Genomic DNA, 243793 nt, shown 5'->3' with positions numbered 1-243793 from the left:
GCAGTGTGACGGACGCATTGCGTGAAGTATTCATGCAGTCTTGTAGGCGCTATGTGTTCCATGCCGACTGCCGCGCCGCTCCGTTTCAGGTCAAATTGCGTGTTTGGTTTCCCTCATAACTCGACTAATTAAAGGTGTTGTCTCTTGTATCGCCGAAAGACGACAAAATTAGAAATTACTATATACTTTTTCTCTCAGGAAATGAGAGATTTTGTCGCCTTTTCTTGTTTGTACTTTATTTTCTGAATCCGATTGTTTTCTCTCATTTTTTGATACCTACATTCAAAAAGATTGCAAAATTTGCCGCCATGGGCCGCGGCCCATGTGGCCACCCCCTTAATCCGGCCAAACCCGAACCAGAGGAACACGTATTATCGGCTGAGAAATGAATGATAATCACACTCAAAGCTTCATTTTCGGCAAAAATATTAATCAAAGGTCGATCCGAACTCAATCCAGAAGTTGATCATAGACAAATTTCTATCACATCCAAAATCACGTGTAGAACTTCGTAGAAGTTTTTCGCCATCTCGTTTGTTTACATTGGGCCAAAGTAGGAGCGGAGGGGCTGGGGTTCGTTTACATTGGGCCAACTTTGGGGCTCCATGATAGCCGACCAATCAGAGAGCGGCACACTTTTTCTGTAGTAAGAGGATTAATTGATATGGCAATACTCTCCCGTATACAGGTACCCTAGGGTACACTACACCCCCTACGACTAGAGTACCTGTAAAGGGAGAGTATGGACAACTCGAAATATGTAGCTCTTAGGGCTCAAAAGGGTAGGTAACCTTTGAAAACGAAAAATGTCACTGTCAATCTTTAGACTCCAATATTAAACGAAAATGGACAAGAAAATTCATAAGTAAGCAAAATGAGTAAGTTCATGCAAAAACCAAGTCAAATACGTGCTTTACTAACGACAGTTCTCAACAATTTTGATCATAAATCACTCTGGATAATTTGAATTCATAGATTGCCTACCCTCTTGGGGTCTAAGAGCTCCCTAACCTCTAAATTTTCGACATGTCCATTCTCTCTCTATATAGGTACTCTACCTACGACTACCCCTTTTGGATCCACCCATGTCCTCCTCACTGTGCTTTTCATATTTTGCTACATACTGTATCGTGCAAATAATCCTTCTTGCAAACGGAACAGGAGCCATCTGACATCGAGGTCCCCCTATGATTTTGATTCATTTCATTTTTTCCCCAAGTCCGGGACAAGGCATGCTGTTATCAGCTCATAACCTACTTCGGTGCCGGATGGACTATCCGAGAAGTGAGTGGGAGCTGCATCCTGTCAGTTCCTTCCCTTTTTTCTCTCTCTCTCTCCCCTCCACCCTTCCCCTCCTCCTCCCGTCCACGAGTGTCAGTCAACGTCGTTTCCCTCACGAATCAACGTAACTGCATTTCAATGTTGCCAAATTTCTTTCCGCAAATCGCATTCTCACCAGGAGAATCTTGGACATTTCTAACCGGAAATGTCATCGAATTTTCCTCCGATCTCGACCAAAAATCGGAAAAATTTTGGACCAAAATTACTCAAGTATATTCTTGTTAAAACTTCAATTGTTGTGCTCAATTTTGCAACCTTGGAATGGAGCTACGTCTCTTCGTCCGGGAAGCGACGTCGTGTCAACGGTGATTTTTCTTCGTATCCCGGAGCAAGGCCCTGTTTCATCATACGAGACAAATCTGTTCTCCCCCTACTCCACCCCTCCCCACCCCGGCACTCGGATTCCTATTTAAATCGGGATTGCACGGAGCCCGGCGTTGAAGTTCACTGGCACGATCGGAAGAGCTCGCTCATCGAGTCACCGAAACGGTCCACCGTTCAATGGCGCTGTCACTGTTCCTCTATAGTTAAGTTAGGTCGTGTACCAGTGGCGACTGGCGAGTGATTCATCGATTATCGATATTCCCTATTTGAAGCTACCAAGAGGTTTTGCCCCCTGGCCGCTACGCGGCTCAACCCTCCCCAAGTAGCAGCGATCGCGATAAATAGCGATTTTTTCGGTTGAGTATCGCGATTATATCGGTGGCAATTAATCGCAATATTATCGAATAAAAAATTGCGATTTATGGCGATTAAATCGCTATGCATAGCAATTTTTTGTTCAATAAAATCGTGATCAATTTTCGTCGATAAAATCGAGATTAAATCGCCATATATCGCGATTTTTGTTGCGATAATATCGCGATTAATTTGCGATTTTATTGCAACAAGATCGAGGATAATCGCTCAGATGTTGATGATCCTAGCGATTTTATCGCCGACAAAATCGCAACGAATCGCGATTTTTCCGTCGAAAAATGCTACTTGGGTCAGAGGGCGCTTCGCGCTCTATTATGCCCGCCTCGACAAAAGAACGACTAAAAGGATGAAAATATTTTTGTACCCGACTCTCATTAATTTATCCAATCTCCCTCTGGCCGGGAGCGATTGGACCAATAAGAATCGAATAAAAAAGTCGGCATTTATTACAAACTTCACGCCAAGACTGAAACACAACGGAACGAACGGAACGGAGCGTTTCGTCGATTTTGGATAGTCAATAGGAAAGAAGCACACCTCCCATTCACTTACCTTACCCTCCTAAGAGACCAGACCCAACATTTAGCGCTAAGGTCAATGTTCCGCTAAGTTTGATATTCCCGCCATTTTCCATCGGCGGGAATTTCAAATTTTGCTCCTATTTTTAAGCTCTCTGGTCTACTCTTGTATAAAAAACGTGGGTCCTATTTCCAAAATTCGATGACAGTAGACTCGTCCAGGGACTTTCGCGTTTACTCGTGTTGGGCACATTTGTTGTGAAAGCCCTGTCAACACTAACGAAAGTTCAGTTCCGTAAATCCACCCCTGTTTGGACAAGGCCTTCCATTTATAAAAAACGAACGAAAAAATTATGAAAGAACAATCATAAATGTGGTCAATAATTTTAACTTCCGCCGTTGCCCGACCACACTGTATTGGCGCAGTGCGTGAAGTATTCACGCAGTCTTGTAGGCGCTATGCGTTTCACGCCGACCGCTGCTGACCACACTGTTTGGCGCAATGCGTGAAGTATTCATGCAGTCTTGTAGGCGCTACGCGTTTCATGCCGACCGCCGCACCCCTCCGTTCCAGGCCAAATTCCGTGTTTGGTTTCTCTCTTAACTCGACTAATTAAAGGTGTTATCTCTTGTATCGCCGAAAGACGACAAAATTAGAAATTACTATACTTTCACTCTCAGGAAGTGAGAGAATTTGTCGCCTTTTCTCGATTTTACTTTATTTTCTGAATCAGATTGTTTTCTCTCATCTTTTGATACTTACATTCAAAAAGATTGCAAAATTTGCCGCCCCCTACATTTTGCCGCCATGGGCCGCGGCTCATGTGGCCACCCCCTTAATCCGGCCCTGGTATTTAGTAAAAAATTACACGCTAAATTCGTGTTGCCCGATATACTTTGGGAGATAGGCGTATGTGGCGTTGGGATATTGCAGAACGCCAGAGTGCGCCGTAGGAACGACTTATATCGCAAATATTCTTTCAAATTTGTATGATTTAAAATTGATTTATGGCTGCAGATCAATATTTTTCTTGACTCATTCCACAGGAAGGCGCCAGTCCTGACGTTTGGTCGCAGGAAACTGTTGATCTTCTAGACTCCATCCTGGAAACTTATCGCAAAAACGACGAAGAGAAACTGCTCAAACTAGAGGACGATGTAAACACATTGAAGGGCCTCATTCAATGTTCTCTAGCGGCACGCATACTCAGTGTCCAGAAAGGTGCGTATTTTGCATGAATAATTTTTTAAAGTCCGTTATTCTTGAAATGGAGTTTGCACTCGTTTGTGTTACAGATGAGAGGCATTTCATTTTGATTACATTTTGCAATGAGGAACCACTATTTCTGGCCCGTTTTAGAAACAATATACATGCCATTGATTTCCCTATGCAGATATGAACTTTTATAGGAGAGCCAGAGATAGTGATTCTATTGCAAAATGTAATCCATTTTATCGACGAGCGTATTGCTAAATCTACCCCAAAACCCCAAGCGATAACTATCCAAACGCGGTGGTCGTGGAGTTGCATATCGTCATCGTTGAAGGAGAATGTTGCACATTCGATGTTAACCTTCTTCAGAGACAGGGTGGCAAATTTTAATGAAAAATAAAATCTTGAAATTTCGAAATTTATGAAAGATATTGAAAAATGTCGGTTCCTCACTTCCTCTTCATGTTTCGTAATATGTAAAAATTGTAACTCTCTCCTATTTTGGTGTGTTTGAAAGCGAGTTGCATACTCTAGCCCTTGAACAATATGAAATATCCCGCTGAAATTTCCAATCTTTCATTTCTTTCTCACGTTTCATGCTACTCACCTCAGAGACCATGCTCTTGCTGTGAGTCCTCTTGCGTAACTTGCCAAGTCGACCCCTACAGACCCGGAGCGATAACTATTTAAACACGACGGTCGTGGGGTTGCATATTCATCATCCCTGTAGGCGTTTTTTGTGCACTTCAAAATCTAGATAAGCAGCCCCTACGTGCATCGGTGAGGCTAGGTCTTAAACTGCTTGGTATGACTCGGAGATAGATCGTCAGATAGATAGTGCTACAGTGACACAGAGAAGGCTCCGTCTTTTAACCGCTACGCGGTGCCATCTTTAGTCAGCGATACTCAATAGTAAAAAAAAAGAAGAAATCCTTGATTTCTATTTTTTCACATACGGAAACATGATGACAAATCAATATTATGAGATCAATTTTAGACACGGTTGGTGGTTGGTGGGTGGATATTATTCTTCATTCCTCTGGTCTCAGGCACCCAGTCCATTGATTTCGTCTGTTCACCGTACATGTTTTCTCCGCACAATTCATTTCCATAACAGGGTGCCTAGCGACCCAGAAAAGTCAGGTAGTACAACAGAAGCGAGAACAATCAGGGAAAATCCCTCGTAAAAATTGGCGATAAAAGCTGCGTTTCAAAATACCATAGGAATTCTTATAGCCGGCAAAAGAAGGCTACAGAAAATCATATAGCTGGCTGTAGAATGCAGAGAAAATTATACATACGGCCGGGCTATACGAAGCGATAAAAAATTATGCAGCCGGGCTGTAGTTCCTATAGCCGGGCTTTACACTTTATCGCCTGGCTGTTGCTCTTTCGCCATCGATTATAAAAGGCTGTAAGAAATTGTGAAGAAATTCGTGTGCTTTGGAAATCATTAAGTTCGGATACGGAAACACCTTAATATTTACAAAACATACGTTATATTTTCCTTTAATACATATTTTTTTTCATAAATTAAAACGATAATAATCCATACATTATGTGCAAACATTTCCAAATCATGAGTTTAATAACGCTGACTCCGCCAGATTAAATATTAGAGTCTAACCCAAAGCGGAGCGGCGACGCACTGGCGCCTACAAACGTAACAGGGATACTTCACGCATTGCGCAACGTGTGAAGTATCCCTGTTAGGTTTGTAGGCGCCAATGCGCGTTTCGCGCTGGCTGCCCGCCCGCCGTGCCGCGCTGCAGCGTACCACGGCGCTTGAAGCAACTGTTTCACACCAGAGGTATTGCACAGTATCATACGAAACTGAAGGCGCTCTAATATATTAGGAATGGCAGGCATCCATCGAAAGTACGAAGCTTTCCTCGCAAAATAAATCAAGATACTACGGCCCAAAAAGAGAGCAGTGGTCCGAAAACTCACTAAGTCCTAGCCCCCGTAATTAGTGACGTTTAGCATACACTTTATCGCCTAGCTGTGAGTTGCTTAATCGCCATCGGCTATAAAAGGCTATAAGAAATTGTGTAGCCGGCTATAGAAGCTATTAGAAATCTTACAGCCGGCCGTGGGCCTATGGTATTTTGGAACACAGATTCTACTGCCAATTTTTACCAGGGAAGTTAGGGAATTCCATCGACGGTCAGGGAATTTTTGGTGGAGTCGGGGTCCACGTAAGAATGGACGCGCGACGTTTCCGCACACTTTTGCCTTTTTTTTCATTTCAGCACACTTCCACCGAAAAATCATCTCCGCACACTTTGAATTTAATCATGATTTAAACAGCAACACTGGACGACTATAAAAACTTGAGATGTAATGATAATAAAGGAAATAAAATAAAACGAGAAAAACATACATGGGAAATAAAAGAGGTACTCACGGAAACTTCATTTTTCTTTGTCCGAATCCACAAAGGCTCCATCGTTGGCGTCAGATTCAGTAGGTTTCTTATGCTTCAGATCAACAACTTCTCGGAGAAAATCGAGCGTTTTTAGTCTTCCTGATAGGTAAAAGTATGTGACGTCAGTTATGTTATCGTGGAGCTTCTGTATTTGTGGGCGTTTTTTGCATTTTGCGCCACTACGAACCGACCTGACTTTTAGATCAACCAAGCTTCAGAATCAGTTCAGACGTACAGCTGTGTTGCCAAATCGTTCATCGCGCGAAAACGGAGTGTGCGGAAATGGATTTTCAAAACAACTGTGCGGAAATGAAAAATGGGAAAAAGGGTGCGGAAAAGTAGTGCACCCGTAAAAATCGGGTCCGCGACGGGCCAGCTGATCGTGCTGGTGTGCCAACCTCTTCGATCACATGAATTAAATGTCCTTATGTCATTGTAAAAAAGTCAGAGGATTTCATTAGAAGAAGTCAGGGAAAAGTCAGGGAATGAAATTTTGCTAGCCACCCTAGATGACCTCTTTCTCTCCCCGGAGGAATGGGTTATTCATTTTTTTTCGTTTTCCTCCTTTGTTTTATTCTAGAAAACGAAGCCTTGCTCCTCGAGCAAGCCCAGACTCAGAGAGAGCTAACCAGTGTTCAGAATGAACTATCTGCGACCAGGGAAGAGCTCGAAATAGCCCTGAACTTTCAACAAATGCAACGAAAAGATCAAGAAGAGCTTACAACCGTCCGGAGCGAATTAGCTGCGACAAAGCGAGAGCTAGAACAAGTGAAAAGGCAGTGCGCGGCTGCCAAAAAGTAGCGACAGATTTGCAGAAAAAGCAGTCGATGCTGGAAAAAACCAATCAGTCACTGAGAAGTGAGAAAGAAAGTTATTTAGAGCGACTGACCCAACAAAGTTCCTACTGCGTATCGCTAGGAGACGTAATGGGAACACTTCTCTGGAAATGTACAAGTTTGCCCGAGACTATCGAACTACTTTCCCGAACGGTAAAGCTTTTTTCATGGATATTATTTTACATATAGAGCGAGCTTTGAAAAATTGCTTTTCGGAAGTAGAAAGTGAAGTAAAATCTGGCAGTTTTCCTTTTTTAATAGATAATCTTACTTACCTTATTGCATTTTTTTTTTTTATAAAAACACTATTTTATTCTGAAGACCCTAAAATGGTTTTTTTTCCTGAAAATTCCGAAAATTCCTTAAAGTTTATATAAATAAATCTGTCATTCTAAACTGTGCGTAAAATTTTTGAGTTCTCAAATGAGAGGCATTAAAGATACGAGTCTAATATTTTTGACATTTTTAGACGATTAATCGAAAAGAACCAACATTTTTTTCCTTCCCAAAAAAATACGACAATTTTTTTTTAAAAAGAACGTACTTCAATAATTTAAACCACGAGTTCTTGAAATAAGTTTTTTTTAAAAGTTTCTGCCTGCATAGCTCTTTTCTCCGTCTTTATGTAAACCTTAGTTTTCAGGGGTGCCACAGTCCGGGAATTGTCAGGGAATTTCGCAAACTCAGGGAAAACCTGGAAATGTCAGGGAAAATGATGAAAGTGTCAGGAAAAATTGTCCATGCTCCTTTATACGCTTTGTAGAATGGGTTTGAACGGGTTTTGTGTTTTGAATAACCGAATTTACCCTAAAACTACTTTAAATTATGTCTTTTCAACCATCTGGCGTATCTTCAATTGTCGGGGAATTCACTCAAATATGTCAGAGAAATCAGGAAATGTCAAGGAATTTCTTTCTCCAAAGTTTGAGGCAACTCTGTTGAAAACTAGATGTTTGTTGGATTCTACGGGTGAATAACTCTGAAAAGAACGAGACAAATTTTTTTAATTATTGGGGGGGGGGGGGGGTTGAGTATTTTTTACGTGACAAGTACCACTGAAATCAAACGTTCTCATTTTATTTTTAAAAGGAGAAGACGAAAGAACTGCTACACTTGGCGGCAACGACGCTGAATACTTTCATTGCATCTTGTCCCGACTCCTTCCCAGAGGAAGGTTCCCGTGAGTTATTGTTCATATCTTCCCTGCTTGGAATCATCGCAAATCTAGTGACTGTAAAAGAAGGCTGTTTCACGCTCACTTCCACCTTCATCGGAGCAGGGACTTTCATCGGCCCAATTCTAGAAGCTCTACCCACCATTTACTTGAAGGCCGGAGATAATCTTAGATCGTAAGCATTTAAATTTGCTTGGTAATTGTACCTATTACATGGGTGACTGTCATGTTCTTGAAAAGTTGAGGAGTTTTACCTAGAGCACCTATACAGGGTGTCAAGCGATGGGTAAAGCGGGGAGCCCCGGGAAATTTCAGGGAATTTTTGGGGGTGGGGAAATGTCAGGGAAATCAGGGAAATCGAAAAACACACGAATTTTCCGGGAAATGTTTCGCGAATTTCACTCTCACGGAAAATTCTATCAGAATTTCTGCTAATGTCTTTTAAAGTTTAGAAATGAGGCAAAAATATCACGCATCAGTTTAGGCATCATATGTTTGGCTCTATTTATTACATTATATTACGAAAACACGAAAAAAATTCTTACTTACATCTAATCAGTTCTGTCGAAAAAGTTTTTCACATGAATCATTTTTTCCGTCTCGGCCGAGCCTGTTTTAGAAGGGTATCATGTCTTGTTTGAAAATTGCTGGACCCCTGCCATGGAGATTACCGTGCCTAATGGAGGTTTTTCCAGTCAAATTAAATAAATCAAACCAAGATAGCCAAGAATGTCTATATCCCCATATCTCAAAGTTTAACACTAATCCGTTTGTTTTAAGTATGAAAGGACGGGGAATTATTTTACTCAGGTGTTTAATTGGGCTAAGTATTGTATCTTTATTGCTCCTCTGGCGCCCTAAATGACCTTAGCTTTTTCCATCACCCACCAATTTTTCAGAAAATCGAATTTTCCATCAAATACCTTTTAAACCGACAAAAACAGGTATTTTTATTTGTGCCATTACGCTGCAACCCTCCATAAATCATTTTTTTTTTTTTCCGTTTCCTTTTCCTTCGGACAGAACTATACTCCTACTCCTACACAATCTAAGTTTTTATGAGGATGGTGTCAAATCCATGAAGGAATATTTTACGTCAAATCTACAAATTCTTGGAGCGGCCATGAAGACCAACACAAACGAGCATTCGTTGATGATATCCCTTCTCACAATCCTCGCCTTAACCCGAACATCGGTGATGTCACGTGCTATCAGTCTCTTATACAAACAGTGAGTTTAACATAATTTTTAGAAATCGAAAACTAATGTCCAAATAGTGCGATGATTCTACGGGCTAAAATCGCCTTCATATTTGACGGATATGCAACCATACGACAGCCGTGTCAAAATAGTTATCTTTGCAGATTCGAAGGCGGGCTTGAAAAATAAGTACCCACGACAACTAGCGCTTGAAGTTTCCGGTGATAACTATTTCAACAGCTGTCGCGTGGTTGCTTATGCACTTATGTGAGCGTTTGTTATGTTTTTTTTGTTTTTTATGCGAGCGTTTTAAACGATAAATTCAGATGTTTACGGTTTTTAACGTCATGACGAGGTCCCGTGTCAGTTAAGTGTCCTCTACGGCAACTATCTAATTTTTGTTTGGGGGGGGGGAACCCCCACCCTGAGTCCTTAACTTATGACATTTTGAAAATTCCTCAGTTAAGTCAACAACTGCTTCAATTTATCACAGCGGATAAATAAAGAGACGCTTGAGCAATATTTTCGAGGTGTGGTCATTCTCTTTGCTTCTTAATTTTGAAATGCGTCATTAAAATATTATGCCTGAATGAATATGCTATGCCCAGTTCTTTAATTATTTGTTTACCGGTCCTCATTATTTTTTGTTCCATTCTCTTACGGTCCATATTTTCTACCCTCCCATTTCAGATCCCAAGAAGCGAGTTAGAGAATTTGAAATACGACAGCCCAAGCCACGATGTTAAAAATGCCATTTCCGGTATTCTAAAGAATTATGAACAATTCGAAGTGGAGTTTCGAAGACACCCCAGGAACAAATTATTTTGATCCTTCAGCCATCCAAACCCCTATTTTCTCCTGACCTCAGTGAAATTTTTATTTCCTCTAGATTTGTTCATATTTGTTATCTTGAATGAGTGTTTTCATTTGTTAAGTATATTTTTTTATGTATTTATTTTTTGCGCTCCATTATAAAGCAAATTCCCCTCGAGTGACCTCAGTGACAAACTGATCAAGAATAATTCTTCGACCTGAAACCGAGATAGTATACTTCCGTGCTAAGGAAAAGCGCCTTATGAGCCTTCAGGCGTTGCCAAATTTCCTTTGATAATACACGAATACCGTGATAAACTTATGGATATTTTATTTCAATTTTTTGGATAATTGTGTTCGCAATTTCACCTGAAGCTCCTGAAAATTTCAAGGAAAAAGATTTATGACTTTCCTCAAAAATAAACATTTTATCGAAGGAAATTTTACAACTCTCAAATTTTCGCACGGCGTTCTTCCCTAGCACGGCATAGTGGCAGTCCTACTTGTTATCCGATCGTCCAAATCGATGTAATCGGTGACCAGTGGCGTGGCGTGCTTTGCGATATATCGATTGTTATGCCATTTAAACCTATGGAAAAGTATCGATAAACAGGGTGTTCGCACCGAACACCTTAATAATCGATTATTTACCACTGCTTCAAATGGGGAAATATCGATAGATCGCAAAGCACGCCACGCCACTGTCGGTGACGTCATTAATTGAGGCCGCTTCCACCATTCGAACGTGTAGCTGCGAGCCTTATCCGTCAGATTTTTTGCCCCAGTTTTGTCTTCAAGAAGGGCACTCGCACATAAAAAAAAAAATCCTTTCAAATACTTTCACACCTATACTCACTAACCTACCTGGAGGAAGAATGTGTAAAAGAGGTCATTTCGTCGTAATTTACGGCCCTTGAGACCCTCAAAATGTTGACATTGATGCTCAAGCGCACCGATTGGATTCTCAACGATCCGTAAATTTTACTAACGACCCCACCCCCTCCTCCTTGTTACCGCGCGTTCGATTCGGCAATAGGGGTTTTCAGTGACAAAACTACAAAACAAACACGGATAAGCATCCAAACACGTGTTTCCAGAGGGTACTTAACTATGACAAATGCCCTGGGCAGGGCGGCGCACAGTGGATCGAGTCAGTAAGAGAGGTTGGACAAAATGTTGAAACTCTTAACGCTCATAACTCCGTTCATACAAAACTTTGAGGGTTTAAAAGTGGTTCCATTGGTCTCCTCTTGGAATTTTCTTATAGATACACCCCTATAACTTCGAAATGTGACGAAATAAACATCAAAATGTACGATTTTTGTCAAAAATGTCATGTCCTATCGACTCGTGGATCGAGTCTATGGGAGCGTTTGGACAACATTTTGAAACTCTTAACGCTCATAACTCCGTTCGTACAAAACTTTGAGGGTTTAAAAGTGGGTTCCATTGGTCTCCTCTTGAAATGTTCTTCTAGTTTAAAATTCGAAATGTGACGAAATAAACATCAAAATTTACAATTTTTGTCAAAAATTTCATGTCCTGTCGACTCGATCCACTGTGCGGTGGGCGCTACTAGCCGCGCGGGGATGAAAGAACACAATGGAGCACTTATAGGCGCGAATGGCCGAAGAAAGGAGGGAGCACAAAGATGGAACAAGTGAGTGATACTCGCCGTTTAGGTGCGAGAGACCCGCGAAAATCCGGGTCCGCTCGTCGGAGGCTGCGGTCGCCGCCGCGCTGGTGTCCAGTGTCCTCACAGTGTGGACACATCGTACCGAAAAGCGATTTTTTTTAAAACCAATTATTTTATTATTCTCATTTTTTATTTTTTTTTAAAGATTTTTTTGATTTTATAGAGATTTTTTTAATATTTTTATTTTTTAGGATTTTTATTTTTTTAAGGACTTTTTTAGTATTTTTATTTTTTTCAAGGATTTTTTTAAAAGATTTTTATTTTTTTTAGAAATTTTTTATGATTTTTATTTTTTAGAGATCTTTTTAAGAGTTTTTTCAAGATTGCCGTTTTTTAGAGTTTTTTTTTAGATTTTTATAATTTTTTTTTAATTTTTTGAAAGATTTTTTTTTATTTTTTTAAAGATTTTCTTAAGTTTTAAAGATTTGTTTGGTTTCCTACTTTATTCCATACATCTTCAACAAAAACACATTTATTAAGTCAATGGATTGTCCCAGCATAATTTTGCGACGAAATATTTATTTATTAAATTGTATGATTAGATAGGCTTTAACTAGAATGAGCCTAACTTCACCAAACGTCGCCCAATCTTCTCTTGCGTTTTATCGTTTGAATAGAAAACCAAGCATAATTCTGCCTCGAAATTTTTTCAAAGCATCCTTCTTAATCTAGGAAAAATTTGCAGAACGTTTAAATGCATCGTGTTGTTTAGTTCACTGTCAAAAAAATAAAACGTGACAGGAAATCGTGTAATCAGTTAGGCCGATCGTGATTAAATCCGTCCAAATAAAAATTAATTAAATAATTCTTCAATCAATTAACAAGAACAGCTTTATAAGCCTTAATTTTACCGTTAAATTTTGCCTTAGCTGTGAATTTCAATTTAAGAGATCTCTCACTCTTGCCACAAACCAAGTCAATGCTGATTGTAAATGAGAAAAACGAAATGCTGAATCACAGCTTTTTCTTATTACCTCTGTAACACAAGAAGGTTATAATAGATCGTTAATTTTTGCTTTTACTTATAATTCGCCTTCATTTTTGGTTGATACCATATCGCAACAGTAAGTTAAAATAGTTGTATCATTTCAATGCGTCAAGATGTGACTCTCTCAGTTCAGGAAGAGAAGAAGAAAGACGTGTCCGAGGGAGTATTTCAATCTTTTTGTTTTCCTTGAATTAAAAGTGAAACAATTTTTATGCGTCCCAAAATTCATAGTATGCACTAACAACAGTGTATTTGCTTTCGGTTAAGAAAAGGAAAAAAGTATCGGCGAACAAATCGTGCCTATGTGTTAGTATAGATATTTTATTAGTTCGCTAATTTATCCGCTACTTATAAATGCGTAAGTGTTTACATATGTATCTGCCCAGGTGAGTAATTTATGGGTTTTTTTTTTTTTTTTTTTTTTTTTTTTTTTTTTTTTTTTTGCGTACACGTCTGTTACAACCAACTCCCAAAAGAGTTGAAATATGTAAGTTTGTCTGCAATTTCTTTTTAGTGAGAGGATTTGGTGTGCAGCTAAACCAACATGTAAGAGTTAATGCATCTAAGTTTCTTTCTTCCTCTTTCCTAAAAATAAGAACAATTATTTTGAAGTCCTAAAAAATAAATCACGGCATTCAGAATGTCCTAAAATTCACTAGCCTTCCCTCATAATAATTACAGAGTGTCTATCTTCATTAAAAACCGGAAAATTTAAAAAAACTCGACGATCTCAGGAAAATAACAGGAAAATCGGATATTGGTCAGAAAATTCAAGAAATTTTCAAAAATTCGATCTATGTCATTGTTTTTTAAATACAACTAGTTCCACTTCGTACGCTCAACAAATCAGGAAATCTCGTCTAAAATTTCAGGGAAAATCTGAAAAAAATCTGGAAAATCCAAAATTAAATTCTAGTAGATAACCTGAATTAGCATTTTAAAATGTTTAATTTCTCGCTCCTCTTGCGAGTAGAGGAAGTATTGTCATCAAAATGAAAGAAAAAAAGTAGAAATTTCATCATTTTTTTTTTATAATTTTTTTTTTTTACTTTTAATATTTCGGAGATAATACGCATTTTCAAATCATGCGACAAACAGCGTACGAATCCGGCGTAATTCTTCATGCTCAGTGTAAATCCTTTCCCTAATCGCCGACTCACACATTCGTTCTTTGTTTCCCCAGGCTGGACTCGATCTTCCAATCGCCCCAGGAGCCCCGAAGAAGCAGCTACCGGCGAGGCAACTCCGCGGCCCCGTCCCCGCTGACGTCACCGGGGGTCCGGTTGACGCGGGGGTGGAGCGGACCCGGCCCGGAGTTCGAGGAATGCCAGGAATCGTAAGACCAAAGGGCCGGGTCCCTTGCCGATAAACAAAAAAACGAAAAAACAAAAGCACCTCGGATCGGAATGAGCCGAGCGACCTTCGCCAGAGCCGAGCAGAAACCACGGATATCCCGAAGCTCAGCATTGGACTTAGGCGGTTCTTGGTTATGGGATCGTCGGAACGCCCTCCGGCCGAGGCGCAAATTTCCGCCCATGTCCAGCAACTCCTGGAGCGAGGATCCGAGGTTGGAGCAACCCCCGTCCGGAGAGGAGGCTCAGTTGGTTTCGTGCCGCTGTTGATCGTTGTCTCTGGTGCGCGCCGCGCAAGCGTTATGGGAACCGCGAGATAGAACCCCGGACGCTCTTCGGACCATGGATCTCAGCCGTCAGCTTCGGTGAGTTGCACCAATTTTTCATACCGTTTTCGCACCTGTGCCAATCCCGGGCCGCCCAGTTCCGGCCGGGGGCTCCGGGGACAAGGTCGCGTGGCTGTGTCGCCGGCGCTCGCATGGTTATGAGAATTCGCGGTTTAAATTCTTTGAGACTTTTTGGTTTTTTCCACTTTTTCGCCACTTTTTTGGCTTTTGTTTTATGTCGTGATTTTTTCAAGAAAATGTCACTTCAGGGGCTTAGAAGAGTCAATTGTATCAAGATTCGTGTTTCATACTGTTATCACTGGTTATGAGAATTCGCGGTTTAAATTCTATGAAACTTTTTGGTTTTCCCTCTTTTTTTTTTTTTTTTTTTTTTTTTTTTTTTATGTCTTGATTTTTTCAATAAAATCTCACCTTAGGTGCTTAGAAGACTGAAGTGTGCCAAGATTCGTGTTCCATACTGTTATCACCCTCGCATGGTTATGAGAATTCGCGGTTTAAATTCTATGAAACTTTTTGGTTTTTTTTTTTTTTTTTTTTTTTTTTTTTTTTCTTCATTTTTGGGGGTTTTGTTTTATGCCGTGATTTTTTTAAATAAAATCTCACCTCAGATGCTTGGAAGAGTTAAGTGTACCAAGATTCGTGTTTCATGCTGTTATCACGCCAGCGTGGTTATGACAATTCGCGGTTTAAATTCTAGGAAACTTTTTGGTTTTCCCCCTTTTTTGGGTTTTTTTTTATGCCTTGATTTTTTCAATTGAATCTCACCTTAGGTGCTTAGAGGAATTAAATGCGCCAAGATTCGTGTTTCATACTGTTATCACTGGTTATGAGAATTCGCGGTTTAAATTCTATGAAACCTTTTGGTTTTCCCCATTTTTTGGGGAGTTTGGTTTTATGCCTCGATTTTTCAATAAAATCTCACCTGAGATCTTAGATGGTTAGAAGAGTTAAATATACCCAGATTTGTGTTTTATCCTGTTATCACTAAAGCCAGATCACCACGTCGGAATTCCACGGTTAACATTCTATGAAACTTTTTGGTTTCTTCTCCTTTTTTGGTTTGTTTTTTGCTGGAAAAAAAATTTCCTTAGATGCTTAAAAGAAGTTAATGTTCCAAGATTCATGTTTCCTACCGTTATTACTGGTGCCCAGATCACTCTGTTGCAATCCCGCGGTTAAAATTCCATGGAACTTTTTGGTTTCTTCTCCCTTGTTTATGGATTTGTCTTATGTTCAGTTTTTTTTTTTTCAGAAAAAAAAAAACTCACTCCAGGTGTTCAGAAAAATTTAGTGTACCAATACTCGTGCTTTATGCTGTTATCACTATAGTGCCTAGATCTCTACGTTAAAATTCCGGGGTGAAAATTACTTTTAATATTTTTTGGTTTTGTTTTTTGGTCTTGTTTTTTGGTCATATTATTTTTAAAAAAAATTGTCATTAATTGTGCCGACAAGAATTTAGTGTATCAGGGTTCGTGCGATGTACCTCACCTGTGCTTGGATCACTACGCTAAAATTTCGCCGTTAGAATTTTATCATTAATTTTTTTACTTTTTTTGGATCTATTTTTCGTGTATTTTTCAGAGAAGATTACCGTATTTTGCATTTTTAACCTTATGGCGCCTAATTAAGCTTTTTTTCCAAGATTCGCTCCTTTTTCCGTTCTTGTGCCCGAATCGCTATACTATGGTTTCGAAAGTAAAATTTGTTGATATTTTCTTAATTTTATACCTTCAGTTCTTGCTGAATACCGTCATTAGTAGCTAATATAAATTTTTTGATTTTATGGATTTTTTTAAAAAAAATGTATTTGTTTTACTTACGTTGATTTACTCGAGTTTTTCATCAATAAATGAGTTTCTTGAACCAAAGTCCGTTTCTCATGTTTTTCTCAGGGGTGCTCGGATAGGTATCTACGCTGAACTTACGCGATTGCATTTTTGATTTGGATATTTTTATTGGTTTCTCGCGTTTAAATTTTCTTGACCACAATTTATCGAATTGTTAGACTTGATTCTTACGTCTGTTTCCCCTCTTATTTTTTGTGTACGTAGTGTGTACTTAATATTCCCAGCTTCTTTCATAGGAATATTTTTGTACTTAGGAAAAAAAAAAAAAGCTCATTACTCTCTTAAGTGAAGACTTTTCCTATTTCATTGAAAGGTTCGATTGGATACAGTTTCTTCAGTTTCTGCTCTGGAGTCAGGTGTCGTGCTCCTGTGGTCATAAGCCCCACTCGCCATTAGGTATTGCTCATGGTTTTCATCGGGAGAATCCTGCCAGCAGTAGCTTAGGAACCTGGAGGGAAGGAAGATTTAGAATCCCATCATTGCTAAAAAGTACCTTCAGACAGATTTTCGACGGAAATTAGGCAGGTTTATTCTTGTGAAAAATTGAATTATTTGAGTCAATTTTGCAACCTTGGAATGAAGTGGCGTTCTTTCGTGCAGGAATCGACGTATTGTCTCACTCTGCACGGAGAAAAAAACTTCGTGCGTGGGACCCGAAGTTTAGGTCATATGGATCTCTGAAGTTTTCGGATTGAGCATTCGAACACTCAAGGTCCAGCTGTTGAGGTTTGGATCACACATCTGAAATTTCAGTTTACGTCTGAAGTACTTCGGTTTTCACATCCGAAGAACTTCGGTTCTCACATCCGAAAAACTTCGGTTCTCACATCTGAAGTACTTTAGATGTAAGAACTGAAGTTTCAGATGTGTGATCCGAACCTCGACAGCTAGATCTTAAGTGTTCAGATGCTCAATCTGAAAGTGTTCAGATGCTCAATCTGAAAACTTCAGAGATCCATATGACCTAAACTTCGGGTCCCACGCACGTAGTTTTTTTCTCAGTGTGTTGTGCTGAGGAAGAACATCGTATGTGCCTTCAGCCATTGCCGAATTTCCTTTGATTAATACAAATTTCCATGGTACCCTGTAAACGTTTTTCTTCCGGGTTTGCTGAGATTTTTCGTGCGATCCCACCCGAAGTATCCGCACACTTGAAGAGAAAATATTCACAACCCTCCCCAAAAATAAATATTTCGGGGGGAAATTTGGCAACACCTGATGTTTTACAGCGTTTTTCTTCAGTGCGCAGTGAAGAGCTCCCCCACCCGCTCTCCGAGTCATTTGCAGTTCATAAATCATATTTTCTGGATCTGGATCTCAGCCCGGCGAGACGAGGGTGACATCCATGGATCAGTTTAGAGCAGTAGGGTCGCGCGGTAGGTCCTCACAGATGGTCCTGGTACGCTACCGTGCTAAGGAAAAACGCCGTATGAACCTTCAGGCGTTGCCAAATTGTCTTTAAGAAAACATGAATTCCCTGGTAAATTTGAGAGTATTTTTCTTCCAATTTTTCAGAGAATTTTATTCGTATTTTTATCTAAAGTTCCTGAAAATTTCAAGGAAAAATATTCGTAATTTTACTCAAAAATACACATTTTATTAAAGGAAATTTGGCAACTTTCGAATGTTCATTCGGCGTTTTTCCTTAGCACGGCAGTATGGCGCTTCTACTCGTAGCAAAGTGCTGTCACCACTGTTGCCTTATCTGACGACATTCGACAAGTTTTGAGGGCAAAGAAAATTTGCGAATTTTGAGGTTTCTCAAGAAAGCCTTATTTTGTCAGAATCTACCCTTTACGTCACGCCTGCGAAAACAGGAACTGTCGGTAGATAAGAAAGAGGACTGCGTGGGCGGAACTAGAGGGAGACCTGCGGGCTGATTATTGCACTTGATAGACAAAGCGATAGACAAAGAAGACAAAGGGAAAATGGAGTGATCCTTTTGGTCGAAACGAGTGGTTCTCATAGACTAAGGGGGAAAATGATGCAGTAACTGTAGGGTCCCTCGTGGTGGGTTGCCGGTAGCCAGTCTATTCCTTAACTCTTTTGTCAATCGCAACCACCTGCATCCACCAATAGGATCGCCTCATTTTTCCTTGCTTTCTTTGTCTTGCGCTTTGTCTAACAATTTCAATAATCACCCCGCAGGCCTCCCTTAAAGTCGTAATTGGGTCCTTCCCAAAAATGTGAGCAAATTTGGTAAATAAATGCGAGGCATGTGTATGTATTATTTCTCAAAGTGCATTTCAATAAGTTTTTCGGTAAGAATACCTCAAAATTGTTCCGGAGGCGACTTAATTTTTCGAACTCCCCGGGAAGACTCTCCAGAATGCTTTTTGGAGCTGGGAGAGTCCTTAAACCCCTTGAACTTGGTGAGGTATATTTTCGTGCCCCCAGAAATCTCCTCGAGGGGTTCCCTTTCTGTGCCCCTATCCTACCATAATAAGTTTTCAGTTCCACACTGGTTCCACACAGATTGGATAATTTGACTCTGACCCAGAATTTTTTCTTAATTTTTTACAATTTCATTGAGATTTTTGAAATTTTGTCCCGTCTGGGAAACATAATTTTATTGTTTATTAAGTAACTCAAAGCGACCAGTCGAAAGGATTTCACAAAAAATTGGCAAGCCAGTGGCTGAAGAGGAACATACTGTAAAAATATACAGGGATCTGATGCTATTTATTTATTTATTTATTTTGTGTGTGTGTGTGCAAAATTGTGTAAGTGTAATATAATATGTATGTTCACAAAAACACGACATAAACATAGAACACTGTGGAATTTCTCTCAAACCAGGACGAAATATTCCAGAATTCGCGTTCCAAAGCTAGACAAAAGTTGGAGCCGAGATTGAGGAATAAATGCAAAAAAACGGAGTGTCTTAATGATTGAATTTTCATATGATTCTTTACTTTCGTATTATTTTCCTGAACAGCGGAATCCACGAAAATTATCTATACCTACCGTTACTCCACCACTTCGGTTATTTGCACCGTCTTTATCGCTTCGTCTACATCTAACAAGAATGTAATGTATCTTCCGTAGTCGAATCTCTAATTATTGTTTACCCCATAGAGCAATTTCTATTGAAAGGAATATCTTATCACTCAATGTGTGTATTTCCTTCATCGAGCGAGAGTTCCGACCGACAAAGTTTTAACGTGAATATGTGTGACAATTACTTTCCATTATGGGAACGTCGCTAGTCTAGGAAGCGTGCGATTGCCGACGTGGAAGGAATACGTATATTTGTTCTATTTTTCATAGTGACGAAGAATAAATAAAGTTGACGCATCCTGATGCATTTCTGCGAAAGAGACCAGCTTTTTTGATCCTCTCGCGAAAATCCTTGGCACCTCCGACGCTTTTATTCGTGGTAAATAATGAATGAGGGCATGTGACATGGACATAGAATGTTTCGATGGTTTAAATGGAGATGTTGCATGTGTGAGGAATTTACGATTTGACTGTTGATTCTTATGTGAAAGCTCGCGAAAAAGACGATGATGCGCCACTGGTTTTCTCTGAAATTAACTTCCAAGCTCAGAAAAAAGCTCTCAAGTCGAGGCCAAAATGGAGGGGATATCCCACGCTATATCCTCAGAGTTCACGTCTACATCAAGAAAAACTCTCCATACAAAGATAGGGAGCAAATACATTGACAGGGCTGCCACTTTATTTGGGGACTCTAAAACTGAAAACACGGCAACCCTGCTAATGTATTTGCTCCCTATTTTTGAATGGAGAGTTTGTCTTGATGTAGACGTGGACTCTCAGGATAGCGTGCGGGATATTCCCTCTATGTTGGTCTCAACTTGAGAGCTTTTTTGAGCTTGGGAGTTGATTTCAGAAAAAACCAGTGGCACCATCGTGTTTCCCGCGAACTTTTACATAAGAATCATCAGTCAAATCGCAAATTCCTCACACATGCAATATCTCCATTGGTATTACCTTAGGTTGAAACTCCGAGATAATTATCAAAAAGGGAAACTGACAACATTGCGCCACGCTCTATTACTCCAGACACCCTCGAAGTGAGAGTGGCGCGCATGTGTAGTTATTCATTTTTTAAGTGGGAGCGAAATGCTCCTGATTTGCCCCGTGATTTGTTAGACATGAGTCTCCCCCCTAAACGTGCAGTTTCCTCGCATTTTAAGCCGAAAGTCGTTTCGAATTCGTTCCACCTCTCGTTTGATTGACACACACGAAAACGGAAGGTAAAAAATAGTTTCAGACGAAGCTGACATTCCAAGGATGTATTTTAAACCCCTGGTACTTTGGCCTTACCCCCTCCCCTGAAGACAAACATCCACCCACAAGTAATCGCGAAATTGAACTATTTTACGGGATGTTGGAGTTTTTTAGCCAACGTGCGTAAAAAGTTCAGCTTAAAGCTGAAATCTCATTACAGAGGGAAAAAGTTTACACAAGCTCTAGTGATGCTCCAAACAGCATATATCTTTGTGTAGGGAAAATTGTGCTTGTGTGTGAGCTGTTTCCCTCTGTAATGAGATTTCAGCTTTAAGCTGAACTTTGTACGCATGTTGGCTAAAAAACTCCAACATCCCGTCTTACGACCCGTGCGTTCACCGCAATTGGTTGGTGAAATATTTTAGGAAATCTACTTTTGGACGGAACTGAATCGGATAGAATCAGTGTATGCACGAGGGTTGCCACAGTCAGGGACAACCGGGAAGTGTCAAGAAATTTTAAAAAGTCAGGGAAAATCTGGAAATGTCAGGGAAAAAGACGAATGTCAGGAAAGAATTGTTAATAAGTCATCTTTATTTGCTTTCTAGAACGAGTTTGACGTTCCGAACAACACATTTTGCCGGAATACTATTTCTAATAATGTATTTTTATCAATCTGGCATATCTACAATTGCAAGGGGAATTTCACCAAAATCTCCCGTTACTCCAAATTTAAACATGACGTAATGTATGAACGGTTCCTCGCAGTGGTTAAGAAATCTTTAGCAGAGCTACGTCAATGATCCACTGGAAAGAAAGAATTAAAAATCCGCTATAATCGCTACTCGTTTAAGGAGAAAGATAGTTTAACTTCTTTAGAAATAATATTTTTTTTCTGAGAAAACAACCGGAAGAATAATTGATCCGGCGCTTAAGACGTTCCCCTCTGCGGCGAAGGGATCTTTATTGAAGTGAGGATGAGGCAAAAAAAAATCTTGGGAGCAACGGAGTCAAAACTTCGAAGTATGTTTTTTTTGGCCTCCCCCTTCTCCGCCATCCCTTGTTCGTCGCGTCGGTTCGACGATTTCCAAGTAAAGGGGCTAGGCAACGCCCTGTCCTCAAAATTTAAGGGCAACACATGTTTAACCAACAACTTGACTTGGTGGGGGAGTCACTCTATCCTGAAACCAACTAGACATTACGTTGCCGCATTTTGCATAAAATGTGAAATCTTGCCCCTACTGAATCGCTTGTCTCCATAAGAATGTCCAGAAAACGAGGAAAAAACTGTATTTACCCAAAAATGTTTGGTGAGAAGAACATGATTTCGGCGCATATTATTTACTTATTTAGTCCCCAAGAAGAGCCTCGTAACAAAAAATGTGAAAATTTAAGGTCCTTATTCAATGGTAAAAAATGAACCCTTCATTAAAACCTTTGAGTTGGACACTTTTGAACCAAGCGAAATTGCACCTACCTCTCAAATGTAACGTAATAAAAATTGTGCGTGACCTTAAAAACCATTTTTCCGCGATAAAACTGCATTTTCTTTTTTCTCAGTTAGGTAGGTAGTTTTCGAAACAAGACATTCATTCGTGACCATCCACTGAAAAAAGTTGCGAGGAGTTTATTTGGACTACATTTTGCAACTTACAACCACAATTTCCGAGTCGTCTGTAAAAGAACTCTTATATGTATTGGAAAACTAACAATACATACGTTGTTTCTCAACCGAGCTAGAAATTGTCACTCCTATCGCAAAATGCAGTCCATTTAATTATTGAGGAGTACCAGATATTCGTGAAAACATTGGAGGGCGTTTTGTATCAACGCCTAAAAATACATTTTTCTGACCTCAAGTTGGTTTTATCGCCGAACTGAACAATAATTTCAGTCTTCATCTGAAGGCCCTCTAGTCGGACAAATACAGTTCACGTTCGTGTAAGCATCTTTTCAACGAATTGTCAGAAACTTATCTCCAGCTGACCTGAATCACTAATCCTCTGCCATATCTCTCATTTGCTAATTATTTTATTGCTGAATATCAGGACAGCACCAAGCGAAAGAGTCAGTGGTGTGGAGTGTTGTGCGATCTATCGATTGATCTGTCTATCAAACCTATGGAAAAGGATCGTTAAACAGGATGGTCGCAGCGAACACCTTCATAATCGATTCTTTACCACAGCTTCAAATGGAGAAATATCGATGATCGACCATTCACGCCACGCCACTGGAAGCGTATCCTTGTTTTAGCCGTGAACCACTCTAATGTGCACTTCTTTACGATCAACGACTCATGCTGAAATTGTAGCATTCCATTCATTTGACGCTGCTATAACTTTATTACGTCATTCGACGCAAATCATCACATCGATGGTCAAAGTGTGAAACCACGTATCTGCTGTTTTGCGGTATTTTAAAATCTCTGCTCCTATTATATTTTTTCGAAGAGAAACAAGTCACATATCGACAGCTAACGAACAGTACCGCCAATATCTTCAAACTGACGATTTCGAAGAGAAAACTTCACTATTTTTGTAATTTTAGGGGTAGATATGCAATTTTCTCATGCAGTACAGCGTCACTGAAGCGCTCCCCTTCAGAATTGTTAAAAAACTAAAATCATCAGCTTGCGTATTTTATGCTGTAGAATGCGGCAAAGTTGCCAACTCATAACTTTCCTCAAAAATAATACTTTAACCGGAGATTTGGCAACTCTTGAGTGTTTATACGGCGTTTTCCTTAGCATGGCAGCATAGGATACACGGATTTGTCATTTTTTTGTGAAGCTTCACAAACTGCTCAGTTAATGTAATTTTTACAAAAGGTGTCCTTTGTTTGCTTTCAGAGTTTTCTCAGTGCTGCTAGTTTTCTTATCAATATGTTACCGGTTTACCTCAGCAAATAGGGTGAGTTTTCACATTTGTTTTCTAATTTTTATACATTTATTAATTTTTAACTCTCCAATTCTCTTTTCTGAAATGCTTTTGCCTATAACAAATGGCGCGGGAAAAATAATAAAAATTAATGAGATTTTTTACTTCGTGCATCGTGCGGGTTTCACTTAATAATACTAAATTGCTTGCAAAGCTCTAAACAAGCAGTTTCAACAGGTACGTGTTGAGGGGTGCGCCCAAATCCACGTCTATAATTAAGGGTAAATTGAGTTTGAAAATGACGGAAAATATATACCTACATGCAAGGTTAGATCCTCTTGAAAAAGCCAATGAAGCATTTAAGGCCGCGCGCACCATCATGTCCGCCATCTTGGATTTTGGAATTTGGAAAATACTCGGATTTCTAGCTTCCCGTCCAAATATACCCCGCGCAACTGAATTTCGCAAAAATCGATTCAGCAACATCCAAGATGGTATTTTAAGTACATATCACATTCGTCATAATTCATTAGCGCGCAAATTGGATTGAGTTCACCACACCTGCGGGCCGATTATTGAAATTTTGTGTTTGTCAGGCGGACATAGATGACATAGGTTAAAAGGCGGAGCGTGATTGGTCGGCTATGTCTTATCGCTGCTTTGTCGTGCCTATGTCGGGTTGAACTCACGACAAGATATCGGTATACCTCTTAAGTTTCCGACAGTATGTCGTCCATTCCACCTGACAAAGGCACGACAAAGCAGCGATAAGACATAGCCGACCAATCACGCCTCGCCATTTAACCCATGTCATCTATGTCTGCCCGACAAACACTAAATTTCAATAATCGGCCCGCAGGGCCGGATTAAGGGGATGGCCACATGGGCCGCGGCCCATGGCGGTAAATTTTACAATTTTTTTAAATGTAGCTATAAAGGAAAATCGGATTCAGAAAAACAAATTACGAACGAGAAAAGGTGACAAAATCTCTCATTTCCTGAGAGTATATCTCTAATTTTGTCGTCAATCCGTGATACAATTGACAGCACCTTTAATTAGTCGAGTTCAGACTAAGAGAGAAACCGAACACGGAATTTGGCCTGGAACGGCGCGGCGCAGAGAGCAATGATGACGAGAACGTGAAACGAAAAGGAGAAACCCTCGGCGCGGCGGTCGGCATGTAAGACATATTAGCGCCTACAAGACTGCATGAATACTTCACGCATTGCGCCAAAGACAGTGCGGTCGCTGTGGTCAGCAGCGGGCAGCGTGAAACGCATAGCGCCTGATATAAGGACGATTAAATTGCTACACATCGCAATTTTTGGTTCACTGGAACAAAAAAACACATTGGATCTAGAGTCCAGACTCTTAAAAACATCGACAAGAAAAAGTACTCTTGATTCAATCAGAATCTAGCTTAAATCAAGAACTAAGGATCTTAGTTTAAGCGGATTTCGTTTTGATTCCAGCAAAAACGATTGAATCAAGAGTATTTTTTCTTGTCAATGTTTTCAAGAGTCTGGATTCTAGATCCAATGTGTTTTTTTAGCCAGTGTTCGATTAAATCGTGATCAATTTTCGTCGATAAAATCGAGATTAACTCGTCATTTATCGCGATTGTTATTTCGAAAATATCGCGATAAATCGGGCGACAAAAGCGCAATTTTATCGCGGTAAGATCGAGGATAATCGCTTAGATGTTGATGGCCCTGGCGATTTTATCGCCGATAATATCGCAATATGTAGCGATTTTTCCGTCGAGAAATGCTTCTTGGGGCCCTTGCCCCAAGTAGCACTTTTCAACGGAAAAATTGCGATTTGTTGCGATTTTGTCGGCGATAAAATCGCTAAGATCATAAACATCTGAGGGATTATCCTCGATCTCGTTGCAATAAAATCGCGATTTTATCGCCCGGTAATTCATCGTGATATTATCGCAACAAAAATCGCGATATATGGCGATTTAATCTCGATTTTATCGACGAAAATTGATCACGATTTAATCGAATCAAAAATTGCGATGCGTAGCGATTTAATCGCTGTAAATCGCAATTTTTTATTCGATAATATCCGATAAATTGCCACCGATATGATCGCGATAATCAACCGATAAAATCGCTATTTATCGCGATCACTGCTACTTGGGGCGGTTGCTGCTCGGCACCTTGGGGTCCCCGCAAATCCGCGAAAAATTTGCATACCTACAATCTGGCAACGGTGGATCCTCCTCCCGAAGATTGGGAAATCTCCCCCGAGCCAATTGGAGGAGCGTGTGCGCAGTCTCCCTCGATTACACGAAATTAATGACGGGGGCGCCGCGCCGCACAGTGGATCGAGTCAACTAGGGAGGTCGGACATGACATTTTTGACTAAAACTGCACATTTTGATGTTTATTACGTCCCATTTTAAATTATTAGGGGTGTTACCGAAAGAAAATTTCACGTGAAAACCAATGGAGCCACTTTTAAAACCTCAAAGTTTTGTTGAAGCGGAGTTATCAACGTTTAAAGTTTCCACATTTTGTCCGACCTCTCCTATTGGCTCGATTCACTGTGCGCCGCGCCGCGATTAGATGGACGGGGAGGACGAATCAATGGGATGCTCTATGTCAGGGTGGTCGTCTTTCGTCGACCTCGCCGCACGGTTCGTTCTTGTTGTAGATCCGAAATAGAAACTTTTGCAGGGGACAGTCACAAGACAGTATTGTAAAAAAGAGATAAAACGCGTATAGTATTCTTTTGCGCTATTTAACAATGGAGTTGTTGCATGTGTGAGGAATTTGCGATTTGACTATTGATTCTTATGTAAATATTCGCGAGAAACACGATGGTGCCACTGGTTTTCTCTGAAATCAACTCCCAAGCTCAAAAAAAGCCTCAAGTTGAGGGCAAAATGGAGGGGATATCCCACGCTATCCTGAGAGTCCACGTCCACATTAAGACAAAACTTTCCATGCAAAGATAGGGGGCAAATGCATTAGCAGGGTTGCCGTGTTTTTAGTTTTAGAGTTTCCAAATGAAGTGGCAGCCCTGTCAATGTATTTGCTGTTTGTAAAGGTCGACTCTCAGGATAGCGTGGGATATCCCTTCCATTTCGGCCTCAACTTGAGAGCTTTTTTTGAGCTTGGGAGTTGATTTCAGAGAAAATCAGTGGCACCATCGTGTTTCTCGCGAACTTTTACACAAGAATCAATAGACAAATCGCAAATTTTTCACACATGCACTATTCACGGGTATGTCGATCGATTCCTGGGCATGTCAACCTAGCTATTCACGTACCTGTGGGTCGATTCTCGGTTGTCAAGAATTTGACGATCGTGACGTCACTCGATTGACGTTTTTAGTTTTCGATCGATTCCGCACCCCCACCTTTACCTTCGGTCACCCTGTTGATCTTTTCTGGAATGAATATCCGAGGCGGCCGTCTTTTGCTCATTAGCGTTGGATTTTGCTGCACATAACATAGTCGAACTTGGTGAGCCCGCCCGCGCTTTCGTCACCACTAATCTTTCCGCTGCCCGTCTATCGTTTCCGCTGATTTTCCACCCCGCCACCCCTCCCAGCCACCGCTCCTTCCGCCTGGCACAGCTTCCGCTCCGGCTATCTCCCGGCCACCGGAGTTCTCGGATCCAGGCTGGACGCGGGACGGGTCCGAGAATCCTGTAAGTTACTGACATCTCGTCCAAGACAGCAGTAGCGACCAAATGCAAAAAAAGGGTGTATAGCATCAGGATTTTCCCGATTTTCCCGATTCTATCAGGATTTGCGGCTAATCAGGATTTCATCCCGATTTTATCGGTATTTTAGGAAAAATCGGACGTCCAATCGGATTGTTTTATCGAGCTATTTTTGTGAAGTTACATTCGCCTCTTTTTCTCCGTTAAAAATCAGGATTTGGAAAAATTATGAAATCAGGATTTAGCAGTCAAAAATCAGGATTTCCCAAGATTAAATAAAAACGTCGACCGTCTTACCCTCCTTCCTCAACCCGTCTATCGTGCGTCTTAAATGTGACTACAAATCATGTTATCACATAGAGAGGAAATTGGTTTGCAAAATGTAGCGAGTGTAATTTCATTCGCGCAAAGAGCCAGGACATTTCATTTCAAATATCAGAAAAACTCGGGAAAATATCAGGAAAATCCAAAATGAAACTTTAACAGACACGCCGATAAACTTGGAATTTTCCTTCTTTCCTCAACGTAAATAATTTTTAAAATTGGGGTCCTGTTGACAAGACTGATTTTGAAAGACAAGTCAGCGCGGAACAGTTTTATAAATAAACTGCTCTCGGAGTGGAGCGATTGAAAAAGTATTCCACGAACCCAAGGTAGATTTACACAGGTATGGACAAGTTGAAAATTTCCCATGAGCCTCAGTACGTGTCACATGACTACGTGACGTAGGTTAAGGGGCCCGTTTTTTAATTAAATTACAATCAAATTAACATTCAAACGTTTGTGCGTTTAAACGTTAAAATTAATATCGCATTATCAAAATTGTGCAAAAAATCTCACAAAATTTTGACAAACGATTAACCGAACATAATAAATCAAAATAATCAAAACATACAAAATGGTGGAAGTTAGGGGGCCGCTGGAGAGCCAATCAGAGGCCAGTTGTTTAGTTCTGTCCATACCTGTGTAAATCTACCTTGCCACGAACCCAAGCTTTTGAACCACTGAGCGACACCGAGTCCGCCAAATTTTAATAATTTGTTTGAATCAACATAATGGTCGTCTAGTGAGGCCACCCACGGCGCGAGTCAAAGAGATCCAGGAACATGTAACTCATCCCGTAATTATTTTCCCGTCATTTCGATCGATCACTCTCATTTATAACATTGTTGATGGCCGGTGCTCTCCAGTGGCGAGGCGTGAACGATCGAGTATCGATATTTACCCATTTGAATTTATGGTAAAGAATCGATTATTAAGATGTTTGTTGCAAACACCCTATTTATCGATCCTTTTCAATTGCTTTAAATGGCAGATAAATCGATCTATCGCAAAGCACGCAACGCCACCGGTGCTCTTGCTCGCAAACATAACGCCAAAGAAAAAATACGCTTGCAGCAGCTTAACTTAAGAATACATATTCCTCCTCTTTTCGGAAGTATTTACACAGGTAGAAAGTTGAACAAACTTTATTAGTAAAAGCTGTAGTATTTTGCAAAATGTTCTTTCCCGTGTAATTCACTCCAAACTTTTAGCAGAACTAAATGAACATATGTGCACGAAAATGATGTGAACTGATTGTACCTACTCATTCTAGTGGAGCCATTAACTGGAGAAAATCATTAGGGTCGTACACCTCCGGATCAAAGCATGCAATTTTCAAAGTCTGATTTCTACTCTATAGGAACTTAATTTAGGGCCCAACAAACACAGGACCCAAAAGGGGCTAAAGGCAGCCCCCCCCCTTCCCACAATCTTTGAATTTTCCGTAATTTCAGAGTAGTTAAAGTTAGAGCAATTCCTATAAAGAAAGATAATGAGAAATGTAATTTTACGTATAATTAGTTCTTGTGTATTTTTCTCAAAAATCAACACAAGCCCATTTTTTTAAACGAGAACACAAAACTTTAGGGAGAGAAAGGGAGAAAGTCATCCGTCAAAATCTCGAAATCCTATTTTTCGACCTAACTAGACAAAAATCCCTCTTCTCGAAAGTTTCCCTCTGTATAGACGAAAGTTCCTTTCCCCCTTAGACAATTACGTTTTAAATTGATTATTGAATATTCACGCCAAATTCCTCCAGGTAAGCAGTGTTTCCCGTGTGTATTATACACTGAAAACGCCACTGTCCCAGGAAGACGAGTATTGAGGGGCTTAGAGGACCATTTCGAGAAATACGTATTTAAAGTTCCGAAATTACGTGGGGCCTCATGGCGGAAAGAAAGCCCAAACTGACTTTTCGATGCTTAAAAATTGGAATTCGGAAGCGAATTTTTCACAGAACATGCATTACGACTAGTTTTACTTGAAATCATTACTGTCTTAATTTTTTCAAAAACTGCCCATGTGCGCCTTGTCCTCCAAGCCCCTCAATTGGACTGCATTTTGCAATTTGGAACTAAAAATTCTGGCTCTTCTGGAAAACACCTATGTGCATAGGGAAACTAATGGCACATACGTTGTTTTTAAACCGGGCTAAAATTTATAGTTCCAAATTGCAAAATGTAGTCCAATTAACCCTATGATGCCGCCTCTCTACTTTCCGTCTCGACTCTTTCCCGGGGTCGAAATTCAATTCTATACCTTGCGATAAATCGATTGATCTGCCATTTAACCCAATGAAAAAGGATCAATAGACAGGGTGTTCGCAATGAACTCCATAGTAATCGATTCTATACCATAGCTTCAAATGCGGAAGTATCGATAATCGATTCTTTACCATGGCTTCAAATGCGGAAGTATCGATAATCGATACTTTATCATAGCTTCAAATGCGGAAGTATCGATAATCGATCATTCACGTCTCGCCATTTCCTAATACACCCAAATAAGTCTATCGGCAATTGAAAGCTTTTTGATGGCTCTCGTCTAGGGCCTCTGATGACCTCTATTTATATCCCAATTCGATCCTTAAAGGGCTGAACTCCCTCCCGTCGCGTCGGCTTCCAGTTCCGCTATCGATTCCTCGATTATTTTTAGAGCCGCCACTCTGCGGTCGCGGTTGTAACAACTGATGATCATTTTATTTCGGAGCCTCAAAACTCCCTGAATTCCTGGCCGTGTTGTCGGACTTCGTTTTCAAATCCGCTGGTTTCACGGCAGTGCCCTCCGTAGTAGAGTTTTTTACATCAGTGGCGTGGCGTACTTTGCGATGTATCGATTGTTATGTCATACAAACCTATGGAAAAGGATCGATAATCAGGGTGTTCGCAGCGAACACCTCGGTAATCGATTCTGTACCTTAGGTTTAAATGGCAGAACAGCGATATATCGCAAAGCACGCCACGCCACTGTTTTACATCATCCTCAGCAGGGTGTCTACCGGTCCCCAAAAGTCCTCAATGCCCCCGATTATCCCCGATTTTGGAAGGGTGTCTCCGATATCCCCGAAAATCCCCAATTTTCTTGTTCAGGTCCCCAAAAAAATGACGAAAATCGTCCTAAACACCGGCCTTTTGAAATCTTCCCGCCGGCCGCGGCGACGCGGTATAACGAGGAATAGACAAACTGAAGTGTTGCTTGATTTTTCGTATGTTTTTATCGGTTCAACATGACTTATTGGAAAATTAGTCGTATAAAATACGCATTTTAACGCTCTATCTAGCTCCCTTTCTCTTACTATTTCGGGAAAAAAGTCCCCGATTTGTTTGAAAAAACACCCCTAAAAGTCTCCGAAAGTCCTCAATTTTGGTTTTTTATAACTGCGGTAGGCACCCTGTCTTGGAACATAGGCGTTTTCACTTTTTCAGCAAATCGACAGCGATGAAACTGCAAAAACACGTATCTTGTTTACAGCCTTTCAAAATCTCCGCTCCCATTTTTTTAATCACAGGAGAACGAACACTATTATTTGATGGCAGAGACTATCCATCTAGCAGAGACTTTTTAAATTGTGAGCTGTTGAGATGCCGTAACTCTGGGTATAAAGGCACTATAACTGCAATCACCTGCTTCCACTAATAGGATCCCTCAACATCTCTTCTGTCTTCTTTGTCTATAGCTTTGTCTATTAATTTCAATAATCGGCCCGCAGGTTAAACACCAAGTTTCCCTCTCCTTTTCTCGTGGATAATTCCGGAATTAATGAAAAATCGGCAACTTTTGGGATGCGCCGCAGACGGCCGAGAGGGTTGTAACCCTTTGATTGTGATGTTTGATGCTTGACAGAGCTCATCCAGTGGCGGGCGGCGGGTCTCATCTCTCAGCGGCGCGAGTCAGGACTAGACAGAGGGGGCGGATGAGAATCCAAAAAAGCTACTCCAAAGTCCTCACGTGAGACGAACCGTAAAAAATACCGCTCTATTTTGGTTTTGACGTTGTTGCCTAATCTCATACACTGAAAAAAAATCTCGGTGTATTTACTAAGAAAAGGGTAAAATTACCAAGAATTCAAAGTTCTATTTGATCCCAGTTTTTTCTTGGTAAAATTACCATTTATGGAATTGGTAATTTTACCGAGAAATCTCGGTAAAATTATTGAACTTTCTCGGTAATTTTACCGGACCTTGGTAAAAATGCCAATATTTTTTATCGACTGTGGTAGAATTACCGAGATAAAATGGCAAAGTTACCGGGAATTGATTACCAATAAAAGAGGTATTCTTACCTGAAAAAAACAGTAAAAATACCGGTTTTTAGGTAAGCTTACCAGTCTGTCTTGGTAAAATTACCAATAATTGGTAAAAAAAAGTGAGATGGTAAAGGTACCAACGGACCTTGGTAAAAACGCCGAGAATTGTTTTTCAGTGTAAGTTCAGAGAGTGTTGCAATAGATCGTTTTCGATACATTAAATACGTGAGATCGTATCGATATCGATTGGTTCATCATGTACCTAAGCATAGCCTCAAAAGTCAATCGAGTAATCTGAGGAAACGGGGATTTTCTGATAGATTTTTTATTCTTATGAGTACTATATGGTATCGCAAGGTGAAATAGTTAGGCATTTTCTCGCATTTTCAGCTTTTCCGACTGAAATCCTGAACGTTTTGTGTGAGGTTATGCTCTATTGTTTTGAACCAAACGATACATCGAACCACTATCGAAAACGACCTATGTCTGTTGATAGGTGACATTCATACGGTGACCGACCAGAGACGTTTTTAGAATCAGGATGCATCGGAGGCGGATTCAGCAATTTGGCAACTCTGTATTTTTTCCATTTAAACCTGTGTTGAATGATCGATTCTTGTCGGAGCACCTGGCTTCTCCTAGAAACGATACATTTCCGTATGTTTAAATGAGGAAAAATAAACTTTGTCAAATTTCTGGATCCGCCTGTATGGGATGCATACGTAGGGATAAAAGACAGGGAAAAGTTGCGGGGGTAATTTTCCCAAAATTACCAAGGAAAGCACTGGAATTTACGGGAATTTCGTGAATAGTCCGGAATCTATCTACTCTTGCTCTTGTCCATCTCATGGATTTTCACGATTTTTGGAGGAGGATTTCAGAAAATTATTGATGAAAATATACCTAATGTTAAGGTCCTAAATTTTAATGTCGAAGGGTTGTGGTTTGACAAGAGGCAGTAGAGGCTGGGGGTCGTAGAGCGCTAGCGAGTGCTATGAAGCTACTTCAGGGTGTCTAGCATCAGGATTGTCCCGATTCTATCAGGATTTGAGTTCAATCAGAATTTGAGGTTAATCAGGATTTAATCCCAACTTCATCAGGATTTGAGGAAAAATCCGTCGGAAATCAGGATTTGAGAAAAGTCGGCTGTCCGATCGGATTGTGCTTTCGTATACGCTTATGCAGAAAATTTAATTTTTCTCCGCAAAAAATCAGGATTTAGGAAAATGATGAAATCAGGATTTAGCAGTCAAAAATCAGGAAAAATCAGGCTTTTATCAGGATTTCCCAAAATGGACAAAAAACTAGACACCCTGTACTTGTATGTATGTAAATATACCCATTTCAAGAGCTGATTTTAAAGTAGTTTTTATAATTTTTTTCTGATATGGGGATTAGTATAAAAATAGATTTAAAAGTGAGAAAATGCAACGCCTAGTGACGTCATCTGGCGGCATTTCCCATTTAAACACACGTATTTTAGCAGATTAAATCATTCTGTCATATCCTCTCCAATATTCAATTCATGAACTAAGAGTATCCTCCCGTTCAGTTCACTCAGTAGTTTCTACTTAAATACGAAATTCGTCAAATTTCAGACACCTGCAAATTCTCCATTCAGAAGGATAAATGGTCGTTGGTTTTTCGGTATTTAAACATTTTGTCGGTATACTGGAAAAAAACACACATTGGATCTAGAGTCCAGACTCTTAAAAACATCGACAAGAAAAAATACTCTTGACTCAATCGGATTTTGCTTAAATCAAGAACCAAGCCTCTTAATTTGAGCGGATTTCCTTTTGATTGAAGCAAAAATCTGATTGAATCAAGCGTATTTTTTCTTGTCAGTGTTTTCAAGAGTCTGGACTCTAGGTCCATAAAAAACTGACAAAATCTAATGGAGTTTTGGCGTTCTTGCTGAGGACGACGGCAGTATACTCCTCGGGGATCCGTGTGCTGTTAGCGGCGTCGTGTTTCAAATCCCCAGTAGAAGGAACGGAGAATGTCGCCCAGTGAAAAAAGGGGAAATAATCAGCGGGAGCAATCCGGCGCTCCGGGCGCTAAATTCGGAGCACTCATCACCTCAATTTGTTGTCGGTAATCTCTCAATCCTTGTTTTCCCGCAAAACACCGCCCGGGCGCATTATTAGACGGGAGGATGACGGTAATTTTTCAATCAGGTAAACAGGCAATCAGGTGGATCCCGATTCCCTAACGAGGGGCAGGTAGAAATCCAGGAGGGTGGCTCAGGCCATCCTTTTTTTCCGCCGCGCCAGAAGCTCCGCACCGCGAGTCACCAGCGATCCCAGCGCCGACGCCAAATTTATTAAAAATTGCGGAGTTTTCCCCCCGATCGCCGCGCGTTGCGGCATTGGACATTTATTAGAGCACCTGTATTGAAAGAGAACGGGCATTTCGGTAAGTTTGAGGTTAGGTCATGGAGCTTTTAGGGTCCAAAAAGGCAGCCAAACTACCCAAGTAGCATTTTTCAGCGGGAACATCGCGCGATATTTTGAAATTAAGTTGCGATCATATCACGATTTTCTGGCGATAAAATCGTCAACATCGAGCGAGAATCCTTAATCTAGTCGCAATTTTGTCCTCACTGGAAAAACAAACACATTGGTTCTAGAGTCCAGATTCTTGAAAACATTGACAAGGATAATGCTCTTGATTCAATCAGATTTTTGCTTAAATCAAAAGGAAATCCGCTCAAATTAAAAGGCTTGGTTCTTGATTCAAGCAAAAATCCGATTGAATCAAAAGTATTTTTTCTTGTCGGTGTTTTTATGAGTCTGGACTCTAGATCCAATGTGTTTTCATAAAATCGTATTAAGAAAAGCGTGAAAATCGTATTGTTCAGTTGCGCAATGCAGAGATCAAAAGACTTAAATGCCAGAGTAGGAAAATACGCGCATGAAAAAGGCATAAATTAAAATATCTGCGAATTGAGAGCTCACTTTTCTTTCCTTCTTTATGAAACCACCATCGAAACACGATTTTAAGATACGATCCAACCTGACACTCAACCTCTTCTTTTTCAAGTATTTATCAGAGAAACTGTACACTTTCGCATTGCTCAATAATGCGACGGTTAAGATACAATAAAAAAGAAGGAGAATTTGATCGGTAAAATCGTACAATTGTTCAGTTGCGCAATGTGGAGGTCAAAAGGCCGAAATGCTAGAGTAGAAAAATAGGCGCATGAAAAAGGCATAATTTAAAATGTCAGCAAATTGAGAGCTCACTTTTCTTTCCTTCTTCATGAGACTATCATCAAAGGACGATTTTAAGATACGGCCCAACCTGACACTTAACCTCTTTGCACTAAACGAAGGTGCCTGGATACAATAAAAAAGAAGGAGAATGAATGAGATTTCAAAATTTGATCGGTAAAATCGTATAATTGTTCAGTTGCGCAATGCAATGGTCGAAAGGCTTGAACGCTGGAGTAGAAAAGAATGCTCATGAAAAGGCATCATTTCAAATGTTTCTCAACTTGATCACTAAAATTTCAAACAAAGGCTTAAGCACTCTAAACATCCATAAGAGTCGTTATTTATAAACTCATTAGTCCCTGTGTTTTTCAGGAGGGAAATAAATGATGGTAAATAAGGGAATATGATCTGGACTCTGAGAAGGAAGAAATCTGCAACACTGCAAATCGGTAGACTTGAGTTTTTCTAATTGTGACATCGATAGCGCAATGTATCTGCAATGCAATTCAAACTAGGCTCCCAACTCCGCGGATTTCTATAAATCAATGTCGTCCATCCAACGAATTAGCTTCCAGAAGAATGCATTTTTTCATTCATGAAACCACAGCTTCGCGCGTACAATCATTCTAATAATTCTGCGATGTTCATCGGAGGATATTTACGAAGATAATTCAATTTATTTTCCTTGATTGTGCCTCTTAATTTATTACATAGGTCATCAAGACACTGACGGCGAGTTCCACTCCAAATTCATCGTAGATCGCTGTCAGGTCTGCGGCGTGTATTTGATCACATTGATTTTGTTAGTTTAGGTTCTGGTTCTCGGTTCAAAGGTAGCTTAACTTTTTGGTGGCAATTTCCTTGAAAATTTTTTTTAAAATCCTCTTTGGATAAATTAGACCGAATCTATAACAGATGAATGTGGTTTTGAACAAAAGAGTTCGCAAGCTTTCTCGAAAATTTCTACTGGTTATGACATTTAATGAGGACAGGCTTTCGGTTCGAATTCATTAGATGCTTCATATTTTTAAATTTAAAAATCTGTCCATTGAGAACTCTAACTAAAAAAGGATTAACATTTAAAATTTAGAGTGATCTATAGCAAGAACTGATATTACCAGATGATTAATTGCCAGCAGTTGGAGTTAAACTTCAGGTTATTTAATTTTGTTCGTAACTCAATTATATCGTTTACCAGATCGGAGATAAACATTTAAAGTAAAGTTTAAATACGTGACATTTTTAAATTGGACCAATTTAAAAGTGTTAAAAGTTCTTGGACCAATTGGACGTCTTTCATCAGTATCAAATACATCAAACGTTGTATAATTAATCGGACAAAATGAATCATGATTTAGATTAGCATTCTTCATACTGCCGTGACAGCGAAGAGAGCAGTTAGTGAGCAGTCACAAAATTAAAGTTTTGAGAAAACGGGCTCAGAAGCTTCTGACCGGAAAATTTAATTGAAAGAAACCTCAGTTCTTTGTGAGATTGCCACTAATCGTCCGAAAGACTCCTAGAAATCGCTTGGATGATTAAAAATCGACTGATTTTATTTCCATTACATATAAAGGGTATTTTTCATTTTCATGCTTGGTTATTGTTAGGTACAGTGGCGTGGCGTGAATTGCGATGTCTCGATTGTTCTGCGATATAAACCTATGGTAAAGAATCGATTATTAAGGTGTTCGCTGCGAACACCCTGTTTATCGATCCTTTTCCATTCGTTTAAATGACATAAAAATCGATATATCGCAAAGCACACCACGCCACTGGTTAGGCAGACAGCCGTAAGTGCTATATTCTGCATGCTTCCGTGGTTGCGTTTTGAGCACGCAACAAACACATCTTCAGGTTAAAAATTGGCAGAAGAGGGCGGCCCTTTACTCGAAAGCAATATTTTCTTTGGCTCTCTGTAGGAATATTGTCATTTACTGCTGTTTTGCCTAAAACTACGTCATTTTTTGTGCACTTACGGTTTTCGAATATGTCTCGTTCCTATGAAAATAAGATGAATTTTGCTGTTTTAGTAATTTCAGCGATTTCATCCAAAAGAGTTTAGACGAAATTTGAAGGAAACTCGATTTCGAAAATTTGAAACTTACTGCTCTCTTCGCTATCACGGCAGTGCGTAGTAGAGCATTATGAGTGGTTGGAAGATGCGAGATCTTGGAATTACGGCGCTTTCGTTGTGGTTGGCGGAATACTGACCTATCACAACCTTCGAAATCAACAAACTGGATTTCCATTTTTGAAAGGAACTTAGCAACGAGGCTACGCAGTCAAATGCGTGTTCTAGTCTAATTACTTCACCAGCGGGGCCCTTTAGAAAGATGATTTGAATTTTAAGCCGGGGTCCCCCTCCCCCCTCCCGCCACCAACCCTCGGAGTAGAAGAGCTGCCTTGCTAAGTAAAACGCCGCATGGGCATTCGAATGTTGCCAAACTTCCTTTTAAAATATTGATTTTTTAGGAAAGTTATGGATATTTTTCCTCGAAATTTCAGGGTGTCTACTATCAGGATTTGAGGTCAATCAGGATTTAATCCTGATTTTATCAGCTATTTTTGAGCTATTTTTGTGGACCAGTGCCCCCATTCCATGTTCGCCACTGTTCGCCATTGTTCCGATTTCTTCCACTCCTGACCGTCTAAAGTTGTGGGGCTCCCTGTAGATTTTTTCAAAAGTTCCGAGAAAGTGCCGGGAAATGTGAAAGATCCGGAACTTTCGGGAATTTCAAAATTTCCCGGTAAAATTCAGGAAAATCTCAAATGTTCCGAAATTCGGAACTAGTTCCGGGAAATGGGAGCATTGTTGTGAAGTTACATTCGCCTAACTTTTCTCCAGAAAAAATACGAATTTGGAAAACTTATGAAATCAGGATTTTGCAGTCAAAAATCAGGATAAATCAGGATTTCCCAAAATGAAAAAAAAACTAGATACTCCAGATCAAATCACACTGGAAAAAAAAAAAAAAAAAAAAAAAAAACTCATTGGATCTAGAGCCCAGACCCTTGAAAACATTGACAAGAAAAAATACTCTTGATTCAATCGGATTTTTGCTTGAATCAAAACGAAATCCGCTTAAATTAAGAGGCTTGGTTCTTGATTTAAGCTAGATTCTGATTGAATCAAGAGTACTTTTTCTTGTCGATGTTTTTAAGAGTCTAGACTCTGGATCCAATTTGTTTTTTCTCCAGTGTACATACGAATTCCTCTGAAAAATCGGAAGAAAAATAAACACAGATTCTCTCGAAAATTCGTGATATCTCAAGAGAAATTTGGCTACGTCTGAAGGTTCATCTGTCGTTTTTCCTGAGCACGACAGAATAGCCCCTGCCCGGTCGGAGGTACTTGAGTCGGGCGGTAATTCGTCATATTTTGGTATCTTTATTTGTTTTGAGAGGAGCAGGAGAAAGAAGTTATCTGTCGATGAATAATGAATGAAATGGCTTAATTGACGCGCCCGGCTTTGTTGCCAGGTTTCGTCGGTCTTTGTCGCTCCTATGGATTTTTAGACGATCGAGGAGCTATTCTGCCGTGTTAAAGAAGAGCGCCGTGCCGTATGAACATTCGAGAGTATTGACAAATTTCCTTGGATAAAATGCCTATTTTTTCGGAAAATCATGAATATTTTTCCTTGAAATTTTCAGACAAACTTTAGATCAAATTACAAAAAAAATATCTAAAAAATTGGCGGGAATTATTAAAAAAAAAAAATCCTAATAATTATTAGTGATTTGCCAGAAAAAATTTGGCAATGCCTGAAGGCTCTTACGGCATTCTTCCTTAGCACGGCATTATTATTTCGATACCTTTTTCGGCGGAGTCTCTTAACTGTGTTTTAACGAGCTGCAATGGAGCCGGGTCTTCCTTTGCTTGGATATCTCGGATCAAGGTGCCAGTCACGGCGCACAGAGGAACGAGCTAATAGAAGAGGTTGGACATCAACTTTTTGTCTAAAATTTCAAATGTTGATGGCAATTGCGACACAAATTCAATTCCAAGGAATGCTTCTGAAGGGAAATTTTACCAAAAATCCAATGAAACCATTTTTAAACTTTTTTGTTTCGTATTTCCAAAAATATAAGCTTTCAAAGTGCCCAGATTTTGTCCCTCTTCTCCTATTGACTTGGTCCTGTGCGCGGCGTTAGGTACATCTATATTAATTTTGGTCTTGAACAAAAAGGGTCTACAAATGCGTTGATTCCTAGACAGGACGCATCCCCGCTCCAAAGTTGCAAAATCAATTTTCTATTTTGTTTTCGTTATTTTTATTTATTTTTTTTTTTATTTTAGAAATAACAAAGCAATTCTTGTTGAATATGTCGTTGATCTATGAGAAGTGTGAATCGTTGGAAAATCTGCAAAATTTTCAATGAAAATATGTCTCAAAGTTTCCGAGTAAACTTATAAAGTGTGAGGAAACTTTTAGAAACTTTGGAATTTGTCACATAATTTCGTCGAGAAATGGCGAGTTATCTAGGGATTTTCAGAGAAGCGGGGGCTCTCAGTCTGCGTTACGCCGCGTTACAAAGAGAGGGGCAGTTAAGTACAACGTTTCGTAATCGTAACCTTTCCAGCGTTCTCAAAAAATGGGAACGTTAATTAAAAACATTATTGAATTAAATCATCATAATCTTTCGCATAACGTTATTTTTCACCATATTTTATTGAAATGTGAAGTAAAACGCCCCGGATATCATTAATTATCCAACTCTTTTCCTTTCTTTGGGGAATAATGGGAAGGGGTCCGCCATCGTTACGTAATCCCGCACGTTACGTAATTACGTAATCCCGTTACACTAGCACGGGAGGGAAGGGGGGGATTGAAAAACTGCATTTATGTAATAAAAGTGGGCTCTCTATACTGCCGTGCTAAGGAAGAACGCCGTATGAGCCATAAGGCGTCGCCAAATCTCCCTCGATAAATCACGAATTTCCAGGAAAATTTTTAAATCTACCTCATCCAATTTTTCAGAGAATTTCGTTCGTAATTTGATCTAAAAAGTCTGTAAATTTTAAGGAAAAATATTACTAACTTTCTACAAAAATAAATATTTGTCGAGAGGAAATTTGGCAACCTTCGAATGCTTTTACGGCGTTTTTCCTTTGCGCGGCAGTATAGGCCAGACGCACCGCACCCCGCTCTTTCTACAAGTAAATGAAGTCCTCGCTTTTCGAACGCCCTGTGCGCAAGAATATATTCCCATGTTGGACCCTAACAAAGCGTGAAGTTTCCTCACCTGTCGAACGCTCCAGAGATGGGAGTGTTTTGAAATTAATTTTCTGCAAAGAATAGATGAGGTTTTCCCCTTTTCACATCGGATGCTCCTGTGGCGAGGCGTGAATTATCGATTATCGGTATTTCTCCATTTGAAACCGTGTTAAGGAATCGATTACTAAGCGAACACCGTGTGTATCGATTCTTTTCCATAAATGTAAATGGCAGACCAATCGATTTATCGCAAAGCACGCCACGCTACTGGGATGCTCGAAAGGGGAGGGTCTCATTTTCGCGATTGATCCCAGTATATTCTGACGGGCATTGCCCTCTCTGGACAACTAAAACCTCGTAACTGCAATGGAAACATCATTACAATACGCGGTTACTGTTTTGCACGGTAGCGAGGAAGGGGCCATGGATTCGGTAGGAGGTGGGTATAAGTTATTCGCGTCATGTCCCGCGGTTGATAAACGAAATCATCGTTTCATGCTCGGATATATTGGTTTAATTGTTGCCAGGTTTTTCTCACTTCAGAAACACCGCTCCTAATCCGTCTCGTTAAAAGTTCTGTTTCAAAATTGTATGAAAATCATACTGTATCAGGGTGTCTAGCATCAGGAAAAACTGGAAAACCCGGAAAATATCAGGAATTTTGGCCGATCAGGAAAAAATCAGGAAAATATCAGGAAAATCGGACGTTTTATCAGGATTTTTTTCTTACGTGAATCTCCTCAGCGGAGAAAGTCTTATCGCTTTTTGCTTACCGTGCCAGGAGTCGAGAAAAATCAGGATGATATCAGGAATTTTCAAAATGAAAAAATCAGGAATGTTTCATAAAATATCAGGATAAATCAGGAAAATATCAGGAAAAATCAGGAAAATATCAGGATTTTTCAAAATTAAAAAATACTAGACACCCTGTTTATAATACAAAATCTCAAGAGTAACGCATTAAACAACGCTGCCGCGCTAAGGAAGAACGCCGTATGAACGTCCGAGAGTTGCCAATTTCCTTCGGTAAAATGTTTATTTTTAAGGAAAGTTATGAATGTTTTTCCTTGGAATTTCCAGGAACTTTAGGTGAAATTGCGAACAAAATTATCTAAAAAATCGGAAGGAAAATATCCACACGTTCACCAGGGAATTCGTGTTTTATCAAAGGAAACTTGGCAACGCAGCTGATGGTTCATACAGTGTTCTTCGTCAGCAGGGTAAAACGCCTGAGACGCGAAGTACTTCTGAGAGTTGGACCAGTGGCGTGGCCTGAATTGCGATGTATCGATTGGTATGCTATTTAAACCTATGGTAAAGAATCGATTATTAAGGTATTCACTGCGAACACCCTGTCTATCGATCCTTTTCCATAGGTTTTAATGACAGATCATATCGATGTATCGCAATTCATGCCACGTCACCGAGTTGGACCGCGAAGCGGTTAGGATGATTGATAAATTGGACTGAATAAACTGAATTTATTAGAAAGGAACCAAGTCACTTTTTGTGGAGTGGTTTTGGGCTTAATTAAATAACAGATATACCAAAAATCACTGTAGTCTTGTTTCAGCACTCCAACCAGTTTTCCTCTGTGTCAAATTTTTAAAAGAAGGCTCAAAAACTCTCATCTTTTTGAAACCTCGATTTTTCGAAAAAGTTTTTTGCGATTTTTTTGCCAATCCTTCCCTCCCTAAAATTCGGCTGAAATGACGCCTCTATTTCTGAGGGGCTGTTCATGAAACGCCTAAATTTCGGTTTTTCGACCCCGCTTCCCACCCTTTCGTGATATTTTCGTGTTGTGGGTATCTATCCTTTAACACGTGAAAACAAAATGGCGTATAACTCTCTGCCTCTCTTACCCTAGAGCGTATGTGAGTATTCCATGAAGAGTTCTTGAAGGAACCGATTATATGACTATGACCTGCGTTTTGATCTCAAGTGTTTGATTTTTTTGCGGATGGAGGAGGTTGTAGTAAACCTTGGAAGTTGGAATGGCAACCAAGTCATTCAATGCAAAAAAGGCTCCGCCTTGTCGAGTCTAGAGGTGGTTCAAATGGAGCCCACCAATTTTCGAGATTCGCAGTTGCCAGAGTTTTGCAAAAACTGGATTTTTCGCTGATTTTGCCCGACTTTAAAGAAACATTGAGATATCAACAAACCTATTTTAAAAAAAAAAAAAAAAAAAAAAAAAAAGTTCCGTTTGGCAGGTCCAATTGGACTGCATTTTGCAATTTGGAACTATAAATTCTGGCTCTTCTGGAAAACACCCATGTGCATAGGGAAACTAATGGGACATACGTTGTTTGTACACCGGGCTAAAATTTATAATTCCAAATTGCAAAATGTAGTCCAATTCATGTTTCAATGTTTAAAATTGCACGAAATTTTCATGTTAGATCTGATTTCATGGCAACTTGTTGAACTGGGTTACATTTTGCACCTTGGAACTATAAATTCTAGCCCTGTTTAAAAACGACGTATTTGCCATCACATTCCCTATGCACATAAGCGTTTTTCCAGATGAGCCAGAATTTATAGTTCCAAATTGCAAAATGGAGTCCAACTCGCCGCATAACTCGGCAACGTCTCAAGAGACTTAAGTGCCAAATTCCGACGGTGAGGGGAGGGGGTGGTACTTTTTGACGACAATGATAGTAATTGTGGACGGTAAATGTGTTGAAATGAAAAGGAGCGGAGTTTTGATTTCGGTGGTTTGCGTTGTGTGTTTCAGCACGGGCATCACATCAGACATGAGAGGGGGAGGCACAAGCGGCAGGAGCAAGGGCGGACGGGGGTGGGGACGGGGGCGGGGGCGGAGGAGCATTTCATAATTATAGACGGCGCGAACGAAATCGACAGCGAGAACTGGAGCCCTTGGAGCGCCCCCAGCCCTTGCTCCCGCTCCTGCGGCGGCGGCGTCTCTTATCAAACCCGGACCTGTCCCATCGTCAGGTACTGTATAGCTCCATCATTACTTCTTCTTCTTCTTTTCCTTCTTCTCATTTTTCCTCCTCTTTCTCTTCTCCTTCCTCATCCTCTTCTGCTCCTTCTTCCTCTTCTTATTCCTCCTCTGCCTCTTCTCCTTTTCCCCCTCTTCCGTTGGGCCCTCTTTTTCCCCCTCCTCTTCTTATCCTTCCTCTTATTTTTCTCTTCTATTCTTCCTCTTTTTCCTTCCCCCTCTCTTCTCCTTTTTTCCTCCTCTGCTCCTTTTTTCTTCCCCTTCTCCTTTTTTTCCTTTTCTCCTTTATTCTGCCTCTTCTTCCTCCTCCTTCTCTTCTTCTTCGCCCTCCTCTTCTTCCTCCTCCTTCTCTTCTTCTTCGCCCTCCTCTTCTTTTGCTCTTTTCCTCTTCGCCTACCTCTTCTTTTTCTCTTCTATTCTTCTACCACCTTCTCCTTTGTTCCTTTTTCTTCCTCTTCCGTTGCGCCCTCTTCTTCCTCCTCCTCTTCATCTCCTTCCTCTCATTTTTCTCTTCTATTCTTCCTTTTTTTCCTTTCTCCTCCTCCTTCTCCTTTGCTCCTTCTTCCCCTTCTCCCTTTTTACTCCTGTTTTCCTTTTTTCTCCCCCTTCTCCTTGTTCCTGCTCTTCTCCTTTTTTCTTCCCCTTCTCCTTTTTTCCTTTCCTCCTTTTTTCTGCCTCCTCTTCCTCCTCCTCCTCTTCCTCTTCGCCTTCCTCTTCTTTTCCTCTTTTATTCTTCTTCCTCCTCCTCTTCTTTTCCTTCCTCCTCTTCTTCTCCTTCCTCTTCTTCTCCTTCCTCCTCTTCTTCTCCTTCCTTCTCTTCTTTTTCTCTTTTCTTCTTCCTCTTCCCCTTTCTTTTCTTCCTACTCCTCCTTTGCCCCTTCCTCTTCCTCTCCTCCTTTTCTTATTCTTCCGCTGCGCCCTCTTCCTCCTCCTCTTCTGCTCCTTCTTCTGCTCCTTCTTCTCCTCCTCCTCTGCTCCTTCTCCTCCTCTTCCTCTTCTTTTTCCTTTTCTTCTTCCTTTATTCCTCCTTTTTCTCCTCCTCATGTTTCTTAATTTTTTCAATCCTCCTTTCCTTCTCCTCTTTTTCGTGTATTTTCATCTCCTCGTTTGTTTTTCTTCACTTCCTTCTTACTTCTTCCTTCTCTTGTCTTTATCTTTGCATTTTCTACATTTCGCATTACCCTTGCCTAATCTCTCCCCATCTGAACAAGTATACGAAGAATTTAAAGTGAAACGAAAAACGGTTTCTGCAATGTATTGTACTGTGCTCTTTTAAAGCAGGGCAGCTTAGCCTCTCAAAAACGCAGGAGAGCCTCTTAATCTCGCTCTCAACTCGCGACGCATGTGGAAAAATCGCCTTCAATAGAATGTATATGCAGAACCACGACAGTTGTGTTCGAATAGTTATCGCTCAGATTTTTCGAAGGAGTCGTCCTGTTCCTGGAAAAGATATCATGCACAGATCGTTGTTTTTCGCCTCTCTTTTGCTCTTTTGACAGGGAAATTTCCCGAAGAAGATTTTTGCGCACATTTTATGGAAAAAAAAATAATTAGATCAACGTGTTTCCTTTTATAGAAAAAGGTGAATAAAAATTAATTAAATGAAAATAAAATGAATTAAAACGAATGTTTTTACGTAAGTAGTTACTGATGAATTTTTTATCTTTGCAGGCCTGATGGGAGGACAGGCTGCACTGGTGGATCCAAGAAATATTTTTCTTGCAACATACAGGTATTACTTTAATTTCTGAATCTCTATTAAAAGTTTAAAAATTATGTGATAGTGAAGTGTAAATGAAGTGTATGATATTATTGGCGTACCCTGGAACAAGATATAACTAAATTGTTTTTTAAAACTATCCGTCCTTTAAGTTTTTCTTTTTACTAGCAAATTTATACCTGAATTTATAGTGTACCTATAGTAAAATCTCAACTATTCTTGTTAATTGGTGCCAAAGCTGGGCCTCATGCAGAAACCAAGTGATAATTAAAATTTAGCATCAGATTATAGCACTAGAATGTAGTCGTAGAATAGGTACGCATATCAACTTTAAGGTTCATGAAATATGCATTCAAGGGTCTTTGCCTCTTGGCTTTGGACAATTTTTGATTTCTTCCAAATTATGGCAGACGCCTTTCCATTTACAAAATTTGTCATTCAAACTTTGGCTAAATTGAGAGTCTGCTGAAACATGTCCTTCTGGTTAGTTGCTATATTTAGCTGAATACCCCAAGGTTCTAAATAATACTAAACTGGATAATCAAGGCTCAGCTTTATTCTCTTTATCTACACAATCATATACTGAAAAATCTCATGAATACAAATTATCTACAGGATCAAAAAATATTTTCGATCCAAACTCTATTTTTATAATAATCTTTTACCGTTTTTTTTTTTTTTGACAGCCGTGTGAGAGTGGTGCACAGGACTTCCGTTTAGAACAATGTACTGCTTTCAATAATGTTGCTTTTGAGGGTGTATATTACAAGTGAGTATTTTTCCGTGTTCTCATTTTTTCCACCTGTCGTCTTCTATCACCATCCAGAAAATATTCTACTATTTTATCAATTATTTCTAAGATAATTTTCTCACAATCAAACATTTTTTCATGAAACAATTTTTCTACAATTAAACATTCTTTCAATAAATTTCATAAAACCTCTAATACTGCTTTCTATCTTATACCTTCAGAACTGCATGGATTTGTTGTTTACCGGGAGCCGCTTTAGTTACAAGCCCCTTTTTATCATTAGCATTCTCCTGGATGAGACAGCATTGGACAAACATTCAAAAAAGTATTCAATCCTATTGATGAAATGTTGAAAGTTTTGAAGTAGTCAGCAGAAAAGAACTCGTACTTTAGCCCTCAGCACCTAAAGAATGTTTTGGTACAGGGTTTGGGGAATGGTGGAATTTGCAAATTATTTAATTGAGTAAAATTGGGAAGTGATGAAAATTTTCAAAACGCTATTTTGTTGGTTGACGGGGATAAATACATATTCCCTCCCTCCCTTTTTTTTGCTACCAGTAGCATTTTAGTTTTATTTAAATAACAGGGAAACATATATCTTCAAAAATAAAAACTTTCTTAGTCAAAGATACTGTCTTCAAGAATGATAGACCCTTTATCATTTGACGAAGTTTCTGACATCTTTATATTCGTGTCTCAAAAATAAGGCTGATAGATCTTCTGTCATGTTTTAGAAGTTTGCATACTAATTTGATCGATAACCATGCTTTCGATTTTTAAATTTCTAATTTTTAATAACCAGCAAATATAATTATTTCTGATGACTTTATTCTTTTTTCATTTCAGTTGGATTCCTTACACAAAAGCTCCAAACAAGTGCGAGCTTAACTGCATGCCAAGGGGCGAGAGATTTTACTATCGTCACAAGAATCAAGTGATCGATGGGACTCCTTGCGATGATGAAAATAATTCAGTGTGCGTTGAAGGACAATGTTATGTAGGTCCTCTTCTCTTTACCCTGAAATATATATTCATACTCTGAAATCTTGCTATATTTTAAAATCGCAGTTTATAAAACTGAAACAGAGGATTTTGATTTATTTTTAAATCTTTCGAAGTGTTCCAAAAAAATCGATACCCTTGCTATCTTCTGGAGCGAAAACTGAGGATCGAGGGTTATTTATATCAGATTCAGTCTCAAAGTAAATCATGCAATGGAAATAGCTGATAATCAATAGTTGACTCAAATTATTCATGATTATACCCTAACCATCTCAACTCATTGCGAAATATTATACAGTCCATAAAATTTTTTTCATTTGTAAGGAACCTCATGAACTCAGACATATTTTACCCAAAATTGATCCTACTTTTCTTGTGAAGAGATTGTCTCGTCTCTTCCATATTTTTTATTCTTTTTTTTTTTATCATAGCGTGCGAAACGTTGGACATATATTGCATAAATGTTGTGTCATTATTGTTGTGGATACATAACTATAAAATAGAGGTCAAACAGCCCTGTTGCGGGTAGTATGGTGATGCTGTGGCTACAATACCTCTCATTTAAGTATTTCTGTTTGCAGACGGTTAGACTCTGCCATTGTCAGGCTCCTTTTTGTCCCCTGTGCATTTTCTAATTTTTCTCTTGTTTCCTATGTTTTAGCCAGTTGGTTGTGATAGGTACCTTGGTTCTCCTGCACGGGAGGACAAATGTCGGGTTTGTCGAGGAGACGGCAAAAGCTGCAGCACAACTCGTAATACCCTCGATACGAGTAATCTTGAAATGGGTAAGTTTGACTTATAATGGATTCTTGCTCAAGTAGGATAAGGTATTAAAACTGTGACTAGTGGTTTCAGAGAAATTTTTTTTCGCAGATCATGGTGACCAGCATTTTGAATGGCATGCTTTCATCTTGCTGCTGTCCAGACATTGGTTCCAAGGAACAAATTCTAGAGCACTAGTTACATATGTATCCTAACGGAAACTGTTAGCATTGTGGTGGTCAATGATAGATATCATGGTTTGAAATGTTCAAATTCAGTCGTTATTTTTAGGGTTTCCTGGCCTATCAAGAACGATTCTGCACAAATTTGATGGCTGTAAACACATTAATGAAGAGCATTTACAGTAAAAATCCATGAAACAAGGGATTCTATAGAAAATTATTTTTATCAATTTTGAGGTAATGCTTTAAAAGGATACGGACAAGAATATGATAATGTAATAAAGAATACTAGTTGAAATTTATGCTCCCCACCTTACATAATTCCTCCCTGAAATTCAATAATTCCCCTGAAAATTTTCTTTAGATACAATATTACTTCTCGTTTGTTTTCAATGATTCCAGGTTATAATGATTTGCTGCTGATCCCAGCTGGTGCAACCAACATCCTGGTCCAAGAAGTTAGACCATCAAATAACTACCTGGGTAGGTATGCATCAGTTTTATTATCTATTATTTTATCCTTAAACTCTATACTCTTTTTTAATTTTTTTTTTCCTGTGAAGAGAATTTTCCTCTTTTTTCCATCATTTTGAAAAAAAGTAGGAATTTTAAAAGTTTCCCCTTCTCGATGAAACTGCAATGACACAAATCTCGGTTTGTAATGCTGCAGACTATTGGCCATAACTCATTTTCTGAGTCGAAAAGTACTCAACGTCATCTCTTGAAATATTACTTGATTTTTACTTATGGATGAAGAATTTTCTATGCTAATGTGCAATTTCATTTTCGCCATGTTTCTGTAGAATGTATTGTCATACAAGTTTTATTCCCCATCTTTTTTCCTCTGTTTCACTGGCAGGAAAAGATTCGAGAGTTATGTTCTCAAATTTTCCACACCGCTAACAAGTACAATTTGTCTAATTATTCCTCTTTGTAATGATGAATTCTTAAATTTTCCTCATTTGTAGACTTTGGTACTTAAGATTTTGCTACGTATTATGTACCCAGATTGCAGTTTTTTTAGTAAGCATAGAGGAGTCAGAAGTCTTAATTGAATTTGCATCTATAAAGTAAGACATATTTATCAAAAACAGAATCAATTTATCTCATTTTAACAGAATCAATTCAATCGGAGAAATTTCACCCCTGGCTGCCATCATTGAGCCTCATTTCTTGTATGTTTCAGCGGTTCGTAACACGTCAGGCCATTACTATCTAAATGGTAACTGGAGGATAGACTTTCCAAGAACCATACCCTGCGTCGGTACTAATCTTCACTATGAGAGGAAGCCCATAATTTCTTCGCACCACAAAAAATATTTGCAGCTGGCCCAACAACAGAGGCAATTTACATAGTGGTATGTTTATTTGAGTTCAATATTTACTGGAAATTGACCCTAAAATAAAACTTGTCTGCTGAAAAAAATTATTCTATTTTTTTATTTAAGCCAAAAGATTTAATCTTAGCTCTCTAAAGATTAGTGTATTTATTTTTTGTCGATTGAAGTTGTGTAATTTTTTTAAAAAACCATAGAAATAATAATTTTCCTTGCAAAATTCAAGTATTTACAATACTTTGTGTGCATTACACAATACTTTAAATACTTTCATCAGGATTTATTTAGCCCTCTTGCCATTCCGATTTTAATACAACTGCTTGCAGCTTTTTGTTAGTGCTTGATTAATAGATATTTGTTCACTATTAGCACCTGACATTATATCCACTCTAAGACCAAGAGCTTGCAAATACAGGTGACTGCACTAAAAAAATGTAGCTCGAATTTTTCCCCCTTTTTAGGACGGTGTGACTGTTTTTCTAAATGCATCTTTTCAATTTTCACAGTTATTATATCAAGAGCAGAGCCCTGGTATCGAATATGAATACAGTATTCCCACGGGGACTGTTGTTCAGACATCACCCACTGGTTACAGATGGAACTATGATACATTCTCTCCTTGCTCAACAACTTGTGGCGGAGGTGAGGTATTTTATTTATCAGGTTGTCATCATTGCATATCATCTCTATCAATTATCACATCGTCTCAAAATTTCCCTTCTTAATTCCATTTTTTTTAAAGAAAAAAAACCGACTTAAATGCTGAACATTTTTCAAAATATTTGCCACACAATGAAATACATCTTTGAGGAACTTGAGGTACACTTTTGCTTTAATGTATCAACAGGGCTAGAAAATTTGAAAAATGAGGGAAAAAATCAAAACAAAAAATACCTGAGAAATAGAGTACTGCAGTAATACTCCGACTATCCGACCAGCAACTATCTGACATTCAGATATGTGACAATATAATAATCATTTATTTGACATTTTCAACATCAGACTTTTTCAATATCCAACGCAACCCTTGCCACAAATTGTCAGATAATTGGGGTTTTACTGTACAAGAGGATATTATCAAGAAGTCTGGAATTTTTCTCTTATTGTTTTCACAATCTCAAAAGTTTTTTTGATCATGAAAAAGGAAGATTTTGCAATATTAATTATAACTTTGAACCAGAAAACTGAATTCCTTTTGATTGAAATATTGGAATTTTAGAGGCTCACAGCTCTGCTTCAAGAAGAGATTATTTTCATAACTTTAATTTTCAATACTTATTTCACAATAAAAGTATACAAACATTAATTTGATAGATTTGTATGTCTTTAATCTATGTTTTTGTATGACTAGGCTTTAAAACAAGGAATGTATGGTGTCAGTCCCTAAGAGACCCAACTCATGTCTCCGAAGATCTGTGTGACCCAGCTCAAGAGCCCTTGAGAAATCAGACTTGTAATTTAGAACCTTGTCCACCAATTTGGCATGTCGGAAATTGGAGCGATTGTTCGACACTGTGTGGCACAGGCGGGAATCAAACTAGAGAGGTATGTGATTTGTCTGAATAAAAAAAGTTGATGACACATTGTTTTAGGGATCACTAGCCAAGGTACGAATTTAAGCATAATGATGTATATATCCTCTTCAAAATTTCATCCTGAACACGATTTTTGCATCAAAAATTACCAAGATTAAGTTCTAACCTAGATGTAATAAAAATATTAGCATCCGGCAAAAGCAAAAAAGGCAGGGAATAGTCAGGAAGTTAGGGCTGTTCTATCGATTGTTGGTAAGCTACCGAAATAATTCCGTTAAGAAACAGTTACGATAAGAACACTCTTACTGACAGCGATCTGAGTTTTTGGAGCTGACGAAAATAAGCTGTTGCCATGTGTACATCTATTTTACGCGCCGCGGCGCCAGGCAATCTGACAAACCGGCACACGGGGCAACAATGCATTGAGTGCAAGCTCTCAAAATTCCTATAAAGCCTGCTGTTAACAATAACATCGCCACTGTTGGTACTGCCACCCGTATTGGTATAAGACGATACCGATAGTGCACCGGCAAGAATTCGTTTCAACACCCCTACAGGATGTACGAAAGCACAAAATTATGGAAACCCCAATATGAGAGAGAAATTTACTTAAGTAACTTTCTTTGCTCAAATTGTAATTTAACTTTGAGTGTATTGTTTTAATGTTGATTTATTTGTTTAGGTATTTTGCTCTCAAACAGTAGCAAAAGGGCAAGATGCTAAGATTGAAGATTCTCAGTGTGAACAATTAATAGGTCCAAAACCTGAAACAGCGCAATCCTGTAATGATACTTTACCGTGTCCGGAGTGGCACATAGGACCATGGAAACCGGTATGATTTTATGTTTCAAACTCAGCTCAATATTTTTTTAAGTACGTTTTGATTTGTTTTCCTCAAAAGTAGCTCTTTGTTTCTTTCAGTATGCCTTTCTTTCATTGCTACAGAGTTTCCTCAAAATATATCCATCTGTTGTTTGAGTTAAATATGTAATACATTGGTTCTTTTTTCTTCAGCTGTAAATCTATTTTTGAACGTTCCATTTATTTTCCTGTGAAAATTTCTTTTTTTTTCATGATTTTTTACTCAAAAGTGGTATGTATAACGCTAAATAAAAGAAAAAAATCTCAAGATTCTTTTTTCATTTTCTACTTCTTACATTTAATGATTTTAATATCTAATTTTCTTCAATTCCAGCTCGGGAGTGATAACTAATGCTCTGTATGAATGCTTGCAGAAAAGAAAAGTGCTATAAAGAGTCTGTACAAAAATATTTTTATGTGTCGATTGATCAATGAATGCAACAAATATGATTAATGTATGCTCTTGAGGACATTTAGTTACTTTATTTTTAATTTTTGTATTGTTATTTTTCCTCCATTTTCAGTGTGACCATTTATGTGGAGAAGGAAAGCAAATTCGATCCGTGCGGTGTTTCCGAAGAGTAGATGGTCGTATCCACATTCTTGGCGATTCAGCGTGTAAACAAGAGAAACCGCCAGTAGAATTACCTTGCAATTTGCGCTCTTGTGAAGGTGTTGACTGGGTCACGTCTGAATGGACTGATGTGAGTTTTGCTTTCATTGTCAATCATTTAAATTTGATTCAACTGTTTGAATCCCTACCATGAAAGAGTAAAGAAAAAAATGGAGGCTTTTTCCTGCACCATCTTATGGTGTTGCCAGGCGATTGTTTTGTCGTGTTTTTTTTTTTTAATTTTTCTACTGATAACGCCTCAAGTATTATTTTCAAAACCGTATAGTAGTGTTCCGTTGCCAACCTGAATGAATCCTAGTGATTTTTTCTTCTTATTTGGTGCAATGAAATAATGTATTGAATATCATCATCATATTTCTAGGCGCAGCAGACAAATTAATCATTGCATGCAAATGGGTTAATACCACTGCAAAATTTTCCCGGGCTAATTTAAAAAAAAAAAAAAAAAAAAAAAAAAAAAAAAAACTCTGTGTATGTTTTATGTTTTGTAACACTTCCAATATCAGCCTAAATTAGATTTTTTGTAGAAGCGATCTATCTTTAAAAATAGTTTGTAAAAAGCAATGCACAGTAAATTAAAATGATTTAATAGTTATTATTTTTTTCAAAACTTTCCATCGCAAATAATTTATTCTGCCTAGTGATGCCTATGTAAGTCGATACTTACAGTTTGTCATTCCTCTTCCATGCTGAAAAATGTTGATGGTTCAAAATTTTTTTTGTCATTATGTAGTACACACGGTGTTGGTTTTTCAAGGACATTTTTTCAGCATAAGTAGAAGGAAAAGACGCAATTAAGCAGTAAGGAATTAACTGAAATTTTAAGATGTCCAAATCTGTATCTTTTTCTAATTTTTTGGTCACAACACAGTTTGTTCTATTTTGCGTAAATACTTCCACTTCATAAAAGCTGTCTCTAGAAACTTGGCAGGTGGGCCACTGTTATCAACTTGTTTTTGCTAGTAACTATCCAATTTAGTCATTCTGGTATTTGTAACAAATTCACCTCTTTTGATCTTCTGTTCTATTCAGATAATATAATTATTTAGAGGGGTATAGTTCCAAAACTTGTAATTTTCATTTTCTGCCAAAAAATTTGACTGTTTCTAACCAGTATGCCTCCCTGCAAATTTATGCGCAACGTTTTTTACGTGTGGTTGAGAATTTAAAAGTTCATTTTATGCAGTAGTCTCATGAGGCATCCTTCAAAAAATTAAAATCATTCCTACGTTTCTGAACATAAAAACGGAACTTGCTGGTTTTGGAACTGCACTCATTGAGTTTAGTAAAGTATTTTATTTTCGCATGTTTTCGTAGATTTTTTTTTCTCTCACATTTTTTAATCGTGTAAAAAGAGAAACTCAAACTCATGAATAATTAAAAGTTAATTTCACAGAACTCCTTCTCTAGTATTCAAATGAATCAGTAAAGTGGCAGCTCTTACAGTTTGGGGCATAATTATTTCAAGTTGTTTTTGATGGACCTATAAAAAGAAGTAATCTTGAGACGAAATCCATGGTAGTAATTTTTAATGGAATCTTTGTTTGCACCAGTGTGAAGCAACTTGTGGTCTGACAACAAAAACAAGGTCCGTAGTGTGCGCATCTGCGAAAGGGACCTTGCACGCAGAGAGTGAGTGCATTGCATCGAAGCGGCCGCAAAATGTGTCAGACTGTGAGGAAGTGACCCCATGCGAGTATCTGTGGTACACATCGGAATGGAGCCAGGTTCGATTCCAATATGATTCTCTTTTAGCTAGTCCCAGATCCAGCATATTCTCTTCTACTTTAAACAATTTTCAGAAGTCTGCTTTGCTGCAAGGTTTAAGTGGCATTCAATTTTCAACATTCACTTTGCATGTGCTATCTGTTTCTTTTAATTGTTTAAATAGTGTTTGAGAGGTGGACACCTTTTGGCTCGCTAATCCTTGTAGGTTTTTTCCCTCTTCAATCAAGTGGGTCAAATTAAGTTTTTAATTCTTTTCTCTCTATAGTTGAACGTTTTGAGTTTATCGGAAAGGTTTCAGGGTCTTTTGCACTTAATTGACTTTCAGGTGTCATTCCTCATCTTTCAGGGAATTGGTAATTCCAGTTAATAATGTTTTGTGTTGTCATTTTTGTATCAATTCAAAACTTACAAGTTTGTGTAAACACCTGATACTTGTTCCTTGTTCCTACAACTTGGTACTTGCAACTGCCTAAGCAGAATTAGTGTACGTAAAGTAGCTTTTGTCTATATATTGATCTTGAAATTTTTCGCAGCTAAGAGAATGTAAACACGCTTTATCTTCCCTTTAAATATTTCAACTATAAAGGGATTTGTGATTTGATAGTTTATTATGTTTCTTTGGCAAGTGTTCAGCTCAATGTGGATCAGGCATTCAGACCAGACAAGTATTCTGTGGACTGCGCGAAAACAACACAGTGACAGTTGCCGAAGATGACAAGTGTAACTCAACATTGAAATTGTCTACATCTCAGAATTGCACTGCTCCTGAACCATGCAAAGGACTTTGGTTTGCTGGCCCCTGGAGTGCAGTAAGTTTAATTTATTTATTAGAAAAAACTGAGCTATCTCAATTTTTGGTAGCATTAGAAATCATTCTTGGTTCTAGATACACTTTTATCATCATCATCATAGTATAACTTGTTAAGATTTTCAGCACAAAACTGTCTTTTTCTGTCTGGAACTTTGCACATTGTTCACCCTTCACCCTCTCATATCAGTTTGTAGAACAATTATTGACTGTTTGCCATCATTTAAAGAAAATCGTGAGAGAATTACATCAATGGATAACTGGCTATCTCTTTCTTGCTATCATTTTTAAATAAGTAACGTATCAAAATGATTTGTCAAAAGCTTGCTGCAATGTATAAAAATCCATGTTAAAATTTCAAGCCATAAATTTCAACTGACCATTATAGATAATCACAACGACAAACATTGGAATGCAGCAATTTAGGCCTGTGTTTTAAATTTAAAGAGCAACCTCATTATTTCTGGCATTGTTTCCCAGCCAAAGTCAACATTATCTAAGAGAGTACTTTTTTAAAATTTATTTTAGCAAGTATGTGAAAACATGCATTTAGAAAATTGTCCGATTTTTTTGTTTGCAACAATTCTTTATTTCACCATAGGAAAAAGAGAATATTCTAAACTTCCAATTCTTTGTTTCTAGTGTTCGAAAAAATGCGGTGGGGGAGAAATGTCAAGGAAAGTTTTGTGTTTCATCGGAAATGCTTCTGTTGCCACAAGTAATTGTGATGCTAACAAGATCCTGTTTACGAGTGAGCAGTGTAACAATCATCCATGTAACGAAGGTAACTGTTTTCATCAGATTTTAAGTCATTCAACTAATTATATATTACCTTAAATCAGGAACAGAGCCTATAGCTCAGAAAAACTCATTTCTTTTTAAAAATTGAAAACCGGCATGTCCAAAGTAACAGACTATAGAGCCTCATCTCATCCTTAATCTCTTTATGTGCGATAATGAAAAGATGAAAATATTTCTTCCACTAGAGTTGAAGCAAAAGAAACATTTTTATATAAACGGTTCCATTTGATTTTAAAGTGAAAAATTTTATTCTAAGAAAGCAAGAAACCGTTTAAAAAGTCTTTTCTCCGCTCATTTTATCTTTATATAGAGTTTCCTCGTAAAATATCTTATAAAACATATCTATCCTTGTTTTAAAGCTTACAAAAGTCAATTTATTTTGTATTATGAATGAAGTGGAATTAAAAACCAAAGCAAGTGAGAATTTTATGTTAATTGCTTAAACTCTCACAGTTTCTTGCGTTCCTGGGTTTTGGAATCCAATAGACTATCGACCCCCGATGAAATCCAATCAGAAGTATTTGTAAGATAAAACATGTTTCATTTTCCAGATGAAGTCATCACAGTGGATCCAAAAATTGCCATAGAGGAAGAAGAAGAAGAAGAAAGCAATGAAGAGTGTGAAGAGGAAGAAGGGGAAGAAAATGTTGAGGGAACAACACCCTCAGTTTTCGGAACTGCAGAATCTGTCACCGAAATGGTAGTCTCATCTTTCCAAAATTCATCATGAATATTTAAATTTAAAAGTTTAAGGCCAAATTTTAGATGATCCTTCATTTGGCTTTTGCATTAAATCATTAAATTCACGGAGAAATTCTTCCCTTGGAAAATTGTTTTATTTCCCGACTCGAAAATGACTTGAAGTTGAAATAACTCAAGGTTTTTCACTGAAATTGATTGATTTGGTCTTCCTGCTTTATTTCAAGTTTAACCATTCTGTGAGTATTACCTTAAAATGGCGCGTTTTTTTAAGAGATGCAAAAGAAAATTTTTGTTTTGAAAAATGGCAAAAGGATTTAGTGGTAAAATTATAAACAGGTGAAAAACATTCGTTTTTTGAATGCTCACATGTAATAAAAATTTAGCGATTCTTTTTGAAAACAGAAATCAATGTTAAAACTCCTTTGAAAGCATCAAGTCGCAAAAAATGTATTTACAAACATTGGACAGTTTTTCTGTTTAATAGATTTTTCGAGGCATTAATTAAAGAGAAGAAGCTCTCCTGTATCATTGGTCTATTTTATGTCATTTTTTATCAAAAATCGGAGAGATTCTAAAACCTTTTTTAACACATCTCTCCAAAATTTTGGCAGAAGCCCCAACACAACCTGAGGTTTCAATGGAAGAATTTGTAAAAAAATTTAAGACCAAGAAGGCTGTATTTTATTTTTTCTCAAAAATCTCCGTCTATTTTGCAGACCGCCACAGCAGCAACGGAGATCGAAGGTTCTGGCGATGGCACAGAACTTTCACCGACTGCCTCCTCCGAAAGTGACGTCTCTGAATCCTCTGAATCCACCTCCGAAGCAAACACAGTCACATCCAACAGTCCTGAGCAGGAGACTTCTATCGCCTCCGATTTAGAAAGTAAAACAACTGCAAGTGACGCAGCGACAACTCCAGAATCGACCGCTGTCCCCACTACCGAGGCAGTGAAAGCAGCAAGTGAAGCCGAGCAAATGGTTGGAGACGACCCTGCCGCAGGCGCTCCAGAACCAGCCGGAGAAGCAGCTCCCACTACTGTAGCCTCCGTGACAGTCGCAAGTGGCGATTCAACCGCAGTCACCATTCCCGAATCAGAAACCAAATCTGCATCAACAGACACCACTGAAGTTGTAACTGCTGCTAGCAGCAGTTCCGAAGCCCCCATTGATGCAGCTAAACCTGCGAGCACAGACGCTGCAAGTCCTGTTGATTCAGCTAGTTCTGTGGGTGTTGACTCCACAAGTCCTGCAAGTACTGACACCACAGTTGCAACTGATAGCGCTACGGATAAAACGGAAGACTCAAGTGTGATGGGAAAATCTGCGGAGGCAGAGGAGACGACTCTGTCAAGCATTTTAAGTACTTTGTCCTCACTCTTCCCGTCCAGCTCTGAGAGTGGGACGGAGGCTACTGGCACGGGCTCCACCGATGAAACAACAGTCACAGCTGAGACGGCAACCACCGCTGGCTCAGAAACTCCGGCAACAGGGACTGAAGCAACAGCATCTACAGACGGTAAGTTTGCTGAAACTAGAATAAATAATGGAGCAGGAAATGGAGACCATAAATTGTTAGCAAAATGTTAAAAATGTCTTTCCTTGGTATGCCTCCTGAAAGATAGCTGCTTTGCTGACCAGTACTTATTGAAATTTAGTGTAAATGTCCCTTTCAAGATGATTCAAATTAACAAAAATATGTACCAGGGTGCAATGCAGCCTTCTCCTTTTTCTATGTATTTATTTTTCCCACGAATATTGACAATTAATGAAGTGTAAAGTTACGAAACCTCAAAACTCATTAATGCCTTTACCTTATTTCCTTCAGCTCACTAAAAACATATGTTTATTCCGTACAGTTGTGTCAACTACCCCTAGCTCGTACACAGACATAATGACTGAGGGTTTCACGTTGAAGAAATGCAAAAAGAAGAAGAAGAAGAAGCCAGATTGTCAAAAAACTGAATTTGGCTGTTGCTTTGATGGAATCACCCCTGCCAAGGGTCCCTTCAGTGAAGGTAAAATTAATTTTTCGCAGAGGTTATCGCTCTTTTCATAGTGAAGTTACTAAAAATTAAATTAGCGTGATATTATTGAATTTAGAAACATCTTCATCCTTTGTTCATCCCTTATTATTGTGTCTGATGTTTCACCTCGGATTGCCTTGTCCAAGTTTCAACCGGTACAATATAATAGAGAGCTGTTGATAAACCTGAAGAAAGTGTGACAAGTAACTCTTAAAGAGATCTAAAGCTATCAAACGTATTGCAACGTATATCACACATCACATATTATATTTCGCATTTTTCATGTGTGTTTGTGTGGCGGATCTAGGAAGTTGATAACATTATTTTCTCTTCATTTGAACCATGGAAATGAATGGATCCTCTGAGAGGCCGGGTGGTGCTCCGACAAAAATTGATTTATTCAACACAGGTTTAAATTAAATTAAGAAAAGCCAGTCTGATTTGCTAGATCCGCCTCTGTTGTGTGTGTGTGAGGGTTTCTTCAAAAATGCTGAAACTCTTTCGAATATTAAAATTTTCAAGGTACGTTCTTCATGAGAAGCCGTAATCTGCATGTTTTAGAAATTTAATATTGCGCTGGAGGTAAGATCAAAGAATGCAGAATGGAGCTATGGGGCTCTTTCTAATTTCTACAGGGTAATTAACAAGTGTTCACTATAGTCCCTTGTTGGAACTGGATTATCCTCTTTGCTTCTGATCTAAATTTTGTTTTTATTTCATCCTAGGTTGCAGCATTATCACTATTTGCAATGAAACCAAATATGGCTGTTGTCAAGACGGAGTCTCGCCTGCAACTGGCCCAGATTTTGAAAACTGTCCACCATCAACTTGCAACGAAACCTTGTTTGGATGCTGCCCTGATGGCTACACACCTGCGGAGAATAATGAAAAAGAAGGTTGCCCAAAACAGAAACCTCCTCCGCCTAAATGCGTCAAATCTAAGTAAGTTAAATAACTTCCTCAATGTTATTTAAAATTCATTTGAACTTAAATTAGCTAACATTTGAAATTGGATGATCGTTGCAGATAGAAAATTTGAATTGCAACAGATCAAATTCATCAAGACATGTGGAAAAGGCAAGAGTCTGAATTTTTTTTTTTTTTTTTTTTTTTTTTTTTTCAGACCTAGTCATATTTATCAAACTATCGTGTGGGTTTTTTTAAAATATAATATTGATGTATAAACCTCCTCTAAAAAAGATTGAACATTACAGGTTTGGTTGTTGTCCGGACAATGTCACTGCTGCGACAGGCAAGAAATTCAAGGGATGTCCTGACACCCGCAAAGCGAATAAAACTGAAGGGAAAGCAGAAGTGTGCACATCGTCTAAATTTGGCTGCTGTCCAGATGGCAGCACCGCAGCCAAGGGTAAATCTTTTGAGGGCTGCAAGGAGATTGACCACAAAAACTGCTCAGCTTCATTCTTTGGTTGCTGCGCTGATGGAAAAACTCCAGGTATGTCTTCTCAGCTACCATTTGAATAAAAGTAGTAAATCTATCAAATTGTCATGACATCAATTTAAGTGAAGCAACTGTCTAATGAATAGTTAGTGGAAAAAAATAATGATGAAACTCATCTGCTACTGTGATATTTTAAAGAAGGCCTCTCTAATTTTGTTGCTTGTAACAAAGCCTTCATTTTAGATTAATTCCTCTTTTGCGCATTTTCTTTTGTCTTTCAGTTCCTTTGATCATATCTTCCTCTGTTTCAGCCCTGGGAACAAAGCAAGAAGGATGTCCAGCGGCATGTCAGTCTAGTGAACATGGTTGTTGCGATGATGGTGCTACCCCTGCTCATGGTCCAAACAAAGCAGGATGTTGTCTTATCACTCAATTTGGCTGCTGTCCTGACAATGTTAGTCCTGCTCAGGGACCAAATCTTTACGGTAACAGCATCCAATTTTCTTTTACACAGCAATTAGTTATTATTTTCATCAGTGCGATTTAAAAAATTAAGATCATTCCAAAACGAAGATAATTTCTTATGAGATTGACTTGTTCACTGCTGACAACTTTGGCGAAATTGTTCCCATCATATCTGAAAACATTAAAAAAAAAAACTCCGGAGCTCAAACACCTCAAACTACGGCTTCTGTTAATTGCTGTGTTGCAATGTCTGGATACGCAGATAGCCTGTTCTCTACAATTAAGTCCTTTAAGGGCCTTTAGACAGCACCTCTATTACACAGAAGTGCAATAAAAATGTGCCACTCAAAATACCCGTTACTGTGACCTTTTTGGCACGGTGCGGCCAATAAAGTAATTGTCACAATAATCAGCTTGGCATCAAAGGCTTTAAACTTGTTTTAGACCTCAGGAAAAATTGACCGATTCAAAAAGCAGTCTTTTAAGGAGCCTTTATTAGCAAATAAAACAGCTGTAAATGACCAAAATGAATTTAAACTTGCCTAAAAATTTTGGAGCACAAATCTTTTATTTTAAAATGTAACGACCATGATTTGAATTGTAGTTTATTATTTCTTTTTTTCTTTAGATTATTTTAGCATTGATCAATATCATGTTATAATTTTTTTAGGTTGTGACTGTCAGTATGCAGCATACGGCTGCTGTCCAGACAATAAAACAATTGCGCGAGGACCTGCCAACGAAGGCTGTGGTTGTCAGTACACGACTCATGGGTGCTGTCCTGATAAATACACTCCGGCTTTGGGTCCTTCCTTCCAAGGATGTCCTTGTCATACTTATCAGTTTGGTTGCTGCAATGATGGAGTCACGCGAGCTAAAGGACCAAGATTGCAAGGTATTAATTTTTTGTTGTATCTCATCCAAATTCAATTTTTATTGTCAAAATCTTTTCATTCAGAATTGAAGGAATGAAACCCATCATCCTTTCTCTCAATTTCGATGATCATACTCTTGATATTCGTAAGAAGTTATTTGTTACCTTCACATAGTATCTGTCTCTTTATTTTCCTGTCTATTTTACACCAGGTTTGATTCTAAATGTGGCCCTCAAAAAATTACGCTGCACATCTTAAATTAAATATTAAATCAACAGAGTATTTGCGATAGGGACGTCCCATGAAGGGATAGTGGCTGAGCATTAACAGAAAGATTGCACTCTGTCAGTGGAGACACTTTGCAAAAAAGTAGACACATGAGGCGTTTGGGTGTTGCAGAGCGCTAAAGTGCACTGTAGGAACGACGATACGTATGTAATAAATCAATAAATTGTTTTTTTCTTCTTGAAGTTCAGGCAATAATTTTTTTTTGTTTGGGCCCAGGTTGCGGTTGTGAGAATACACAGTACGGCTGTTGCTCTGATGAAAAGACTCCGGCTCCAAATCCAGAACGGAACTGCACCTGCGAGGCAACCAAGTATGGATGCTGTTTGGATGGTATCTCTGAAGCCAAAGGAGAAGACTTCTTCGGTTGTGATGTTGTACCAGAAAAGAGAGGACGTAAGTATTCGTTTACAGGCTTTCATTCTCTTGCAGTTCCTCATTTTTTTTGTTTAAAGTTGTCATAAGACTACGTTATCTTCAGAATTGGAAATTGTAGAAATATTATGCAACTCAAGGGAAAAATACCAAAATTTTCAGATGATGAGAGAAATTCCAAAGAAATTCGTGACAAACAGTATACTCTCCTCCACTGGCTCAGTTTTCTTGTATTAAAAAATTCTTTGAACTGGTAGAACAGAAATTTAAGGAAGTTCAACGTCAGATAATAAAACGGAGAACTTCAAGATCTATTGTAAAATAACGGTAGAATTGATTCTTTTAATGTATATGTATTAACCATTAGTTATGTACTATAAGTAGCTATAATCACATTGAAAGAGATCTGTTTTCATTTCAAATTGAAACGTTTACTGCCAAGCTGGTGAAAATAACAGTTTTTTTGTCGGTTGCACCAGGCCTAAACGGTCACAGTGACCAGCGTTTTGAATGATTTTTTTCATCATGCTGCTTTAGCACGATAGAGGCTCTGTCAGCAGATTCTCCAAAGAACTAATTTTAGAGGAATTGTGTGTATGCTTGTGGTTTAAAGCGTTCAAATTCTACTGTGTTTTGCAAGTTTTTCTGGCATGATAGGAACAAACTTGTAAAGACACAATGGCAGTGAATGCGTTAAATGTCAAGTATCATGTATCCTCTTCTTTATTCAATTCAAAACAAAGTTAATATTCTTTTTTTTTTTTGGGGGGGGGGGAGGGATGTGTCTAATCCCCACGAGTGATATCAAAATGAGCTTGCTCATACTGTATCTCTTCCGATTCTGAGTCCTGACCTCCCAGAAGATGTGAGTAAGTCGCAAGTTAATGAAAAAACATACATAAGTAAAGGAAATTTCAATAATAGACAACTCAGCGCACAAAATCCGAGAAACCTAGCAAAATCCTCTGATTCATGGTTATGCTGGACTGGTTCTAAATTTAGACGAAGAGTTCGCGATTAACCGACTGGCTAACACTAATTCACTTGTGAGGTCGACACTCCGGAAACTTAACATGTGAATTCTTGCTTTTTGCAGGTGTTTGCTCTCAGCCTAAAGATAGAGGCTCATGTCGAGATTTCACTGTCAAGTGGTTCTTTGACACAGAATATGGTGGCTGCTCAAGATTCTGGTATGGTGGTTGTGAAGGAAACAGCAACAGGTTCAAATCTCAGGAGGAGTGTCGCAGCATTTGCGTCGAGCCGTTAGGCAAAGGTATCTCAATTTAGATCCTAATGCAACCAAGAAATATTAAATTGTTTGACTGAATTTAATAGCCAATATTTTCATCTTCTATTTTATGTCCGAGACAATTAGAAAATCTTGCTGGAAATTCACTAAAAAGACAAAAAATGTCTTCTATTATGTTTCGGTAACAACTTTGACATCAATCAATTTAAGTCTGAAAAACTTTCTGCAAAATCTGTCTGTGCTGCGAAAAATGTCTCGATGGTGAATTTTCACCGAAAAATAAAGAATTTTATCAGATCAGAAGATTTTTCTTCTAGCAAAATTTTCTTCATGGAAAAGGAACCATGAATATGGACTATTCGTAAAACACCTATGTGTGTATATATGAAACTCAGTCTTTGACATGAGCTGAAAAAACTTGACACCTTTTTTTTAAATGTACATCAATTTAAATCTGAATTGTTATAATATCTTGTAGAGGCATGTTACTTACCAAAGATCTCAGGACCGTGTGAAGGGTACTATCCAACATGGTACTATGACTCAGAACGTCAACATTGTGCTCAGTTTATTTATGGCGGATGCCTGGGTAACAATAACAAATTCCAGACAAGAGAGGAATGCCAACAACTTTGTAGCACTCATAGCGATAAAGGTAAATTCTTACATTTTTAGAGAATTAGTTTAACACTGAAGTATTATTAAGTTTGTTCTTTTTTCCTAGCATTAACTGTAGTTAGTAATTGATGTGTCTTTACCTTTTTAATCCGTTAATTGCACGAATCTATTTCACTTATATTTGATGCCACTTTTCCTTTCTCTTTGTAGTTTTCTTACGGTTTTTTCTGTTGGTGAAAGAAAAAACAGTATGTTTTCTCACTTAAGTTTCACCTCCTTTGCATGTAAGTGAAATTAACAAGTTTTAAAAAGTACTTACCTAATTGGTAGCAGCTCGACGGTAGTAACTCAATGAAGAAATTACATTTTTATGAGTCTCTTTAATTCTTGTATAACTGTTAACTACTATTAATCTACTCCTTACTTTTTTGCACTAAAATGACGTAACTATGAACTAACCGAATCTACTTCCTTCCCTTTTCTATCAAATCTTTCATTGCAACAGACGTTTGTGAGCAAACTACTGAGGAAGGGCCGTGCAAAGGTCAATTCACTCGCTGGACTTTCGACAAAGCGTCTCAATCTTGTATTCAGTTTAACTATGGAGGATGTCAAGGAAATGACAATAACTTCCTCACTCAAAGTGCATGTCATCAAAGGTGTTTACAGCCTGGTCGTAGCCGAGGTAAAATCTTCTAGTTCTTCCTTAACTTTTTTAGTTTTGTATTTATGATTGGATCGGTGGAAAGAGATCCCTCGTTTTGAAGTATTAAGATACCTATTCAGGGACCATTCATTGAAAGCAATAAAGAATATTTATGTAAATTTAATCACTTAATCTCAAACATCAGAGGAGATGAATTTTGAAAACGGTGAGTTCTTAATAAAGTCTTTGCCAGAAAAAAGTATTTGGTAAAAGGGCACATTGCCTTCTATCCTAAACAAAGAATCAATCTTTTATTCAGCAATCATCTCATCTAAGATTGATTCATCGTGAATGGGAAAAAGCACTTAACTATCTCTGATCAAACTTTTCTCCAATTATTATTTTACTAACATTTATATCTGATTCTATGAACGCTCATTAGTCATTCTTAATGGTTTCCAACACTATGCCTTCCTGCTTATTTCTTTTAGACGAGTGTTCCCTACCAAGGGTGCAAGGTTCTTGTGGTGAACGCTTGCCGCGCTGGTTCTTTGATGCTTCAGAAAATCGCTGCATGCCTTTCTATTACAGCGGCTGCGATGGAAATGGAAATAACTTTGACTCTCAAGAAACTTGTGAGCGCGCTTGTCCTCCCAAAATCGGTATGAATTTCTGGTTTTTATTATTTTTCTCAGAAAATAAATAGCCACTTTATTTGAGACAGATTTCTCTAAGTTTCAAGCAAATGGTGATATACCTATTTTGCAGCTGTATTTTTTATTACTTGTAGCCATCTGTGTGCTTGAGAAACGTGGGAAAATTGGATGTTTGTATGATAGGTCTGAGAGTCAGGTAAAAGGCAAAAAATTTGTCTCATCTCTCCTTAGAATATAATCAGTATTTAAAAAGAAAGTTTTATTTTAAGATCTGTATGCTGAAACATTTTTCCAAAGAGCTTTTTGAAGCATTTTTCTCTGTAAAAAATCGATAATTCTCTTGCTAGGTACGTAGTCTAAATTACAGCGAAAGTTATGGTCAAAGAGAAATCCTTTAGTAATCCTGAATTGATCACAAAGTAAGAATGTATTGTTAGATTTACCAGTCAAAAATGAATACCCAACGATGAAAATTGTATACTTAATGTAAAATGACAAGTAATGTATGTTATAATTTTACTCGCTGATACATCATTTGGTTTTATTTTGCTACTTCTCAATTTCAGAGCGTGACACTTGCTTATTACCAGCGGTAACTGGTGAGTGCTCCAACTATGTTGAGCGATGGTACTACGACTCCCTGGAAGCAACTTGCAAACCATTCTACTTTGGCGGTTGTGGTGGAAATCATAATAACTTCCCCACAAGGGAGGATTGTCGGGCTAGGTGTGATAGCAATTATTCTCCAGAAGTTGTCCGGCCCCCACCACAACAACCCAGTTACACACCAGTTACATCATTTAGTCAAGGTACCTTAGTCCCTTCGTTTTTTATCTGTCTCTCTGTTAAAACACATTTCTTCATGTGGTAACAATACACATCGCTTCACGTGGGCCCTTGGCGATACCTCAAAATCACCATTGATACAATACTCAGAAATGAGCAATTAGGAAAGGCACCCACAAATTCTTACATTTAAATGTTTTTCTCTGTATAAACCCTCCAAAAAATTTTCTCCGGCTTAAAGTCAGGAAATAATGCAAATTATGAACATTTTTGAAAATCAATTTGTTAGACACCAGTAGTAGGAAAGTTAATAGCCACCATCTAAGACTCATTACATTAAGATTCATGTTGATTTTAACAGAAATATGTAGGACCTAATGGAACTGATTTTAAATTACACAATGTTTCTAGCAGTAATAGATCTGTCTACCAGCATGTAATACTGGAAGAAAGATGGCAAATCCAAATCATTCAGTCAAAAATTTTATTTGCAATAAATTCATTAAAGTGGTAATCATCATTTCGACTAGGTTTCCACCATAATTTAACGCACCTTTCCGAGTTTTTCGGAGTTGATAATGAAAATTCCAATATTTCAACCATAATATAAAGATATTTCCGTGAAAGGTAGGTTTTGCAAGATTTGCATGATTGAACTGTAATTTTTTTTTTGCAGAAAGCTGTTTCTTACAAAACGATGCCGGCCCGTGCAGAAATGTCTCAGAAGCTCTGTGGTACTATGACAGCAGGGACGGAGTCTGCAAACAATTCTTGTACGGTGGTTGTGGTGGCAACGGAAACCGCTTCTCAAACCGTGATGAGTGTGAATCAAGATGTGGAAATGTTCAAGGTAGAGCTAAATTTTACCCCTGCATTTTTTTCATTTATATCCAAAGAAAGAACTTCAGTTGATCTGAAAGAGTTTTCCCAATCTGCTTCTTTTTTTCAATCCTTAAAATTTCAGCTCTCGTGCGTTCTGCTATGCTCTAGTTTAGCAGGGTGTCCACTGTCCATAAAAACCAGAAACTATGAGGAAAATTAATGTCATCCGGAAAATATTAGGAAAACCGGTCATGGATCAGGAAATTCCAAGTGCATCCAGCATTTTTCAATTACATGCAGTACTTTGATAAAAGTTATTCTAATAATAGGGTATCTAATCCTAGTTTTTAAATAGTGGGTTCAATTTTTATTGATAAGATTTTTCAAAATTTAAAAACGCTACTCACTTATATTCTTTTTTGTTGACATCTATTTAAACCAATATAATCTATATAAATAGAATTGTCAAAGTATATGCCAAAGTGATTTGATGTAATTAATCAAATATGTTGATTTGTAAAATCAAACGAGTGTCAATTTATTTGTCTAAAAAATCAGGAGATTTCATTTAAAATTTTAGAAAAATTGGGAAAATATCAGGAAAATCCTAAATAAAAATTTACTAGACACCCTCTCAAGAAAACTCACATCCCTTTGAACTGCGATGACATACTGCACGGCTCACTGCCAAAATTATTGTGCATTTGCGGAATGGTCAAACTGGTGGTTTGACCATGAGACTCAAAGGAAAAAATCTCGGGGAAAGGAAAAAGCCAAACTGAACAACACGAGAGTTAAATGTTCATGAGGTGTCATACAGAGGAGAACCGGAAGCTTGAGTTCTGAAACCAAACCGACTATATCACAAAACCCGCAAACACAAAAAATAAACCCTTCGAGGGTTTACCCCGATTTTTAACTCACATAATGAATTAAAGAGTGACTTTTAATTGGACTGAGTTAAGCAGAAAGGAACCAACCCACATTTTGGAAAAAATTGAGTTATGAGTGGTTTTGAACTCAACCACTGCTCTACTATCCATCGCCAAAAATTCAAAGTTTTTGTTAGAGCAAATTTTGCAGAAATTGAACTTGAAGTTTATCTTTTACATTGGGTCTTATGCAGGAGCCAAACTTTAAACCTCTTTTTCTCGGTTCGATCCTGATGTGGCTTGGTTCCTTTCTGTTTAATTCCATCCAATTCATTAATGAACTAAAAAAACTTTTAGTGATGCAAGGATGTGACCCAATCTAACTTGAAGACTGTAATATTAGCTTTAACTATGTATTCACTGTGTTTATTTGTTTTAATAGCTTAAACTAGTAAAAGCATAATAGTGAAGATATTAGGATAATTTAAAAATGTTCTAAAAAAATAGTCTAACTCTGAATTAAAAATTATTCAGTTTAATATAAAACACTATGTTTTCAATATGTTTTCAATGTAAATTCAATATGTTTTTATTCAAAAGATGCCAGCGCACTGTCTAGGCAAGGGGGAGAGGCATCCCTACTCATCGGTCAACAGCCAGAGGCGCCAAATTCAAACTTGCGTTCTCTTTGGTGAAATTGAACCACTCACCAAGGAACAGAGGTTCTCCTACCTTCTGGACACTAGGTTTATGAGGCTCTCAAAACCACCCATTACACATTTTTTTTTTCTTTTCAGATCTCTGCGACTTACCGAAAGTAATTGGGCCTTGCAATGCCAACTACAGATCTTGGTACTATGATCGCAACACGGACTCGTGTCAACAGTTTGACTATGGGGGCTGTCAAGGAAACGGAAACAGGTTTGAGGACGAATTGCAGTGTGCTCAGCGTTGTGTAAGAGACAAGTCAAGAATCACCCAACCCCCGCTAATCCCTGCCTCACCTGTCACATCAGCTGCGCCCCCGACAGAAAACATCTGTTTCATATCAGTAGATCCAGGTCCATGTCTCCAGGAGGTAATGATTCAAGATCGTCCTTGTATAATTTTGTGCCTCTTGCGTTCACAAGATTGAAGCTTCTAAAGCAACGCCTCAAGTAGCAGTGATCGCGAGAAAAAGCGATTTAATCAGTTGGCTATTGCGATTGTATCGGTGGCAATATATCGAGGTATTATCGCATTAGAAATTGCGATATTTGGCAATTAAATCGCTACACATTGCAATTTTTGGTTCGATAAAATCGTGATCAATTTTCGACGATAAAATCGAGATTAAATCGCCATTTATCGCGATTTTTCTTTCGAAAATATCGCGATAAATTATCAGGCGATAAAAGCGCGATATTATTGTGATAAGATCGAGAATAATTGCTCAGATGTTGATGATCCTGGCGATTTTATTGCCGATAAAATCGCAATATATAGCGATCTTTCCGTCGAGAAATGCTACTATGGGGTTAAGAAGAAATGATAGTCCCCTATAGCTATTCTGCTGTTCTAAGCAAGACCCTTATATATGAGACTGTAAGAACTCAACATCAGTTTATTACTTATCCTAATCATTGGTACCCATGAAAAAATAAACCTTTTTTATCTTTATCTTTAAATGACTAGTAAGCGAAAATATTTAAAAATTGTATTCTCAATGCAAACATCAGGAATGCTTTTGGAGTTTAAAAATTTGCATGTTAGCCAAAAAATCGACTATGAGTTGAAAAAAAAATCCATAATCAGATTCATATCTGGGATTCCGGAGAGTATGTAGTTTTTCACAAGCAAATCGGGGAGGTAGGAGAAGACTTCAGTTTCCAATTAAGAAATGAGCTCCTGGAAATCAGGAAAAAATCAGGGAATGAACATGGTTAAGAATTCTAGCTACCCCAATTGAAGCCTAATTATTTAATTTTACTTATTTTTTTCGCAGACATCAATGTGGTATTTCGATAGTGGCTCCAAACGCTGCACACAATTCCTCTATGGCGGTTGTGAGGGCAATGCCAACAGGTTTGAATCAGAGGAAGAATGTGATAGGTATTGCGGCTATTACATAGAGAGAGAACCAGGTAATTCTGAATTTTATTTACCTCTGTATAATGAATCATGTTGTCCACTTTTAAATTTAGAATTAATCAAAGAAATTACATTTTTGAGAATGGGAATCCATAGTGGCAATGATCAATCCAAAAAATGTCATTAGCCATTCTTTTTATAAAACGTATCTCAGTTAATCTGAAAATTATACTTTATTGAGCTAATTTTCTTTGATCCATCAAGATACAGCCAAGGACTGTCCTTAAACAACAATGTTCATTTGATATAAAAGACCCAACATTTATAAGCTCAGAACGAATAATTATACTAAAAGAAGTTCCAATTAATCCTCTTCAAACACCAAAAATAAAATATGGTTCCCTCTGACCTTTACTAATACTATTTTCCAGGATATTTTTAATCTTGAGGAACAAATTTCACAAGTCCACTTAATTTCATTACACTCTTATACTGCCGTGCTAAGGAAGAACGCCGCATGAACATTCGAGAGTTGCTCCTTCGATTTCCTTCGATAAAATTTTTATTTTTGAGGAAAGTTATGAATATGTTTCCTTGAAATTTTCAGGAACTTTAGGTGAAATTACGAACAAAATTATCTGAAAAATTGGAAGAAAAATTTTGCAAGTTAATCAGAGGATTCTTGTTTTATCAAAGTAAATTTGGCAACGCCTGAAGGTTCATACGGCGTTTTTCCTTAGCACGGCAGCATATCCATTACACTTTATGGAAATTTTCCAGATCATCACTACGTCAAATCTAAATTGCAGGTTTATTCCTTCTTCATACTGCGGACTGAAATTATACCCGTTATAGTGTTAAAAAATTATTAAAATTGACAGTTGTTTAAAAGCCAACTGTGATTGACTGTTATCGACTTGTTATTCTTTTCTCTTTTTCTTACAGTAAGGACCACAATAGCACCTGCTGAAGAGCCTAATGTAGAAGCAGAAGAAGGAAACTACGTTACATTGAAGTGTCAAATAGTCATGTACCCAGCGCCGATACTCATTTGGACCAAAGGCAACTTAACGGTAAGCCTGTCTACACTTCCGAAGACAATCTTTTCAAGAAGCTTCAGATAAACCTTTAATAAAGCACCTTCAAGGTTAAATGATGTATCTACAAACCTAAAAAAAACGTATTTTTGGGAAGTTCACAAAAAAATTGGAATGTTTTTCTTTCACCTTATTTCATTTACCTTTTGCAGTGGTACAAAGATTTCAAAAACATTATGCACAACTTTGAAATGAAAAACTGAGATTTTAGTAATTAATTTTTTAGGCTTTATTTGGAAGTGTGTGCAGCCAGCTGTTGTTCCAAGAAATTAAGGAGTTCATGTTACTTTAACCAAAAAAACCATGGAAAAGTGAAGAAATGTTTTTTCCATAAGTTTGTAGCCACTTTGGTTCCTTTATTGGTACATTCAATTACTCTTTATTTGCTCATTCCCCAAGACAAGAAGCAAATGGTTCAATAATACTTTATAATTGTTCACCCATTGTCTCTTTCGATCATTTAAAAACTCTTAGGTTAAAATTTTAAATTTGTTTTGCTTTCCTGAACTCTTTCACTAATCTATCATGGATGTTGCTTTTAGATTGATCAATCAACAGGACGGATGAGATTGTTAGAAGGAGCTCTTCAAATCATTGGTCTATTCCGATCGGATGCTGGTGTTTATGTTTGCACTGCTGATAATCGTATACAAGCTCCTGTTCGTAAGGAGTTCAACTTAGTTATCAGAGGTAATATAAATTACTGGTTTGTGCATCATTGATTTTTTCATTCAACAACATAAGTTTCTGCCTGTTTCCTGAAAAAAGAACCTACTACAAATGCTTACTATTTAGATTTCGAACCTCAAGAAATGATTTACATTTTTCTTGTAACTACTGAAAGTTACAGATACTAGTACTTATATGAAGCCATATCTGTACCAACAGCGGATAGGTATCGAAAATCCGTCATTTTTAGGGATAAAGCTGTTTTAGAATCTGCAAACCTTCAAGAGTGTTGGTACCAAGTCTCTGACTTCCAGCATAATTTTTCATCAAGATTGAATGAATAACCGTGTTATATCTTAAAACAGCGCATGTCAGAATTCATTGTTCCTCCAAATAATTCGCTGAAAGCTGACCTTCGTTAAAATTTGCATCAAATTTGAATTTCTAAAGCTCATCTTTTAGTGGAGGATTTGCTCTAAAAAATAAATTTCTTGATCAAATCCTCTTAGCTGCAAGGATCTTGACATCAAAATACACAGCTATTGAAACTTTAAACGCGATTTTCTTTAAACTTAAAAACTCAACATCCCTTGTTTAAACATATTCAAATACTCAACTTCATATTCAAATACTAGTTACAGGTGTGGCAAAATCAAATGAACTAAAAAGTCAATGAATTTAACATCAGAGTATCTTTGTCCTTACAGATCCAGTAGAAAGACCAGCTCAAGTCATAGGCGATGAGTCGACTTCAATCACTGTCACCCTTGGTTTGCCTACGATTCTCCAGTGCTACGCAATCGGGTGGCCACGTCCGAAAGTGACCTGGTGGCGGGGTGAGCGGATGCTCCCAATGTCTTCAGAGCAGTTCGAGCAGCGTTCAGACTACTCCTTACTCATCAACCGTGTGAGTGTGAGTAATCTGGGCCCGTACACATGTCAGGCGTACAATGGACTGGGTCGGGCAGCATCGTGGAGCGTGACTCTGCGAGCCGTTGGCACTGTTGAGCGCGAGGAAGACTCACAATTCAGAGATTACCTCATCCCGCCAAGCTTGCTGTATAATAGGACGGCTATTACAATCCCATCCACGACGACACCTGTTCCAGAGCGAGAAACTCCTAGGGTATATGTCGGTAAGTAAAAGCAGTCTTGTTACCTTCAGAGGGAAGATTTGAGTTTGACAAAATTAAAATTAGAGGAGTTTGAAACAAATCTTTCACTCATTTGTTGCTTTTTCAGCTTTTGTCATATTCAAATCCACTTTCAGGATGAACAAAGGCGGTTCAGTTAGAGATGGTTTGACACTTTTGTTTATTTCAATGCCTAATTGCAAACGATCTTGCAACTAAAAATTTAAAATTTTTTTAAATTTTAATATTTTAGATGTTCAGCACATTCTACCGGTTACATCTGATGAAACTTTAACAGACATTCAAGTTTTCCATAGAGTTTAAGCAAGAACGGCTAATGGATTTATCCAGAATTGGAATATTCCTCAATATGAAATTAAACGTTACTAAATCGAAAAAATGTTCAGTCTTGCTATTTTTTATTCAGATTAATTCAAAATGTGTACACAGTAGATCTAGATGCAATTTTTGCAACACCCTACAAAAGCCCAAAAAGAGGAAAATCTACTCGATGACATTGTTTTGAACTCAGAAACTGGGATGTATTTTTATTTTCCTCTGAATACTTTGTAACTTCATTTTCTTCTTTTCTAGTGCCTGTAACAGCAAATATTTCATTATCTTCGCAAGAATATCCAGTTGGCGCTCATATCTCAATACCTTGCGATACAGATGGTTATCCAATTCCTCAAGTTGCTTGGTATAAAGACAATTATCCTGTTGAAAATACTGAAAGGATAAGAATAACAGGTAACATAGTAGTTTAAACTCTCTGCGTTCTGAAACTATTTCATCGTTGGCAAGAAATATAGAGCATGGCTCATGCAGAAAACAAAAAATGCCTGCCTTTCTTTGACTTAATTTACGTACCCTTGATTTCTGGGGAATTGATAAATTACATTCAAAAAGACTTGAAATTCGGAAAAAGAACAAGGAGACTCAATTATTCACATAAATTTTTTCCGCAAAAATGATCATCCTTATGCAATTCTGTCCATGCACATGTTCGTTTTTGTGATTGAATATTGTCATTAGGAAAAACTGGATGCCTCCAAGGGTCAGTTTTTGAACTCCTAACCTGTGAAGAGCATCTCACTGAGATGTGTTACTGAAATCCTAACTTCTAAAATTTTGCAAGTAGTCAAAAGAATTTACCTTGTAAAATTCTTATACCCAGCTAAGCCTCAATATTTGAGTGATAGTAGTTGAATAGAGGCAAAAGGATTCTGAAATTCATTAATTGTTTATGTAGAATCTGTAGATGGTTTTTAGATTTTTTTCAAATTCTAACTTTATTAAACTGTTCTTTTGGCCTGTTTCCAGAGAGTAACCGATTGATCATCAATAAAGCGTATGTCAACGACACTGGAAACTACCGTTGCACAGCTTCAAACTCTTACAGCTCTGCAGAGAGCTCTGTATACATTTCAGTCACAGGTAATTCACCTTTGAACCTATTAAAATATTGGTTTGTTTTCCTGTTTACTTGTTTCACTTTAATAGTAAGAGATAAAATTAAAATGCTGCAAAAATTTAACGAAATAGTTCCTCTTTTATTGCATGACTTTGTCTATCAACAATGGCGTCCAAAAAAGTAAATTTCATAATCAGGTTGCTTTGCGATTTATTTCAAAGGAGGCTTTTTGCAGCAATTTTTTTCAAATCTTTCAGAAAATCAAGAAATTTTTTCGCTAGATTAATGCTGCTAAACCTTTACTTTCATCCACAAGCGGCCCATTTGACTCTTAAGTTAAATGTTTTGTAATTTTCGTTTCTACCTCCTAAGGTGAGGTTCTGCTCTCCCATTTTACGCCATTGATAAGTGACAGATACTTCCAAAAATTACAAGAAAGCCTTTAATCTGATCTACCAAGGCGGATAAAGAAAGGTGGTCGCATTTCAAGTTGAGCCGCCATTTTAAAGGATGTCCTGCGCAGAGGGTACATGCTTTGCCTTGCAATCAGGATGCACCCGAAACGTACCTGATGCCGTGTGACGTCGAGAAAATACTAAATGCGACCACCACTCTTTATCCGCCTTGCTGATCTACCAACTTTTTCATCTTATTCTTTCTAACTGAATGACCAATGAGAAACGGCTTCAAATTAGTAACAATTTCCTAGCAACGGTTTGAAAATTTTAGAGGCAGTAGCAATGACCGCATTAACACACCAGTTGGACAGCTTTATTTATGCTAAAAGGAACTATATTCCACGCAAACTCTATGCACGTACTTCCTTTCAACATAAATAAGTCGAATTTATTGATGCTCTTTAGCAAATAGTTTTGATTTTCCATAACAAATCATAATCTCAAATTGACTTCAACTCCACCGTTTCTCTCACTTTTCAAATTTTGCCACTGAATGCCTTTTGGAGCAAAAACTAAAGTCTCTGAATCTCTTGTTTCCAGGTGTCTACGTTCATCCTTCATGTACAGATAGTCCATTCTTCGCCAATTGTAAATTAATTGTGAGGGCGCAGTACTGTACTCACAAATACTACGTTAAGTTCTGCTGTAAATCTTGTACAGAAGCAGGTCTGTTACCACCAATAGGACCTCATCTAGACCTGTCCGAAAATCCTGAGAACTCTGTAAATTCTCGAAAGAGAAGGGATTTGCCGAGCCTTAGTGACTTTATTCTCCGGCAGAAACGACCGAGATACTTCAAATCACTTACGTAGCAGTAGAGGAAATTTTGTAAATAAATGTTTGTCTCAGTTGAACTGATTCTTATTATTGAATGTGGAGGTTTGTTCTGAACTTTCAGAGCAACTGTACAACTTTTGTAATTAGAATTTTGTATATTGACTACCTTAAAGTGTATTTATTTTGAGTCTGTAACTATTTATTGTTTTAACTTTAGTTCCTTTTATGATGATAAAATAAATTTCTGACACTTTTTCTAGCTGTTCGCATATACTTTCATAATATAACATCACACATTGAGTCCATGAGCAGAGTCCATAATGGTAGTTTCTGAAATAGATTTTCAATGAATCCTTTTAATGTCATACGACTCATTGTCAGAATTAATGCTGCTATATGATATAGATAAGTTTCTTGCGTTAAATTGTAAATTAACATAATGGGTCACTAAACCTTGTGTTTTTTATTCAATATTCTAAAATTACCAAGTGAAAAGATTGCGTGGTGATTTATTGTATATTTTTGGAGACAAAATCCCAGACAAGCCCGCTTCTTAAAGTTTCAAAGAATCAAAGGAATTTCGAACGCACTGAAATAGCAGGAGAATGATTGCAGTGAAGTAATGTGGTAGTCAAATCGCCATCTCTTCTGATTTTTCACGGATGTTCCTTAAAATGAAACTTATTCTAATGCGGAATTGTTGCTTGTTTACTACAGATAACATGAAAGAGATTTGTTTCTTTGATTCGGAAGATATCGTTTTGATTTTCCTATTATTTTCATGAACGAGGAGTAGAGAGACATTTGACGTGAGTTGTAGAAACCCGTGCTCGCTTCTGATCGGTGCCGGATGATATAATTTGAACTGTGTATTTCTCGGTTTCTAGGTTGCTTTTTCGCATTTTGAATGTGCACATCGTGTTCTACGCGTCTTTATTTTTGGAAAAATGCAAGACAAAATTCGTTAATGGTTTATTAGTGATCCATTATTTCTTCTCGAAGACACAGACCGTGTAGCAGTGCAAGGTAATGATGTCGCAAATCAAATAATAAGAGACATAACTAATTTTTAACATATCTTTAATACAAAGTCCTACAATTCAAAAGTCTTCATCGTTCAGGCATACAATTTAGTGCAGAAATGATTACAATTGTATTTACAGTTAAACTGCTGCAGCATTAGAAACTCTGCAAGGGTGTAAAAAGGGTTTGAGTATAAAGTAAGATTACTTATGATGATTCAATCATCAAACAGGGTGAAAAAGAAATCAGGATGATGTGTAACAAAAACCGTGTCAAATAATTAAGATATTTGTTTGAAAACTAAAGCTTCTTTTTTTCGGCTTAAGACAAAAGCAACTAGAATAGTGGCATGTTTTCCGGGAGAGAAAACACCTGCAAGTGTCGGAATACTTAAAAGACAGAAACTAACGTGAAAAATTTGCTGACGTGCACTTAGAATCCTTCTTGATACTGTCTTGACTCCATTTTGGTCTGGAGGATTTCTAACTGTCGCTTGGCTTCGCATTGTGGGAAGTTTTGTAGGTCATAATATTGAGGAGCAAGTTTCAGGAGCCACTCCGCTAGGAGAAAACAAATTAAACACATTAAACAGACTTTGGAAACGTATACAACAACCCCTAGCATAAAATGATAGAATTGAGAGCCAGCTAAATTCTGTTGATATTTGATAAAAAGTGATGGGGATCAAAAGCTGTAATCTCTGTCCACACGCCTAAAAATTTGGCAGATTTGTTAATTTTTTAAAAGAAGTGACCGATAAGACTTCGTCTGTAAAATATTGTCATAATTTTTTTGCTAACATGTAGAAAATTCTTGAGAGAGGCGAATAGAAATTCATCTGCTCCCTTTATTATAAATTAAAATTAAAATGATTGCCTTTTCAGACTCCGCAATGAAGATGGCAGGTTTAGATCCTAGATGCCTCACATTAAGTTTACTTCCTGAGCAAAAAAATGATTTAAGTTGAACTTTCTCAGTGCCAATTTTGAGAAAGCAGTGTTCTTTCCAAAACCAAGGCAATTTATAAGTACAGAACCATAAAAAGGTCATCATTTTGAAATTTCTGAGGAAAAAGGGGTTTTTAAAACAGGATGGCTAGTTTGAAAAATGGGAAGGTCATGAATTTTCTACGTCCAAGCATAGAACACTTGATTAGAGCTCAAATAGAGTTTTCTGCCCTCAGCCTGTTAGAGAGATGAGGCACATGCCATGTACCGTTTCATTTTTGCATTTAAAAGAACTAAAATGCTGCCAAACCAGATCCCTGTTGTTCAATACTGACACAAAAAATTCCAGAATTTAAAGCTTGTCGTACTCAGGAGATTGCAAAGAAAATCATATCAAATTATGAAAAATTGATTCGGTCCCAAATATCTTAGTGTAATATGTGGGATCCTTTACTAATTTTTTCATAATTTCATGAATTTTCTTTTTTTAAGTACCTAATTACAAATGTCATGACATGCACATTACAGAAGAAAACAAATAAGACTTTGACTTTTCTTTGATCTAATTCTACCGTTGCAATTAAGAGTCTGCAAAAATTTTTACAGGAAGAAATTTTCCATAGATATTCAATTTGACATCAAGTTTCAGTCAAAGTTAAAACATTCTTCATAACTTCACAACAGAGATTTAGATCTTCACCTCAACGCTTCTAAAATTTGAAAATAGAAAGAGATCAAATACACGAGAAGAGTCACCAGATTTTCATAAAATTTCATCACTTCGGAGGATTTCCTAAAAAGAGCGTTTTTAAATTCCTTGATCTTTTAACTTAAATGCCATCCAAATTTTGCGTCATAAGTTAGCACGATAAAAAATGGTTGACTGAGAAAAGGTTGATTATAAAGAGATATATCTCCGACTTACGCTTAATATCCGTAACCGTTCGGATGTAGTTTTTGGTGGTGAGCACAAATTCATTGTAGATGACCCACTCCGGCTTGTGGTCCAAACATGTCGAAGGGTGAAGCTGCACCCCTGATTATCCTTGATTGTCAGGTAATGGCCGGTCCTTTCGAGATGAGCAACCTGTATTCAAAAAAGCAGAGACGCAAGGTATTATATATATATATTTTTTATTTAGATCATTGACAATCAATCAAAATAATTACTAAGGGGAAACCAAAACACCTCCTGATAAAATGCTGAGTCAAGCTTTCAATTGGGTTCAGCAGATAAGAGACAAGATGAATTGCGATTTCTTGGAAATTGTGTGACTTTCTTTTACCTACAGTGAAAAAATTTAGAGTATGGAAAAGAAAAAAAATTGAGTTAATTACCTTATTTTTTTTAGATGAATAATAGTAAAACTTTGTGAATCTGAGCTTATCTTGCAAAATAGATGACAATGCATAAACTTTGTCATATTGAAATGGAATTGCGCGGTCCCTTTCTTCTACACTGAGCCCACCTTAACTCTGTTTTTGTAAAAAATAAATTCATTGTCTTTACAAGTACGGTAAAAGAATTATCAGAAAAATGCCTCAAGTAAACAAAAGGAGGTTCAAACAATTAATATCTTGTAAGAATAATCAAAGAGGCCCAAAGATGAGCAAATATGTTGAGCTTTCACATGGTCAGAAAATTCTGGACCTTTGTTGAAATTAGAGTTGGGCCGAAATGGAATTTTCGCGTCACCGGAACCGGAGATCGGTTTTTTGTATCCGGCCGGATCCGGATACCGGATAATTCAAAAAAGTATCCGGCCGGATCCGGATAGTACCGGATCCGGATAGTACCGGATCCGGATAGTTTTGAAAGCACCGCCGCCGCATGCCAATCCAAAGTCACAGCAAATCAAAGCCTGTCTTGACGGAAAATTATTCGGTCAATTTCTGTTGATGAGAATCTCTAAATGAACGAGAGAAATGGATGTTTCAACCGATCACAAACTTAATTGGCCTTCGTTTCGATATTACCGAAACAAACAGCGTGCTGCGACACTACGATGAATGCGGAGTTTTGCACCGACTAAAAACGGGGAATTATGCATATGTTGGTGGTGTTGTTGTTTGTTATTCACTTTTCCATCTGCATCTATGAAAGTGAAACACGCGGGTCGCGGACTTAAGGAATTTACGTTGCGATCGCGTCAATTAGCAGAACATGTGCGTTATACAGAAAAAATACAGAAAATTGAATTGATAGGGAAGAAAAAAGAAAGAATATCACCAAAAATTTATCGAAATTTTCAGGGTCAAAAAAACACTATTCGGCGGGTCCAAAAACCGGATAGCGCGATTATCCGGCCGGATCCGGATACTCGCGAAAATCGTATCCGGCCGGAATATCCGGCAATCCGGATAATCGCCCAACTCTAGTTGAAATTTTAGTACTTTTTAAGTGCTCCTTGAACATTTTCTAAAATTCGAGACTATTACTTACATGATTACATTAGTAGACACCATACAAAGAAAATTTGAACTTATCATACCAACAGAACAACATACTACAAACAACAGTAATGGTACAAAGGAATTAAAAAATGTCCAAGAGCGCTCAAAACAGATAAGTACTTCCAGTTCCCTGAATTCTGGGAAAGTTACCGCAACTATGCTCCAAAAACATACCTGCATAAAGAAGCCAGTCACGAGCGACTTCCTGATGTTGAGATAGTAATCTTTTGACGTGAACTCTGTCGAAGATCGCTTCAGGGCAAACCTGTCCATTATCCTGGCGAGCTGTTGCCTTACATTATCTGCCGATTTTAATGATCGGTAGTTGACGAAGTTATCATAACACCATTGCGGGTCTTCCGAGTCTACGGAAGTTGAGACAGAAAAAAAGTTACAAGTTATCAAAAGTTCCTACCAAACTACAAATTTTGATTCCTCAATGATACGAAAATAAGTCAAAGGAATGAAGATCATAAATAAAATTAAGACTGCGCAGAAAATTTGGACGCTTCCATAATTTCTTGGACTTTTTTGTTGAACAGTGATAATTCAACAAATCTATTTTTCTCCTGATTTTCAAAATTGTAAAAAAGCATGATGAAAGCTTATAATGGCAGTTGGTTGCTGTTTTCTAACTGACGGTGCTATGTATCCTAAGTATACCTATTTTCAGCATCATTGGATGAATTTTGGGACTATTCAGACGTTCTCAAAGGTACTGATTTTAGATAAATTAAATTATTAAGTTGGGAGCAAGTCACACCAAATTGTTAGGGAATGGGTCAATAAAACATATTATTTCATCAGAAAAAAAAGTAAAACACCTAGAACAGAATTGTGATAAATAGAGCTGCTTGAGATTGCAGAAGTAAAGAGAAATTGATAGCTTTACTTACTCTGTCTAAAAGCATGGTAGACATTGAGGAGCGTCAGATGGTCACCGTCTATGTGGGCAAACCTCATTTTGGCGTCATCAGCTGCTTTTTTCGCTTCGTTGGGTCGGATGAAGCACTGTGGGACTAAACAAGCAAGGGAGGGGGACAGACAAGTTCCCGACCATCCAACCATTTAGTTAACGCCAAAAATACCTACGAGCTATCAATAAGTTACAATCTTGCCGCGAAGATATCTACTTCATTATTGACTGATAAAAAAAAGTGTCAACAGGACACTCCAATGAAGCAGATATCGCGCAGATTTTCATGACATTTTTTAAAAATACTGCGAACATTGGAGCTATCATTTTTCTTAGATACAGGGACTCTTTTAAGTCATTTTTTTAAATTCACAATCCGCCTCCATACAACAAGATACATAATTAAATCGGACGATGGAATAAATTCATGGGACATAAAAATGTAAAAATTAAGTACTGCAGCATGGAGTATTATCATAGGGTGTGACTATTCGTCACCAGAGTAAAAAGTTTACTGCAGTAAAAATTAGTTCCAATTTTATTAAAAAACGTCCTTTTTCTTGGGCATTTTCTTTACTCTGCATAAGGGTCACAAGAATGAGTTAAGACCACAAAGGTAAAAAATTATTGCACTTTACTGGTTTTACCCCTCATTATTTGCTAAAGAAGAAAGAAGGGGGGTAAAAAGTGTCTATATGGGAAAATTTCCTCTTCAGAATGACAAGTTCTCTTGGCTTCCAAAATTCCCTGACTTTTCAATCTTGCTTTGGGCATAATTTTTCATGACAATCCTTTTCACAAAAATTTTGTGGTGCTAAGTCTCTTGGAATTGAAAAAATTCAAAATTCAAGAATTTCTAATATTCATCGATTGAGCATGGGGCAAAAATTATTAAATGTCTTGGCCAGAGGAAAGAACGTTCAGTTCCTCAGCGAAAGTCCCTAACTTTTTAGGGTTAGGCAAAATTCCCTGACTTTTCCAGGTTACAAGGGAAGGAAACAACTTAGTGTTACCCACAAAGATAAATGACGTAGCCCACATGAAATTTTGCAGAATCTAGCAGGAAGAAACTAAAAGAAAGGCAAATTTAAGAAAGCACATATCTGCTAAGAGCAATCGATTGCAGAAGTGTTGTTCCAAAATAAGTCAAAGTTGGTTCCTTTCTAATACACGCTGACCGATAGAATCTTACGCGGCTGATTACAGCTTGGATCAGAAAACAATGAATCCAATTCTGCTCACAAATACATTAGTCATTCGATCAAGTTTCAGCAAGATTGCAACTTAAAGAGAAATACAAGATACAAGAAGCCAAAAAGCAGAACAGTGCTACACAATTGAGCTTAGTCACCAGGTAAGCTTGACAAGAGTTGACGAAAATAAAAGATTTTGAATGATGGAAAAGGACCCTGATTTAATCATACAATGAAGAGATCAGTTAATAAGATAATTTGCCACAAAGATTTTGTTACTGACAAGAGCAAACATTTTTGAGAGATTTAATGGATCTGATGACTGAAACATCAAAATTTGGGTTGCAGCTAAGGGGCAATAAGTTTTTTACCTTCCTATTTTAAAACTCTCTTTTCTCCAAAATGTTCAAAGCTGGGACCTTTTTTCGTCTATTATTCACAAAGAGTCGCAATGCTCCCCCCCTCTCAACTGAAAAATCGCGATTTTAGAAGAAAACATGCTCCACCAAATAAATTTGACGCTTTGGTGATTAATACCAGGCCAATATTGCTTGCCGCGTTCAGAAAAAGGTTGAAGTTGAACTTTGGCCACAAGTAAACGCTCGGAGGCGATATCGAACATGAGTAATGAGTACCTGACAGCATTGCTGTGATGGACAAAATTTCATTGGAGCAGTTGTGATTACAGGAGGCGATGAGCATTTTCGCTAGTTGTGGATCGAGGGGAAATTCGGCCATAATGGCACCGAGATCTGTCAGGTTTCCATCATCATCCAGCGCAGCAAGATAGTTCAACAATTCTAATGCCCTCATCAGGGTTTCCGGAGCTGCAAATACAATTACAGAGGTTTACTACTGCACAGTTATTACAATATTTTTTACAAAAATGTCTTCACACAATATTTTTTACCCTTATCTTTTTTACAACACCAATAACTTTAGTTTCCTTCTTGTTGAACAAACTTGAACACAGATTATGATCATACAGATTGGTTAATGTGACAACATATTGACAGCGTAAGTCCACAATCACGTATCTCGTTTCCGATGTCTATGTTATTTTTTTAAAGGAGAACAAATAGACATCATTCCTTTGAGTTTTTGCGGAATTTTCTTCTCACAGAGAAGAAAAATCATGGGAGTTTTAAAGAACTGCCGTTGAGTAGTTTTCCGTTTAAAAAATAAAGTATGACAGGAAGTCTGCAACGTCGCAACCTGAGTTATGTGATTGCCGACTTATACCGTCGATATCTTATGTAGAGACTCTTGACTACAGAGGGGAAAAAACTCGTTCAAGTACAATTTTCCCTTTGAAGTTACGTTGTTTTGACACAATACTAGTAACGTTCAGTCAGAAATTAGCTGTAGAATTTCACAAAGGGTGGAGGCTTCTTTCAATACAATTCTCAACTCAGACCCTACTCAGCGTACTTCCATAAAACTTCATTTTTGCACTTAAGGCTCTTTCCAGTAACTCGGCAGATCAATACAGCCCAGCTTTCTAATTTTCCACTTCCTATTTCAGAGAGATCTTATGACAAAAATCAGGATTGGGCAAGCAGTCAAGGCAGCCACAGTCTGGCTCGCCATCTAATGAGAGATCATCCTCACCGCACCGCACCAGGCCTGACCAGCAAACATTGCAAAGAATAGAGGAACAAGACGCACCAGTCAATAGACACAAGTTGTGATCTTTCATGCATATAGATCGATTAAGGTGATGTCATCAAGGTTGTGTGCAACAGACCCACATAAATTATTGGATTATAATACAGGTGCAATCTGTTAAGGATATAAGTGATCAGTTTTTTCTGAAAGGTGTGCAATTGAAACCTCTCTTACCTGGAGGATCCATGAAATCGAAATGTACAAGATCATCAATTCCTAATTTTTTAAGTTGCAACACAACTGAACCCAGATTGGATCTTAAGATTTCAGGATATGTGTTCGCCTGCATTTCATTCTTAAAAGCTTTCTCTGTGTATAACCTGCGGACAAATAATAATCCATTATGATGCAATTTTTCACCGGCTGAACTCTTGTTTACAGAATAGCTGAAGTACTTCAGTTGTCCCATCAAGGGTGGTCAAACTGAGGTTACCTCTAATTTTAATAGAATTTTATCTAATTAAGGCATAAAAGCACAGTACAACTTAATGAGGCATGTTTAAGTTTGATCCAGGCTTTGGGAAGTTCCCAAAAAATATCCCTTGTCTACCGATGAGGCGATGAAATCCAAAGTATGAGACACTTAGCATTTATCTTCTGTCATTCGGCTTGAATATTAATCAGCCTCCACATAGTTTACCTAGCTATTCGAAGTACATGCGTACTTTTTAACTTAGAAATTGGCTTCACCTCTGCTTTTTTTTTTTCTTTCATGTGACAAATATTATGAATTTAGAGAGGGATTTTCTTTGTTTCCCTGAGTTTTTAACATTGTTCAATTTTTCCAGATTTTCTAGTGAATGGGAACCCTCAGCGTTTATATTTCCTAATAATTCACTGCTTTTTTCTGTTACATTTTATTCAAGTTGAACTCAACACCTCTCTATAGAGAGATCAAACGTATCCTAATCAGTCTTTCGATCAAAAATCTTCCCATGTATTTTAGAAAAACTCTATATCCATAAATCAACAAAATTTTGCAGGAAGTCTTTTATACCGGTTATAGCAATTTCAAATAAAATTCCAGCATACATAAGAAAACAACTCACCTAAAACATTTGCCAGGACGAGTACGGCCGGCACGACCAGCTCTCTGCTGCGCAGAAGCTTTACTGATCGGGGAAACTAGCAAGGATTCGACACGAATTCGGGGATTGTAAACCTGAAATGAGGATGCGAACCCTTATTAATTTGTTTAAAATTGACGAGAGTGCAACAACTTAGGGACTGAGTGTCGACACTGATTAGGCTTCTGACTAATTAGCACTGGCTGCGTTGTCAGCTTCCAGAATGCCAAAAGACTTTTGATGAAAAGTAATAGTAATAAAAAGTCTCTTGTCTATAACTGAAAGAGTCTGTGAAGCCATTCGTACTTATGCAGCATGTGTGTGCCTCACAGCAGAAAAAAGTGGAGGGAATTGGTCAGTGGCATCCATTTTTTTTAGTTATGGACTGAACTAAGCTTCTATGAAATTTTTCTGATTTTTTATTTAACCCTAGATGTCTCAGAAACCCTGCTTTCAAAAATGCCAAAAATAGAATCCGTTTGAAACAATACTTTAGGGGGGCACTGATTTCTCAATTAGGAGAACTCAACATCAGGCATCGCCCTGCTGTGTCAACTTGACTGTTGGCTTTTGATCAGTCTAATTTTGATGTACTGTGCCTTTTCAAAGAGATGCTTTTTTGAGCTTTTTATTAACCCTTTGACTCCTGAGTATGTGGTTCAGAGCGCGCACCCCTGGCCTAGGTTAGGAATGAGAAATCATGCATAATTGACAGCTTTTAGTTTTCTTACCGTCATTCAATTATTTCTCCTCCAAATAGCTTGAAATTTTGTGTGTGTCATGCCGAGGGTATGAGGAATGAAGATCAGTCATCAAAAGTTAATTTCCAGCACCCAAAAAAATTTTATAATCAAAAAACACTAAAATTTAAGATTTTTTACTTTTTTTTTCTGAAAAATTATTTATTTATCATCACTCAAGTGGCAAACTATCACCAAAGAAGAAAACATGCGAAAATGCATTCTACATGCTTTAGTAAAAAATTTCAATCTTTGAATTAAAAAAAAATCACTTCATAAAAACACTAAATCTAAGACAACAACCGAGGCTTGAAAAAGTTTCCTCAAAATTTTAGTTGGGTGTGATATTTCTGAAAGCATGGTGCAACACATAGGGTTACTCTACAATCAAGACACTCATAGCGACTTTCTCTCCTCTTTTGAACTCCTAATTTTGTATTTGCACAGACAAGACATTTACGGGTGACGGATATCTTCTTTTCAGTAGGCGGAATGAATGTTGGAAAGTGGCGTCCAAGTAGTCTTAGGGGTGTTTCACTTGTCGATGGTTTTCCACCTGATGGTCTTCTCTTTGGTCCTTGATGCTGCTCAATTATCTTCAGTTTGTACTCATAAATAGATACTTTTTTGTTAGTCACTAATTGAAAAAGAACATGTGCGTTCAAGATAGAGCTGTCCAGGAGATGAAAAAAAACTTTCTTGTACCATTTGACGGTCCTCCTCACACTCTCAGTGCTGCTCAAAAGTTGGTCAGTGTGATCTACACCCCCCATATTTTTGTTATAATTCAAAATGCAAACTGGCTTGAGAACAGTATCAGTGATGTGCGCTTTTTTCTTAGGGGGCTCGGCCATGGAGAACTTATCAATTGTTGACAGCATGTGCACATCTCGTTTGTCAGTGTATTTTAGAGCCATCATCCCATCTGAAAACTTAGCAAAAACTTCTCCTTTTTGTAGTGGTGGGAAAATAGGCATCCCTTTTCTGTTTTTTTTGACAGTTCCACAAATATTAGATCCTTTTTGCCTCAACAGAACAGCTAGAGTTGGACTGGTATAATAATTGTCAACAAATACGTTATACCCTTTTTTGAATAGAGGCTCTAATAAAGTAGTGACAATAGCCCCACTTTTGCCAATATGATACTTATCTGCTATTTCAGTCTTAGCACCTAAGTATAACATTATGTCCCAGATATATCCACTGTCACTCTGGCAAAGTTTATAAAATTTGATACCAAAACGGGCTCTCTTCGTTTTGATGAACTGTTTGAAACTTAGACGTCCTTTGAACAACAAAAGTGACTCATCAATGCTGAGGTTCTGGAAGGGAGTGTACAGATCTTTGAAGCTCTGTCTTAATTTCTCAAAAGGAGCACGGATTTTATACATACGGTCATTCTTCGGTTGCTCATTGTTTGAAGAGAAGTGTAAAAATTTTAAAATGGCTAGAAATCTGTCCCGTGACATCAATTTGGAGAAAATTGGTACATTCAAGATATCCCTGGTTGACCAACAATCCCGGATATCATTCAATCCATGCACTGACACCAGCAACCAGACACCAAAAAATAAATATAGTTCATCCACAGTCAGATCTGTCCACTTAGCGAAGGAAGAATACCGACCAACGCGGCCCATCGCCTCACCAGCATAATCTACAAAGTTGTTTGTCTCAGTGACAATCAATACCATGAGATCTTCATTAAAAAACTCTTTGAAGAAGTCAAGCTCCCTGTTTTCACATGTCAAATTGGAATTATATCCGACATTTACCTGGGTGAATGGATGGGGAGAGGGCCTTCGCTTTTTAGACTTCCATTTGATATTGGCAGTATCGAAGTTGAACTCATCATCTGAACTACTGAGTTCATGAACTGGCTCACTCTCTGCTACATTATTATCAGGGTCCACTACACCACTTTCTATATCGTCAATATTTTCCACTGAATTTTGTATGGAAACAGTATCACCACTAGAATCATCATCTTCAACAGGTAGTTCAAAATCCTCATTTTCACTCTCTGATTCACTCTGTGTTACAAGTTCCCGGATTTCAGATTCATTCAAGACACCTTTAGCACTCATTCCGACACTCAAACTAAATATCCGCCGCGAAAAACCCGGAAAAATTGCGATAAAAGCAGTCCGAAAGTGGGCATTACAGACATAACCCAACAACTAATTTGTAAACAACATTCGGCGAGGAAAATCATGTGTTGCTGAGGAACGCCGGCAACGAAACTTGTTTACGATTATTCCATCATGTAGTTCATTTCATTGCCGACAGATAGCACTACCTATTTAACCCTCTGCGACAAGCGATACTCGCTCAAGAGCGGCAAATACAAAAAGAAGTTACGAAACGACTATAGTCGGGCGTAGGCTGTGGGCGCGGTTTTCGAAGGACGACTTAAGTCGGGCGTAGGAGTCAAAGGGTTAAATTTGTTGGTTTTTTCACAAAATTTTACAAAAGAGAAATTATGCCACAACCATGCCAAAATTCCTTGCCACTGCTCCATTTTAAGCCTTCTAATATGATGGATCGCAATCAAGGCAGAGTACAACAAGAAAATGGTTGAAAACGCAGAAATTAAGTTTGAGTATGGGCAAAATACTGGACTTAGTCTGATCTCAAAAGATTAGTTCCAGATAGGGGCTGTTAAGCAATTTTTCGAATAAGTTTTCATTGAAATGTGCATGAGAGGAAGATAAAAGGCAGTTGACTGATACCTTCTGTTTGGCAAAACCAGGATCAATGACAAAAACGACTCCGTCAATGGTGAGTGAGGTTTCAGCGATGTTAGTTGAGACAACCACTTTCCTTCCGATAGCTCCGTTTGCCTTATTGGGAGGCGCAGGCTCAAAAATTCGTTGCTGGAGGTTTGGTGGCAGTGTAGAGTACAGTGGAATGCATTTCAGTTCACCAATGTCAGGACCAAGATTGTCAATTTCTCTTTTGATTCGTTTACATGCTTCTTCAATTTCCTACGGCATCAGAACGCAGAATTATGTTGTTGAAAAGATAATCAGTTAAGGCAAGACACTCTCTACGTTTAACTAACATAATACAGAAACAAAAAGAATTACCTAAAAAGATGTATTAATGCTAAGTTTACAGAATACATGTTGAGGGGTTTTGTTCCAACCTTTGTCTCCTATATCATTACTTTTTTTCTCTCTCTCAGCAGCTATGTAAGAGATTGAGCTAAAATATTCAAACGACAGGTTATGCTTAAGGGCAGCAGGTGGAATGGTAAAATTAGATTGCTTCATTGGCCATTAATTCCCTATGGATTGATTAAATATTCAATATACGAATACTTGGGAATACATGATGTTCGTGAAATTTGTCAAATTTATTTATTTCAGATGTTCACAACCAAAGAGTTTTCATGTAATTTCTATCTGTCTAGCCAAAAAAATACAAAAAAAAAAGAGGCAAAATTCCAAGAATCTAAACTATGGTTTCCACTGATCAAATTGCCGTGACACTAGCTTTTCCTATCAACTGCATATGTGATTGATATTCCATAGACAGTTTCATTGACTACCCATGGATAGCACCTTTATATTACAGCCAATGCAATAAAAATGTGCCATTCAAAGTGTCGACTATTGTGACCATTTTGACCTGTCATACGCAACAAAAAATCGATCACTATGATCACCCTAAGAGTGAAAGTGTCAACTAACTGACATTAGGTGATGAAAGTCAATTATTTTCAGTATGAAGACTTATTTTTCTTTCCATTAATGCAATATGATAATACAATTATCAACATTAAATAATGGTGTATAAAATGTCTAACACTCTTATGTAAAAGATAACGGTCTGCAAACAAAAGGAGGGATGAGATTTAAGAGTGTAGATTATTAAACAATTTTTCCATCTTTATGCTAAAATTTAGAGAGCTAAATACTACATCTAATAAGTACAAACATACTTCACGGAAGCAATTAATTTTGAATTTTTGGGACTATTACCTCTTGACCAGTGAGGAACAGCAGAATGTCACCTGCGATTTCTTCACACATGTGGATTTGGACGACTGTTCTGATTGCAGCTTCAAGATAATCTCTTTCAGGCTCAGGCGTGTAATAAATTTCTACTGGATGCGTTCTTCCAGGCACGTTCATTAAAGGTGCATTATCAAAATATTGCTGTGGGAAAAATAAAATCCTTAATTATGTTTATAAGCGACCAAATCTGAACAATTCAACCAGGGTGTGTGCAGATTTCTCGGGATTCCCATTATTTCTTTATTTTCCTAATTTTCCTATAATTGCTGACCTTGAAGCACACTCCCAATTGTACACACCCCCCCCCCCCCCCCCCCCGTTAGTTATACTGACCTATATGCTGCTTTTCTTGGTCACAGTAAATCCCGTGCCTATCTCTCTTTTTCCAAAATTCCCTTGATTTTACAGATTTACTCTACTAAAATGATAAAAAGTCCCTTACTATCTCAAACTAGTATCTACCTAAATAAATCAAGAAATTAGAAGAGGAAGAAGAAAAAATAATGTCTTCTATTTATTTAAAAAATTATCTGAAATTTATTAAAAAAGTTCTGCTTTTATTTCTACTTTTAAGATTTCTCAAATCTTTAATTGAATTTGGAGGAAGAGAGTACTGTTTTAGTCAAGCAAGGAAAAAAAATGAGCCATTTCCATAATATCCTGTTCTCCGAGTTCTTTAATTTCATCCACTATTCAAGACTTTTTAGCTTCAAGAAATTAATTATAAATATTCTCAAAGAAGACAGATTTAAGTAGAAAAACTATTGGAGGGGTTCTTACCTGGAATTTACCAGCATCTAAAGTGGCAGACATAATAACAAGTTTGAGATCCGATCGCTGTTTGGCGACTTCTTTTAAGACTCCCATTAGAATATCTGTGGCAAGGGTACGCTCGTGAGCCTCGTCAAGAATTACAACTTGATAGTTGTCTAACATCGGATCGGACATACCCTCTCTTAGTAACATACCATCAGTCATGTACCTACAGAAGAAATTGAACTTAATAATTGACGAAAATAATTATTAACGAAGACTTCGGATAAATCTGACTTTTAACACTATCTGTTGGTGCTTGCCAGGACCAAATAGTTAACATTTGATAGTATTGCTGTCTATCAGCATTTGTTGGAACTTCACTTTGATGTAAGATGAGTTACAGTGGAATCACAGTCACCGACAGATTTAGGTATTTACATCTTGTATGATCAGAAATTATTTTATCCAGTTTTACGGGTTTAGGTTGATTTTTATATTTTTTCTATTTATCATTCGAATAATGGCTGCAAATCGACTGAAACTTATTTGGTTTCATTTAACTCCATAACTCCAAAACAGAAAAGAATCAACAACTATACATGAAATAACTAAATAAGAAAAGGGCAGAAAATTGTTTCTTACTTAAGTATTGTCCTTGGAGAGGAGCAATCCTCAAACCTAATACTGTAACCAACTTCTTGGCCCAGACTGACATCCATTTCTTCTGACACACGCTGAGCAACTGACATAGCAGCCACTCGTCTGGGCTGCGTACATGCAACACCTTTTGAGCCCATTGACTGGGAGAATTCAACGCACCTGAAAAGCAAAATTATAAGTCATCATTAAAATACAGCTCTTAGCGCGCTAAAAATTGGCACAAAACTCGTGCCAGGAATTCTGATGCACCGGCTCACCAACCGGTCTCCGCTCCAAGTGGCAGCCTCCTCCCTACTAGCCTGCCCTCGAATCTGATTTTTTTCAGCTTGGCCATTAAAAAATTCTATTTTGAAACCTCAGTATGCTTAGGAGGCAGTAAGTTGATTTTAAAAAAAAATATTGAGATTTAGCTGGCGCCAAATTTCTGTGTATTGTGTGGATAATTTTTTTTAAGGATTTGATTATGCCGTGATCGTTGGAATCAAGTCGAATATTTAAAATTATGGTTGAACTTTTTAATGTACTTATTTGTGGCTTGAAAAAATAAACTTACAAAAGATTTTGTGCTTTTCTTTCAATAAAGTATACTTCATTTTGAGGAAACTCACCATTGTGGAATTTGAGTAGTCTTGCCAGAACCTGTTTCACCTACCAGTACAATACACTGATTTTGGGCTAGCAGTTTCATGAACTCTTCTCTATATTCAAAAACAGGGAGGGTGATCCTTTTCCGCAACAACTCTTGATACCTGAAAACAAACAGTATTCTTTAAAGGTGGGGCAAGAGCTTTTTCCTTCTTTTCGATACATTACAAAGAGAAAAAATGATACCTAAACCATGTAACTTTCTGTGATAATTGTTTTGAAATAAATTACTTGAAATAGGCGAAAGGCAAATATATCCTTCAATTTCGCGCAATGCATGTAAATATCCACTCTGGAGTTCGAAGAGTTGCTTGCTTCATTTCCATGGGTGAGAAAGAGAAAAATCACACAAATTTCATCTCAACATTGCGACAACAACTCCATATTTCCTAATGGCTCGTTAAATCAAAAGAGACTAGGTATTTTCCATCTCAGTATTGGTGGAGATGCGCCATTTTTCAAGCAATATTTAATTTAAAAAATGAGAAATTCCAGGACTTTAACCTAAATATTGCTATAAACGAGCAATTTTTCCAGTGATTTAATGAAATAATTGAAAAATTTAGGGTGATCCACCTAAAAATTGGCAAAAAACTATGTTTTTTCTTCCATTCCGTGTCACACCTATTCAAAAGGGTTCAAGAGTGTGAAAAAGTAGGAAATGACGCGAGTTTTATCTGGAGATAGGAAGAAGTCCCTGATATTTCCTGCGAATTCGTGGAATCAAAATAAATTACTCACTTTTCATCTCCGTATCAGTTTTCACTTCAAAACCAATGCATAAATGCAAATTTCCCAGTGGACGATTAGGATCACACAAAGTCACGCAATTTTCAACGCAATATTGCAGAAAATTTTTCTATGGATGGAGCAAGTTTTTCATAAACGCCCTAATTTTGGATCAACAAAAACCTATGATTAAGAGTATGACATGAGTTTCATCTGGAAATTGCATGAGAGGCGCGATATCCCCAGCAAATTTGTGAAATCTAAGTGAATCACTCACTTTTTATCTAAAGATCGGATGGAATGTGCGACTTTTCAAGCGCTTTTGTAAAAAAAATGAGAAATTACGCAATGATCACCTCAATATTGTGGCATATATGCGCAATTTTCCAAGGGTCTTGCGAAATCTTTTTTACATTTAAATGAGTTAAAAGGAGAGGTTCTCATTTTAAGAATAGAAACCTAAAGTTGGGCATGGTTTTGACATTTTTACATTTGCCTGCAATCTTGGTACCTACCTTGGTGTAAAAGGTAATTTTGTGTATGGGTTGAGTGAGATATTCTTTGGGATAGCAGGAACAGCTGGCACAGCGGGAGTGGTCGAGGATGACCCTGGTAACCTGTAACATAAAAAAAAATGGTCAGACATGCACACTTATTGTTCATTCTGAGTGGAACTTTTTGTCAGGAATTTGAAATTTAAGTACTGATTCCTTCATACATTTTCGAGAGAAACATGATGTTCCTACTGGTTTTCTCTGAAATTCAAAAAAGGCTCTCAAGGACAGAAATGGAAGGAATATCCTTTGCTATCCTGAGAGTCCACCTCTATATCAAGTTCAACCCTCCATGCAGTGATAGGGAGCAACTAAGCAAATTTTATTCAGAGGTTCGGTATTACTTTCGTACCCGAACCTTGGAGCTGCACTGAAACATGAGATACACACATTTGAAATGGTTCCTTTGAATATGTATGTAGGGAGCATTTTCTATTTTTTTCTTCTTTTCAAAGTATTTCTCCAGCGAATTGTACCACTTTGTTGCACATACCTACCCATTTAATTTTTTTAAATGTTCAATGCAAATTCTGACATTCTGACAGTCTGAAACTGACATTTTTAGAAAAATCGAGTTACCTCGTTGCACGTTCAAAATCTACATTAAAGGTTCCGTGTGTGCGTGGGGAAAATTTTGTAACCCTATCATACACTGGTTATGAGATACGGAGTTTCAAAAATTGCGATTTGCATACGAATCGGTGAGGCCAATGCGCGGTTTTCTCTCGATATCTCGAAAAGACTAAAATGGAGTTACGTACTTTTGGGCTTTGGGGTACTGACATAATTTGATGAAACTGAGAATGAATAAATAAAATAAAATATTTCGACGGCATCCATTCTTACCTTGCGACATCATCAGTTTCCCTGAAATAAAGAAAAAGAAAACAAAGATATTAGCATGATGATTAAAACATATTTAGAACTGCATAACCTTAAGCTCATGTTAAAAAATTAGCTCTAAAAGCGTCAAACAAGGTTTGGTCTACAAAAAATTTTGATCTAGGGCAAAAGTTTTACTCCTAAAGCAAGAGGTGCTGTCAGGATATCATATTGAACTGACGGCACAAATGCAGATTGCTACCAAAGTGCATCTCTCCTCTGTTGAAGAAAACCATTAACTGTGAACAAGAACCTCTTCTTAGGAAACCAACATTTCAGCTAGACGTGCAGGAGCCACAATGACTTTTCTCGCAATGAATGATAGTTCACTATGAATGTGACAAATTATCTGATTCTCTCGACAAAAGGGTGTTGGTGAAAGGTTCCTAGTGCCGAGGCTTACAAGACATCATAGTCTCAAGACTAAGTACTCGTAACAGGCTGCGCAAGCAGGGTGCGAAGTGAGGTTAGTTTACAAAAACACAACAACTTTCCACAGCACTATCAAGTGCTGAAGGGAAATTAACCTAGGAAAGTAGTATGACAGAGATGCTACAATTTCAAGTACTTCAAATGGCATAAGCTGTTAAAGAATGCAGTAATAAACGTTGCGTACTTATGTTCCCTGGACGGTATACCGTAACAAAAAAACAATATGAGATTTGGGAGCGTCCAGCGACTCTTCGGAAGTGACATTAAGATATCCTCAAATTAAGCAAATCTAAGGAGAAAATTTTGGGCGGTAGGAGGGTGTGCTCTGAGGAAAGATCTCTACATGGAGCCTGAGATCGATTGCATGTAAGTTGAGGAAGCATCTAACGGCTGAACAACAAACCATGATCCAGAGTAAAGGCAGCCTAAAAAGAGTTGATTGATCGCGTGGACATCATGATTCAAGGAAGATGATTGCGAAAATATCAAAAATTATAGTAATGTTGGGGAAAAGTAGCAAAATTTCAAAATCATTGGGTGATCAGCAGCGAGGAGGCTTACCGTCTTTTGACGATGTACGGATCGATAACTGCTAGCCGTCGTTTCTGACTCATTATGAAGGTACACTATGCGAAATCACAGCTTAGAGAATTCTAAATTCATTGAAATGCCGGTGAAAAAACAGATCAGAATAATTTTAAAGGCGGAAAATCGACAAGATTAGCCGATCGTCAACAAGCGTGCAAATTTCACTACGGTACAGTTGGTTCGAAAAAGGAGATTCAAATTTCCCATAGGATTGACACTTATGTGCACTTATGTTCAAATTAGATAAATTAGAGTGTCTACATAACCATAGGGAAAATTTGAGGCCAAATTAAAAGCATAAATTATTATATTCTGTCATTCTTTTGTTACAGTGTGTAAAAAAAATAATAACTTCAAAGAAATATTAGAGTTTACAAATTTATGATGATCAAGGGAAAAATGGCAAATATTTGCTCGGCTTCTTGGTATCCGTGTTTGGCGGCATATTTGAATTTGAGCGACGGAAGATCTGCATAGGGATCCCAATCTTACTTTTAAAGTGATTAATCTGAATTCAAATCTAATTTCCTATTTCCTAACATAAACTCAACCCCCCTCCCCCACATTTATTTCTTACTAACCTTCCTGGTTCATGGCTACCACCCTTTCCTTTTTTTTACAGCTCCCATACAAGGTTGCAGTGCTTTGAGCAAAAAACCTATGAGACTTAAAAAAAAAGGAAAAAAAAAAAATAAATAAATCTAGGACGGATTGTCTGCATATCACCAATTTTTTATAAAGATGTATGGCTATGAATTTTACTCCGATTATTTCTGACGAATTGGATCAACAAAAATTTGATGGTGGTAGCCCGGAGGGTAGTGGTTCTATAGCGTCAGCCCTGTGATCAAAAGGTCCCAGGTTCGATCCCTGCCCAGGCAACCTTAGATTGACGGTCTCTAACATTAGTCACCTGGGGCTGGATGTAAAATAAGGGATCAGAAGATCAAACGAAGCATTGTTCTCTCAAACCTGCGGGGCGATTATTGAAATGTCATCAACTCTATGTCGCCGCTTACGATAAGACATAGCCCTATCTTAACCGTGCAATATATCGCAATTCGATGTCTTATCGGGCTGGTTTAAATTTCAATAATCGGCCTGCTGTTTAAATTAGGTAAGTCTAACTGTGTCGCACTATCGAAGCTAGTCATCAAAATGTTAAGGTCAAGTGCTGTGATTGGTAGTATATTGATAGTGTGATACAGGCTATTGAAAATGGGGGAGGGGGGTCTCTCAAGAGTGGATTAAAATCTGAAGCTAATTAGGTAAGTAACTTGAGTAAAGTCAAAAGCTAGACAAAAATCACAGATTTATATTGAAAATCGAATGATTGATCCACTTCTTGTTGGTCTGATTTTTTTAAAATATCCTTAATAAAACTTAAAATTAATCATTAACTGAAGTGATATACCAACAAGCGGAGCTGCCAGAGTCCTCTCAGAAGCAAAAATCTTTTTACCATGACGTCTCTACTACTGTGCGAAACTATAATTAATGAAGAAATTGTATTGTTCATGCTCCCAACTTTCTGATAAGCTGTAGTTGTTTAAATTTGGATCTCTAGAAAGTTAGATACTGTTTTTGTAGACTCATCTCTGCACCAAATGAGTCAAAAATTTCATGCTGTACCATCTGGCGAAAATGATGTAAATCATGAACATGATGTTTGACTGACCAGCGCTGCTCTTGCGGGCTTACCAGTGACAAGGAAGAAGGCGTTGGTTTTAGAATTCATTTTTTTCTTTTTCATAGTCCGATTGGTTTAACAAGAGTGAGATAGTTAAAAAAATTACAACTGAGTCAACAGAACAAGAGAATTTATTTTTAATTATGATTTTTCTCTGCATTAAGAATTTAAAATTAAACATCAGGTACTCAATTTGAAAAGTTATAGATAATAATAGTGATGTTTGTAAAATATTGGCACATCGAGAAACAAGAGTCTAAATAAAGTGGAATAGTTTTGATGAAACATTTCCACTTCATTCGGTACAATGATTACGTTTAAAGAGGAAAACTTACAGGTGGCAGTATCCTAACTATCTTAAGATAGCACAAATTTTAAATCAGTCTAATATTATAAAAAAGAGATTCTGATAACTAATAACTACTAAAAAATTTGATCTATTGCAAAGGACAGTTGGAATCTTATTAGCACCAATGTACGTCCATCAGACATTTTTTTCGAAACCACCGATACATGAATTGGTTCTCTGAACTGTAATCCTCCAAATCAATTGGAGCAGCAGCTTCCTCTGGAGTCTAAAAACAAAAAATTAGTGATTTTAGATCATTAGTTATAATTAATAATTATATACATATTATAATTAATTTGCAGATTCAAACTGTTATTTCAAAATGTTTCACAGGTAAAATAAGTGCACGAATGTTTACAGAGACATTCAAAAGGACCTTCCAGGGCATCTAGCAGAATTTTCATTCCCTTTTCCCTGACTTTTCACATTTCCCCTGACCCTTGAACTCCCTGATCTTTTTAAGTAATCCATGTAATCAAAAGCGCAGAAATAAACATTGCTCAGCTCAAAGTACCGGTGCAGATTGGTAGGCGCTCAGATTATGTAAAAAAAATTCACTTCAGACCAGGAGAGAGCGCTGCAGGGCTCAGTATTGTAGTGCTATGAAGTTACATACATGCAAGGAAATCACTCTCTTGTAAGGAGGTTTGTGACTCTTCTGGGTACCCGGTTCCTCTCCCTGATTCTCCCAGACTAATTTTATCTCCCTTACTTCCTCTGAATTTCCTAGCTTTCCCAGTCGATGAACACCCTGATTCCCGGAAATTCAAAATTAAGGTATTGTTATTATTGTTTAAAAGAGACTTTTATGAACATTTTGGCACAAAAAGCGCAAGGAATATCAAAATAAATTAGAGGTATGGTTGTTCAAAGTTTGCATTTCAATAAATGCAGTTTTAGGAAAAAGCTGTTTGGAGTCTTGATCTACCATGTTTACTGTTTAGGAATCAAATTGGGCCGCTGGACACGGTCTGAACTAGAAAAAAAAAGTCAAATGCTAACACTCACCATTGTTGGAGGAAATATTCTTTTATTGTCTTGCTTATTGTTAAACTCTCGATAGGTTTGTTTTAGCGTTCTTATGTTGCTGGCTGTCAAACAGTTCATGCACAGTTGACATTCTGGTGACATACATGTTTCACACATATGGCTACTGCAAGATTTGGAATCGACCATAATATTCTTTAATGCTACCTCAGCATCCGGTGTTAAGCTTCTCCTATGGAAAGAACAAAAAAAAAAAAAAAAAAAACCTTGAAAGTCATCCTTTTAATGTGGGACTATACAAAATAGGAGCTTTAAAACTTATTCAACGCATTAATTACTTTAGCAGTGGGAGGTGGATTCTCAAAATTGTTGAACATACTGGTATCGAAACACATTGATGGCTGAAGCCGAAAAGTGCCTATATCAGATTATGACGTTGTAAATCTCCACTCATGTTTTATCTTTTCAGAGAAAAACTAACGAATTATTTCTTTTGAAACTTTCTGTGAATTTTCTTCACTCATTCTAAAAATATCCCACAAAATTGCAAGGAAAGTTTTTGATTGGTTTTTTTTGGAAGAAAATCCTCCGACAAGTAAATTAAACTGCCATAGTCTATTCAGTCAATTTCTTCCGGACTAGAAATTTTAACAAATGATAATATGATGCACATTGAGTTAACAATAGCATCTCAAAATGATTGGATTTTGACTTCCGTCCGATATTTTGCTTCATTTCAAGGCGTGCATGTTATGCATGCCATACACAGGGCATTGAGATTATGGCATCTAGGGTGAACAATGAGGGGAATGTGTCCTGCCAAAGTCAACGTTTATACAATCTGTTCGAAATAATTGAACAGGTCCAGCACTCAAAGCACAGAAGTCAGAACCCATGTTGATCATCTACACGCATTATTTGATACAACTGTCAACTCATAGAGAAAAAAAAAGAGGTGTTTGCATCTTGAGGATTTGTACCCACCTACGTCATCAATGTAAACAAGACGCTCGTTGAGGGTTATGTTGACGCTGTAAAAACGGACCATAATGTCCGATTTTTTTACTTAAATCAACTCTTTATATAATTTCAAGCACTTTTAATAGAATGACTTTTTCCCTTAAATTACACCATTTCCAAGAAAATCGACAGGATAAAAACGTCGCTGTACCCAATGACGTCATCAAAGCTATAGATACTCTATGAAAAATTCCAAGATGCCCGAAATGCAAACACCTCCTTTTTTTTTTCTATGCTGTCAACTAGCGTAACGCCGGGTTTGGTGTCACACATTGAGCACTGTAAGAGAGACGACCCCTTTGTAGCCTTCACGTAAGATTAAATGAGAAAACAATACCTCTTGAAATGAGCTAAACCGACGATGGAAAATAAGCCAAAAAGCACTTGACGGTAAAGCAGCTGATTCGGAGGATAGTGGTCTGATGATAAGTTTGGAGACATGTTAGCCTGTAAGTAAAAACATGAGCATAACATGGACAATCAAAAGAAAAACAATTTTTTGATAAAGTAGGTCCAAATTTCAAGTTAACCGTTCATTTGCCATTGATGACTGACATTGTTTTTTTGCATTTTTTTCCTTTCTCAACGATAATTTAAAATCATTTTACAGCTAAGAAACCATTTTTTTCTCCTGCTTAGTTTTTTCGATGCATAGTCCTAGGCCATTGATCAAAAAAGTTTGAGAATTTTTGTCGTTTAGGTGAGAGCCTGTGTAGACCTGGAATTTTTTCCCTGAGCTATGGATTCACTCTGTTCAAACACAAAATATTTTTACGTAACTAAATGTTTGCTGAGCATAAATTTATCGTCAACAATGATTTAGTTTTCTCATTTATCTCTGCCTCTCCTATCATAACAGAATCATGAATTGACATTGATGTTAGATAACACTAATTATTAATCGTCTTTAGGTGTAAACTTATTGGAAAATCATCCATCAAATTATCAAGAGATGTATCAAAATAGAAGCTTTGATACCTAAAATTGGATAGTATGAATTAAAGAGAACAAATCTGCATTGAGCCTATTGAAATGAGCCTGTCTATTTTTGGGTATAGAGTAATTCTACCCTCAAGTTTTTTTGGCAAATTGAGCCATAGAATGTTTTTCCTTTGGCACTTTAGCGGGTAGATCTGTTTTGCTAAACAGTGTGCAAGCATTGACTGCATTCAGCCAAAAGACTCCAGGAGGATTAAGGAAATTCAAGTGACTCTGAACTTTAACAGAGGCTTGAGAGGTTTTTTGAATGCGCTCCATTCCTGACTGCTCGCCGCACCTGTCGCTTCCTTCTAGTTTCGTATGTGTCTCTGTTTGACATAAGTTACCAGTTCTACATTATTGCACAGTGGTCTTTTTTTTTCTTTTAAATTCTAAATGTAGGTGCGTCCAATTCCTCCCCAAATAATGTAGACTGAGAATAACTGGTCATTACATACCTCCAGTAGAAACACGTTCAATTCATCATCAACAACAAAATCAAACCGGAACATTTCAAAGAAGTTATTTTTTGAAGGGTACTTTGATACAGCTTTTAATATTTGAGGCTCCTTTTTCAAAACAACAAGTCTGATAGCTTCCTCCATCTGATCCCAGATTTTCTGTGGGTTCTTCCCTGTGAAAATTACAATCAAAACAATAGAAACCACAAACATTTTCCTCATTTCTTTTTTAACCTGTGTTTCATTTTTTCTTTGCAAATTCAATGCCAATAAATTTTTGCAAAAATGTTCCTGTCGGGCCAGAAGAACATCCCAAAAACTGGCAGGATTTGAATGCTTCAAACCATGATTACCACCAAGATGCAGATTTTATACGTGAAAAATCAAGAGTAAGGAGCAAGTTTAAAAGAAACAGATTTCAAAAAAGGATTCATAATAACTTATTTGTATTTTCAAAGAAAGTACAGAAGTAAGAGCTGCAAAAACTGTGACTCTTGATGTCTTTTGATGATTTGTAGAGTGTAAAGAGATAAAATTTGAAAATTCATGTGTACTATTTAAAATAAGAACAAAGCACAAAAACAAAGCCCGAATATACGAATAAAGAGGAGATGATGAATATGGGTAAATAAGGCTAAAAGATTATTAAAACATTAAAACACAAGACGTTTCGAGCTGTTACCAGCTCATTTTCAGCTGCGAAAAAACATAAAAACAAGTAAAAAATTGAGTGGCGACCTGACCCCAGTCGTTATCACGTAACCACTCTAAAATAAAATAAGTATATAATAATAAATTTAAAATATAAGATTGGTTATTGAAAAATTTGGAAAAGTTACTTGAAAAATGTTTTAAAATTACTTAATTCAGAATTTTGAGCTTATTTCTTGCAAAGCCGTAAAGCTGATAAGGAGTAAATCTGTTTTAGTCGAAAATTCTCTTGGTTCTTCAACTATTCAACTTAGTGAGATTTTGCTGTATGATTGTAAAAAAAAAAAAAAAAAAAAAAAAAAAAAAAAAAAAAAAAAAAAATTCTTCTCAACCAGCTGAATAATTTTAAACATTTCCAAACAGGCTTGCTGAATGGTTTCATGCAAAATGAGAATAGATTTTCGCGGCAAAATAATTATACTATTGATCATGAACTGTAAAAAGTGAAAGACAGCAGTAAACAAAAAAACAAACCTTGGGACCTGAGATGAGCATTCAGAGACTCTCTCATTCCGAATCCAAGTTCATTATAATATTTCATAAGAGATGGCACTTTCCATGTAGGTAGATAATCGTCACCAATAACGTATTTGTTTAGATTTTGAGGATCAAACGGATGATATTTTTCTGGACAAAATCTGTTGACATTTGAAAAAAATAGTAAAGAGACATGCTAATTCTTTAAATTGACTAGCATAAATTGTACTTTTACAAACACAGAATTAGATAATACAGATTACCTAGAAGATCAGGAATTTTGGAATTCTCTGGCTTTGCATGTAAGAAAAATTAGCGTGGTATGTGTATGTTGTGGGCAATTAGTCAAACTTTGAATGTTTAAAATGTTTTGTATGTTTTCACTAGGACCTTTTGAATTTTCATTATTTTAAAAGGAAGAATTCATCAAACTACGAGCTATCATTGTATTTTCCTCTTCAAAATGCTCCTCAAATACTTTCAACGGTCGAAATTGTAAAAACTTCATTTTTTAAAAACTGCCGAATCTTACGAAATAAATGTTCATTTCTCAGCCAGAAATTATTACAGCAACCCTAGGATGATGCAAACTTTTAAAAATAATTCCTATCTTCAAAGAAAAGTAATTATTGTGTCAAAAATTACAGTCAGAGCGAATTTCAATCTTAGTGAGAATGTTTGACACTTTGCCTAGGTATTTAACAAAAAGCCTAATTTGATTCTTTATCTGCAGAATATACACTACCAGTTGAATTAGAAGATTTGGAGTCCAGCGATAGGTAAATTAAAACTTCAAATACATTCTTCTCAAAACTCAATTTTTTAAACTGTAAATTTAAAACCTCCAGTACTCCTGCTTGGTGTATTTTTGGGCAATTTTTGCACAAAACCATTTGCAACATGAGAAGTACAATTTTCAGTTGTAAATACAAATATGATTTACCTCAGTAAGAAGTCGCCATTATATATGTATAGCCGCAGAGGATCAATAGAGGTGATAATGGTATAAATGCCTACATCAAACTTGAATCCATCAACCAGGAGTGGATTGTGGATGAACTCTTGCACAAAAGTTTCAGGTGTATTCAAATTCAAATCCTCAACTTTCTGAATTCGGATTCCACGATGAGAATTACTTTTCTGTACGAACAGCTTTTGAGGATGCTTTTTTACCTGGAAAAGGAATCAAAGTAGTATTCGTGAATTTATGTTTCTGTCTCCTCCTCACAATGTACATGGGGTCTCATTTTATTTACTTAATTTTTAAAATTTTACTCCTCTCTCTCTCTTTCTCCCCCCCCCTCCTCTCTCTCTAAGTACTTTAGAAATCATTACTGTCCGTATTCTGACTATCCCATTTGTAATTTTTTAAATCAAGAGAGCTGCCATGCCAATTTTGGCGATATCTTTGTTATCGGAGGGTAATAATCTCTAAATGTACTAGCTGTTTTCAGAGTTTCAAACAGAGAACCAGTTTTTCATAGTTCTCCATGGACAAAGAGGGTATTAGACCACACAAGGGCCAGAGGGAAGACTACTAGTTTTAATTAAATAAAGCAATGATTAATAACAGTTCTGGGTCATAAAATATCAATGGCAAAAGAGTGCTTCAAGATTTAAAAATATTAAAATGGACAGATTATTCAACTTCCTTAAAAAAAAAAAAAAAAAAAAAAAAAAAAAAAAAAAAAAAAGAAGGGTATTATCATTTATCTTTCTAGTTCTGCTAACAAACTTTTGTCTATCTATGAACACATAAATGAAAACAGAATTAATACCAAGACTTTGTTATTTAGGGGGCTTGGGAGACACTTTCTGTTAGAACATTTCTGTTAGAAATTCGGGGGAAAATTAACAAAAAAAATTGACACATACTTATAGAGCAGAAATGATGCATATCAGGAAGACAGAGAGATAACATTTGAAAGTGACCGTCATGGAAAAAGGAAAATGAATTCCATTCCCAATTTGAATGCATTGGAGTCAAACATGCTGTTAAAGAAAGCTAAATTGAAGCAAAATTTGAAAATAAAGCCTTAACTTAATGGTTAGTAATTTATTTACCGGTTTGAAAATTTGCAAAGAAGAAAGAATGAAGAAAACAGCTCCCAGCCATTAAGTACCTAGAAAAGTTTAGCAAAATTATGAAATGCACAATTGGTCGGAAAGTTTTTACATTTGATTTTTCACAGCCTTAATAGGTGGGTCATTCCAAGAGAAATCGTTTTCATAATTTTAGAAATTGATTGCTCAGCCCAGTCATTTGCTTCGCACAAACACAAGCAAAAATAGGATTTAAAAGACTTGCTTCGATTTCAAGTAAATTTTTAAACTCAACTTTGACTCATTTTAGTAGTTTCAGTAGTATTCAAGTAATTTTTTCCAGCTTGTTTATACTTCACTCATTACTACTAATTACGTGGGACAGGACATGAAATGCAGGACTGGTTAATACATGAAATGAGATCATGGATTTAGGATAATGGAGTAGCATTTTCTCCACTCAGAAATCATTTTTTGAACTTTTCAATGAACTTATTTACAAACTTTTACGTTTCTACAAAGAATTATACTACAACCCTGCAGAAATTTCTTGTCACTGTCCCATTACTCTAAGATGCAAATAAAGCTATAGAGTTAGCTAGAAGAGCTAAAGTTTACAAACTGAATCATCAGTATTTTCCCTAATTTCCGCAACTTCTCGGTTACTTTTTTTTATATTAAAGAAAATCTGAAAAGAGTAAACATTTCAAACACCAAATAAAGGTAACTATTTTCATGACACAACATTCTTCGGCGTATTTTGAAAAGAATCATCTTGATGAGGCAGACCTGAAGAGGATATAAAAATGCTGAGAGAAACCCTTTTCTATAAAACAGCTTGTAAGTACCCTTTCTGCATGGGATCATGAACTATGCATGACAGAATCATCTAAATTGATCACTTACATAGTCCAAGAGAGCAGTTTTTTGGTTCGGTAGTTTAAATGCTGGTGGGATGTGTGCAATACCTGACAAAGCGAGATCTACTTTGTTTGTGATGTAACCCGTGCCGGGAAAATGATTGACCTGAAAAATTAATCAATAGCAGATGCAATAAGTTTCAGCATGCTTGAATTCATGGCAAAATAAAGACAGGAGAAACGAATTTTGATTATTTCACTGTCGGCTCTTAAGGAAAAAAGTAAAAATTATCGTCGGTGGGTGTTCGATTCCCAATATATGCCATAAAATATTTCAATTTTAGAAAGATCTTTGGCAATGCTACTTTCCGCATTTGCAGGGTTCAGAGAGGATGGACAGAGCTAGTTTAAATTTTGGCTTGAGAGACTGGAATTTTGGTCCTGGGAACATTGCCCAAATACTGACCATTGTCTGCTTTCAAATTTGTCTCTGATAATAAACATTTAAGAGCCACTTGCAGAAAGTAGAAGGCACAGTTAGATATGGGTAATGAGCCTTCTAAATTGCGCAACCTGCATACAAGAATGAGGAGGCTGATTTGCTTTACAATTAAATCCTGTGTTATTTGAAAAAATTTCAGATACTTTCTTTAGATAGAGGAGGGTAAATTAACAAAGGAAGGCCAAGAACTTGCTGCATTTTTGTAGTTACAGTGCACTAGATATAGAATTTCCTTAGCTCTAAGACTTGGAATTACTTACTAGTTGGTGAGGTTTCATATCCTTTACATAAGTTGAGAGGATTCTGAAAGGATAATAGAAACTCCACAGCACATCCCAGTCCGAGGCGTTTAAGGATGTCCGCTGGCAGTTGAAATAATCCAACATTTCAAACACATGTTTGAGGTGTCTCATGTCCGTCTGTAAATAGAAAATTTGATTGGGTTATGGTAATATATGTGTAGCCTTAAGTCATTCACCTATAGTGCCGATTTCAAATATAATACAGATTTATTCCTTATCGTTGGGACATGGTGTCTTTATTGGCAAAATTTTAGGGAGTTGAAATCCTAAGATGCAGGATAAAAGACAATCCCAGCCTTAACCCTTATTTTAATGTCCTCTACGATTGTACCTCTTGTTTGCTGCCTTTATGGTATCAGTATCAGATCTCTCAAATATGTGTTCCTTATGGTTCTTTGACTCTAGACATGTGACGACATCATGACATGATAACTTCACATGCGACTTTACTCCTCTCCTTTTACTTTTAGGACTCTTTACGTAGCTCTGAACTAATCGTTCAAATGGAACAAAATGCCGCAAAACTTGATTGCCTGCTAGAAAAAAATTAACATTTGAAACGATGTAGTGAATGCCAGCTGACACAAATCTAGATTCCAGGACGAATCACTGCTAAAAGTGCGATGTACTACAGCAATTAACGAGATATCCAATGCAAAATTCATCAATCATCATAGGCATTCCCATCTTGCTTTTTGATTGCCATCACAGACATCTGCTTTGTACGCTTAGACTAAGAGGAAGCTTGCAAGTACTCTTCTTATCTTAAGAAAAGAAGGAGGTTTGTAAGAAATGAACTTACACTGTCCAGTCGATCAAACACTACATATTTAGGTACATGTAAATAGAGACTATTAGAGGCTTTGGTAACTTTTTCTGTTTTGGGAGCCACAGTTGTATCATCGTGATGATATTTCAGGTGTTCGTCCTGAATCCATCGTAATTCTAAGACACTGATTAATAATAAAATGACACAAGCGGAGCATATGAATAGAACAATAGTTGGAAGCTTATATAATAGCCTTAGTTTTAACATTATGCGAACATAAAAATGGCAAATTTTCATGAAAATTTGAAGGAAAAAGCACTAAAATGACATAAAAAGTGAATACGTTTGACAGATTACAGATTACGTGTTTATGTTTTTGTTTACATGGCATCTTCGGTACGCTTGCCAACCTCAGGAATTTCAACTGTGAGACTTTTATGCAACTGATAACGACGCACTAATACTTCATGACTGAAATTGCCCCCAAAATTGCCTCACTTTGAATTTTTCATAATAAGTATTGTTTGGTAAATTCAAAGCCGCGAAAATATGAGGGTTTGGCTCGCTTAAACAGAAAAAAAATTTTTTTTTAAAAAGAGATTCTAGTGTAGTATCTTGAAAGCTCGACTTGCAAATCACGCCATGCATCACTGAAGTCACTAAACAGCTGTTCAGTTGTGTTTAGATTTTTAGTTGACTTGACATTTCAAACTTTTATTGAGCTCATAAATATTTAACTTTATTCGTTTTTAAATTCATTTTATTTATTATGTTTATTACAGGGTAGTGTTAGTAGTATGTTAGTGTTTCTAAGTGTTTCAAGTAAGTAAACGCCTTTTTACGCACTAGCCTAATTACGTTCGCTGGTTTTCTGTCTTAATGGCATCCAATCTTATTGTTATTGTCTAAACAAAGAGCAAGGTCATTTATGTGTTGCTATCACTATCTTCTGAGTTTTGGATGTTGAAATAGTATAATTCCTTCATACAAAACTGCTTACTGATTTTCTTCCTCAATTTTAAACAACTTGAGCCCTCTCTTGGAGCACCTAAATCAATCTTCATCATCCCAAAATTCTAGCAACAAAGGCTAGATGCTTGGTGGCTGTCAATTGATAACACCAAACCATTTTGAGAAAAATTGCCTGGTATTGCTTTCGAAATAGTTGCTTTTGTGATGACTCAAGAAATCCACTCTCACAGGTACTATTGTTGCAGGTGCTTTTAGTCATGCATGTGTTAAATTTCAGTTTTTCTTGTTTTGTCTCCTCTCTCAACTGTGCTTCGCCTGACAATGAAAAAACCAAGATTACTGCCCCCCAAGGTTCTCTCTATTTCACTGATAATTGCTCTCTACCTCTTAATCACCTTTTGTGCATTGATACTTCATGAATGTTACTATTACCTTGCAATTTCTTGCCTGTGGGACATCTGTAGGCTTTTCCCAAAAGAAGCCTTTGCAGGTCGGCTTGGAAAATTTTTAAATAATGTTGTGAGACTATTGTTGTCCCTACCTCTTGTTTATCTGTGTTATTTTTCCTCTTAATTTTTTGCATTACCATTCTCTTATCAAAATTAACTCTTTTTTTTATTAGTTTTTTCAAATGGAAAGTTTTCCTTTGTTCACGCAGTTAGGGAGAATACACGAAGTGTATTGAGGTGTCAGTAAGGAATCTGTGTCAAACAAGTTTTTGGTTTTTAAAGTTTAATCTTTGTTAAAATTATCAAAGCTTAGCTACAGAAGTGTAAGGAGAAAAAAGAGGAAAGAAAAAAAAATCTAAGTGCATTAGTTTTTGTCTTGTTAATCCCTTAAGCCAAGTTATACAAGTGAGAAGAATTAACCCACCTACCCACAAAAGTCTTCATTTCCTTTAAGTACATTCAATTTTCACCAAATACATACATTCACTGTTTATTGCTCTGTGAGGATTCAATTCAGATTGAACTGAGTTCTTAGTACCTCCTTCTATATCCTTGTTCATAGTGCAGGGACTTCCATCAGTGCCTTAGTTTTAAGTTAAAGAATTCTCTCTTATGCCTGCAAATTATTTCCTTTGGGCAGGCTAGAAAATATCAAATTTGACTACTACTTATGTCATCAGCCCTGTAGGAAAATAGATATATCGTCCTGCTGTTTACAAAATCATTAACTGCTCAATTTTCTGTAAAAGCACTAACTAGTTCAGTTACAGTTACTGCAGGACTGTCCTATATCAGGGAAAATAAAGATTCTAATATTTTAAAGTAAACATCAACAAGAACAAGAAAGATGAACTTCATCCTGCAACCATTTGGATGCTATTTCTTTTCTTTTTCTTACCCTATGTTTTTCTTTTCTTTGCTCTTTTTTCTATTTTTCTCTTCTTTTGTTTTGATATTATTTTGCTTTGTTTTTCTTTTGTTTTGTTTTTCTTTTATTAAAGTGTTCGGCAATGATTGTAGGTACTTATTAGGTCACAAGATTTTTTTTCAACAATTCCATTTCCCAATTTTTCTTCCACTTTCATTCCTATTTAATTTTCCAGTTAATCATTGTCATTGTCAATACTTTCATATAACAACTTTTTTCTTCAATAATCTGAAAGTTTTTTGAAAAGTTGCCACAGTCTTCTAACAATGAGTGCCTAGAGGGCTCTGAACTTTTTTTCTTTTTTTTATTGTTATTTTGCTGACTTTAACCAGGCTCCGTATTTAGGCAGAAGAAAACTGAGATGTGCTCTGTCTTCTGCTGAGCTCTTTGGTTTTGCTAGATATCCATTATTATTTTTTTCTGGAACTCCGAAATATATCATTGTTGGCATGAGACCTCTCTTTTTGGAAATAGAGTGTACCCATATTATTTCAAAGCCTGGAGAACTGGTTTTTTTTTTTTTGGGGGGGGGGGGGGAGTATCTTCTCTGGTTCTGCCCATCAGCACCTCACTAAAAATCCTTTAAAGTGTAACTTCTTAACAATATTCAAGCTTTTTTAGAATTTCAGCAAGACTTCTAAATTTGAAAATGTTCATTCTTAAATTCTATTAGGAAATTGAGCTCTAGCTCCTGAACCCAGAACTGTCAACATCATAACCCCTAGATCTAGTTCTAAAGGTCTTTGAAAGATTAGAGCTGGAGCTCTAATTTAAGTGATCGAATAAAACCTTGTGTCGTATAAATGTACCCTTTTTATGTGCCTTGTTTTCAGTACCTTAATGGCATTGACCGTATGAAAAAAGTAGGAAAAAAACTTGTAATTCAAAGAGGAAAACTCATACAAAATTGTTAAAATATTGGAGTCTGAAATCTTTTTTCGTTTTTGTTTTTTTAGCAATTTTAACATTTAACATTTTTAACAAAATTGTTACATTTTTTTTCCAGTTCACTAAAATGTCTGCCGAGTCATCCCGACAGAGACAAGCCAGCCAGACAGTCATTTTACCGCAACCAGTTACCGACAAATCTATCATCGATAGTGTAGCTGGATTCATTCATGAAGTCGTGCCTCCGGTAAGCTAATCTTCTCTTATTTCACCCTACGCATGAATTCAGATTGATTAAAATTATTCATATGTTACTTTCTAGAATCTCTCTTCCATGAGCTGGAGTTTCCCATTTTTATCGGAACATCATTGAACACTAATTACTTAGTCTTCAGCACAAAGAAATGTATCTTGATTTTCTTGATTCAGTATTACCTTGAAGATTTCATTTTTTGATGGGAGAATTGTTGCTTACATTTTTCTGAAAATTTCAGTGTGCTGGATAAAAAAAACAATCGTGAAACTGACCATACAGTCTTCTAGGGGATGAATCAAGCCATCCAAAAACATCAATCATAGATTTTTCTCTTGCTTTGTTTTGTGATTTACCAAAAACAAAACTTTAAAAATGTTTTTCTCTAAATTTCTTTTTCTCAAAACACATTATTCGTCTTTAGATTGTTTCCAGCAGTCGCCTCAGTTATTAAGAGCTGTAATTAATGGGATGAATTTACCTCAAGTTTGATCCCAACTAACTGCTTTCTTTGAAAAATCACTCCCTCCCTCTTTGTGGATTTATCATTCTTTCAGAGTTTGTCATTTATATGTTGTAAATTCTAATAATCCTTTTCTTTTCTATCCCTCCTTAGGCATACACGAACGTTCTTCATGGCGAAAATAAAGAACGGATAACTTGGGCTCGCTTTGAACGGCCAGACTTATTTGATCCGTTTATTTTCTCTGAGGCAGCAGATATTGACGCCTATGAGAATGCTCCTCTTCTTTTGATAGTAGGCTACCATGTTGGTGCAAAAGTAAGTTCAAGATTTTTTATTATTTCTTCATTATCTTATTTGATTCTCGGCCTGTGAGTACAGATCTCAAAATTTCAATCACCCCCAATATTCACTTTTGAATATTCTTTTCATTTCATGAAAAATTTGCTTACAAAATTTTAAGTCAGCACCTGCAAGCCGATTATGAACGATCGAATTCTGATCGATTTGAGGAGCTTCTGACAGATTTTAAGGTCTATCGATTTTCGATCGATTTCCGATCGATTTCCAAAAAAAAAAAAATGGCTTCCAAGTGGAAGCGCCGTTTTTGGACAACAGATCCAATAAATAAGAAAAGAATCAAGAAAATGAAGAAAGAATTACAATGAAAAGTGTACAAAAGATGATTTGTAGTCCGTCAAATTAAATATTCGCGGTAATATTCAAAATATTTGAAAGCGCGCGCGATGAACGGTTGATTCGGAAAGGTTTGTTTATGTACTGCTCATCCCTGCATTCTCTCTTAGTCTCTTGGTGAATGAGTGTTTTCTTGTCAGTTATTTTACTTTTTGAAGATATTATCGAACTAATTAGATCATTACGATACTTCCATTATAAGGCAGTCAATTTGGATCACATTCTATCCTTTGGAGAAATGGTTAGCAAACCGCAAAGTGGTGTGTGTGACGGATCTACGAGATGTTGGTTCGCTCTCTGAATACCGATCAAAGCTATTCAATGGTGATACACGAGGTCCTTATTCACATTTAGTCATTAATATTTCATCCGTAATTTGTAGTGTAATCCCTAGCAAGTGCGTGCTCTAATTTTCGAAAACTAGTTCGTGCCGGATACTGAGTGATCATCATAGACATCGCCACTTATGATAACCTTCTTCGGGTAGCTTCCAAATCATTTATCATCTGTGATTTCATTAGTAATTATATCTCACATCCTCAGGTACCACGTGTCAAAGATTTTATAATATCACTTCTCCATTTAAGGAATTCACTTCCAAATTCCTCTGGTTGCGCATAACATCACAACTTTAATTCATCGGATCATTGGTTGCGATTAGGTTAGCGTAGCTAACCAGTACTAGCGTATTGGTCCAACAGTGCAAAAACACATGTAGTATTAAAATACCATAAACTATTTGAGAAGAAAGTTTTACCATTCCTTACTGATTAAATGAATCGTCATTGATTTTCATCTTTGTCCCTAAGAGTTTCCATGATGGGCCCGAGTGATGATTGACAATGAACCCATAGGAGAGCCTTATAGAGAAATATCTACATGACTGCATGCCTAACCAGAGGTTTATTTATCTTGATATGCTGCCCCTTTATGGATTGATTTATCAAGCAATAATAACTGTGCAATCATGAGGGGGCTCTGAGAGTCCTGATAGTTACTAAAGTCCAGGATAATCAGCTTTTAATAAGCTCAACTAGTCCAATCTCACAGCAGCAAGCGGTCAGTTTATCCTCAGTTGTTCTCAGTTATGTGTTCAACTCAAAATGTTTTAAAACACTTGCTAGCCAGAGCAGCAAGTCACCATGGACTTCACCAATTCTAAATAGCTGTGTCACTCAGAATTATGGCTTCCGCTTGTTCTATCGTACATTTTAAGGATTTGCGGAGACTATAACTTGATTGTAAACAGCCATTAATTCCACCAAGTTTCATCAACTCCCTTTTCATCACTTGAATCTACTAGAATGTCGCAAAGAGCAACAAAATTTTCTGTAAGTACCTATCTAGCTGTAGTTTTATACGTTTCATACAATTTTTATTTTGAACCTTGGACATCTCCATAACCATCCATGCACAGTGAACTCAATTTTCAAATGATGCATCTCATTTCAGCACTGTTTGCTAGGTTTAACAATTCTGTCTTCAAGAGATCTCATATTTTAAATCTTAATAGTGGTGTCAAAATAATCTTTACTCTTCCATTCAGTTTTATGCTGCATGCAAATTTTTCTTTGTATACCTGCACTTTCATCCCAATTAAAATATCTAAGTCGGTCTTTCAGTTACAAATTTTTATGCGCCTTTTCCTGTTTCTTTGTGTAAAGTTCTTATTCTCTCAGATTCATTTCCCTAGATACCGCAGTCTTGCTGGGTATGTATTTTTACATGTTAAAGCTGAGGCGGTTGAAATCAAGAACATTTCCCATCATATTTTTCCCCTCTTAAAAGCAAATCATGAAAAATCTCCGTGTTGCTTTCTACTCAACAGCCCATTGTTTCAGTAGAGCCAGCCTCAATGAAGCTAAAATCCTTCTCATATTATACTCTTCGGGGTTCTTCTTTCCCCTATAATATTTGTGCAAACTTCCTTCATAGTCTTGCGAAAAAATAAGTGGCAAATTAATTAATTCTTAAGTGTAAGTAGTTGAAATCAGAATTTAAAATTCTTTATTGGATAGTGAGCAGGCCAAAGTTCAAACTGCTGTCATGGAGAAATCTTCTCTGTTCTTATGGGGCTCATAGACAATTTATCGTTAGATGGAAGTAGGTATATGTTGTTTTAAAATTATTTCTTAACTTATTTAACTTCATTCACAATTTTACATATTTTGTATGCTCCATTTTAGAAATTTTTAAATTTTATCACGGCAATTTAATTATGAATTTTAAATTTTATCACGGTAATATCCTCAATATTCTTCTCTCCTCAATTCGTATTCGCTCCTCTATCTCTTCATTTACAACATCTTCGTAGTTCTCAATGACTAGCACGAGATTCGCCATCTTTAAAACTATCCCGTGAAGCGTGACCCAAATCGATGGAAAACTCGGTTTTTCACGAAATCGATGGAAATCCAAATCGATGGGTCCGGACCCATCGATTTGGATTTCCATCGATTTCGGGATTCTGATCGATTTAGGGCCGTATTTCTGCATTTTTGCATCGATTTGTGTCCTATCGATTTGACCGGCCCATAAGCGCAATGCTTTTCTAAATCGATAGCGTCCCCAAATCGATCAGAATTTCCGTTTGAATTCGATCGTTCATAATCGGCCTGCTGCTTTGGTTTTCTCTTTAAAAAAAAAAAATAAATAAAAAAAAATAAAATAGACTTTAGAAGAAAGTAAGCAACGTTTGACACAGTAGACTGATTTTGGTTAAATCTGTTCAACTCATACGCAATACACTCTTTTAGAAAACAACAGAAAAATAGCTCTATGTAGATCTATTTCGTTTTATTTTATTTCTTAAGTATCTAATTTATTTTCACTTTACAATTTTTTAATGAAGTCAAACACAAAATTACTTAGGGAAAAAAAATGAAGATAGGCGAAGTACTTGCTCATTATGAAACCAAATTTCTGCACAAGAGACGGAAATTGCAGTAGAAAAATGGTGTCAAATTGATGAAATTCTGAACATTCTGACATTCTGTGAGTGTTGTTGAGTAATGCCTTCTGTTGGGAAATGACTAAATTAACAAAAATGTCAATTTACAGGGTGCCTACAAGTCTGGAATTTCCGGAAAGTCTGGAAATAGTACCGATTTTTTAAGGGGGGTTCGAAAGTACTGGAAAAGTGCGGAAATTCCGTGAAAGGTCCGGAATTTTTTGAATTTTGTCTCAATTTGAGCAAAGAATTCAATTTATTGAAATTTTTAAAATTTCGTCAAATGGAGGTACTGAAAAAGTACTGAATTTTTCTATTGCGGAGGTACTGAATTTTTGGGAATGTACTGAAAAAGTACTCTAAAAGTACTGATTTTTGGCCCGCCTGTTTTAGTAGAAACCCTGATTTATCTATTTATTCATTTACAATGTACAGTTGCTGGATCCCCTGCCAAGTGCGCATTAATGTAGATTTGTCCTAGAATGTTTTTGACAAGTATACTTGTCAATTCAAGGGATTGGATTAAACATTTGGTTACTAGGTCATAATGCTGAGCTGAATTGTTTAGGTGTGGAGTATATCCATCAACGGAGAGTCGACAGAGGTGTTATCCTTGACTGACTCAGTCATCAAATGTTTGCGGCTACTGCCAACACCCCTGTCTGGTTCAACCTCAGAATCATGCCGCAAGCAGGATTTGTTTGCTCACAAACGTCCGTTGATGGCTCTATGTGACAATGCCGGCTCCTCAAATCCATTCTGTCTGGTCAATTTCATCTCGCTGCGGACTGGAGAACAGGTAAGATACTAGTCTGGTGATGTTATTTTGAATTACTCCGTATGTGTTTCCATGTCTAAAAAGTTTTTATATATCTCCCTTGATTTACAGGGTGCCTGTAGATCTAGGAAGTCTGAAAATCCATAAAAAGAGTGAACATCTTCGAGGAGGCTCAGAATTAATGACCAGTTTTGCAAAATTTACAGAAGGTCCATAATTTTTTGTGTTGTGTAGGTTGATTGAAGTGGCCATCTTCAGAATTTTACCACAAGTAACTCTAGAAATTGTTTCGTCATTATGTTTAGTCAATAAACAAATATGTTTAAAACATAATTTTTTTTTAAAGTTGGTTTCTATACCTAAAATGTTTTTTTCAGTAAGTAGATGTAGCATTTACCTAATTTCTTTCCAAAATGGTTTATTATTTTATTCTCTTTAATTTATTTTTCATTCAATTTTTTTTCCTTTAACGTTTTTTGGACTTACCTGGGTTTTTAATAAATAGGAAAAATCTATTCAATTTTTCTGAAGGACCCCTATGGAAAACCTGAAATTTGCAAAGCCACCAATGATTATTTTAAACCCTTTTGATGAAAATTCTTAGGTTGTTAAAAAAAAAAAAAATCGTTTATACTTTGAACATTGCTTCTAGCATTCAATATCTGAGACAATTGTTACTTTGATAAGTTTGTGTCTCAATGCTTCTTAGTAGATGGCAATGGTTTTTTGCACGAAAAAATAAATTAAGAGATCATAGTATTTTAGTAAGAGGGCACTGTGGTTTGCAAAAGGAGTAAGTTCAGACACTGAACAATGCGCTCTCATTATTGTACTCAAATTATTGAAGTGTGTAAAAATTAACAAATTTGAGTGAAGATGAGCACAGTACTCCAAAAATGAATGGCTACCTTGTAATAATCTAATACGCTTTTCTTTTGTAAATGTAGGTCAAGGCCATTCAATTCAAAACGCAAGTGTGTGATATTCAAGCAAATCGTAGATCCATTGCAATCGTGTTTCCGGAGCGGATAGCCGTGTTTGATGCGTTTACTTTGGAGGACCAGTTGACAGTTACAACATGCTTCCCAAGTCCAAGCATCAACCCGAATCCAGTGGCCCTTGGCTCAAGGTATCGTGTTCATTAATTCTTAAGTGTAGATTATCCTGACAAAAATAAATTCCCTAAGTTCATTTCAGAGAGTCAATATTTTTAATGCAATCTGTCAACAAGGTACTTACAGAGCTATAGAAGAAAATCTGAGAAAAAGAGTCTCTAGAAAGAGTCTCTTGCAGCTAAAGTAAGGAAATAGACTTCTTGTATTCCACAAGGATTTTTGATTCAAGTGCTTTTTCCTCGGTAAAATTTCTCAAGAAATGCAATGGTGCTACTGACTGGTTTTTGCTACGCTGCTACTGGTTGGCCCTCAATCAATACGATCTACTATGTTTTCAGGACAGACCTAGCCTCTTGTAGCTTATGAACCACAAAATGCTCTTGTTAGCTGAATTTATTCATTTCGTTTTTTAATTTTTCTTTTCTATTTTTTAGGAGGAGGAGGAGGGGGGGGGGGGGTTTGTTAAAACATATATTCAAAGAAAAAGTTGACACACAATAGGAAAAATTTGTTTTTCTGAGCTTGGTTCAAACAACTGATATTTTTAAGATTTGGCATAAAATGTCTCATTTTTCAGATGGTTGGCGTACGCAGAGAAACAGTTGATTTTAATGAAAAGGTCAAGAGGGGGATCGGAAGGAGAAGGCGTACAGTCGTACACAGCGACTGTTCTACAAGCTGCCAAAACCTTAAGCAAAGGCCTGCGGGATTTCAGTGGCTCGGTCACGTCCAGTTTAACAGGGACAGGGCCAGTTATCAACGGCAACAACTCACTGCAACCAGGGATCATCACAATCTTAGATGTAGAGGTAATAGAAATGTCAAAACTCGTTGCAAATGGGGTGTGAAATGGTGCTCTTATACTAATTTCATGGCTTTTTCAAAGTTTAGAACAATGCCTGCAGACAGAATTTTTGTTAAATTTTGCCTTGCTAGTGACTGATTGACACATTTCTCCATAACTGCCATGGTAATGTCTCGAGTCGTACAACAACATAACAGCGTTGCTTGGTCATGTTAGATGTTGACAAATGGTTTTATGTCGGAGAAAAAAAATGTGAGAAAAATTTCAAAGAAAAATTTGAAGAAAAACATTTATTGTTGTTGCACACATCCAAAATTTTCAGGCGAGTTTTGTTCACACACTGTATTAAAACTGCAATAACTTTATCATTTTTTGCTGAAACAAGTTGATCAAGGTCTCAATTCATTGTTTTTACTCCATCTTTTGTATAACACCATAATCAGCTTGATAGGTGGCTTAGTTTCTTAAATGTAGTGTAAGTCTGGGTATTTATAAGATAGCCCATGTAGCACTGTGATTTTGAGAAATTTAAACGTTTAATTTTCCTCCCTTAGAGCTCCAGTGGAAAAAGTACAAAAGATAGAAGAGGTGGTGAGATCATCGCACACTTTATCGCCCATTCAGAACCAATAGTCGCCATGAACTTTGACCCTCCGGCATGTTACTGGTAACTGCGGATAAAAGAGGTCATCGCTTTCACGTCTTCCGCATCAATCCTCACGTCGCAGGGTCTGCAAGCGCAAGTGTTCACCATCTTTACATTCTGCACAGGTTTGTTCAGTGTTGTAGAGCAACTTATTTCTTAGTGTGTCTTTAGGACTAGAGAACAGGGAAAATTGGGAAATTTTGGGAGATATTCGGCCTAAAAGTGTCAGGGGAAAATAGGGAAATTTTAGAGGATTTCATGCAAAAGACTTGAATTTTTTTTTTTGTTCTGTCTTTTTGAAGCTCGCAAGTTTTCCTTGCTTCGGTGCAAAGATTTTGGAAATTTATGTCTTCAAAAAGAAAACTCAGATAGCCCCAAGAATTTTTGAGAACATTATTTTCTAGTTTATCAGTAATAGAATTAAGTAATGCTGATTATTTACAATAAAAGCAGTGTATACGTCTTCCTGGAAGAAACTTATTCAGTACCAAGGTTTTTTTTTATTTTTTTGCTTCAAAAACGGGGAGAAAACAGAGTTCCAGCAAGTACTGCTCGCACATGCCAGGAACGGGCGGCCATCCCCGGACAGCTGCAAGCAACTGACAAAGGATAGAGAAAGCAACTCGCACCTAGCTTTTTTTATTTAAAAGCAGGGTTGCCACAGTTAGGGAATACGGGGAAAACTGAAAAATGTCAGGGAAAATGACGAAAATGTCAGGAAAAATGTGTTAAATTACCTTTATTTGCTTTCTGGAATGGGTTTGAGGTTTCGAACAACAAATTTTGCCTGAAAACTATTTTTAATTATGTCTTCTTAACCACTGTCATATCTTCAAATGTCAGGGATTTTCACCAAAATGTGTCAGGGAAATCAGGGAATTTCATTTTCTAAATTCTGTGGCAACCCTGTGAATGGAGTTAGCAAATCACAAAAAGCTCTCCAAACTTAATTGAATAAAAGTGGATTGAAGAAATGCAAGGGTCACTTGATGCATTTCAAATATTTTCTTTACCTTGCTTTTCCATTTCTGATTTCATTTTTGATATGTTTTGCAGAGGTGATACTACTGCAAGGGTCCAAGATATTTCGTTTTCAAATGATTCTCGGTGGGTTGCGGTGAGCTCTTTGCGAGGCACCACCCATGTTTTCCCTATCACCCCTTACGGAGGATCTGTCGGACTTCGAACACATGCGACTCCACATGTTGTCAATAAACTCTCCAGGTAAGGAAAATACCTCTTCGGCTTTTTCTTAGCACCCTTTTAACCAGAATGACAGTTGAGTTGATATGTTTTAGCATTGAAGTATGAGGACTTTCTTCTCTTAACATTTTTGTAGGGTATGGATAGCTTGCAAAATATTCGCTTCTTATGCTAATATTCGAACGTACGATCATTTGTTTGAAAATTTGAGATTTTCAAGTTTGAGTTCAAATCGAATATTAAAAAAATATATTTGAACTCAAAAATCCGAGATTTTTTAATATTCCCCCAGCCCTACATTTTTTTTGGTGGCAGAATAATTACTTCTTGTGGGTGTCGTGATTCAGGTACAAATAAAGAAGCACTTTAGTCTGGAAAGGCAAACAATTTTGTCTTGATTCCTAATGGCTCTGCATTAATCTTGCAAAGTAGTTGTTTAATTTATTCCTTTATCGTACTATGGCTGTGAGTCTTCTTTTCCAGAGAGATGGAAACTAATTTAAATGAGTATATTCAATCTTATTTTTTTAATTTCTTTTCATTTAAGCTTAAACAAGCCTCCCTCTACTGAGAGCAATGGAAATTTTACATCCCTTAAAGTTTATGTGTAAGTTTTAGTCATCCTACTCTTTTCTTAAGGGTCACATGACCCGAAAGGTTACTTTTTGGTACATTCATGACTGTCAGTATTGCAGGCCTTGCATGTTAATGGTAGATATACTTGCAAACCGCATTTCTTCATTTCCATGTTTTAATTATTTCAAGAAACACAAGCTAACTTTATCGCTCAAAATTTTTATAAAATATTCTTCAAACAGATGAGAAGAAAAACCGAAATTTTCAAGAAATTACATTGATTAGTAGTCTATAAAAAGTTTGAGTATGGAGGAAAGTCTGTAATATTTCAAACCAAAATACATCCAAGTTCAGCCATTGACGTAACATGTATTCTCAATGCTGTATTTGATGGAAACAGTGCTTTTGTCCATCTGGGAATTCTTTTAATTCAGAGTATTCTATGTATAAAAAAGTAAACTTAATACTGCGTAATTTCTAAGTCCAAAGTATCAGCCCTGCAACTTTTTAACACAACCTCATTTTTTGCCGATGTGTTAATTTTTTCTGTGTTTTGTTTCCTGTATTTTTCATTTTTAAGTATCCCATTCCAATGTTTTTCAGGTTTCATCGAAGTGCTGGCCTGACAAATGATGGTCGAAATAGCCCGATCCTCAACGAATGCAACCAGCAACTTACGATGCTCGCAATTCCAAATCCCTGTCTGCCCCCTTTTCCTAGTCCTGTAGTCATAACGCCCCTAGCACAGTTACGCACGTATCCCCCAGGAATCCCAGCAACGCGTGGCCATGAAGATGTATCCGCCATGATCAAAGTCTCTGCGTGTTTTGCCCCACCCAGAGCATGGCTTTCTTCCTCTCAAGAAACGATACTAAACAATAAATCAATGAAGCGAGCCGTTGATTCGTTGTTTATTATTACGTGCCATGCTAATCTTATTCAATACGATCTCGAGCCAAAACATGTAGTCGGTGAGTAAATTTTTACCTCTTTTCGATACATTTTCTTACTTTTGCCATGAATTTGCACTGAATACATCTATTCTAATATAGAAAAATTCAACTATCTAGAGTTTAATCAAATCACTTAAAAGTCCAAGCGGTGGAACATAAATGAGCATAAATCATGATCGCAGTAAGAATTTTACAATTGAGAAACCTCTCCAAGCATGGAAAAAGAAAATCAGAAGACTGCTTTGTGCTGATGATTGACCCAAAATGCATCCTCAGGGTGTCTATTGTTAGTAAAAACAGGAAAAATAGAAAAATATCAGAAATTTGATGTCATCAGGAAAATAGGTCATGGATCAAAAAATCTCGAGTGCATCAAGCATTTTTCTATCACATGCAGTTTAGTATTTGCAGAAGTGAAACATTTTATTCAGTTTCTAAAGTATGTTGATTTGTAAAATCAAAGCAGTGTCAATTTTCTGTTGGATATACCTAATCAGGAAATTTCATTTAAAACATCAGAAAAAATCAGGAAAATATCAAGATGAGCCAAAATAAAATTCTAGCATTCTGATTCTTACTGGCTTTTCGGATTTTGTTGCTACTGTTGCCCCAAACAGCATATTTTTTCGACCGAAAATTATGCTCAGATGAACTTTTTCTCTGTATACAGAGAATTTACGTTTTCTACTGAATTTTAACGTACGCTGGGAAAATCAAACACTCCAAAATAGTTATTATTTTGCTACAAAGTGGAGACACGCTCTAATCAGTTCTATTTGTATCCTTATCATTTCAGGAGCTACAAAAGACAGAATATGTGATAATACGCAAATTGAGTTAGGGGTCGAAGCGAAAGCAGAATGGCCGTTAGTTAATAGTCCAAGCAATACTCAACCTCCTTTGAACGCAAATAATCCTTTGTTACTCATGAGCCGGTCGTTCACAAGCAATAGTTCAAACAAATATCAAAATCTAGATGCGGATGAAAGGTGGTTGTCTCAAGTGGAAATCGTGACGCATGCTGGACCCCATCGCAGACTCTGGATGGGACCCCAGTTTACCTTCAAAACTTTCAGCTCCTCACTCGGGTAAGAAAATGCTCATTAACATCATCCCGCCACCTTTATCTTTGTTCCAATTGGGTTCTAAAGGGCTGGAAGTTATGCCAAAGATACCTTTTTCATGAGATGTAATCAACGACCCTATTCAAGATTGCAGCAAGTTCCAAGCCTTCCCCTAAATTCAATTAACCCACCACCCCTGTTTTCAACCAAAATTCATGACCGCTTCTTCTGGAAGACACAAAAAACCTTTTACCTCAGGGTTGCTACCGTCAGGGAATACTAGGAAAACGGAGAAATGTCAGGGAATAATTGTTAAGTTACTTTTATTTTCTTTCCAGAATAGATTTGACATTTCAAACAATAGATTTTGAGTGGAAACCATTTCAAATTACTTCTTTTCTGCTACTGCCCTGTGAAACTGTATAAAATAATCCTGAACTAAGCTGATACTAATTAAGTTCAGTTTTTTTTTCTTTTAATACCATTCTTATTTTATTCTTTAATCTGAAATCAGCACCTCAAATTGTTGCCGTTTTCTTTTGTCAACAGAGGTGCAGTACCTGTCATGGATTCAGATTGTGGATCAAGGTTAAATCGATCGAGTCCTGTAAATATGCCATTGTCTCATAATCCGATCGTACCAGTCCTCCTTGAAAGTGGATCTAGCAGTGAGTATTCTTGATAATGCGTATTTTACTACGTCAAATATACTTGGTTCATTTTGGTAGAGAAGGTCCTCAGATCCGTAGAGACTTTGACTTTTTATTTTGACATTTTTTTTATGTAATTGCAGTTCTTTAAAACCAAGAACGCAAAGGAATATTTGTATCTGGTAAACCTACAATGATGAGTCAGTTATCTCAGTTACAAAATCATGTTTCGATGTTTGTATCCTAGGTACAAGAAAAAATTATTAAGATCTGTTCAGGGGCTGAGTTCTTATTTGCAATATTCATCAAGATACTGTTTTTAAAATACATATCAGACAACCTCTTTTTGCTATTATTGAATGCCGAAGTTTTGCTTTTGAGTAGAATCTTGTTATTTTTTTGGCAATTCTCAAAGTTAAAACATCCAAAACACTCCCATCACAAGAGCAGTTTATGGACTCAAAACTCTTAGATTTAAAATAGCTGTTTAGAAGAAAAGAGGTCACACAATCTTATACTTTAATAAGGTGACTTTAAACTGAAATTCAACTTACGTTACCGGATCTGCGAAAAGAGATCTTATCTGCAGGGAGAAAATTTTCCTTAACTTTCCTAGAATTTTCTTAGCAGTGAGAGTTCCAGAACTGATACGCTATTTGACTCTTGAAATTCATTTTATGATTTTTACATCCTATCCTTATTTTTCAGTGTTTACAAGGCTGAAAAATGAGGAAAAGTCGTGGAACAATAGTCTACCCTTAATTGTAGGGGAAAACAGGGAAATTTCAGGAAGTCTTAAGAAAGAGACCAGATTCTCCTTTTCCTTACTATTATTTGCCACCTTAGCAACTGAGGTTTTGAAAATTGTAACTTTGATCCAGAAAACTCAAAACTGTGAGATCAATTTATATGAATCATAATTCACTGCCAATGTGTCGTTGGGTTTTGGCTCTTCTCATGTCAGAAAAATTTGAGAAAGAAGTTTAAAAGCCCATTTTAGCACAGTGCAGCGGATAAAAGCTGTAGACTATGATTATCAGAGATTACAGCTATCCTAGTCTGTGTTATTTTGGTTGTGCCCATAACAAAGGTGTCACAATTGAACCTAATACAAACAGAAACCTACAATCTCACTGTCTATGAAAATGATGTTTTCGACCAATCGTGTTTCCTGTTTATGGTTCATTATTTTTGATTCCAATGAGAATTGCATACTTAGCGTCTAGAATCATTCTTCTGTGGTAGAAAGGTGATTAGCATTGTCATACCAAGAGGCAAAGGAAAATTTATCCCTAGCATTACTGTGCTAGATTCTGCATGCCACCCCACAGTGGAAATTGGTTGTCATGCAAACTAATCACAATACACTCTATCGAAAAGTGGCTAAAATTCCAATTGAGATCCTCTTTGATAAATAAGGCTACAAATGTGAGTACTTTCGAGTGGAGTCCACTTCTACATCAAAACAAACTCTCCATGCAAAGATAGGGAGCAAATACATTAGCAGTGATGCCGTGCTTTCAGTTTTAGAGTCCCCAAATAAAGTGGCAGCCCTGTCAATGTATTTGCTCCTTATCCTTCCATGGAGAGTTTGTTTTGATGTAGAGGTGGACTCTCAGAATATCGTGGGATATTCCCTCCATTTTGGCCTTAACTTGAGAGCTTTTTTTGAGCACATGAGTTAATTTCAGAAAAAACCAGTGGCCACATCGTGTTTCTCGGGAACTTTTACATAAGAATCAACAGTCAAATCGCAAATGCAACATGCAACATCTCCATTGGCAAAATGATTCGCTATTCGCTTTGTTTGAATAATTCACTATTCGCACAGCCCTACTGCCTACTAGATACCTTGTCTTCCCTCGATCACCTGAAATCTTGTGTGCCGAGGTTGTAACCTTGTGTACTAAATGAGTGGTATTTTGTGCATATTCAGGTAGTTTTGAGCAATCTCCATGCTTACTGGACATGTGCGGTGCTGAGCTTGAGAAAATGGAGGGTGAAGGCGATTCCCGCCTGCAAGAAGATCTCGCTGATGCGATGCAAGAAGTGCCAGGAATGACTATCCCCTCAGACGCAGGTAATTACCCTTCTCCTTTGTACTTGCTATGCCAAAGCTTTCTACTATTAATCAATTAATTAATTAATTCGGTAGCAGGCGAGACGTAACATAATGTATGTTGAGTATGAAATTGCATTTAAATGATTGTGGTGGTGAGGACACTCACGTTTGTTTAGAATTCACTCAGCGGTTAGCAGAAAGTTGATTTCAATTGTAATCGTGTGATAGAAGGTTTTAGGTGACGTGGGATTTGTTAGAGTGAGGTTAGGAACGCGTGTCATGAATCCAAGCAATGCTTCTTGCCACCTTCATGAAGTAGAAAGGTTTTTTAAACGATCGTGTTTCTGAACGAATAGATGAATAACTTACTTGAAATCTATTCAATATTATGGAATGATGATTTCAACTCCGGTATTGTGAGGTTCTTTGCAAAGAAACAAAATGGACAGAAAATTATGTTTAAATTGCTCTCACAGGGACTGTAATACTTTTATTCCGTTATCAACTTTTTCTGCAGTACCAACCTCATCGTTTGTGCTGCATTTCATCTTAATACAAAGTCTTTACTGCTTTAATCTTGATAATGTACAAGGTTCATACTCAGAACCATTGTGGCGAACATGTTCTGCATGAGAATGGCATATCATCGTTTCAGGGAGTGTTCCTCTTATTGTGCATAAAATATGCTCTCTTTGAAAAACTCTTTCTAAAGAATAATCAATACTATTGAACAATTTTTCTACCTTTTCAGATAAAATGACATGGGGGGGGGGGGCAAAGACAAGCAGGTCAAACGCGTTTTAACGGCATGGTGGATAATGTAGATAAGAGTGTGAAACTCCTCCCCCTTCCCCAAAATGTCTTCCTAAATATTATTTCAAGATCAACTTTTGGTACCGGGTACCATAATTTGATCTGCTCGTTATTGGAATTGATAGGCTAAGCAATAGACAAAGAAAACAAAGGAAGAATAGAGCGATCTTATTGATAAAAGTGGGTGGTTGCTGTGTATTAAGGGAGCAAATGATTGACTTAATAAAGGGTTTTTGATGGGTTGCCATTAGCAAGTTTATAACTTATCTCTTTCGTCCATTGGCACCACCTACTTCCACCAATAGGATCACTCCATTTTCCATTCGTCCTCTTTGTCTATGGTCCAGACTATCAATGTCACTAATCAACCCGCTGATTTTACAAAGTCTTTGCCAGGAATGATAACTCTAGGGTGGCCTAAAGTGCCCTGTATGAGCTTCATCAAATGAAATTTCCAGTTTCAAACTTTCGAACGCCGTAAAGTGAAAGTTGTAAATCAGACTTTTCCATTTCGTGGTGGTTCCTTCAGTGATAGTGAATTTTTGCTCTCTTCTGAAAGTCATGGTGTTTCAAAAAAATGTGCTACTCTCATCTTCCTACCGAATGTGGAACTTATGGGAGCGGCAGAATACTTCAAAAGCATCTCTTAGTCCAACTCATCTTCTTTGTTTGGTGCCTCTTCATAATCGCCCTTCAACGCATCTAAATTTTGAAGTTATTTTCGTATGTTGTCAGTGAAATAGAATTTATTTTTCTGTCCTATCACTCTCTCAATTCTGTCTACCTCTTTCTCTTCCCTTCCTCAAGAATTTCTCCAATAAAACTAAGCTCTAGACTATCAACGCATATTCATACTTGCATTTCATGCATCAGCGCAGACACGACTATCAGTTTCAATCAGACACAGACATTCAAACAACCAATAGTGTGACGTTAATTTGGTTTAAGTAAAACAATAGAATTCTTTTTTTGTAAAATTTTTTTATTCTCTTGAAAATCATGAAAAACTCATCAAAGTTCACCTAGAAGTAGCGGTCGACACTCTTGTCTCTTAGATTTTTGTATGCCTGCACAGTATTAATTTATTTTTCAAAAACTTTTGCGAACACACAAAAAATGTACTGTTTAGCCTCTGCTGTAAGTCAAGTTTCATTCCACATCATCCCGGATTTTAATATCCATGTCTCTTGATACTGGTGTTTGCAAAGTTCCTGTTCTGCCTTGTTAACAATTTTCTTAGGTTCTGAAAGCAATATAAAAAAAAAAAAATAATTTTCTCGGTGGGATGAGGAGATGGGGGTTTATAATTGCAATACATTTTTTTCTAGTCACTTGACTTGAGTGAAGAGCTCAGCAGAATTCATTTTGGTGACTATTCATCAAAAACTATATAATATTGAATATTTATTGCCCTTTTCATTAGTGTATTTTTAAAAACATGCAGCTGCTAACACTCAAATTTGTTTGAAGAAACATAAATTTAAAATGGTCCATAGCACAGTTAATTATTATGTGTTGAAGTCACAAATGATAGGATTAAGCTCATTTTTTGTGCGAAAAATATGAAACTTCGGCTTGAAGAATTTATATTTTAACATTGTGCTCTGAGAACTGACACCTATAAAAGGCAAGACCAGGCAATAGCAGCTCATAGATTACTGACGAAAAATGCTTTATTGGCTTAAGTTTGTAGATCCAAGGCGTAGTCTTGTAGTCACTAGTGCTTAGAAAATACTTCATATCTTTCCTAGGGTAAAAATTAACTTACAAGTGTTAACCGTATAACAAGATAGAATAACTGTATCAAGTCATCTTTTTTAAAGGTTGAAATTTTTAGCTTTCTTATTAATAAACAACAGTAAACGTGTAGTGGCATCGACCCACACCCTTAATATTGCATCGTTTAAAGCACAGACTGCTGCTCATACACACCCAATAAACAAGGGGTTAAATAGCACGCTATTATAGCAAAGACTGTATGATCAAGGGAAGCCGTACTCTTAAAGTAACCATAATGCCTAATGCAGTTTCTAGTTTGTACTTTCATAACTGGAATGATTAACATGTTTTTGAACTTGACTGTGTTATGTAATGGACTTGAAGCATACAAATTAATGCATGGATTTCTAATACTAGTTCCTTCCAGAAATATTCTGACTCTCCCACTTTTTGAGGGAATTCAAGGTCAAAGCTGAGTCAGAGTAGGGTTACTTTCGTTCTTTTATTAGTTGATTTTGCACTATTTTTGTGACTGTGTTGCCGCTAAGGATACATTCGTTTGACATGTAAATTACTTAGGAAAATGTATTTTTGAAGGGATAAATGAAAAACACTATGTCATGAACGCAGAAAGATTTTTGTAAAGTGGATGTATTTCTTTGCTCGTTAGATAGGCGTGACTGCAAGTTTTCCATTTGAAAATTTTCTTTTTTATGGAGAAGTAGGGGCAATGGATGAAAATGACCAAACAATCTGATGATATCAAAAAGGTGTCATTTTATTTAAGGCCCCCCCCCCCCAAAAAAAAAAGAAAAGAAAATTGCTCTGATTAAATTCAGCATAAATTTTCTTCAAATTATTATGGGTTGTAAAGCCTATTTGCTTTGTACTCCCCCCTCTTTTTATTTTTTTAAAAACATTCCCATGTATCATCTCACGAATACCCAAGAAAGATTCTGTAAATTTTTGAAAATCATCTGTTAGATTCAATACTGAATCCCAGCACGGTAAAACACGGTATCAAGTAAGTACAAGACGCAAGTTTTTGAAATTTCTTTCACTAGTAGGAAGTTGATGACACAACCCTTGAAAAGTACTCCGAAAAGCGTGTTTAGAGATAACTCATGGTCGTTTTTGTGTTTCTTGGCTAGGTGGCGGGTCTATGAGGGCCCGGGCCTCAGTAATGGCAAGGCAAGTGAACCCCCTCGGAACCGTACTCACTTTGAGTGAAGGAGTTTCTCTGGCAGCCAGTATCAAGACCCCTGATTCGAATCGTATAATAAGTAAGGTAGTATGTTGCGAACAGCAATCTAGTCATTCGCCATCTTCTTTTGACGCTCCCGTCAACGTAGATTTAAGTAGACCTCTCTCTGAGTCTAGCTCAGACATAAGCTTGCAGGAGAAGATAATTTATATCGATAAATTGCAAACTTCTATAGAATCAAACCTGAGCAACAGTTCGAACAGTGTTGATGTCAACACAAACAACTCTCAAATGGTTACCGTTGTTGAGTTAGTTCCAAGAACCAACTCAACAACCAATTCAAAAATCCGGTCTGGTGGTGCAACCACCTCTGAATCCAAAGAAAGTGCTCCCAAAGCAGAAAAAGTTTCTAAAACTGAAAAAATTGTCACAGAGGTGATTCAAAGTACGCCTTCAATCTCTGACTCAAGTATTAAGGAATCAGGATGTGAGCTTTCTAGAAGCGTACCCCCTGAAGAACCTAGTAAAAGTAGCAAATCCAGTAAAGGGAAAAGCAAAAGAGAAAAAGGAAGACAGAATAAAGCTCCTGCAGAATCTGCTAAACAAGAGGAACAGAGTGAAGAGAAAGAAGTTGTCAGTGAAATTTTAAGCCTACCAGAACCCCGTATTGAAACAGAAAGAGAAGAGGCTCTCATTAGCACTGTCAATCTCAGTGAGAAAAAAGAAAAACGTGCTGAAACACCCACTGATGCGCAATCCCTTCCAAATAATCCCAGTAAAACATCCAAAAAGAAAAAGAAGGAAGTTCAACCTGTTAGTTTACCAAAGCCTTGTAAAAACAGTAGTAGTAGCTTGGAAAAATGTATGCCTGCTGATGCAGTCATTATAACAAATTGCTCATCAGAAGATGAGACACTGGACGATAAATTTGAGAGTATCAGCTTTGAAGAGCAAACAATCAGTGCCGATGACCCAGTAATAATAAAATCTCATGGCGTCATGAGCTCTATCTTTGATGAGCATTTCAGGCACCCCTCAGTGTTAGAAATACCAGCTGAGCCTCTGAGCGTACCTATTAAGCAGCGCGAAGATTCATGTAATGATGAAAGCTCTCTAACTTGTCCGTACCTGAACCGTTTATTGAAATTCCATGTTATGTGGAAAAGAAATGCGATGAAAAAAGCAAGCCAGCTAGAGGAAATAGAAAGTCTAAGAAAGGAAAGGCATCAAATCAAAAAAGTGAGGGTCTGAAGTCAGAGAGACCGGAAGATTCCACTGATCCTTTGGAAACGACAATTACGTATCCGTATCTGGAACAAGTATCCGACCCAAGATATCCTGAAATTCAAGAAAATTGGGACGAGTCGCATGTGACTTTAAGTGAAGATTTTAGCACTGAAGTCAGTCAAAGTGCCTTGGTGCATGCTCCTGTTGATGAAGTTGATCCTGAAAAAGGTACTTGCGATGAAATCAGCCAGTCACCGCTTTCTGAGCAAGCAGGTGCTAATGATACAGTGCCAGTCCCTGATGACAATATCGTCAAACAGGAAATAGATGATTCGACTGTTCTTGAAACTGGAAGTTCAGACACAAAACCGGTTGTACAATTAAAAGAGCCTCAAAGTAGCGAGCCAAACATTGTCGCAAGTAAAACAGCTGATAAGCCGAGCAAAAAGAAAAGAGGAAGGAAAGGAAAAACCAATCCAAGTACTTCTATTAAAGAAGATACTAAAGTAGAGGTCATGCCAATTTTGTCCTATGCTGCTATTTCGAAAGGCACTAGTGAAACTGACTCCGCCACGTCTAAGGAGTCTCCTCATCTTTCGTCCAAGAACTCTGATAATGTCGAAGAGATTGTGGCTAGTGAGGAAAGACAACTCTCTGGTGAATGCCAAAGTTACAATGCATATGAGGACTTCATATCTGAAGTGGACAGTGCTACCATAGAAAAACCAGAATCAATCAATGTAGAAGAAATGGAAATGTCGGCGACTTTCGAATGCAAGCTGCCCATGGATTCAACGCCAGGTGAGTCTGATACCGGTGGACTACATTTTGAATTGCAGTGGAACGCTCAGGAGCTCAACTCCTTGAACGAAGACTTTCTTTCTCTCACAACGGATGATCTTGCTCCTTGCAGTTTTGAAAATCAAGATGAAGATGTACGTTATGACCCAAGTAGGGAACAGAGTGTAGAAACAGATTCATCTGGGCCCATTGTACCCTACAGTCTCTTCGATTCAGGAAGTGACTTTTTTATTCCGCACCCGCTTTGCTCTGAGGATGAAAGTGGTGTCGATTACGTTCAGATAACGTCGATGATCATGGAAGATAACCTGTGTGATGAAGTTGTCGCACCAAAAATCGATGATACTGCCGAAGTGAACATTTTTGAGCACACTGCCAAAGATACCAGTGAAGAGTTTCCAGAGTTGAGAGAGGAAGACTCTCCCCAAAGGACGTGCAAAACTTCGGATGCTCCAGTAGATTCAACGGTGACAGAGGTCGATGATCCGTTGAAAATTAGCGAACTTATGCCGGTGGCAGAAGAAGTGACGCTCTGTGAACCGTGCATTGCAGAAAGCGCTCCTCAGAAAAAAGAGGCAGTGCCGGCCTTGTCTTCAAAAAAAAATAGGAAAGAAAAAGGTAGAAAAGGTCGCGGCAGGAGATGATGTTTTTCTCCTCTCAAGCTCTTCAAGAAGAATAGCTTTGTCTCTAGCCTGATTACAAAGATTGTATCTAAGTTACACCTATGATTATGTTACAAGTGCTCGCAGTTTCCTTTAATCAACAGTTCTGAAGAAGATCCAAATGTAACTGTGCTCTGTGAAGAGGTCTTAAAACAAGGGTCTTAAACAGGTCTTAAAACTCACAAAAAGAGAGACAGAGATCGTAGCATCATGATACAAGTGAAGAATATTATTTTTGTTATTTTAAACCAAAAATCATCAAAAAATTTCAAAAATTAGTATTCGCAGAGCATTTTGAAATTTTGACACTAGAATATACGATTCTGTAAAAATCCTATTTTTAGTTTGAAATTGCAGAAAAAAATTCAAACCAATCTCTCAAAAAATTAATTAATGTAATAAAATTAAGTAATAAAAAGTACGAGTCTTGAGAAGTAGAATCAGTTTTTTATCTTACTGGCTCTCAGAATTATTTTCAAGTATATCACAGGTACATTATGAGTCAAATTGACGTAGGTGTTTTTTGTTAAGTTAGTTTAGTGTTTATTTCACTACTCCAAAATCTTTTTGGACCAGTTTTAGTTTTTTATTTCTTCTTTTGCAATGTTGACAACAGAAGATGAAGACCCTTCCTTCCTGGTTGCCAGTTACATGAATTTCAGATGCTGTAAATTAGTCTGTTGATTGTGATAAAGTTTTTCATAAATACCTTCTCTCAGCAAAGTTGGAGTGTTGAAACGAGAAGAAGCTTATTGATTTCTTTGGTGCAAGGTCCAAATGAATGGAACTCTTCAAATGCATGATCTAGTCTGCTCCATTGGCAGATGAATGTGATTGTTCGGAGTTTCATCTATCAGAATTTATTTACATACATAACAATGGATTGAGTGCGAAATCAAGTATCTTAATTGCAGTTTTCAAAATTTTTATTCTCCATTTAATTTTTCAAAGAGAAACAAGCCAACTTTATAGGTCAAAAATACAGAATATTCTGCTGACAGACAAGAAAAATCGAGGAAATTTTCAATAAATTCTGTCAATCAGTTTTCCCAAGGAACTTATAAAGTATGTCAGGAATTCTACAACAATGCAAACGGAGATACCTGATGGCTGATGATTCTGTGGCTACAAGTTTCAATTAAATACATTTAAATCAATATAATACATGTAACAAATAATACAATCTAGCAATGCAAGTGCAACATGTGATTCCTCCAAAATACTTATCAGGCTAGAGGCAATATCTTTGTTCTTAGTAATTTCTAATGAATCAGCTCTTAGTGATCACTTCCTTCATCATATCCAGTATTTGTGGGTTCATGATAATCTAAATATTTAAACTGTGAATAGAATGTGAATTAAGGAATACTAATTGTTAGTTTACAGCAATTATTTAAAGTAATTCTTATATGTACAACTTTACGTAGCCATGAAAAAGTTTGTATGAATTTCATTGAGGTATGTGTAATAATGACAAAGTTGATGATTTTCTTGTTGAAACTTACAACTGATACTTTTTTCAAAAATTTCTTGTGAATAGTAAACTTTTATTTCTTGTTATTTTGTCTGTAGCGCATGTTTCTATATGTGCAGTATTTATTGATTTGTATCATTTATCTCTGCCACTGTTATCTTTTTTAGTTAGGTATATTATTGTGACTGAATTTTGAGCTGTTTTTTATGGTAATCTGCTTTGATTAGTCTGATTTTTAAGTACCAAATCATTTAGTAGGGGGTGATCTAAAATAATTATCTTATGGTTCAACAGCTCAGATGCTACTTCTTTAAAATAGGGTCTTTAAAATTAACCAATACTGTTTTAAATCCTCCAGTGATCCCAAAAAATTTCTTTCATCCAAAATTTGTATCTCAAACTATGTCTTCAATGAAAATGCCCTTCCTCAACTTTCAACAGGTTCAGTTTAAATTGTCAACTGCTCAGATTTCATGTTTTCTTTCAAATTTGCAAAAGAAATCCTTTTAATTGATCTTATGCAGATTCAAAAACTACTCCATTCCTTAAAAGTTTTAGGTGCTTTGGTTCCGGATAAATTTTTGGGGTTGGCATTAAATTGCTTCGTTTCTATTGAGTTTAATAAATAAAAACCTATTTGAGAACCTTGCTGCACTAAACCCTCAACATTTGAAGAAATTTCGGTGCTTTCAAAAACTAGAAACCAAACACCTCAGTTGTGATCTTCATTATCAAGAGAAAGTTGGCTTTTTAAACTTAAGTGAAAATATTCTAATCCTTTTTTAAGTGAGAATTTAAACTTCTACGGTTTAAGTATTAATGCAATGGCTTCTTCTAATCTAATGCTTATTTATCACTGTTTCTGCAACAGAAAGGCAATAAATTGGGAGAAAGCTGTCAGTTGTTAGTGTCAGTATTATTAATTTTTATTATTTGAGGCTGCAAAACATATCAAGTTTGTATCAAGACAAGAAAAAAAAAAGAAACCCATGTAGCAGGAATTTGGAATTAGTAATGACAAATGGGTTATTTATTAAAAATATATCGATCGATAAAGTGCAAAACCATGTACCTCCATTGCGATGTTTCAAAATCTTGGTTCCTACTTTACTTTTCAAAGAGAAACAAGTCAATCATCCAGCTTGAAATTTCTAAGGCATATTCTGCTAATAGAGAAAAAAAAATCAAAGAAGTTTTAAAGAAATTAAGTTGTCTAGTTTTCCATGGGGGTTCCAGTGGTTTCACACATTGGCCATCAATAACTTGATACTTGAGGTAAAACTTCTGTTAAGTTACAATTTCCTCCCGCCTGCAAAATGCAGACCAGTCATGAGTAGCAACTTTTGATTCACAAGTAGACTTCGTTTCACAGCCTAATTTTTTATTCTGAGTTAGCTATTTCATTGTATCTTATAATCACAAAATGGCTTTTTTAAAATAATTTTTTACCCGATTTTTGACCATTAAACAGCATATTAATTGAAATTCATCGCTGTCAAACTTCTACTTTTAAAACTCTGCTACATGGGAACTTGAATAGCTACTGTGAAAAGACTGACTTTTGAAAGACCATCTGCCTCTAAAGTTTGAGTGCTTGCTGAAACATCGAGGTACTGTGTCATGCTTTTTTTTGTAGAATTAGATCTAATTAAAATCTAGACAATTATTAGACTTGTATTGTTTCGTCCAAGAAAGCCTCTAGACACTTTTTAAAACATAAGTTCCAAAGAATAATCAGAGATACAATTTGGAAGCTATACTAAAAAAAATGAGCAGAATGTCAGTAGCCTGAGCTGGCTTTCAATTGATCCGCAATCGTAAACTTTGCTGAATGTAACTACTAAGAGCGCAATTCTGACTATTTAGTTAATTAATGGATGGAAGATAGCATCAACTTTGAAAACTTTTCATAGGCCATCAGGTGCTTGTTGCTGGTCGTTTTATCTCTTCTGGACTAAAGAAAAAAGAATGTTTGGAAACATTCAAAGGGAAAATTTTCGAAAGGGATGTAAAAATTGACTTGACTTGATGAAAAATAAAATTTAGTAAAATTGAAGGACTGAGCAAATTCGCAAAAACAATGTGACTGTTTCAAGGCAATCAGACTTAGTGCAAATTTTTGCTCTCTGAAGCATGAGGGTGTTTAAATGTTAATTAGACATGACCATAAGTTTTGAGCATCGCTGTTTCAATTTTGTATCTAAAAGGTAAATAAGGTTAAGTATTACAGCTGAATAATGAGTCATGCTAAAAGTTTAATTTTTAACTGGAATCAAGTTTTATAATCAACCGTCTTTATCATCGTTTAAAACTAACTCTTGAATCAGAACACCGAATCGTCATGTTCGATTCTGATGGTGCTATTGATTTTTTACCAATCCACTTATGGTAAAATTCGTACATAAAAGTGCTAGGAGCAGTCATGAAGAATGTTTTTTGTGTAAACTGAATGTTCTCTGACTCTATCGTGCCGGCATCCAATTAGGTGATTTACTGTTTAGATCGATCCTCTGTATCATGCAGCAATAGACCATACAACTGTTGCATAGAACTGATTGTGAATATAACTATCTGAATGTAATTTTAATGTAACTGATGTCAACATTTATAGCTGATTACCAAGAATTCAGTCCCATGGCAATATGTATAAAATTATCTACCTGATAACACCAACTTGTCGCCCTGTTAAGATTTCCATCAGTATTATTTTTAGATTTTAACACTCCATCAAGTAAGATGCCTGTAGACGCTATTAAACTCATAACTGTATGAATGTTGGTTCATTGATCATAAGTTTCAATTTCAAATCATCCAATCAAGTAGCGCTCTTTTCATTCAAGTGTGGGGTTTCAGATTTTTCAAAAAGTTTCAAAAATCTGTTTCACCTTAAAATATCGTTAGCTGAAAAATAACTTTCAGTCACTTGTTGTTTGATATGGAAAACCCACTTGCATGAGCTGTACAGAGTCAATTCTTATTTTGCCCTTGTTCATGTTTCATCAACATTTTATTTTATGGTATCACTTATATTCAAAAGCATCTAAAAATATTTTATTGTAAACAAATTTAAAATGTTATTTTTTATATTTTCTGCGTTTTCATCAAGAATTGTGGATTTCTGTTGCATTTTTTTAACTCTTTAAAATGAAAGTATTTGTACATCATGTGTTCACCAATAATTATTTTAAGCAAATAGATCAATCATCGGAACCAAACGTTTTTTGAGAAATTAAGCCTGAAGACAAAATAAAAAATAGGTGTAAGTAAGAAATCAAAGAAATATGTTTTTTTAGGAGGAGGGGGGCAGGGGTCCTTTTGATTTGATAAAACTTCCTTTTGGTGGCTAGGTATTTATTTTCTTAAGACAAACTCTTTATCTTGCATCATTTTCATAGGCTCATTAAATTCACCTTAGTGGATCCAACGAGGTTGCTCAAGCGAAAAAGACAGTAACTATGCTAACGTGCTAAGGAAAAACGCTATATGAATCTGCAGGCGTTGCCAAATTTCCTTTGATAAAATATGCATTTATTGGGAAAGTTGTTAATATATTATTCCCATTTTTCCGACAATTTCGTCTGCAAAAAAACCTAAAATATCTGACAGTTTTAAAGAAACATATTAATAACTTTCCTACAAAATGGATACTTTTATCGAAGGGAACTTGGCAAAATTTGAATGCTCTTGCGGTGTTTCCCTCCAACATGGTAGTATGAATCACAGCATATGAGAGGTTCCTGTGGTATTACATTTTTAGAAAAAACTTTAAGCCAAATCAATGCGTAAGATTATTTGATTAATTTGCTTGCCTTGTGCTGGACATTGTTTTAAAAATTCAAAAAATATTTTCACACTAAAAATAAACACAAAATTTTTTTTTAAGAAATAATAATACTTAATAAAAAAAAGAATAGAATGTTCTAACACTGCAATGCAGTTTGTTTACCCATCATTCTTCATCCAGTTAGGAATTTTTCTTTTTTCCTCCCTTGGAATTTTTATTTTTACGTTTATGAAATACTTTATTATTTATAAAACCAATCATTGCAGTCTTTTTAGAATGTTTGTCTGGTGGTATTTCTATGTTAGCACTCTGCTGTACTGAGGGAAAACATTGTACGAACCCTCAGACGTTGCCAAATCTCCCTTTACAAAATAATAATTTTTAGGGATACTTGTGAATATTTTTCTTCCAGTTTTTCAGAGTATTCATTTGGGATTCGATCTAAAGTATCTTAAAGTTACGTGAAAAATAATCATAATTTTTCTCAAAAATCTCCCACTACTCCACTCTTGAACGGTTTAAATGTTATATATATTTCATCATTGAGGCGTTGAGTGCAGGAAGGGCATTTCTCATCGTGGGGTTTTAGAATCTCCGGTGCTAGCTTATATTTTAGAGAGGAAACTGCCCGGTGAATTTTCTGAAATTGTATGTTTTCAGCATCGTAAAATCATAAAGAATATTAAGTAAAAGTTGCAATGAAGTACATTGGTTTGCTTTAATCAAAATGGATGAAATGTTAGAGGAGATTTTGGGACACCACAAACAAGAAATGCGCTCTCTGCACCCAGTGTCTCAATCAGGCATGCTGTAAAAATTATCAAGTTTTCTTCATTTTTTCATCTCTCCCTAAATTTGCTCCTAACAAATCTCTGTAAGAGCTCCATAGTTGAAAGATGTATGGTTGATACTAAATTTTTTACTGTAATATGTAATTTTAATCAAGTAGATCAAGACTGGAAGAGACTAACAAACCTGAAGTTTTAAAAATGTCTTCGTTTGTGTACTGCTCGTAGCTCCGAAGACTATTTGCCCCAGTGAGTCTAATAAATAAATTTTGACGTTCCCTCTTATGATGCCTCGTGTACCAAAAATTGTGTTCAAATCTTTCGAATTTTTGTTTAAATCGTCTGTTTTAACTTTCACTTATCACCAAATTAAATATGATCATACCAGTAAAATTCAATATTTAAATTCAATAGCACAACATGTCTGTGTAAATCAAGTTGCTTACAAGCTCTCATTCTCATAATTTAGTGCTACATGGGAAAGAAGTCCTTCTCTACTAAACCTTTTTGATCTTGTTGACAGTCTTAGCATGTTTTGACAAAGTAATAGGTAATGATAATAAAGAAAAATGAAAAATTACACTCAATTTCTCACTTAAGTATCACAAAAGCTGGAAAATGTCTCAAGTCTAAGCTGTTGCAAGTATCATTCTCAAATCAAGTTTTGAACTTTTCAACATGTACCGCAAGCATACCCGTTACAGAAACCAAATTTCAACCAAATTGATACTTTAGACGTACTTCGCAGACCTAGGCAACCTCTAAATTGACCTTAACTCCCAATCTGTTTGATTTGTTTAAGTGTGGGCGTAATTAAGTTCATGATTTCAAACAAATCATCATGACAATTTTAGATTGCTTGTAAATATTACTTTGTAATTACAGTGAATGCATAATAAAATTTTGATCTATTTATCATAGCTTTGACTATCTGATTTTTATCCTCACATACCCTCTACCCTCTCTCCTCTCACCGAGGGGTGCAGAAATACTCAATCTTGTGATCCCTGGTTAAGGCAAGCATGAAGCAAAACAGCGGTTCTGAGGCAATTTTTAAAGAAAATGACTTTTTTTAGTCAATACTTTAAAAAAGTCAGATATATCGCAAATTTTATCATGATATCAGGCAGTTTGCCATAAACTCGGATTTTTGGCCGTTATTGCAGCAAGCAGTTGACGGTTTGAAGCTTTTCTTTATTTAATTTAAATTTAAGCTTTTCTTTTTTTTAATTTATAAAATAGAATTTTACTCTAAAGACTTGTTAAAATACTCCTCATTATGATACAATGTCAAGCATCTCTCTAAACCTCCCTTTCTTACAATGTAAACCATTTTGGGGCATTCTAAGAAAAGGTGCTGTTTAAGGAACGCCCATGATACCGGCTCTCATTTTAAAAATTCAAGCAAAAAATTTTACGCAAACCGTCTGCATGCAATAAAATTTTTAATGGAACTTATTTATAATGATGGATTCTGCTTGCAAAGCCTTGACCGTGCCTACTCGTGAATAAATCTCTCTTAAATTCATTAGTCACAATAACCTGAGAGGACCCATGGATTTTGTAGTCATAAAAGGATGAGTGGCACACACTGCAGCCTGATTGTTGAAATTTTGTGTTTGTCGGGTGGAAATGGATGACATAGGTCAAATGGCGAAGTGTGATTGGTCGGCTATGTCTTATTGTTGCTTTGTCGGGTGGAATGGACGACCAGGATGGATGCAGGAAGGTGGAATGCACCTCTTGAGTATCCAACAGTATGTCGTCCATTCCACCCAACAAAGCAACGATGAGACATAGCCGACCAATCACGCTTCGCAATTTGACCTACGCCATCCATTTCCACCCGACAAATACAAAATTTCAACAATCAGGCTGCAGGCTAGTGCAATGCTTTCCTTAGTCATCAGGTGAAAAATTAACGCTCCTAAATGTTGTTGAATCAAGAAGTTTAAAATTTAAACTCAAACTGAAGACAATATTTTTACCTCTTGCTTTTTGTGTAAAATGTCTTGAATGAATGCCGCTTCTCAAGACAAATAAATAAATTTCAGTTACTGGAAGTGTAAAACTGTAGATCCTGATAACATCGAAGCCTATATAACTTGTTTTTGGGTTATTTTCCATTTTTCCCCCATTCTCCTCCTATTTTAAGTTTAAAGGGGATGTTATTTTGAATTTTTCAGAAGTTGGCAGTAGGCGTTTGCCCAAAGTTCCTTCTGTTTTAGGGGCAGAAAGCAAAGTCTTCATTCAAGTACCATCGAAAGCTTCTTACAAGACTGGATTTTAAGTGTTAAAGTGACCAGATTCTGAAGAAACATTCCTTTTTTTCAATTCCCTCCAAATAGAACATATCGACGGTGAAATTACCAAACCACGTATCTCGGTTTGCGACGTCGCAGACTTCCTGTCATACTATATTTTTTAAATGAAAAACTACTTAACGTCTAGAAATTTCTGTGATTTTTCCTCTTTGTGCGGAGAAAATTCTGTGAAAATTTCAAAGAATGATATTGATTTGGTCGACTTCAAAAAAGCGAGCGTAGATTTTTAAACACCGCAAACGAGATACGTGGTTTGGTAGTTTCACCGTCGATATGCATGACGGATCAAAATTCATCAGGTCCACATAGGGCCAAGGGCCAGTCTGGTTCCAATTTTTTCAAAGAAGGGCACCAAAAGTGGATTGGGGTCTGTAAGGAAGAAAAGGTTAAAAAGGGCTTGGAGAGGCTCTTAAAGATTTCTTAGAAAATTGTCAAAGTAAGCCCTCAAATTTTGCTCCCTGAAGGCCCTTGCAAGTTTTGTGACTGAAGTTTGAACCTAGTGGAAACAATTTCCATCAACCGAATATATTTTTATGGCTCTATCTGATTTACATCCTCCAGTTTTTCAAGTTTCTCATATGCTTAGTGGTACCTAATCTTAAGTGACAATCTTTAATTTTTAATTGGCACTCAAACCTTAAAGTTCAAAATGAATCAATTTTCAAGTAATAAATAATTAGGCAAAATATTTTCATTTTTGGAGAGAGGTAATTCAATATAGTTCTGCATTTTTAGTAATGTGGGGAGAAGGAGTGAAATTTATAAGAATGTTTTAGAATTTTTTTTAGCATATTTCATTCTGAAAAGTATAAAGCTAAAAATCTTAATGGTTTGAAATGTTTTCCCTCGTAACAGGCATGCACTCAATACCTACATCGAGGAACACTGTCAAGCGGTGCTCTTTTTTTTTCTTTTTTATTTAAATAGAGTAGGATACAATTTTTTGAAATTTGGAACTTATTTTGTTCCTCCATAGGTACATTTGTGCTCTTTGTCCAAATCATTCCTTATACACAGTCCATAGATTCCATATGAGACAGACACCATACTGCAACTATTTTCATGACACTAAGGCAATAATGTTGCGTTATTCTTGAGCTTTTGTTTTTATTTCTCCAAAGCGTAATGCAATAAATGTTGCAGCAACATGGGAGAGCAATGTTGTTTTGACAGAAGCAATACAGGTAAGTAGGTACTACGCAGATTTATAGATTTTCTAAGTAGTCGGGGGCTGTTCATAAAATACATATTGCTGTAGAGGGAGAGAGGTTTCAAAAATTTGAGAAATTTAAAGGGGGCAATTTTTAACGCAAAATTCTTTGCTAAATATTAATTTAAGGGAGTCAAACTGAGCGTCATGTAGTTTTGTTAAGGGGCGCAGACTTGTATTGCGAGTATACTTTAAGGGGGTAGAATTAATTTGATTTTCACCGTTGTGTATCTTATGAATGGCCCTTTGATATGGTTTTTCTGACGGCTTTTCTTTCATTCACTTCTATTGTTTTTTAAGGTGGCAGTCATGCCTTAGCCAGTCTGGAGGACCTCAGTTCAAGCAGTGTCAGCTCTACCGGTCGTTACTCACAACCCCCGTCTCCATCTCCTTCGTATAGTAGTCTTGTTTTTCTAACGGATCAAATTTGACCCAAAAGGAACTAATCTTGACAATAGTTACCATTCTCTAAACTATTCAAATTTACTAGCAGGCTATTTTCTCATCGTATTGATGATCTGATTCGAGAGTAGATGAAAAATGAGTAATTTATTGCTCTATTTCCAAAAATGTTCAATTCAAAGGCGACTCCTTATTCTTGAATGGCGTCTAAGGCCTTATGTTAACATGAAAAAAAGATTAAGTGCTTTACATAATTGCCCAGGTCAGCTATATTATCTCAATATCTAGCCTAGTACAATCATGAAAAATCCACTTAAAGTTCAATCTTTACTCCGCTCTATTCCTGTTTCAATAGTTCAATTTACTTTTTTGAGGAGGAAAATGAAGGTCTCTTAGTTTATTTGACTCTACAATTAATGTTTCTACCTATAATTATTTTGTTAAAGTTATATTTACTTAGTTACTTTGAAGTTAGTTCATTACTACAAGACCATTTTATTGTAACATAGGTAATCATGTTATTATTGTAAATATTTTTTCAAGTTGAGCGATCAGCAGAAGTTTCGTTTCCATTGTTTTGTTGATATCAAAAGTAGGTATCGCTGTCGTCAGAAAAGTTTAAAATTGGAAGAGTTGCTGATTTATATTTTTTTACCCTCTTTCTTTAATCTTTATTTTCTATTTTTAGAGGCTACCCGTAGCGTATCTAGTTTTTAAGAGATTGAATCCACGGATTTGTTGCCTCAGGTTTTGCATCCAACTGTTTTAACTACAGTTCAAGCTGAAAATATTCAGAGGACGGCATATTTTGAAAAGAAGACAAAGAAAAGGTTATCATGCAAGATAAAAAATAGCAGAATTAGGATTGCTTCATGTTATTGATAAGGAGATTTATAAACATTTTAAGGTGGATGATTCGCTAATCAGGATGAAGTTAGCAAGCAGCCTCAAATTGAACACTTCTAAATCAAAAGGAACTGCCTATATCCAATCTGACATGACCCTTATTATGCATGTCTCCTTATAGATCTCAAGGCTCATGTCAGAATGGATATAGTTGTCTCCAACGATTTACAACTTCATCTTATCACGATCAAGCTCTATTTTCTTGCACTGTTTAAGGGACTGCTTAACATTTTTCCAAAAATGAAAATTCTTCAAATGCTTTTCAAAGATTAAAGAAGTAAACGGATGAATCTACTCGAAAATAATTCCTATTATTATGAAAAAAACGAGAGTTGTAGAAAATTCTCCAGAGAATATGGTTCTGGACTCTTGATTCATAAAGAGATCCCGCTTTTGCTCTTGCGGCACTGTGACGATCGAAAAGAGGTAGCAAAACGAAGAATCTAAGTGTAATAAAATAATAGAGCGTAAAATCGCACCTGAAAACAAGAAGTATCACTCAGGTTGAATATGCACTCGAGTAACAAGTGAGTTAGCTATAATAAAATTGTCAGAACCAAGCATAGCGGCCAAGTCAAACAAGCTGAATTGCTGTCATCGCATCCTCCTGTTTTCTCTCTCTAAATAGCTGCTCAGTCAAACATCTATTTAATACTACAATTAGATTGAGCCTTTATACTTAGACATGCAACTTTATTTTTAATTTCCCTGCACAAATTTAAATTTGTTTAATGCTTGAATGAGTGCTCAATGTGCATTGTTAAGTCATAATTGAATGCTGAATATTAAGAGAAGCTGCCATGGGTACAAATCATTTTTGGATATGGAGGGAAAAAAATCCCTCTGAGCCATTAATTGCAATACACTCGCCTCAAAGCAGAAGAGTAATCTATTTTCTTCAAGTTCGCCAGCAAATTAATTACATACATAGCAGCTGCTTTTACAACGCTCTTTTGCGCTCTGCAACTCCCAGCCGCCAAAGTCCCCTATTCCCCTTCAGGGAGTTGACACTCCCCGTTTCCTCTAAAACCCCCTGTTGCCACCCTTTCACTGGGCGTCCCCTTCGTCTCCTCCTAGGAGGAACCCAATCAAGTGTCTTCTTTGGCAGCCTCTCTTCCATCACCCTTGTTAACATGACCATACCAGACAAGCTGTTTGGCTATGATTTGGAATACGATGTCATTTTCGAGCAAATTACTTCAAAATCTAAAATTCAGAAGTAAGCTGACTGAATAATCTAGTTTTTTTTTCTTTGAACTATCATCTCAAAAAAGAGATTTTAAGCAAATGAAGTCCTCCCAGTAATTTTAGTTTGCATGATCAAAGAAATGTCGCTCAACTCAGAAGTTGCGTTGGTAGCCTCTGAAACACAGCTAGATTGCAACAATGCATTTACTCAAATTTATTTTCTCAGATTGTACCTTTAGCAATGGTTTGATTCAAAGTATATTGCCCGTTTTAGATGTGCACCTCGGTTTTTAAGGTTACATATCCTTTCTTGAATGATTTTCAAGTTCTTGAATTGATAGGCTAACTGACTATGCAAGAGAGTTTTCTGTATAAGTCCTGCTGAGAAATACGCCACTCAAAAATGCTTTCTAAACATACAAATACATTTTCTTTCAAGTGTGTGATTGTACACTGAACTTCTTGTATAGTAGGCACACAAATTTGAAACGGCCAAACTTGGCTTCTCTCAATTTGAAGCAAAGTTTAAGTGCACACGCAAATATTTTCTCAGAGTCCTTAATTTTTGCCTCAAATATGCTTCATTTTAATCTGATGTCTGTGATATACTCCTAGGTTTTTTTCTCTTTATTCTCTCTCTCTTTTTCTCTCCTTCCCCCTTCTTATTCTATAGAAGCTGTTTTTTGGTACATCTATGTGGGCGATATTCTTTAGATCTCCATTTTAAATATGGAGAAAAGAGCGATAGGCATCTTTATGTAGAAACGCATGGAAAATTGCTTTGCAGGCTCCAGTAAGTTTATGGCTACAGTCTTTAGAATTTTCAGTCATTTTACTTCTGTTCAAAATTTTAAGCCCATTTTTAAAGCAAAGCAATTTCACAATGGCGAAGATACCGCCAAAGACCTGCTTTAATATCTTGTGTACCTTTTGGTGGTGTATTTCTTGTCAGAACGAGCTGAAGAAAGGAATGAGGGACTTTCTCATGAATTGTAAATAATTTTTAGTATTGTGACAACCATTAAACGTTTTATTGCATGAGGATTTTTGAATTTGACAATGAATGAGCGTATGTAAAACTCTCAGGTGCACTTGTTCCCTGTCTCAGTAACAACAGTGCTCTTATACAAACTGTGCTATGTCAATGAAGATTTTTCTTGTCATTGAAATCTGATTATTGTTATGTATCAGTAATTAAAAGCGTTCTTTTAACAGTGAATTGCATAGAAATGCACTAATGATGATCAGTAATCATAGTTATTTGTAGCAGATAGATGTGTTGTCTTTGAAACCCGTGACTTATTGCAAAGGTAAATATCGATGGTCAAATTGCGAAGCAACGTATCTTTGTTTGCGACGTTGCAGACTTCCTGTCATACTTCATTTTTTTCTTAGGAAAGCTATTCAACATAATTTCAAAACTGCCTTGATTTTTCAGCTCTTTGAGTAGAATATTGTGCATTGATTTCAAGCAAAGAAGCTGGCTTGTTCATCTTTGAAAAAATAAAATAGTAGCAAAGATTTTGAAACACCGCAAAAGAGGTACATGGTTTTGCACTATAGCCATCGATATGTTTCTTGATTTTTAACATAACAGCGTCATTTTATTGTAGAGCTGCCCTGCAACTTTCTGTAAAACATAATTTGAGTAAATACTGTTCTTTGCTTGGTAAATTTTGCACACACTCATGATTTCCTCAATTCATCCAGCGCCTGAAAACTTTTGAATTGTTGGTAGGTAGCTTGTGATAATAGTTGTTCAGAACTTTTGTTTCATATGCTGACCATTTACTCAATTGATCTGTTGAATTTATCTCAAATTAGTTTTATTTAGCTGTGACTTGTGTATTGATTCATTATTGTAAACTACCTTGCGTACCTTTCACAGGTTATTCTTCCCTGCAGAAATCTACCTTCATTTATTCTTAAGCTCGGTTCTCTTTGTAGATAAAAGTTCACCTATGTTATGTGTGCCTAATATGTGTAATTTCTTAGTCAAGTTTTAACAGAATATCAAAATAAGACAGGAGTCATTTACACAATGAGTCACTAACTGATGAGGGTGGAGCCCTACATTAAATCTGATGCGTTGAGAAGCAAACTCGCAGAAGAAGAATTCAGGGTTGTCACAGTCAAGGACAGCTAGAAAATTTCAGAAACTTTTAAAAAATCAGTGAAAACCGATTGATACGAAGACAAATGACGAAAAAAGCTAAGTAGAAATCACTAAATCACCTTTATTTTGCTTTAAGCAAATGCTTTCTAGAATGTGTTTAACGTTTCGAACAACAGATACTGAGTGTTGGGATTTGGGAGTGAATATTTAATTATTTGATTTTTAAGCATCCCAAATAGCGTCAAAGATGAGGGAATTATTCCATTTCTTAGGGAATTTCATTTCCTAAATTCTGTGTCAACCCTGAATTTATTGAACAAAAGACACCAATTCTATAAAATGTCATTGATTTAAAATGTTCCATCAAATTTTGTTTTTCTTTTTTCTTTTAAAGGAATAATGAGAAGTCCGCGCATTTTACATTAGTAGATTGATTGAGTAGGAATGAGCAGTACATCATCTTCTAGTCATCTTTTTTTCCTGAGAGATAATACAAAAGCTGCACAGAAAATAAGTAGGTACTACTGAAAAATAAGTGAAATCAGGAACAAAAAAAAAATCATGATTCAATTCCAAGTGTTTCTGTGTCAGGTATATACACGTATGTTTCATATTCATAGTGAAGTTAAAAACAGGTGACAAAAGACTATAGAGTGATAAAAGGCATATTTTTTATTTGGTTCATGTTTTTTCTATTTTTTTCCTGTAAATTTTTCGAACGGTCAATCATTCAACATCAACAGGGGTTCACTGCCTCTGAATTTGCTCTTAAAAATATTTTATGAATTGCTTTAATTTCTTTCCTTGTCATTATTCGTGAATCAAGTTTAATTCTTACATTAAGGATGGCTTCTTTTTGCCTTTTCATTTGAATCGATAGCTTCATTCTGTAAAGCTGTAACTCAGTTTGGAATGTCACAATTTATGTATCATTCATCATTATTTACATCAAAAGCGAATCAATATTATCCTTTGAGAAAGCCCATTTTGAGTTTTGTCTATTCCATGTGAAGAATATTACATGAACATTTGATGCAATGAAGTTTGGTTTGGTTTCTGTAATTAAACGGAGCAAACAAGAAGTAGAAAATGTGAGCTACAAGTTCAAAGAATGAAGCCCAAAAATCTTTTGTTAGCGTTGGTTTCATTTCTTCTGCTTTTTTAGTTTACTTACTCTGCTTTTTCAGTCACTTTCTCTTTGTTTTTCAATTTTTGTTTTCTTATTATTCTTATTTTCTCTATAAAATTTGTCTTCTTTATAATGAAGATGGTGTTATCAAAATGTTCAATTTTGCTCAGCAACCAGAAATTCAATCTATGCATGTATTTTTCAAAAAGTTCGAATCTATTTGTGTATGAAATAGAAGAGTGTAGGATGAAATTGAATAAAAGGTGTATAGGTATTTAAATCTGCAATATACCTAGGATTGAATGATCTATATATTTTATACCTGATGTTTCATTCACATTTATCTATTGTAATTATATTACTTGAAGATAATGACCATAGAGGAGTTTTCTTGCAATTGGTGCAATTCATAGCTGTCGTCGTTAAAAATCTTTACAAAAGCTACCCCTTTTCATACTTAAGTAGAATCTTCTCTTTTTCCTTTCTCTTTGGGTAAGGGAGAGGGAATTAAACTAACTTCATTGTTGCGTAACATTAACGCTTATAACTTCGCTAGAAATAGACAAATGATCACATACTGCAAGTGATTACTGTAAAAATATTTAATCACATTTCAATGTTTCAAAATAAAGCTCTTTTTTTGCAAAAGCAAACAAACAATTATTTTGGGAGCATCATTCTCTTTTTTCATTCTCATTTTTGGAATGACAGGCAAAAATACCATTAAATCTTGCAACAGAAGTGACTGAATTTTTTTTTTTTTTTTTTGAGGAATTAAATTTAAAAAGAGTGTTGCGCGATCCTAACGTAAGATTTGTGTTTTTTCTGGCTTTAATGTTTAATTGAATCATAAGAGCTGAAAGTTATCTGCGTCTATTATTTATTTATTTATTTATTTATTTGTGTCAGATATTTTACTGATTTCAACTGAGAATCACCTTCATAGACCATTGTGGTGTTAATTATTTTATGTGCAATTGCGTGTAAACTTGATATTCTCCATGTTCGATGTTCACTTCTTGGTCATTTCTCTTTTGAATCAAACATTCCAGTTTGCTTGTAAGAACGTTAATCTATATCTCAAAATATCTGGTATCTAACACCTCTTTTGATGGCTTAGCGGGAAAACATGTACCTCAAATATTGTTCATCTGAAATTCCCATTTTTGTTTTGTTTATTTAAATGAAAATGATTCAACTATTGTGCTTGAAATGTTTTTAAAATGTTTTCAATCACTAAAAGAAAACCATGAACATTTGGAGAATCACACATGTACATCAATAAATTTTCTTGGTGCGATGGATAGTTAGAAAACTGCAAACTGAGGTACATGTTTTCAGTTGCATCATCAATTCATTTCTTCTCTTATTTTTACCATCTTTATATTTTAAACCTGTCTCTCCCATTCTTTTACAATACAAGTACAATTTGTTTGCTCATTCCACTCTGCCTTTTCTGTTCAGAGCAATGGAACTTATAGTTTTTGAGAATTTAACTCCAGGTCCAGCAAAAAATCCCAGGAGAAAGTAATTAAACATCTGTCTCTAGTTCACCAACATTTTGTCATTAAAAATTATTCTTTGCAAATTTATAAAAGTAAGTAAGAGAAAATGTATTTTTGAGTACCTTTGAAATTTGTTCTTTCATTGCTTTTGCATTTCTTTTATCACTTTTCTTTGTTTCTCTCTTATTTTTCATTTTATCTCTCATTTTATTTCAAAATAAAATGTTTCAGATTTTTCTTAAAGATTTCTTCATTTATTTCATCCTATCATTTTATAACGTTGCTTAGAAAAAATGTGTTTCATTTAAAAACTAACTGAAAAAGCAAAGCTTTCTTAGAAAATAGCAAAATTCAATAGCTGATGTGAAAAACAATGTCCTTCAATTGCCTCGTTTCCAAATTTCCACTCATATTCTATGTTCAAGACTGAAAACCCATCAACATTGTCGCATGGAATTTTTTCCCACCATTCCACAGTTATCTTAAAAAACTGAGAGCGATTATGTTCTTTTGTTTTCTCTCGAGAGAATAATGTATGCTCGTAAATTACAAAATATTACAATTGAGGTGCTCGATTTTGGCGTGCAGTCATCGAATTCTTTTTATCTCTCGACTGTTTTAGAGTAAGTGAGAAGGACCGTCTTGAAGGTCAAATTCAGTTGAGATATTTTTAGGCAGTGCATTATGTGACGCTTCGAGAGATTTCAGGGAATCTTCCTTATGCGCCCAAAGAATACTCTTCATTAAAGTTCTTGAAAACTTTAAAACGATATGATTAAATTGGTAATTTAGTGACATTGCCTTACTTTATTTGTGAAGACATCCGTGAAGGTCAGATGGTTTTCCGAGATTACAGATCCGTCCTTACTCTCTATCTATCTAAATACTTTAAAATACTGTTCCTATCAATCTTCGATCATCTACCTGGTAACTAGTGAGGAAAAAGAAAAAAATTAATTAAAATAAACATATTTAATAGCAATGACACAGTTGAATTCATTGTTCATACAATGATAGATTTAAAAAAATAAACAATTGTCCACAGCCGTAAGAAGCTTGACACAAAGTACTTAACTAATACATGATAAAAGTCTGTCAACAACACAATGTAAAAAGTAAAAAACAAAACCTAAAAAGTACAAACAAAGACAGTTTTCAACGACTAACTCGTTTTCAGTCTTAAAAACTAGGTAGACATTTTAGAATTCACCCTCATGAGAAGCTCAAAAAAGAGGTTTTTTTAAAGTCAGTTTTTTAAGGGACACAACTGCCCTGATGCAAAAATTTGAACCATGTTGGATTTTAGGCTATCATTAAATCCTCTTGTGCATTGAAGGAAAGAATTGACTCATGCTGTAAAAATAATGATTGTTGGACTTAAATCTGGAGTGATTGCTAAAATAGGGAACTCATGTGGAAAATTCATATAAAAATACTAGCTTTTAATGGAGGTGGGGTACTAACTTCATGAGCTTATGCAAAAAATTTTTAATCCAGTAATTTTGAAGCCTGTCTCTCAAAGAGAGATAGGTATGCCTCCAATAAAACAGAACGTCACATCCACAATTTTGTCACTTATTTAATTGTCCTATTTTTTTTCATACAATGATATGGTTCTTCCACATTTTATTCTGCAGGCATGGAAAAGGCTCTAAAATGATTGATTACTAAAGTTCATAACAAGGCTTTTCATAATTTGTGGAGCGAAAGAGGTGAAAAGAGAGGAGGTAACTTGCATTTCAGCTGTTTCGATTTGGTAAAACTTCTATCTCACTGTGGTAGTGGTCTTTCATTAAAGGAATGTTTCTTTTTTTTCTAAACAAGAGACTTGTAATTTATTATTTTTGAAATTGGAATTTTCAATCAATTTCAAGTAGAATCAGGTGTAGCTTAATTACTGTACTTGTCAAGTCTTTGCTCTGACGGAAGATAATCACCATGTTCCTGTTCCACCACAAAGTCAAAATAACCGAGAGAATACTAACTTGCTTAATGAAGGGACACTAAAAACCATACGGATACCAAGATAACTAACAATGATAACAGACACCAATTCCAAAGACATCTACCCCTCCTAATACTATCACACTAAGGCTGCCAACATCGGTGATGACTGGACTGATAAGTCGGCTATTCATGGAGCTGACACTGATTTAAGGCCTGGATTTTACAGTCAATAAATTCATAACTTCTTGTATGAAGATAAGCATACAAAATAATACTCTTAACTAGGAATATTTGCTTCATGAAACGAGTTACAGAAGGATTTGTGGGCGGAAAATTCTCCGAGCATATTTGATTCGGTGGGAGACTTTCAAATGCTTTGAGTGGTAATTGGATTACATTTTGCAATAAGGAACCATTATCTCTGGCTCTCCCATAAAAGCACATATCTGCATAAGGAAACCAATGGCACGTATGTTGTTTCTAAAATGGGCCAGAAATAGTGGTTCCTTATTACAAAATGTAATCCAATTGAAAGAAGGGGTATTGATATGGGCCGTTGTTGGGCTCACCCTGGTAGAATTGCCTTAACCCTACGATAGTTTGCTCTTTGAGAGTCTATTTTTTACAGAATGCATCATAATTTGGTCATTTCTGGTCTTTTATCTGGTCTAATACTGACTTTGCGGATTTTTGGCATTTGACTGCCGACCCGGAATTCCCCCACAATCGGCTTTCAGACCAATGTACAGGCCAGTATTAGACCTTAAAAGAGACCAAAAATGACCAAATCAAGATGCATTCTGAAAAAATAGACCCTTAAAGCGCAAAAAATCGGACAGAAGAGGAAATTCAGGGTAGGTCCAAAAACGGCCCTAATCATTACCCCTCTTTTGGGCCTATTTCAAATATTTGGCCTGCTACTACAGGGATAAGATTTTTTAAGTGTTACAAAAACTGAGGAGCGAAGAATTAGGTGCAGAAAAAACATTCCACAACAAACGTTGTAGCTTTGGAAAATGGGACTCACTTTGATAGGATGAGATATTAAGAGCTTTTCTCTCTGAATCTTCTTGAAAACCAGAAGTTTATATTCAAGAGAGTACATAGTTAGTCCCTAGAGAAAACGATCATGCAAAAATTTAACTAGACAAAATGGCATCTTCAGTGCAAACTTGATTGGTGGTGAAAAATTAAATCTTTTGCCATTCTTGAGGAGGGAAAAATTCACACATTATTTCAAAATATATTCAACTATTTAGTTTGATATCATGATAGAGCCTAAGCTTTTTCAGGTTCTTCTGGTAAAAAAATTAAGTAAACGGAAAACAAAGATTGGATTAGCAGACGTATCGTCAAAGCTTTACATCTTATTGTGACACACAAACCGCGAGAATAAAAAAGAGAATAAAATTGCGGTAGAGGTATCTAATCAATAGAGAATTTGCAGCTGTCTGAAATTTGATGAACTTCAAGTTTATGTGAAAACTACTGAGTGAACTGAACACGAGGTTACCCTTGGTTCATGAATCGAACAATCATTGGAGAAGATACGACAATATGATCTAATCTACTAAAATATGTGTGTTTAAATGGGAAATGCCGCCAAAAGAGGTAACTAGGCGGTCCATTTTCTCACCTTTAAATCTATTTTTATACTATATCCCATATCAGAATTTTTTTTTTCAAAATACTGTGCAGCTTTTTAAGCACTTCTAGCTGAAGCAATAAAAAATTTGCATGTAAATTCCACATTACCTTGATTATTGCAAAAATCTGAAGCAGCTTTCTTTATTGGCTCTAGATAGTTTTTTTTCTGCTTTTCGCATTAGAGTTATGAATTTACTGGCCTGAAGATGGAAACATTCTATGAGATACTTATTGAATACTACCAGTTGGGGAATGCCCACGCAAGAGCTGATTGTGCGAATTCGTAACCAACGAAACAAGCTCCATTGGCAGGGAAAGCTCGAATCATGACGGGTGCACACCCTCGGTACAGAGCTTTCAGTCCCTCTTCTTTCCTTAGCTTTTTGAAGACATCTCTGATGCCATTAGGATACGTTCCTTCCGGGGCTGAAATTAAAAAAAAAAAAGACATTAGCATACTCAGTGCCTGCTCAACGCTGAAATTACGATAGAATCAATTTGAAAGCAATGCTGCCTGTACTGTAGTTGTATTTTGTGTGGAGGCAACACTCGCAACATGTTGTGAAAACGAGCAACAATTGGATTTTGTTCGAAATTGTTTTGTGTTGTGGGGGCAGGGCTTATTTTCGCACGCAAAACTTGGGAACCATTGAAGCATCATTGTTGAACAACAACTGTAACAGAGCAAGTCGTTTTTATGTTGTTGCCCAAGACAACGCTGTTATCTAACCTATAATTCGAATTTGGTCTCTCATTGGTTGTTCAGAATCACGTAAAAGAAACGAGAAAAAAAAAAAACAATTTGTTGTTTCAAACAGAACATGACTTGTTTGTTGTTCTTTCAGAGTCTACGATTGACTGAGTCTCAATTTTCACTTGCAGGTCCAAGGTGAATTAAAAAAAAGTGAAAAAGTACAAGACAAACAAATAAGTTTTGAGAAGGAAAAAAAACCGAGAGCCATTTTTTCAAGAAGAAAATAGGAAAAATCGAAGTTTTGGGAATGAATATGTTACCTGTGCTCGACTTAACAATGCATTCAAATACATCCGTTGTGCAATGAAAAAGGCACTTGTTCCTATTCTACAGAATAATGAAATAGAAGGTCCTCTGAACTCTCTTAGGTCCCTTGAAATAAGAGGTCGCTTACGTCATTTTAACAAAACACCAATTCTCTCACATACACCTTTAAATGGAAACAGACGGTGAATCATGTCACGTCACGGAGAGCATAAAACTTTAAAGGTTTCAGAAGAAAAAATCGCAGTTGGGACCATTCTGGATGATATCCTGTGTCCAAAATATTTGTCAAAAGACGAAAAATTTATAAGTCTGAATCTCAATATACAATATGAAATAAACAATAAAAATTTCTGAGTCTTGGATCTACCAAAATCTGCAAATACATTGAGTATCGATTGGTAGAAATAATATTCAATACACAAATTTCCATCACATGTCACTTTTATGAAAGATAAAGCAGATAGATATGCATTTTTAGTCCATACATCAGGAAAAAAGAGAGAAGAAAAAAATAAGAAATTGATTACTTTTTAATGCTTTACTTTAGCTGAAACTTACCAGTTTGAAGTCTACTTTTCAATGTGTCTGGGGGCATTCCGACCAGCCAGTTGGATACACCAGCCATACCGCCAGCAAATATAGTTGTGAAAATTCCTGGATCCGAGTTCGGGCTATCGGCAGGTGTTAAATATTTCTTTATTGATTCGTATGTCATGAAGTACATTCCACTGGCAGGAATATCTGATAGCAATTACGAAAATTAAGTAAGTTAAATGGTCGTTACGTTGTATACACTCTCACACACAGATTTTCCGTCTTAACTTGTACATGTTATTTACAGAAAACTATATGAAAATGAAGTCTGATAAATGAATATGGCTAAAAGCCACTGTTAGTTGTGTCACAAACTTTTTTTAAGTTTCCTAAGTCCATCACTATAGTGATTAATGGAGATGTTGCCTGTGTGAGGAATTTGCGATTTGACCATTGATTCTTATGTAAAGTTTGCAAGAAACACGATGGTACCACTGGTTTTCTCTGAAATCAACTCCCAAGCTTAAAAAAAGCTCTCAAGTTGAGGCTAAAATGGAGGGGATATCCCACGCTATCCGGAGAGTCCACCTCTACATCAAGACAAACTCTCCATGCAAAGATAGGGAGCAATACATTATCAGGGTTGCCGTGTTTTCAGTTTTAGAGTCCCAAATAAAGGGTAGCCCTGTCAATGTATTTGTCCTATCTTTGCATGGAGAGTTTGTCTTGATAGAGGTGGACTCTCAGGGTAGGGTGGGATATCCCTCCATTTTGGCCTCAACTTGAGACTTTTTTGAGCTTAGTTGATTTCAGTCAAATCGCAAATTCCTAACATGTTCCATTACTTTATATTTCGGGACGACGTTTGGTAATGTTTAATAAATCGAACTGTAGATTCTATAAATGAGCCGTTTCTAATTCAGCAATAGATCTGCCGTGATAGCGAAGAGAGCAGTAAGTTCATTTTTGTGTGAGCCATGGTTAACACATGCTTTTATGCGTCTCGAGGGTCATCCCAGGATGCACTTACTGCTCTCTTCGCTATCACGGTAGAGGTACATGAAAGGGTTTTGAAATTGTTTAATGAGTCCATTGTGTTCCGCATGAAATTTTGAAAATGAATATGTCTTACTGTGCAAGAATGCTGCCTGAGTCCATTACTCGACATGAAAACTTGGTACTGAGTTAAATCACTTTCGCCACTTCAAAAATAAATCTGTTGATGCAGAGAGTACCGTGGCATCATATTTGTAAAGTGAAAAGAGTAGAGACTGATCAAGTAAATGAAGAAAAAAATAACAGGGAAAATACTGGAGGGAGGAAACTAGCGGGAAAGAGAAAAAGGAAGGAAGGAAATAGAGGAGATGCAGGGAGGAAGGAGGGATAAAGCGACAGAGAGCATGGATGCCTACTTCACCTAGAATAATTTGAAGTTACAGCTGGAGAGGAGACTTAGGCTGCCGTGCTAAGGTAGAACGCCGTATGGACATTTGAGAGCTTGCCAAATTTCCTTCAATAAAATGTTTATTTTTGAGGAAAGTTAAGAACAATTTTCCTTGAAATTTTCAGGAACTTTAGATGAAATTTCAAACAACATTATCTGGAAAATTGGAAGAAAAATGTTCATAAGTTTACCAGGAAATTCGAGTTTTATAAATGAAAATTTGGCAACGCCTGAAGGTTCATACGGCGTTTTTCCTTAGCACGGCAGTATGGAGGAACGTTGTAGGAGCCTTCAAAAAATGCCAAATTCCTTTTCGTTTAATTCAAATTTTCGGTACAATTTTTGAATATTTTATGATTAACTTTTTACAGAATGTTATTCACATTTTCATAGAAAATATCTGTAAATTTCAAAGAAAAATATCCGCAACATTTCTCAAAAATTAATATTATATCAGAGGAAAATTGGCAACAATTAAATAATCGAGCGGCGTTTTTCCTCAGCATGGTAGCAAAAAAAAAAAAGAAATATATAGGTTCAGATCGAAAAAGAGTAGGGAGTCGTTTTCAATTTTTATCTCCTATTTTTAATTTGCTAGGCTTTCTGAGAAGCATAAAGCCGCTCTTCTTTAAAAGTTGCAAAAAAATGGAACATTTTTTGTTAAGTTAGGCAACGAGGAAATGAAAGATACAAGAGCATCCTCCGATCAAAAAGGATTAGGATAAAATACTACTCCCCCGTATCACTGCCAATAGGATGCTCAACTGATTACAAATATCTGGTGAAAAAGAGATAAATAGTTCCTCTCAGTCCTGCCACATACAAGTTCACATTTTTTATCAGTTTTCCTCCGGCTGGACTCTCAAAATGAAGGCCTCTTCTAAAGTGTATATATGTGTTGTGACATACTTTGCGGCTGTAGTTTGCCACATGGTAAGTCTTCAGACACAGCAATTCCCCGACTTTCCTACATGGTCAAACTTGGAATTTAGCTAAGAAACAAGTTTGCTGACTTGACAGAGACCAGTTTTTTCGACAAAAATTGAATGGATATATCATGTGGTATTTTTGAGTTTAATTTTTCTTAAATAACTACGTTTTACAAATACAATAGAAGATGGACCTTGTGCTCTTTGGTTTCAAACAGAGCCTGAAATGACATTTATGAAGCCTTTTTTTTTGGTGGTTTCGATTATACAATTTAATCGAATTCTGGAGCAGCCCTGGCCAAAAATCGTCCAATAATTGAGGTGCCAAGTTCATTAGTATGTAAATTTGTTTTGAGAATTTGCTGATTGACTAGCAATGGCGTGTAATCTCATTTAGAGATAAATCCTGCAGCGCATAAAAATCCAGACTCTGTAAGGATAAAGTGAAAATATAACTGAAAAAGTCAAACCCAGAAAGGCTTGATGGCGATGCAAAGTTGCCAAGTTTCAAATGACAACTTAGTTCTTTATTTTTCAACTTGTGCATGTTTGGTACGAAAAATATCAGGAAATTTTGGGCAAATCATGAAGGCGATTAAAATAAAATTTTGGAGGAAAATTTGCAGCTGCTCATGAGTAAATAAATAAATTGCTAAATAACACTTTGCAACGTTGCAATGGACTCAAACCACTCTGCCCTCTTCAAATTGTGAAGAATTAAAATTTAGGTTTCCCTCAAGTACGATTTTAATAACAAATGATACATATTTCCGGTTTTTAAAAAAGAAGAAAAAAATTGGCATTAAGGTAATTTGATGGACGCCATATTTTGTGTCAAAACGTTATGCGATATATCGCATCGATTGGTTCCATTTTTTAAGCTACTCATCATTTTTCACGAATTTTGAGATCGCAGTACTGTTGTCAGGAGTCTAAAGAATTCACTTACCAATTTGGACAAACAAATTCAACGTAATTAAGGTGTAGTTTTTTTAGAGGAAAAATATCGGATTCAATACTGATATCGAAACTGCACTTGAACGTGACATTTTTCTTCTGAAAAATCCACGCCTTCATAACGTTGAAATTGTTTGTCAAAATTGGTAAGTGAATTCTTTAGTCTCCTGACAACAGAACTGCGATCTCAAAATTGGAGAAAAATGACGTGTAGCTTAAAAATGGAACTGATCAATGCGATATATCACATGTTGTTCTGACACAAAATATAAGCGTCCATCGAATCACCTTAGTTTATTTACAGAATTGAACCACTGAACTGAACTGAACTGAAAAAAAAACCAACTGCGAGAATTTCAGAGGGAACTTAGAGAAACATCTTACTTTCTTTAAACTCAAAATTAAGTGGAGTGTTCTACAAGAATCTTGAGACATTAGTGGTCAAAAAGTATTAAATTAAACTAGAGTTTGATAATTTGATATTTGCAGTTCAACAAACGTAGTGTCAAGGAAAAAGCTGTTTAAAATTTGAATCTGCTAAGTTCATGGCTCAAAATTATCGGATTATACTGCAAATTTACGCCTTTTGTTAGCAAAAAAATGAATTACATTCAAAACTTGTACTTTAAAATGCTAAAGAGGGTTTCCTGTCACAATTCCAAAATCACTTTCTTTGACTCATTTTGGAAAGAATCTATCTGGAAAATTTTGCCCCTGTGAACCGAAGTCCCTTTCCCACAGACACTTATAATGCATATTTCATTAAAATTGTTTATAGGCAAACGGAATGGATTTGAACTGGATCAAAGACTGTCCAAAAACATGCAACTGTCAAGTCAGTCACTTTGACGATTTGTCGATAAGCAAAAGTCTGAATGAGATTGAAAGGAAATTTCAGAGGGATTCCTCCAACACCGTAGACAACAATGAAGCTGCCATTCAGAAAAATAGTGTAAGTACTTTAAAATTACACTATTTACTTCAGGACCACGTGAGAAAAATTTTCAACATGAATTGGGTGAGAAGTTATTTATGGCTGACTTAGTAACTTACATTACACTTAAGTAATGTAATGAGTAATTTTTACTACTCCTAAGGGAGAGAACATTTAATAAACTACGTAACAAAAGGATTGTTGGTAAAATATATATGATTAAATTTTGAACTTTTTCATCCCTCTCTTCTTCTCGTATCGCTTTCGTGAAGTGGGTTCGTATCCTTTAAAACGTAAAAACAAAATGGTGTAACTTTCTCCTCCTTAAAGTGCTACATATAAAACTTTATCAATTTTTTTGTTCCACTTCAATTGAACTTCTCCAACAAGTTTTCTCTTATTCATTTCTTTGAAATTGTTAGTAATTTCAAACAAGACATGTTTATAATTCAAAATCACACGGATACTTTTTTTCTCTTTTATTGAAGGTGCTTTATGATAAGAAGCAGGCAGACATTCTCATGGAGGCTGCTCATCCAGAACAGTCTTTTTTCAATACAGCTATCTGCGTTTTACAAGAGGGAGTAACGATAGACGACTTTTTTACAGGGTTGCCATTAGAAATACAGGTGAGGTATTTTTTTAGAAATTGATACAAATTAACCAAATTTCCTGCCATTGATTTCAAGAGTTGATTCATTACTTCTTACCCAATTGATTTCAATCTATACCTACTTTGCTACCAAGTATTTTTTTTGAGGAAGTTAGGAAAATTGATACTTTTTCCCAGCCACAATGTCTTTCACCCGGTGTTTTAAGTACCTCTGGTTGTGAGGATCTGATTACACCTTGGAATCAATTTTTGTTATTAAAGTGTGATTAAAAGGAAGCTTAGAGCACAAAAACTTCCGTCAAAAAATGTCAAACCGAACCACAGTCATGTCGAACCAGTCATGATGAAACAAAAATTTACACTACATGTCACTACGTTTGTGTCAACATTTCTCAGGATTTATATATAATATCCAGACTGAGATCTATCTGTACAGGTATTCAATTGAAGGTTTACAGAAATTTAAGATGAGCAACATATTTTGCTGAAAAAAGCTAAATTTTATGGAATGATGACTTTTAGATTTTGGGATGATTTTGCATTTGAGCTCTCAGACATCAAAAAGCAAATTAAGTAACAACTAGTTCTTGTTGTCTTTCTAGGTACTAAATGTGCTGCAGGGACCTGAAAGGGTTCCAATATCGATTGAAACAACGCACCTGACGAAGTTCAACGATTTACAGGTCTTCGAAATTTTCGGCTTCCACGATGAAAACTCCTTGCAGGAGGAAAATAAGACAAAACTACTATTTAAAGCTGATTTCCCAGATTTGGTTCCAGGTTTACGATATTTGCATCTAGAAAATGTGCGGCTGAGGGAAAATTTAGAACTGAGCAACCATATTAACGTCAATGAAGTTGATGATGCAAACTTTTACTCGCGAAACGATCATGATGCAAACGAGATTTTAGAAGCAAACCTCTTGGAAAAAAAGTGGAGTTTCAAAAGTGGGATAGACCCTCAAAATAGTGGCCACTGGGTCAGAGACGATAATTCCATACCTTCTGAGGACGAATCAGAAATGAAGCCTAGAAACAAACGAGCAATCCAAACAACACATTCGGCAGCAAAATTAGTGTTTGTTGAGCCCCCAAATGAAATTATTCCATACGAAGTTTACATAAAAATGCAGGAAAAAAAGAAGTATACAGTGTTCTCGGGGCTTAAGAACTTGAAATACTTGCAAATCACCGATAGCAACTTGAGAGAGATTGACTGGGAGTGGTTTGACGATTTGAAGAGCCTTGAAATATTGTCACTGGCAAACAATCAGATTGAATACATTCCTGATTTTACTTTCCACGCACTCAAGAACCTGCGAATTCTAGTCTTAACGAATAACAACATTCAAAGTCTGATAAGCACAAGTTTTGCTGGTCTATTGTCCCTTGAAACACTAGATCTGTCCAAGAATAATTTGATGGAGTTATCAGACATGTCATTCCCACCCTTCCCTAAACTCAAAACCATCGACTTGAGTGACAATCCACTCAAATTTGTGAGGGGAAACACTTTTGAGGTGATGAATAACACGCAGAATTTATACTTGGGCAGCAAAAATGAGAACATTAAAATTCAAACAAATGCATTCACTGGCCTAGGTATGCTACAATCTCTTGAGATCTCCGGTATTCAACTCCATCTTCTTGAGCGTGACTTCTTTCGTGGAATGTCAGATTTGAAATACTTGCAACTTCAAGGCAGAATTGATTACTTGGCTTACGACGCTTTTGGAGAAATACTTTTGACTAAAGAGATAATTTTGAGAAATTGCTCAATACTGGCTTTATCAATGGATACTTTTTATGGTTTGTACAATTTGGAAAAAATCGACTTGTCTTACAATAACCTGAAAAAACTCCCTCCGAAGTTGTTCGAGCAACAGACCCTGCTGAAGGAGATAGTTCTGACCGGAAACCAACTGACGGATATTCCTGCAAATTTATTTTCAGGCTTGTCACCAAAACTTATTCACCTGCAGGACAATCCATGGCTGTGCACTTGTAAAATGAAGATTTGGGCAATTTTGCCAATAAACCAAGTGAGGCAGAAAAAGGATAGGTCATGTAAATATTATGCCGATAAAAGTTTCAGGTGCAGTTCAGATGACAATCAAGAGATTGAGTATGTCTATAGTCGTAGTGTGGAACCGCGGTGTTCTGCGCCCAGTGAATTCAAGGGCTGGACTGTTTCGAAGGTTTTGCGAAAAGGACGTATTTGCATAGATTCTCTAAATGACAAACAGAGGAGGTTGTACAAGAAACAGAAATATGAAATGTACTTACAAAAATCTGAAAATAAAACGAATCATGCTTTGTACGAAAAAACGGGTGTTCATAATGATGTGAAAGGGGTAATAGAAAGAAAACTTAAAACGTTTTGAGGCTGAAGGTTTTTTTGTGAGGAAGTTAAAATCTTAAAAATTATTTTTGTCACTCGGCAATGGGCTCTGAACCTCTAAGACTGATTTCAGTAAGAGGACTCAAGATATACGTGCTTTTTGATTTAAGAGACAAAAATTCTGTCATGAGGAACGTACGGAAGGGAAAAGATTGGCTGTATGAAATGGGAAGAAAAAAATCAACTTTCAGTTGAGGAGCTCAAGGTGAAAGTAAATCAGAAAAATAGAAAACAGAGGATTGTATTACAGCAAGAAAAAGAAAATACACCTGCTGTAAAGTGTAGAATTGAGTGGGACAGAAGTTCAGATAGAGATACAGTTTTGAGAGGACATTACGGACAGAAAACTTACCTCTTAGTAGAGTCGCTGCAGTGCCTTTAAAAATACTCCTAATTCCTCCTTCTTTATACAAATGTTTTACAACATCAATAGGGCCTTTGTATTTGGCATTTGAACCTTCTTGGATCTATAGAAAAAGAGCAAGATGAACTGCATGAGTAAAGCACTGTCTAACACCTAAGGAGTTAGTTATGTCTTATTTTTGAATATCAAGGTTAGCACGCAGCTTTCAGTTCCAAAAAACAGACACAAAAAATTGGTGCAAGTTCCTGCTTTTAATATAAAAATATTAATCTGAGAGTTTTGTAAAGTATGGTAGAAGGATAATTAGGTAGCATATAGTGAAATTAAACAAATTTTTTGGTCATTATTTGTAAAGTTATTGAATGAAATGCTCATCATCTTAGTGCTTGTTAGTTTTTTTTAAAGGAATAGCATCAAATAGAAAGTTGAAAATAAGTGTTCAGTATTGTGATTTTAATATGGATTTCTCTTTCCTTTATTTTTGGCGGGCGTTTGCCCCAAAATACTGTAAGACGTTTAATTTAAGAACACTAATAATTCTTGTGCACCAAAACAAAATAACTGCGATGAGATTCAAAAGAAGAGAGATAATTTTTGCTTCATGAAAATATCAGCCTCTATCTTCATAATCTTCAGGCAATTATTCATTGAAGAAGTTAGAAAAAATGTTCATACCTGTAAGAGGCATTTAATCCTTTCACCGGGAGCCATGATGACGGTTGTGAAAACTCCGGCAAAAGCTCCAGCATAAAAAAGTTGACTTGTACTTAACTGTTCATTTTCGTTATTTTGTTGAATTTTTTTCCCAACGCCAAACCCAAAGAAACTTAAGGCAAAAATTGGTGCTACTCCTGTCAATGGCGCTGCCATTCCTGTACAAAATTAAGATTTAACACAAAATTATGGGAATGAAGACATTTTCTTTCCGTGAATTATATTCTACATGAAAATTTGGAGGAACCGTGGATCAGAGTGCTTGAATTCGTGCCTAGTCTAGAGGTCCATTAAGTAAAATGAAATTCCCAAACATTTCTCTGATTTCCCAGACAAATTTTGGAACATAAAATTTCCTGATATTTGAAGGTATGCAAGATTGTTAAAAAGGCATGATTTTTGACAGTTTTCATAAAGTAAATACAAAAGATAAAGGTGATTTAATAAAATGTTCTTGAGATTTTTGTCAATATCTTTGACTTATTCAAATTCTGTGACACTTCCCGGTTTCTTGGTTCTCCCCGAATGTAGCAACCCTGTCATTAAAATAATACGCTTAGGGAAGTTTGTAACATTGCAAATCAAGATCCTCGTTTTGATAATTTCATCATTGACTCTAGGTTGAGGTTAGGAACCCTAGTTCCACTACTGTTCACTCCTGTTAAAAATAATGACTAGATATTCTGTGGCAGATCACAGATGTAAGTCACCCCTATAATCCTCGAGGAAACTTCTGTCCCTTTAGAAAGGAATGGAATAAATTGGATGTTAGACAAGAATGAACTGATGTTAAGAGAATGTTACCTTTATAAAGTCCCAAAGGTCCTTCTTTTTTGATGATTTTTGTTGCACAATCTAATGTTCCTGCATAAAGAGGCGCCTGCCCTGCCGTTACTTGTGGCATAGTTTGAAGACGAACCTTTAATTCAAACAGGACAATTCAAAATTAGAGAAACATCAAATTTTTTCTTCTTTCTCTCAATGTATCTCCTTCAGGTAGTCAAGTAAATTTAGATAAAATTGGAATAGGTACACGGGATACAATTTTTTTACTACAAATTGCATGCTTATCTAATAAATACGTTGAACTTATATTATTGATTACAGGAAACTGCCGTTCACTGACCAAATAATTCAGAGATATTATTTCATGAAAAATAGATTGCAATTTTATTACATTGAGTTGCAACATTATTTCAATATATTTGAAAAAAAAAAAAAAAAAAAAAATCCTCTAAGGTTTAATAAAAGAATGATGAATTAGAAAGAGTTTAGACATGGGAATTTTTGATTGCCGATTAAATTGACCATACTTAAGAGGCCACTCCTTCATTCATAGAAAGTACTCAAACACTTTCGGTCGATGTCTCATTGGCTTTTATCCAAAAGTCAAGAAAATCTTTACCCCACTAAGATTCAAACGTGCCGCTCATGCAACTTCCGCCGATCAATAGGGGCTCTGATTGGTTAACAAGGCAACTACTCTCCTAGTTTGATGTCATGAAACAGAGTAGTAATGGCCCTTCCATTCTCGTAGGCAACGCTCCTATCATACCCACTCTTTCGAGAAAATGCATGAATGCAAATCTTGGTGTGCAACCCTGGAGACTGTATACACAGCAATTCTCAAATTATCCAAACTAATGTGGCAGTCAGCTTGTTCAGATAATCCAGAATCAGTCACTAGGTAAGTACATTTCGTAAAATGCATAACGTTGGTGAGATTAATGCTGACTACGTTAATTTCATCCTTAAGTATACAATTTTAGATTACAAATATATAGTATACTTGTACAAAAGTTTGTTTGGTATTTACTAACTTAAAATAATTCGTGAAATTCTTCTGCACACGGCCAGCCGCTAGATTTTTGCTGCTTCCTCTTAACATATGTTTTCACAAGTGAGTTTGGATAATCCAAGGTTTACTGTAATAATCTGCTTTCTGAATGGAAAAATACTCGCCAGATTTCAATAATTTGATACAATCAAATGAGAGTGGAGATTTTGAAACGTTATGATTGAGATTAACGTTTTCGCAGTTTCACCTAGTCGCTCATTCATGATCCTGTAAAAATTCTGGCAATTTGTTACGCCTGGTGTTAAGGAAGGCATAATCGAGGGAGTTTACCCAAGTGCCAGTAACTTGCAACTCTGAAACCTGGTATTGAAGAAACACTGGTAACTTCAATGTTAACAGAGGAATACTCACTTTGATGGTATCAAGAGGATGTCCGATCAGAACAGCACAAACACCACCCGCTCCACCACTGATGAAATCTTTGATGGGGTTCACTTTTTGATCACTCGATGAGGTAATTTTCTTCTCTTCAGACATTTCTGCTGCTGTACTTCAAAAGTATTCAAAACAAAAAGGGAAAGTTACTGGTAGGTTACTGATGGATCGGCACAGAATACTAACTGGGAATTAATTTCAAATTTGATGACATTGAAAATGCGGAAACTAGCACACCATAGCGTCTCAAGAATGAGGAAAAAATAGAGTTTACAATCCTCCTTTTTTAGGGAACTATAATTACAGAATATTCAAGGAAATCAATCAAACGTAAAAGGGACACGGGCAATGTTTACGAATCTTATCAAACTTAACCTCACTTTATGGTTTTTGGGGGTTTTGGCAACGTTGCTTTTGATGCATGCTGTGCAACTAGGCCATAGGCGCCAAAATTCAAAATGACGCGCTTTTCTGCGGCGAGCGCATGCCAAATTCGAGTGGAGAGGAGGGGGGGGGGCGTATTAAATTCCTATATTCCTTCCCCATAGAGAAAACAAAGGAGGTGTTTGCATTTCGGGCATCTTGGATTTTTTTGATGACCTGTCAATGATCGTATCTGCTCTGAAATATTTAGGCTGGTCTTCGGCAATTCTTCCAATGAAAATTAATAATTTTCGTTTGTCAGTACGTTAAAACTATTTCTAATTCTTCATTGCCGGTCGCTGGTTGGCCCGAAAAGCATATTAGCGCCTACAAGAGTGCAGGAATACTTTACGCATTGCGCCTAACACAGCGCGGTCGTTGGTTGGCGCGAAAAACATATTCGCGCCTACAAGACGGTAGGAATACCTCACGCATTGCGCCAAAAACACAGTGCGGTCACTGGTCGCCGAGAAACTCATATCGACGGTGAATAGATTTACGTAATTTCACTCGTAGACCGCATGGTTTCTTACTTTTCCATTGCACCTTTTTAGGTCTGTTACGTGTCTAATTCCTGAATGAAATAAAAATAAGCCTAAGATTTTCTCATCATAGGTATACCTACTGGATAGAATGAGGAGAGATGCAAGTAGAACTGCTGAATTTCAATCTGGTTATTATAAACAGTTACCAGATCATGGTATTCTGTTTACAGTGGGTGGACATTGAAAAGGGAAATAGAGAGAGAAAAAAATAATAGAGCTTTTGCATACTTCAGGGATTTGCGATTTTTGTACTTTTTCTTACGTAAAATTTCGCGAAAACGATGGTGCCACTAATTTTCTCTGATATAAATCCTAAGCTCAGGAGAGCCTCTTAAGGTGATTCGATGGGCGCAATTTTTTGTGTTAGAGCGACGTGTGATATATCGCATCGATTCGTTCATAATTTCAGCCACTTGTCATTTTTTTCGAATTTTGAGGTCGCACCTCTGTTCTGCCGTGCTAAGGAAGAACGCCGTATGAACATTCGAGAGTTGCCAAATTTCCTTTGATAAAACATGTATTTTTGACGACATTCATGAATATTTTTCCTTGAAATTTTTTGATATTTTAGATTAAATTGCTTGCAAAATAATCTGAAAACTGTGGACACAAATATTGAAAATTTTCCTTATAAATTCGGATTTTATCGATGGAAACTTGGCAACGCCTGAAGGCTCATACGGCGTTTTTCCTTAGCACGGCAGTGTTGTCATAAGATTGTAGAATTTATGTACCAAATCTGACAAAGAAATTCATCGTAATAGAGGCGTGGTATTTTCAGAGGAAGAACATAGCCATCAACCTCTCTGAATTAAGGTTGCTACATTTGAGAGGCAGCTTCTCTGGACCAGACAGTGAGGCTGAACAACGACCGATCTGAATGGAGGGGGGGATCCAAGTGAGACCCAGCTACTAGTCTGGCCTCGCCGCCGCGCTGCACATTGCGTCGGCTGAAGGGCACAACTTGGCATAGAACTTCAGTCATTTAATCACATGCCTCGAACGCAAACTATTGTTTACTTTCTTTGATAATTGTCACTCAATTTTCGTACTGATTTGAATCCTTTCGCGGTAGTCCCGTCTCTAATTATTTAAACCAGTGCGAGTGAGCGTATCCGCCGATACAGTGATTTTAAAATAAGCTGGGTGCGTCCGCGCTGCAACTTCGTGCGAGTCTCTGACACTTGACCTCGATTCTAGATTACATCTGCACTTGGCTGTCTGGAGGTAAAAAGGCACTGCATGACTGCATGATATTTTTGCTCTGATCGTTACTTGAAATGCCTAGGCATCTTATTTTTTATTATCGTATCACAATTCGTCGTCTCCCGCACAAAGGAACGTAACTGCATTTCAATGTTGCCAAATTTCCTTGCGCAGATTGCATTTTCACCAGGAGAATTTTAGGCATTTCTGACTGAAAAATTCACTGATTTTTCTTCTGATTTCATGCGAAAATCAGACCAATTTTCGACAAAATTTGCATAGGTCTGTTCTTGTTAAATATTGAATTGTTTGAGTCAATTTGGCAACCTTGGAATGGAGTTACTTTCTTTCGTCCGGGAGACGACAAAATATGACCTTTTTTAAAAACCCCGAAATCTACGATACCGCTTGATCGAGATGAAGATGACACAGATGACACAGATGAATGATCAAGAGTGGCGGTAGCCACCCCCGGTCGAGGATTATTTATCTCGGGAATCGATAGAATTTGCAACATGGTTGAGTTCCTGCACTTGAGTTCGCATACCGATGAACAAACCAAGAAAATAATTAGATGTGTGTTTGCTTCGGGGGATTTCCGCGGGTGGATTTTGTTCATTTTTAGGCTCTGTTTGATGGGACTACCAATAATCACAAAGAAAAACATGCGCCACCGAAGTCGAGAACTAGACTGTGCGCTTTTATTACTTAGGGCTAACGACTGCATCCCATATCGATAACGTGGGCACCGTAAAATATGTTCGCCTCAAAGATCTTTCATTTGAATCTTTAAAACAATTTTTTGGAAATAAATGAAAATTGTTTTTTTGACAATTTTAAAAACAAAGAGCATTCATAGTTCTGTCGAACTTAATCTTAATGTGAAAAACAGGTTCTTAACGTTTTTAAAACGTTTTTTTGTTAGACACATTCAACCAATTATAGAAACAAAGAGTTTGTATTCTTTACGAATACATCAAAAGTAGTTTTATTCAATTTCATAGGTACACATTTTTAGAATTATTGAAAAATGACTCTAAAATGTAAGTATTGATAGGGCAAAAACTAATGTCACCATAACTTTTCCCCAAAACCTTTTAAAATCTTTCCTGAGATAGATTTTCCAATAAAATGCAATTTTATTTCAATATTTTCGTTGCACTGCGCAACTTGGATAATATGATAATAAGGTGGTAACAAGTGCAGGAAGCATTACCTGTCAAAGGCTGGTGATAATCCCCTCCCACTCATATAGCCGCTACCAATTTTTTTTTTTTTTTAATCCTAAGAAATAATAGAAAACGGTGCCCATACTCTCGTTATGGAGGGTTCTAAGATAGTCATCAGACAATTTTTTTACAGAGTCGGCCCTCCTATTCTCAGTCTCCTTCATATCATTCAAATGATTTTCATTGCCAACAAAGCGAAATTCGCCTTTCGATGGTGCAGAAATGAGTATCTCGGTGCAGAATTTATATCATACCTAGTACGTTATTTTTTGCAAGAAAAAACTATCAATCGCTATGCCTTGAAAATTTTGGTGATTTTTCTTCTCTGTGTGAAAATTATCCCGTAAAAAATCAAGCCATAATGTAGATTTGGTTTCCTTTTAAAAAATGAAGTAGGAGTGGAGATTCTTAAACACCGCAATCGAGATACGCATTTTTACAGTTTCATCACTGAAAAAAAATATGGTAGATTCTACCACACTCTGACACGGTGATACAAATATGGTAATAAACACAAGACTCTATGGTAACATTTACCATACTATATGGTAAGCATGACTAGAGCTCCGGAAAATACTGCCACGATTCTAGTTATTTCTACAAAATAGTATCACTGTGTATTCATCAAGTAAACTTATAGTAGATGTTACCATAACTTTTTTTCAGTGACCGTCGCACAGTGGATCGAGTCAATTAGAGAGATCGGACATGACATTTTTAACTAAAACTGCAAATTTTGATGTTTAATTCGTCACATTTTAAAGTATAAGGGGTGTTTTGAGAAGAAAATTTCACAAGGAAACCCGTGGAATCATTGTTAAAACCTCAATATTTTGTATAAACAGAGTTATAAGCTTTTAAAGTTTCCAAATTTCGTCCGACCTCTCCCATTGACTCGATCCAACGTGCGTCGCTTTGGATTGACCCTGCGCGGGACGGATATAGTAATGGTAAAAAAAAGAACGTATTCGTAATTTATTTGGGCAGATGAAGTTTGCCATGCTAAGGAAAAACGCCATATGAACCTTCAGGCGTTGCCAAATTTCGTTTGATAAAAACCGAATTTACTGAAAAAATTATCAATATTTTTCCTCGACATTTTCAGACAATTTTGTACGCAATTTAATCTAAGAAATCTGAAAATTTCTAGGAAAACTACGCTTAAATTGCGTCAAAAATAGTCAATTTTATCGAGGGAAATTTGGCAACTCTCGAATGTTCATACGGCGTTCTTCCTTAGCACGGCAGTAGTGGCCTGCGCTGAACTCTTCTTTCCCACTCGCACATTAACCTCACTCGCCCTTGAGCTTGAGCTTGAACCCGTGAGCAAGACGAAAAAAGACCACCTAAGCAAGCAGCAGTTAGTCTGCTTCCTTGTGTCTCTCGCACGTGTAGTTTTAAAGGGTCAATCAACTATATTAAGCGAGCGCTTTAAGGTGGTTCTGCAGCAAAACGCAGTCCCGCATAATGTATCAGTAATCGCGATTAGTTGTGATTTGATCGGAGGGTTACACGGACTTTATGTCCACTGTTTTTTCGTCCACAGACTTTTCGTCCACAATTTTTACGTCCACAGTTCTAAAGCCCACACTATTGTTAAGTCCATTACTTAAACGTCCACTAAGTTAAGTCCACAAATGTAAAGTCCACTAAAATCAAATTCTAGCGTCATATTTTAGTCCGTGTGTAAAATTATATTGACAATATCGAAATGAGAAAATTAAGAGAGAATGAGGTTTTGTTATCGTAACTCATATTTTAAATGAAATGTTAATTTCCTCTTTTGATTCATCTTTTCAAATTGTCTTTGGTAAAGACTTGGTTTCATTTCTATCCTTGAAATTTTTGATATAAAATATGCCTTAAATGTACATTCTTTTTTTTAATGAAATTGATTACTTCATTTTAAAAACATTCACATTTTTAAAACGTGGTAAATATTTGTAAAACCTTTTCCAAGTAATGGCATCGATATGAATCTCAATGAGTCGTAGTTGTGATGAAAGAAACTATACAAAAATTAATAAAAGAGGAAAAACACTAAGAAGAACGCAATTATTTGTTTTTAACTTATTTTTACATCGACCTACTTGAGTCAAATACGTCCAATTTTGAGCGTTTAATTGCGCTTACACCACGCAGCAGCACAGTAAAAATCCAAAACATAAAAGCATAAATTTGAATGCTTTGGAAATCATTAAATTTGACACGGAACCACTATCATATTTACGAAAAACACATTCTATTTTCCAGTAGTACATATTTCTTTTTCATCAGTTTAAAAGGGAATAATCAATGCACAGAGTGCAAACATTTCAAAATCATGAGTTGAAAAACGCTGACTCCGCGAGTTTAAATATTAGAGCCTAACACAGAGCGGAGCGGCGTGTTAGCAGCGCAGGACGCGCACTGGCGCCTACAACCCTAACGGGATACTTCACACATTGCGCAACGCGTGAAGTATCCCGTTAGGTTTGTAGGCGCCTATGCGCGTGCCAGGCTGGTTGCCTGCCGCGCCGCAACGTTTTAAGCAACTATTTCGCGTCAGAGGCGTTGCACAGTATCCTACAAGATTGAAGGTGCACGAAATAACTAGTTAAAAAGGACTTTCAATTTTGACTGCATCTGTTACTGAAAAATGTTTAATTTGGCATTGGAACGTTTCCTAGGCTCCCGCTTTGGTTTTTCATCTTATCATGTCCTTACAGTGGACGCATGAACATATGTTTTTATCTGCTCTTAGAGTCTGTTCTCTTTCATGACTTGATTCATGAATGAAATGTTTTTAAGAATGAAGGTAGTAGTAGTAGTAGTAGTAGTAGTAGTAGTAGTAGTAGTAGTAAAATAATTTTATTTTAAAGCGGTGCTTTAGCAGCTAAGGCCATTTACACCTCTAAAGAAGGCAGTAACAGAAGTAGTATGCATTTATTTTTGAAGTGGCTCCTGTCATTTAAATGAGAAGAAAAAAATGTGGACATAACATGTCCACAATTTGGACAGTTTTGGACATATTCATGGATGGACATTAAATCATGTGCGCTTAATTAAGACTGGACTTAACGTTTAGTGGACATTAATAGCGGTGGACATTTATTTAATGGACGAAAGGTAGGTGGACATAAAGTCCTGGAAGCTTGATCGGAGAACGTATCTCGATTTTACCGACGTCGATTCATTGCAATATTATTGGAGAAAAAATCATGAAAAAGTGAAATAAAATTTCGACTTTGTCAAACGCGATTTGCTAGAGATAAAATTGCAACAAGATCGAGGATAATCGCTCAGATTGCCACTTGCCGCCGACACACACAGCTTTTTCAATGATTCAGTATCCAATTCCTGCAAGCTGGAAGGACTTTGATTCTCCAATTCTCCTTCAATCGACAGGGTAGTGAAAAAGCTATCCACCAAGCTTAGAAGCCACGATCTTTAATCCGGCGTACATATCGGGAAGTGAGGAACTATTCCTCTGATAAAAATCAGACTTTAACCAAATTCCGTGCTCAATCATTTAATTCTTATTCTTGTTGTGACCGCTAGGATTTTGGATAAATAAAACAGATGCATCTCCATCAATTTGTACTGACGCTAGCATGGCTGCCTATATTCACGGAGGCGGCCCGAATTCTGGCGTTCTTCCCTTTGCCACTCAAAAGCCATCAGTTTGTCTTCCAACCTCTTCTGAGGGGTCTGGCACAGAAAGGCCATCACATCACATACGTCACGGGGATAGAAATGAAGGACAAGGTTAAAAATATCGAGGAAGTTTTAATCGGCGATATTATGTCGGATGACGATAACCGTGAGTATTATGTCATAACCCTTTCTGTATGCACTGACTTTCGAGGTGTGTAATGCTTTGCGATAAATCGATTCTTCAACATAGATTCACATTCGAAAATATCGAATTGATAGCCGATGATTCCCACTTTGCCGCTAACTAGCTTGCGAACTTAATCTTTCCCTCATGCAAGAGTAAATAATTGAGGTGATACCACTCAACTTTTAGTCAAGATAAAGACCTACCGTTACGTTATAGTGATGATTTTTACATATGGATTCTCCGTTATATCAAATTGGATACATACAACAACAATGATATAATCTCTTTTCGTGGTACCACTGAGGATGAATCGATATATCGATGGCTAAAGTACAAGACAGCATTTCTCCGTTTGCGACGTTGTAGACCCCACCCATTCTTTATTTTTCCTTGAAAAACTAGTTAAGGTAATTTCTTGAAAACTTCATGAATTTATATAGAATATTGTACTTACAGAATAGAAACTCTGTAAGTACAATATTCTAAATAAATTTCAAGCTATAAAGTTGACTTTTTCCTCTTCGAAAAAATAAACTAGGGGCGAATATTTTGAATCGTCATAATGTAGATACGTGGTGTCGCACTTTAGCCATCAATATGTCGTTATTCTGTGACGTAACCCTGGTAAAAATTGGCAGTAGAATCTGTGTTCCAAAATACTATAGACCTAAAGCCGGCTGTAAGATTTCCAATAGTTTCTGTAGCCGGCTGTACAATTTCTTATAGCCTTTAATAGCCGATGGCGATTAAGCAACAGCCAGACGATAAAGTTTATGCCAAACGTTACTAAATACGGATACTAGGACTCAGTGAGTTTTTGGACTACCGCTCTCTTTTTGTGCCGTAGTATCTTGCTTTATTTTGCGAGGAAAGCTCCGTACTTTTGAAGGATGCCTGTCATTCTTAATATGATGGAGTGCCTTCAATTTCTTATGATACTGTGCAGTACCTCTGGTGTGAAATAGTTGCTTCAGACGCCGTGGCACGCTGCGGCGCGGCAGGCGGGCGGAGAGCGCGAAACGCGCATTGGCGCCTACAAACCTAACAGGGATACTTCACGCGTTGCGCAATGCGTGAAGTATCCCTGTTAGGTTTGTAGGAGCCAGTGCGTCGCCGCTCCGCTTTGTGTTAGGCTCTAATATTTAATCTCGCGGAGTCAGCGTTTTTCAACTCATGATTTTGAAATGTTTGCACACTCTGTATGGACTATTCTCATTTTAATCGATGAAAAAAAAAGATATGTTTTAAAGGAAAATATAATGTGTGTTTTGTAAATATTAAGGTAGTTTCCGTATCAAACTTAACGATTTCCGAAGTACACAAATTTATACACAATTTCTTATAGCCTTTTATAGCCAATGGCGATAAAGTGCAAAGCCCGGCGATAGGAACTATAGCCCGACTGTATACTTTTTCATAGCTTCGTATAGCCCGGCTATATGATCTGCTCCGCTTTCTACAGCCAGCTGTATGATTTTCAATAGCCTTTTTTAGTCGGCTATAAGAACTCCTATGGTATTTTGAAACGCAGCTCCTATCGCTAATTTTTACCAGGAAACACAAATAGATCGTATTCGATAGGTACAACAAACGACTGAGATGGTATCGATATCGATTGGTACAAAACATAGTCTCAAAAGTCAATTGAGTTATCTGACGGAACGGGTTTTTGTGATAGAGTTTTTATTCGTATGAGTACAATTTGGTCAAGAGTTGTGAAATTGCTACGAAATGTCTCATTTTCATCTTTTCCGATTATTATCCCTCAATTTTGGTTTGAGGTCATGTTCCGTTGCTTTGAACCAAACGATACATCGAACCACTACACAGAAAACAATGGATGGTTAGGTTGGGAACAGAGTACTCTGTTCCCACGACAGAAGTTCTGTTCTCACGACAGAAAAGTTCTGTAAGTGTAACAAAGAAACTGTGGGAGCCGTATGAACAAAAGGTTCTGTCGTCAGCACCATCCATTTTTTTCTGTGTATCGAATACGATCCATAATATCAAACCGCTTTTTTCCAGAACTAGCAGCAGACCCATACTCCTTCCGCCACGATGACGCCTTCAAGATCTCGATATTCCACTGGGGATTCGGCCTGAAAATGACCGAGACCATTCTAGCGAACCCGATCGTCCAAGAGTTCCTACGTCGGAAAGACGTCAAATATGACGTCATAATTTCGGAAATATTATTCTCTCAAGAGCCGTTCGTCGCCCTCGGGAACTTGTTCGATGCTCCCGTCATAGATTTCTCGTCCCAGTGCGGCACCCACTACACCCACGACGTCCTCTTCAACCCGACGCTGTTCTCCTACGTCACCGACTACAGATCGCCCTACTCGGATCGCATGAGCTTGTACGAGCGTCTTCATAACACGCTCCTCGGGTTGTTCCAAATCTACGGCACGTATTGGTATGCCTTCCCGCGAGAGGAGGCACTCATGAACGCTTACTTCAATGCTTCCGTACCCAAGGGACATCTTTGAAGACTCTCCTGCACCAAAACATAGCTGCTTCGATTTTCAATTCGGATCCCGTGTTGGGCTACCCGAGACCCATGTTCCCGCAGTCCATCGAGGTTGGTGGCATTTCGGTGCATCCGAAGAAACCGTTGCCGAGGGTGAGTTATAATACCTCTATGAGGTGAGTTATAGTACCTTTAGGAGGTGAGTATGCCGTGTATATGTAGACCTCTGATTGGTCCTAACTAGAGTACCTGTATACGGGAGCGTATTGACATCTTTGTGCCCCTTAGATTATCATGGAGCTCCAAAGTTGGATCAATGTATAAACAAACCCGACCCAGAGGAATACCTACGTATTATCGGCTAAGATATGAATGATAATCATACCTACTCAAAGGTTAATTTTTGGCATAAATATTCATCAAAGTTTGATCCGAACCCAATTCAAAAGTTGGATATTAGTTGCAGACACTTCGAAACAATCCAGAAAATTTTGAATCCAAAATCAAAGAAACAAAATTAACTTCTCTCAACAAGCAAAAAACAAAAGCTCGTAGGTTTGCTTACTGAAGTATCTGAATGCCAAATATTTCGTTATGTTTATTTTTCCCCACAGGAATCGAAAAAAACAACTTCTTGAAACTTTTTGTGAATTTTCCGTAACTTACCCAATACATAATCGTAAAATTTCAAGTCAGAATGTTGCTTACTTTTCTTGTAGAAATTAAGTAACGGTAATAAATTAGAGAACGTTTGATTTGGTTACATTGATTCTGGGTAAATCCGTCCATTTCATTTTTGGCTTTTTGAGACTTTTTTTGGTCTATGGTATGAATTAAGGGCGAGAAAATATTATTCACGATGCTCAACTACTAAACCAGCTTCCGTGGGACCTCTTTTGCCTATTTCACTCATTGAAGGCAAAACATCGTTCTTCGCCCTCCTCGCATTTTCATGCGGCACGCAGTAGACATAGCAATTTTTGTGGGAGTTATTACGTCAATTTCAGCGACGGACTCATTTTCAGCGAAATGAAGAGACTATGTCTGAAACCATTGATTTGCGTTTTAGCACGGTTTTTTTTTTTTTTTTTTTTTTATCATGCGTGTACCATATCATCCTGTTACTTTTACGGGTGTTTTTTCTTGAAAACGAATGAGCAGATATTTTGTTTTTCAGAAATTGTGACTCATTTTTACCTGAAAACGGTCCACTCGGTCTTCCCTGAAAACTATGTATATTTTTTTTAAATTGATAGATAAATGTCATAGTCTTCCGAGCGGGCCGATTATTGAAATTGATAGACAAAGCTATAGACAAAGATGACAAAAGGGATAAGGAGGGATCTTATTGGTGGAAGCGGGTGGTTGTAATCAGACGCGGACTGGCCATGGGGGCGGGGAGGCGATCGCCCCCTAACAATTTGCCGCGGAGGTCCCGAAGGGCCCCGCGGCGAATTTTTTTGAGTCATCGTTTTTTTCCCGTAATGTTATAATTTTCTTATCCTTTTCAATCGCTAAAAGGCCCCGAGTTCCTTAAAAATTTGTCTCTAAGAGACACGGAAGGTCGCCAAAACCATTTGTGATGAAGGGACCCCCGATGAATCCTGAGAGTGGGTTATTTTGAAGTTAAAGTACTGTAGAATCCAACTCCAATAATGCCTACGTGTTTAAAAAGTGTGAAATTTTAGAAATTTACCGGGGGGGGGCGAACCTTCATAGAGGGGCCCCCGAACGACAGAAGGGGCCCTTACATTTACGTCTCCTCCTAACTTTTCGACTACCAGTCCACCCCTCTCTGCCGCTACTGCAGTTTTGACCAGTAAGGCCGGAGTATAACGGCGCGAAAGCCAGGATTGTATTTCGCAAAAAAGATAATTTTTGCTGAATAATTAAAAATTAAGAAGCAGGAATAATTTAACTTAATAATAAAGGAACTCAAATCTACAATATAATGCAAAGCAATTCGGAAAATCTCGTAATGTAAATACAGAAGAAACGAAAACGCCTTCAAATGAGGCGTCATACCTTACGCGTACCGGAGAGTTCAAATAGTTGTATCCCTGCGCCTTAGCAAGGCGATGGAAGTTTAATATTGAAGTAGCGTCCCCGCGTTGTTTTTCGGTTTTCCTGTGTCGCTACTGCCGTTTCGACCGTTAAGTAGTTTAAGGGCGCGAAAGCCAGGATCGTATTTCGCAAAAAGATAATTTTTGCAGAATAATTAAAAATTAAGCGGTAGGAATAATTTAATTAAATAGTAAAGGAACTGAAATCTACAATATAATGCATAGGAATTTGGTATATCACGTCATGTAAATACAGAAGATTCGAAAACGCCTTCAATTGAGGCGTGATACCTCATGCGTTCCGGAGAGTTCAAATAGTTGTTACCCTGCGCCTTAGCAAGGCGATGGAAGCTTAAAATTGAAGTAGCGTCTCAGCTTGGTTTTTCGGCTTTCCTTAGCCGCCAGGGGCGGACTGGCAATGGGGGCGGGGAGGCGATCGCCCCCTAACAATTTGCCGCGGAGGTCCCGAAGGGGCCCCCGCGGCGAATTTTTTTGAGTCATCGTTTTTTTCCCGTAATGTTATAATATGCTTATCCTTTTTAATCGCTAATAGGCCCCGAATTTCTTTAAAATTTGTCTCTAAGAGACATGGAAGGTCGCCAAAAGCATTCGTGATGAAGGGACCCCCGATGAATCCTGAGAATGGGTTATTTTGAAGTTAAAGTACTGTAGAATCCAACTCCAATAATGCCTACGTGTTTAAAAAGTGTGAAATTTTCAAACTGCACCGGGGGAGGGCCCCGGACCTTCTTAGAGGGGCCTTACATTTAGGTCTCCTCCTAACTTTTCGATTACCAGTCCGCCCCTGGTTGCAATGGACAAAGGCTTTAGGTAAGTAGGTAATGGACTAACTAATGGCAACTCACGAGAAACCCGACAACTTGTCCATCGTTTCTCCCTTAGTCTATAGGAACCACACATTTCAACCAAAAGGATGGCTCCCATACTCGACATGTCCTTTTTGTCTATCGCTTTGTCTATCGATTTCAATAATCAGCCCGCAGACTGTTGCTTAAAATAAGGCACATTTGCAGGTTTTCCCCCTTTTTATATCATAATGGTATCAATTTGAATTTTCTATTTTACTTTTGTCGCAGGAACTACAAAAGTTTATGGATGAAGCTAAGACGGGTGTCATTTATTTTAGCTTTGGATCAATTTTAGCTGGGGAGAAAATGCCGAGCAAACAGAAAGCGTACTTTGTGGAGGCTTTCAAACGACTAGATCAGAAAGTCATATGGAAGTATGAGGGCGCTTTAGACATCGAATTACCTCCAAATGTGCTCCTGCAGAAATGGCTCCCGCAAGGTGATATTTTAGGTAAGAATATCCATGCTTTCAGGAATATTCATTCTCATTTCTTTCAACGGTGTGTTAATAACAGTGTAGGCGCTTCATTGGACTGCATTTTGCAATTTGGAACTATAAATTCTGGCTCATTTAAAGAAACACTTATGTTTATAGGGAAACAAATGGCACATACGTTGTTTTTAAACCGGGCTAGAATTTATAATTCCAAATTGCCAAATGTAGTCCAATTGGACTGCATTTTGCAATTCGGACCTATAAATTCTGGCTCATTTGAAAAAAACACTTATGTGCATAGGGAAACTAATGGCAGATACGTTGTTTTTAAACCGGGCTAGAAGTTATAATTCCAAATTGCAAAATGTAGTCCAATTGATCGAACATTTTCTTGAACCTACGTTTCATTCGCCTCGCACTATCGAAATCCTGGTAAAATTTCATTGTGAATAGGATTACCGATTCTTGAATAAAGGTCCCGAGGTCTTTTCAAATTTTAAATATTTTTATTCAAATAAGTTAGAGAAGGGATGAATTTACAGTAAAGTCCTCTCAGACGTAAGAAAATTACGGTAAATTCTAGTAAAATGACAACTCATATAAGATCAGGACCACTTATCTCTCAAAAAGATCCAAAAATTAAATCCTGGTAACGAATCAGATGCTGATCGCTGACCGAAAATTTTATTGGAATGAAGTTTTTTCCCTGGGTTATTCGTAAGTATCCACTATGGTACTTTCCGGTTTTTATAAGGCGTCGAATCAAAAACTGCCAACTAAGAGTCTCTGTACCAATAATTATTTTATTTGTTCACAGCTCATCCAAATTGTCGGATATTTATCACTCATTGCGGCTATTTAAGTCTGGTAGAAACGGTTGATAGGGGTATCCCGATAATTGGCATCCCTTTCTTTGCGGATCAGCCGAGAAACTGTCACATGGCCCAGGAGAAAGGATTTGGCGTGCATTTAAACTTTGATGATCTGACACCAGAACTCATTGTAGATACCGTGAATAAAATACTAAAGAATAAATCGTAAGTTATCAATCATGTACAAACATAACTTGCTTTAATATTTATGAGGATCATATTTATTGATTGGATCATTTTGTAGTGATGTATTCAGTGATGTTCTGAACGAATGAAATTGATTTTTCCTATACCCGCATTTAATCTCTCAGTTTGAAAACGACTCAACTCGGGTTTTATATGATGTTTACTCTTTTGCGCAGTGCTCCCATTTCCCGGAACTAGTACCGAATTTCGGAACTTTTGAGATTTTCCTGAATTCTTCCCGGAACTTTTGAAATCCCCGAAATGTTCCGGATTTTATGCATTTTTCGGAACTTTCTCAGAACTTTTGAAAAAATTTAAAACGAAATTCCGGAATTATTGACAGTCATGAAGTGGGAGAAACCGGAACAAAAAAGTTCCGGATCCCGAAATTTTTGACAAACATAAAATGGGAGCAAGGAAAGGTACTCCTTTTGTGACAGTTACGCTGTTTTTATCGTCTCCTGAAAAATTACACTTTTCCGAGATGGGTCGTTTTCGAACTGAGAGATTCAATTGAACAAGGGTTGAGTAAAATAATTACTCTAGCTATGGTTAATTTTACTTCAATCAGAGATTGACAACACCAAGTGCTTTAGATTATTACTCGTAAGTTATTTTTGGTTCGTAATAAGCCCCTAGAGGATGTAAAAAGTTGGCAAAATTGTTTTCTCTCCATTTAAACCTATGCAAAATTATCGATTCTCGGAGGGACATATGCTCCGACAGGAATCGTTTATTCAACACAGGTTTAAATGGAGGAAATCGCAAACCGAGATACGTGGTTGCGAACTCACGTCGATATGCATCCGATGAAGGTCAATTCTCAAAAATTGTGTTAGAACGTATTAGTTCGCCTCACCATTCGCCTTATATTCTGCAAGAGGCTACCTGCGTTACATGTACCTCCTCTATGCTATCTTACTTTATCCTAACCTCGCTTCTCCTCCTCCTACTCTTATCGATAAATGGTTCGCAATGCATCACGAATAAGTTCTACCTTTTCTTTAAAAATTTCTCGCATGTGTTACAATCCATAACCCATCGAATTGTCGAGGAGAGGAACCCCGGCCCTTCAAGTAGCAGTGCTCGCGATAAATAGCGATTTTATAGGTTGGTTATCGAGATCATATCGGAGGCAATATATCGAGATATTATCGCATTAAAAACTGCGATATATGGCGATTAAATCATTACAGATCGAATTTTTTGGTTCGCTAAAATTGTGATCAAATCGTCGATAAAATCGAGATTAAATGGCCATTTATCGCAATTTTTAGTTCGAAAATACCGCGGTAAATTATCGGACGATAAAGGCGCGATTTTATCGAGATAAGATCAAGGATAATCGCTCAGATGTCGATGATCCTGCCGATTTTATCTTCGATAAAATCGCAATATACAGCGATTTTTCCGTTGAGAAATGCTACCTGGGTGTGACAGTGTGACCACATTGATAAACTTTTATCTCGTAATAATTAACCATTCCGTGTTTTTCAGGTATTCCGATAGTGCGAAAAGAATATCTTCAATTTTCAAAGATCGAGTGGTCTCGCCCGTCGACAAGGCAGTTCATTTAGTCGAATACGTCATCCGACATGGCGGGAATCCATCCTCACAAACCGGTGCGAAAGAATTGTGGTGGTTCCAGTACTTTTTACTAGATGTTACAGCCATTATCATTTTTAGCGTTTTAGTATTCTTCATGAGTATTTATAAAATTTGTAGAGTCATATTCAATCTTTTGACTTGTAACTCGTCTAAAAAGACCACCAGTACATCTAGAACCCAGAGTAAAATGTCAAAAAAAGTGAAATAAATTTAGATAATTTCTACCAAAAAGTTTGTAAAAGTGTTTTTCTTGTATTCTGCCGTGCTAAGAAAGAAAACTGTATGAGCATTCGAGAGTTGCCAAATTTCCTACGATAAAATATTAATTTTTGAAGAAAAATATGAATATATGCCCTTGAGATTTTCAGATACATTAGGTGAAATTGCGAACAAAATTATGTAAAAAATCAGCAAGAAAATATTAATAAGTTTACCAGGAAATTCTAGTTTTCTCGAAAGATATTTGGCAACCCCTGAAGGTTCATACGGCGTTTTTCCTTGGCGCGGCAGTATTGAGCCCCGTTGGAGGATCACACCTCATACTTATTTTTCTCTATTTTAAGATTGTGTTACTTGGTTCTCTTCCGCTTATCGCTGCTTAGGTGGTGTAGCAAGAGCCCAAGAGACCATTCGCCTCTGATTCACCATGGATTGACAAAAGCACCAAGAGAGAGAAGACTATATCTGGAATTATTGACACTGAGGGCAGAAGTTCAGTTTACCGTGACACACGAATAGTTGCATGCATGGTTGAGGAATTTCAGGGTGGGCCCAAAAACGGCCTTTAGGTATCGACACCCCTTCTTTTCCTTTGAAACACCCTGTAAGATGGGATAAATCTATTCGCCAGAATAATGCGGTTGATATTTTTTATTCATAGAATTCCGTGCAGGTAATTTTATCTCAACGTTAATGCTCAATGTAGCGTTCTTGTTATAAATCTCTCTGCGATACTCGTGATATCAGCCGAGCTTCAAGCTAATTCAGTTCGTTCTATAGAGGACGATAGAATCGCAATATACTGGAGCGCCGATGAGGTCGATCCATGAACGGGCCACTCCGAGCCCCTTGTTCGCCGGAAAGTGGGAACCGTCTGGGAACCGTTCGGCATTTTTTAACACGGTGGCTCATGAGAGAATCGCGGGCTGCGGGTGGTTTTTTTGGATTTATTCATTTTAATCAATCATTATTCCCGCGAATTTTGGCAAATTGTGTTCACCAACTGACATGCGACTGACACCGACATGCTGAGTACATGACTCGAAAGTTGGTGGCTGAGTATCGGAAATGGGGCCTCGAGGTGAATGTCAGCAAAACCGAGAAGTTTACCGTTGGCGGGAATCAGCAAAGTATAGAATTAGAGGATGGGCGACAAATTGGAAGCTGCGATATTTACAAATATTTAGGAGTGTTTTTAACCCAGGATGGAAGATTGGACCAGGCCATCAAGAAGAGGAATATGCTGGGTAGGAGGGCAATCGCTATGTTAAATGGAGTCCTTTGGGACCAAAGGATCTCCAAAGAGAACAAAAGGAGGATTTACAACGCGATTGTCAAGAGCATAGTAACGTACGGCTGTGAAGTATGGCCGATGAAACAGCGGACCCGGGAGGTTTTGGAGGCAACAGAGATGGACTTCTGGCGTAGATCCGCTGGTATTTCCAGAAAGGATCGCGTCAGGAATTAGGCGGTACGCGATATTATGGATGCCAAGCAGACCATCGTGCATGACATTATGACTAAACAACTCATCTGGTATGGTCATGTCCAGAGAATGGCAGGAGACAGGTTGCCGAAGAAGGTCCTTGACTGGGTTCCTCCTGGGAGAAGACGCAGAGGGCGCCCAATGAAAGGTTGGAGGGAAGGGATTGAAGCAGAAATGTTAAGGTGCTCAATCCCCCAAGATTTGTGGTTTGAAAGAGAGCAGTGGAGGTTAGGAGTCGTAGAGCGCGAGGGAGTGCTGTAAAGCGACTTGTATGTATGTATGTGTTCACCGAAGTCTAGCAAATTCAAAAATGCACAACACCCCCGGTTTTTATGATATAAATTTTAAACCTGCATTTTCTGAGCGAAGACCGGTGCTGGGACCCCGCGCATACGGCATCTCCTGTCGCCGCACACTAGTCTCAAGAGTACTGGACAAAACAGCCTCAAAAAGTGACTTCATCGGCGCGGCGCTCCAGAACATTGCGACTCTATTGTATGTACTTTATGGTTCGTTCTTGCTTTCAATATGGGTGACTCTTGCCATTCTCTCCTTGCCATTCCCTCCAAAATATTACTCCACATATTTCTTATTTCTCAGGTGAGTTTGATTTGAAATAACACGCGCATACATTAAAATAGAAGTACATACAATCATCATGACAAACGTAAAAAAACATCAACAAATTTCATTTTTTTATTCGTTGGTTTTTGAGACGCACGACTTCCTAGGACCAAATGAAGAGGCTGTGGATGATCCTATCCCAAATTTACGCTCCTAAGGCAAGACGATCTTTAAATTGCGTGATTAGCTAGGTAACCTAGCAACACCAAGTAGCTCATCGTCCTTTTCCGATAAACACTGATGCATGTTACAGCAATGTGCAACGAAACATAGGTTATAAACTGAATTTATTTCAATCAGAGTGCATGGCGGAGTAAAATTATTTTGGGAAAATATTCAGGGAGGGCACAGCAAGAGTTACCCATATTGAAGTCAAGAACGAACTGAATCAGCTTGAAGCAGTTGAAGCTTGGCTGACATCACGACTATCGCAGAGAGAATGATAACGAGAACGCTACATTGAGCATTAACACCGAGATAAAGTTATCTGCACGAATTTTATGAATAAAAAATATAAACCGCATTATTTTGACGAATTGATCCATCCCATTATACAGGGTGTTTCAAAGGAAAAGGAGGAGTGTCGATACCTAGGGACCGTTTTTAGGCCAACCCTGAAATTTCTCAACCATCCATGCAACTATCCGTGTGTCACGGTAGATAATTACTTTGCGCAGCTAGGCTACGCGCTGGGCTACGGTGCAATGAGCCATAGATCTTGTCGCCACGCTCGGATCTTTAATAGAAATCTGGGCACAGGAAAGGACATTTGAGCGCAATTTTCAGCTGCCAGGATGTTTGTATTTCACCGCCACACAGAATCGTAACAGTGTGTCGTTGCAAGCACTGCTTCATGGGCTAGAATGATCAAAACGCCTTCAATTTGGCTGAATCGTGAGTTGTGACGCTAGGCCCGATGCGAGTTCAAAATGATTAATTTTCATCAGGTCGAATTGAAAACTCACAATGACTTCTAAACAGGCCCGCCACATCCCATCTCGGGCCCTGGTACCAGTTATAAGGTCCGGGCCCCAAGCACGGGGGGGAGGAAGGGTCCGAGGGGCATCCCCCGAAAAATTTTAGAATTTATACGACTAATTGGACGCATTTTGAAGCTTCCATAAAGAATTTTTTCATCAATTTCTGCGGAATAATTATGTTTTTTTTTCTACTTTCAACAAAAAATACTTGCGAATTGTTGCATTCAAAACATCTGGAAAATTTTTATTTTTTTTGGAGGGGGGGCATATGATACTATTTTCAGTTCTGTTCTAAGAGGGCCAGGCCCCCCTGGACTCCCCCTTCGTTTGTCTATAGCAAGGGAGTTGAGCCATGAGCCATTGAAGTCGAGGATGCCCAGACTGGAGACTCTTAGCATCTGACGACGGAAGAAAATGAAACGCAGTTACTAAAAATATCCCTATGTACTGAAAATCTTGAAAATAGATAGAAATTTTCCAAGAAGTATACTTCTTTGAAAATTTAAGAAAAATTCTACAGTACCCTAGCGAGTTTCTGAAAATCTATTCACCTTCTGCGAAATTTTTAGGGTAAATTTTTCACTTTTTCTTACAAAACAAGGGTTGCATGTGAATTCGTAGTGGTTTTTCACTGGTAACACGGGCCCCCTCAGGGGCCCGGGCCCCGGTACCAGGGACCCAGTATCCCCCCCTTGTGGCGGTCCTGCCTTCATGCACGATAGGCTTGTCGATTTCCTCTGAAATTTTTGCAGTGGTAAATGCATAGCTGAAGTGCGCTTCAGCTAGGATTGTATTTACAAATGGGTGGTTTTTCTACGAGGATTAAAGATAAACAAGTGGCACGGAATATAACAAAAGAATATGAACTATGCAAAACGATAATCCGGGTATCGGAACTTGGCTGATTTGAAAACGCCTTCAAAAGCGGCGTGATACCTCACGCATTCCGGAGCGTTCGAATAGTTGTATCATTGCGCCGTAAGAATGTGAAAGAAGATTTAAAAGGAAATAGCCTTCATGCACGCTGGGCGGGTCGATTTCCTCTGAAATTTTTGCAAAGGTGAATGCATAGCGGAATTGCGCTTCAGCTAGAATTGTATTTAGAAATGGGTGGTAGGTATAAAAAAATCAGATTCAGAAAAAAAAATACGAACTAGAAAAGGCGACAAAATCTCTATATCCCGTTAATAACTATTTTCCTAAGAGTATAGTAATATCTAAATTTTTATTCTATCGGTGAAACAAGAGAAAGCAACTTTAATCAGTCGAGTTAAGAGAGAAACCAAACACGCAATTTAGCCTGGAACGGCGTGGCGCGGCGCAGAGAGCAATGATGACGAGGACTTGAGATGAATAGGGAATACTTCACGCATTGTAGGAAACCAGGGGTCGAGAGGGTTCTCAAGAGCGAACGCCGATTTCCAGGATTTCATATGCATCGCCTCCTCGCTCGCGAGTTGAGAGGCCTTTTGTTTCGAATGCCCTCTCCGTTCGCAAACCCAAATCTTTTTGTCCGGCGCCCGCTCTTAGTTCTCGATACCTGAGGCATATCGCGGCGAAAGCGATACCCATCCCAGAACGCGATCGATTAGCCGTCTAATTCGATTGCCCTCAGAGAGGCGATGCCAATGACACTCGTATTCATATCCCATCTTGAGAGGCGAATGAAGAACGCCAGTTTATTCCCTCCTTATTCCCTCTCATCGCTCAGTGGTCGCCGTGTCGGGCGCGCCGCGGTCCGCTGGGCTGCGAATCCTGCATACGGTCCACGTTGACCCATGGTTGACCGTTGAGTCATCCTCCTTGGCCATCCCTCGGCTCCTGCGCTTCCTGCGGGCTGCACCAGGTCGTCTGAATGCACTACCAGCCGAGCACAGTTCGTTGACACGCTAGTGAGATGAGGGTGAAAACGACGAAACACCCGGACGGTTAATTTTTTCGTCTTGTGAATTTCTTGACATGTTTCGCTCGGTAACCGATCATTTCAGTTAATTTGTCCACTTAAGCCGCGGCAATTTCTCCCTCTGAAATATTGTTATCACACGTTTCCATTAATTTTTCTTCACTATCCCCCCCCCCCCCCCTCTTCTGGGTTTTGCTTGATTCTCCACCCCCTTCCCCCGTTACCAATATTAAACGCATCATGCTATGAAATATGATATTCATGTTCTTAAAATTGAATGCATTGCATTCAATGCATTCAATGCGGTGCTCTCTGAATATGCAACTGCAATTCGAATACGTCAAAAACTTTCCTCAAATTTCCGTCCTTGCCGTGTATCAAAACACGTTTTATCCACCGGTTTTTCATATGTTTCATTGTTTTTTTCCCTTTTTTATTACCTACTCATTTTTCTCTTAGTCTTTAATTCATTTATTCTCTGCTATTCCAACTGAGTATTTTTTAATATTCTTTGGCATTTCATGCATTCCTTTTTATTCTAGGTACAATCCTGCAAGTGGGGAAAGGGAGAACAGGGCTAACAGTAAGCGAAAGTTACTAATCTCAACCAAAAAAAAGGGAAAAAAAACCGGTTTTAGGCAAGAAATCAATTTTCTCTGCATTACTTCACCTTGCACTTAGGGAATTGGGCATAAAATTTCCTACCTCCAGCAATCATTATACCTTAAGTCAATTTCAGTACTTAAGCGCTTAGATTTCACTTTCCAGAATTTGTAATCGAAAACCCTAAGTACAGTCTCTAAATTTAGGAGCTATAAAGGTTTTTAAGAAATTTTGGATAAACTAGACCACCTTTGGTGAAGAGACACTATTCCGGTGACAATGGGAGTACCTACACGATTTCTGAGTTAATGATTGGTTCCATAAACGCCAACCATTAGACGGTAAACTCCTTGACAGTAAATTCATTAAATCTCTATGAAAAATATGAAGGAAAAACTACGGAGACTTAATTTTCTGTTCATAATGACCACAGATTCCTTGAACATAGCAACTTCGGGGTGATCTCTACTTCCCTCTTAATTCTCCAATTAATGACTGTGGTAAAGGACGTTTCCAAATTTTTTAATTAATTAACGTCACTTCTTCTCAGAGAAATCTGGCTATTTCTTTATGAAGTCTCGAAGTCTGATGAAAAATTTGAATAATTATGAGTAGGTATATTGAATAAGTATGGTATCGCAAAACTCGCAAATGTCTTCAGCGCTTTTAAAATACTTTCTATCACATTCCTCCAATTCTTGTTTAGCTTACCGATATACCTACTTGTAATTATATATATTTTTCACCAGGATTGCAAGCAGAATCCAAATCCGTTGAAATAGTAGAACATTTTAGAAACGGTAAAGAAGTTGGTCGGCAAATTATCCTCTACCAGTAGAAGGAGGGTGTCATTAACACATGTCTGACCGCTTTCACGTTTGGCCCACGTTTTGATCAGTAACTTACCGATATAATTACTTATTATTATATATATTACTCATCAGGATTGCGAGCTGAATTTGAATCCGTTGAATAAATGAAGATTAGTTAAACTTTAAAAAAATTGGTCCGCAAATTTTCAGCGGCTAGTAGGTAGAGGGTGTCATTAACACGGGTTCCGCCGACGGAGAGAACCCCAAAAGTAAGCTCAATGGGAACAATCGCGCGTCGCAGCCGGTCGAGGGCCAGCAGACCGGCGCGGCGCGGTGGGAAGATCCGGCGGTGCTATTCGAAGAAGCGCCCCCGGACCGTTTGGTGGCCGAACCAAGAAGCAGGAGTTTTCTGAAATTTCTTCTTCCATAAGCGTCCAGCCCCGTTACAAACTAGAGGCTTCAAAGAGACTCATCGATTGCCCCGACTTAAACCGCTGGCCAATGAGCGGGCCAGGAAATGCAACGATGAACCTCTTTGAAGCCTGTAGTTGGTATGTGGGCTAGACGCTATACTGATGCGGTATGGATTTGTTTTTCACAAATTTTCGGATTTTTACCACCATTAGTGGTTGCTCACAAAGCTCATTATAAGTTAAAAAACGGTGAAATTTCGATTTTAAGAGCAATCGAGCGGAGGGACTGGGCATTGCCAAGCGAAATGAGAGTGACTTGGGAGAAAAAAAAAAAAAAATTCTCTTAATGTGCAAGGTATGTGCTCGGTTTGTACACATTTTTGAACATCTAGTCCAGTCCCTATCACTCACTAAAATATCAAAAATAGACGGTTAAAATGCTCAAACAATCGGAAAAATCACGATCTATTGGCTGTGTGCGCGTCGGGTAAATTTTCTTATCTTTCAAAATATTTTTGGCTACCGTGGTTTTTTTTTTTACATAGAACCATTTAGGACCGTGCAACATTTTTTTTGGTCGATTGAAAAAACTAAGTCCCACCCTAGACACGCTTACACTTTTCAGCATTCACATCAAAGTGCATCGCTGGTGATTCCGTGCTGAGGAATAACGCCGCATAATCATTTGAGTGATGCCAAATTTCCTCCAAAAGTTTTGCATTATAGTAGGGCCCACGAGGGATGATCCCTGAGCCGCGGGTATTTCTTGCAAACACTGGCAGCAGTGAGACACCCCCGTCCGGACCGAGACTGGAGCTCGCGCGACAATGTTTGAGCCGAGCCACAATAGAACCCTAATTACTTACGCGTAATTAACAATATCACCGTCCTACTAGAATGATCCAAAATTTTTTGAAAATTGCTAAAAAAGTTTTTAGGTAGAGTTTCCTCACTCTTTGTTAAAGCACGAGTAAAAAAAGGCCTCATTTATAAAAATCTGTCAAATAGCAAAGAAGTTACAGTTCGAGATACTATATGAGATAAATAAAAATTAAACTTCGCTATAAAATGGAGAAAAAAGGAAAAAATAAAAAGTGTAAATTACAATTAAACATCATTTAGTTCAGAATTTCACAAGCAATTCAACCATGTAATGAACGAAGAGATTGGGGCAAAATTACAGGAAATTGATCTTTTACGAAAGGGCTTCCTTTTAAGAATTTTGACCTGAAGATAGGGGTGGAATAGCGGCGGTTCGCATATAATACCTATTCTACCCTGCTAAGGAAACGCCGTATGAGCCTTTAGCCGATGCCAAACTTCCGTTGACTAAAAAAGAATTTTCAGGGAAATCAGTGAATACTTTCCCTCCAATTTTTCAGAGAATTTTATTCGCTGTCAGCTCTAAATCATCTGAAAATAATTTTCAGAAATATTAAATTATTTCAAGAGAAAATATGCCCAATTCTGCTTGAAAATAAGGCATTTAATTGGAGGAAATTTGGCAACTCGCGAATATTCATACGGCGTTTTTACCCAGTTTCGTCGATGTGCGTGCTCGATCTCGCAGCGTTGACATTTACATGGTCCATGCGTTTATTCGCCTGATTTTTCAGGGATCATCCTTCGTGGGCCCTACTATACCGCCTTAAAATTATTCGAAACTTTAGATCAAATTGCTCATAAAATTCTCTGAAAAATCAGTAAAAAAATATAGTTGAATTTTCACGATAATCTGCGGGTCATCAAAGGAAATTTGGCAACGTCTGATGGTTCAATGGTTCTTACGGCATTCGTCTGTAGCACGGCAAAATGGGCTATAACATAAGGTGCGAATTTTAGCATTCCGAGAGGGTTGCGTTTTTCTCTTCATTCATTTTTCGGATGTGTTCAATTGTTCATATTGCTTTAAATGGATTACATTTTGCAAGAGAGAACCACGAGCATTCCATGTTTCTAAGATTGCGCAACTATTTTCACCTTACAAATATAAACTGATCGCCTAAATAAGTTCTATCTTTACTCCCAATAAACTTTAAATTCAAGCCAAAAATTACGCTTGTAAATTTAATTTCTTGCATGATTTCAGTGATTTGATATCAAAGAATGTAAGTTGCACAATCCCAGCAATATTGGAATGCTCTTGATTCCTTTTTGCAAAATGCAATTCAAATAAAATAGCTCAATAAATCTAAGAGGACTAAAGCTTTAGTTAAGAAAAAAAAAATATAAGCCAATTTCCTGCTCTTTTATGCCGAAATTTTTCAAATGAGCCGAAAATTCGAAGAGAGCCTTCTGTAAAGTACCCTGACAAAAGTAGAAGAAATATGGACATTACATGTACCGATCAGCTATGAGGAATAGATGTTTAGACGTGCAGAAGTCAAAAAGCGACAAGCCCACAGTTCACGCACGAATCATGACAGGCGAAAAATAGCCAGGGTAGAGGACGAAAGTAAAAGGGGAGAACGCATGAGCACAATGCCAAAGTGAAAGGAAGGAGTGATCGGCTGTCGCGGTCCAGCGTGTGCGGACTAGCAGTGGAGGAAAGAATCCAGGGGTAAAGTCCAGAGCCTTTGCGGGCAAAAACTCAGCCGATCCAGATCAATTCGATCGGAAACCCCGTGTGCGTCTTTCGAGGAGGGCAATCGAGATCGGGTTTTAATTCCCTCCTGTCTTACGAGGGGATGCCAATGCGGCCAGAAATCATATCCCATCTCGGGAACTGAACAGTTTGCCCGCGCTACTGCCTCTCGTTCTTCGAACGAGAACAATAATCGCCCCATTCGCCTCTGAGTTCGGGATTCGGTATCCCAAATTCTTTTACCTGCTCTGGCCTCTTGATCGAGTATCGCGATCGAAAAGCGACGCTTGGTCGTTCGCGAACTCGGAGGGCGATCAAATTAATTTCAATTCCCTCTCGACCCCTGTAGGAAACACACTGCGGGTAGCAGCGGTCGTCGGGAAACGCATAGCGCCTACAAGACTGCATGAATACTTCACGCATTGCGCCAAACACAGTGCGGCAGCGCGGCGCGGGAGCGGAAGTTAAAATTCTTAAACCAAATTTATGTTTGTTCTTTCATAATTCTTTCGTTCAACTCTTACAAATTGAAGGCCTTGTCCACATAGAGGTAGGTTTACGGAACTTAACTTTCACGCAAAGTTCCGTGAACTTTTGCTAGTAATGTTGACAGAGCTTTCGCAAAGAATGTGTCCAACACGAGTAAACACGTCTTATACTGGAAAAAAAAAACACATTGGATCTAGATTTCAGACTTTTGAAAACATTGACGAGAAAAAATACTTTTGATTCAATCGGATTTTTGCTTGAATCAAAACGAAATCCTCTTAAATTAAGAGGCTTGGTTCTTGATTTAAGTTAGATTCTGATTGAATCAAGAGTACTTTTTCTTGTTCATGTTTTTAAGAGTCTGGACTCTAGATCCAATTTGTTTTTTTTTCCAGTGTATGCACCCCTCCCCCTCCGGCACGTCCACTTGATGGTTTTTATTAATGAATCAAAACAAATGAGAGGGGGGGGGCGGCAAAGAAGAGGCGGTCCACGGGCGGCATAAGTGCAGATTTTGAACAAAATGAGATATTAATGGTTTCAATTACAACTAGTTTTGATGCATTTTCTGTGAAAAATTCGCTCCGAAATTCCAATTTTTAAGCATCAAAAGGTCGATCGATAAAAGATAGTTTCAAGATGAGCCCGCTCGATTTAGTCTTACTTACAAGGGCTCGGTTGGCGCCCTTTGGATTCAGACCCAGTGGCGTGGCGTGTTTTGCGATTTATCGATTGTTCTGCCATTTAAACCTATAGCAAGAATTGATTATTAAGGTGTTCGCTGATGCGAACACCCTGTCTATCGATCCTTTTCCACCGGCTTAAGTGGCAGAGCAATCGATATATCGCAAAACACGTCACGCCACTGGTCAGACCGCAAAGCGGCTAGGGCCATAGGTGTCATACCTTTAAGTATTTTTACTTTTTCCTGCACGGAGAAAAAAACCTCGTGCGTGGGACCCGAAGTTTAGGCCATATGGATCTCTGCAGTTTTCAGATTGAGCATCTGAACACTTAAGGTCTAGCTGTCGAGGTTCGAATCACACATCTGAAACTTCAGTTCTTACATCTGAAGTACTTCAGATTTCTGAAGTACTTTCAGTTTTTCGGATGTGAGAACCGAAGTTCTTCAGATCTGAGAATCGAAGTTCTTCGGATGTGATAACCGAAGTATTCAGACGTAAGAACTGAAGTTTCAGGTGTGTGATCCAAACCTCAGCAGGTGGACCTTAAGTGTTCGGATGCTCGATCCGAAAACTTCAGAGATCCATATGACCTAAACTTCGGGCCCCCTTGCACGAAGTTTTTTTCTCCGTGTAAAAATTAATATTTGATCGGTTCAGATTTGGCAACGTTCGAATATCCATAGGGTGTTTTTGCCGATAGAATGGTAGAATGGTACCCGGCAGCGGCGGCTGTGACGCCGGGGACAGATGAATGTAATGGGAGGCGCGCGCTCGTAACTCCGGGGTCGTTGTGGACGGACACGCCGTTGGACACCGGACATCAGGCTGCCCGGACAACTGCTGAGTGTTGTCCCGACGCGACGTGTCCGGCTCATGCTGGGACCATGTTGCCACCGGTGGCGCCACACCGAAGCTCTCGATGTATGATCAAATTCCGAACCAATTCCGATCAAAGTAGACCAGTTGATGACTGATGGTCACCATTCAGTGTTCGAAACTCACCTTCGAGTTTTAGGAGCCATGTGGCGCATCAAGCCCGATTTTTAGGCGCCATTGAAGATTTTTTTAGGGGCCAGAATTGACTTTTTGCATATATATTACGGCGCATTTAGTGAAAAGTTAGACGCAAGATGTTTTCATAACGGAATTAGTAAGTAGCTGTAACTTGAGGAAGACAAAAGCACTAAGAATGAAACCGTGAAGATTAGAAACAGCTTTTACTTGTAGTGCTGAAAATTCTGAGTTTTATTTAATTCAAATGGATTATTTGTTTTTCTTTCTTTATGTGACTTCCTACGAAAATCCAGATTTTTAGGGGGCAATTTTTAGGGGCCACGTTGGCGCAGAGCCTTCATTTTTTAAGCGCCATGGCCAATTTTCTAAGCGCATTTGGCGCGTTGGCGCCTGTGAGTTTCGAACACTAGTCACCATGCAACAGTCCTCTTTGATCGAAATTGGACGGACCGTCACATTTTGATCAGAATGGAGAGGTATCATTCATCATTTTCTGCCACAGGAAACATTTCTGCCAAGTTTTCATTTTAAAATTAAGCAAATTAATGATTTTAAGACTGATGACTCTCGACTTTTTGATGGTAATTGATTCGGGAATTTGATGGTGTATCGAGGCCTTGAGCGCTATCTCCACTCGTCGAAATGCCGTCAAAATGGAAGCTCGAAGTGCGAATCTGTTTCAACGATAAGTCCTGGATAGACGATCAGATTCCGAACTAATTCCGATCAAAGTAGACATGCTGATGACTGATGGTCACCATCTACCATCAAATTTTGACGGGCCGCACTATTTTGTTCAAAGTAAGATCAGAATGGAGTGCCAACATTCATCATTTCCTGCCACAGGAAACATTTCTGCCAAGTTTTCATTTTAAAATTAAGCAAATTAATGAGTTCAAGACTGATGACTCCCGACACTTTGATGGTAATTGGTTCGGGAATTTGATCGTCTATCGAGACCTATGAGTAGCTCGAAGTCGGGACTTGATGCGATTGATGAGTGTTGCCACTCAAAATTAAGCTGCGGGACTCTTTTTTGATCAACAATCGCGAACAGATCGTATTTATCTATTCACTTTGAGCTTCCACTTTGACGCCATTGTGACGAGTGGACACAGGGCTCTAGATGTAGGGCTCTAGATGTATAGGGCATCCTCATAAAGTGAGCGTAGACACTGCTCACTGCGTTCCTTGAGGTGAAAAATAAGTGTGGCGTGGCGTGGAGCGGTTCCTTTACCAGCTTTATTGATTTTGATAGACGAAGCTATAGACAAAGAAGACAAAAGGGATACGGAGGGATCCTATTGGTAGAAGAAGGTGGTTGCAATGGACAAAGGAGATACCTAGGTAATAGACTAACTAACGGCAACCTATGAGAGACACTATAGTTAGTCCATCATTGCCTCCCTTAGTATAAAGGAACCACCTTATTAAACCAATAGGATTGCTTATTTGCTATACATAATTATGAAAAATACTGTAAATCAGCTCTTCAAGCACTTTCAGATGAAGCAATAAAAAATGTGCATGCAAAGTCTCCATTCCTGAGCATGCCTTTTGCTTCACCTTATTACATTAGTCGGATTGAAGGAGCGAGATCTCTAAAATCACTCTCTTTTGATGTTGCAATTTTTCGATGAAAGGTGAAGTTTTCCCCTCTTTATTGTTTAAAACTGGCAACCCTGTTCCCGCCCGACCAATTTCGGTCGGGGTCCGGTCCGTTGTCACCACGACCCGCGCGGCCTTTCTCCCGTTGCGTTGCGAACCTTGCCGCGCTATGGAAAAACGAAGTACCAGCATTCGAATGTTGCCAAATTTCCTCTCGGGAAATTTGATTTTTGGAGAAAGATATGAATCTTTCTCCTCGAAATTTTCAGGCGCTTTAGATCAAATTAGGAACTGGATTCTCCGAAAATTCGGAAGAAAAATGATCGTAAAGTTTCTCGAAAATTCGTGATTTGTCGGAGGAAATTAGGCAACGTCCCAGGTCACATACGGCGTTTTCCCTGAGCATGGCAGGACAATCGCTCCTCTGTCGCGAGCAGGGATCTTGGGTGAAAAACTGGAGTTGTAATTACTCTGACAGAAATGGGCTTTCGGTCAGATCCGCCATCCGCAACTAGCGGTGTCGTGGCATCCTTTGCCGTGTATCGATTGATCTGCCATTTAAACCTATGGAGAAGGATCGATTAACAGGGTGCAAACTCAATGATCGATTCTTCACCACGGATTCAAAAGGAGAAATATCGATAATCGATCATTAACTTTCGGCCTCGCACGAGCCGAAGCCGATTCTCGCGCTTTTACTCTCTCCGAATCATGGTTTATGTGCGCCGCGGAAATTCATTTCGTCACTGCTCCGGCGTAAGGGCGTATCGCGATTTCCGCAAGAATCCTAGAAAGCAGGGATTTATATCTGAAACGAGGCTTTCAGCGACGTTGAGATACGTCTTTACTCCTAACGCTGGAGGGACGACGATTTGACCCTGTCGATACATCGACGGAGGATGTAAATGGGAATGGCTCGTGCTTTGTGCCGTCGCGTCGTTGCGCATTATCGTGTCATTAACGAGGTTTTTAATGTTATACGGGCTGATTATTGAAACGGGCCTGTTGCAAACTACAGCTAGAGCAAAAAGAAGACTTGTTCCTTTATATATGGCTTAAAAATCTCGATGAGCGCAACGGGTAAGCCTGAAATATACTCCTAACCTCACAACCTGCGTCAGAAATATGCGTTTTTTTAAACTTCCCACTTTCAAAACGATACCACGGCACAGCGGGTCGATTGTTGAAACTGATAGACAAAACTATAGACAAAGAAGACAAAAGAGACATGGAGAGAGGGATCCTATTGGTGGGTGGTTGAAATAAACTCATTTCTTTTTAAAATTTTGATGAACGGAATTTTTCCTCTGCATCCTGTGGGAATTCATCAATTGATCGAAATCACTGCAAACCTTCTTAAAAATTTTTGAAAAGCAAGGCCAAAGTTTGCAAAACCTCTCTGCAAGCTCGCATCATTCACCAGTGACGACTTACGACGGGCAAATGTCAAAAAACTGAAATTAGAACTATTATTATGATGTTCAGTAGGATTTTTGACTGAGCGTTATGGGCGTTAACGGCGTTAACGGGCGTTTTACGTTAACATTACTTACAGAATACAAAAATGTACCATTCTCCAAATTCTCTCTCTTGTTTTTATCAGAAAAGTTATGGTATGACGTCACACTTCATTGTTAAAGCAAGTTTTTATTGTTATTTTATAGGATAGGTGCCTTCTTTGTATGAATGATTGCCGATCGTCAATTTGAAGGCGTTTCTTTTTTATGCAGCTAACCACAAGTGTAAGCTTCCCAGGCCTTGGGATAGAATTTTGCTTAATCCCTCTTTCCTTCTTATACCTCCGTTTTCTTTTTTTCTTCCTCTCCTTTTTTTATTTCTCCCCGTCTACTCCTTTCTGCTCCTCTTTCTGTTCTTCGTCTATCTCTACGTACTTTTCCTCTTTTTCGCTCTCCAATCTTCCAATTTCATGTGCGTATCTAAATGAGATATTTGTGTCAGGGGTCGAACGCTACTATACAAATCTACCGTGCTATAGGAAATAACGCCGTATGAGCCCTCAGATGTTGCCGAATTTCCACTGACAAATCACGAGTTTTCGGGAAAATGTGTAAGTATTTTTCTGTTAATATTTCAGAGAATATTATTCCTCATTTAATCTAAAGTGCATGTGAATTTCAAGGAAAAATATTCATAACTTTTGTTCGAAATAAATATTTTCTGAAAGGAAACTTTGCAACATCCAATGTTCATACAGTGTTTTTCCTTATCACAACAGAAATGTGCATATAGATGGTGAAACTGCAGGAACGCGCATCTATAAGTTTTCGACGAAACATACTTCCTGTCTTACTCTAATTTTTAATGGAAAAATATTCAACGTCATTTCTTTAAAACTTCCCTGATTTTACCCATCCGTATGAAAGATAATTTCAAGCAGTAGCGTTAATTGGTTCCCTTTTTGATAAAATGGAATGGGAGCGGAGATTTCTGAACATCGCGAAAAAATCACACGTTCCGCTGCAGTTTCTCCGTCAATATGTCTATCTTCAAAACTCTCAATGTAAATACGACTGCGGGCTGATTATCAAAATTGATAAACAAAGTAATAGACAAAGAAGGCAAAAAGGATATGAAGGGATCCTATTGGTGGGAGCGGGTGATTGCAATGGAGAAAGGACGTAGGTAATAGACTAACTAACGGCAACCCATAAGGATAACCCTATTTAGTATGTCCATCAGTTTCTCCCTTCATCTGTCATACGCCTACTGTCTTCTTTGTCTATCGCTTTGTCTATCAATTTCAACAATCAGCCCGCTGAGGACGCAAAATGACTGTGTATATGTGTTAATCCGTTTATGTACAAAATAATTCTACAAGAAAATTAACCGTTCTGTAAATGTACAAGCTAGACTTTGGAGACTTAAAAGCCAGACGAAGAAAGTAAACTAACGAATGCAACGGCAACCCACGAGAGACCCGATAGTTAATCCATCATTTATCCTCTGAGTCTACAAGAACCGCCCATTTCAACCAATGGGATCGCTCTATACTCCTTATGTCCTCTTTGTCTTTAGCTTTATCTATAAATTTCAATAATCAGCCCGCAGGTTTGCTTGACGCTGTATCAAATTAACACTGTTAGCTTTCTGTTACATTTCGGCTTGTTTGTCAATCCTCTGTCAGTCCGCAAACGGACAAGACGTCTAATTGTAAAATTCACTCCTCAAATAAAATTATGTAAACGGCTCGCCAGATTTGAATCTTGAGTAGATTTCCGTCTCACCCTCATTGCATTGTGTGCATCTCCGGATAGTTTTCCTGCTTCGATTCAACTGCGTCCTTTCGAGTTGCATAAAAAGTCCGAGCGTTTCTTTATGCATAAACTGCCCCGGCTCAAGAATAGCGGAGGACATAGACAGAACGTCGGAAAATGGCTGCGGAGGGAGAGGGGGTGCGTTTGTGTGTGTGAGTAGTAATTGATAGATGTGAGTCAATAGCCTTGCGTAGTGACACTGGAATGTTGCTAAAACCTGGAGAGCAAAGTTGCCAGTTTTAGCTTATTAGTATTTTAGTATCCAGTCTACCAGTTTTTAACTAACAGCAACCCACGAGAGACTATAGTTTGTTACAGTCTATCATTTTCTCCCTTAAGATATAACAACCACACGTCTCAACTAATGGGATCAGGCCCGCCACAAGGGGGGGGATACTGGGTCCCTGGTACCGGGGCCCGGGCCCTGGAGGGGCCCGTGACGCAGGTGACAAACCACTACGAATTCATGTGTAACCCTTGTCTCGTAAGGAAAAGTGAAAAAATTACCCTAAAAATTCCGTAAAAGGTGAATAAAGTTTCAAAAACACGCTAGGGCACTATAAAATTTTTCTTACTTTTTTAGAGATTTTCAAGATTTTGAGTATATGTAGAATGATATTTTTAGTAACTGTGTTTCATTTTCTTCCGTTGTCGGATGCTAAGAGGCTCCTTTCTGGGCATCCTCGACTTCAATGGCTTAACTCCCTTGCCATAGACGTACGAAATGGGAGTCCAGGGGGCCCGGCTCCCCATAGAATTGAAAATTATCATCTGCCCCCTCAAAAAAAAATTTATAGATGTTTTGAATGCAACAATTCGAAAGTTGTTGGTGCTGAAAGTAAACAAAAAGGCGTAATTATTCTGCAGAAATTGATGGAAAATCTCCATCATAAGAGCTTCATAATGCGTCCAAATAGATGTAAAATTTCAAAAATTTCCCGCGGGAGGCCCCCCGGATCCCCCCCCCTGTGCTAGGGGCCCGGGCCAGAAAATTGATACCAGGGCCCGAGATGGGATGTGGCGGGCCTGAATGGGATATAGCTCCAGTCATGTCTTTCTATCACTTAGTCCCTTCATCAACCCCCTAACCCCCTAATCAACCCCCTGGCGGAGTGTTTTTTCAGTGCCTGCGCCACCTACGCTGCCGTGCTAAGGAAAAAACGACGTATGGACCTTCACGCGTTGCAAAATTTCCTTTCAGGAAACGCAAATTTTATGGGAAACTTATGAATATCTTCCTTCCAATTTTTCAGATAATTTTGCTCGCAATTTCATCTAAAGATTCTGGAAATTTAGATGAAAAATCATTATAATTTTCCTCAAAATTAACATTTTATAGAAGGAAATTTGGCAACTCCCGAATGTTCATACGGCGTTCTTCCTTAGCACGGCAGTACGGATTAGAACTTTCCGCTTGGTGGACACTTGGATTGCATTTTGCAAAAAGGAACCAAGAGCATTCCAATGTCACTAAGCTTATGCAACTTTGTTTACCTTGCAGATATAAACTGATCATCTAAAGAAGATTCATCTTTAGGTACTCTTAATAAACTATAAATTCATGACGAAAATTACCTTTGTAAATTTAATTTTTTGTATGATTTCAGTAATTGTGTTGCAAACAATGTAAGTTGCACAATCCTAGCGACATATTTGAATGCTCTTGGTTCCTTTTTGCAAAATGCAATCCAAATATAAACTGGATTGCGTTAAACAGAAAGGAACCAAGCCACATCAGCTATTGCCAAATTTAAGAGAGCAATTTAATTTTTTACAAGAGAACGATTTTGCGGATTCTTTTGACATTTTTGAGGAATTTGCTTCGTACTACTCAGAAAATTCACTAAAATTTGCAGAAAAATCCGCACAACCGTTTTCAGGTAAAAAATTAAATTGCCCAATTCAATTTGGCAATAGCTGATGTGGCTTGGTTCCTTTCTGTTTGACGCGGTCCAACTAATCATCAAGTTTTCAAACAAGTTTCAAGACAAGATCCGAATGAGTTTAATCTATTTTCACCAAATAAAATTTAAATTCAAATCGAAATCGAAAGTTACCCTTGTAAATTCAATTTGTTTTTCATGATTTTCAGTAATTTTATTGCAACTATGTAAGTTGCACAATGCCCTTGGTTTCTTTTTACAAAATGCAACCCACTTGACCGTCTTAATTTTAGATTCGGCAGCGTTGGAGAGGGCTTAGTGTCAGTGTGAAAAATAATTTAAATATAAATGATTGTCTTAGCTGGGACGCTGCACGGGGCAAGTTTCGTTGCGCACAGGAACAATGCACTTATGAGGAGGCTCGGGAGGCTGCAACAAGCGCAACCGGTTTCATTTGATAAAATATATAGATAACTTGCTGCTCTTCAGTCCTGATCGCTTCCATTCGCCGTGTTGACTGTTGACTGTTGATGTTGGTTGTTGCGATGTTGATGTGCTCAACGCTGTCCTCTTTGCATCCCAAGTTGCCAATTTTGCCGTGTTATGTACCAGAGACCAGTGGCGTGGCGTGAATAGCGATATATCGATTGCTATGCCATTTAAACCTATGGAAAAGGATCGATAAACAGGGTGTTCGCAGCGAACACCTTGATAATCGATTCTTTACCATAGCTTCAATTAGCATAACAACCGATTTATCGCAATTCACGCCACGCCACTGCCAGAGACATTATATGGATTGCATTCAACGATATAGAGACTTTACTTTCGAAAGTCAAAGTAATTCAGATTCGCCTAATGATGACTGATAACTAAACACTTGAGCGATTGTTTCAGCAATCCTTACCTTGTTTGAAAAAAATCGCCCATTTTGCAAAGTGTGTCCCCATCTGGCATTCACGGTGAATGTGTTTTGGACGCACAACGAACACATTTTAAGGCCAGAAATCTGCAAAAAAGGTACTATTTTACTCAGGACAGCAGTGGGTACAGCTCTCTAGCAGAAGCATGCGAACTTACTGCTGCTTTGCCTGAAATGGCGTCAATTTTTGGGCCTTTGAGGGTTTCTCGTTACCCCTTTTCTTTTACACGCAAGACTAATTTTGCTGTTATGGTTATATCGGTCAGCTGATCTAAAGAAGATGAGGCCCTAAAAACTACAACTCTTTTCATAAGGGCCCGGTCGCCCAGTGCTCCTAAGTCAGTACTTTTTTATCTCTTTGGACAACAGAGAGGACACCTGGTGACCCTTTATTTTCCTGGAAACGCCTTCAATTTACGAAGTATACAACGCGCAATGTACGAGCCCTTCTACCCGTGCGCACCGCGGGCCCCTAATCGCTAATTCGGCCCTGTATTCGAGTTTTGAATCCTTCCAGTCTGATATACTTTCGTAATTATGAGACTGAAAACCGAAAATGGTATGACATACGACCGATTCCTCAGTATCGAATTGTCATTGCTGTAGCACTTATTTTTTCTAGACAAGAAGCTTAAAAATGCGTAATTTTAGCGCACATTGTGAAGTCAGGAGCGAACTTTGGACTTTTTCAGTCAGCTCATCGTGATTTTTAACCAATTTCAATTAAAGCTCTGCTCCCACAATCAAAATAAAGCGATCAAAGTGGGACATCGGTGCAACTGTTGGCTGTTGCACATGAAACTTTAGAAGTGCCTCTCTTTTTAGATGAACGGCTTTATTGTAAATTGCGTACCGAATGAATGCCTTTTGATACGCTTCTCTTGATTTACGTTGGGAAAAAAAAAATCAACTCTAAATTTTAATGGGCAAAATTCAACAGTCGCATTGTAGATGTTCCATTTTAAGCGTCTCTTTTTGATAATGGAAACAGATCTTTAAGTTATAGATTCCTCTTCCTCCTTTGGCAGAAGTTTGAAACGGACTCCTCCTTTCGAAAAAACTTCCGCTACCGAGGGGAAAATCCAAAGACCGACGTCAAGGGCGGAAGCGAGTTGCAGATGCACGCAAGGGATATAGTCAAGAAGCACTTACTCTCGACGAGAACCCTTTGGAGACATGTTGTTCTTGCGGCCGTACAGAAAAGGAAGAGCTGCGACCAGGGCAGAAATCCGTGTAGATTGAGTGCAAGGCACACCTCGGTGAGACTATACTGCCGTCCTAAGGAAGAACGCCGTATGAACATTCCAGAGTTGCCAAATTTACTTCGATAAAATGTTCATTTGTGAGGAAAGTTATGAATATTTTTCCTTGAAATTTTCAGAATTTTTAGGTGAAATTGCGAACGAAATTATCTGAAAATTTGGCAGGAAAATATTCATAAGTTTACCAGAAATTCGCGTTTTATGAAAGGGAATTTGGCAACGCCTGAAGGCTCATACGGCGTTCTTCCTTAGCACGGTAGTATACTGCCGTGCTAAGGAAGAACGCCGTATGAGCGAAGAACGACGTATGAAATATCAAATATAGCAACACTTTTCTCGGTTAAATGCTTATTTTTCCATTAATTTGTGGATATTTTGCTTTCAACTTTCCAGATACTAGAGATTATATTGAGAGTTAAATTCTCTGAGAAATTTGAAAAAAAAAAATATCAGCAAATTTTCCTGAAAATTGTGTATTAAATCAACAAAATTTGGCAATGTATACCGGCTCTTACGGCGTTTTTCTTCGGCAAGGTAGCGCAGGTCGATGGAATAATGTAGGCATTAAGTGTTGTGGTGCGGTAGGAATGTAAACGCAAGGGCTACACGATAAAGGCACTTAAAACTGGAAACGCGACGCACGAATATAGATGCTGCCTAAGCTCTCGGAACTCCGTTGCCATAGTGATGAGACTTTGTTTTTTAAACAATAGGGGAACTTTCGCGGAGGGTATGGATTCGATCGACATGAATCGATCGAAAAATGAAGACGTGAATCGATCGACATGAATCGATCGAAAAATGGATACGTGAATAGATCGACATGAATCGATCGACACCGATTCGATCGACAGCTAATTTAAAAACACCCGTGTCGATTCGATCGACATGAATCGATCGAAAAATGAAAACGTGAATCGATCAATGTGAATCGATCGACACCGATTCGATAGACAAGACTCGACCGATTCACGGGTTTTTCGATCCACTTATGGGTTTGTCGATCGACTCACGGGTTTTTCGATCGATTCACGGGTTTGTCGATCCACTCACGGGTTTTTCGATCCATTCACGGGTTTGCCGACCGATTCACGGGTTTTTCGATCCACTCACGGGTTTGTCGATCGATTCACGGTTGTCGATCGAACCGGTGTCGATCGATTCACGTTTTTATTTTTCGATCCACTCGAATCGACACGGGTGCTTTTAAATTAACTGTCGGTTGAATCGGTGTCCAATGATTCATGTCGATCGAATCACGTTTTCATTTTTGGGCACGAACGGTGCGACTTAGGGAGAAATGATGACGAGGACTTGAGATGAAAAGGAGAAGCCCTCGGCGCGGCAATCGGCGTGTAACGCATATTAGCGCCCACAAGACTGCACGAATACTTCACGCATTGCATCAAACACTGTGCGGTCAGCTACTGACCGTCAGCAGCGATCGGCATGAAACGCGTAGCGCCTACAAGACTGCATGAATACTTCACGCATTGCGCCAAACACAGTGCGGTCAGCGTGAAACGCATAGCGCCTACAAGACTGCGAGACTACTTCACGCATTGCGCCAAACACGGTGCGGTCGGCGCGGCGCGGCGGCGGAAGTCAAAATCATTCAACCAAATTTTGCTTGATCAATCATCAACACTATTGGACACCGATTCCAACAGATTCGACCAATTGATTTTCCGTATAGATCGAACCCCTTTCAGGATCACCTCGCAAGGCTGCACCAAAATCATACCCCAAAAGCGAATTTTATTTAAAGTTCCGAACCTATTTGGGAAGTTCTGACCTGGTTTGTCTCATCAATCCCCAACACCAGTGGACACCGTTGTTATCAGATTCGACCAATCAGATCCGTTTGTTTTCGAAGGGTCGAACCTTTTTCAGAACCACCTCGCGAGGTGGTACCAAAATTACGCATCATCTTGCGATTCGTTAGTCACCGAATTGGAAAGTTCCGAACTCAAATAGAATGGTAGCTCGGAGGTTCGGGCACAAAAGTAGTACCGAACCTCTAAATGGACCGCGTTTAACAGAAAGGAACCAAGCCACATCAGCTATCGCCAAATTTAATTGGGCAATTTAATTTTTTACATGAAAACGGTTGTACGGCTTTTTGTGCAAATTTCAGTAAATTTTCTCCATAGTGCGAAGCTAATTCCTTAAAATTTTCGAAGGAGTCCGCACAAATGAACTCTGGTAAAAAATTAAATTGTCCAGTTAAATTTAGCAATAGCCGATGTGGCTTGGTTCAATTCTGTTAAACGCGGTCCAAATAAAATTCGCTTAGTAAAACGGAAGCTGCGAGGTTCAGGCGCAAAAGTAGCTCCGAACATCAAAATAAAATTTATATGTTGAGTTTTTTCTACGTTTGGCAAATTTTGCAAATGTGCACCACCAGAGAGCACGTTCATTTTACGAGAATCTGGAGGGCAAAAACTCACCTGAATCGGCTCGGATTGAAATCGTGTATGAGAGCTTTACTCGGCGAGAGAGGCCAGGATCGAAATCCTCGGGCATAGGTCGCGGTCGGATCCGTGCGTTTCCAACGGCGGTTCATTAACGTTTAATCATTCGGCAAACACCGATTGAGGCCCGATTACGAATCAATTGCGAACAATCGTAAAGAAAAGCGGGCAGCCAGCGAGCGGCTCATTCCGTACGCACGCCCACGTCACCATTCAACAAACTTATCGGCTCCACTCACCGACCAGCAACCGCGACCGACACCGGTGCCACCGTTGCCTCATCGCAGACGCCAAAAACGCCGAAAAGCGCTGCCTCCACTCGTCAAAATGGCTCAAAGTCGGGACTTGATGCAATTGATGAGTGTTGCAGCTCAAAATAGAGCGGCGCGACTCTTTTTTGATCAACAATCTCGAACAGATCGTATTTATCGATTCACTTTGAGCTTCCATTTTGACGAGTGGACACAGGGCTAAATTCAGAGGGAACGAATTTTATTTAGAGGTTCGGTACTACTTTTTCACCCAAACCTCCGAGCTGCCGTTTTATTTTAGTTCGGAACTTACGATTCGGTGACTAACGAATCGCAACGTTGGTGCGTGATTTTGGAACCGTCTCGCGAGGTGGTCCTAAAGCCCTGGATAGACGAACCAATTCCCGAAAATTCCCGAAATTTCCCGAACCAATTCCGATCAAAGTAGCATCAAAGTGTCGGGAGTCATCAGTCTTAAACTCATTAATTTGCTTCATTTTAAAATGAAAACTTGGCAGAAATGTTTCCTGAGGCAGGAAATGATGAATGGTTGGCACTCCATTCTGATCTTACTTTGAACAAAGAAGTGCAGCCCGTCAAAATTTGATGGTAGATGGGCCCATCAGTCATCAGCATGTCTACTTTGATCGGAATTGGTTCGGAATTTGATCGTGTATCCAGGGCCTCAAGGTCTCGATACACGATCAAATTCCAGAACCAATTACCAGTCTGAAAATTGTTACTTCGCCTAATTTTCAAATGAAAACCTTGCAGAAATGTTTCCTGTGGCAAGAAATGATGTATGGTGGCTCTCCATTCCGATCAAAATTTGAGCCCATCCAATTTTGATCAAAGAGGACTGTTGCATGGTGATCATCAGCCATCAAATGGTCTGGTTTGATCGGAATTGGTTCGGAATTTGATCTTGTATCCAGACCTTAAAAAGGTTCAATCCATCGAAAACCAACGGGTCTGATTGATCGAATCTGGTAACAACGGTGACTACTAGTGGTGGTGATTGATGTGACAAACCGGGTAGAACTTCCGAAAGAGGTTCGGAACTTTAAATAAAATTCGCTTAAGTAAAAACATCCAGAGGTAATGTATTTTAGGGGTCCGTCACTAAAAATACTATGAAATGAAATCAGGTGAAGCAAGAGGTATACTCGAAGGTCCACACTTTTTTTTTTGACCCAATGATGATTGATGAATGTCGGGATGGGCATTTTGCTAGACGAGTTTTTTTTCTAAATTATAGACGAATTTTCACGACTGCATTCGGTTAATTTCTTGGATGGATGACTATTGTATCATCGTTGGAATTTGGACCAATTAGAATCAAGTTTCAATTTTTCAACCAAATCCTGAAATAGGTAACAAGCCAAATCCCGTGGTAGGCTCAAAAACAGCGCACCGATTGGCCAATGCAACACGACTTAATCTTCGATATTAAATATCATACAAATTATAATACGAAACATTATACAAAAAATGTGCAATTTTTATAATTTACTTCATCACCATCATCTCACCGCGGTTGTTGTTGCTCAGTCATGTTTTTGTCGCACAAAGGATTTTGAAAAAATGGATTGCTTTTCGAGGTTTTTGGGGAAACCGTTTACTCCCACCCATTTTATGACCTACCTACAGAGGTGGGTCGAAAAATTTTGGATTCGTTTCAGAAACTGGTTGCTAATGAGCTCAACAGACTACTGGATTGGGTTGAAAAAGAAAAAAAAAAGTTCTTCATTAGGACTTGGTCAAAAAAGTCAACCAAATCCACTCGCAAAAATTCGCCTTTTTCGAACCTTTCTGCTCATTGGCCCCAGTTTTGTTTCGCACTAAACACGGTCCACGTTTGTGTCAACTCTAAGTCGTTGACATTGAGATAATGAAGGGATTTGAACTATTCGAGCGAGTGGCAACACTGCGCGGTACAGCATTGCGTCGCGTTTGAGGGGCATATTAGAGGAGCCACAATCAGTGGGAATGGGCAGAGGGCATAGGCTCCCGAGTCTTGAGACAACTAAATTTGCAGCGCCCGGATAATAATTTCATTAGCTCACCAAGATGGAGTCCCACAATGATTATTCTCGCTTTTTAATCACTAGAACAGTGTTGCCGACTCATTGAACGGATGGGGGATAGAATTCCACCGAAAATAGGCAATGCCTTTCATGGGCAAAATCGGGAACTTTTTGAGGAGAGGTCAGAAGAGCACCTAATCGAGAGGGGTGGGGGCGCACAGTGGATCGAGTCAATTTGAGAGGTCGGACATGAAATTTTTGATTGAAACTCTTGACTGTTCCTCTACTTAATCTCGATTACTCAAGTCGTCAATCATCCTCCTATCCGGAGGAATTCTACGTGGGCAACTCGAATTTTACCCCTCATTTTGACTTCAGTAACTTGAGAAAAGCCTAGTTAGTACGAAGAAATTCCGTGATGACCACCGTTGCTCAGAACTGTCGTGGAAAAGTTTGTTTATCTCATGCAGGTATCAGTTCGTTACATGATAATCGTTTTTGTTTTCACATTGGAAACCTGAATAAGCTCGAAACCTGGATAGCTTGAAATTTTTCGCTTCTCAACTTCGAGATATCGAAGTTTGACTGTGCCGACTGAAAGTTTTGTATTGGTCTAAATGATCTTGTAAGTCGATTCTTGAAATCTTGCTCGGTAATCGGACCAAAAAAAGACTGTGATAAATAAAAACTATGTGATTGGTCGATTTCAGGTGTCGAGTTCACGTTCTAATTATTAGTCGAACCAGAAAATAAGGGGTAGGGTTTGCAACCTGAAAATCACTCCAACTACCTTCTAACTACGTAGCCTCATTCCGACCTGCAGTCTGCACCTGTTAAACCGACCAGTGGTGAGGCATGAATGATCGACTATCGATATTTCCCCATTTGAAACTGCGGTAAAGAATCGATTATTAGGGTGTTCGTTGCGGACACCCTGTTAATCGATCCTTTTCAAAGGTTAACTTGGTGTTCTTCTAAAGGTGTTCTTTAACCCCCCCTCCCCCCTCCGTCCCTAATGAGGCCAGCCCATTATCATTGTTTGAGACCATCAAACTAGGGGCATCTGACCGGGAATGGAACCCAGGACCTCCCGATCATAGAGCAAGCGCTACAACCACTACACCACAGGAGGCCGACAAGTTGATAGAGGAAGGTAAAATGATTTGAGAAGGAGTCTCGGTAGGTTTTCGGCCATATCCCAGATAGACTGAACTTTACAATAAGAAATTCTAGGGGCTAAATATAGTTTCTTTAGGGAGGTCCTAGATGGAACTCTTTTTGATTAGGGAGGTTTCAGGAAGCCCTGACCATAATATCATTTTAGGCACAGTTTTTACGAACCTCAAGCAAAATTCAACCATTAAATCTATAAATGAATCTATCCGAGGGAGCAGTGGCGTGGCGTGCTTTTTTATGTATCGATTGATCTGTCATTTAAACATATGTAAAATAATTGATTTTCAGGGCGTCCGCAACGAACACCTTAGTAACCGATTCTTCACTACAGCTTTAAATAGGGAAAAATCGATGATCGATCATTCACGCCTCGCCACTGCAAGGGAATGCAATGATTTTTCATTGTAAAAACTACAAAATACACGGTAAAAAGTCTGGATTTTGAGAAAGTTTGCAGTGGGTGCGAGTAAAATTGACATAACTTACATTACGTTTTCTTCTCATAATTTTTATTTCTTTGAAGAGGCATAGTGATCATAGTGATCCCTCGCAAATTGTTCTTGTAGATCGTATTCGATAGTGGTTCGATGTATCGTTTGGTTCAAAACAGTAGAACATAACTTCAAAAAAAAAAAAAAAAAAAAAAAAAAAAAAAAATGTAGGCTGTAAGTTGGAAAAGCTGAAGATGAGAAAATTCCAAATAATTCCACTTTTCATCGCCATTTTTAAACTCATGAGACTCAAAAATCTATCACAAGAGACCCGTTCCTTCAGATTACTCAATTGACTTTTGAGGCTATGTTTACATGTTGAACCAATCGATATAATCTCACCTGTTCGATGTATCGAATCGATTTGAACTCGAGTCGCGGCGGTGATAAACGAGTGCTCTATCACTTTGCCATTCGGCGCTCGTACCATGATTCCCTGAATTCACGCTACTTGAGGTACCTCAACTAATTCGTCCGTCGTTGGTGATATTTAAGCTCTGATCTATTCACCCAGAGTACGGCGCGGAATTCGCGCTGGAGTTTTCTTTCACGCCGACTATTCACTCAGAGTAAATCATTGATTTTTAACAGTGCAGATCAATCGATGCATCTGAAAGCACGCCACGCCACCGATCCAAAATAAGCCAAAATTAGTGTTCCCTCGTAGCAAAAGCGAAGGCACCCGGCAACGAAGCGACGGCAGGCTCGGATTCCTGGATTTCAGTGGAGCCATTGATCAAAGCCGGGAGCGCGCGGTTGCTCGTAATTAATTTTTACAAGAGTTCCTTAATTGCTTAATTTGCAAAAAGAGACCGCGAGATCCCGAGAGGCGCGTAACAATCCGGCTCGGTTTTTAATTACTTTTATCGGCGCCCGAATCGGCAATAATTCACTCGCGGATTCGCACTCGGCTCGCACATCGCACTCCCGATCCGATTCCTACGCGCCGGGGAGGGTGCATCCCACCGCGCCGCACAAACGACCCGAATCCTCACTTTCACGAACAATAATCATCGAAATACAGCTGGCTGATTGTTGAAAGTGATAGACAAAGCGATAGACGAAGAAGACATAGGACGTATGGGACGACCCTATCATAGTTGGAACGGATGGTTCCTACAGACTGAGGGAGAAAATAATGGAAATACTATAGGGTTTCTCATGGATTGCCGTTTGCTAGTCGATTATCGTCTTTATCCATTGCAACCGCACCCGCTTCCACCAATAGGAACCCTCCAAATCGGTGGAAGTGGATGGTTGCAATGGATAAAGGCGGTGGATAATAGACTAGCAAACGGCAACCCATGAGAAACCCTACAGTATTTCCATCATTTTCTCCCTCAGTCCGTAGGAACCAACCATTCCAATTGATAGGATCGTCCCATACGTCCTATGTCTCCTTCGTCTATCGCTTTGTCTATCAAAGTCAACAATCAGCCCGCTGAGGACGCAATAACTATGTATATGTGTTAATCGATTTGTGTACAGAATAATTCCAAAAGAAAATAGTTCTTTTTATAATATCGACCAAGGGCTTTTCCTGCATGCACGTTAAGGAAGCTTTGCTTCCCCAATATAATTAGGGAGTGAATTACCAATTTAATATTATATATTTATCATCGATTATGAAAGCATGAATAGAAAACGAGAGAACTTATCGGGTATTGATAAAATTTACCGCGAGGAACGATTTGTAGACAGAATGAGAAGAATATTTTCGAATCGGTAACTATTATTGCGCAAGAAATACTCCCTGGCCTACCTCAAACTGAAGGCAGAATAGAGGTGTGCCATAGCCTTCATTCTCGCTTAACACCAATTCTGCTTCCACCAAATTCCCAGTCAGAGTACGCAACTGATATCGACAATGACTTTGTAGTAAATGCAAAAGGATGCATTCAACAGAAATTCGAAATTTGTTTGACAAAAAAGGGAGCCTTGCTCGATTTTTATAGGCTAATGCCCGTTATCCGTTCTGTAAATGCGCGAGCTAGACTTCAGTGACTTAAAGGCCAGACGAGAAAAGACAACTTACGAATGCAAATGGATGCAATCTATAGAGAACTGTTTTTGTGAAGAAAAAAAACGAGAACACTGACTCGATTTCTAGACTGATGATTGTTGACTCGTTGGTTCTGTAAATGTGCGATACTTCGGAGACTTAAACGCCGGGCGAGAAAAGTAAACTAACAAATGTTAACGGATGCAATCGATAGAGAACTGTTTGTGTGAAAAAAACAAGAACAGACTCGATTTCTAGCCTGATACTTGTTGACTCGTTGGCTCTGTAAATGTGCGATACTTCGGAGACTTAAACGCCGGGCGAGAAAAGTAAACTAACGAATGTTAACGGATGCAATCGATAGAGAACTGTTTGTGTGAAAAAAAACAAGAACACTGACTCGATTTCTACACTGATGCTTGTTGACCAGTTGGATCTGCAAATGTGCGATACTTTGGGGACTTAAACGCCGGGCGAGAAAAGTAAACTAACGAATGCTAACGGATGCAATCGATAGAGAACTGTTCGTGTGAGAAAAACAAGAACACTGACTCGATTTCTACACTGATGCTTGTTGACCAGTTGGATCTGCAAATGTGCGATACTTTGGGGACTTAAACGCCGGGCGAGAAAAGTAAACTAACGAATGCCCATGCTGAACCTCTACCGAGCGGTCTGTATACTCCAGAAAGCCAACGATATCACAAACTGAGATACGCTATCTGGTAGTTTCACCTTAAATATGCAGCAACAAGAAAATCTTTCTCCCCTCAGGCCACATTTTGGGTGATTCCATCACGAATATTCGTTGAATTCTTCTTGAATCAATTTGAATTTTTCTAAAACCCTCACATCGCAGAAAATCTAAGTGTGAGAAAATTCGGATTGATACATTGATAAAAATATTTGTGTTCTTGTGTAACTTTTGGATATTATAGGAAATAAAACACAAACCAACGCAAATTTTGTGTGCGTAAATTCGGATTGATACATTGATAAATATATTTGTGTTCTTGTGTAACTGTTGGTTATTATAGAAAATAAGACACAAACCAATGCAGATTTTGTGTGCGTAAATTAGGATTGATACATTGATAAAAATATTTGTGTTCTGGTGTAACTTTTGGTTATTATAGGAAATAAAACACAAACCAACGCAAATTTCGTGTTGATTTTGGTACAGTTTGTGGTGAATTTAGCGCAGAAAAGAATGGAGAGACTGAGAAAATGTATTCCTCCGATTGCGACGTTGGTACTCGCGATCCCCACTCGTTTTTCATAAATTTCTTCAAGAAAACTAGCTGGCATTTTCTCTGGAAATTGCCAAATGAAGGCGAGGGTTATTTTCTGTTTTGCTTCCCATATTAATCAAATTTTTGTGGGTGGTTTCATGATAACTGGAATAGTTATGTCACCGTAACAGGCAGCACATTTTTCGGTCATATTTTTAGTAGAAATGATAATCATTCGAATTTTTTCGCATCAATCCTCAAATAGGTACGTGTTATAACGCTTTCTAATGATTTATTGCTCTTCTTCTCAATTAATATCATGTAAACTCCGAAAATGTGCTGTCTGTTACGCGGTAAAAAGTCAGCGTAACAGACAGCACATTTTTGGCCATTTATAAATCAAGATTGAAAAGTAGAGCGATAAATCTTTGAAAAGCGTTATAACACGTAACCTTGTGTAGATTAATGCAAAACAATTCAAGTAATTATCATCACTATACTAAAAATATGACCGGAAAATGTGTTGTCTGTTACGGCGACAAAACTATTTCAGTTATCGTGAAACCACCTTTGTGTTGAAATTTCTCTCTGTGTAGCATGACTGATGTAGATGCGAAGTTCGGTTGCGGGATTTCAGACTCCACCCTCTGTGCGGCAATTTCTTCGACGGCTCTGTCCGATTAGCTCCGTTAGTCAATTCCGACATCCGCCTTGTCACGGTATTTGGACGTATTTGTGCTGAAAGGAACTATGTTTTACGCAATCCCTATGCACATAGTTCCTTTTAGCATGAATATGATCATTTTTCTGAATGAGCTATTGTTTTCGATCATTTAGAACGAGGAGAATCGAAGTTGTCCAAGTGAATATTCCAAAGGCAGTGCTTACTTGAGTAGCTCATAGTATCTTCCAGTCATGAGGATCAAAAAACAAAATCTCGTAGACACTTTTTTTCTTTGGCTATCGGAGATACTGATCTACAGGGTTTTCGTAATTGAGAACATCTCGCATCGGCAACTGCCGAAATACTGATTTCAGCCGAAAATTTTCGGCGATTAGAAGTTTTTTATTTTTTGGTAACATATTTTATTTGTATTTTTACAAATAAGAATGGGGCCGATAGCAGCCCCACCCAATGAGAAGAATCGCATTATATGTACGATTGGGGTGCTTGGACAAAAAGTAAAATTTTCGGAATTTCCTCGAAGTTTGCAGTTTTTTGTCAATTTGACCATTTTTATTGGAACAAATTTAGGGACGTTTTGATCAAATTTGACAATCGTCGGAACTAAATCCGGGCGTATTTCGGAATTTTTCCCTATACGGAATTTTTGAAAAAACCGGAATTTTTCTCGGAACTTTGGCAAATCGGATTATGTTTCCGGAGATCGGAATTATTTCGGAATCTTTCGATAAAATAAAATGGCAACAGTGCAGGATACGCGATGTGGCGCGACGTGACGTCATCATTGTCCAGTTGGCGCGGTGAGCGCCGCAAAGGCCCAAGCTTCCTGGACGCTTGGCTATTCCGAAGGGGTCGGTCGAAAGTTTTATTGTCTCGAGCCGGAGCAAAGCGTTGCGTTCACCGGTGTAAACTCACCTCGCCTTCTGTGAAGTTAACCGGCTATTGATTTTTAATTCGGTCCATAGCTCAAGCGAACACGCGCTCAAAACGGCACAGATTGTTCATTGTTCGCCGCGAGTTGACAATGTTCGCGCATGCGCGCCGACCGTGAATCATGCCATGCGGCTTTGCCGTTGCGGAGCTTTTTACATGAAATGGGGCCGTTGTAACCTAGAGTACTTTTATGGGGAGAGTTTGGACAACTCGAAAATTTGAAGGTTAGGTTTGATCAGGTCATGTAGTTCCAGAGGCAAGAGCAGAGACAAGAGACCTTCCACTGGCCTCTTGGCTACAGGTGGAAGCTTTTACTTTCGGGGATTCAACACTTCTTGTGGACAATTATTATATGGGAGCAACAGTCAGCACTCTTTTTTCGGCGTTTTTTGTTTGGCTCATGACGTTACCCGAAGCTCATCATCCACCATGTAGGTAGGTCAGCAGCCGAAAAAAGAGTGATGAATGCTGCTTTCTTATAATCGTCCACAAGGAACTGTTGAATCCCCGAAAGCAGGAAGTGAATCCCCGAAAGTAGAAGCTTCCACCTGTCGCCAAGAGGCCGCTTATTGCAAGTTTACGCCTCACGCCGCCCCATCGCGCCTTCAATTTTGCTCATGCAACATGGACATCCACTATGGTGCCGTCGTGCTAAGGTTAAACGCCGTATTAGCCTCAGGCGTTGCCAAATTTTCGTTGGTAAATCAAGAATTTTGGCAAAATTTTCAATATTTTTTTTTTTTCAATTTTTTAAGTAATTTTGTTAGCAATTTTACCGAAAACTCTTGAAAATTTCTCGGAAAAATATTCATAACTTTCTTCAAAAATAAACAATTTATCGAAGGAAATTTGGCAACTCTCGAATTTTTATACGGCGTTCTTTCTTAGCATGGCAGTATAGGAACGAATAGTTGTATCTCTGAGCTTTCATCGACGCGGGTCCAGGTATCTCATATCAGTGGCGTGGCGTGAATTGCGATGTATCGATTGTTATGCCATTTAAACCTATGGTAAAAAATCGATCATTAAGGTGTTCGTTGCGAACACCCTGTTAATCGATCTTTCTCCATGGGTTTAAATGGCAGTTCAATCGCTATATCGCAAAGCACGCCACGCCACTGTATTTTTGAAATTTGAGAAATGTGAAAGTTAGATTTGCTCAGAATTTTCTATGATGTGCCCAAATCAATAATCATTTTGAAAAAAAAATAAAAGAAAGGTTTTTCAAGCTTCTTGAAGGGCGCGCGTCTAAAAATCCTCTATTGAAAGCCCAGGCTGGGTCAAATTGACCTGACTATCCTCTTTGGGGAGGGGGAGGGGGTTACACATGGCGAATGAAAAAGAAGGGTAAGAAAACACAAGTATGTTATCCAAAATGTAAAAATAGAAAACAAATTTTTCCCAGTTTCAAAGCACAGAAATAAAATTGATGATACTTCAAGTACTATAAAAATCAATGTATTTAAGTTCGGGTCAGTTAGATCCAACTTGCGACTTTGCGTGCAGAAAAATTGATCGGGCATCTAAGGGTTAAAAATGATTTTATATTTTAAATGTTTGCTCATCGACCTAAATCTCACTCTTAACCGGTTTCAGGGCCGAATTAGGCCGCTTTGGGTGCTGTAGCACCCAAAGCCCATCTGGACGTTTTATTTTTTTAAAATTACAAATCCTCTTTAGAAATTCTTGGAATATTAAAGACGCATATAGAGAGGTCCTAAGCCTGGAATGTTGGGTGTCAAGGGGCCCTTAAATTTTAATATTTAGGGCCCCTAATAACCTACACCCCGGGTCCCTGAGTGCGAATCCAGTCCTTAATAACTGATTTAGAACGAAATGCAGGAGATACTGTCTTAAATTTAATATGTGCACCACAATCTCTTTATAGTGCAATGTAGGAATTTTTTGTGAGGATCGCAACATCGCAGGAAAGAGCGTTCCGCCATAAGTTTCGGTCCATTTAACGCTTAAGGTCAATGAAGGTTTTTCTTTATTTCATTCTTAGTTCTTTTTCATATTTATAAAGGCTCGGCTTGCGGCTTTTACCTATTGTGTTTACTTTTGCTTGGAACTGTGTCAATGACGCTTTTTCTCTTCAACTCACGCGTAACTTAGGTTTATAAGTCGATGCAGTGGCGTGGCGTGGCGTGAATTGCAATGTATCGATTGTTATGCCATATAAACCTATGGTAAAGAATCGATCATTAAGGTGTTCGCTGCGAACACCCTGTTTATCGATCCTTTTCCATAGGTTTAAATGGCATAACAATCGATATATCGCAATTCACGCCACGCCACTGGAGTTGAGCACTGGTCACTCTAGTGATTGACAAATTGGAAGTTTATAGGCTTGCAAAATTGGCCTCATTTCTTTCTTCAAAGAGGCGGAAAAAAGGAAGAAGAAGAAAAAAGAAAAAACTAAGAATCAGAAGTAAGCGAAGAGGAAAGGGAAGCATAAGAAGAAAGAAATGAAGAAGAAGGAGAAAATGAAGTACCTGACGACGAAGAAAAAGAATCGGAAGAAAGCAAAAAGGAGGTAAAAAAAGAAGAAGAGGAAAAGCGGAAGAGACAAAGAAAAAGAAATAAGCAAAGAGATAGAGGAAGCAGCAGAAGAAAGTAATGGAGAAGAAGGATAAAACGAAGTATCTGACGAAGAAGAATAATGGAGACAAAAAATTCAAAATATGAAGAAACGGAAGAAAGCAAAACGGAAGCAAAATAAGAGGAAGCAGAAGAAAAACAGGAATAGGAAAAGAAGGACAAGGAAATGAAGAAGATGATGTAGACGGAGATGAGGAACTGGAGAGATCGATAAGACTAGGGAGCCGGGCTGCCGTGCTAAGGAAAATCGCTGTATGAGCCTTCAGGCGTTGTTATATTTCCTTTAGTAACCAACAAATTTACTGGGAAAATTCTGAATATTTCCCTTCCAATTTTTCAGACAATTTTGTACCCGATTAAATTTAAAATGTCGGAAAATTTTAAGATAAAATACGCATAACTTACTGCATAAATACATGTTTTATTCGGATAAATTTGGCAATTCTGGGACGTTCATACGGTGTTTTTTCTTAGGACGGCGGTGTGAATGAGCTGGCTCGGAAATGGCGGGTTCCGTTGCGGAGTCTCGGGACGTGAGCGCAGCTCGGATGAGCACGCTTCGAACGTGGCTCAATAATTCAGTGGCTCATAAATTTATTGCACTCAATAAACCAGCAAATGGAACTAATTATTTTTCCCCGCCGTCGCCCCGTCGCCATCACTTACCTCCTCTCCCGATCCCCGAGCGAGGAAATCATTTCGCACTGTCCTCCGTTTGCCTTTTTAACAATTTTGCGCGTCGCCTTGCCTCGCGTTGCGCCGTTGCGCCAACGGCCGATTGTCCCATTTCCGCCGTGATAGCGAAGAGAGCATCACGTGTCAAATTTTCGAAATCGAGTTGCCTTTAAAATTCGTCTATTCTCTTTTAGATAAAATCATTGAAATAGCTGAAACAGCAAAATTCATCCTAATTGTATCAAAACGAGACATATGAGAAAACCGCAAGTGCGCAAAAAATGACGCAGTCTCAGGCAAAATTTGTCGGCCTCCTGTGGTTTAGTGGTCATAGCGCTGGCCCTATAGCCAAGAGGTCGCGGGTTCGATTTCCAGCCAGGTAACCTGAGTATGATGGTCTCAGACAATGGTCACCCGGGGCTGGTGGTTATCGTGGGATTAGCCAATTAGGCTGTTTGAAGCTCGGTAAAAAAAACAGCCAACATTATTCCTCCTTAGAGCCAATGGAAACAGAGATTTCGAGTAAAGCGCTGCCCTCTTCTTATGGTGATTGTATCGCAAAAAAATCGGAATAAAAGCGCAACTTAATTTAAAAACAGAGGTCGTCAACAAATTGCGAAAGGCACTTTCTCCGATTATTAGAATGTTTTTGAGTTTCTCAAACCGTAAATTTTCTCCTGCCAAAAACTGAAAGTCGAAAAAAAATTGGTTCGTGAAAAGAGGGATTAAAGTTTATTTTTTACATTGAGCATCATGCAGGAATAAAACTTCAAACCTCTTTTTCTCAGTTTCAACTCAATGTGGGTTGGTTCCTTTCTGATGAACTCGGTCCATTTGTGCATGGCTCCTTTCGAGTAAAGTGCTGCCCTCTTCTACACTGGAAAAAGAATCTCGGTGTATTTACTAAGAAAAGGGTAAAATTACCAAGAATTCAGGGTTCTATTTGATCCCAGTTTTTTCTTGGTAAAATTACCATTTATGGAATTGGCAATTTTACCGAGCTATCTCGGTAAAATTATTGAACTTTCTCGGTAATTTTACTGGACCTAGGTGAAAACGCCAATATTTTTTAGCGACTGTGGTAGAATTACCGAGATAAAACTACAAAGTTACCGGGAATCGATTACCAATAAAAGTGGTATTCTTACCTGAAAAAAAAAACAGTAAAAATACCGGTTTTTAGGTAAGCTTACCAGTCTGTCTTGGTAAAATTACCAATAATTGGTAAAAAAAAGTGAGATGGTACAGGTACCAACGGACCTTGGTAAAACGCCGAGAAATTTTTTTCAGTGCACCAAATTCTAACCTGGCCATTTTATCGCCAACAATCGGAGTACAAGCGCAACTTAATTTAAAAATATAGCGATTTTTCCGTTAAAAAATGCCACTCGGGGCGCGGCAACAGGGGTACCCTCGTCACGGGGGAGAGCTGAGCGATGTGCGAAAGCTTAACCCGGTGCAAGACTTGTAAAGAGCCAGATAGTGTCAGCGCTGAATGGGGAGTTGTTCCGAGCCGGTGGCGGCAGATCGCGCTGTCGCGTCAACTGAACTTCTCTCAGATGTACTGTCCGTGTCCGTGTTCGGCCTAATCCTACTTAGAATTTCTCCCGGGGTCCCCGATCCCCCCGAGGGGGCCGTTGCCCCCCGCGGAAAAACAAGGGCCCGGCTCGCGCTATCTTCTCATACGCGAGACTCTGTTGCCAAGGGCGGAATATTAATAATTAATCAACTGCTAGATCATCACTGAAGAAAGTAGGTACCCTCATGGGCGGAAAAAGGGACTTCTTGTGGGGGGGGGGGGCGTACGCCAGGAGGGGTGACCCCCATTTTTCCAGCAGGCTGATTATTGTAATGAACCCCTAGACGAGGCACGAATTTAAGCATTCTGATACATGTTTCTTCACCAGAATTTCACGTAGAACACGATTCTCGCAACGAAAAGTACTGAAATCAACTCCTAACAAAGATATTAATGTTTTTATTTCACATTGGTTACGAGGAATTTGATCTGCCCGCTTACAAGAAACACATACGTGAGTTAAATCATGCACTACAACGGTTTCAGCAAGCTTCTCAATCGATCGAGCAATGTTCATTTCCCACCATGTGGTGTTCAAACTATTAGCAATTTGCTGTAGCTGAGCCAAAGCGTCAAGATTGAGGTTGCCAGATTTTTATATCGCAGAGACTGTCATGATAAACCTTTAGTGCGCGATGTGAATTACGTAGAGCATTGAGTTTTCATGAGCGGGTGGTTTGAATTCACGTATCAGGAATCATTAAATATCTTCGTAAGGAGTTAATTTCGGCACTTTTGATTGTGCGCATCGTATTCTACGTGAAATTTTGGTCACGAAACAAGTATCAGAATGCTGAAATTCGCACCTTGTCTAGTGGTCCATTACCGTCTCCGTGAATTTCTGGCTAGAATTTACTCCCCGGGAAACTTTGACAGAGGAACACATAAGTAACATGCGTACTCAGTGATCACTTCAAAGTGAAACTGAGAATAGTCCCGAGAACTTTCGCGGTAAAACCCGGGATTTCCTTTCCCTCTCTTGGCACTTGATTTTCTCGGGAAACTCCGATCTCTGAAACTGCCAGAAATATCTTCATTTTGTGTTATTCACGCCTGTGTGATGGTTTTTAAGAAGTGGACAGTGACATCGTTAAGCATAATAAAATACTTGGAAAGCGTTTTGATAACATAATGAGGAGGAAAAATTTGTTTATTTTATTCTTGAGTCCGTTGTTTTCGTCGCATGATGTTGGCAAATGTAACAATAACGTCAAAAATACCACTACTTCTACCGAACATTTTCTATTTTCTCTTACGAAAATTATTTTTGGGAATGGAAAAGACGGTGCAAACATCGGTGGAGAGGAAGGCATTACTGCAAGTAAAAAATGTAAACTTTTACTTCACTCTTTGATCTTTTTTCATCCTTGCAACGCCGGCGGATGCATCGAAACGCAAAATAGGTGAAAGTCCCTTAATTATGCCTGTCTCTCACTCACTTTCGAAAATTTTGAAAATCTTTGTAATGTAAAATATAGCTCAATCTTAATATTTAATTTGAAAAATAGAATGAAATTGTGAATCAACCACTGTACTAATTGCGAGGGGCGTTGGTTCATTTGAAAGGTGTTGTTCTCAATGCTTCGGGAAAACTATAAATTATTTTCTGGGGTTCGTCCCCGATTTTTAAATCCCTAAAAACTCATAAATTGGATGAGGGGGAAGTGGGGGTTTTTTGTTTTTTGTTTTTCGGAAAAGTTTTGTTGCTACGCATCTTACTTTACTGTTTGCTGTCTTTTTATCAGCTGTTTTCATTCAACAATCATCATTAAGTGAGGTTACTTCCAACACTCAACTGCCATCAACTTACATTATTCTTTTCCCGCGTTTTTTTTTTTTTTTTTTTTTTTTTTTTTTTACGGTTTTTCATGATTGCTTCCATCTTTTTCCTATTGCCAATTTTTCCTCATTAAGTCAATAACCTCCAAGTTTTTTTCTTATTTTAACATACCAAAAAAAAAAAAAAAAAAAAAAAAAAAAAAAAAAAAAAAAATTCCGATCAGAACTTTTCACGCTGTTTCTTTTCAATGTGTATAAATATGTTTATTATTAATTTCCATTTTCATTTCATCCTTTTTCTTCTGATTTATTTTTTTAATTTAAAAATTGAACTTTTCAGTTATGATTTTGTTAAAATAATAATAATTTTTACTAATTTTAATTTTAAATTTAACAGTTGTTATGAGTGAAATTTTCAATGACCGAGGCGGTCGCGTCCTCCAAAACGTGGTCGCGTTTTCCAGAATTCTTCGCATGTTCGTTTAGTGAAGCAAGAACTTAACTCTGTTATTAGTATAGAAAATCAAAGTTTCATTTCTTCATTTCGGAAGTATAAAATTGATGATCAGAACTTTGATGAAAATTTTGTTACCAAATTTTCAGTCGGTTCAATGAATATAATTTGTCATCATTGTGATGCTCGCCATTTTCAGGGTGAAATGTCAATGGTCATTTAATAACTGCTGCCAAAATGGCTTAATTTCTTTACCGAGTATTTATATTCTCCAAATTTCATAAAGCGTATCAGAAATTATAATAGTGCTGTTGCTTTTGCCTCTTTCTCTGTAAATCGAATTGATATTCCGGGTGATGGACCTTATTGCTTTAAAGTTCAAGGATCCATATATAGGTAAGTTTATTTAATATTTACCGTTACGTAACGTACTTTTTTCAGTTTCTCAGTCCGTCCCTCCCTCCTTCCCACCCCTTAACGCATCCGGAATGCAGCTGCATTCCCGGAAACCAGAAAGCAGACTGAACATGGAAAAAACGAAGAAGAAAAAGCGGAAAAATTAGATGAAGTTAAAACAGGAGCAGAAAAAGAAGAAGAACCAGAAGGAACAGCTACTGAAGAAGAAAAAGAAGAAGCAAAAAAAGAAAAGACAAAAGGAGGAAAGAAGAAGAGCAAAGTTGTAGGAAATATAGGAAGAAAAGCAGGACAGAAATGGCAAAAGAAGAATCAACAATTTAATCGAAAAAAAAAAGCAAAGTATTTAAAAAATAAAAAAGATCTTCTTTAAAATTAGTTTGAAAACAAATGTAAAACCTAAAAAATAATTTTGTATGAAGATTAAAACAAAATTTTAGTTTAAAGTTTACTAAATAAAATTACAATTTTTGAAAACATTTGTTATATTTATTCTCTCAAAAAAATAATTAGACCCGATTCAAAGACAAAACAGAAAATTAAATGAAAATAAATAAAAAAAAAAAAAAAACATGTGAAAGTGAAAAGTGTACAGGAAAAATAAGGGGCTGCGAAGCAGCCCCATAAGCCCCTAGTAATTGTAGAAATCGAAGGTAGACACCACTAGTACTGGGAAAATGTGTAAAATTTGTTCTCGTGATTTTTTTTTTTTTTAAAAAACCCAAATTGTGAACTTTTTAAAAAATATTACTTTTTTGAAAAAGAAAAATTATAATCTTATAGGTAATAAAAATTTTATGTAAAAAATCTTATTTTTTATATTTTGATTTTTTAAATTTTTTTTTAAAAAAAAAGTTAAGCACAACAAAACGTTCGTAATGTATGTTTAAACGTTTCTAGGAAAGAAACGATAATTTTTTTCTCCTCCTAAACGATGGGTCTTCAATGAACCGAACGGTCCAATTTCGATCAGACACCTGTTCGGCTTGTCGGCATGCGGCACTCTGTGTGATGCATGCTGCCTGCGCAATAGTTTGAAGGCGCTCTACCGCCAGTCATGAGTCAGAGAGCGCATGACATAGCAGTGACTCTGTTTTCTTTTGTGATCTCATTAGTTTAAGAAACGTGCACCTTGCTGTCAATTTTCCCCAAAATTTCCACTAGCTTTAATAACATCATAAAATACCAGTCGCCCAGAAACTGACCAAGCGACCGGCCGATTTTTTTAAATTTCTAACGCAGCTCTCCGTGGCCCGGATAGCTCAGTCGGTAGAGCATTAGGCTTTTAACCTAAGGGTCCTGGGTTCAAGTCCCAGTTCGGGCGCTACTTTTTTAACATAAAAGGAAAATAACCTAGCAACGCCATGGATTTTAGGGAAGAAATAATCATATCACGGTTATGGTCGCTCGTTAGTGATAAAATCCATGAAAATTTTAAGTCATTGAATTGAATTTCAAAGACGCTCGGTCCCCACGATTAAAATGAGCCCATCAAAATGGGTCATCAATGCGACTTTTAAGGGTTGCCGATTAGAATTAAATGGCGCCATTCACATAAATATGGGAACACAGTATCGAATTAAATCGTTCGATATTCTGCCAACAATTCCGCCGTGCTAGGGAAAAATGACATGTGAACCTCTAGGCGAGCTGCCACATTTCCTCTGATAAAACCCGAATTTCCTGGTAAACTTATGAATATTTTCTTTCCAATTTTTCAGATACTTTTGCTCGCAATTTCACCTTAAGTTCCAGAAAATGTCAAGGTAAAATACCTATTCATAATTTTCCTCATAAATGAACATTTTATCGAAGAAAATTAGCAACTCTCGAATGTTCATACGGCGTTCTTCCGTAGCACGACAGAATTAATGGTGATCAAAACTCAGAGGCGTCATTTCTCAGTGGTCGCATCGATAGATAACCAATTTGATGAGCTCTTTTTAATTGTGGACACTAAGGCTAAGGGGTCGTCCATAAATTCGTCACCCACGTTTTTCAATTTTTGACACCCCCCCCCCTCTCCCACACCGTATCCAACCGTCATCAACAGCTAGATCTTACCCTAAAAATTATGTCATCCTTAGCCTCCCCCCCCCCCCCCCCCCCTTTGGAGGATGATTAATTTATTTTATTGAGTTGATCGATTCACAAGTTTTGTCTATCAATTAAGGGTTTTGTCTGTCGATTACGGGTTTTGTCTATCGATTACGGCTTTTGTCGATCGATTCACGGTTTTCGATTGAATCGGTGTCGATCAAATTACGTCGATCGGTTCACGTCGATCGATTCACAGGTTTTTTCGATCGATTCACAGAGATGTCGATCGAATCGCGGGTATTGTCGATCGATTTACGGATTTTTCGATCGAATCGGTGTTGATCAAATCGTGTCGATGGGTTCACGTCGATCGATTCACATTATTACTTTCTCACTTATGTCGCATATATATTAGAGATTTTTCGATGTACTGAACGTGCTCTGTTTGATACGTTGATGAGAAAATATAAACTCTAAAGCCTCATTTCTTAGTCTGTCGAATTACTCGTTAAAAGTGGAAGATCTCATGAATCTGAAGGCTTCAAACGGGTCAGTTGCGCTGGTCCTAGAATCATGTTTTGAAACTTTATGCTTACAGATCAACTAAAAATAATAAGATGTGTCCAAACAGCAACTTTCTACATTGTATATTAACCGAGAATATCACGCCTCGAAAAACTCGATTTATGACGTCATCCACCGCGGTAGTACATACCATGTTATGCACTACCGCGGTGGATGACGTCAAAAACCCGACTTTTCAAAGGGCAATATCTCGGTTAATATTCAACGTAGAAAGTTGTTGTTCAGACGGATCATTTTATTTTTAGTTAATCTAAAAGAGTCAACCATCAAAACACGATTCTGTTACCAGCGCAACTCGCGCAACGCTATATAAGCTCAAAAGAAGTGGTCGAACTGGCATGCGATATATCGCATCTTTTAGGTCAAAAATCTCGGCAGATTTTGAATTTTTAGCAAAAAAAAGGACGATAGCCCCTGCGCATGAGCCTAAAGAATCATTCTAAACCCAAAAATCGGAAAAATTTAGAGAAACCTTGGAAAATTTGAAAAAAAAACCTCTCATTCAATGCAGCTATCGATTTCTGTATCGAATGCGAGGTTTTTTTCCCAAATATTATTCTGCTTTCATTTCTCTGAATTTTTCCGATTTTTGGGTTTAGAATGATTCTTTAAGCTCATGCGCAGGGGCTATATCGTCCTTTTTTTTGCTAAAAATCCAAAATCTGCCGAGATTTTTGACCTAAAAGATGCGATGTATCGCATGCTAGTTCGACCGCGTCACTTGAGCTTGACGAATCACCTTAACACGACAACCCCGCATTATCCGCGGTCAAGCGGCCCTGCCACACTGCTGCTCCCTGTGTTTGTTTTGTTAAATAATGCGATTCCCCGCGCGCGTCGGAACATGTGTTAGCATTCACACTCATTGTTGGCCCTCCTAATGTCATACTCCTCGGACAATTATTTGTCTATCAATTTATTCGTCCCCGTCCGTGCCTTGTCGGCCTACGCAACGTAATTGAATCGATATCCGCTCAAACCTCTTAAATCCATTTTCTGATGAGCCTTAAACTCTACAGGAGTGCATACTTTCCAGGATTCATCAGGATTTTAACTTATCGGGTTCTCAGCATTAGCTGATTCGATTGTGCGTGCTCGACCTTACAGATACTGCCCGCCTGATTGTTCGAGGCGGTAATTATCACACTGCGCATGCGCGCGCAGAATGCGCGAATGGCCTAGACCGAAGTTCTGCATGCGTTTACATTGTGTTGTGTGTCAGAGGCCCCGGCTTTGCGTGAAATAATCGGTCGCTCTCGCTCTCCTGATTCAGGAATTTCCAGCGCACCTTTTGCAGGTTTTTACGTACATCGATGTGAATAAAATGAATAGACCTCAGCAAACCAGTCATATCTACGCACACATTATACATGCAGAGAAAAATAAATCGCAGTCATGAGGAATATTGTCCTTGTCGCAAAAGAGAGGAGTGACGAATAATGCCGTGCTAAGGAAGAACGCCATATGAGACGTCAGGCATTCGCCAAATTGCTCTCGATAAAGACCAAATTTACTGGGAAAATTAAGAATATTTTTGTTCAAAATTTTTCATTTAATTTTGTACGTAATTTTATCTAAAATATTTGAAAATTTCAAGGAAAAATATGCATAAATCTCATCATTTTATGGATGGATATTTAGTGTACCTATCATCATTGGAATCCGGACCAATCAGAATCGAGTAAAAAAATTTCAACCAAAACCTGAAAAAATGATCCGGTTCCCGGAGCAGGTTAAGAAAAGCGCGCCGATTGGCCAATGCAACACTATACAGATGAGTGAAAAACAGGTGTTTTTTTTTTTTTTTTTTTTTTATCTTTCTCTATACATTATATACAGTCATTACCAATGTACACAATTTTATTTGCACTGTGTGCAAGAATTTGTACACGAAGTCGCTTTGGATTTTTACCATTACCACCGTTACTCCCGTTAAAAACTTTACTCACATGCACTCGCGGATCCAGTGTCGCGGAAATTGGTATTTTGAGTCTCCTGAACATTTTTTCGATGTGTAGGAGTAAGAGAACCGTTATCAAAGTGTTAGATGGCATCAGCTCAGAGCATGGTCATCGAATGAACATGCCAGCTTTGCTAGGTAATTTGACTTACGATTTTACGGTGTGTTCATTTATTACAAAAGCCTCACACTTGCTCCATTGAGCAGTTCATTCAAAACTACCAGTGCAAACATGGAACAAATACTTGAAACTACCGGAGAGGCTAGCTTTGTTTGCTCAGAGTGCGTTAAACTGCGACTCGAATCGATGTATCGAGGGGCGATTTTTATCCTGTTTAAGGTGGTACAGATAGGGAACCAATTTGAGAGAAATATCGATGTATCCTTTTGAATTGAGCACAAGCTCAGGCCTGTTATTATCATGTTAAATAGTCATTGTCGAAGAAGCAAGAAAGAAAATATGGAAAATAAGCAGGGCCCTCGGACAAAAAAGGATTGTAAAGCGGGCATTGTACCATCAAATGCGCTTTTGCCATATGTGACGTCAATTCTCTCTGAAAAGTGAGAGATTAAGACAAGTTTTCCAATTACAGACGCATTTGGAAGCTATTTGCGTCATTAACAAATATTTAAATATTATTATATATATTTAAATATTATATGAGAAAAAAACAATGGATTGAAATTATAATATTTATATTTGTATATTCTATATTCCATATGTATCGGTATTAGTACGATTAAAAGGCAAATTGATTGAAATTGGACATCATTGAATAAAAGTCATCGTAAAATCTGTGATCTATATGCAAGAAGAAGGCTTGAAAATAACTAGAGGTTTATTTAAGTTTGGAATACCATCCCTGGTAAAAATTGGCGATAAGAGCTGCGTTTCAAAATACCATAGGAATTCTTATAGCCGTCTAAAGAAGGCTGCAGAAAATCATATAGCTGGCTGTAGAATGCGGAGAAAATCCTACGGCCGGGCTATACGAAGCGATAAAAAATCATGCAGCCGGGCTATAGTTCCTATAGCCGGGCTTCACACTTTATCGCCTGGCTGTTGCTTTTTTGCCATCGATTATAAAAGGCTATAAGAAATTGTGTAGAAATTCGTGTGCTTTGGGAATCATTAAGTTTGATACGGAACCACCTTAATATTCACAAAACACACGTTATATTTTCCTTTAATACATATTTTTTTTTCCAACAATTAAAACGAGAATAATCCACACAGGATGTGCAAACACTTCAAAATCATGAGTTGAATAACGCTGACTCCGTCAGATAAAATATTAGAGCCTGACACAAAGCAGAGCGGCGACGCACTGACGCCTACAAACCTAACAGGGATACTTCACGCATTGCGCAACGCGTGAAGTATCCCTGTTAGGTTTGTAGGCGCCAATGCGCGTTTCGCGCTGGCTGCCCGCCTGCCGCATCGCAGCGTGCCACGGCGCTTGAAGCAACTATTTTACCACCAGAGGTAGTGCACAGTATCATACGAAACTGAAGGCGCTCTAATATATTAGGAATGGCAGGCATCCATTAAAATTACGGAGCTTTCCTCGCAAAATAAATCAAGATACTACGGCCCAAAAAGAGAGCAGTAGTCCAAAAACTCACTAAGTCCTAGCATCCGTAATTAGTGACGTTTAGCATACACTTTATCGTCTGACTGTGAGTTGCTTAATTCGGCTATGAAAGGCTATAAGAAATTGTGTAGCCGGCTTTAGAAGCTATTGGAAATCTTATAAGATTTCCAATAGCCAGCCGGCTGTATACAGCCGGCCGTAGGTCTATGGTATTTTGGAACACAGATTCTACTGCCAATTTTTACCAGGGATGAGCTCTCCCCCTTCAAAGCTGTCTGTTCACAAATTTCTTTGTAATAGATTTCCTCCGATAAAATATTCCTCATTAACGAATCAAGACTGTAGAATCCAAGATTAATTGCATGTATGCACGTATTGCATAGATGCACTGAAGTTTTTACAGAATATTTTTCATGAAGAGAAGAAGAATCACTGTAGTTTTCACACAATGACGTTCAGTAGTTTTCCATGTAGAAAATAAAGTATGACAGGAAGTCTGAATCGCTGCAAACCGAAATACGCATTCCTCCATCACCATCGATAACTATTCGCGCACCCCTGTAGGTATATTCCATACGCAGAAAAATTGAAGGCAAACTTCAAATGAACAATACTTACCAATATGTCAACAAAGTCGTTTATCAAAGCTTGTAGCGATAAGAGAGTGGTATGACGAACGGGAATAGCAATGTCGCTGACCACAAATGACCCCTTGTAGACCGCAAATGTTTTGTCGGTTACATAACCGACAAAACATTTGCAGTCTAAAAGTCCTAGCATCGATAATAATTTCTAATATTTTTTCGCATGAATCAACGCAGGTTTACAACTTTAGAAGATTTTCAACAACAGCTGTATTCTGCTTTGATTACAATGCTGTATGTCTTTGGAAACTCTAAAAACCAAACTGGCGACACTACTATATTCCCGTTTTCGTGAAATCGTCCATGAATAAGTGTTTTTCGGGGATTTGCACCCATCGGTAAGTTTGTTGCATATATAGCGAGATTGAAGGCGAACCACAAGTGTTTTTGATCTAATTTCCTTATGGCCTATGTCACACCATCAAACTACTCCATCAAAATGTCAAGGTCAAGTGTTGTGATTGGTCCAAGTCATCGAATAAGCCAGTCATAACATGTGACCTTGATATTTTGAAAAGCGTCATAACACCCCTGTGTAACCCTGTGTAAAAAATTCGAGTGATAATCATTACTACTAAAAATATCACAGAAAAATGTGTTGTCTGTCACAGCGACAGGACTATTCCAGTTATCGTGAAACCACCCTTGAAAACTTTGACAAGAAAAAATACTCTTGATTCAATCGGACTTTTTGCTTGAATGAACAGAAAATTCGCCTAAATCAAAAGGCTCGGCTCTCCGATTCAAGGAGTATTTTTTCTTGTCAATGTTATCAGGAGTATGGACTCTAGATCCAAGCGACTTCTTTTAGCGGCTCTGGTGCTTGCACTAGAGCTGCTATTCCGGACGGTCCCAGCTGGGGAGTATCAATGCAGCATGTTACATTGTAGAGACCGCGCGTTGGTTGATGGGAATCGGCGCCATTTTCGGCTATGTTCCTTGTCATGACTTTATTTTATTGCATACTGTTTTATTGTTAGTCAATGCTATGTTGTGTATTGTATTTTTGGAATCATGGTGATACAGTCAACAATTCAAAACTTGTTTGTGCTTTTATCTCGTGATGGAAAAAATGTACTTTACGTTCAAAATTTGAAAATTTGAATTTTAAAGTTTTCGCGGTTAAGGAAGCTTTAACTACTGGGTTGGAGCTTCCTAATTATATTACTTGATATCAGCTGATAGCAAACAAAGGTTACCAGGGAAACCGTAAACGTCTAACAACTATCGTGGCCATTGGGGCGATTATTGAAATGATATCGATTGTATGTCGCCGCTTACGACAGGACATAGCCCTATCTTAACTGTGTAATATATCGCAATTCGATATTGTTTTGATTTTTAAAAGGAGCAATTCATTCATACAGTTCCGATTAGTTTTGGCGAACGGGCTGTGGCTTTTGGCGAAGTTGCAAAAACTTTTCGTTAACAATAGTGTCACACGGTACTAGGAATATTTACTATTTAACGAACCTTATATTTCCCTGACTCAGTCCTAAATTATAGAAGTATGCGTTACTTTTCCAGCAATCCAAAAAAACAATTATACAAAAAACCAATACCTACACTTTCAGATATAAAAATGCAAATTTTTTACAGCCTCGCTAAACGACTTATCAACCAGAGATTTTTTAGGAAGCGGACCTCCAAAGAGCTTTCAAAATTAAAAGTATACAACAAGTGATAATGCCATGTATTCGCCATATCAAAGCCCAATACACATTTATACACCGGCTACGTAAATCTGCTAAGTTACAAAACATGAATCGACAGTTGTCGGATTGTACATCAATGACAAAATGTGTCTAGGCCCTCATTCTTGACTACAACTACTGCCCCCAGAGCCGCTCTCCGACGCCAATGCGTTGGAGCTCCCTGCTTGTTTCCATTCCGAGTAGTATAAGATTATTTTGGTTGACAGTTTGGCAAGGCGGGTAAGTAGCCAGTGACCGGGCGGAACAATAGCCGTTTGTTGAAAGCTGAAAGAGAAGCTCGGTGCTCACTGCTCAGTGTTAGGTAAACTTAACACACCTGTGTTCCGTGCTCGCTGCTCCCAGACGGACCCAGGCGCGGACAGTGCGGCTCGCCGTTTTTTCGTCACCCTTTTTTGACACCGCCGCGCCTCGTTGCCGACCTTCCCGCCAAAAAGAAGCGCGCTCTTGGGGTAAAACGTGAAGCCCATACCCTGTTGCGAACTTAAGCTACAGCTGAAAGGAGAGTATGTATTCACAGAAAATGGCTCAAAAATCACGATGAGCGCATAGGAAAGACTTAAATATACTCCTAACTTCACACTGTAAAAAAAAACTCCGACCGTAGCAGCCGTACTTACGGGCTACATAAACACACCGTCTGTGTTCCGGGCTCAGAGGCTAAAGGTTCCGGGCACAGCACCGGGAGCATTCGAAGTTACGGCCCCAGTACCCGGAACTTTCGGCCTCTGAGCCCGGAACTAGAGTCCCTTTTTACCCAGAGTTAAGACATCTCGATCATTAGCTGGCCTGCGCTGGCCATGGTGTCACAATAAGTGCACCCAGACGAAAGATACTGAGGGATAAGGATGAGGATTGAGGAATCCTGCGATGTCTGTCATCCAAAAACAACAACATCAACAAAACTGATCAAAACCTAACCAAAGAAATTGTATTGCAATATAATAAAATGAGATTGATTTGTGAATAATTTCTTAATCTATTTTCATTTTGGTGCGATGAAAATGACAATGTACTCTTGATAAATCACAATTAGCTTTCATTATTTTTGTTCACATTCGAGCCACCGCTATTTTGGTGCACACTTTTGTGACACCATGAGCGAGAACCAATAAGAATTGGATTTTTTTTGGGCCACTTTCAGCCCAGCCAGAATTGAGTTGTCTAACTCTGGGTATAACGGGACTCTAGGAAAGACTCAAATATACTCCTGACTTCAAGGTGGAAAAAAAAAAAAAAAAAAAAAAAAAAAAAACTCCGGCCGTGGAAGTTGTACTTACGGGCTTTATAGACATACCATCCGCGTTCCGGGCTCAGAGGCCAAGAGTTCCGGGCGTAGCATCTGGAGTAATCGAAGTTACGGCCCCAGTATCCGGAACGTTGGGGTTTAAGGGGGTATCGAACCTGAAAGTGGCCAAAATCAATGTTTTCAGCCACATTTTTTGACCCAAAGAATCGACTCCTTCAATATTTGTACTTAATCCAAGGACACCCTGTATACTACTACTTACTTCTATTATTCACTATTGCAGTACTCTGTAAGCACTTTATTACAGTTCGCTGAACTATTCTTTTCTTCTTTCTCCACAATGACCCACATTCCAAAACCCTTTATAGGAACCCAGTAAAATAACAGATTATTTGGCACACCGGCATGTCCAGCAGTTTTATCATGTTTGGACAAACAGGACGAGCCACCACCGATGACCGAGTCAACAAACCTGACAATCGCCCCCCTCCCCCCTTTCCACCCCACCCCACCAGATCCCCGAAAGCACAAAAAGGCGGGAGCCAGACCGAAATAGTGCCAGCACTCATAATGGTAAGCAAATACGGCGGGCCTTGCACGCCTGTAATTCCTGGCCAAATATTTGACGACCGACTTGAAACTATTTTAATAAAAAATCAATTCTAACAACCCGCAGACAATCTAGCCTTTCTCGCGGCTCGTTTAAGAATTCGGCTCGTCTTCCGCTGACGTCACGAGCAGGCTGTGACGTCACGGTTGGGAAAATGTTGGGATTTACTAGAGTCCCTTTATACTGAGAGTCAAGACAATGTGAATCCATTTCTGATTGGTTCCCGTATTTTAGGCCTTCACAGTGTCACAAACGGGAATAAAGATTACAGTTTCACCAATTGCAAAGATTATAATCTGGAATGGACCGGGGAATTACGGGTTCGGCAAGGAACAAACGGAATGAGGGAAGGAACGAAAAAAGGAATTCGAGAATGGGTCGATCAAAGATTACGAAAAACGTTCAATTTCTGTAATCTTTATTCCCGTTTGTGACTCCATGAGGGGTGTTGTCTTGACTCTCAGTATAAAGGGACTCTAGGATTTACTAGAGTACTTACCTGAATTATAGCGAGAGTATGGACAGGTGTGAAACTCCAAAAATTCATTAGGCCTTCACTATATAGTCCCTTTAAAGAAAGAGTTGAGACAACGCGGCTAATGGATGTCACGGACGGGAATAAAGATTACACAAATCGGACGTTTTTTGTAATCTTTGATCAACCTATTCCCGAATTTCCATCTCCGCCCCCTCTCTCATTCCAATTGCCACTTGCCGTACCCCCAATTCCCCGGTACATTCCACTTTATAATCTTTGCAATTGGTGAAAATGTAATCTATGATTCAGGTAAGTACTCTAGTAAATCTTAGAGTCCCTTTATGCTGAGAGTAAAGACAATATGAATCCATTTCTGATTGGTTCCCGTATTTTAGGCTTTCACAGTGTCCCAAACGGGAATACTCTCGTTCCAAAATGGACTTAAACAATTCAATGTTTACAAGAATATGACTGTGGAATATTTGACAAAAATTGTGCTGATTTTTGTGTAATCAGCGGAGATTTAGCGAAATACTCAGTCATAAATGCATGAAACTCCTCTAGTTAAATCATAATTTACGTGTTAAAATTTTGCTCCACTGAGATGTAAATTCGTTTTTTTGTCTGGAGAAGGTACGAACTGGCAGTCGCTGGTGCAAATTTTGCAACAACCAACTTTCATTGGTTCAGATCGATTAAGTATCTTAGAGCAGTATCAATGAATCTTTTTAAATTGTTAAAAATGAAATAAAATATTCCGATATCTTTATGATTAGTCGAGGAGGCCTAGAAAACGTAATAAACCTATGATGAAACCAATATCTCAATCATTCAAACTTAATTTTAGAATAATAGAAAACCTCTTTTTTAATGTGGTTGCTAGGGGAACAAAAGAGGCATGCGTCAAAGGAAGACCGCGTTTAGCCGAAAGAACCCAAGTCACATTAATCATCGCCAAATTTCATTCAACGATGAACTTCTTCGCAGGAGAATGATAATATGGATTCTTTTGCTAATTAGAGATCGTTGATAATTGGCGAATTTCCTTCGCGTCACAGAGGAATACCCTGGAATTTCCAAAAGGACCTACGAATCTTTTTTTGTGTAAAAATCAATCATTCGATAAAATTTGGCAAGGGCGCACGTGATTTGGTTCCTTTCAGCTGAATGCGATCCAGTTAATCCTTGAGTAATTCCATCGAATTGTTATGTCTCCGCCAATAATCGATTTCGAGCGAGCTATGCTAATTTCGTCATAACGAAATGAAAATCTCAGTCATTTCAGCGATTCGAACCTTCTCGTCGGCACACCTTAAATGTACGCTAATTCGATCGAAAGCCCCGGCTGACCGGTACCAAAATAAGAACTGAAAATGCGGGGGTTTTGATAATATATCCAAAGCGTGCGAGTTATTCGAACGGTGGTGCCATATTTCACACGAGAAAAACAAAATGGTTTTGTATGCATTCTTGAGAAGGTAGTTCAAATGCCATTATTTAAATTTTGGGCATCTAGGTAGCTGGATTAGTCCTGCAACTCTATAGAGTTGGTGTCGAACCAATATCTAGGTAAAGCCATTTTCGAACCTCGCCCCGAATTTGTTTTTTCAGTGTACTTTAATGTCTGGTTTTGCATAAATTTTAAAGAGTTATAAAAAAAATTCGTGTGGCAACCATGCACAGCCTGGCATTACCACCTAATAAAACATGAATGCGCTTGTGCAAAAAAATGCATGAGCGATAGGAGAAAGGAGGTGAGGGAAATGGTCGCGAAGAAGCGCGACTTTGAGACAATAGAAAGGATTTAATGAAGAGTTGAAAAATACATAAAGTTCAATGTTGCCGGCTTGACGGAATAATGATATATTATAGTGGAGACCTTCATCCGAATCCCTCGAAAGGATCCATTTCCAAAGTTATACTGCTGATAATCATTCCCCTGGTAAAAATTGGCGATAGGAGCTGCGTTTCAAAATACCATAGAAGTTCTTACAGCCGACTAAAGATGGCTATTGAAAATCATATAGCTGACTGTAGAAAGCGGAGCAAATCATATAGCCCGGCTATACGAAGCTATAAAAAAGTATACAGTCGAGCTATAGTTCCTATCGTCGGGCTTTACACTTTATCGCCATTGGCTATAAGAGGCTATAAGAAGTTGTGTAGAAATTCGTGTACTTTGGAAATCATTAAGTTTGATACGGAACTACCTTAATATTTACAAAACACACATTATATTTTCCTTTAAAACATTTTTTTCTTTCATCAATTAAAATGAGAATAGTCAATACAGAGTTAGCAAACATTTCAAAATCATGAGTTGAAAAACGCTGACTCCGCGAGATTAAATATTAGAGCCTAACACAAAGCGGATCGGTGACGCACTGGTGCCTACAAATCTAATAGGGATACTTCACGCATTGCGCAATGCGTGAAGTATCCCTGTTAGGTTTGTAGGCGCCAATGCGCGTTCCGCGCTCTCTGCCAGCCTGCCGCGCCGCAGCGTGCCACGGCGTCTGAAGCAACTATTTCACACCAGAGGTATTGAACAGTATCATAAGAAATTGAAGGCGCTCCATCATATTAAGAATGACAGACATCCTTCAAAAGTACGGAGCTTTTCTCGCAAAATAAATCAAGATACTGCGGCACAAAAAGAGAGCGGTAGTCCAAAAACTAACCAAGTCCTAGTATCCGTAATTAGCAAGGTTTAGCATAAACTTTATCGTCTGGCTGTTGCTTAATCGCCATCAGCTATAAAAGGCTATAAGAGATTGTACAGCCGGCTACAGAAGCTATTGGAAATCTTTATTTCTTTTTAGTCTTTACCCTTTTCTCAGTAAATACACCGAGATTTTGTTTTTAGTGACTTTTTCTGTAGTAAAAGGATTGAAATGGCAATACTCTCTCGTATACATCCGGTACTCTGCACTAAAAAAAATGAGTTAGCGTCAGATGACTAAAAATGGTTTCTATACACTAACTCATATTGTGTGATTTGGACACACATGATTTTTGGTTTCTGTACACTAACCACTATTAGTGCTGGGAACTAATTCCGCTACTCTAATTCGCATTCGGTAGGGTTGGGTCAACCTAACCTCAAAACTGAGAGAGGAGAAAACGGCTTAGCGAATGATAACTGGACAATACTTTCAGGAAAAGAAGATTTCTTAAAAGATGAGAGGTAAAAATCAACTGACCGGTTCCAAATGAACGACAGAGGAAAGGAATATCCCATAGGTATGTGCAAGTAGACAGAATTATCCTTTAGAGAGACACACACTCACACATGAAACGGTAGCGAATGTTCACACTGAATAAACATATCTCGTCCGAACACTTGAGATATTCTTTTGAAATTACGGGATAACACGAACTATAGAAGTAAGCAGTAAGTTCACAGATTTTCGTAAAATATAAACTGAACGCGGAACGCTTTAATCGCAATTTAATACAGAAGATTGACGACTCAAACGAATATCATGCTTGTTTACGTTTTGAATCGAACAGACGATTTCTAACCTTAACAGGTTTATTTATGTTGCTTTCGAACGTTTTCAAGAAAGAGAGGACACTATAAATCATACCGGGAGTATTTACATTGTCAAACGAGCCCGAAATTTCACATTTTAATTGATTTTCACGAGCTGACGCGATTGAGGCTGTTGTACCGACGCCACTTTTTCGAAACTAAATAAATGTAACGGACAATGTGACAGTTAGTGTTGAGGGCGAATTAGTTTGACCCGAAGGTGAATTTGTCTTACCACAGCGCTAATTTTACAGCTAGTGCTGTTTTCCAATTCTGGTTCGCGCTCTAGTAAAGTCAAGTCAGCGTATGAAGCAAATTGATTGGTGCTTCAGTACAATAAATTAGTTCTGAAGCCTAATTTTGATTCTACTTGGCGAGAACTTACCAAATTAGTTCTCAACGCTAACTACTTTTTTTTCAGTGTGAAATAACCGATGTGTGTTTTAATTGTCTGAGGCTATTCAACTTGGCAGCGCGGGAAAAGCGTGGGGATTTGGGCTCAGGGCGGCGACAAGGAGCGATGGCAGTCGGTAAATAACTGGAAATGAGTTAATTTCCCGCGGTCGGCCGATCGCTCTTCCAGTCTGTCCGTATTAAGATGACAATCGAGCATTCCGTGTCCACGTCTGTCCGCGGTCTGTCTGTCCGGGATAATCGTCACATTCCCATTCGGCCGTACTAGGGAAGAACACCGTATGAGCCTCCAGACGTTGCCAGATTTCCAGTGACAGATCACGAATTTTCGGGAAAATTTATATACTCTTTTTTTCTTCCAATTTTTCGGACAATTTTGATCGGAATTTTATTTTATTTTTAGATTATTTTGGTCTTAGAGTTATTCCATATTATTTTTGTACCATTGTATTTTGACTTACCTGATTTAGCACTACATTTAATCTTTTATTTTGTTTTAAAAAAAGGTGTACGTTTTTTATATTCTTATTATATAGGGCAACCCCTAGAAAGGATATTTTAGTATAGTATAAGCACTGTCCTCCCTCCCTACAATAGAAGGACAGTGATTATACAGTAAATATATATAAAAATGTATAGAAATAATTTATAATGTCTGAGTGTCAGATAATTCCGTGTCCGCGGTCTGTCTCTCCGGGATAATCGTCATATTCCCATTCTGCCGTGCTGAGAGAGAACATTGTATGAGCCTCCAGTCGTTTTCAGATTTTCTCTGACAGATCACGAATTTTCGGGAAAACGTATGCATTTTAAACCAATTTTCCAGAGAATTTTTTTCGTAATTTTATCTAAAGCGTCTGAGAATTTCGAGGAAAATTATTCATACTCCATAAGTAACATCTCTCAAAAATACATGTTTTCCGCGAGGAAATTTGGCAACATTCGAGTGCTTATACGGCGTTTTTCCTTAGCACGGCAGAATGCTGCCATGCTAAGAAGAAACGCCGTATGAGCATTCGAGAATTGCCAAATTTCCTTCGATAAAATGTTTATTTTTGAGGAAAGTTATGAATATTTTTTCTTTAAATTTTCAGAATTTCTAGGTGAATTTGCGAACAAAATTATCTAAAAAATTGGGAGGGAAATATTAATAAGTTTACCAGGAAATTCGCTTTTTATCAAAGGAAATTTGGCAACATCTGAAGGTTCATACGGCGTTTTTCCTTAGCATGGCAGCATTGTGGCGCGCCAGACGCCAGCGCTTCGCACTCGCATTCGGCAACTTCATGCGAGTCATCGCTCCTCTTTTTGAATTCGTTTGAAGAGGTTATTAAGTGTTTTCTGTTCTTTCGGAGAATAGGTCTCTTTAAAACTTTCGTCTCCTCAGTAATATGGCTCAGAAACTACCATTTTTTGTGGACTAAAGGCCCCATTTTCCGCGAAAGATCGCAGATCATGTCATGCGAGAGGTATTGGCGTCGCCCTCGTGCGAAAAAAATGCCTTCAAAATCGAAGGCACGCAATTACACGACAGCTGTGTTTGAATAGTTATCGTCCGGCGCCCGAGAGTTACTCAAAGAGTTTTTCTTCCCAAGAGTATTTTCTTGTAATTGTGGATTGTGAGCGCCAGTAATTTAACAAGTTAATACAGTTCGTTGCTCTTATGATTTAACTCTCACATCACCGCACGATGAGCACATATCTGGAAAGTCCGAAATTCACTCCTAAGTTCACAATCTGAGTGATAAATTAAGCATATTTTTGAGATTCCTGGTTTAAAAGTATACCTCGTCAGAAATAATATGAAATAGCTCCAAGTGAAAATTAAAGTGGTCATACTGTCATATGATTCGTGGTTTCTGAAATGAAGACGAGGAACAAAGGAACGTTTGATACCTCTGCTTATAGCAATTTAATTTGAAAAGCAGGAATGATAAGATTTCAGGGGAACAGCGTTTGTAATAAATTTTCAATCGAAAACGTGGGACACATAACGCTGTTCATTTTCAGTATCGTGTGTAAATTAATTGTAAAATTAGGATTACTTATCTGTACACGTCTCTCACGTCTCTACACGTCTTATCTCTACACATCCTGCCTTTGTATTTTGTATTTTAGCCTTGCTTCCGCATTTTCCTTTGTTTTCGATTGCCGTTTCCGTTTCGGGCTACTTTTACATTCTCTTTGTTTTCCACTTTACTGAACTATGTCTTTGCCGTGGTAGATATATTTTTTCCTTTTTCATTATTTGACTTGGTTGTTGCATAAATTCACTCATGCTTGCGAAAAGTCTCTAATTTTTGAATATTCTTGGCCAGTCATCTTGGTTTGATATTAGAATTTGAAGATTGGCAGTGACGTTTTTTATGTTAGAAGATTGGCTTCCCTTTTTATTCCACAAAAGATTTAAATCTGAAAACTACTGTTGTCGTCCATATTCGACATGGCTGAAAAATGAAGCTAGCAAAACTTTCAGTTACGCCCCTATTGGCAATGAAGCCGGTGGATATAGAGGACAGTGGTATGTGGCCGAGCAAGCTGGTGATATCACGTCGCCCTCCTGGTACAAGAACTCATATCCACTGCGCAATGAACCCTATCGTACATATTACTCAATGTTTTATAGAGCTCATTTCTACGTGCAGTAACTCCCTTTTGTCAACGAAGCGACGAATAGTGCGTTTGCTTTGCATGAAAGAGGCCGCGGACAGCGGAAAGCCACGCCACCTTTGTTTTACTTGTCCATTGCCACACTCCACAGCTTCCGATCCTATTGTCCCTCCAAGTACAACCCCCCCCCCCTCCCTCCCCACCACAGGCAACCTTCGTAAGTGTGTTTAATAATTGCGGACAAACATTTGTTGCGCTTTGACCACCGCCATAAGAGCAGCAGCAGCACAACAAGAAGTACAGAAACCCGCGGTCCGTGCCGTTGCGTTTCATACGTATGCAGAATCCATGCACTGAAAAAAAATTCTCGGCGTTTTTACCAAGGTCCGTTGGTACCTTTACCATCTCACTTTTTTTACCAGTTATTGGTAATTTTACCAAGACAGACTGGTAAGCTTACCTAAAAACCGGTATTTTTACTGTTTTTTCTTCAGGTAAGAATACCACTTTTCTTGGTAATCAATTCCCGGTAACTTTGCCAGTTTATCTCGGTAATTCTACCACAGTCGATAAAAAAGATGGGCGTTTTTACCGGGGTCCAGTAAAATTACCGAGATAGTCGATAATTTTACCGAGATTTCTCGGTAAAATTCATCGGTAAAATCATCTCTCCCGAATCGGAGCTACACCTCATTGGCAGCATATAGCAGAGCATTGAGAGCTCACGCTTCGCGTCATCGCGCCTTCAATTTTTCAGATGCAGCACGGACGTCCATCAAGTACGAATAGTTGTATCTCTGCGCCGTCGTCAACGCGCATCCTTTCCCTTGCTTTATTTCCATGTTGTGTCCGTTTGCGTTTGTCTTATTCGGAATGGTGCTTCAAACTAGTAGCATAGAGGAGAGCATTGCGAGTTCACGGCTCACGCCACCATGTCTTACATTTTTCATATGCAATGTGAACATCCATCTTCCGCGAATAGTTAATTGCATCGCGTTTACACTGTAGATGTCTCTTATTTTTAAATTTCGAGATAAAGTAAGGTTAAGTTTGCCTGAGATATATGTTATGGTATGTCCATATCAATAGTTCTTTCAAACAGGAAGACATATGTTTAAAGGTCTCTCAAAGGGTCTATAAAGGATGCGTATGTCTAAACATCGAATCGACTATCGCTTCTAAGGGAGTTACACATAGCGAATGAAGGAGGAGGATGATAAAGCACCTATATGGCAAAAAAAGGTGAAAATTTCACAGAAAAGTGTTCACACGTCGGAAAGTAATTCTTGGACCTCTGTTCACCCCTTATCATGTGTAAAAGCACCTTTCTTTACTCCTAACTCTCTCTTCTCCCGTTCATTTATGAAATTTTCCGTATACATATCGTATCCGTATTTTTCGTGTATATTATCGGTCGTAATTGTTTTCTCTTCTTATTTCGCTATATGTCAGAGGGGCGCGTCTCCGGCGCGCCAAGGGGGCGTATCAGTGGCGTGGCGTGAATGATCGATTATCGATATCTCGCCATTTGAAGCTATGGTAAAGAATCGATTACTTAGGTGTTCGCTGCGAACACCCTAATGATCGATCTTTTTTCATAGGTTTGAGTGGCGTATCGATCGATATATCGCAAATCTTGCCACGCCACTGGGGCGTATCTGCCAATGGCAGATTGGCCTTATGGCCAGTCCGAACCTGCACTTGTGGCTGTCACATATGTCTCGTTTTCATGAAAATAAGATAAATTTTGCTTTTTAACCTCTTTCAGTGATTTCATCCAAAACAAATAGACGAATTTTGAGGGAAACTCGATTCCGAAAATTTGACACTTACTGTTCTCTTCGCTTCTACGGCAGTACTATCGACCAGTCGATCAACTATCAAAGAATTCTCCTAAAAGCTGAAGAACCCGCAAAGCAATGAAATTTCCATATTGGAAGCCAAAGCGTTGACCTATGAGAGTGTTATTCCATCCCAGCGCCAGGAAGCCGAAGGAACTCGGGGAACGGCAAATGAGGCAGGGAAGACACGAATCAATGAGTGCTTCCCACCGGATTATTACAATGAGGATGATTACAGATTTGGTATTTAGAAATTTCCTGTCCGCGTTTTGCGTGCCTCGCGCAAATGTACATTGTACACCGGGGCGCGGCCTATCCTGCATGCACCCGCGTGCAACTATATCTCCGCTCCACCGACGCAAAAACGCGTAACCGAACCGAGAGATGAGCCCCGAGTTACACGGGTTGCCAGGCTTCGCGGGGCTCACGTGGAGGCGGGCCCGCGCTCCGGGTGATGGGCTGCGTGCGAGGCATAACGAATGCACATCACGCTCCTATTTCTCGGGTCTCGCGGCAGGGCCGCGGCGGAAAACTTGTTATAATTTTTATTGTCACGAGAGAACAACATTTTACCATTTCTCCGGGCCCCGGTGTTAAAAGCCGACGCCGGGACATTCATCACTCGTCGCGCGTCTGCGCGGAGATAAATTTTATTTTTCGCGGCCGCGGCCGGACCGGGCGCTCCCGCGGCGCCGCCTCCACGACCGGCTTCCACGCCGGGCGGGAGGGGGGCGAGTCCGTGGAGAGGTGCGATCTGACGTCATTTACACTAGTCTCATCGACTCCGGTATAGAGGACTCAGGTCTTTTAAAGAAAAGTGACGAAGGAGCCAGGGAAGAAGAGGAGTAGGAGGGAAAAGGAAGTGGAAGATGAGGAAGAGGAGAACGAGAAAAAGGAGAAGTACAAGAAGAAAATAGGAAGAAAAGGATTGAGGGGAAGGAAAGGAACTAGAGGAAAAAAAGGAAGAAAAAGGAAGAAAAAGGAGGAAAAGATGAGGACGAAGGAGAAAGAGATGGAGAAGAGGAGGACGACGGAAAGGAAGAGAAGGAAGAGTAGGAAAAGGAGGGAGAGGAGGAAGGAAAACGAGGAGAACGAGGAGAACGAGGAGAACGAGGAGTAAGAGGAAGAAGAGGAAGGAGAGGAAGGAGAGGAGGAAGAGGAGGAAGAGAAAGAAGAGGAGGAAGAGGAGAACGAGGAGCATGAAGAGTAAGAGAAATAAGAGATGGAAGAGGAGGGAGAGGAGAACGAGGAGGAAGAGGAGGAAGAGGAAGAAGAGGAGAACGAGGAGTAAGAGGAGGAAGAGGAGAACGAGGAGGAAAAGGAGGAAGAGGAAGAAGAGGAGAAAGAGGAGGAAGAGGAAAAAGAGGGGAAAGAGGAGAAAGAGGAGAAAGAGGAGGAAGGGGGGTATAGGAGGGAGAGGAGGGAGAGGAGAATGAGATAAAAGAAGAGGAAGAGGGATGTTAATGACCTTTCGTGTTTAAGAAGATCCTGCATGAGCCTTCAGACCTGATTTCCTTTGAACAATTAATTACGAATTTTCAGGGGAAGGCATGAATCTATTTCTTTCAATTTTTCAGAGAATTTCCCTTGTGATTTGATGTAAAAACTTTGAAAATTTCAAGGAAGAATAGTATAACTTCCATCAAAATAAATGTATTCTGAGAGAAAACTTGGCAACATTGGAATGCTCATACGGCGTTTTCCCTTAACACAGTAAAGAGGGCCAGGCCGTTGACTTGACATGCACACGGTGAGTCCCAGGGTGAGGCGGGTGTGAAAGTGGGACAGTGGCGGCGGTCAAGACATCCTCGCAGTTTGACGCGCCTTTAATCCGGCGGAGCTGCAACATGCTTACATCCGTGGTCAAATAGTTGTATATCACGCCTGCCGTAAACGAACTCGAATATCGTTGGTTCCTTCCACGCGAAGAAGAGCTTATTCACCTCGATCGCAACGTTGCAAACCACAGTTGACGCTTCAATTTCTACCAATATTTTTTAAAAGATAAGCATTGATTCTCTGAAAAATTTACAATAATTTTACGAAGGATTTTTAATTGAAATCACAGGAAATTTCATCACGATATTTTTATTAGTTCCATTTTCCTTTTTTTCTTTTTACCGAAAAAAACCACGGTCTGGTTCTAAATCGTAGCTATTCGGATAGTAATTATTTTTTTATGGTGAAAATTAGAAGAGAGTCATGAATAATGACGCGTCGTCTAAGTGTCGCAGCGATCGTGGCGTTCGTCCCGCCCGTGAGGGTTGGCAGGCGGGCAAGGCATCTTCGCAGTTTGACGCGCCTTCAATCCGGTGGAGCTGCAACATGCTTACACCCGCGGTCAAATAGTTGTATATTACGCCTGCCGTAAACGAACTCAAGTATAGGTGGTTCCTTCCACGCGAAGAGGAGCTTATTTACCTCGATCGCAACGTTGCAAACTACAGTTAACGCTTCAATTTCTATCAATATTTTTTAAAAGATACGCGCAGATTCTCTGAAAAATATACAATTATTTTACGAAGGATTTTAATTGAAATCACAGGAAATTTCGTCGCGATATTATATTTAGTCCTATTTTCCTTTTTTTCTTTTTACCGATAAAAAACGACAGTCTCTGATTCTAAATCGTCGCTATTAAGGTAGTGATTAATTTTTAATGGTGAAAATTAGAGGAGAGTCATGAATAATGACGCGTCGTCCCAGTGTTAGTACGATTTAAGCGTTCATCCCGCCCTCGAGGGTCGGCAGGGCGCGGCGTGGCGTGCTTTGCGATAAATCGATTATTCTGCCATTTAAACCTTTAGGATCTATCGATATACAGGGTGTTCGCAATGAGCACCTTAACAGTCGATTCTTTAACGTAGTTTCTAAGGGGAAATATCGATAATCGACCATTCACGCCACGCCATTGAAGTGGGACTACCGACTGGTGTCTCTCTTCGGGGATCATTTTTACTCCCGCCGTCACGTCTGCTGCAGCTCTAAAGCAAAACGTCATATCGGCGGGGAAACTCCCAAACCACTTATCTCGTTTGCGGTGTTTAAAAGTCTCCGCTCCTGTTTTAGTTTTTTTTAAAGGAGAAACAAAATCATCATCACTCCCTCAAGTTTTCTTTGAATTCGCCTCTCACATAGAAGGAAAATCACGAAAGTTTTTAAAAATTGATAAGGAGTAGTTCTTATGGTGAAATTTTTAATAAATTTAGCGCATATTTGAAGAAAGTAAATACGGAAATAATGAGGGTAATATAAGTGAAACTATAACTTGGATGTCCTCTTTTGTTATTGATGTAAACATCAACTACTTCGTTTACATCAATAACATAAGAGGAAATCCAAGTTACAGTTTCCTTATTTTACCCTCATTATTTCCGTATTTACTTTTTTTAAATATGGGCTCCTCTATGCATTGCTCAAGTTATGTTTATTTGGAATTTCACCATGCCAACGTTGAATGAAATAAGTCATACGTGTTCGATAGAGACTAGTGCCAAAATCATTCTACGTCAGTATATTTTCTCACATTTTCCCTCTTAATACACGATATGTAGGTATAAGTGGGAATTCAATTAGATGAAAATTGTATGTTCGGGCCTAGGATTGAATAATATTACTTAAAAGGTTAGTGGAAAAATTATAATTTTACATCATTAGATGCTGCTGTCAACTTTGGTTTAGGATTCGTATGATAGACGACAATTGATCAAATTGGGATGATAATAATATTTATAAAAAGAACCAAGGAGTCAAATTTGCAAGGCGGAGGAAACACGCTAATTTTTTAAAAAGAAACACTTATCTTTCGATTTTTTTTAAAATTTTTACTCAAAATAAGGGACAGTTAAAAAAGATAAAGACATATATCAAATAAATCAGTATATATCTGCTGAGGAGCAAAGATATAGGAATACATTTCAGAGGTGTTCTAAAACTATACACCCCGAGAAAATACTAAGTCCAAAAAATCAATATATAATAATCTTTCTTCTATTCACGTGGTGGCGTAACTTGATAAGAGTTTAAGTACAATAAAATTCTTCACTTTTTAAAATAAAAGATCAGGTTTATCTTTTTTGGTGACAAGGCGGAGAAAGGGTGCCGGGTCCACACCGTTTCGTGGAGAAAACAAAGCCAAGAAGTTCCAAAAATTATTATTAATTCCAAATATTTTGGTGTGTATATCATGCAGTAAGGAAACGAACAGAAAAGTAAAGAGACGAAAGCCACAAATTGATGATTTAAACCAGTTTTTATTTCTTGACTCCGCGCTAAGATTTCGGTAAAATCCATTTCTCAGACCTGAATTGCCATTGCATTGTCAATCAGCCTGATACTTCTTACCTGGACTTTCTTACAATAGGTGATCATCATCATTTTAGCCTTAGCATCATTTGAACGAAATACAAACTCCCCCCCCCCCCCAAGTTTAACGAGATACAATAAAAAAACAATTTAAAAAGCGGGTAACAAGGCTAAAATTTCACGTACACAAAACCAAAACGTTTTGGCTGAAAATTCAGCCACCCTCAGTTGGATAAATCAAAATAAAAATGGTTAAAAATCTAAATTAGTACCTGATAGTACATTTCAATTGGGAAAGTTGTTATTATGACAGAATTTTGATAACATAGTCAAGAAAAACACCGAAAACGGGCATCGGTGAAACCACCACAGCGCTTAAAGTCTCAGCCGATAGATAGCGACATCAACCAGGCGTGTCACGGGCTGCAGAGGATCTATCATATTTTAACGAGATGGCATAAAAACAGTTTAACCGAAGTAATGTATCCGAAATACTCAACGTATATCTGCAGATTAGTGGTTACCTGCGCTCAAATTGGAATGATAGTAAGTGGTGACCAATGGGCGAATATGACTTCTGAGGAGCAATTTCTCATCAAAGTGTGTGACCATACTCTCGAGCGCTCTAAATCAATACCGTTCTACATCGTGCCTTTAAATCCCGATTACGATACCATTCCATTGGTAGTCGCTCTCAATCGAAAATCGATACCAACGGCGCTGGTGAATGATATTCAAAACCTGGAATACTTCCCCTCATCTAATCGCGCAAGGAACATTCTTTTCATCCTGAACGACACGAGTGATATCTTGAACCTGATCCTTGGGTCCCTCTCCAGGGATCGCAAAACTAACGAATCCCTTGAGTGTCACATCGGCACATGCTGGTACCGAATTATTGCATCTTATACTCGGCCTCCGGTTCTCAAGAAATGATCAGAGATCATACGCGCCCGTGTGATGTGACGATGAAGTTATCAGAGGAAGATTTAAAATCAAGCTCAGAGTTACCTGATGAAGTGTTTCGTCATGTCCAAGGGCTCTATCTCCACAATGTATGGAACCCGAATAACTTTCTGATTTTCAAGATCCCGAATTTGAAACGCACGAGGTTTCCTGAAACTTTGGGACGAGCATCACCTGAAGGAAATACCGATAACGCGACTTGCCGTATCGACGATATTTTGGTGTCCCTAAGGTTCGTTTGGCGTATGTTCAGAGGTCATAAAGCAGTGGTTTGCTGCGATAGCATTTGCTACTGGTACGACCCTTTTTATGAAAAACTCCATGATTACAAAATCGAAGGAACGAGTGATTACTTTAATTTCTCGTGGGCCTCCATGAACAGGAAAAGGATCACGTTATGTTGGAAATATTTGAGCTGAATTTTTTTTCAGCCAGCACCGGCTGTGATTTTTGGTACGAAAATATTATCGACGCGGTAGAAATTCTCGCAGATAGACGAAATGCTACGTCAGCCTTTTATCTTGCTCCCAAAGATGATTGGACACTTTTGTCCAAGCCTCAAGACCTTCGTATGAATTTAAAGATGGATGTGGATCTATATTCGGTCAATTTTCTAGGTTGTCCTTTAAATTTGTCGGAATTCGATTTCACTCCAGGCCTGGAGACCGCCGTCCTTTTCGTGATGGTTCCTCGGAGAGGTTTCGTCCCTTCGTATTTAGCTGCTTTGAGGTGTTTTACACCCACAGTTTGGGTTTGCACGATATCAGTTTTGGTGACGTTCCTATCAATTTCTCATGTCTACAACCAACTACAGATCAGAGTGTTTCCTGCCTTGTATAAGGAGGTAGATCTAACACACTTCGAGCGAGTTTCGGTTCTACTCACCCTCTATAGGCACGTTCTGAACATCAGTCAGCCGCGTTGGGAACTCGGCGCGCTGAGGGCTGGAAAAATCCTGTTCCTCGTGTTCAGTTTTTCAACCCTCATCCTGACGTCACTCTTTGCGAGCAGCATGATGTCCGCCTTGACTGAACCGGTTCGATATAGTGATATCAACACGCTCCGCGACCTGAACCGGTCTGAAATGTTCGTCCAAACTGACACCGGGAGTCGGAGCGTGTCTCTCAGCGGTTACCCTGAGTTCGAATGGCTCACTAGGAGGCTGAGCGACCATTTCCAATTCGAAGCCGTTTCTCTGAGTGTTGCAAGTATGGTGAAGAATACTATGCGCCCAGATGATTATCTTGCAGAGGATCCGTATTTCCAAACGCTGAACGCATCGATCGATGTAACGATGTCGATGCTGGAGAAAAATTTAGATGTAATGTTGAGTATGGACGCGTTCTTGGTGGAGGTCACGGCTTCGGTCGCGGAGGAGGGTAATGTTCTAGTTGGACCTAATGACTTTCATCAAGAGTACGAGTTTCACTTCGTGCGCGAGTATATCACCAGTTACCCGTATATGAATAAACTTTCGAAGAATTCGTTTTATCGGGACGCGATCAATGACATACTGACCCGCATGCTGGAGGGCGGTTTCACCGGATTAAATCAGAAAAAGCAACAGGATCACTGTCTCACCACGGGTGGATGGAGATCCGCACCAAAAGAATCGGAGCAGAAGACTCCCCCCAGAGCTTTCTCCCTAGTGGATCTACGGATTGCATTCCTTGGTTTGGGGTTTGGCCTGGGTGCAAGTATCGGCGTATTTCTTCTGGAACTGCTTCACATGATCTAAATTCATTATACGATAACCCATTACCCATAACCCATAACCCAACCCATAACCCATAACCCATAACCCATAACCCATAACCCATAACCCATAACCCATAACCCATAACCCATAACCCATAACCCATTAACTAACCCATTATTTTTTGAATAGTCATATTATTTAGTCCTATTAAACTACCAAAGATAGATGAACTAACCATAACAAAGAAAAATCTTGATATAGAAAATAAGTAATATGATAAGATTAAAGGAATTAATTTTATTAGAGTAGAAAAAATAAAAAATCTAATTCATTCAAGTTTTCCACAAATTAAAATCAATCAAAAATGGAAAGGAAATATCCCCATTTTAACTATTAGTCCTAAAATTAGAATAAATCTACATGTATATCCTAAGTTGAATATATAGAATAGAATAAAATAATGTAAGTATAACTAAAGAGAAAATTACTTGAACCAGATAATATCCTATTGTTGTTTCTCTAGCTCTATATCCTTTTCCTGATGTACACAAACCCACAAACAAAATAAGACACACTTCTATTAAGTATCAAACATTTAAAAACCAGTGGTGAGGCGTGGATGAGCGACTATCGATATTTCCCCATTTAACGCTATGGTAAAGAATCGATTATTATTCAGGAGTTCGTTGCAAACACCCTGTTCATCGACCCTTTTCCGTAGGTTT

General features: G+C 38.0%; 8 protein-coding genes and 1 non-coding gene across 9 annotated transcripts; 5 read left to right on the top strand and 4 right to left on the bottom strand.

Annotated features, from left to right (window-relative positions):
* The first annotated feature begins 7038 nt into the window (after positions 1–7038).
* Positions 7039–74948, top strand: LOC109037699 (papilin). The gene is given in 41 exon segments (XM_019052487.2): positions 7039–7188; positions 8125–8384; positions 14090–14623; positions 23498–23558; positions 42948–43168; positions 44847–44907; positions 45582–45664; positions 46493–46643; positions 47310–47433; positions 47995–48075; positions 48779–48886; positions 48889–48950; positions 49436–49571; positions 50281–50474; positions 51147–51296; positions 51850–52029; positions 53513–53686; positions 54314–54496; positions 55138–55279; positions 55848–55996; positions 56715–57516; positions 57857–58015; positions 58750–58966; positions 59239–59480; positions 59738–59911; positions 60562–60786; positions 61271–61447; positions 62523–62699; positions 63154–63330; positions 63799–63978; positions 64431–64601; positions 65162–65404; positions 66058–66231; positions 67873–68153; positions 69060–69198; positions 70091–70218; positions 70785–70932; positions 71619–72047; positions 72639–72794; positions 73368–73481; positions 74457–74948. Coding segments are annotated over 39 exon segments (7068 nt in total). The 5' UTR covers positions 7039–7188; positions 8125–8384; positions 14090–14600; the 3' UTR covers positions 74729–74948.
* An 808-nt stretch (positions 74949–75756) lies between these two features.
* On the bottom strand, positions 75757–94156 carry LOC109037700 (DEAH-box helicase 15). The gene is given in 16 exon segments (XM_019052488.2): positions 75757–76276; positions 77589–77699; positions 77702–77750; positions 79292–79482; positions 80014–80136; positions 81862–82053; positions 83069–83214; positions 83944–84056; positions 87434–87688; positions 88688–88864; positions 89504–89705; positions 90122–90298; positions 90748–90888; positions 92029–92130; positions 92914–92934; positions 93943–94156. Coding segments are annotated over 16 exon segments (2181 nt in total). The 5' UTR covers positions 93996–94156; the 3' UTR covers positions 75757–76148.
* On the bottom strand, positions 84105–87403 carry LOC109030781 (piggyBac transposable element-derived protein 4-like). Its single transcript, XM_019041912.2, has one exon. The coding sequence runs from the start codon at positions 86786–86788 to the stop codon at positions 85025–85027; it is 1764 nt and encodes a 587-aa protein (XP_018897457.2). The 5' UTR covers positions 86789–87403; the 3' UTR covers positions 84105–85024.
* A 1616-nt stretch (positions 94157–95772) lies between the features above and the next one.
* TTLL15 (tubulin tyrosine ligase-like 15) lies at positions 95773–105503 on the bottom strand. The gene is made up of 9 exons (XM_019052582.2): positions 105152–105503; positions 104308–104466; positions 103592–103711; positions 101586–101815; positions 100640–100803; positions 99452–99627; positions 98353–98462; positions 97017–97227; positions 95773–96234 (listed from the first exon to the last, which is right to left on the bottom strand). The coding sequence occupies exons 1-9, from the start codon at positions 105413–105415 to the stop codon at positions 96124–96126; spliced, it is 1545 nt and encodes a 514-aa protein (XP_018908127.2). The 5' UTR covers positions 105416–105503; the 3' UTR covers positions 95773–96123.
* Positions 105504–106490: 987 nt separating this feature from the next.
* LOC109037683 (breast carcinoma-amplified sequence 3 homolog) lies at positions 106491–127556 on the top strand. The gene is given in 14 exon segments (XM_072305123.1): positions 106491–106580; positions 108474–108602; positions 109225–109389; positions 113286–113516; positions 114443–114624; positions 115188–115419; positions 115970–116066; positions 116069–116186; positions 117118–117285; positions 118444–118811; positions 119590–119881; positions 120407–120525; positions 122444–122587; positions 126253–127556. Coding segments are annotated over 14 exon segments (3624 nt in total). The 5' UTR covers positions 106491–106505.
* Positions 127557–146778: 19222 nt separating this feature from the next.
* Positions 146779–161941, bottom strand: LOC109037727 (mitochondrial carnitine/acylcarnitine carrier protein). Its single transcript, XM_019052525.2, has 6 exons — positions 161536–161941; positions 160131–160245; positions 159288–159484; positions 158601–158715; positions 150995–151177; positions 146779–149841 (listed from the first exon to the last, which is right to left on the bottom strand). The coding sequence occupies exons 1-6, from the start codon at positions 161659–161661 to the stop codon at positions 149654–149656; spliced, it is 924 nt and encodes a 307-aa protein (XP_018908070.1). The 5' UTR covers positions 161662–161941; the 3' UTR covers positions 146779–149653.
* On the top strand, positions 153195–158452 carry LOC109037726 (uncharacterized). Its single transcript, XM_019052524.2, has 4 exons — positions 153195–153347; positions 155079–155252; positions 155723–155863; positions 156450–158452. The coding sequence occupies exons 1-4, from the start codon at positions 153282–153284 to the stop codon at positions 158229–158231; spliced, it is 2163 nt and encodes a 720-aa protein (XP_018908069.2). The 5' UTR covers positions 153195–153281; the 3' UTR covers positions 158232–158452.
* Positions 161942–163448: 1507 nt separating the features above from the next.
* Positions 163449–177514, top strand: LOC109037643 (UDP-glycosyltransferase UGT5). Its single transcript, XM_072305193.1, is given in 7 exon segments — positions 163449–163754; positions 168503–168764; positions 170811–171251; positions 171254–171408; positions 174416–174638; positions 175441–175660; positions 177179–177514. Coding segments are annotated over 6 exon segments (1599 nt in total). The 5' UTR covers positions 163449–163754; positions 168503–168523; the 3' UTR covers positions 177498–177514.
* A 40562-nt stretch (positions 177515–218076) lies between these two features.
* On the top strand, positions 218077–218149 carry TRNAK-UUU (transfer RNA lysine (anticodon UUU)). The gene has a single exon. It is a non-coding gene; the product is annotated as a tRNA-Lys (tRNA).
* The last annotated feature ends 25644 nt before the right edge of the window (positions 218150–243793 follow it).

This window comes from Bemisia tabaci, chromosome 10 (genome assembly GCF_918797505.1).
Source record: "Bemisia tabaci chromosome 10, PGI_BMITA_v3".
In the NCBI taxonomy this organism is placed as follows: domain Eukaryota; kingdom Metazoa; phylum Arthropoda; class Insecta; order Hemiptera; family Aleyrodidae; genus Bemisia; species Bemisia tabaci.
This window is presented reverse-complemented; position numbering and strand designations above follow the sequence as displayed.

Excerpts from the sequence above, each read along its gene's own strand:
- LOC109030781 (XM_019041912.2), bottom strand. The coding sequence starts at position 86,788 with ATGAGTGCTAAAGGTGTCTTGAATGAATCTGAAATCCGGGAACTTGTA.
- TTLL15 (XM_019052582.2), bottom strand. The coding sequence starts at position 105,415 with ATGAAAATTTGCCATTTTTATGTTCGCATAATGTTAAAACTAAGGCTA. Across the intron at positions 99,628-100,639 it reads TGCTCATCTCAGGTCCCAAG|GGAAGAACCCACAGAAAATC; the intron begins GTTTGTTTTTTT and ends TAATTTTCACAG. Across the intron at positions 98,463-99,451 it reads TGAACGTGTTTCTACTGGAG|GCTAACATGTCTCCAAACTT; the intron begins GTATGTAATGAC and ends TTTTACTTACAG.
- LOC109037726 (XM_019052524.2), top strand. The coding sequence starts at position 153,282 with ATGAAGGCCTCTTCTAAAGTGTATATATGTGTTGTGACATACTTTGCG. Across the intron at positions 153,348-155,078 it reads CGGCTGTAGTTTGCCACATG|GCAAACGGAATGGATTTGAA; the intron begins GTAAGTCTTCAG and ends AATTGTTTATAG. Across the intron at positions 155,864-156,449 it reads GGTTGCCATTAGAAATACAG|GTACTAAATGTGCTGCAGGG; the intron begins GTGAGGTATTTT and ends TTGTCTTTCTAG.
- LOC109037727 (XM_019052525.2), bottom strand. The coding sequence starts at position 161,661 with ATGTCTGAAGAGAAGAAAATTACCTCATCGAGTGATCAAAAAGTGAAC. Across the intron at positions 158,716-159,287 it reads GGATTAAATGCCTCTTACAG|ATCCAAGAAGGTTCAAATGC; the intron begins GTATGAACATTT and ends CTTTTTCTATAG. Across the intron at positions 151,178-158,600 it reads TGCAGCGACTCTACTAAGAG|ATATTCCTGCCAGTGGAATG; the intron begins GTAAGTTTTCTG and ends AATTGCTATCAG.